General features: G+C 43.2%; 2 protein-coding genes and 3 long non-coding RNA genes across 16 annotated transcripts; 3 read left to right on the top strand and 2 right to left on the bottom strand.

Moving 5' to 3' along the window:
* Positions 1-49,449: 49,449 nt before the first annotated feature.
* Positions 49,450-122,665, bottom strand: ARFGAP3 (ARF GTPase activating protein 3). 5 transcript variants are annotated; one of them, XM_075003918.1, is made up of 17 exons: positions 122,477-122,665; positions 110,070-110,188; positions 105,884-105,956; positions 98,218-98,349; positions 96,228-96,311; positions 94,237-94,324; positions 89,038-89,097; positions 88,781-88,825; positions 86,071-86,117; positions 84,860-85,005; positions 74,056-74,181; positions 73,250-73,372; positions 66,906-67,043; positions 64,940-65,063; positions 63,487-63,577; positions 54,230-54,351; positions 49,450-53,243 (listed from the first exon to the last, which is right to left on the bottom strand). In XM_075003918.1, the coding sequence occupies exons 1-17, from the start codon at positions 122,543-122,545 to the stop codon at positions 53,226-53,228; spliced, it is 1,605 nt and encodes a 534-aa protein (XP_074860019.1). In that variant the 5' UTR covers positions 122,546-122,665; the 3' UTR covers positions 49,450-53,225. The 5 variants fall into 5 exon arrangements, with proteins under 5 accessions (XP_074860019.1, XP_074860040.1, XP_074860003.1 ...); XM_075003939.1 differs by lacking the exon at positions 88,781-88,825; XM_075003902.1 differs by lacking the exons at positions 49,450-53,243; positions 54,230-54,351 and adding an exon at positions 54,360-58,793.
* A 32-nt stretch (positions 122,666-122,697) lies between these two features.
* On the top strand, positions 122,698-134,733 carry LOC142018300 (uncharacterized). Of its 2 annotated transcripts, none has more exons than XR_012646781.1 (3): positions 122,698-123,291; positions 124,858-125,105; positions 132,607-134,733. It is a non-coding gene; the product is annotated as an uncharacterized LOC142018300 (long non-coding RNA). The 2 variants fall into 2 exon arrangements; XR_012646782.1 differs by having other exon boundaries at positions 122,705-123,291; positions 133,997-134,733.
* Positions 134,734-138,582: 3,849 nt separating this feature from the next.
* PACSIN2 (protein kinase C and casein kinase substrate in neurons 2) lies at positions 138,583-251,817 on the bottom strand. Of its 5 annotated transcripts, none has more exons than XM_075003951.1 (11): positions 251,717-251,817; positions 204,109-204,230; positions 175,066-175,222; positions 172,583-172,818; positions 171,213-171,368; positions 166,135-166,310; positions 158,797-158,917; positions 152,817-152,941; positions 151,921-152,037; positions 150,312-150,508; positions 138,584-141,326 (listed from the first exon to the last, which is right to left on the bottom strand). In XM_075003951.1, exons 2-11 carry the CDS (start codon positions 204,166-204,168, stop codon positions 141,214-141,216), a joined length of 1,458 nt encoding a protein of 485 aa, XP_074860052.1. In that variant the 5' UTR covers positions 204,169-204,230; positions 251,717-251,817; the 3' UTR covers positions 138,584-141,213. The 5 variants fall into 5 exon arrangements, with proteins under 5 accessions (XP_074860081.1, XP_074860052.1, XP_074860061.1 ...); XM_075003960.1 differs by lacking the exon at positions 251,717-251,817 and adding an exon at positions 233,076-233,167; XM_075003970.1 differs by lacking the exon at positions 251,717-251,817 and adding an exon at positions 233,098-233,163.
* Positions 150,098-188,239, top strand: LOC142018305 (uncharacterized). The gene is made up of 7 exons (XR_012646783.1): positions 150,098-150,129; positions 153,116-153,275; positions 171,545-171,636; positions 179,525-180,430; positions 184,902-185,096; positions 185,832-186,021; positions 188,020-188,239. It is a non-coding gene; the product is annotated as an uncharacterized LOC142018305 (long non-coding RNA).
* Positions 188,256-235,711, top strand: LOC142018309 (uncharacterized). 3 transcript variants are annotated; one of them, XR_012646789.1, is made up of 7 exons: positions 188,256-190,214; positions 190,535-190,678; positions 191,764-191,827; positions 216,687-216,769; positions 217,535-218,267; positions 220,135-220,258; positions 235,490-235,711. It is a non-coding gene; the product is annotated as an uncharacterized LOC142018309 (long non-coding RNA). The 3 variants fall into 3 exon arrangements; XR_012646790.1 differs by lacking the exon at positions 235,490-235,711 and adding an exon at positions 224,813-224,870; XR_012646786.1 differs by lacking the exon at positions 235,490-235,711 and having other exon boundaries at positions 220,135-220,408.
* Positions 251,818-267,119: the final 15,302 nt, after the last annotated feature.

The raw sequence follows: 267,119 nt of genomic DNA, 5'->3' as shown, positions 1-267,119 counted from the left end.
AGCCAGATCTTAGGGCCACACATGGTTCTGGCAGTGACTGAAAGGGCCCAGGGATCTGACAGATGCCACAGTTTCAGTAATGGCATCTGGGAGCCCCAGGCCCTTTTATATCAACAGGCCCTTAGTACTTGCCCCCTTTGCTCTCAGCGACTTCCTTTCCCCCTCCCACTATCAGTGAGCCTGGACTTATACAAAGTGGTTAAATGTTGTTGTGATAGGAAAGTGGGGTTTTCCTCCTGCTTTTCCTTAATTCAAAAATCCCTGGAGATATTTTACTGGAATTTTAAAAAGGCATGCACACAAAATCCTAGAGAACCACCTTATATTAACAGCCAAGAGTCTGTTTCGTTCTGTAACATAAAAGCGAATCTATAAGCAGAGGTGATCAAAAATGCGGAAGTCTGAGAACTGGTGAGCCCAGCTGCCATTTTCTTGATTTATGGCAGTATAATGCAAGACCAAATATGACCCTAAAACGTTTGATTGGTCTTTTGAAAAAGCAAAAGAATCCCTGTAAATTGATGAAATCTGGTGGAATGATCCTGATTGAAATGCCAATAGACATCAATGCAAGCTAGGAGATAAACAAGGGAAGACAAGATGCAAGACTAGAAATGCTGCTTATTTTACAGTGTCAGAGCACTGCATTAAGAGTTGTATTAACAAGAACAAACAGTAATAACAGCTATTTTTTTCACTAAACTGAAATGCAAGGAAGTCGCCCTTTTTACAGTCTTTTTTTTCTGGTGTCTCCGTTCTTGAACACCCAAAGTGCATATATTTAAGTTGATGAATGCACACTAAGCATATTAAGCTGCAACCACTATAAAGAATTTGGCCCTTTAGCAGTGTGCAAATTATCCCCCAACGCATGACCCAAAAAGGACGCAGAATTACTTTTGTGTTTAAAAATTCTGTGTGTGCCAGTTCCACATTCACAACCAATGCATGCAAGAGACCATTTGTAAACACTCGCAGCCCATTCTTTTCTCACTAATAGTTCCCTTCTCTGCTCCTTCCTGTCAGTTGGTATGGAAGTTTTGATTTATGGACAACTGTACTGGAAAAGGCCTAACAGAACTGTTTATGAACATTTTGCATGAGAAAATAAATGGTTAGGACTTCTGCAGCCAAGGATCTGACAATGGTGCAAACACGAAGGGAAGGAATAGTGGTGCCCCGACAAGGATCCTTGCACTGAATCCAAGAGCCTTCTTCATGCCTGGTGGCTGCTAGTGACACAGCCTGGTCTCGTCAGATGCAGATCTTTAGATTCAGTCACTTTGTATAGACTACTGCAGAGGATATGTGTCCTGTTCTCAGTACCCAGTGAAAATCCTTACAGACAGTGTAAAAAGCTGATTGTGAAGCTGCTAAGTGACACTCGCTGGAGAGCCTTATTGACAACCTAATGCCAGTGAGGAAGGAAGTGACTGAGGTTTATGAAGCCCTGGAGGAATTGACACAGTTAAGTAAAGCTGATGGAAGGGGGCAACCCCTGCTGTTGCTGTGCTCAGCCCTTGTAATCCACCAGTCCCTCCTGTCCATAGGATGGTTGGGGCATGGGCTCTGGGGCCCCCAAAAGCCCAGGAGCTGGGCAACCTCCCTGTTCCTCCTGTGGATCAGACAGTTCTGTACATGGGGAATGTTTGGATGTCAATAAACTTTTTATCGAACTGGACAACATCCATCATATCTGGCCACATGGCAAGCACTCTCCATTCCAACTTCTCCAAGTCATTCATGATGCAGAACCGAAGGGTGCTTTCCCAAACATGTGGAGAGCTTTGAGGATTCTGCCACAGCCACAGATGGGGAGAGCTGCTTTTTGAAGCTCAGGCTCATTAGAATATGTCTTCAGTTGGCAATGGCTGATGAGCGCCCAATATCACTTGCTACTGTATTGCTTAAAAATACTATTGACCAGTCTTCGGATGTCTCTGAAACTGTGTGCAAGGGAACTGTTGGCCCCTTACTAAAACTCAGTGGGGGGTTTTGTTTGGCTAGCTGCCAGTACTAAAAGGGGAAAGGTCCATGAGAAACCAGGGCCCTGAGACGGACAGTCCCCGGGGACAATGGAAAGAGGCCAACACTCCAGGTCAGCCAGATTGACAGCTTGGACAGGCCAATGAGGGAATCAGGAGGCCAGGTCCTGTTCTCCGTGCGAGCAAAAGTGGGGGAGAGGCTCTGGGCAGGGAAACACCACAGCTGGGAGGCCTTGGAGGCCAGACTTGGAGAGGAATTGTAACTCCAACTGGGAGAGGGGCCCTGTCACTTAGGCTATATCTGCCCCACCCCCACAGCCCAGCCAGGGCCTGGGAGAGAGTCCTGGGACTTGAGAGGAACAGACTGTGAACTGTGCTTACACTCAGCAGAGTGCTGGTTGTGATGTCCCCATGCCAAAGTTGTGTAAAAAGTTACAAGGCTTCTCCTGTGTTGAATGATCTCCTTCGTGGTCTAGTGAACCCGGAGTGGGGGGAACGAGCAAAAGCAATAAAAGTGACATTTTGAACTGAAAGACTGGAGTTAGCATTTTAAGGCTGCCACTTACTGTAATACCCTTTAATACTGCACCATCAAATGTTGGTGCACAGTTCAATTTCTTGGTAATAGTATGTTTCAGTTAGTCTGAACACGAAAAAGTTCCCATAAGCTTAGAGGAAATTAATTTTTATTTGCTTCTATGTGACCTGAAAAATACTGACTTACAGATCATAATGTGCAAATATATCTAAATCCTGTTTGCTCCTCCTGGCTGCACCAAGTGCCGGGGACCTGAGAAGGAGGTGGCAGACACCAACGCTCCCCAGGAGCCTCGGGAAGTGGCAGCTGCCAACCCTGCCCCAGAGACCCTGGGAAGCCACAGCTGCCAGCCTCCCTGGGAGCCCCTGGTGCTCCACAGGAGGCTGGGGAAGTGGCAGCCACTAGCAATCCCCAGGAGCCCTGGAGAAGAGGCAGCTGCTGGTGATCCCCAGGAGCCCCGGGGAAGCCACAGCCCTCAGTGCTCCTCGAGCCCTGGGGAAGTATTAGGGATGCAGCAGAGGCCCACGCTCCCTTTGCTTTGCCGAGGCTCAGGAAAGTGACTCCCGCCAGCAGCTGTACCTGCACAGCTGCTGGCAGAAAAGGTCAGCGGGGGGACAGCCCAAATAAGGAACTATTTGTCCCTTTTAAAAAATAAATAGGGATGCCTTTTCGGCATCCCAAATACGGGACTGTACCACCTAATACAGGATAGATGGTCATCCTATTTATATCACAGGCCACCAAACACCACCCCACTCTTTCCAGCCCAAGCTTAATCAACCAGAATGAGACCAAAGTACTACAGCCCTTCACAGATGAAACCGTGGTCTGCCACAAGCAGAGAGCAGGAGGTTCAAGATACACTAACGCTGCCACTTCCATGAACTCAGCGCTGCTTTTGTGTCTCAGCTGGTGGGAACAGGTAGCTCAGGGAGGCCTTTGGGACTGAGACGAACAGCATTTTCTTTTTTTTAAATCTTTCCATCTTAGGAACTGGGCATGAACTCTTTCCTGACCCACGTTCAGTATGAGCTGGAGGTAAGTGTGAAACAAGTACAAAATCTGAGTATTATGTTGCCAGGAAGATTGTATTCCCGTTCAAACACAATTTATTTGAAATTGTAGAGGATTCATGGCTCAACGTTTTCTTGATCTAATTGCTGTGGAGGGGAGAATTACCCATGCAGTGGTTTTGCTGGCAGCCAAAAATAAGGATAATCAGCCTCCATCCAGACAGGAGTTTTTGTTGTTGTTGGTTTTTTTTTTAATGAAGAGGTTGGCAGCCATGGATAAAACCTTTTAGAAACATTAACCTGACATTCTAGGCATTGATTAGTATTCAGGAAGTAGAGGAGTGCCGTCATAGATTGTGCTCATCAGTGGCAACAAGGACTAAAAGTAATTTGTTTACCAAGTGCAGCAAGGGTAGGGAACCTCTGGCCCACAGGCTGCACACAGTTTGTCAGGATTAGCCCCCCTGGCAGGATGCCAGATGCTTTGTTTACCTGAGTAAGCTGGGCCATCGCTTTCCACAACACCCATTGGCCAGGAATGGCGACCCATAACCACTGAGAGCTGCAGAGCTCCGTGCCTGCATACATGCAGACAAACCATCTAGCAGCCCCCCCAGCAGCTAACCCTGACAAACTGGATACAGCTGGTGCACCGGAGGTTCCACACCCTTGAAAGTGGCGTCTCTCTGATCAAAAGTGAAATGAAATAAAGGGGAAGATTGCACTAGGTGGACCATCTGGCTAGCTGCCCAGAATGCTACAAGATTATAAACCTCAACATGACAAATATTGGTGCACAGAAAATGTTTTCATGTGGTCATGTGATCAGATCAAAGGCTCCAGTTCTTCTTTTCAGTACAGAAAGATGATGGTGGGGGGGGGGCATCAAATGTGGCTTTATTCCAATATCTCCCATGTCATGAAGTTGGCAAAAGACAGGAGCAATCTCCCCTGAGTGAAATTAGAGCAGTCCCAAAGGCTACTTAAGTTTATATCCTGATTCAAAGTACATTGTGATGGACTGAAAGCTGCTATTTTGATATTAGGAAATCTCAAAGCATTCAATGTTCACTAGACCTCAACAGCAAATAGTCTGCCTGATGGATAAGAATTTTTAAGATTTCAGTATTTTGCCCCCATCCTGAAATGGGATGAAAAGTCACCATCTTGAAAACTTTTGTCACTTGGTAATCCAGAAAGAAAATCTGATTACATAATCACAATATTTCATTTTCATAATTTCTAAAATGTTTCCTTTTGACTTTGAATTTTTAAAACCTTTTATGGTATAAACTGAGTAAAAATTTCAGAACAAAGTCATTTGGAATAAAAAAATGTAACTTTTCATTTTGTAAGTGTCAAAATACAACAGTTCAACAATTCTGAAACTTTTTTATTTCCCAAAAAAGTCTTGAGTTGGGATATTCATCAAAATAGACCTTCCCATGACCAGTTTCAGTTTCAAATCAGTGGATTTTTCTGATGAAAAAAATCGTTCATCACAAAGTTCCTGCCAAGTTTTAACATTGGCCACAGCAAGCATTGTTTGGAAGGCCAAAGAGTCAGACCCCACAGCAGCAGTTGCTGACTAAAGTTTATAATGGGAATGGGAGTTATTAAAATAGTGCCACTTTTATTTAGATTCCTTAAATATGTTTTTTAGGAGATTACCTTAAGGCTCCCAGGTTGGAAAATTTTGGCTTCAGCATTTATCAACAGGTTACCACTCTCTGCTACGTTGCAGTGATTCTCTGCCTCTGACCTGGCAATCCAAAATGAAGACAGATGTGAGTAAAATTCATGTCTTTTACTCATGACACAATCCACTTATCTGGGGAACAAAAATCCCAAAGCAGGGTCTCAAACTCAATTTACCATAGAGCCAGTGCCAATCCTCAAATCCTCCTTGTGGGCCAGCTGGCACCCCACTCTGGCAGGGCTCTGGCTGCTGTGACCTTAATTTTTACACCTGAGAGACCACCCCAGGGTTACACTATGTATGTCATTAAATGCCACTATTGGAATAACGGAAAGGGGGAACTAGCTTTCAAGCACACACCCACACACACTCATACCTTCCTGCACTTACACAGATGAACTCCTGCAAGTGCAGAGTTGCACAGGAAAAGTGGAAGAAGCCATGGAATAGTGGGTCCAGTGTGTCTGGCTGCAGTCATGACTCCAGCGTGACAAGCTTATTGTATGTTCCTCTTGATAGCTTGTTCTTTGTGAGCTTGAGTTCTCAGGAGTAGTAAATGCCATCCATCCTGAGGGAGGGGAAGGGTCCCAGGGCCCTGGGCCTCCTCCTGCCTCCCTCCCTACCTCAAACCGAGACTCACTCCTGCAGAATGGTGATGGTAAGAAAAAAGCAGGAACAGGAGAGAGCTCCTACAGCTTTGCATCCATCTTTTATATATTTCAGGCCAGTAGCTTTTGTCCTGTCCCACTGCCCCAGGATTCTGTATGACCATGAGTCATCAGCTAACAGCAGATGGAACTTTGATCTTCTCTTGATGGGCTTCTCTCTCTTTCTTGGGTGGATTTCTTTTTTCAGGGCTCAGCTCCTATTATTCTCTGGCCATCCAGGTGCTGCTGGCAGCTGGTTGTGCAGACGGGCTGGCGTCAGGCACTGGTTATGTTGTGTGCACACCTACATTCATACTTTCCTCACCCACACAAAGGAAAGCTCACCCAGAAGGTAAGGAACAGGTAGGATTTCTTGCAAGACTTGTGGTATCCATAAGCCATTTCTTACTAACTTATAATAATATAGCCCTAGCAGCTACTACAGAACAAAGCTTAATGAAACAAGACAACCATATAGAACAAAGCTGCATGAACAAAAACAAAGCTAGGGTTACAAAGCTTACAGAAGGTTATAGGACTTAAAACCATCAATGACTGAAAGTTACAAAACTTACATCTGTATTGTGCTGGACCGAGTGGAGACTTTTTACAACAGCTGCTAGCTCTGTACCACTACAGGCACGTTCCTGTGGCCTGGGGGAGATGTGTGCAGAACCATCCTGTCCATAGGATGGTTCAGGACAACTGCCCAGGGCACCACACTTGGGGTGGGGGGAAGGAACACAACAGCTCCCCTAACCATCCAAGGGACAGGATGGCTCCCCACACTCTGGTTAGCCTTTGGGGTCCTAGGGCTTCTGGCAGGAGTTGCTCCCCTCCCCCAAACTCACCACAGCAGCAGGAGCCAGGGGCAAGTATAGCAGAGGCTGCTGCATCACTTCACTTCTACCTGGCACTCCATGGTGGAGCAGGGAATTGAAGTCAAGTTGCCTAAGGTCTTTGGCTCATGACTTAATCTAGCCGCATTCCCTGTCTCAGATTTGATCTCACACCAACAACTGGTTGTCCAACTCTCCTAGTCTCCACTTAAATGGGCCAAGGTTTTGAGACGTTTCCAGTGATAAAGTGACTTTCATTGTGTGGTGTCATTGCTACCATGGCTTTGTTTAGTCCTTTCTTCATAAAGAGTTGTTGAGTTAATAATATACTTGAACAGTGTGACCTGCCAGCTACTGGAGGAAAATTATCTGTCCCCACACAATCGTTGGAAAGCAAATATCATTAAACTGAAAAGAGATTCTGAGACTAGTGATAAACAAATGTAACTTACAGGGGGCTTTTTATGTCACATAGGCAAACACTCCTAACTGAATCAAGAAAATCCATTTTCAAAAACAGCCTGGATTGTTATTGATTTCTTGCCATCATTTCAAGGTGCGTTGCTAATGTACCTTCCCAAGAGCTTCCAAATGCTCTATTCTTGGCTCTAGAGTTTTCAGGCCCTCCGAGATTTTTCATTAAAATATTACTTGTTCATTTGAATTATGAACACACAGTAAAAATGAGTTGTGCCATTTTGAAAATATCTGCATAGTTGGATAAGCAATAAGATTTTACAAGATTAATTTGAGAAATAGAAGCATTCAGTCATGGAATAGATACAATACGGATATAACAATAGGTCAGATGGGTCACAAAGATCTTAAATTACACATCAAAAAATATTGCAGACCAGTATGTAGTCCAGAGAGCCTAACAGTTGTACAGGGTAACTATGGGCATAGAATTGTTTAATATGGCTTCACTTAGCACAAAGACACAGCTCCAGCATAGCACTTAATGTACTTAACTTTGAGTATGTGGTTAATTCAGTTGACTTATGTGGAACAATTCACATTCTTAAAATTAAACATGTGCTTACATGCTTTGCTGAGTAGATGCCAAAGTGTTTTATAAACTAAAAACACAAGAATCACCTTAGCTTGCATCCACCTCTGCTGAGGTGGGTCAGGCAGTGGACACAATAGCTCTTTAAAAATACACAGCAACGTTATACAAAGAAAGATGGTAAAGCAAAACATAGTACACTCATCCCTCACTATACGTGCACAATTGGTTCCCAACTTTCTGCTCGTAGGTGAAAACTCGTTAGAGGGACATAAAATTACCATTAAAATACATGTAAAAGTGTCTGATTGGTTCCTAATACTCCAAACTCAGTGAAGCACTGGCAGCAGGTGGCACTGCTTTGGAAGGTAAGTGAACCTTGGGTTGGAGCGGGGATTGGAGAGGGTTAAAGGGTGAGGGCAGTTTGGGTCCATGAGTGGGAGGGAGGGTTAGAACCTGCAGATGGCTCCAGTGGAGGAGGTGGTGGTGGCTTGTTCCTCTGATCTGCAGCAGAGGTATGAGGTGGGGGGGGCATGAAACAGGGAGGGAGGTTTGGAAGGGGACAGGGTGTGTGTTGGGAGTAGGCTGGGGGGATGCATGGGGGGCTGGGGGAATGTTGGGACCAGGCGGGACAGGGGGAGTGTTGGCATTGGGCTGAGCAGGACTGAGGATCTCAACATGCCCCACCCAGGGACCCCATGGCGGGCTGAGCTCCAGCCGCGAGGCAGGAGGTCAGCCCGCCCCCTGGCCAGGGACCCCACGGTCGGCTCAGCTCCAGCTGTGGAGCTGCGGGTCAGCCAATGCACCAGCCATGGACCCTGCAGCCAGCTTGTATGAGCAGGGAAGTTCACTCGGATAGTGAACAGTGGTAAGTATATGCATCCCTCGTTTTAGTGAGTACTCATAAGTAGAGTACTTGTTAAACAAGAGATGAGTGTATTGCATTGAAACGGCTGAGGAAATGTAATTTCAAAGGGAAAGGTGAGTTTAAGATATAAACAGGCACAGCAGCCTGCTGAGGATGAAATGTAGGGAGAGAACTGTTAGGCAGAAGAAAATCTTTTCTGATGGCCTTGAATCCTAAAGCTGGGTGGTAAGAAATTATAAGTCTTTTGAGACACTGATGCAAAGTGAAAGCATTTTGCCATCCCAAACCCACAGGAGTTTTCTGTGACTGCAAATTGAAAATAGCCTTAGAGCCCCATGACTAGGTCAGGCTTTCGTTTCACAGAATCACAGGGCTGGAAGGGACCTCAGGAGGTCATCTAGTCCAGCCTCTGCTTCAAGCAGGATCAACCCCCACTAAGTCATCCCAGTCAGGACCTTGTCCAGCTGGGACTTAAAAACCTCGAGGGATGGAGAATCCACCACCTCTCCAGGCAACGCATTCCAATGCTTCACCACCCTCCTGGTGAAGTAGTTTTTCCTAATATCTAACCTACACCTCTCCCTCTTCAACTTCAGACCATTACTTCTTGTTCTGCCATCTGACACCACTGAGAACAGTTTCTCACCCTTCTCTTTAGAGCTCCCCTTCAGGAAGCTGAAGGCTGCTATTAAATCACCCCTCAGTCTTCTCTTCTGTAAACTAAACAAGCCCAAATCCCTCAGCCTATCCTCATAGGTCTTGTGCTCCAGCCTCTTAATCATTGTTGTTGCCCTTCGCTGAACCTGCTCCAGTAAATCCACATCCTTTTTATACTGGGGGGACACAATATTCCAGATATGGCCTCACCGGTGCCGAATAGAGGGGAATAACTTCTTCTCTAGATCTGCTCGAAATGCTCCTCCTAATGCTCCCTAGTATGCTGTTAGCCTTCTTGGCTACAAGGGCACACTGTTTACTCATATCCAGCCTTTCATCCACCATAACCCTGAGGTCCCTTTCCATCGCACTGCTGCTGAGCCAGTCGGTCCCCAGCCTATAACAATGTTTGGGATTCTTCCGCCCCAGGTGCAGGACTCTACACTTCTCCTTGTTGAACCACATCAGATTTCTTTTGGCCCAGTCCTCCAATTTATCCAGGTCACTCTGGATTCTTTCTGTACCCTCCAGCGTATCTACCTCTCCCCCTAGTTTTGTGTCATCCGCAAACTTGCTGAGGGTGCAACCCAGTCCCTCATCCAGGTCATTAATAAAGATGTTGAATGACACTGGCCCCAGAACCAAGCCTTGCGGCACTCTGCTTGAAACAGACCGCCATCCAGATATTGAGCCACTGACCATTACCCATTGGGCCTGACAGTCAAGCCAGCTTTCTATCCGTTTTATAGTCCAAGGATCCAATCCATATTTCCTTAACTTATGGATAAGAATGTTGTGGGAGACCATATCAAAAGCTTTGCTGAAGTCAAGGTATATCCCATCCACTGACTTCCCCATATCCACAGAGCCTGTTACCTCATCACAGAAGCTAATCAGATTGGTCAGGCAGGACTTGCCCCTGGTGAATCCACGCTGGCTACTTTTGATCACTTTCCCCTCTTCCAAGTGCTCCAAAATGGATTCCTTGAGGATTCGCTCCATTATTTTCCCAGGGGTTGAGGTAAGGGTGCCCCGTCTATAGTTGCCTGGATTGTCCTTCTTTCCTTTTTTTAAAGATGGGCACTACATTTGCCTTTTTCCAGTCATCCGGAATCTCCCGTGATCTCCAAGAGTCTTCAAAGATAATGGCCAAAAGTTCAGCAATGACCTCTGCCAATTCCCTCAGTACCCTTGGGTGCATTAAATCCAGACCCATGGATTTGCATACATCTAGTTTTTCTAGACAGCTCAGAACTTGTTCCTTCCCCACAGATGGCTGCCCTCCACCTTCCCATACTGCATTGTCTAGGACCATCATGTGGAAGTTGACTTTGCCTGTGCAGACAGAGGCAAAAAAGCATTGAGTACTTCAGCTTTTCCTACATCATCTATCACTAGGTTACCTCCCTCATCCAGTAATGGCCTCACACCTTCTCTGATAACCTGTTTATTGTTCACATGCCTGTAGAAACCCTTCTCTTCACTCTTCACATCCCTTGCCACCCGCAGTTCCAATTGTGCTTTCGCTTTCCTGATTATTCCCTGGCATTCTCCAGCCGTATGTTTATACTCCTCCTTAGTCGTCTGTCCATGTTTCCATTTCTTGTATGCATCCTTTTTGAGTTTAAGCTGACTAACGATTTCCCTGTTAAGCCAAGCCGGTTGCCTACCATGTTTGCATTTCTTACTATGCAGCAGGATGGTTTGTTTCTGTGCCTTCTCTTGAACTCTTTTCCCCTTCATCTTCATTTCCCAGGGGATCCTGCTCATCCGTTCTCTCAGGGAGTCAAAGTCTGCTCTTCTGAAATCGAGGGTCTGTATGTTACTGCTCACCTTTCTTACTTTTGTCTAGGTCCTGAAATCTACGATCTCGTGGTTGCTGCAGCCCAGATTTCCACCCACTTCTATTTCTCCTACTGATTTTTCCCTGTCTGTAAGCAGCAGGTCAAGTTGCACACGACCCCTGGTCGGTTCCTTCAGCACTTGTACCAAGAAGTTATCCCCTACATTCTCCAGAAACTTCCTGGATTGTCTGTGTGCTGATGTATTTGTCTCCCAACAAATGTCTGGATGATTTAAGTATCCCATGAGAACCAAGGCCTGTGATTTGGAAGCTTCTCTTAGCTGCCTGAAGAAAGCCTCATCTATCTCCTCGCCCTGATCTGGCAGTCTATAGCAGACACCAACTACAATATCACCTCTGTTACTTCCACCTCTAAGTTTAACCCAAAGACACTCAACTTGATTCTCTCCCTCCCTACACTGGAGCTCTGAGCAACCATACTGCTCCCTGACATAGAGTGCAAGTCCTCCTCCTCTTCTCCCGTCTCTCCTTCCTAAACAGTTTATAACTTTCCATGACCGTGCTCCAGTTATGTGAATCATCCCACCACGTCTCCGTTATTCCAACCACCTCATACTTCTTTGACTGTGCCAGGGCCTCTAATTCTTCCTGTTTGTTCCCTAGGCTTCTGGCATTAGTGTACAAGCGTCTTATAGAAGGAGCCGATTGGCCCACTTTCTCCTCTTCACCCAGAAAACATGTTTGATTGTTCTCTCCTCCTTCCCCACTTACCTCAGGGCTTGTGTCACCTTCCCCTGATGAACCTAGTTTAAAGCCCTCCTGGCTAGGTTTGTAAGCCTGCCTGCAAAGATGCTCTTTCCTCTTTTTGTTTCCTTGTTTCATCTATTACTGTGAGAGCAAGTAATGAGCAGAAGATTTCCCTCCTCCAGGATAAGTTTTTGTATCACAAGAGACGGGGCATATGCATTCACCTCCCCTTAGAGATTCTCCAAGGAAACTGCTAGACATGGTTTGTCCTGCAAATCCATTCGTGTCTGGCACATTGATCACCTGTAGCCATTGGAAAGTTATAGCACTCTCCATGGATTGCAACCCTTCTCCCTCCTAGATTGCATACAATCCTGACCCATAATAATTCATAAATGTTGCATTTAATACAATAGACTCCAGAGACACTTAAATTTAATTCAATGTGATTTTTTCATGTTATTGCAGGAAATTGCCATATCAATAATGAATATCCCCTTAAAATTGACCATTTTCTCTGTCTGTGGTTCTAGCAGCCTCCGAGTTGATAAGAAACATATGGCTGGCACATGTATTCGCTGTGTATGGCTCACCTTATCACAATCCACCTATTCATTAGGATGAACATCTGGCCTGGATGCTTGGTACAACAAATGAGTGAGAATGTGTAAGCCCATCCTGAGCTCTAGCAACAGAGCCTTACTTCTCAGTGCTACTTTAATATTTATAATATGTCCATTTTGGTCTCACTACAGTTTGTAACAACACCCAGAATTAATCTCATTGCAGCCAGCTCACCTGACCTTTATTTCCATTTGAGTGAAAAAAAGTTCCCAGTGTTTAGGAAATAATTATCTGTGCCAGGAAGGGGAAGGTGGTGGTGTGAAGAATTATGGCCTACAGTCACTCCACATCACAGTGATTAGCATGGTGTAAAAACCTGGTAATTCAGTAAACATCGGTGTCATTATATGCTCCTGCACCACTGAAGGCCCAAAGAGGGGGAGAGCTGAAGAATTTGCTAACACCCTGGTACCTTCAGTACTTTCTTTTTTTCATCTCTTACATCTTTCGTTGGAGATGTCCCTGCTTGTATAGAGGGGGTTGGGGGTAAAAGTATGGTTGTGCACATGAGCTCTGAGGATATGGCCACACAGCAGTTATCTCAAGATGACAGCTGTTATTTCAAAATAACTGCGCAAGCATCATCACTACACACATGCTGTTTAGAAATAAATTCAAAATAGCAGGCACATTATTTTGAATTGTGTAAACGTCATTGCAGGAGCACTAACACCCATTTCAAAATAGCATCTCAAAATAGGTGCTGTTAAGACACAGAATAGCGCTATTTCGGAGTAAGCTATAATAGCGGCCAATGACACTATTTCAAAATAACATGAAGTCCTCTGGCTCTTTATAGACTAACAGATATTTTGGAGCATAAGCTTTCATGGGCAGACTGTATCTACACTTGAATTCCTCTTTCAAAAGAGGAATGCAAATGAGGAAAATAAAAAATGCAAATGGGCACTGATTTACATATCTCTTTTTTTTTGGAAGAGATTCTTTTGAAAGAAAAAAAAGCAGTGTAGATCAGGCTCTTTCAAAAATAAACCCCATCTTCAAAAGACACCTTCTTCCTGAAACAAAATAGGAAGAACAGTTCTTTCAAAGATGCGAAGATGGGGTTTATTTTTGAAAGAGCCCCATCTACACTGCTTTCTGTCTTTCTTTTGAAATAATCTCTTCCAAAAAAAGAGAGTATGCAAATGAAGCACAAGATATGTAAATCAGTGCCTCATTTGCATTTTTGATTTGCTGTAATTGCATTCCTCTTTCGAAAGAGGAATGCAAGTGTAGACACAGCCTATGTGTCTGGACGTGTTATTTCAACCTAGCTGGGTGCTATTTTTGAAATGCATTCTTGTGTAGCTGTGTTATTTGAAAATAAACTATTTTGGCATAGCTATGCCAAAATGGGTTATTTTGAATGATGCTGATGTGTAGGAGTAGCCTCAAAGTCCATACAGGGAAAGTATTTGAAAGAGAGCTCCTTAGATTTAAACAGCTCTAAACATAATTTCTCATTCAAGTGTGTTCTGTGTTTATGTTTAGAAGTTTTGAAGTAGCTGTGTGTAATGTCTGGTAAACAGGAGTTGTCAAAGCTTTGCTTTTCAAGAGTGTTCTGCTGAAGTCTGTCTGCAGTATCTCCGTGAGGAGTGAGAGAAGAAGGTGAGTGGCCACCCAAGAGTTCTAAGAAAGAAGCTTTATCATTAGATGTGGCAGAAGTAATTTTTAAAAATAATTTTGATGGATAATTTCAACATGTAATTCAATTTTTTTCAAAAGTGTGGGAGTGGATTAGGTGATTGTTTATGACAAGAGCTATTGAAATTCAAAACGTTACAGCTTTGTAACAATTAAAAGTACCGATTGTCAACATCACTTTCAAAATATAAACCATTAGTTTTCTTCAGTAGAACTCTCAAACAAGATTTTTTTTTAATTTGCTTTTTTAAAAACTCTGTCATCATTGATGGAAATAGTTCCTTTCGGACTGCATGTATACAATGGTAATAGCTAATCATTCCAAACCCAATTCATAATTAGTTCCTACTTGACGTTGGATACCACAACAGTAGTGGGTAACCTGCAGCCCATAAGGGTACTCTGCTGGCTGACAGTGGGACATATTGTTTACATTGGCAGTCCCCAGCTCTCAGTGATGGTGGTTCACCCAGAATAGCTTCCAATGGCTAATGGTTTGGTGTTTCAGGGCAATGGGAGCTGCAGGAAGCACCATGCGCTACAGGGACAGGATGGTTGCCACTTCCAGTAGCTCTCATGGTCCAGGAACAACAAAACATGGCTAGTGGGAGTGGCAAGAGGCATCTGCTGCAGACGGGCACCATTAACAAAAGGTCTTGCCCTCTGCCAGCACATTTCTCTGATGGGCTGTCTGAGGCACACAGGCCAGATTGCCCACCACTGTAGTATAGTCATGAGTGCAGCATAAGAGCCTTCACAGAAACAACACAAATAATTTTGTTTCAGTAGTAAGACATTTAATCAGCTGCAATTATAGATTTGAATGACTTTGATAAAATTCATTAATGATGATTTATAGCTAAATAGTCACCATTTTACAAGAGTAGATAAGGATTGTTTCTAGAATTAATGATTAAACAGTTTAATACTAATCCAAAACTGATGCTAACTTGATTTCATAGTTATATTTTTCTTAATTCAACCTAACTTTGGTTACCTGATTGCCAGTGGTTGGGCTAGATGACCTCTCCAGGTCCTTTCCAGGCCTCAGCTTCTATGACATGTTTTCTTGACTTTACTTGTTTAAATGTTTTAATAAAGCTTATAAAAGTTCATGTGGCATCATATATCTTTTAATAAGCAACATGAGTCCAGAATCTTTGCAGACCTCTGGGGACATCAGTCTGTCAGCCTAAAAGCCTGATTTTTCTCCCTAATCAGCCCATGGCTCTCACATCAGATGCTTCTTGTTAATCTGAAGAGGCTGCCAAGCCTGTGCTAACTCAATATTCATGTGCAAAGACACAGGAATTAAAAGAACAATCTCAATAATGGTTCCAAACATTTGCTTTTCCTGGCTTCATAGCCCAGGGTAGCCAGTGGAGTTAATTAAAACGAAATGCAGTTACAGCGACCCCGCCCTGTCAGCAACATGAGCTATCTGGGGACAGCCAACCTACAAAGAGGTGTTTATACATGTCAAACATTGACAGATGCAGTTTTAAAAAGGATATTATTTTCCAGTTGTCTTGTTGTATTGATGTTGAATGGGAGTAGAAACTGATTCTTTAACCCACTCAGTAGGAAGGCTGCATTTTGCTAACAGTCACAGGACACTTCTATTCATTGATGCAGACGTTAAGGGTGCAGAGATATCATATTTCGCTCCTAACGTGTTTAATATATCTAGCTTTGGGTTTATGAATCAATAATGTCAAACAATCCTTCTTAAGGCACTATATTATTTCTATGCTCCCCTGGGCAATTATGTTCTGTTTACCATCACGATTTTAAGGCAGATCCCCGTGTCTGGCCATGTGGACCCTTGTACACACTGGGAGATTCACTGAGTTTGATGGAGCAGCCTGTGGGCGCAGGGGTCCAATTGCTTGCAATAGTTTATATGCCTGGAGCCTCGCCCCTGCTTTAAAGAAGAACACTTGGAAAAAATATTAGCTAGGGCTAGTTGCATCCTCTCTGAGTGCACCCTTCAGATGTCATGCCTAGTGCCTTCACAGCTCCTGGGATATCTTACGGTTCTCAGACCACACCCTGGGCTATAGCGCCCCATGAATTGATCGTGCTCACTCTGTAGCTCTGACTGGGTTTTGTACCTAGTGTTATTTTCCCCTTAGGAGTCTGCGACCAGTGAATGGAATGACCAGACAGCCTTCTTTAATCAAAATAGCCTTTAATCTTAACAGTAGGAATAATGCATCCCGTAAGAGAAAGGAAGATTTTAAAAACATCAAGACAGTCTATCTTGCCTAGAAGCTTCTGATGAAAGTCAAAAAAAGCCAACTTCTTCAGACAGCAATGGCATCTGTGTGGGTCAGGTTGAATAGCTGATCAACAGCTGCCTGATCTTTGGACGCAACATCTTTCAAACTGTTTAGTGTCCTTTTGATAACCTGGACTCCAGCACAGGCCAAACAAGCCCTGTAACCTAGAGGCAGGATCTTCACAGTTAACCACATTGTCTCTTAATCACCATAAGCAGGTTACCAGGAGATAGCTTCCGGGCTTGTTTTTTCAACAGTCCCCTGTTAAACTAGACCTAGTTGTTTTGACAGTAAACATCCCCCTAAGCCTCCCACACACAGTACAGTAAGCCCCCAACTTACACGGGTTCGAGTTACACAGATCCGTAGCTAGAGGGACGCAGTAAGGTGGGCTCAGAGTACGCGACCCTGCTCTTACACGGCTGACCCCCCCCCAGCCCCTACACTAATCCCTTGCTTTACCCGGATTCACCTTGTGAGAAACTCGCATTAACATGAGTTTCGCACCATGTGAAGCTGCTGGGCACTCAGCCTGCCTAGCTTCCCACAGCAGCAGGCAGCCAGGCAGGCTAAGAGCCCTTTTGCCTGTCTTTGCAGAGCAATGCCAGGCAATGCCCTGGGACGGTGGGGTGAAGGCTTTTAGCCCCACTACCTGCCTGCCCCTTCAGGCAGCCAGGCGGGCTAACCCCTCCACTTTCCTTTGCTTCCCAGAGTGGCGCCGCTTGACAGCCGCACTGCTTCACCGCCATTAAACTCCCCGCCGGCTCAACCGCCCCCAGTTCTCCCACAGCCCCAGCTCACCTCCCCCAGTGGGGGGACTCCAGCCACACCCCTGGGGCTCCTCTCCAAAACCCTGTACCCCACTCCTCCATACACCCTGGCCCCACCCCTGCAGACCGAGCCCCAATCCCACATGGCTGGCTCAGTGTATGTAGGGCTCCAAACCCCCCGCACCCTGCCTCAAGCACCCTGCCTCCCGTACCCTTGCTCCACCCCCCCCGCTGCATGCCGGACTGTCAGCTGTTTCAGTCGCATGAGGCTCTCCCCTGCCCCAGCTAACCCCCTCCCCCACCCTGGTTCACTGTGTTCAATGTCCCCCAGCCACCCAGGGCCCCAGCTCACCCTCCACCAGCACACAGGGCTCCAGCTTCAACCTGCACCCCTAGGCTCCCAACCCCCAGTGCGTGCGTGCAGGACTCCAGTGCGAACCCCACATCCACCCCCCCCACCCCGTGGTCCCGGCTCCAACCCCCTAGCCAGGCTCAACCCCCGGCTGCCTGGGTCCAATCCCCTGCATGCCCCAGCTCAACTGCACCCTCCCACTGGCCCTGCTGCCATAACCCACCCCAGGCTTAACCCACTTCACCATCCCAGGGCCCCAGCCCATCCCCCCCATCTTCCCTGATTTACCCGGGTTTCAACTTACACGGCAACCTGCAGAGCAAATGAACAGTGAAAGCTGGGGCCTTACTGTATTCAAAAAAACCTTTACAGTCCAGTTTCACATCTGTCACAGTGTCACACCTCTGCTCTAGGCAATTACTCAGGGCACTGGCTCATAGATGATTGTCTAAACAGATGTAGTTTTGGATAGAAGGGAAGTAAAATTGGTGCAGTGCCTGTGGCATTACTTTAGGGTGACTGTTAAAGCTGGTCACCACTTTAGATTTCACTGTACATTTAAATATACAAAGGTGCTTGGAGGTGTCTGAGCAGCTGACCCGCTGGCTCAGCAGGAGAGTGAAATTTGGGCCGTGCAGGCTGGTTTCTGCATGGGACATCGGCAACACAGAGTCAGGGTACATTCTGGTGTTTTCTGTTTATTTACAACAAGACACACCAAGTGCTGTGTCCCTAAACATGGTAGAAACAAAAACCAACAAGGATGCATTTCCTTTCTCCACTAAAAAAAATGAGCTATTCCATCCAGCCCCAAAAGCATCATCTATCTGCCTTTGGTTCTGTGCAGAGTCAGGCGTCAACTGACTCTGCCCAATTACAAAGCATAGAAGCAACACCTAAGTATGGGAATCTTTGGGAATATTCCTTATAATCCTTAACTTGTACTGCCTGGCTGACTAGGTAAACCTGGACACTTGGCTCACAGTATCCCTTTAACGATTATGGGCGGTTACCTGAGGGTTTTCAGCCAAAATGTTTTGATTTTCAGGTGTTTTCACCAATTTTTTAAATTAAAAGTTGAAATTTTCCTCGGACGACTAGGAGAAAACATTTCCTAATAGCTGTGATTACTGTACATATATGATTTGGCTCATTTTCATATGAGGGATTACACACTTTACAAAGTACTTTGACAAACAATATGAAAAAAAAGAAAACAAGGAGTCCAGCAGCAGCTTAAAGACTAGGCATTTTATCATGGCATAAGTTTTTGTGAGTTGCAACTTGCAAAAACTTATGCCTTAAGAGAATGGCTAGTTTTTAAGGTGCTACCAGATCCCTTGTTGGTTTTACTGAAAAAGACTAACATGGCTACCTCTGAAACTCCATGAAAGAATGAGAAGGGATTATATTAGTGAGTGACTTCCCTGTGAGTAGTGCATTACCCAGAGTTTAGAGCAGGGGTCAGCAATCCTCAGCACGGCTGCCAAGAGTGGCACACAAGGCGGGAGCTCAGCCCTGCTCCTCCTTCCCCATGCAGCCGGGAGCTTGCTGAAAGCCATGCCGTACGCAGATTATCAAAAACCCAGCTAATGCTCCCAATCACGGTGTAAATGGCAAAGCTCTGCATCTTTATTTATTTATTAATGACTTTGAAAAGTGTTACAGACACTTGGCCCATACATAGAGGTCAAAAGGTCAAATTTCTGCCCTCCACCTCAGCAAGGTTGCTGACCCCTGGGCTAGAGGATTCTTGTCTGTAATAGCTCTTCAAAAAGGTCCACAAAAACATTGGGCAGTATATAGCTGATAAATAGTGACTGATCAGAATCAGGCAGATTTAAAAGAGCCCCTGTGACCCATAATAAACTTCAAACACAGTTTGCCTCAGTTGCCCAGAGACGCACTTACCTAATTTGTACTAGTCAGGCAAAATGACTCACCTACCATCTACGTAGCTAACACTACGTGTTTTAAGAGCCACTTGTACTTTCTCAAGGACTGGGATCATTTATTTCTTTGTTTATATTTTTGCGCCATGTGGGAAGCGCTAAGCAGCCTCACAATACATGCCTCTCAAGAGTTGTTTGATTTATGGCATCATGGTATTTCTGGAATGGTGACTAGCTGGCTAATTTTCAGCCCTCCCATCCATCTGTCCAGTTAATGAAGATCAATAGAGAACAACTTTTAAATAATTGGGTAAATTCACACGTGGGTTCACCAATTGCATTTGTTTTCCCTCTTCTAATATTTCAAAGTGAGCCTCTTTTCATTGGGCATTAAACCATCAGGAAAATGTGATCTGAAGAGTTATATACAATGCCAAGAATATAGGCATAACAAAAACTAATCATGGTGTCATGACTGAGATGAAAGGATAGGTCCCACAGGAACATGGAGGATTCTTTAACTATTTAGAGCGCTAGCTTTGAATAGAAGGGGCGCACAGTAGTAACATAGCACTGCTTACAATTAGGGATACAAAAGGATATGTGATGACTGGGGCTATGGCAGTCAGACCTACTGATTGGTGGAGTCAGAAGCAGAACCACGCCATAGCTGGAAGCCAAGCTGAGAGCCCAAACCAGAGCAGACACCAATGGCTGGGATGAGAAACAGGCCACAAACCCAAAACCAGACAGAAAGGCTGGAACCTATTAGGAAAGCAGGTCTCAAATGCAAAGTTAGGGTTCAATGGAGCAACCATCCAGGAATTCACCCACTTGCACTGGCAACTCTTTGTGCCTGCTTCAGGCTTAAATAGCACAGCTGAAGATGGGAACTCTGACAACTGAGGCTCTATGGGTGGTGCTAAGTGGAGTAAAGGTCCATTAGCCACTCTGCCCACCACTTAATAACAAGCTACTGAGACGTGAAGATTATATGGTGACTGACAGAACAAGGGTCAAGACCTATGGATCCTTACAGAAGAGAGTGGTAGAAGCCATTGTTCCAATCCTATTATATAAAGTGCACCAAATTGTCATGCTGTTTCTTCACACAATTCTCCCACAGAATTCTGAGCTCGCTGTGCCACACCTCTGTTAAGAAGGAAGATTTTTCCAGAGGAATTCAGCTGTAGGCCTGGCAAACCTGGCTCAGTTGCCGACTGAGCTTAGCACTACATCTAAATATGGCTACACTATTATTTGTTTCTTTGATTGCTGCACCTAGGGGCTCCATGCTCACCAGAGCAGGGTCTGCACAAACATAACAGAATGTCTGCCCCTACCCCAAAGAGGTCACAATCATACCCTATTAGGGATAGTGTGGGCAGAAGGTTGATAGAGCCCAGGCCACAGGAGACAAAGGGGCCTTAAATTTTCACAATTTTCTACAAAGTCATTTCCATTTATTATACACCTTGCAGTTAAACCAGAAACAACAAAAGAAGCTGTATATACACCTGCAAAAATATTTAAACCATTGTGGGACTTTGGGTCTTCACCATTTTTGGTAGTTTCTGTGATTAGTGATACTGCATTATGAAACACTGTTTAGAGTCTTTGCAAAACTTAGAGGTTTAGAAAGGCATAATTAATCCAGTTGCTGTAAAGTGATTTTGCTTGGTCTGAGGGTGAGTTTAGCCTTTTAATTAAATGTTTATCTTTGCATCAGAGATTTTCATATCCCTGTTTTTTCTTAGGTGTCTTAGTATACAATAATGATAATATCAGGCTCGTCTGTAAATTACCTCTTCATCCAGTTGCAGAGTCACCTTTACAGGCTTTTTTGTGATAATAAACTTTTAATTCTAGTTGTTTAATAAACTTTATATCTAATCTTACAATTGTTCCACGTTCATATTCATAATAATGCATCACTTTTTCAAGGAATTTAATAATGGGAACATGTTAGCAGATCAGATTTCAAGAATGGAAAGTAAAGCTATAAAAGACATACTAAATAACATTTCCAAAACCTTATTATATAATATTCATTGTGAAGTATGTACAATCAAAATTTTGTATAGCCAATAGCCTTTAGTGAATTAATTTATTGTGTGTTTCTGAGTTTTAAAAGAACCCCTTTATAAAAATGAAGTGAAGATTTGAAAGTGGTGCAAGAGATGGCAAAAGCAACAGAGTGAAGCTGCTTTTAAGAGTTTAAATCCAATACCATAATTTCTCATAGAAAAGACAATGCAGCCATTAGACGGTAAGCGTACTGACGACACTTTCAGTTCTGCTGATGACAACTTTGTACCCACAAATAACATTTCAAATGCCACTGCCTCAAAATGATTAATCAAGACAAAGAAATCCTAACAGATAGATGCAGAATCTACACTTGATTTAGAGAGTGTGCAGGCAGAAAATGAGGACCTCGGAGATGATGCACAGCAAGAGAACTGAGGGATTACTTGCAGGACACAGTGTAACAACAGTGGCATCAGAACCTGATAGTGGACTTCTTGATGAGAACAATGTTGCTCAAATGCAGTCATTTCTCAAAGTTAGTTGTTTTCAGATTCCAAGTAACATATCAAAAGATGCTGAAAATCGTGCTTTTCCCTCTTGTCTGCTGACAAAAACTCTTCCAAATGGAGCGGTGTACACAAGAGACTGGATCTGCTGCAGCATGGAGAAGCAGGCTCTGTACTGTGTACCCTGTTTTATTTTCTAACAGTAATATTTCAAATGCATTAATACTGTCTGATCCATCTGGTTGGAGCATCAGTAAAAGTTGGAGGAAGTTGAAAGACCATATATCTGCACATGAAATTTCAATGTCACTTAAAGATAACTATGTGACATGGAAATCGCTAGTAGAGCAGCACTAGCTGACAGCCCAACTGAAACTTAATCCTCAGCAAAATAAACGCAGAAACTATCTGGAGAAAAATCCTGAGCACTTACTGGATGCCATTCTTTTTCCTTCTGTATGGGGATTAGTTTTGTTTGGTTCCTGTCAATGTATCCATGACCCTACAAGTGGAAACTTTCTTGGTCTACTTGAGTTTCTTAGAAAGTATGACTCCCTTTTATTAGGCCACCTTAAGCATGTTTATGAATCACAAGAGAGCAGAAAACTCATGCAAGTCCATTATCTGTCTACCAGAATACAAAATGAGTTTATTGAGCTGTCTGGGACATTTGAACAAACAACATTCTTGAACAGATAGCTACAACATGCAAAGTACTTTTGAATTATTACTGATGCAACTCCAGACTGTTCTCATAAAGAACAGATGACCTTGGCTGTTTTGATATATTAAAATTGCAGGAAGGTCAAAGGTTTCAGCTGAATAAAGTAACTGTGCATGTTTATTAGTCGTATCCCAAAATGCATGTATTTGCTTTGAGAACCATAGAATTACAGAACTGGAAGGGCCCTTGAGAGGTCTTCTAATCCAGTCCCCTGCATTCAAGGCAAGACTATCCATTATCTAAATCTTCCGTTCAATGTCTAACATGCTCTTAAAAAATCTCCAATGATGGAGATTCCACAACCTCCTTAGACAATTATTCCAGTGTTTAACACCCCCCTGACAGGAAGTTTTATCCTAGTATTGAATTTAAGCCACCCTTGCAATTTAAGCCCATCACTTCTTGTGTTGTCCTCAAAGGTTAAGAAAAACATTTTTCCCTCCTTGTAACAACTTTTTACATACTTAAAAACTATTGTGTCCCCCCCTCAATCTTCTCTGCTCCAGACTAAACAAATCTATTTTTTTCAATTTTCTCTCACGAGACATTGTTCTTTAGATTTTCTCCAAATTGGCCACATCTTTCCTAAAATGTGGTGCCCAGAACTGGACAAAATAATCCCTCTGAGGCCTAATCAGTGGAGAGTAGAGTGGAAGAATCACTTCCTATGTCTTGCTTTCAACACTCCTGCTCATACGCCCCAGAACAATGTTTGCCCCTCCTTTTTTTTTTTTTTTTTTTTATTTTTTGAGAGAGCAACACTGCTACACTGTTAACTCATTTAGCTTATGATCCAATATGACTTCCAGATCCCTTTTTTCAGGACTCCTTCTTAGACGATGTGGTAAGGCTAGTCTCGTTCCTGGGCTCTGGGCCTCTGTTCAGTCCACTAGCCCCACAGCCAGGCCACCATTGCCCTTCTTGAGACAATGGGCCAAGGGGTGGGGATGATGGTCTGGGGGGAACCTGGGACTGACCCACTCTTTCTGGGTTCTGGCTCAGGGACCGTGTGGGCTGCTACTGGTGGGGAAGGGCTCCTCTCATCATGGATACAGCAGTTCTTCTCCCTGGGCCACTTCCCCTGATGACCCCCCCCCACACACACACCTCCTCCGGGTAGTGACAGTAGCAGCAGCAGCAGCAGCAGGGGCGGCACATTTCCCCTCCTGGATCAGCTCCCCCTGTGCGATCAGTCCATTCCGGCCTCACGCCCAGTCTCAGGGCTCCCTGGGCAGGGGTCTTAGCCCCTTACTGCTGAGTACGCCTCCCCTCTTCTGCTGCTTCTAGAAAACTCCCCTTGCTTCTCTCCTCTCCCTCCTATACTCTCCTCTATCACCTCCTTCTCCCACTGGGCAAAGGGGTTTTTACAGGCAGTCTGGCCCAGTTGACCCAGGGCAGCTTCCTCCCCAGCCGCTCCCACTCTGCTTATTTGCCAGCCCTGCTTTTCCCTCTTGTACTCACCTCCTGCTGGCCTTACCCTGTCACAACAGTCATTTCTCATGTTATGTATGTGCAACAGATTGTCCCTTCCTAAGTGTACTACACACTTCCTACTCTATCTGTCCTTATTTCATTTTATCTGCTTTACTTGAGACCATTTCTCCAGATTGTCCAGATCTCTGCTACCTTTTTTGAAGATGTTGAACAGAAACAGACCCAGAACTGATCCTTATGTGACCCCACTTGATTATGAACTACTGATGAATAATCTCTTGGCATGAATGGTTTTCCAACCAGATATGCACCCACCATATAGTAGCTCCATCTAGGTTTCATTTTCCTAGTTTATTTATCAAGATGGGCATTCAAGACAGTAAAGAAAGTCTTAGTAAAGTCAAAATATACCACATCTACCACTTCCCTCCATCCACAAGGCTTGTTATCACACAAAAGACAGTGACTAGATTGGTTTGAAATTATTTGTTTTTGACAAATCCATGCTGACAATTACTTTATCATCATTTAAATAGCTGCAAACTGACTGCTTAATTATCTTTCTGAGTACTGAAGGTAGGATGACTATAATATAATTCCCTGAATTGTACTTATTGCCCTATTTATTGATGAAAACTGTATTTGCCCTTTTTGAGTCCTCTGGAATCTTTCCTGTATTCCATGACTTTTCAACAATAATCACTAATGATTCAGACGTCTCCTTAGTCAGCTCTTTGAGTATTTTAGGATAAATTTCATCAGGCCCCAGTGACTTGGAGACATCTAGCTTGTCTAAGTAAATTTTAAATTTGTCCGTTCCCTATTTTAGCCTCTAATCCTACCTCACCTTCACTGGCATTCGTTAAGTAATATGTTTAATTGCTATAAAACACTTGGTAAAAACAAAAAAATTGTCATTTACTACTGCTGCCGCCATCTCCACATCTTCTGTTATAGCTTTCTCCCCTCCCCAGTTGAGTAGCTGACCTACCTTATCCTTTTTCTTTACTTTTGCATCTAATGGATTTGTACAATATTTTTGTTACTCATTGGCTGTGCCTACACTAGCTCCCTATTTTGAAGGGGTGTTCGACTTCAAAGTGCCGGTTCGCATGTAGCCGTGGCTCACCCACTGGTATTTTGAAGTGCCTGGGCAACTTTGAAGTCCCTTTACTCCTCAAAATTTGGAGTTTAACACTTCGAAGGAGCCGCGGGGGAGAATTAGCTTAACGAAGTGCTGCATTTGCAGCGCAGTGCTTCATTAATAATCTCCCGCCACCCTACTTACCATCCACCCTTCAAAGTAGGGAGCTTGTGTAGACAAATCCCTACAGCCCCAGCGTGCCTAATACCCACCATGGGATCAGGGATACAATCTATATGGCTAGTTCTTAATGTCATTAACTAGTAGCATTAGTTAAAAGGTATCCAGAGTCTATATCTCGTAGAAGGTATCAAGTAACTGTGGATTCAAGATTCTCATTTGAGGAAGAATCTGGCCAAAAATTTCAAAAACACCAAAGTGATATAGGGCACCTAAGTACCATTTGCCAAAGTGGTTCAGTCACCTCAGAGCCTTAGAGTAGGTCTGTCTACACACACCTCCAGATAAGGATAGATTCAGGCTATCAGGGCTCATGCTAACATTCTAAAAATAGCAATGTACAAGGCAATTTGAAGTTGCAGCTCAGGCTGCAAACCTGGCACTGAAGCCTACCCAGATCCTTAGTTTTCAAAGTCTGACCTGTAACTCCTAAGTGCTGTTTACACAGCTACCTTTAGAGCAAGAACATGAGCCTGACAAACCCACGTCTAGCCACCTAGTTTGGGACACACACTGCTGGAGCTATGTAAGCGTATCCTAAATCTGGCCAGCAGTATGTTGTGTCTTCTTTCACAATGTATCTTACAGAAGGACCCCATAGAATTTAATTGAAAGAAAACCTAGAGTGTTCTCTAGACAGATAGCTAACATTTTATAATAGGATTCTATTTAAGTCCTAAGTCCCTTGTCCTGTTTCTTGTATTTATGGTGTCAACTTTAAAAAACACTAAGCAGATAAGCTCAAAGAACGGGCGCATATTTTGTTAATCAAAACTGAGGTTTGACTGGAAAAGGAAAACTGGTGGGAAAGCCCAGCTGGTGCAAATTGGAGCTACTCCATTGACTTTGATAAGGCTCTGTCAATTTACCTCAGCAGAGAATGTGGCCTGCTCTTAGGTAGAAATATGCAAACTCATTTCTGAATACCGACTGTATAAGAACAAAAAAGCAGTCAAGTAGCACTTTAAAGACTAACAAAACAATTTATTAGGTGATGAGGTGTCGTGGGACAGGGCCACTTCCTCAGGTCATAGCCTCACCAGAACAGACTTCTTAGCAGGCAAGTAGCACTTTAAAGGCTAACAAAATAATTTATTAGGTGATGAGCTTTCGTGGGATAGACCCGCTTCTGGTGAGGCTACTTGCCTGCTTTTTGTTTTGATAGAATGCAGACTAACACAGCTATCTCTCTGGCGCTATTTGATTGTGGAAGCTCTTTGAGCCAGAGAAATAGTCTATTCTTTGCCATGTGTACATTGAAATACTATGTATTGGTAAAGGATCATTTGAAAAAAATCAACTGTGTTAAGGGGAAAAAAGGAGGGGGTCCAAATTCCTATTTGCAAACTATTGCAAATCGTAGCTTGCTAGGGGGTGCTCAAGAAGATTCATCACACACATCTGACTAGAAGGTTTCCCTGATAACCCTGACCCTCTTTTTACTCTGACATTGTTGCCAATGCTGCCTCCCATTTCTGACCCTTCACCCAGGTTTCCATGTTCTCCACTTACCTGTGGGCGTGGCTGCCCTACCCCCGTCAAACCTAGTTTAAAGCCCTCCTCACTAGGTTAGCCAGTCTGTGTCCAAATACGGTCTTTCCCCTCCTCAAAAGGTGAACACCATCCCTGCCCAGCAGTCCTTCCTGGAATAGCATCCCGTGGTCAAAGAAGCCAAAGCCTTCCTGGCGACACCATCTTAAAGCCAGGCGTTCACCTCTACGATGCACCTGTCTCTGCCTAGGCCCCTATCACTGACAGGCAGGATTGAGGAGAATACCACCTGTGCCCCAAACTCCTTCACCTGTGCCCCCAGAGCCCTGAAGTCACTCTTGACCTGCTCAGCATCATACCTCACAGTATCATTAGTGCCCACATGGATGAGAAGCATGGGATAGTAGTCAGAGGGCCGGATAATCCTCGCCAATGCCTCTGTAACGTCTCGGATACGGGCCCCAGGCAGGCAGCACACCTCCCGAGATGAAATATCAGGGTGACAGATGGGCGCCTCCGTCCCCCTCAGAAGAGAGTCCCCGACCACCACTACTCTACATTTCCTCCTTGCAGTGGTGGCAGCAGACTTCCCAGCCTTGGGGGTATGAGGCTTCTCCTCTGCTGTACAGGGCGATTCTTTGTCTCCTGTATCAAGTACAGCATAACGGTTTCCCAGTACTACGGTGGGAGGGTTCTGAGCAGGGGTGGAACACTGCCTGCTGCCAGAAGTAACAAGCTGCCAGTGTCCACCCTGATCAATCTATCTCCTCCTCCACCAGTGGTTTATCAGCCATCCTGTGTACCGGGACAGTTACCTCAGCTGTCTCCACATGAATACTGTCCAGGAACTGCTCATGGACTCGGAAACTCCTCAACCTGGCCACCTCCTCCTGTAGCTCCTCCACCTGTCGCCTGAGAGATTCCACCAGCAGGCACCTTTCACACTGGATGGTCTCCCCAGCCTGGATATCAGTGAGTGGGAATTGCAAGCTACAGTCCCTGCAAAGCCACACCAGGATCTAGATAGAGGCATCCATGGTCAGGCAGTCTGTAGGGCTACAGGCACAGGTGAAGGAGACAGCAGTAGTGCTGGCACAGGTGTTGCGGGTCTTCCTAACCATCGTAGGCCTCCCTGTGTCAAACTCCCTCTTAAACTGCCTTGTCTGCAGCTTCCTGTCCACTTCGCTCCCCTGGTCGCCCTTGCCTCTGGCTTTTAAAGCCTCCTGGCCTGGGTCAGATCCTCCCCCTGTGAGTCACACAGGGGAAGGCCAATCAGTGAAACAAAGGTCAGGCAGGCAGTCCCAGCTGCCACAGAAACTGAAACTGAAACTGACCCACCTGAAATCAAAAAGGCAGTTCAAATTCAAACAGATTCAAACAGTTAAGCACACTCACTCACCCCAAAAAGCCAGCGCTCTCACCTGGTAGCTTCTGCAGCGGCAGGATCACTTGCTCTCCCTCTTAAATTCCCCTGTCTGCAGCTCCCTGTCCGCTTCGCTCCGCGAAGTCATCCAATCTAAACCTTTGCGCTAATGATAGGACTAACCCATCTAGACCAGGTGTCTACACAGATGTCTAGGAATTTTTAAGAGCAGATTAGATAATGATGGATATCATCCAACTTCACTAGGCAATGTGTTCTAGTGCTTAAGCACCCTGACGGTTAGGAAGCTTTGTTCTAATGTTCCAACAAACCTCCCTTGCTGCAATTTAAGCCCATTGCTTCTTGTCCTATCCTCAGAGGTGAAGGAGAACAATTTTTCTCCCCCTCCTTATAACAACTTTTTACGTACTTGAAAACCTTTATGTCCCTTCTCAGTCGTCTCTTCCCCAGATTCAACAAACCTAATATTTTCAATCTTCCCTCCTAGGTCACATTTTCCAGACCTTTAATCATTTTTTCTGCTCTTTTCTGGACTTTTCCACTTCGTCGACATCAGTAACGGCACATGTTGTTACATTAGTGTTATTATTGGAACGGCTGGAACTTCTTAGCCAGACATTTGAGTAAAGTTCTGGCCCTCACTGAGATGACAAAATTCCCATTACTGCTCCAAGGCCAGATTTTATTCTGGAATTTTGCTCTGTTAAATTCTCTACAAAGTCTTATAAATGACTGGATATCATCCTAGCCATGAGTTCTGTTCTTACACACTTTCCAATTAATGTTTACCAAACATGTTGCCTGAGAACTCTTTTTAAACCTTTCCTTAGTATCAAAGATCCTCTCTGTATTCTTCCTTTGTAATCATTAACGAGCACAGTTTGCTCCATCAAGTGAAGAAAGGAATTTATTGGAGTGGATGGTACGGGAATCCTATTTTCTAAACTGCTTTCATAAAAGTGCCCCTATTAGAAGTCTAAATGCCAATGAGATCAGTCTAACACAGGAGATGTCACACCTCTCTGCTAGCTTCAGGGTATGTCTACACTTGTTTACTTTCCAGCTTGGGCACACATATCTGCACTTGTTCTGATTGAGCTAGCTCAAAATAACAGTGTAGCTCCAGCAGCTCGAGCAGCAAGAAGGGCTAGTCACTGCATCCATACCAATGATCTTGGCGGGCCCTGCCGACATTCACACTGCAGTGGCTACACATCTATAATTAGCTTGCCAGCTTGATCAGTTATCACAGTGGTTTAGTGCAGTTGTTCCCAAATTGGAGGTCTGCGAGGATATTGCAGGGGGGCGGTCTGTGAAAAAAATAAAAGAGAAATAAAAGTGATCATAGAAAACAGAACTGGCTTTGAGGAGATCGGTGAACAGTTGAGGGGGCGGCTGATTAGGAGTGAGCACTACAGAAAAGGTTGGCAACCACTGGTCTAGCAGAGTTAGAAATTATACCTTCCAGCTCCAGTGCGGATACACAGTCAGATCCTCTGCAACCTCAGGCAGGCATCATGGCATTCATTACACAGTTCACGGTTGGGAAGTCCCTGCAGCCACGGGAGACAGCAGTGCATTTATTTTGTCTTTCAGGCCATATAAGTACCTTATGGGTTTGGGTACAAGCCATAGGGCATGTTTGCACTCTTGCACTGTAACTTCTACTTTTTAATTTAACTGGGGTGAATTCCTCCAGTGTGAACTCTGTGACCTATATTATAGTACTTTCAAATTATGAACATCTCCTTTTACCTTATTCTACATTTGGGATCTTGAAATCTCCCTCTTATCACTTTGGAGTGACCCAGTCATGGAGCTGAACTTATATGCATTTAGAGATTAATTCACATTAACTTCATGCTTTGAATACACCAGCCACAGATTTAAAGCTGAGCACAATGTGGAAAAAATACCTGCACTCTAGCGACACTAACAGATAACTGACTTGTTCTGGAGTAATCACGTCATTTTAATTAACAACAAGATACTTTTTAGATTTACTCTACAAGTGGGTCTGTCCCACGAAAGCGCATCACCGAATAAATCATTTTGTAAATCTTTAAAGTGCTACACTTCTGCTGCTTTGTTTTGTTAGTGTCACCTACTGTTGTACCTAGTGTTAAACCTCAGTTTTTGCACACCTTTCAGCCTGTTAATGCTTAAATAACCAATACCCAGAATGTCAGCAGCTGGATATTGAGCTATGTCTCAGTAAATATAGTTGTTATTTTAGAAGCGCCATAGATTCATAATTCTCCATGTACATGAATGTGTGCACCCCTCCCTCCACACACACAGTGGACATAGTTTGTTCACACTTTATCACAAGGAAAATCATATCTTCATTATTAGCCTCTTTAGTAACTAAATTGCTGCCTCTTAGCATGTAAAGCGCTGCTCTAGCTTTTCCAGCACTTTGGAATGGCCCTCAAGAGCCATTGGCTCAGTTCCACTAGACAAAGCTCATCTTGGTCTCAACAGAGGTGTGTGTTCAGCATAAAATTCGAGAATCACATCATTCTGTTCTTTATTTTTGCCCTCCTTTTCCTGGGTTTGTGGCTTTGCTTCAAAAAAAAAGAAAAAAAAAAGAAAAAACCCTCTAATCAAATTACTAAACTATATGCAGGAACCAGATGGCTGAGTTGTTTGAATCACAGGAATTTGACTCCAACATAAATATAGGTTCTGGGCTCTGTACATTACTAATGCATTTAATCTCTATCTCCAGAGGGCTCGTTTAAACTCTTTTTCTAATTACATTAAGGATTTGTTTGATAAGTAGATGGGAATTTCTGTTTAGTCTGCAAGACAAATTTTGATCCAAGAAGATGGGAAGTGATTTTTGCAATCCAGGATGGGTTTTATAGACATACTTACTGTACTGATCTTCCATTAGAAGTTTCTTGGCACTGATTTTATTCAGTAGAGCACGGTTTCCCAAACTGAGGGGCGTGCCCCCCTGGGGGGGGGGCATGAAGAAATTCGTGAGGGGGGGCATGAGGCAACCCAGTCCCCCCACCTTCATTTTCTTACTCCAAGAAAGAGCCGGCATTTGCTTCCAGCTCTCAGACCCTGCTATTTCACGTGGATGTCCTGGCACAGCTGCTCTAAAAATCGGGCTGCCAGCAAAGACCCACATGGAGCTAGCTACTTCCTGCAAAGGACTGTGGGTTGTGGGGGGAGGAGGATGGCATTAGATGGGGGCTGGGGGAGCCTGACTCATAGGAGGGGAGGGAGGTGGGGTTAAAAGGTGGGGGACTGGTGGTCCCTGGCTGTGGGGGAGAGGAGGGGCTCAGACAGGTGGCTTCTGGGGCTCAGGCAGGCATGGGCAGCTGGCCCTGTCTTGGGCTGGTGGGCAGTTGCCTGGCCCCAGAAGCACAAGGCTCGGGCAGCTGACCTGCAGTTTGGGAGGGCAGCTTGGGCGGCAGGCGGCTGGCTCCAGTGGCTGGTGGGTGGGTGAGCAGCTCTGGCAGTGCAGGGCTCAGGCAGCTGATCAGCTGGGGCTGCACCAGGCATCCGCAAGGTGGGGGCTGTGCCATTAGCTTGGTCGGTCCATGGTCAGCCTCTGGGCTGGGATGTGCCCGGCACAGTATCCGGCACCCCAGCCAGCATTGCAGCTGGTTTCTGTGGGGCCAGGGCTGTGCCTGCAGCTCTGGGGCCATGCCAGAAGCCCATTTGGGGTGGAGCTGTTGCCCATGGGGCCTGGGCGATGTCCAGCATGGGGCTGGAACCAGCCTTCCCAGCCTGTGACTGGGCTGGTGTCAGCCCAGCAGGGATCAAGGTTCAGCAGGAGGTAAGGAGGCCCCGGGGCTGGGGGTGGGGGAAGGCACTAAGGCTCCAGCCATTGGCACGTGGCTCAGGGTGGGGGTGGCACAGCTCCATTGAGTCTGCTATCTGCTATTTTCTCGACAACTTCTCTGGCAACTCCATTCATAAATTACTACACAATCCATTCAAAGTTAATGTCGATACATTGCCAGAAGGATTGCAAGAACAAACACTTGAAATAAAACATGATTCAAGTACAAAAGAATTTTGAAAACTCAAAGTTGGAGTGATTTGGGATAAAATATTTCCCAGTGTACTTGGATGTTGGAGAGAAAGTGCTACATATTATTCTTCCAGTTTTGCCAATGTACTCCTGTGAAAAAAAAGCTTTTTAAGTTTAGTCCTGTTAAAAATGAAACAGAAATCGACTGGATGTCAAAAACAATTTGCGTTGTGCACTTTCATCGTTCAAACCTAGGATTTCCCAACTTGTGAAGAAAATGCAACATCATCCTTCACATTAAATTCATTTTGTTTCTGCTATTTCTGATGTTAAATTACATTGTTATTAAATTTATTGGGCCAAGAAAAACTATTCATGCTTATTTTTAATTTTAAATAACAATTTTATATCAAGTTTTTGTGTTTATTTTAAATTATTAATTGAAGTTTTGTTAAAAAGGAGTTGGATGATGGCAAAAGAGATGGGGGGCATGAAGGTCTCTCAAAAATCAAAAGCGGGGCATGATGCTGAAAAGTTTGGGAACCACTGCATTAGAGAAAGAGCTGCGCTTTTTGTTCATCTTTTCCAGGTTAGATTAATTTTTCCCTTCTGTTTCAGGAGGATTGTCATATGCCAGGACTAATTTTGCATAGGCACATCAGACTATTGGCTCTGCTACTGAGTTCTTTTTTGATGCTGGGCATGATGCAAAGCCCACTAAAGTTGAAGAGAAGCTTTCCATTGGCTTCAATGGGCTTCAGATCAAGCTGCTATTCTCAGTTCTCCAAACTGGGGGTAAGGGTCCTTTCTCCCACCATTTGTCCTGCCCAAGTAGATTGTAAGTAGTTTGGGGCAGGGACTGTGGATCATTTGTATATGTACTGAATAGCTCAAGGGGTCCCAATGTTGGTTGGGGGGCCGTATCAGTTAAGTGTATCAACATATACATTAGAATGTAACGTTAATATTATAAATAGTAACAGAGAGATAGCTGTGTTATCTCTATTATCTCTAATATCTTTGATATTCTAGCAAAACAAAAAAAGCAGTCCAGTAGCACTTTAAAGACTACAGCACCTAGAGGCTAACCTGGGCAGGGTTTTGTCAGGCTACATGCTGTACAACAGTGTTTCTTAAACTTTGAGACACCAAAGAATAATATTTTTATGCAGACCACCTATGAAGATTTTCTTCCAAAAATTTTGGTCAGAACAAGAACCAAACAAACAGCAACATTTACAGCAAAACCAGAATGAAGTAATTTAATCAGGTAACACAGCAATGAAGAAGTGACATTGTACCTGGTTTTAATAACAGAACATATATACCATCAGTGTGTTTTTCCAAATGCTCATGGCACGCCTGCAAGTTGTTCACGGAACACCAGCGTCCCACAGAACATAGTTTAAGAAACTCTACTGTACAAGCATTCAGTTCAGCTCTATGCTGCTCCTGTGCCCAGGCATATTTAGTGCTATTTGCTGCATTTAATAGTAAAAACAGGCATGCCAATTCACATACGTGTTCTGGAAAATTAGCCTCAAATCCGCAATCATATCCAGTGTGCCCCTGGCTCAAGTGGAAAAGCACCAGGGACCAATAGTAGTGTAGGTAGAAAAACTCAAAAAGCCACAAGCCATGGAAAATCTGGGTGGGGAAGATGAGGGGCTGTGTGCGATCCACACATGCCAACTACATATACGGCGGTGGCTGTCAAGGGATGCCATAATGAGGTATTTTGAGACATAGAGGAGAAAAAACATCACACTTCCCACTATGGGTCACAGCCCAGACTTCCGTGGAGAGGAATGAGAGCTGTGAGCACTCAGCATCTCACAGCGCTGAGCCTCATTTTTACATGGATGTTCTATGATTAGAAAACTATAAGTCACAGTGAGTCAGTCCTTTCTCTAGACAGCAAGCTACTGCCGGTAATTTACCATGCATTTGTCTGTAATAGCTCAGCAGAGGCATAGGAACTGTCTGTTCAATTACATTTTATCAGACCACAGTCCTATATTAATTTTCCAGAATAGCACACATTGTACTGTAGGGTTTGTTTGTTTTTTTCCATCCAACTAGGCCACTCCTGCCTGTTTCGAATTTGCAGTATTTACAAGCCATTTTAGAGCTTCATGTAGCACAGTCATTATAGTAAATAAGAACTCTTTCTTGGTTTTTCCAGACAGGGTTCACATTAGTTTCCAGGGCTTGTCTTCCCTTTCCACTGAGCATATGACCTTTAAAAATCTAGGGAAATGCACTTACTGCTTTTGTTTTCCCACCCACATAAGACCTGGTGGAAGTCACAACCTGAGTCTTCATTGCCACTCTGCTGGACATTGTGACTAAACAGATGCATATTTGCATTTTTCAGGGGACCCACAGAATATCCCATAGGTATCATTCTAGCCATGCAGTAGGCTAGTAATGGCATATTGGGATGCAGTATAAATAAAACACACACACACACAGGAAGATGCAACACCACTTAAAAGTGTTTCAGGCAGATAGAAGACTAATGACTGTGAACGTTTAGGCAAGAGAAAATGGATGAGGGCAAGGCGGGGGAAAGAACTAGAAAAAGGAAGATGAAGTTGAGATAAAGAAAAAGGACAGCAGGAATAGATAGAGTGAAAACACAGAAGAGAAGATTAAAAAAACCAAGGGGAAAGGATGGATGGAACTAAGGGAACAGAATATGTTTCAGACAGAAAACAGATAACACAGCCAACAGCAATTAGACAATGTGGCGGGAAATAAGGAGACAAGAGAATACGACGACAGACAACAAGGGAAAGGTACCTAGAGAAGAGATAAGTGAGAGAGACACATTAGCAAGAAAGGAAAAGGGGAGACATGTTATGTTCCATGGCTGTCACAGGTTTGGGTATGCCTGTCTTCCTGTAGAGGTGGGTCACCTACTCAAAGGCCAGCGAGTGGCACACAGCCTCACATAACTCACTATTTCGGGTCTTTGCCCTCTCATCCCAGCTCCACAGACAACCTGGCTGGACAGTCTTAGTCAATAGCAGAGCCTTGCTCCTCCAAGGCCATATGGTCTAATGGTTAGAGTCAATATTAATGCCCTCTTCTCACAGGGCAGTGAGGTCTAGCAACTGGAGTTTGTGACAATGCCTGCCCCCTGCAGGACAGTGTGGCATACCAGCCATGGTCAATAACAATGCCCCCCCACTTCCACAGGGCAGTGAGGCCTACCAGCCAGAGTCTGTAACTCAAAGTGCAGGCCGGTCATCTTGAGGGGAGGGGTAGTGTTGGGGTAGAGGGACCCAGCTTTGCCCTACCCACTATGGCCCTGCCATTGGCAGTGTTGCCTGCCACCAGCTTGGCATGGATCCCACTGAAATACGCTGGGCTCTTTTTGGTAGCGTTACAAATGCAGAGCTTTATCATTTAGGTGGTGGTTGGTAGCATTAGCTGGGCTTTTGTTAACCCACAGGCCACGTGGCTTTGAGCAAGCCTGCAGCTGCATGAGGAGGAGACATGGGGCTGAGTGTCTGCCTTGTGTGACACTCTTGGCACCTGTTCTGGGGGTTGCTGACCCCCTACTTAAACTCTGGGTAATACACTACTTGGAGGGAAGTTATTCACTAATATAATCCCTTCTCATTCTTCCATAGAGTTTCAGAGGTAGCCATGTTAGTCCCTTTCAGCAAAAACAACAAGGAATCTGGTGGCACCTTAAAGACTAGCCATTCTATTAGGGCAGAAGCTCTTGTGAGCAGCAACTCGCAAAAAATTAGGCCATGATAAAATGTCTTTAAGGTGCTGCCAGACTCCTTATTTTTTTTCATAGCGTTTTTCAGAGTATTTTGTAAAGCGCTGATGAAAATCTGCTTGTGCGCCACTCTTGGCACCCTTGCCAGGGGTTGCTGACCCCCTGCCCTAAACCTTCCTACCTTTGCAAACCTGACCTGGTTCAATGACAGCAGTTGGAGCTTTATAATATCAATGCATCTGAAAAGAGAATGCACATGTCACTTAGCTAAGTGGAAGTAGCTCAAATAACATCCTTAAAGGAACAAAATTTACATTGCATGTATGAAGCCGGCAATCTCTGATGATTGCAAAGAGGTATTGCGCCAAGCCAAAGAGATGAGCTGGGCAGATGGTTAAAACACTGACTTGTGAATAGGCTCCTGCCATCCAACAAGTGATTTAAACCATCTGCAGTCAGGGCTTTTTATTTTATTTTTTTGTGAGCACTGGCGAGCTGCCGTTCATGCAAATATACCTCCTTTGGAAGTGTTGGTCTGACTTCTCCTAGCTGTAGATGCGCATTGTGTGTGTAGGGGTGACCTGGTATTAGAAGACAGTGCACAAGTAGGAGAGTGACAAAGCCAATGATTTTGACAAAAACAAAACTAAGAGGACCTTGTATCTGTCGCTGTGCACACCTTGATATCACAAAATCACAGACTCTTGGGGCTGGAAGGGACTCAGGAGGTCATGGAGAATGCAGCAGTGCTTGAATGGAACCATCCGACACAGGACTTTGGAACTTCATTTTTTTTCTCCTCCGGGTATGGTACTGTTTATTTGAATATATGCAGATAATTTGCATACATAGCACCATAAATTAAACTTGCTGCCAAGACACCTTGCCCTGGCAGTGGTAGAGGAAGCTACCGCCACTGAAATAATACCTGAAGGTGTGTCTGGAGGTCTAAGTAGGAAGCTGTGGAGTGGCTTCTGGATTGCTGCTACTGATGAGCAGTAGCACAGAGCTCTGGAGTGAGGCTAGTTCATCTTTGGGCAGCAGTGGGATTAGAGATTAGCAGGTGTTCAGTCTTCTAAGAGAAGAAGGTGCTGCAGCTCCTGAGGGGCAGGAGATTCATGGGACTGGATATGTCCTGGGCAGCTGGGGGTTTTGTCTAGTGCACGGAGGGTTTGGCAAGGAGGGAGCCTTGGGCCAATCTCGTACTTGATTTTATACTCCTGCACCCCACACCTGCTCACAGTCCCTCCCCTCCCAGCTGCTTGCTTCTGGTTCTGACCCATACAGGGGAGAGGGAGGAGCAAGGGGAGGATTTGCCACTGTGGCCCCTGCTGGTAAAAAAAACACAACTGCAGACAAAGTCCACTGCCCTCCTGCAACTCCACTGAATGGGTGACATGCAAGAATGTGTAAGTACATGCCACTAGGCAGCCCTTTGGCAAGCATGGCGAACTGATGGAATTTAGGAGGCTAAATTGATGTCAGTAATTCCTGGCTGTCCAGTGAATGCAGAGGAGAGGAAGTCAAAGTGGAGTCATTTTTCTGGCTCTAAAACATAAAAAAGCCACACTGGGTCAGAGCAAAGGTCCATCTAGCCCAGTATCCCGTCTTCTGACGGCAGTCGATGTCAGCTGCCCCAGACGGAATGAACAGAACAGGTCATCATCAGTACTGGTCCTAGCTAATTGGTGGCCTTGGGTAAATGGGGCCCAGCAGGCAGGGTGGAGGCGCACCCACCAGGCTGCTGCACCCCTGGCCACCAGCAGCATTCCCCAGCCTCCAGCTGCAGAGCCCTGCCCTACCCCTGCCCCCGCACAGCAAGCAGCAGCTGGCTCTGGCCCCACACAGGCTGGTCTATTTCAGTGGCCTGTTGAAACAGGTGGCCCTGGGTGACCACCTGGCTCGTCCACCTCTAGGACCAGCTCTGGTCATCATCAAGAAGCCACCCATCTAAGGATACTTCAAAGCATGGCACTGCATCCCTGCTGATCCTCGGTAACAGGCATCGATGGACCTAACCTCCATGACTTTATCTAGTTATCTTCACAACATCTTCTGACAGTACCACAGAGTGACTGTGCATTGGGTGAAGAAAGTTTTAAATCTACCACCCATTTTCTAATCAAGTAAAAACTTACATGAATTCATGTACAAACATCCCTCATCAAGACGCTCAGCCCTGAAGACCAGGGGCCACATTTCAAAGATAGAGATTTTGTCTCCACTTACTTTCAGCCATCACCACTGAGACTGCCAACAAGTATGCAACCTACAGATAAAGGATTCAAGTACAAGGGGCATAGGTGTGGTATAAAAACCTAGGCTGATTGTTCAGTTACTTTCAGGTATGCTTTTGTGTAGCCCTCATGCAGTAAGAGCTCTCAGTCACCACCAACCCAGATTGTATTCAAGCCAGTGGAATGGACAAAAAAGTGTCCTTATTTCATTAATAGTCTCATAAGTTATCCAGCCGCTCGTTAGAAGCCTGATGGTATCTTTGCCTTTATATGCTTTCCAAAGAATTGTTGAGCTGTCATTTTGCATTGCAGGGTGCTATTTGCACATTTCATGTAATATGGAACTTTTCCATCATTAGAGGTTGAAACAGCCTAACCTGTCTCATTTAAAATAGATTTTCTGCCTCACGTTATCACATAAAGGCTTGATTGCAAAACACATTGTGTATGTTTCTCCTCTATTAATCAATATCTATCTTTCTTTCCAGATAACACCACTTCCTGTTTTCCTGAGCTGCTTTTTCTTTAACCAGAAGTTTCCCTTCCACCTAGGCTCCACTTGTCTGTTGGAGATCTGGTTTCCTAGTTACACCCTTCAGGGAAAATGTGGCCAAGGAATTTTACACCACCACTTTTTTCTTGGGAAGCACAAATGTTACACATCCATGGATATTACAAACACCTCTCAGTCTGAGCTTTTGAATATACACAACTCAAAAGACAATTTAGACACAATGCATTATGTGAGATGTTTACAGTTACAATTTGCTGAATGTATATATTATATTTCCGTGCTTGCATCATTCTTGTTATGTGAAATTAGAAATATTAAGTGGGAGTCTTTGTAACTCTAAATGTGCTAATAAGGGCCACTAGTGATACTTGGGGAACATAACAACTTGGTACTCAAACCAATACTCTCTGAATAGTTTTGTTTTTTCTGTAATCCTGGCTTATGGTTAGTCCTGCCAGAACCTGTGGCCAGGACACCTGATGCGAGAACCCATTTTGGATCTTGTAATTTTCCACTCAAGGTGAGAAGAGTTTGAACTGAACCCAAAGAATTCCCACCTTGGACACAGGGGATGTAAAGATGGGAAAACAAACAATGGCAGTGGTCAGACTCCAGGAGACCCCCACTTACCACCTAAGATGCCTAGTGGAAACATCTATGACTGAATAGGAAAGGATCAGTGTCAAGCTAGGAGCTGCCTAGCACTTATGAAAAAGATTAGAACAACTGTTAGTGTGAGAATTTGCATATAACAAACTTCTTAATGTATTAGGCTTAACTGGAGTGTTTTGTTTATTTTGGCTTAGTAATTCAATTTCATCTGTCTGTTCTCACTTGCAATCACAGAAATCCTACTTTTTACACTTAATGAAGACACTTTTATTATCAAGGCCAGTGCAAATAACTGTCACTGAGGTGTCTTGCATGTTGAATAGAAACAGAGAGGGAGCTGAGCTAGTCTATACACTATCAAAACAAAAAGCAGTCAAGTAGCACTTTAAAGACTAGCAAAATAATTTATTAGGTGAGCTTTTGTGGGACAGACCCACTTCTTCAGACAATAGCCAGACCAGAACAGACTCAATGTTTAAGGCACAGAGAACCAAAAACAGTAATCAAGGTTAGCAAATCAGAAAAAAAATGAAGGTGAGCAAATCAGAGAGTGGAGGGGTGGAGGAGGAAGGTGAAGAATTAGATTAAGCCAATTATGCAGACGAGCCCCTGTAGTGACTCCAAGTTCACATCCCAGTTCAAATCATGTGTTAATGTGCTTGTTTTGTCACTGAGGTGGGGGAAGGAGGGGAGAGAAGTGCCCCTGTGCGTATCTTTCTTTCATTGATAAAGGCAGGAAACATCTTATGTGCTTTCTCTGCGTAAAACTTTTATACATGGTAAGATGGATACATTTGGGGCTTTGATTCCTCCGAAAAAGGCTGAGAAGGGGAATTCTTCTTCCATTGGTGGAGCACATTAGTCTTAAGTCCTCTGGCCCTGATAGAGGAATCATCTGCATAACACCTCACTCAGCCTGTCTAAGATCAGAGATTCCGGTCTCAGTCTCATGGCTCCGATAGCTGGTGCCAAGAATTGTTTCAGTACCAAAGTGGCTTGCATGCACAGTAGTGAGAACATCAGTGGCATATGAGTCACTGGCATCGTGGTGGTTTAGTACTGACTACAACCTTTGATTTAGATGTTTTCATTTAGTATCTTACATATGAATAATATCACCAATAATCAAATTAAATTCTTGAGATCTGAGGCTCACAGTGGTCAATGATAAATTTAGAATAGGAGCAAAATGCAATTATATGACTCATCGTGACACTCAAAGACTTTATTTAAAATAAAATAGTTTTTAAAAAGGCATCATGGTATAAGCATTACCTGCATTTCACATCACTTTCCAAGATGAAATGGTACAGAGAGGCACAATCAGTCCCCGCAAGACAAGAATGAATATATAATCCTCTGTAATCCTGTTTCTGGTACCTTGAGGATGGATAAGCATGCTAATTTTAAAATTAGCTAATGCTAAAATTAGCATGCTACCTTTGTATAATAATTTAACACAACACCCTTAAGTAAGCAAGCCTGACTTTTACCAGATCTGTACTTCTGCTACCATAATTAAAAAACCTTCTAGTCTCTTACGGGCTATATTAAACATTGTCTTAATTAACAGTGTAAATGCCACTTCAGTAACTATCAATAGAGAAAGCATTCTTCCAAAACACAAGCGTTTCCTCTAGAGCTCCTGCTGAAACCAGATCGTCCTAACACATTTACAATGACTCTGGATTATAGCCTAATATATGTCTAACTAGCCTCTGAATGGTCTTACTTTATTTCACCCCCAGTTTAGCAGGTCTCATTAATGTCAAGACTAAATCAAGTCCAAAAACCTGTTCTCTATTTACAGTTAGTATCATAGAATCATAGAACAATAGAGCTGGAAGAGACCTAAAAAAGCCATCAAGTCCAGCCCCCTGCCCTACGCAGATCAAACCCATCAGATCAGCCCAGTCAGGGCTTTGTCAAGGCAAGACTTAAACACCTCCAGGGATGGAGACTCCACTACTTCCCTGGGTAGACCATTCCAATGCTTCACCACCCTCCTAGTGAAAAAGTTTTTTCTAATGTTAAACCTGGACATTCCCAACTGCAACTCGAGATCATTGTTCTGTGTTCTGCCATCCGTGACCACTGTGAACAGCTTCTCTCCAGCCTCTTTGCAGCCTCCCTTCAGTAAGTTGAAGGCTGTTATCAAGTCCCCCCTCAGTCTTTTCCTCTGCAGACTAAACAGTCCCAATTCCCTCAACCTTTCTTCATAGGTCATATGCTCCAGCCCCCTAATTATTTTGGTCGCCCTCCGCTGAACCCTCTCCAGTGTATCCACATCCTTCCTATAACTGGGGGCTCAGAACTGGACAAAGTACTCCAGATGCGGCCTCACCAAAGCTGAATAAAGAGGAATAATCACTTCTTTGGATCTACTGGCAACGCTCCTCTTGATGCAACCTAATATGCCATTAGCTTTCTTGGCTACAATGGCACACTGTTGACTCACGTCCAGCTTCTCATCCACTACAACTCCCGTCTTTATTTAACACGAAACCTATCACTTTTACAGGCTACCTGATGCTCATTTTCCCTATGCCAAGGGTAAGAAACCATCCAGTGCAATGGTAAAAAGCAGTCTGTCTCCTGAGCAGTATCAGGGCAGCATGCAGCTCACTGTGGGAAGTGGTCATCAGTGCCAATTTTGCTTTTGATCTATATGGAGCGTTGGAGGAGGACTTTGTCTCATGACTGAAAGAGAAGACGAAGTTACTCACCTTGTGCAATAACAATGGTTCTTCGAGATGTGTATCCCTGTGGGTGCTCAACACTGGGTGTCAGTGCGTCCTCAGGCCGGCGCTTAGAGATTCTTCAATAGCTGCGGTTTCCTGCACCGCACACGTGTAGTAATGCCCCCGTGCTAAGCGGTGCGCATGCAGTGCAAGCCCCTCCATTCCTTTTCCATCTCGTCAGTCCTTCTCCACCTCTAGCAAGTATCAGAGAGGTAGCCGTGTTAGTCTGTATCTGCAAGAACAACGAGAAGTCCTGTGGCACCTTATAGACTAACAGATATATTGGAACATAAGCTTTTGTGGGCAAAGACCTGCTTTGTCAGAGGCACATCTCTAGCAGGATGCTCCAAAGCAGGGAAAGGAGGGAGGGAAGTGGAGCACCCATGGGGAGGCACATCTCAAAGACCCATTATTACTGAACAATGTGAGTAACTTCCTCTTCTTCTCTGAGTAGTATCCCCATGGGAACACCACTCTAGGTGACTGCAAAGCAGTCACACTTCCCAGGTGGGTTTGGAGCACAGTAATGATCACAGTCGACAGAACTGCTTCACCCACTCCAGTGGAGGAAGCAATGGAAGGTGAAAGAGTGGAGTGATGTGCAAACTTTAGGGATAAACTTAGGAGGAGGGTGAAGAGTGACTCTATTCTTGGTAAACACCATATAAGAAGGTTCAGCCATGATTGCAGCAAGCTCCCCGATCCTCCTGGCCAACAAGATGGTGACTAAAGACAAGACCGTCATCAACAGACAGAGCCAGAAACACGTCACCAGGGTTCAAAGGGCAGCTTCATGAGGTAGCTGAGTATGTGGTTAAGGTCCCAGATAGGGACTGGAGGGCATACTGATGGAAAAGTGTTTTGCAGACCTGTCCGAAAACATTTGGTGATGGGATGGGTGAGGAAGTAGATCCCATCCTCCATTTGGTGGAGCACCACCAATGCAGCGGCATGCACCTGGAGAGTACTGAGGACTAGGCCTGACTCAAGCAGGTGCAGCAGGTAGTCTAGGAGGAAGGGAAGGGGCACAGTGTAAGGAGAGATAGGATGATTAGAGCCCAACCCTTGAGAGAACCGTGCCCACTTGTAGAGGTAGGACTTGCGGGTGGACTGCCGCCTGATGTTAAGGAGATCCCTTGTCACCCCCTCAGAGTATGCGATTTCGTTATTGTGGAACCATGAAGGAGTCATGTGTGGACGCACAGCCTGAATGGTTTGGGGTGAAGGGTGCAGCCGAAGTCTTGAGACAGAAGGTTGCAGCAAGGAAGAAAGGGATACGGAGTCACCACTGACAGCCGTTACAGGTACGGATACCATGTTTGTCTGAGTCATGCCAAGGCTATCAGGATGAGGTGAGCTTTATCCAGTATGATCTTGACCAGAAGCTTGTGAATCAAGAGAAGGCGAGGAAATGCGTAAAGAAAGGGTGTGTCCCATTTGATGGAGAAGGCATCCCCAAGGGAGCGTCTCCCCAGACCCACTCCGGAGCAATACTAATGGCACTTCCTGTTGACTCAGGTCACAAACAGGTCTATGTATGGCTGGCCCAAAGCTGGAACACATGGTTGAGGGCTACTGTGTCAATTTCCTACTCATGGTGATTGCTGAACAAGCAACTGAAGGCGTTTGCGGTCACATCCAGTACTTCAGAGAGATATGTGGCCACCAAAGTAATCTGGTGATGAAGGCATGAAATCCACAATTTTATGGCTTCTGCACACAGGGATGGACACCAAACCTCACCCTGATGGTTGTTATAATATGTGGAGGTGGTGGTGTTTGTGAGGATGTTAACTGTTCTGCATGTGAGGTGCCATCAGAAATGCTGGCAAGCATAGCAGACCGCTCTGAGTTCCAGGAGGTTCATGTGGAGTGCTTGTTTGGTGAAGGGCCATTTGCCCTGGAATGTAAGGCCCTACAGCTGCATACGTAGTAGGGGTAATAAATGGTGGGAGGTTGGTGGAATGGCACCCTGGTGAGAACATTGTCCAGACATATCCGCCACTAAAGGAAAGCAAGAACGCATGGCAGGACAGCCACTGATTTGGACAGAGGGTCCCTGGCTGGAGTATAGCATGTGGCCAGCCAGGACTGGAGGCATCACCTGTGTAGGCTGGCCAGCTTGACCACGTATGTGTTGGCAGCTGTGTTACTCAGCAGCTTGAGGCCCACACTCACTGCGACAATGGGAGACAGTCGCACCACCAGAATGAGATTGTGCAGGGCATGGAATATTTGAACCAGGAGAGTGGCCCTGGTAGTGGTAGTGTTTATGTGGGCCCTGATGAACTCGAGGGACTGTATGGTTTGAGTGTGGACTTCTCTTAGTTTATGTGGAAGCCAAGGCTGACCAGGAGGTCTGTGGTGACTATTACCATGCAAAGGGTCTCCGGAAACAAGGGCCCTTTTGTGAGGCAATTATACAGCTACAGGAAGACGATTACTCCATGACAACACAGGTGGGTAGCCACAACTGCCAGAGTTTTGGAGAACACCCTCGGTGCAGTGGAGAGTCCAAATGGAAGGACCCAGTATTGGTACTGGTGGAACCCCACCATAAAACGAACTAAGTGCCTGTGCACTGGGTAGATTGGGATGTGGAAATAAGCATCTTGTAGGTCAAGAGCTGAGAGCCAGTCATCTCTGTCCAGTGCTGGGATAATGGTCACAAAAATCACAATCTTGACTTGTTGACAGAAGATAATTTTTTTGAGCCTCTGGAGATCGAGGACGGGCCTCCACCTCACGTTCTTCTTCTGGGATAGGGAGTACGTGGAGTAGAAACCCCTCAGCTCTGAAACTCAGCTGAGACCAGCTTGACAGTGCCCAGATGGAGGAGATTCTGTACCTCTTGCTTGAGCAGATGCTCATGAGAAAGGTCCCTGAAGAGGGACAGAGTAGGGGTGGAGGAGAGTCAAACAGGATGGAATATTCCCAGGTCACTAGCTCCAGAAGCCACTTGTCCAAGGTAATGGTGGCCCAGCAGTGGAAAAAAGGATGGAGGCTATGGTGGAACGGATGGCGACCAGTCTGTGCAGTGGCTGGGGTAAGATCTCTCAGCCTCCTGACCAAACTCTCAAAACTGCTGCTTAGGCTGTTGAGGGTGGGATGCTGCAGACTGTTGAGGAAGTTTACACCTCTGGGATCCGTGTTTGTGGCAATGTTTGAAATGTTGTGAGTGTTGCTGGAATTGCTGCGGTGGTCTTTGGTAGGGAGAGTACCAACCCCACTTAAATGTGGGGGGCGTCTATCTCCAGCATGCGTAACATGGTATGAGAATCCTTCATTGAGTGTGGTACGAGAATACTTCATTGAGTGTAGGACTTCATCCATTTTCTCCACTAATAGGTGATGTTTGTCAAAGGGAAGGTCTCCCACCTTCTGCTGACGGTGTCAGAGATGCTGAATGCTGATGGCTCAGCACCAAGAGCACCCACTTGAGTGGTGCCCATGGATGCTACAGCAGCCTTTTCAACTGGTATGGCTCATGAGGATGGAGCCGGAGGCCAGGAACAAGCCATAGAATGACCCGCCTTTGTGGTTGGGGTGCTGACTGAGGTAGAGGGCTACAGAGAGTATGTTCATTTAATCCCCTGTGCTGGCTTCTCAATGGAGGGCTGCTCTGGGGCTTGTGGTTGGAAGCACTTCTTGTACAGATAAGTCTTGAGCCTATAGGATTGGTCCCTCCTGGCCCTCACTGTGAGGCTGGAACAATGGGTGCAGGACTGGATTTGGTGATTCTCATCCAAACACTTAATGCAGGATGCGTGGCTGTCAAAGGCCGGCATGGCTTCCCTGCATGTTGCAGACCGCTTGAAGGTGAGGTGATGATGCAGCAACTAATTCTAACACTAAGGTTAACTAAAACTTTTTTTTGGTGAACTTTAACAGGAAAGATAACTTCAATAAGGGAGAGCAAACGCTAACCAGCTAACTAACAAACTCCTCCTTTGCCTTTCACTGAGAGAGTGAAGCTCTGTCAGCATCCAAGGACGGTAGAGAAAGAACTGAGGGGCCTGTGCCACGCGCGCACATCCAAGCTCGAGGAGACCCTACTGTGCATGCACGGCACATGAAACCACACCTACAGAAGAATCTCTGAGCGCCAGTGCGAGGATGCACCGACATCCAGAGTGGAGCACCCACAGGGACACTACATGAAGAAGTGTGCGTTCCCTGGTCTCCAGTATAGTGCACCTTGTGGTCCACTTCCTAAGTTGATGCCAGGGCTTCAGAGGAAAGGGACTTCTGAACATCCACGGTTTGGAATGACATTAAAGACTGCTGGGGCACTAGATGAGTGAGAATGACTGGGTGGAGTAGGTCAGTCAAGTTACTTACTTATCTTACTTAACCTGAAGATACCCACACAGATGTCTCTAGGGCAGTTGTTCCCAAACTTTTCGCCCCCCCTTTTGATTTTTGAGAAACCCTCATGCCCCCAATCTCTTCTTTACCATCATCCAATCCCCCTTAACAAAAAATTAAATTTGTAATCTAAAATAAACACAAAAACTTGATATCAAAACTGTTATTTAAAATAAAATATAAGCACAAATAATTTTTCTTTGCCCCTTGTGGTTGCCTGGGGCAGCCCGAGCTGGCCAGCTGCCTCAGTCCCATGCCAGCCACCAGAGCTGCCCGTGCCAGCCACCCACCCGAAACCTGTGCTGCCAGAGCTGCCCGCCTGAGCCCAGCCACCTGCCTGCCCGCCAGCCACTGGGGCCAGCCATCCACTTGCTCACCAGCCACCCACCCCAGCTGCAGGCCAGCCACCCAAGCTGCCTGCCCAAGCCACATGCTGCCCGGGCCAGCTGCCCATCCACCATCCCAAGCTGCCTGAGCTCCGTGCTGACAGGGCCAGTGGCCCATCCACTTGCCTGAGCTGCCCACGCCCCATACTGCTGGGGCCAGCCTCTCACACCCTGCTCTGCCAGGGCCAGCCGCCTGAGCCCCACAAGCTGGCTGGCCGCCCGAGCCCCCAAGCCCTACAAGCTGCTCACCTGAGTCCCTCTCCTGACCTCCTACAAAGCCAGGTATCCCCAGCCTCCCGTCTAACCCCATCCTCTTCCTCCTCCCCTCCAACTCACACTCACTCTCATTTGCAGTTCCATGTGGGTCTTTGCCTGCTTTTTATAGTGGCTGCACCAGGTTGGTCACCCATGTAAAACGGCAGGGGCTGAGAACCAGAAGCAAAGGTCAGATCTTTCTTCAGATGGGGGGGAATGATGCAGGGGGCTGGGTTGCCTCATACCCCCCCGGAACTTCTTCATGCCCCCCCAGGGGGCACGCACCCGAGTTTGGGAAACCATGCTCTAGAGAATAAATCTGCTTTCTCCAGCTTTAAGGGCACACTTTCAGAAAGATTCGCACATTGAGCAATTATGAGGAATGTTGAAGGTCTGGTATTGATAATCATTTCAGTGTTGGAGGAAAAGCAAATCTTGAATCCCCTAGACATGACTTCGTTCATTTAGTCCTACGTGCAGAGGTATAGGGCAAGCAACCCTGAACCCAAGTAAAAGATATTTTGCTTTCAAAGGGTATTAAATAAACTTATCGAAATAACAACAGTTCTAAGTAACCTCTTTGAAGGCAAAGAGACATGGATATTGTGGAGTTCCATCGTGCACCCTTGGCAATAAGGATCGGAGAGCTAGTTGAGTCTCCCATGCCAATTCTTTCAGCTAAGGTACTCACGAGAGCTCCCAGAGCCTAGATGGGGCCCCACCAGCTCTTGCTATTCAAAAAGAATTAATTCTTGCATGTGTGGGGCACATATACACCAAGACTGGAATCTGTGTGGGCAAGCACTCAAAGAACCTCTGTTGTGGGTATCAGCTACATTTCTGTGCCTTTTTAAACTGTTAACAACAAAAACATCTTGTGTTTTTCACCAAGTATAAAACTCGTTTTTCAACTGCAACAAACAGCTACCTCAGGAGTTGCCAAATATAATTATACTAAAAAGAATATGACCTCTGGGTTCATTTTATCTTCACACAGTATAAAACTTACACTTCTCTCACTGAGAGTAAAAGCAGTTCTGCCACTGCCTAAGGCTCTAGTCCAACGCCCACCAAAGACAACAAAAGCTTTCAGTTTCAGTGGGAGTTGGATCAGGCCCTCAAATAGGAACGGTCCTGAGGTCTACGTGTGTCTTCCCTCTGACTTTCACATGACTAATGATGTCTGTATTCTTCCAGCATGATTTTAGAGTGAGGTATTGCACAATCCTTTTCGCATTCCAACGGAACTCCAGAATACCAGAAAATCCGACTTTCAAATGTATTTATAAAAATGGGACGGTGACTTGCAGATACTATCTACTGCACTGGGCAAATGGGTGTTATTGTTTAAGCATGAGATGTGCAATCAGCCCTATTGATACAAGTTCATAACCCCTATGGATGCCCTAGCTTAGAATTCCCCTGTGTCCCTGATTCTCGACAGAGTTCTCAAATTGTCCTCTAAAATCTCTGTTTCCTTTATTTCGTCTATACCTGTTATGGTTCTGACAAAAACCTTCAAAAACACAACCAGCAGAAAATCCAAAAATATCTCTGGGGTTTGAAATCTCTACTTTATTTTTAAGAGTTCTAACTCAGATGTCACTGGTGATACTGAAATGTTAACATTGATACCTACTTCTCTGCCCATCAAAGCATATACCACAAAGATCTAAAATATATGCCTTTAATGTAATCTGGAGAGGAATCCAGTCCCCGCTGAAATCAGAGTTTTGCAATTTATTTCAGTGGACTTTGGATTTCTCTCATCCAAAGTTGGGATTGTAGGAAGAATTGGTTTCATTTTCCTGATAAGTGACTCACTTTCCAAAAGTTTGGGAAGCTGTGAGACTATTTCCTATGTGAGCTGAAGTTGCATTTACACTATCTAAAAATTGATCAATGGGTTAGCACACTCTCTCTATACAAGGCAAATGTTTAATATATTGAGTTCTGCAGCCATTTACTGATACAAGATCAGATGTTGCAAATACTCCCTTTGCAACCCTGTAAGAGTTGCACCTGCTTACAAAATGGTCAGAATTTACCCTTTAATTATGTCTACAGCTGTTATGTATCAACAGGGTATCTTTGGTTTCATGAATTTCCTGATTTTTATTTTTTGCATAAAAGAATGGTCTGGTCCCATTAAACATTAGAAAAATATGATGTTGATAATAAAAAGTAGCATGTGCAGATTTCTATTTTTAAGGTAAATAAAAAAATTTGGATTTAGTCACTGTCGAACACAAAATGCATTCTATTCACTTCCATTCTATCAAACTTCTGACCTGTATATTAAAAAGACCACATATTTACCACGGGGTTTTCGGACCTTCATGCACCATTTGTATTTGTGTTTTTATTAATTTAAGGGTAATTACAACTTCAGGTAAATTTGACACAATTAGAAGGAAGAGACAAGCAAGGCAAACAGTAAAATTTATATATAGATTCTGTATTACTGGAACATGAAGCAGAAATAGATAATTACCAACAAAAATCGGTGAAGAGAAAAAAAACAATCCTTTTCAGCTGGCACCAAGTACACATAGCAAATCAAAATGATCAAAACAACTACAGCTTGAACCTCTCTAGTATGGAATCCCTGGGATCTGATCCGTAACTAATCATCAGAGGTCAATATTGTCAAGCATAACCTTTTCAATAGCACAGACCTCCAATCACCCTACAAACTCTGGACCCTCTGCAATATCCTCACAGACCGCCAGGGGTCTGTGGCCCCCAGGCTGGAAACCACTGGTCTAGCAGGATTACCAACATTTCCACGGTTTACAAGGCTCTTAAACATTTGGGGTAAATTACAGCTAAATAACAGCACAGAATACAGAGCTAGGACTGGTGGCTGGCAACAAAACTTTATGGGACCACAGGAAACTTGGCCACACCCATGATAAATGAAGAAGAGGCTAACTAAAATCTTGCTGGACCACTGATGTTGCCAATCCAGAGTGTAGGGGACTACAGAAGTTCAACCTGTACAACATGAGATTGTTGCACACAGTTAAAAATACTTACCACATATACATATTTTGCCTGACTGAAGGATGGCTTAATTTAGCAATCAATGAACAGCTAAAGGTTGGATTCTTGCGCTTATTCAGATTTATCAAATTTTTTGAGCGATCTCCGGTATTCTCCAACTCTTCCTGTCTCTTACCTTTAGTAACAGGCCCCAGATCTCTTCCCAAAACAGACCCCCTCCATGCCCCAGAGATGACATAATGCTTGAGCTTCCGGAAGACTGAGGGCTTTATCAGTGTGGAACTAACAAGTGCATTCTAGTGCAGCCCTGATAATTTAATACATTTAAATTAATTCAATTTAAAAATTGCTAGTTTCCAGACTGTTCTTAAAGACTTTCTTTCCTATTAGTCCTCAAATCACAGTACTATGTGCCTTCCGACTTCTGCACAGCACTACAGAATTCCATCACAACATATGGACTGCTTTTGGACTGCATAAACAGGTACCAGCATGCAAACTACAGCAAACTAATATCCACACAAACATGGGTAGGAGAACCCCAAAGAATCTTAGGTCAGCTGATTCCAAGAAGGATACTAAAGTATAGCTTGTCAAAATACTTTTGAAGAAACAAAACAAAAAACATTTAAAGAGACAAAAGCAACAAAGATTTTGCCTTGAAATTGTCAAAATGTTTAAAGATTTTGCCTTGAAAAATGTCTGTTTTCAAAAACAATATTTTCGGGGGAAAAAAAGCAATTCAGTTCCAAACTTTTGAAAAAATTTGCCTATCAGCATTTTGTTTTGAAAACAAAGTTTAACAAAACCCATTTTCAGTAAGAAAGCTGATAAATGACAACTTTAACAATATTTCAAAAACTAATGATAAAATTTTAATAAAATATCAGTAAAAATATGGAAAACATCACAAAGACAGAAAATCAATCTATTCTGAATCCAGTGAAATGGAAAAATTTTGTTGCAAAGAAGTTTTTGATCAGCTCTAATGCTACATTTAGATTCATATCTGAATCCAAGTATGCTCCGTGATGTGCTCCACCCCACCCTTCAACCACCACCATTCCACCCTTTCCCTAACAAGACCCCAGCTTTCCTAAGATCAGATATATTCGTGGGGAAACCAAATGGCCTGTTACCAAATAGCACCCTCCTCAATCCAGAATCTTTGGAAGATAGCAGCCCCCCCCCTTTTTTTTTGGATGTGTGTGTGGGGGAAGGGATTCATCACCCTACGTCTACATGGTGACATGTCTTCCTTCAGTCTTGTCTGCCTTCTGTTTCTCACTGAGTATCCCCATACTTCTTGCCTTATGACCACACTGTGCATTAATAAGAGGGGGTTACGGACTGTAGGCAAGAGAGATCATTCTTGTTGGCACCCACTGCGCTGAAAAGGGGAAAAATCACTCCACTTATTTGGGCACCTAACTTTTAACATTTTGACTGCCTCTTCAATTAGAGCAGTATTTTGAGGATTCAGATCCTCTTTAAATTTAACAAGAAAGAAAACAAAACCCACTCCAGGCCTATTTCCTTTTTAGCAGCATCAGGAAATGTTCTGCTAAAGAGTAAAGGGGAAACAACAACAACAACACCACTGTTTACTAAAGTAAAGCCACGGAATTAACCAGGACAACAGCCCAGCTGTGTACAGCTCTTACAAAAAAATGAAGGGTTTTTGGATTGTTAAATCAGAATGTATCAGAGCAGCACATAAAGATTAAACATTAAAAAGAACTTGAACCGTATTTGGTCAGCTAGAAAGGAACTGCTGAATCCTCTGGACATTACATGAAAATCCTATTACACAAAGTACTAGAACTGTAGGTCCCTTACCTCACTACTACCCCAAGTCAGCAAAGTTCTTAACAAACATAAGAAATCTCATGTGGACTGGCCACTTCACTGTACTTTAATTAAAGACTAATTTCAAACAGCAAGTGCAGCATCACCAGAGAGATTAAACATGAATGGTGGATTAAGAAACTGAAGACTGGCCTCCTGCATACATGTATGTAAGAAAAATACAATTGATTTTAATTGTTTTTATTAGGTATAAGAAATAAAACCGTAGAACAGAATCAGCAGGAAACTCATTTTGGGCTTTTTCTTTAGATTCACAAAATTTGTAATACACTTTGTCAACAGCAAATTCCAGGCTGTTTAAAACACAGCCCCATTATATTTACTTATTCATGTATTTTGTAACTTATCAAAAACTACAATTGTTCTAAAAATACTTAACACTAAATATTCAGTTAAGCTACTCTATTTGTCCTTATGATTATGTGTACAGAATTTTGTTCATTTTGTACACGATAGTGATTATTTAAAAGCACTTAAGGAGACTATATTGCATTTTTAATAATCCTCAAAGTTATGAATAAATAGATAAATCGCATAACAAAGTTAAGTTTATTACCTTATGTACTCTGAGTATTTATAGTTCTCATACCCACCCTAAACAAAATATTTTCTAGAGGAAATGATCTAAAGGCAATATTCCATTGTCATTTCAACACATACATTTCAAGAGCTTCTATTTCTCAATAAGCAAAGGTCTAAATCAAGTCCTATATTTTTCTATAATACAGTTAATACCATCTCAAGGTATGATTTTTTTAAATTAAAATTTAATTTCTACAGGACACAAAAGATGTCAGCAGCCAAACTGTGTATACATGTGGCACCTGAGGTTTATGACTACAGATGCAGAGATCCAGATCAGCGAGTCTCATCTTTTCATGTAAGAATTTATCCAGTCACCTTTTTCTTCCCTGCCTCACAGCCAATTTGGATCAGGGAAAAAAAGCGTGAGAGAGAGACAGATGTCCTATATGTAACACTAAGGACACTGAAGAAACAACACTATAAAGGAACAAAAGAATTAGTGATGTAACAACTTACAAGGTTTTTGCTACATAAAGTGACAGTCAAAAAATTCCAAGAACCAGAAAGTAACATCGTAAACAAAAGTGGCATAACAACTTATAAAATATTCTACAGCCTTAAGGCAGCCTTCATTTGAATCAGCAATCCGATCTTGGCATGTCTGGAGAGAAATTCTGCTTTAGTGTGCTAAATTACGTTGATAAGCATCTGGTTAAGAACTATATCGATCCTAGAAAAGAAGGAAAAACAAAATAGTCGTGAGAATGTCTTCCACCATAAGATAAATTAAACACAGTAACATTAATTACAAGTAAGTCAAGCTTACTTGTTAAAGCCATCACATTTAGAAAATTGGCCAAGGTTTTCCAAAATAAGAGCTTACTATTGGGCTCTTGAATTTCAAAAATGTCAAATATCCAAAGGCTCTCACTAGCTTACTCTGAGCCCAATGGGAATTGATGGGCTTTCTGTACTTTTGAAAATGAGGACTCTTACTTAGCTGCCTACTTATGGGATTTAAAGTTTGAGTCTCTATTTTTTAAAATATTGATATTTTGGTCCTCAGACTCTATGGTACACTTTTCAATCAGGACAGAGACAAAAAGCTTAACAGTTAAATTACTACTAGTTACTCTAAAAGTGGATATAAGCAACCACATTTGCTTGCTAGAATGCAAATTCAGTTACTACAAGAAAAGGAATATCTTAGTAATTTTTAAGAGTCTCAACTGTATGCATGGAAATTTTTAAGTGAATTATTAATTGGAAAGTCATAAAAAACCTTAATATTTTACCAGAGGTTACAAGACTTCTGATATTTCAGCTACATCACAGAAAAAGAATCAACATTCTTCCCCAAAGAAGTTAATTAAGGGTATGTCTATACTGCCCACAAACCGTGTAGTCATTCTTTATCAATGGGAAAGAGCTCTCCTAGTGATAAAAAAACCACACCCACTGTATGAGAGGTGGTAGCTTTAACACCAGGCGAGTGGCTTCCATTGATAAATTTCTGTCTATACAGATGCTTTCCAGTGTTAATATTTTTATCACTTTGGGCAAAGTTTCTTCACACCCATGAACAACTCAAGCTTTAACACTTACAGTGGCAATGTAGACACATCCCAACACAAGTCATGTGACTAAATCTTCATGACAAGATTTCAATATCTATCCTGTTATTTTTAGTATTTCTTGCTTTCCTAATTCACTAACCTGTATAGAAGTCATGACTCCATTAGCAAGAACAGAAAGTTTTCCAGCCACTGATTTCACCCCTTGTTTAAATTGAGCCATATCAGGAGCTGAAGGCAAGACATTTGCAATACTGTAACTTCCTAATTAGGGAACAAAAAACATTTAGTAATGATATGATATAAAAAAATAGCACATTTTCAGAGCTATCACCTACTACATTGAACACCAATTACATGAATGCCTGAATGTCCGTTCTACATAAAGTTCTAAAAATTAAAAATAAACTTTAGATCTAAATCAATGAATCACTCATCTCAATTTATATATTCATAGTTCCATTTGAGGATTTGTACATATTTTTACCAAACTTGCTATTTTCTAAAACGGTACACTCCATATTTCAAGTTCAGCTGGTATGTTCTACCAACAGGACAGACTGGTTTTCTGGCGAATGGGAGCTGTGAGGATTGTACTGGGGTGGGGACAGTGTGCAAAGTCCACCCCCGCAAAGGGATGTAAAACACAGAGAGGCACATGGCCCCAGCAGCTGTCTGTCTGAGCAGACTGGGGCTGTGGCAGGCAGGGAGCCTGCCTCAGGTTCCCGGCAAGCCAGATCTAAAAGTTTGGTGGATCGAATCTGGCCCACAAACCATTTTTGCTTGCCCCTGGTACCTAGACCATGAGTCCAGTCTTCTGTGGGATATGAGAGAAAACAAGAGTTCCAGCTCTGAGAACTCCAAAGACTACTTCAGCAATGGGGCAACTGTCACTACCACAGGGATGCAATATGAAAACTTCCTCTGGAAGAAGCAGCAGACATTTGTCTTACAGAATGGAAATTACATTAATGAGTGAAGGTCTGCAGAAAAGTGGAATCTCTGGATATGGAAGGTCAGTTCCTTCATCAGCAAGAAAGGTTCATGGCATCCACGAGTCCTGTGCACCACTGGAAATCTCCAAGGTTTGAGGTGTTATCTGTGAGGCCAGCCTGTCCAGGAGATGCACAGGCACTGGTGGAATAGGGGCACACACTGGTGAGTGTTCCAGATGCATGAATATCAGGGCAGTAGTTTGCATCATTGGATCTCTTTTGCACCTACCCATACTGTCCGCATGCAGAAGCTTGGCCATTTGTCCAGCTGGATTTGCACATGATATCTCACCTGACTTGGTGTGCTAGGAGCAATCTAAAATGGGGATCTGCTCTTATGATGATGATGACACTGTTTTTTTCCTTTTGTGTTGGTACTTGTCCTTTGTCCTCAGTACCAGTGATCAATCAGGTTCATATGAGTTGATGGACAGGGCACTCACTGCTAATGACTCCTGCTGTACCAGTGGTTCCACCAGCCTAGACCAGAATGCATTAATATCTAATGACTTTCTCCATTGAATACTTATGGAGGTGAAGCTCTTGAGCTTTCTAGGTTTGGGGAGTGAAAGGCTGGCAAATTGAGCAGCAAGCCAGGATGTGTGTCTTGAGGAGGCAGTAAAGGCATCTAGATGCAATAATGTATGTATCACTAAAACAACAACATAAATCTTCATTGAATGAGGAGTGGTCACTTTCTTAGTAAAACTAAGAGTGTGAGGGAACAGAGACTCTGACTCAGGCTGTGCAGTGGTAAGAGGGAACTGGGGATGTGTCAACCCACACTACCTATTTTAACTTTGTTTGGAAGCACAAGGGGATGTGCCACTCACGTATGGGTCAGCGGACACTGCTTCCAGAATCAGGTACATGGTGTGCAAGCATACCCACATGGTGACTATATACAGGTACTACCATTTGAAGAACTAAAATATTTGCATTTTAGCTGATAACTGAAGAGGGGAAGAACTAATGAGTAAGTGTCACCCCTGCCTTGCAACTTTGTGGACCTTACAGTGACTTGCTGTACCTCCCACTTGGGCTGTTCACAGCCTTCAATACCTGGAGTGTCTGCAGTGGGCTGTCATCAGCATTGGTTATACTGCAGGATGATCCCAATGCAACACCAGTCCCAGATCTTCCGTCAGCAATGTATGTATAGTATTGCCTAATACTCTCCCAGCTAGTAGAGTAAACTCTTTCATATCTGGCGTTCTATCACCTAGAACTCTCAGATAAATAGCATTTTAATAAGTAAATTTAGTTACGTTTTCCATAAGTACAGTATATTGAAAGTAAAAAACAAATAACTACAGAAAATACTGTATAAGTTTACAGTGTACAATACTAATGATGTTGGTAAATGGATACTCTGCATACATTTTTGCATCTTAATAGCTAATCTTGTTTTTCTTTAGTGTTATGCATTGCTAAGTATAGCTCTCTATTACCCAGAATATTTGAATACCTGGCAACCTCCCATCCCAGGCTGACAGATATGGAAGAGTTTACTGTAGAAATATATTAAATCCAGTATTCCTTTATGGGAATAATATGCCAGTTTATCGTCTCAAATAGCTATCCAGACACTTCAGTCTAAATACACTAGATTGGATATAACAGTAAAACATGCTTATTAACTACACAGAGAAAAAATTTAAGATAGGGTAAGTAAAGAAGTACAAAAATTATAAATGTTTACAAAAAAAATAAAGAGACAACTCAACAGTATCTATTTATGAAACTAGCTTAGTTGCAAAGCAAACTTTTTCACCAGAAGCTCCAGCAAATTACTGACAAAATTCGCATGTTAAGACCCCATGGTCCAGAGTCCAACAGCTATTTCCTTTTGTCTTCTCAGGTGCAGAAAATGAGGTGGGGGGGGCATCTCTTGGGGGTATTTAAACCTTTTTAAAATAATTTCAGTCCCCCACCCAGGAAGACTTGGGTATGTTTTTTTCACTTATTTGAACTTCACTGGTTTTCCCTTCCTGCTTCCCTCTGTTTATTGGTTAAAGGCAAATTAAGGCAAGTACACATTCCTTCTTCTGTTTAAGACAGACCTGATTTCTACCTGGAGAGGGCTGTAAATTTTGGAACATGTTAGTCACATCACAAGGGGACTCTTAACTTCACAAACAATGTTGCCACCCATATTTTACCAGGACAACGTGGACCAGCAAATTACAAGTTTTCAAATGATACATTACAAGGCATACTTTGTTCAAAGACTTTTACACTAGTAGGTAGTACATTTATACAAGTGTATTATGTCATACTACTTCCAGCTGGAAACAGACGTATCTGGAACTATCCTTCAGAAGACTCCATTTCAAAGATTCATTGGACTATAAAAGAGAGGGCCAAGAAAAGCTACATTATCTATCTTTCCCCTAAGACAGGGTGTGCAAGATATAGTCCAGGTGCTGCATCCAGCCCATGGACCACCTCAGGCACAGAGCAGCCAGCCACTGCTTTAAGCAGCTTCCTGCTCCACGTAGATCTCTGCTGCAGATGCCAAGAGGGAGAGGGAGGCTTTGTGCACGGCTCATGCCCCCTTGCAAAGTATCTCAGTTCCCACTGACTAATTTATGGTTTCCAGACAAGAGGAGCCAAGAGATTTTTTTGTTGGGGGGCACTGGCAGTGAGAGAAGCCTCCTCCTCCCACCTCCAGCATCCAGAGCAGAGAGCTACAGTAAACACGCAGCAGTTTTGAGTGGTCTAAGCCCTGGGTCACATCCCTCTCCTCCCTAGGTCGCAACCCAAACCCTTGCAATCCCTCCTGCACCCCAATCCCTTATCCATTTTGCACCCAACCTCCATCCCAGACCCCACACCTCTTCTGTTAATATGGAACTGTGCGGCCCTTTACCACTTGCCAAATTCTTGGAGTGGCTTCCCATCAAAAATTACTGCCTGCCCTTACCCTAATATAACAAAGATGACAGCCCTTTGACTTTGGGAGCTAGATCCTGACCCAGGATTTTGTTCAGACATCTTGATAGAAGCATGATGAAGATTTTACCTCGTACCTAATCTAACAATGTTTAGTTAGCAGAAATCATTTTATCCATTTTTCTTGTAACCATTTCTCAATTTAATTCTTACACCTGTACTCATTTAAGATCTCTCTCCACAATTAATCTTTTTATTTTTAATGTCAGCCAGTCCAGTGCTGTGTTTAAGCTGAACTATGTTAATGCCAGTTATAGTAAAAACCTGTTGAATACTGATTCTTTAAAGAAACAATGGACCTTTACATTCCTATTATTGTTCCAAAATCAGATCAGACATTTCATAAAACATAAGTTAGCAAAAAGCTAGAGCTGGGGAAAGTGTGGCATCTCCTTATCAGTTGTTAACCAAAACTGGAAAAGACCAGAGGACGTCTCTGGCATTGCAGTCAGGCTCCAGTATCCAAAGTGTTGAAACAGGATTGCTCAACACATAGTACATGCTTGCTATAGACTGTGAGGGCCAAGGCACAAAGCAAGACATTGTGAAGCACTTGGTGGTACAGGGTAAGATGTAACAATTCTTCACCACTGTGAGTGCATTTCAGAACGTGACATCCGTTGCAAGACTTTCCTAGATGTTGGCAGCTACACCTGGTACAAACAGCTGAGCTCTGCTCCTTTAGAAGGCATATTTTTTCCTGCAACTTCTCCTTCCAGAGGGAAGGAAGGTAAAAAGTTGTAGGGACGAGACAATCTGCAGTTCAAACAGAAATCAGTAGGTCAATGATGATAAAGACAACCTAAGGGTCTGACTTCTAGTGTTACAAAAATTCTCACTAAGAATCCCAATGACTAAATATAAATACTTCAGAAACATACTTCAGAAATATCCTACCATGGCTCAAAATACAAAATAAAAATTGATAGTTACTGAGGCATGTAACTAATAAGATAAATGCATGTCATATGGCACAATGCAATTCAAAATTTAATTATCTGTGGATCATGCCACATAATCACGCCTTAGCTTATTCCTACAGGCTCTTTGGTCAAATTAACATTTTGATATGGAGTCAAAGATTAACTTCTGCTCATGACTGCCATCTGAAACAACAGTAATAGAGACACAGCCAACCTCCTCAACTGTACTTTTTATTTATGAACTTCGTCACTTCAGATACCCTTTGGGTCATTTAATTTTTAAAACCAATTAATAAAAATGAAAATCCCAAAGAATGAATATAAATAATTCAGATATAATGTAAATTAATATTTTAAGCAACTTAACTTTTCCCAAGACTTTCTGAGAAACATCTTGTATTTCTGTCAGAAAAACCTGATCCTTTAGTGCCAATGACAATCAGTAACTTTGAAACAGTAATAGAGAGAAAGCTGTGTTATTCTGCGTACCAACAAAACAAAAAAGCAGTCAAGTATCACTTTAAAGACTAACAAAATAATTTATTAGGTGGTGAGCTTTTATAGGACAGACCCACTTCTTCAGATCATAGCCATACCAGAACAGACTCCATATTTAAGGCACAGAGAACCAAAAATAGTAATCAAGGTTGACAAATTAGAAAAGAAATTATCAAGGTGAGCAAATCAGAGAGTAGAGGCGCAGAAACAGGGGCGGGGGGAAGGAGGGTCAAGAATTAGATTAAGCCAAGTATGCAAAAGAGCCCCTATAATGACCCACAAAATTCACATCCCGGTTCAAACCACATGTTAATGTGTCGAATTTGAATATAAAAGAGAGTTCAGCAGCCTCTCTTTGCAGACTGTTGTGAAAATTCCTCTTCATTAAAACATAGACTTTTAAGTCATTAACAGAATGGCCCATTCCACTAAAATGCTGACTGACTGGTTTGTGAATCAGGAGTGTTCTTATGTCTGTTCTGTGTCCATTAATTCTTTGTCTGAGAGAGTTTGAATTCTGTCCAATATACAAAGCATCTGGGCATTGACGACACATGATGGCATATATGATGTTAGCTGAGGAACATAAGAACGTGCCTGTGATTCTGTGAATAACTTGGTTAGGTCCAGTGATGGTTATCTCCAGAATAGATATGTGGACAAAGCTGGCAATGGACTTTGCTGCAAGGAAAAGTTCCAGGACTGGTGCTCCTGCGGTACAGACTGTGGTTGTGGGTGAGAATCCTCATAAGGTTGGGAGGTTGTCTGTAGGAGAGAACAGGTCTGTCACCTAGGGCCTTCTGGAGTGTGGCATCCTGATTAAGGATAAGTTGTAGGTCTTCAATAATATGTTGCAGTGGTTTGAGTTGGGGGCTGTAGGTAATGACCAGTGGTGTTCTGTTCTTGGCTTTTTTGGGCCTATCTTGGAGTAGCTGATCTCTGAGTATTCGTCTGGCCCTGTCGATTTGCTTTATTATTTCTCTTGGTGGCTAATTCAGGTTTATGAATATTTGGTAGAGATCTTGTAGTTTTCGGTCTCTGTCAGTAGGATCAGAGAAAATGTGATTGTGCCTAAAGGCTTCACTGTAAACACTGGATCTAGTTGCGTGTGCAGGATGGAAACTAGAAGAGTGTAGGTAACTATAGTGATCAGTGGGCTTCTGGTAGAGCGTGGTACTGATCCGGCCATCCTTGATTAATGTAGAGGAATTTTCACAACAGTCTGTAAAGAGAGGCCCCTGAACTCTCTCTTATATTCAAATTCGGCACATTAACATGTGGTTTGAACCGAGATGTGAATTTTCTGGGTCATTACAGGGCCTCTTTTGCATATTTGGCTTAATCTAACTCTTGACTCCCGCCCCTCCGCCCCGCCCCCATTCTGCCCTTCTACTCTCTGATTTGCTCACCTTGATCATTTTTTTCTGATTTGTCAACCTTAATTACTTTTTTGGTTCTCTGTGCCTTAAATATTGAGTCTGTTCTGGTATGGCTATGGTCTGAAGAAGTGGGTCTGTCCCACAAAAGCTCACCACCTAATAAATTATTTTGTTAGTCTTTAAAGTGCTACTTGACTGATTTTTGTTTTGAAATTAATGCCTCTGACAAAGTGGGTCTTCAACCACAAAAGCTTATGCTCCGATAAATCCATTAGTTTATAAGGTGCCACAGGCCTTCTGGTTGTTTTTTAAATTAATTACACTAGGATGCTGTTCTTGTAGCCATTCTGAGCACCTCTTCTTTTTGTTTTGTTTTGTTAAAAAAAATCTCAGCTGTTTAACCTGAGACCATATTTACCTGACAGGGGAATGGGAACCTGAGAGGAACTGTTCTGAAAAGCCTGAATGGAGTTCTCAGGGAATAGGACACAGAAGCAGTAAAAATGAATAGCAAGACTACTAAAGTTCCGTGGGAGGGAACGTAGTGAAAACCTAAAAGGAAAAGGGGAAAATTCTCCAGGAACTGTAACCCTGGATGGGCAGAACTGGGTTTTTTTTTTTTTTGTTTTTGCTTTTTTTTGCTTAAGGTTGTACAATGAAGCAGACTCACAGACCGTAGGCATGGAAGGCCATAGTTTGTGGGCAGAGGCAAAACTACTGCCTCGTTACAGTATTTTCCTCTCCATTACTTTTAGCAATACCAGCCAAAAAAAGAGTCTATAAAAGTATCTCATCTCCGGCAATGTAATACTATCTTTAATTGATGCACATCATTGAGCTCAATAAGCCAGATGGATTTTTGAAGTGGTCACTAATGAATACACTCACAGCACATTCATGCTATGGAGTTGTAAAGAGAAAGAATACTTTGTACTCAACACTGGTACCAAACAAAACATTCTAAAAGAAGACAGTATATTTAAAGAGATGGCTTCAAACTGAATTCTACTGTATTTTGAAAATGTGAGCTAAAAGTAGTTTCAGAAAATACCCCTGCTTTAATCATTGTTTTACTATCATATTTCCCTTTTATTATAATACTCAGATATAAATTGTAACACTAACACTCTAGATTAAAAATTCAGAAAAAAATGTTTTTTGAGTAAGTGTCCCTTTAATTGTATTTATTACACCATGCTAAGGATATTAGAAAACTGCCAGAGTTTTAAGTTAGTCACTCTGGTTTTCTTCTTATCGAGGGTCTTCAAAGTTGCTTTAAATTAGACACTTTCGACTAAAATTCAGTTCTGGCAATTTGAGCTAAATGACACTGCTGCATTAACCAGTAAGTTAACAGTGTGTAACTTACTCAGCGAGTCCATTGCAATATCAAAGGTCTGTTCACTGAAGACAAAATGAAGACTATGATTTTTTTTTTTTTAATTTTCCACAATTAACTAAGATATTGAAACTGAATTGTGATGCTGTTTTTACAATTACCTCCCTTTCTCCACTGGCTACAGAATTGAAACCCAACTAATTAAAGCACTAAAATCCACTGATGTTTCACTGTTTTTCGCCATGCTAGCAAATGGTCAAACAAATAACTGAACCGGAATGACAACAGAATAAGGCAATGACTGTGTCCCAGTCTAAATTGATTAAATAAATAAATAAATAAACAAATAAATAAAAGATTTAAAAATGTTTATAGAACTGGAAGGGGCCTTGGGACATCATTGAATCCAGTCCCCTGCCCTCTTGGCAGGACCAAGCACCATCCCCCCCAACCCTTTTTTTTAATCTGTTTGCCCCAGATCCCTAAATGGTCCCCTCAAGGATTGAACTCAACCCTGGGTTTAACAGGCCAATGCTGAAAACAACAAGCTTATCCCTCCTCTCAGTCAATCTAATACATTCCCTTCTATTCTCTCTCCTTCTCCTCAAACCCTATCTATGACAAGCCCCAGCAAGGCAGGTCTCTGATAATTCAGTCTGAGCTATTGCATGGCTTTCTTCATAGAAACCCAGCTAGGCAAATAATATGAAAAGTTGTAAACATCTTATTGAAATGCACACGTGCAACATGGATGAAGAATTTCAAACCTGGTAACTACTGTATTTAAGCGTTCTAGTTCTTCCTGAGTCACTTATGATTGCTTTTGCCCCCTCAATAATCATTTTATGTTTATGACTTTTACCATATGTAAAGATCAAAATCTATTTAGTATGACTTATGTGCCATATAAACCTACTCAACATATCAGACATTATTGGAGCACTTGACTTCCTAATCATATTTTACAGAGATCATCATTTCCCATTAAGAGACTTAAGCTTTAGACATCACAGCCTATCATTTGCACAGAGACATGGCAAAAAGTAACCTGAAATATTAAGTTACTTGCCTTGAAGAAGGTTATGAAAATCTTAATTGCAAGTTTCCTTGTATTGTTATATTTAAACTTGCCCCACTAATTTTGAGGGTGAATTGTTGTAATAATAACTAAGCACACAAAACAGTTTATGTATCACATCTTGTGGGAAACTAGGAGAGCTAGCCTGCGGACACAGTGCAACTGGAAGATACTACTGTTAACTTGCTTATACAATGGAGCTTTAGTTTTTCTCATTGCCTTCCTTTGGTACCTGATGGTTGCTTCTTTTGATCTTCAAACAAATCTGCTGAACTTATGGAGGAACTTGCAGAAAGTCTCTCTAGACGAGCCCTAGCTTCATACTAGAAAAGAATTAAAATTAAAACATCATTAACAGTATATTTACAACTTGCTCATTGCTCAATTGCTTGGTAATGGACCACAGAGACTTTGACCTGCAGAGCACAGACAAAAATCCAGGCAAGACAGACACCAGTTGAAAGTCACTACCATCTGCCAGTTCTTTAATGCTCTACATAAAGTGAATTTGGGGTCTCTATTGTTAGCCCAGTTCCTTGTGGACAAAAATTTACAGAGCAAACCCTCTCTCACCCATTATCCATCCAGAACAGTTGTGAAATACATTGATTTGGTAGGGTGAGGAAACATACCCTATAAGTACTTTTACATTATCACTTCTGAGCATACAATGTTTTGTTTTAATGTTTCTTAGTTAACTGTCAGTGTGGATACAAATTCATACCCATGGGCACCAGGCTCACCAGCACATCCCTGGAAAGCTGATGCAGACAGCTTTGTGGAAGCGATGGATTGGGGAAAGGAGTGGTAAGCCACACTGGAAGAGCTGCCTGCATGAGGGTCTTGCTCCCGGGAGCAGTGGCCCCACATTCTGTTCTCTTCTTGATTGCAGTTTCTAGGAAAGCTGTGGTTCCATGGATATTGATCTATATCCGTGGATATTTGCATCCATGGGTATAAATCTATATTCACCTAGAGCTTTAATTGTCAGTCTTCTTGGACTGTAAGCTCCCTGGACCAGTACTGTTTTTTATATTCTGTTCAATACTAAAAGTGATTGATAAATAAATAAATAAATAAATAAATAAAATTGTTGGCAATACTTCCTTCCCAGAAAAATGCAAAGTAGCATTACAGTTTATCTCGGATGTTAGCCAGTAATAAGATGGATTCCCAAATTGCTTTAACAAAACAGAAATGACTGGATCAGTCTATGTGGTTAACCTGGTCATGTGGTTGCATTAATTTTATTTTGTTTACATAGTATAAGCATGGAAAAAAAAGAGACAACTGTTCACTTACTATTTTTTCTTAATCAGTGTGGCTGAGACCTTTGTTAGACCTAAGAAGAAAACACTTACCCACCCTCAGGCTGATCATCTTCACACAAACTCACTTTTGATTCCTACCTAGTACTTCCATCTTACCACAGTTGCTCGGAAGTGATCACTTATTTTCAGATATAGTTTTTTAAAGGGAAATACACCAGTTAGTGACATCAAAAACCTCAAAACTGAATATTCAAAGATATATGCCTCTGCAAATTCCCAAAAGGCAACCTACTCTCTGACCATTAGCTAATCATTTCCCATTATTAGTTAGTAACTAACAAAATTTTTACAAAATCATCACAGAATATTGGAGCATTCAAAATGTTTATTTTGCACAGAAACTTTTGTACTTACATCGGCGTAGTCTTGCTTTCCAAAATACATATCTGATGAAATAGCTCTGACATTTCCAAATTTCTTTTGTGCTTCATCTGTGCTTAGAGGTGGCTCGTATTCAGGTTTACGACGAGCTGTAGGCCTAAAGTTAAAAAAAACTGCATTGTTTCAAATTACATCAGAATACAAAATGGTTGAACTGAAAGTCATATCTCATTAACAAAAAGGCTCATCAACCCCTTCCTTCTGGTTAGGTGATGTGCAACAGACCCCACAATGACCTCACCATTGTTTTTTTTTTTTACCTCTCTGATTCTTGCCCAGAGATTTCAACAAATCTGTCTTATTTCCCTCTTAACCTCAGTCAAAAGTGTATTGATTTGTAATGTACAAAAGACACCCCCTCTCTTTTTTCTCTTCCCTGTCCTTCCTAAGCAAGCTGTACCCTTCTATATCAGTGTTCAGTCACGCATATTATCCCATCAAGTGCCTGGATGTCAATTATGCCATAGTTATGCTTATTTACTAGCATTTCAAGCTCTTTCTTCTTATTCCACCTTCTGCTTAGTCTCGCATTAGTATACAGACATCTAAGATAACAATTTGCTCTCCCTGCTCCTTGCATTTTGTCTTCTCTCTCCCTTATCCATGTTACAAAACATCATAAAGAACTTTAAAGAAACATAAAGAAGTTTCCTTTAAAAACTGATATAATGGCAGAACCATAATGTTTCAGTGACAATTAAATAGAGAGGTATACACTACTTGACTATAACTCAAAATCAATAAGATTTGTTGCTCTGAATTAGAACTACTAATTCAAGAGATTTACCCAAAGCAAGAAAAACTGATATCACAAAGGATTAGATTATTCTATAATAAAACTTGAGCAATACTCATGGCTATGTTAAGCTTTGCCCAAAATTAATATGTAAAATAATATTGTTCAGAATGAGAGACTGTTTACAGCTGACTTAGTCTAGGGCTACTACAGTAGGTCATAATCCTTTTTAACCATCATAACCCTCCACATCTCACTGGCAACTAAATATATTCTGAATTCTCTAGCGAATTAAACATTAAAAGAATGTCAAGGTTTCACAAACACACACACTAAAGCCAGGAAATGACAATGTTAAGATTGCGTTCTGACAGAAAATTGTGTAACTAAAGACTAAGAATGACTGTTAATTCAGAGTGCAGGTTAGAGGGTACTGACAAAAATTAATTTTGCACATCTTAATTTAAGTAAACTTAAAAGTAAAAGTGAAAAAACGAGTTCATTTACTAGAACTAAAAACATTTCCCCATGAAGAACAAATATTTTAAACCAAATTTTTAAAAATCAAATTTGTATTTGTAGATAGATTAAATACATTTTAGTTCCAATTGCACAAGTGCATCACCTATTTCATTCATTTAGTGTCCAACTTAAAGAACAAGGCAGATGTACAGAAGAAAAATGGGCAGGATCAGAGTAATTAAAATACTGAAAAAAGGTACGTGTACTTCCTCTTATATTGCATCTTCTCTTCTGTGAATATCTTTTGGTTTATAAACTCTTTTGGGCAGTGTTTTTAAAAAACAAAACAAACGAACTCAGTACTCAGGCATCTCCTTGCCCTTACCCCCACAGCCAATTTCATGGCTAGGGCTGCCGCCAGCAAGTACTAGCACAAAAAAAAAAAAAGCACTGCTTTTGGGAATGAATGACTGTCTCTCGTATAATGGCGAACACTTAATAGTCAACACAAAATAAGTAGCAATAGCAAAAATGTTACACAGGGAAACAGGAAAATAACCAAAACAAAAAACAAAAAAAAACTCATGCTACATATGTAAGGAATCCTCGTTACTAGTGATAAAAGTTTTGGCCAAATCCTGCTAGTCTTAGTGCCATAGGCTGGATCATTTTATTAATCACGACTACTCATAAATTTGATGAACAGGGCTAGCTGTTTATACTGAAGTTATTTCTGTATACCTGTCTGCATAGTCGGTAATTTTTGAAGTTAGAATTGTGTCAGTGTCTCTGTTACTACTCTCTTTCTTCCAAAAGGAATCTGAATTGTCATCCCACTTAGAATAAGTGCTGCTCCTCAACTCTGCAGAATCAAAGTACCTGGATGAACAAAGAAGAAAAGAATTGAATAAAATGTCCTATTTAATTTTTTTTAAACTCGAAGCACTCCAGCTATTCTGCAATTACTAATGTAGCAGTTCTCACACTGTGGGTCTGCATGACACCAAAGTGGGACACCACTCTCTATGAATGGGGTCACCAATGCTGGCTTAGACTTGCTGGGACCCAGGACTGAAGCCTGAGCCACCCTGCCCAGGGTTGAAGCCAAAGCCCAAGGGCTTCAGGCCTAGGCAATAGGGCTCAGGTTGCAAGTGAGCTTCAGCTCTGACCTCCCTGTCCAGAACAGCAAGTCTTGGGCTTTGACACCCCCGCCACCACCTGTCCACGCCATGAGCCTTTGGCAGGCTTAAGCTTCAGTTTCTCCTCCTAGAGTTGTGAAGTAATTTTATTGTCAGGAGTGGGGTGGCGGTACAACGAAGTTTAAAAATCCCATCCCTGTCACTCCCATTGGCTAGGAATCCCGTCAATGAGAGCAGCAGAGGGCACTGCCCACAAGTGCTGGATGGCGCAGAGCTACCTGTGACCCCCTGGGAGCTGCACCAGATAAGTACTCCAATCACTCTGCCCTCTATCACACCCTTGCTCTCTCCCCCAGACCCCACACCCTCACTCCTAGCCGACTCCTGAACTTTACCTCCTGCCCAGGTACAGTACACTACCCCCCTCACCCCTCCCAGCAACCAACCTCCCATCCAGACCCTGAGTCTCCACCCACAGCCCACTCCTGCACCCTAATTTCCACTCAGACCCTGAAGCACCATCCTGCTTCCCAGACCCCCCGCAACACACTGAACCTCTCATTTCTGGCCCAATCCAGAGCTCAAAAGGATCCCACAAAATCAGCCCAAGCCCCCCAAAAGAACTAATTTAGCCCTAGGGGGTAAGCCCTGAGCTTCAGCACCTCCATCTTGTGGGGCAGGAGCATGAGGAGAACCCTAGCACTCTGAGTTGAATGACTGAAGTGAGTGTCTTTTCCTTCTATTTCTCCCACTTCTGAATTTGTTTCCCAGTAGATCCCTCCCACCACCCTGCCAGCCGTTAAACCAAATGAATTTAGTCCTACTATTTCAGCAGCAGCAGGGCAGGGAGCCACAGAGAAGTCAGTGGTGGCAGCATCCAGAGCCACAAATGACTCCTTAAAGAGCCACACGTTGCTCTGGAGCCACAGGTTGCCAACCACTGTTATAGAGGATAGCAATCCTGGCTGAACAAGCAGCTGACAATACGTCAAGTAGCTTCCAGAATTTCTCAGATATGACTGACATCTGAATTTCAGCAATCCTCACAAAGAGCTCCTGAAATGCTTTAATGTCATCTGGTGATGGTACTCGTGCTAAAAATACTGCCTTGTCATGTGATGAAGACAAAGGATCCTTTGGCAGTGATACATAGTGCTGGTACTGCTCTGTCTTTCAATCTGGCTCTTCCTGGTATTCTGGCATAAGTAGCCTGTCCAGGCACATTGACAACTTCATCGCTCTCAGATTTGGTGGATATCAACTTTTGGATGCAGTATCCTCAAATAGGGCCTCAGTGGCATACAACAGGAACATGGCTGGCTAGCTTTCTGGGTACTGGAGAGTAATGCCATTCCTGCTGAACCCTATAAAGTAAATGATGGCAGCTGAACCCTATAAAGCAAGCTGAAACTACTTACTTTCAGGAGAAAGGGCTCTCCACAGGAACACAGAGTGAATGTATGTCTTGGAGATGATGGAAGTAGAGTAGAATTCCTCCATCAGTGGCATTAAAGTATACGGTGGTCACAGTATCAGTATCTTTACTAGTACCAGTATGAGCCTCTGCATCAAAAATGGTCTTGATTCTCCTCTAGGCGTAACCTCTCCTTCAAGCACTGATGTGTAGGGGTGTTTCATCAAAGTTGGAGGATTTTGCTGCACTATACACGGTTCCTGCTCCCCAACTACTTGCAATCATCTAGGACTTAGTGGATTTATTTTCAGATGCTTCATAGTGCCTGTTCTTGTGCATTCAGAGCAGGACCCCACAGTGCCAAGTCTTTACTCAGTGCTGTCTTCTGCATGGTAGTCTTCAGGGTCACTAGTCTGTTTGACAGGGCACTGGAAAAAGATGGCTTGATCTGCCAGCAGAACTCTGAAGCTTGTCTCCTCAGCGTCTGATAAGACCTGTATGGACTGTTCCTAATGAATTTTCCTCCACGTGATGGGTCAGGGCACTGCCTCTTGCCCCGTTCTTGCTTTTCAGCCAATGGCTCTGCTAGGGCTCTGGTGGGGAATGAAAGGGGAACAGAGAAGGGACCTTGGCCTACTCTCTACTCCAGGTCCCAGCTCAGGGGCCCTATGGACAGTGGCTAAGTACTTGGAGTGGTGAATCTTTCCCCTGGGCTAGCTTCTGCTCTGGCCTTGAAGCTTCTTGGGCTTCTCTGCCCATTTTGCATAGGATACTTCTTGGTCCTCTGTGCCTGGGGAGTCCATCTGGTGTACTTGAGCAGGTTTTCCCTCCTCCCGGTGCCCTGTTCCTCTAGTCAACAGTACTCCGCCCAAATACAGTAAGCTCTCCTTCCCCTGTCCCTCTGACTGACGTGGGGGGCAGGAGTGGGTGGGGAGTTTATTAGATTTCTGGCGAGGCCTTAATTGGCTCCAGGTGCTCTAATTAACTTGTAGTAACTTCTCTTTAGTCCACAGAGAATAAGGCTCTAATCTTCCTGGGGCTTATATATCTTTCTTCAATCTCTCCTGCTGCCTTCTGTATCACCATGTAGAGAACAAGTAAATCAAAATACAAGTTCTGTAGATGACACTCCCCCGAACCAAGAGAGATACCTGCTGTGTTAATTCACAGCAAGATCCACACTGACACTCAATTTGAAAAAACTTAAAACGCTGAGGGATGAAAACACCTTTTAGGTATTTTGGGAACTGTTAAAATCTAAACCAGTGAGCAGATTTCCTGCCAGTGTGAATTACTGCAGGTAAACCTGGATCAGAACTCTAGGCAGCTGACTCTTGCTGGTGGCCACTCTCACAAACCCATCTTTTTGCCCCTAACTTCCGTGGCCCTTCAGCAAGAGCTTGCTCTAGGGAAGCGGGGGATCAGGAATTCACCAGCTGGCTTGTGCAATCCCCAGTTCCCTTTGTCCCAGCCAGGTGGGAGCACAGATGCCCAATGGAGTAGCCACCTCTACTGATCAGAGTCACCTCTGGCACCACACATACTGGGCCCAGATGTCATCAGCAGCACTGCCCGGAACTCCCAAAGCATCTGCACGGTACAAGGCGCTGATCCTGCTGTTAGCATGAGCACAAACAGGCAAAGCAGCACATCTCAGTGTTCTTCGTAACACCTATTCTGAAACACTAGCTAGCAGTGCAGGGAGGGGCACTGCTTTGCCCTCTTCCCCCCATGTTTTGGAGGTGGCCATGGCTAAAAATAATCTGCTGGTGGCAGCATTTCAGAATCGCTAGACTAAAGGGTTTAAGGTTTACCATGTCATACCATACGTAAAGTAAATGGTGGGAAGGCAGCACAATAGCAGCCTGACTCCCACTTCTCCTAATCCATGTGACTTTTACAAAGCTCTAAGTTTTCTCCCACCACCAGTTTAGACTGAGAGCAGAGCTTCAAGCTCCAGTCTTAGTATCAGAGTATCTGGCTGCCCTTCCAGCTTACCATATCAGTTTTGCAGTTATACGCATCCTAATATTATCCTGTTCCCCCACAGAAGGTGAACGCATATACAGGCTGAACCTCTCTAGCCTGACAACATCCATGCTCTGCGGCTGGAGCACTCGGGATTAAAAAACAGCATAGCAAGATCACAGATGCTGTCTGACTGGAGTCCTGACGACAGGGTGCCTGAAGCCTGGCGTCTGAGAGCCCAGCAGTCGTCGTGGAGTGGAGCGTGGCTCGTGGCCCAGTGTGGAGTGGAGCATGGCTAGTGGCCCAGTGTGGAGCCTGACAGGTGGGGCTGGTGGCAGGGAATGTGGTTGGGAGTGGTGTCTGGAAACCAAGAGCAGAGCCTGGCAACAGAGAAGCTAGCATTGACTTCTCCTGGTCTGGGACCACTCAGGTCACGAGGATGCTGGATCATTTAGGTCCAACCTGTAATTGCAAAACCTTTAGTGGACCACAGTAGAGGACACAAAGTCAATCGTTATTCCTTTCCTACCTAAGCCATCAGCCAATTCTGTATCTTTTAAAGGTTTGGCAGGGATAGAGAGCAAGAAAAAATGTGAAGCAGCAAGGGGCAACAAATAACAAAGTTAGGGAGAACAGAACAACTACGTCAGAGGCTGGAGTGGGAGCAAGGAGCCCAGGATGATAGAGTCCCTAAGTCCTCTTGCACCCCATTCTTCCGCCCACGTTTTGCTCCTCAACATTCAGGCTGAGTCTACACTGAGCCGTAGTGCCAGCAGCTTGATGCAAATGAGAACTCTCAAAAATGAAATGGCTGCTTATTTGCATATTTGTGCAAGATCGTCCCGCCAACAGAGGCTGCTGCTGGCGGAAAACAAGCAGTGCAGACGTGGCTCTGCCAGCAAAAACACCCTTTGTCAGTAGCCCCTTATCCCTGATTTTTTCCAGGAATAACGGACAGCCGACAAAGTGGGTTTTTGCCGGCAGAACCATATCTACACTGTTTGTTTTCTGTTGGCAGCAGCCTCTGCCAGCAGGGTGTTATCATGTGAATATGCAAATTAACCACATACATATGCAAATAAACAGCCATTTGTATTTTTGAGAGCCCTTCTTTGCATCAAGCTGCTGGCACTACAGCTCAATGTAGAATCAGCCTCAATGAATTTTATTTTATTTGTTAAATATTTGGCAAAGAAATGTAATGCCTGTGTTGTTTGGCATTTAATCTTAATTTTTAGACTTTCAACTTTTTAAGACGTTTTTCTTTTTTGAAAGCACTATAATTTTTAAAGGATTTTACCCATGTATTAAGATCTGTACTGTCTCTAATCTCCAGCTAAATTATTTTGTCTTCTGATGTATATTAAGACAAATGTTAAAATAAATTTGCCTCTCTTTTGAAGGTATGGCTAAAATGAAGATTCACAGTTGTTGAAACCTCTCAGCCTAATGAGAGTGTTTGAGAGTGAGTTCGTACATGAATTTCAATTAAATTCTCCTAGTAGCACGACTAGTACAAAAACAGCTAGATCCTGATTATCTTCTAATGATTGAAGAAAAATAAAAAAAACCTCTTTCATAATTCATAATTTGACTGCTAGGGGACTAATGAGTAATTTGAGAGCAATAAGAGCTCTTTTCATGGGACAAACAGAAGCATTCAAATGGTTCATGTTTTATTTTACAGTATTGTTGCCAAATGCATTTGCTACCATGCCTGCGTTTCTGCAACCAGTGATTACGTTACAAAGTAGTGACGTTAAAGTCTTTGTGTTTTAATTTGACATTCTGCAGGTAACTAGGTACAATTTTTCAAAGCCTATTTTTTACTGTTTCTTTGGAAGCAACTCAATACTTAAGATTTATGAAAGTACCATCTGCTTCCATCTTCATCTATGAACAACTGTTCCATTGCAATTAATGCCTTTAGGAGTTACCCTTTTTTTTTTTTAAACTCCAGTGATAGTAATAGCTATCACACGTTACTAAATATATGCTTTGAATGAAAATTTAACCATAATTTACATATTTAACATTTTTTCCTCCTATTTGTTTTCATACTCCAGCATGAAGCCTATTGTTAGGTTTGAGAGTTATTTTACACACACTAAGAGGACTGATAAGTGAAGGAAAGGAATAAATTAACAAGATGCAGAACTCACTCGACACAAATAGTAACAAATCAGTTTCCCATCCCGCTCACTACAATAAACACACAAATTAAGAAGTAATGCAACATATAAAACAGGTCTATCAGCAGACTCCAAGTAAAAAAATGGAAAAAGTACTGCACAATCAGCAGAACGAATGCCAACATGTCTCACCTTCCTGCCACCGAAACACTTTACTTCTTAAAACAGAAAAAAGGTTTAAAAATAAAAGCAAATACTACTTATAAACTTTTGTCACTGAGATATTAAAATCAACTATTTTGCAAATTTTCCATTTAAACAAGTTTACTTTGAACCTGACCTGATGCAGAATCTGTATATAATGATAGCGTCTGTCTTGATTTTATATCAATATTTTTAACCTCATCAAAACAAAAATTTTAAACACATTACCTTGAACCAGGGGAAGAAAAATATGAATCATCATCATCATTGTACTTTTTTCTTGGCTTTGCAGTTATGGGTGTTTCTTGTTCTATTGTTTGCATGTCTGAGATCACTGAATGGGAAATGCCACTGTACCAATAAATAAAAATAAAGCATTAACTTGAAAAGAGACCATTAAGCACAATTCTGAACTGCAATCTTGATTTTCTGAAGATCTCAAGTAACATTCAAAAGTTAGGACTACTTAAGGTCTGGGTGCAATGACGGAGAATTTGAAGTGTTCACTGTATGTTTTCTAACACTGTTAAGCAAGACTGAAACATGCTGGACATTTCCTCTGATTTTAAAGTTTGCTAACCTGTTCTCTTTAATTAGTTGGAGCTCTAAAGCAGGAGTTTGTGTTCTAAGCTTACAAGACTTGGACATATCAGCTAGCTTACCGATAGTCTGCTAAATTGCAGAGAAATTTGGTGAAAAGGCACAATACTATAATCTTTGGGGACATAACAAAAATCAACCCTCAATTAACAGCTGACTTATCGTTAATGTGCCATGAACTGCACATAATATAGGATTTACCTTACTGGCAAGCCAATAGGCCAACAAGTCCAGTGAACTGCCTCCCAAAACAGCAAATACCAGATTCTTTGGCAATAGATTTAAAAATACCTTGTGGTCAGTTATGCATCTTTTATTTCCTTTCTGATACCTGTGATTAATTAGATGACCCTCACTAAAACATGCATAAATCAAGTGTATATTTATACGGCTACATGAAAGCACTCTAATTCAATTTAGAAAATTTCACACACCTTCTGTTGCTGCCAAATCCCATGCCAAGTCTTTCTACCTCAGCTTTCTTTTTGCCAGCTATATTTAACTTTTCTTCTTTCATTTGAATTTCAAGGTCCTTGTAGGCCAATCGTAAAGATGATACACTAAAACAAAAATACACGGACACTGTGTAACAAATGTAGGTTAATTCTTAATCCTCAGTTCCCAGTCTAGTAAGCTTAGCAGGAAAGCAACAGAAAAATCCATTTGACAATAAAAATAATATGGCCAAGTTACCATTGCTGTAGGAGCCTTATTTTAAAATGTTCAATATTAAGGAATTCATTTTTTACAATTAAACAATTTTTGAATAGATAAGGTGGCTAAAGAAGAAAGCCCAGGAACAGTAAGATCACCATTAACAGCTAGGGCCTCAAATCTGTGTTTAAACATATATGTACAGATCAAAAAGTATGCATTTGTGGTCTGTTTTGAACTGTAATCCTTTTGACCATTGCATAGTGATATGTAATATGTAATTTTCTTACGTTAAGTCAAGCCATATTTTCCCCACTTGCAAAATACCCTCTCATACTCTACTCCTCATTCAGGAGTGGTTTGCATATTAGGTTTCATTCATACAAATATACCAGTCTGAACACAGAATAAAGTATTCTTTAACCCACTGAAATAGAGACATGTGAATTTTTTTTTATTAACATAAAAAGGAAAAAAATGTTCTTCCCCATCATAGTGGGCGTGGAGGATGGGTGGCTCTGGTTGAAACTAGGAAGGGGAAAGCTCTGCTGCTTGTTATGCGTCAAACTGCAAGTGGGAGTGCACTTTGAGTAGAGACTTCTCTACCTCCCATTGGGCAGCTGGAAACAATTAGGGACTAACCAATTCTCATGACTGCCCTCTCCTGTTTAAAATCTTCCCAGGCAACCAAGAGCCATTTTGCTGTGATTGCTTTTCTACCCTTTCTCCCTCCAAGGCATATATCAAGTTGTGATTCTTGGATGCTGTGCGTCCAAAGGATCATGTTTTTTAGGATCCAGAAAAATAACTCCCCTGTCAGGGTAAATTGTCAGAGTCTGAAAGTTTAGGTTAAAAGGAGTAAGAATAGAAAAGTTAGTAATATTAGAAGATAACACAAGTGTTTAGTTCATCAAAACTTGCAGGCAGTCCCCAGTATGGCTTAGAGCTAAAAGGAAGGAAATGATAACTGAGAAATCTCTCATGGATCTTCTGCTGCAAGGAGATGGGGAGACATAACATTGTCACAAACAGAGGTCCCTTTTGGTACCCTCCACCCCCCATGGGAGGGTGAGAAGGGCAGTGGCAAGAGGAATCATAAATGAGCTGAATCCTAGGGGGTTAGACCAGGGCTATGCAGCTCTGGAGACACATGCAGCTCTTTAAGGACTTCTTCGTGGCTCTCGATACTATAACTAAAAAGTCAAAAAAATACTCTCCTGATTATTTTCAATAAATGATGAATGTCTAAAAGCTGAACAAAAAACAACTCATATCTAAATAGAAAATAGGTGATCTCGAAACACTGGATAACTCCCCCTTTAACATGTGCAATGCATTGTGGGATATGATACTGTATGTGTTTTGATCGTGTTGCGAATAAAGTCTTGATTTTGAAAAGGAAAGGAAGCTTGTGGCATTCCTGCTGTGAAGAGCAACATACACGTTAAGAAAGAAAAAGTAAACATGAAGTAAAATTGGCATAATTAAAGTGGGTTTGGGAGTGAAACTCAGGAAGACAGTAGTACAAACACAAACTTGTAAAGTGCGAGGAAACAGAATATGTAAAAAGTTTGTGAAGGTCCTGCAGCAAAACTGTATCGCATTACAAATCACCGTGTTTGTGCTGTTCTTAAAATAGGGGTAACTCTGAAACTCTGATGCGGGAAAGAGAGACCAGGAGACTATGGGCAGAGAGGAAACTGGCTTTAAGGATGGTGCCAGTCAGCTGACTTAGAGTGTAAGTCCCACAGGATCTCTGTAGAACAGAGAGGGCAGACTTAGAAGGTCACAAACTCCTCTCTCCAAGTCCTAAAATGGTCCTGAGTGACCTGGCAAAAGAAAGGACAGTTACTTACCTCCATAACTGGTGTTCTTCAAGATATGTTGTTCATGTCCATTCCAGTGTAGGTGTGCGCACACTCACGCCTAGTTGCTGGAAAATTTTTCTCTTAGCTGGTAGATGTCGGATCGGTGCTGCACTCTCAGGAGTGGTGTCAATCTAGCATCCAATATAGGCACCACCCGACCCACACCCTGCTCAGTTCCTTCTTGCTGGCTACTCCAACAGTGGGGAAAGGTGGGAGGGTTTTGGAATGGACATGAACAACATACATTGAAGAACACCAGTTACAAAGGTAAGTAACGGTCTGTTCTTTGAGTGATTGTTCATATGCATTCCAGTGGAGGTGAACGTAAGCTGATATCAGGAGGTTGGATTGGAGCCCTGGAACGAATGTAATACAGCCCTGCCCACTGCAGTGTCCTCCCTTGCGTGCTGTGCAGTAGCATAATGGGCTAAAAACGTGTGAATGGAAGACCAGGTGGCTGCCCTACAGACTTCCAGAATACGGATATGGCCTAAGTAGGCTGTGGAAGAGGCCTGTGCCCTTGTAGAGTGAGCCCTGAATGGAAGAGGAGTACCCTGCTAGCTTGCAGCTTTCCTTAATACAAGCTACTATCCAGATGGAAATTCTCTGGGATGAAACTGGAATGCCCTTTATCGTGTCTTTTACAGCTACAAAGAGCTGCCATAACTCGGTCCTCTGTATGTAAAATGCCAAGGCTCAGTGGACATCTAGGGTATGTAAGCTCTGCTCCCTCAGGGTAGTTTGAGGCTTAGGGTAAAAAAAACAGGTAATGAAATATCCTGATTGTCATGGAGAGAGGAGAACACCTTCAGCAGGAAAACTGGATGGGGTCTCAGTCCAACCTTGTACAAGTGGAATACTATATAGGGTGGGTCCACCATAAGGGAGGTGTATGCAGCTGTGCCATCAGAGGGACTGCTTTGGGGACATGCTTCTCCTCAGCAGCGAGAAAGGTGCCATGATTTGCAGGATGCTCTGCACTGCCTGGAACACCTCTGGCGTTGATGGTAGCTGTGGAGAGCAGTGACTGGGCCTCTGGACCAGCGTTGACACCCGACCCTCTGTAGTCTGCCCATGCCATGTTTCTCCTGCTGCCGCCTGGGAGTCCTCCCTGCACTTGGACACCGCAGAAGAATGGCCCCTGTAGCGCCTTTTCTTTATGTGAGGCACCGGGGATGGAGACTTACATCTCTGGGAAGGCTGAAGTGCCAGCCCGTCACCATGGCCCCTTCTCCTTCATCGATGCCATGGCTAAGTTCAGTGCCAGGGCACTTCACACCGAGGAAGACGTGCTCAGCTCAGCGGATGGGTAATTCTTGGTCCAGAGAGCTGCCTCCATCAAAAAGACTGATCCACCGAGCCTTGTCCTTCAAGGTCCTGGGTTTGAAAGTCTTACAGATTGGGCAGTAGTCCCACTGGTGACCCTTGCCCAGGTACGTCAAGCAGGCTGAATGCAAGTCACTCTTTGGCATACGCTACCCAAAGTCCATGCAGACTTTGAAGCCTGGCGACCTCAGCATGCCCTGGTGCTGAGGCTTCAAGGAGGGGGAGTGATTTCCCTACTCCGGCCCAGGAACTACTTTAACTAACAACAACAGAACTATTAACTCTTAACTATTTAAACTATTAACACTTAATTAGAACTATTTATAGATGAGATCTAAGCACTGCCAGCTAACTAGGAAGATTGCTCACGTGAGTGAAGTGCAGCTTCAGCAACTGACACTGAAGAAAGAACTGAGCAGGGGGTGAGATGGATGGTGCCTATATTGGGCATTTTATCAGTGCCACTCCAGAGGGTGCCATGCCAACCCAACGTCTATCAGCTCGGGTAAAAATTTTCCAGCAAGTGGGTAGGCGTGTGCGCACACACCTGCATTGGAATGTACATGAACAATAACTTGAAGTAGGGCTTGTAAAAACACCTCTTCCTTTCCAATTTGGCCAGGATGGGTGTGGAAGCTATTTCCCCCTCAGGAGAATGGGCCCCATCGGGGAGGACTTGGAAATGGGGGCTTCAGCAAGGCTAGCTGCAAAAGTACTGTTGTTAAGGCAGTACAACCATTCCCTTTGCAAAGAGAAGTTACTCACCTGTAGTAACGATGGTTCTTCGAGATGTCTCCCCGTGGGTGCTCCACAATAGGTGTCGGGCTCGCCTGGCACCGCAGATCGGAAATCTTCCAGCAGTTTCTCCTGGATCGCGCATGTGCCGGCACGTGCCGCCCCCCTGCGCGCCCCCGGCCGCGTGCACGATCCGGTCCCCGCCAGTTCCTTGACCAACCGCCTCGGATGCTCCTGAAAAACACTAGACAGAGATCCGAAGCGGGGAGGATGGGCGGGTGGTGGAGCACCCACGGGGACACATCTCGAAGAACCATCGTTACTACAGGTGAGTAACTTCTCTTTCTTCTTCGAGTGGTCCCCGTGGGTGCTCCACAATAGGTGGCTACCCAGCAGTAACCCAAGTAAGGAGGTGGGTAATTGGTTTATGTGCAGCTTGCCCCCGAGAGGACTGCTGTCGACAGACGGGTATCCTCTCAGAATACCCAAGGCAGGGCATAATGCTTGGAGAAGGTTTCACAGGATGACCAGGTCGCTGCTCTACAGATGTCTGTTAACGCAATGACCTTGAATAAGGCTGTTGACGCCGCCACTGCCCTGGTGGAGTGAGCCCTGGGCGGGGCCAGCAAAGGAGTCTTTCGAAGTTCGAAGCACATTGTTATACAGGGCACAATGTGCTTTGAGATTCTCCGGGAAGAGAGACCTTCTCCTTTTGACTCAGGAGCGAGAGAGACTAGAAGCCTGTCCGTTTTCCAGAAGGACTTAGTTCTGTCTGTGTAGAAGGCCAACACTCTCCTCACATTTAGGAGATGCAGGCGTGCCTCCTTGCCGGAGCTGTGAGGCTTCGGGTAAAATGAGGGTAAAACTATTGGCTCGTTAAGATTGGACTCCGGAGAGACTTTTTTTGGAACAAAGGCTGGGTGCAGCCTTAAGGTTACCGCCTCCTTTGAGAATAATGTGCAGTGCAGCGTTGCCATCACTGCCGCGAGCTCACTCACCCTGCTGGCTGGTATTCTCTTTGTCTTTGCTTTCTCTCTTCTTTTTTTTTTTTTTGTTTAATAACCGAAAAACAACAAATTACACGTGGAAAAAAACCACTAAGTAATCTGACTCTGGCCTTAGCCTGAGTGGATTCCATCTGCAGCCGATGGCGGTTGAGAAGGAACTGGCGGGGACCGGATCGTGCACATGGCCGGGAGCGCGCAGGGGGGCGGCGCACGCCGGCGCATGCGCGATCCAGGAGAAACTGCTGGAAGATTTCCGATCTGCGGCGCCGGGCGAGCCCGACACCTATTGTGGAACACCCACGGGGACCAGTCGAAGAAGAACACCCTTTTCTGCGGCCCAGCAGTTTCCACAATTATGGACATCTGAACTACTCTCTTCTCTCTGCTACTCACAGAAGCCAATCAGAGTTCAGAAGCCACACAGACTGGCCAGGCCCTCTAAGTTCTGGCTTACTGTATGTTTCTCGGTCACCATGTCAGTGCAGCATGTGTATGGCAGTTTTTGAGACTTTCCGAATCTGTCGGGGGGCGAGGATGACCATTTTTGTCAAAATTTGTGGTAGTGAAGAGCAATGACCCTCTCCTAGTTCTCTCCCCAACCCAAGGCCATTTTCTTTTTGCTGAGTGTTGGAACTTCCTGTTGTCTCAGGAGGCTGCCTGCCTAGTGGCTCCTTTTAACCTACTAACACACTAGTATGAGCCACATATCAAAGTGAGGGTTGTTGTGTTGTCTTAAAACTCCAAATAAAGTTCTAAATTCAAATCTCAGCAAATCAGGTAATCTTAATGTAACTTTTGCACTTCCTGTGAATGGGGAAGGTGTGTACATTTCTACTTAAGGATTCAGAGCGCAAATCAAGAAAGCACATTGAGTTTATATGCAAATACTAAGATACAAGATCACATTCATAATAAACTTGTTATAATAAACATGTAAGTCAAGTTGAACTTTAATTTAAAACTTGAAAAAATTTCCACTACAAAAATGGCATGTGAACCAGGGATAAAGTTTCAAAAATTTCTTCTCATATTTTTCTACCCACAAAATAGCTTCCAGGTGTCCATGAGAGTATGTGCCTCTCTATCTGATTTGCAACCACAAATCAATTACACTTATAAAACAGCACTATAAAATGCACCCACAAAAAAGAAAAATAGCCATCCTGTTGAAAGTCTAAGTCTTATGGGGTGAAAATATAATTTTTTTTATATTCAAAGTGGCTGATGAAATTTTAATTCAACTCAATTCACTTCAACACTCAAAATCAATATGTCCCCTCAGCTATCTAGTATCATTTTTGTGATTATGTATTCTGCTAGGACATCCTAACAGATGTGTTACTGGCAAATACAAAGAATTAAAAAAAAAAAATACTCTCTCCCCACTATATGCTTAAAAGCCATCTTCAAATCATTGAACTCTTTGCTGGCTCTGCTTCCAGCTCTGTCACTTCTACATATAATCATGTTGCTTCAATATTTTCAGATTGTATCAATAAAATAGCAGGACAGCAAACACTGTTATGCCATTAATATTTAAAATTATAATCTTCCTCTGTTATAAATCCCAATACTAAGAAGTTCATAATAAAAAACCAAACCCTCCACAGAAGATCTTAGAATGGAAATGAAATGCAAAGTCTAAAAGATATTTCAATATAAGATTTAGATATACATGCATATTATTTTCAATTTCAAAAGGATTTTAATATAAACGCACACTTGCCAGTCTGATACCAAATAATGCTAATAAGTCACTACACTATTGCATGTTAAGCATCCCATTTAACCTCTTACTTCTGATTTAAATAAGCTATAATGACTTAATTGGGACACTCCCTAAAGCAGTACAGTGCTGTTAAAGAATGCTAAAATGCAGATGCATGCAATATCTTGCCTCTGGTACAAAGGTAATATTTAAAATCTTGTAGCACCGGCGTACATAAAAATCAATGCCTATTCAAAAATCCTTATTAAATATATTAGTGGTCCCTTTAAATATTAACGTATATCAGGGAAAATATGTATTTCTGTGCCAATGTGGCTAGCTACAGTAATCATGTACTCCTTATGTACATTTTAAAGGCATAAATGTACATATGCCCAAATATGCAGTTATACTACATCACTCAAAAACATAAGGAGGTACAGATCTGGTCTTTATGTAATTTATAATATTACAGATGAAAAGATTTTTTCAAAAAGTACAGAGTGAAAATGTCAAACTACATGTAAAATGACTGACAAAATTAATTCTTAAGGCTATGAAGTATATTTTTCTCTCTGAATATATATATTTTCTACTAGTCCCAACAGTGAGATATTTACATGCATCTATCTGGGAGAAAGTAACATTTGATTACTGTCACATTCTCTCCATAAGCACATTCATTAAAACTAAACAGTTGGCCTTACCTTAAAAGTTTAGGTTAAATGTTGATATGGTAAATTTAACTCTTTTTAAAATTGTATACACACATACGTATCCAAGAAAAGTCAATGTGCACAAAAGTAAATCTGAAAAATAGGCCAAAGTCACTAAACTAAAAATGATCTGTAAAGAAAAGCAAGTTTCTTAAGCCAGCATGTACTCCTTTAAGTCTACAATTGACTGATTAAAAGTGTTCTACAATGGAAGACATGAAAAGTGTATATTAATAAGTGTCAATGGAAGTCAAAGCAGTTATGATACTTAGGGATATGGAGATTATATATATATGAGAGAAAGCAAGAGAGGGAGCAATAGAAATAAAAAAATCTGTATTAGAAGTAAATGCAACTGAAAGGAGCTTTTCCTTGGAACTATCTGTTCTGAAGCCGTGCATGTTTTTATATGCTGAGAAAACTTTCACTTCTAAAAACATGCATTTTTTGACTCTTACAATTAGAAATAAATTACACTTACTGTAACACCTCTGCGAAAGCATTAATAAAATCAAGAAAATAAGAAAAATACTGTCTTCAAACTATGGCATTTCTTTTTGGCAAAGACATTAAGTTCTTATTAATTCCTTCACTTACAGCAGTTTCTGGTATAGGGCAGCTGAACCTGGTCATGCCAAAGTTCAATTTGAAACTTCCACTGGACTTTAATATTTTAGCAACCAAACAACCAAGATTTTAAGGACTGATCTGAAGAGCACAGTTTATCAAGGATATTTTAGCAGCATCAAGCCGTCAGATCTGCTGCTGGCTAAAATAAATAGCATGTTGATGTTTCTAAGGAAGTTCACTGATCCACTCTCCTACAGATAACACATTACACTAACAGCAGAAAAAGAGAAAGAATTAAAACCCTAGATATTTTGTACACAAAAAGTTTGAAATTATGCTGTACATTAAGAAAATGATATGCATTCTTCCTCAAAACTTTTGCAAGCTGAAAGCAACATTTAATTTGAGCCACTTTATAAAGCCCAATTGAATTTTTCCAAAATTTTAAATTTAACCCAGCAGAGAGACTGTTTGGAGCCAAGTCTGAATTAAAATATATTCATGCTTCTCTCAATTGCGTGTGCACTGCCACCTAGAGGTTACAAATCAAAGAGCAAGCATTTGTAAGGCGAAAGAAAAACAGGAGAGTTGTCTATAACTAGAGTGAGCTAAAACTGCCTGTATAGAGTCATGCATTTGGGTCTTGTGTGTGCACCCACTTTTTTTGCTGGAAGTTTTTAGAGGGTTTTGGCCATGAGGGTCACACATATGCTTCCACGCTGTACCAAGCTCTTGGTCTAAAGCCTTAGCCCTGTACTTCAAACTCTCCCATTACCCGTACTCCACAGAAGTAGAAACAGAGCATGATTCCTACAGATCTGTGAAAGCCATCATCCAAAGCACCTCACTCACAGATGGATGGCCTGTTTTCCTTTTTCAAGGCTGTTTTCACAGAGCCACACTTCGAGATTGCCAAGCAGTGAAACTGTCCCCAAGGAGGAGAGAACTCAATAAAAACCTATAATGAATCTTCAAAATTTATCATCAAATCTAGAAGACATATATAAAGATTCAAAGAATGTCCCTAAACCCCTTGGGAATGAAGACCCAGTGCAGGATCACTAAGTTTGGAAACAAAGTGGCAACTCTGTTTTAGTGAGGAGACAGAGTCAGCTCAAATTATTACACTCAAGCTAACATAGCTCAAATAAGAGCTGCCACACTGTCGCATATTTGAGCTACACAGAGTGATTGGAGTAGCATCTAGTAAGTTGCGCGAAGTCAAGCTTCTAGCCTGTAGCTGCACCCCCAACTCACTATTAGCTCAAGCATCAGCAGTATATAAGCTTCACAGCCAATACCCTATGATGTTGTTTACACTGCAGCCAAGAGGAAGTCTCCCAAGCCAGGGTAGACCCGTGTTGGTGTTGTTTGAACTAGCACATTAAAAACAACATTATGGACATCACAGCTCCAGCAGCACTTGAGCTAGCCTCTCGAACTCAGACCAAGGTAATCAAAAGTAGACTTGAGAGCCCAATCCACCACACAAGCCACAACATTTACACCGATATCTTTTGTGTGCTAACACAAACTCCAGTAGGTCCAGTCTATGTGTCCACACTGGAGGCTTGTTTACAGAGGCAGTGTAAACATATCCATTTGGACCAGCAAGCACCATTTAATGTGTGCTAGAGTATGTCTACACAATGCAACTTTCAGCAACAAGACTGTGTTGACGCAGCCCAGTCACTAAAAATCAGCATGTGAGAAAGCTTTATGTCAGCACTGTTGTCAACAAAATACTTCCACCTCCCCAGCAATGAGGTTTCGCTTTGTCGGCAGGTGAGCATTTCTGACAAGAAAGCCTTATTCACACTTTTGCTGATCAAGTGCTGATGTAGACATAACCCTACAGATGTGTTTCTGGGAACTGGGTTAGGAATAACACTTGAGCTATATCTTGAACGACACTAAAACACAGATGAGCCCTGTGCAAGTGAGAATCTTTCACCTTGGATGTGTACAAACAACTAGGGAAGGTCTCAATGGCTTTTTAAAGGAGGATACCGTTTGTTCCCCAAAAATGTTTTAATTTTGAAAGAGTACAAATTTACACAAGTCAATTGTTAACTATATTAACTTTATTGAGAACTACCCTAATATTAGAAATAATAAAAAAAAAAAAAAAGAGAGAAATGTATAGGCATCTGGAATCTGCATGAAGAAAACAGAAAAGCTGCAAGTAGATGCTACAGTTACTGGAAAGACTCAAGGGACAAGATGGGTAAACAGCTGTTTATATAGTTCTGGGCCTGAATGACCATTACAAGAAAAAAACCTACAGATCAAAGCATTTGAGTAAGTTCTGATAAATATCTAGACTGCGCATGGCACACTCAGTAATGGATTCGTATAGGTATGAGCATTCAAACTATTCCTTACTTTTAACAGACAATGAAATAAAAAATGGTGTTTCCGTCTATTTCTTCACAATTACTGGAAAAGGGTATATCTTTACTAAGAATTTGTTGCTTTTTTGAGTATTATTTTTAAACATAGCTTTCAGTGAGTTACTTTTCAAACTATGTTATTGCAGTGATACACAAATGTCCATTGAAGGTTATTTGCATCAAATATACTTGCCGTTACTCAAAATGTTAGCAACCTAACAAATTATTGTGTTTTCTCTTTTACAAGTAATTCATACTTACAATGGTTCTTCCCTGTCAGTTCTCTGATTGACATGTAGGTCTTCCTGTTCCTTCATTTTATCTGCAGCTTGTGCTTGCTTTTCAATCTCATTAAAATTCCTGCTGCTCACTTTTTGGGCTCCCAAGCCACCTTTTTTGGCACCGAGCTTTATTTTAAAGAGAAAAGAAAATATGAAGACTTTACACCTGTAGGTAACTAGATTAACTGTGCTGTGGTTGAGTATATTTCTGAAAGAGGAATCATGTACTGTACCTGATTCTAGAGCACCTGGTTTCATTAATAAAATTCAGACTGGAGAAGACCATACAGCAATATGTTCCTAAAAGCCACTCTAATTAGAATGCCTTCAATTTTCAGTTACATATTTAGCCTTCCAAACTGCAAATTACTGACTAATGAATCTCCTGCTATTTGTCAGCCCTTGTTCCTAGTCCGATAAATTCTGTATTGAATATAAGAAAATATAAAGGAGCCTCATCTACTATTGGGATAGGAGCCTAATTGCAATTTACTGTGTCTCATATGCTTAACTTCTCAATCTTAACACTGTATTCATGTTAATTTTTGTATTTATCATATCCAATTTAAAAAACCCTCAAAGTATATCGGACAGAAGGTTTTTTTATTTGGGGAGTAGGGAATGGAGAAGGTAAATATATTTTTAACATAAAAAGACCGTTCTAATAAGTTTTAGGCTATGCTTCCCTAATTCCCCTAAAACACACACGCCAAAGCACAGCTCCGTCCACTTTAAAGGTAGTGTACATACTTGGCAGGATTGGTGGTAAATATGAAATGTAACTAAATCCACGAGCATGATAAAATACACACACACATAGTAAATTCTGCTCTTTGGTAGGTATACAAAATGTCTATTGAATTCAATGAATTGCATATACAGACACACACACACACACACATCCATATTCAGTAAGTGCTCAATATTATTGTATGAATTAAAAATGACTTATAGAGACAATACTAATAAACATTTAAACAAATGCATCTGAACAAGAATTTAGAGGAGAATCTTTTTAATAAATTTGGATATTTTATCATCATTCTGATTTTCTAATTTGTTTTAGCAATGCATACTGTTACTAATGCAAAACAGTTGTTCCACAACACACTTCGGTAAAAGTCTTGTGGTTTAAATATTTTTTAAGTTCCATAAAATATTAGCCAAAATATGCATTAATTACAAACTTACCCCCTTTTTAGCTTGATTTGGCTTCTTCTTTATAATGGAGGTGCCCTCTGCAAAAATTAACAACCATTACTTTGGCATATAACTTTACATTCATCCAATACTTGCAGATATGTATTTCCAAAATTTATATCCCATTTAAAGCTTGGAGTGTAAGTTTTGCAGTTCATTCTGCTGCTTTAGAATATTGTAGTTTCTACATGAAGAAATTTAGAAATTAGCTGCATTACTGCAGTTTAATGTTTGATGTACCTTATTGTCCTGTTTGTGTGTGGTTACAATTTATGGGTAAATTTAAAATCTCTGTGCCTAAATCAGATCAAAGAATTTGTCAGACTGGATCAAGACTTACAACTCATATAGCTGAGTATCTTGCTTCCAACAATGGATACACATACATAACGGCTGAGGACATTCCTGGGTTTTCTGGATGCTCAACTTTTCTGAAAAAATTAGGTGATCTACAAGCTATTCACACATTCTTTAAACTTACATAGAATTAATTTTAGGCTGAGTGCACAAATAACAATTTAAAAATCTAATTTAGGCACCTAGGTTTGAAAATTTTAACCACAGTGCATAACACTAATTTTTGAGGTGTGGAAATGAAGTTACTTTGCATAATGTTTATCAAAACCTATAAAATGTAAATATTTGTTAATAAGATCGTAATAAAACAGAGTGAAGAAAATCTTGTACTCTTTCATAGTGACTGACACATGCCAAATCACAAAACTTTAAACTTATTCTCACTGTCATAATCCATAACTTCCAATGAATGTGTGTGAATACAGTGAGAGCCTTTAAGTTCTAAATTATCTGAAAGCCATTTTACATGACAGAATTACAGGCAATAGGTGGTCTTGCAATGTTCAGTATAATTATAAAAGCATTCAGTTTAATTCTGTGGCACCTATTCCTTAAAATGCAAAACATGCATACTTAACTACCTTACCTTAAATTTAAGTGCTAACAAATAATTTGCAAGTATGAATTAAAACTTACATTTTGAGCAAAGATGTCAAATCTCAGTGTAATAATAGCACCTTCATAATAACTTGCATATACTGTAAAGACACTGGACCTAGAAATGTAATTTGTAGCTTGTGTAGATACCTGAAGATCTAGGTGTGTGCTGGGATCAGCTAGCCTGTCCTGCTGCTCATGCAGCCATGGCTGCACTGATATTTTTAGTGCACTACTTCAATCAGAAATATTGCAGGTATGTATAGCTGAGCTGGAAATTATATCTTCTATTATGTACCCAAAGAGAAGCTGTGCCACGCTTTATTTTATATAATTGCTGTTAACATGCTTTATTAGCTGCATACATCTCTCCTGCACCAAATAACGATGTGAAGATTTGTTTAATAAAGTTGTTTTTCTTTGTCGAAATTTGCACCTCATCAGTAAATGAGAGCACTCAGATATATTTGGATGGAAGGATGAATCTGTTTTTTCTATATTCTAGACTAATTTCCAAATAATAAACAAGCCCATCTTTGAAAATATTAACCTGGATCATCCTTTCTCGGGGGAAGAGAGTGGCAGGGACGTGGGGGAAGAAGAGAAAAATATTGTTTCTGCTGTGAGGGATAAGCCACAGGTACTGCTCCTGCAAATTTCGTAGACTCAATGATCTACAATCCACCCACATAAAACTAAATGCTTCTGAATTATCTCAGAAGGTTCCAGCATCCCCTTCTCTCTCCCTGGTAGCATGGTCTGTATTATCCTTTTTTTTTGCCAAGCTACATGGGGCTGGATAATGTGTATCTCTCTGCTTGGGACCCATTCTCCGCCAGCCATCTCAGCATACACTTCCTTCCTACATTCATCCTAGAAATGCATCAGACTTCAGTGGAAGTTGAAAGGGTGGGCGGATGAGCGAGAGTGACAGCTTGTGTGCAAACAGGGATGTGGGGAGGAGGGGAAGACTTGTATAGGGAGAGTCCTCTCTCTGGGTGAAGCTAGGAGGAATGATTTGGGCTACAATTTATTTAAGTCACTTTCTCTTGTTCGACAGATTTCCACTGCAATACAAATGTTCTGCAATCATGTACTGAATGCAATTTTGTATTTCACCATGATCCATTTCAAGTAGCAACTTTTCTGTTATTACTGATTTATTTAAGCTTTTAAAATTCTTGGGACAGGGCCTATGTCTTTATAATTGTGAAGGGCCATGTAAATCAAGTAATAACTATTTTAATATTATAATTGCTTTATGCTTGATCACAAAATGCCATTTTCACTCAGTATGAAGAGACAGACGTTTTTCCCCTATGTGAATACCATCTTTTTCATAAGATGCTAAAATTATCATTAAAACTGTAATATACTTCTGGAATACTCTGTTTCATTTCTGAAAACAGTTTCTCATGTTTAACTCAAATGGTTACCCTACAAATATCTACTTTAAGCCATAGGATACAGCTCTGCAATGTTGCTTAAATTATGAACTCGGCATCCTAAAAGGTATGTTATTTATTTTCTGCAATACATTAGAAACTGCCTTTAAATTAAAAATCATCGCTGGACAAAGAGCAAAATCATGTTTAAACACAGACAAGCAAGCCTATTAATGAAAGATGTATTTGCTTAACGAATATAGCAGGCCATGAATCATAGTACAATGTACTCTATTCCACCTGTGTGCTTAAGTGTGGAACCTGAAGCAGCCCAACAGGAGGTCTAAAACGTTAATGATCACCTTTGTTAGGTGCGATGCCTGCAGCATTTAAATTCAGCAAGTCAGCTAAAATGAGAAATAAAAACAAAGAGCACTGAGTAAAAAATCACTTTTTAAGTGTCATACATTGTTTAACAGAAATAACCGCATTAACAAGTTCTATTACAAGTTAATGTTTCAGTTAGTCCATATGTGTAAGTATTGCACATTTCTTCCCAACTCAACACTTTAGTTAGTTACACTGGAGTAAAATATATCTACCCATTTAGGGTCATTACCTAATGCAGCTTTTGGTGAGACACTAAGGCAATCCACACTTGGTCCATGGTCCGGTCCACCTAAAAATGTAAAAAATATTGAGAACAACGGAAGTATGTTTATTAGGATGTTCTGAACAGCTCATGTAGTCAAATAAAAAACATTAACGTAACTTCCGTGCCCACAATCTTAAACTTGGTACTCCCTTCATTCTCCTGAATTTTCTGTAATTTCAGAGTGGCATGATAGAGCTTGATGCACAGTTACAACTCCAGTTCTGCTGTAGTAACATTACAAGTGCTTCACAAAAAACAGGTAGAGTGAAAAATTCAGGGATATTCAGATAATTTCTATGTAATTATAAGTACTCATAAGTCCAGTCTCTCTCTTGGGCTACAAAACCTCACAACTAAAAACCTGAACTACGTTTGGAAGAGAGAGAAGTAAAAATCATCAAATTCTAAGGACCAGAGGGTGAAAATTTTGGCTTGTGTGTGTTATTTACAAGGAAGTAACCAAATATGGCAAAACCAGTCTGAAACAATTCAGAAAAATACATTTAAACAAAATTTTTCTTTAGCAGTACCTGTAGGGAAGCTGGCAAGGTGCCTTTTGGAGTGGCATGGCCCTCTCCAGCCTCAGGTCCTTCTTGACAGAAAACTCCAAGAGTAGGGGCCAAGGGTGGGATGTTGAATGGATAAGTGTAACAGATCTTGAAGAACACTAGTTATGGAAACAGGTACATGTATTTTCTTCATTGAATGATTGTTCATGTCCAGTTAATGTAACTGACTGCAAGCAGTATGTCCAGAAGTAGGAGGGAGTTCACTGACATATCAGCTATCAGCACAGAAAATGAGAGCCCTGGGGACATCCAGGGCATGAAGCCATCTCTCCTCAGCATTCACTAGAGGCTTTGGGGAGAAGACTGGGAAGAACATATCCCGTCCATGTGAAAGGCTGAAACCACCTTAGGTAGGAAGGAAGGGTAGGATCACAGCTGAACCTTGTCTTTAAAGAGCGCTGTGTACAGGGGCTCTGAAGTCAAGGCAGACAACATAGAAACCCTCTGAGCTGATGTAGTCACCACAAGGAAGGCCATCTTCCAGGAGAGTTGCAGAATGGAGCAAGTGGACATGGGCTCGAAAGGCAATCCAGTAACCCTGGAGAGGATCAAGTAAGGTCCCAATGAGGCCAGGGGGAGGGGAGGGATGCACACAGTGAAAGAGCTGGTCAAGACCCTTCTGGAATCTTACAGTCATGTTGTGTGAAAACACTAACTGGCCTCGAATCAGCAGGTGAAAAAGCAGAGCTTGCTGCTATGTGAACCTTGATGGATGCCAGTGCCAAGCCCTCCTTTTTCAAGTGGAGAAGGTAACCAAGGATGGTCTGGATAGGAGCTTCCACAGGGGGAGATACCTCTCTGGGCAGCCCACACCAAAACCAGAGTACATTTGGCTATTCATGCCTGACTTGTTGATGGGTTATAACTTCTCAACAGAACCTGCTGAACTGTTTCTGAACTGAAACGTTCCTCTGTATGCAACCATGGAGCAGCCACATGTTGTTTAGGACCGACGACAGTTTTGGATGGATAATATGACCATGGTCCTGAGAGAGCAAGTCCAGACAGAGTGGCAGAGCTTGTTGGGGGGTACACCCTGAGGCTCATTAAAGTGGCAAATCAATGCTGGCTGGGTCACATTGGCTTGACAAGAAAGATCTATGCCCCATCTTGCTTGATTTTTACTAGGACTTTAGCAATGAGGGTAATCAGAAGACATGCACAGAATAGGACACCCAATAACAAAATGACCACCTGGGGAGTACCCCACTCCCAGAAGAGCATGGTAATGACCTGCGGATGGAGAATCCATTTGTGAAAAAAGGAGAACTGGCTGCACAGCTGGTTGGCTAACACATTTCCCATTCCCAGGAGGTGGTGAGCCTCCAGGTAAATGCCTTGCTGGATGCAAAAATGCCAGAGATTGACGGCTTCATAACAGCATGTGAGAGCTTGAGTCCTCTCCATCCCCTCTTCCCCTGGCAGGGAACATTGTGTCCATATTGTCTGAAGATCTAAACCACTCTGACCTCCAGGTGAAGGAGGAAGACCTCACATGCCCTGTGAGCCATCTGTGGCTCCTTGACATTTATGTGGAGGGGCACCTCTAGGGATGTAAAATTCCATTTAATGAGTTAACCAGTTAAATGCTAGGTTTATTATTTCGGGGTTTCACCGGGCTGGCCATGCCTCTCATGGTGCTTGAACAACCTCCACCACATGGGAGTTCATAGATGGGTGAAATAAAGGTACTCCTGCCCCTTTTCCAGTAGAAAATATTTGTGCTTTGTCTGCTTAGAATAGGGGGAACTGAGGAGGGCATTTGCCACAGGGCTGTAGCAATTCTGACCACCTCGTCCCAGAGCGGTAAAGCCACTCTGGCTGAGGCTAACAGTACCCCAAAGTGTGTATCATCAGGGCCCGCAAATTCTTCCACCTGAAGGTTTACATTGGTGGCCACCATCTAGAGGAATTCCTATTGAGCCAGTGCATCATGCAGGGGGACCCCAGGAGGAGGTCTCAGGATGGCATCATATGGAGAGAAGGAAGAAGCCTGCACTGGGAGGATTTCCTCAGGACCAGGGGAGGCTGAAGGCTGTGAGCCTCTACCTTCTGCTCCACCTACAGGGTGGGAGCCCTTGAGGCTTCAGGTGCCAAAGGGATTTCAGTAGACGTAGCAGACGGTGCCATCGATGTACTAGTTACCGAGTGAGGTACCTGAGATGGTATGGAAACCACACTATAGGTTACAGGGGCACCATGTAAATAGACATGTCTGCAGCCACTGAGCAGTCTGAGAATCTGTCTTTGGTACTGGAGGCATTGGATGGGGTGCTTGAGCTGGAGGTACCAAGGCTTGGTCCAATGCCAGCTTGACGGCGTGCGTAGTGCTGCGGGGATGGAGGCATGGGGGTTGCTGGAAAAAGGGCTAATATCAGTATGGTACTGCACAGTAGTCACTGATGCTGAATCCCAGAACATGGAGGAATTTTGGGAATGGCCCTCTGGAGAAAGTTGACCACTGCGAGACCTGCAGTGTTGACATTGGTGACCAGCTAGTTTGTAGGAGGCTCAAGAGTAGCTGTGGGATTGGTGCTGAACATACCACAAAGCAGAGTGAGACTGTCAACTCCTGCACTTCTCACAGACTTGCTGTGGGAGGTCCTGAACCAAGAAACAGTACTAGTGTGGTGACTGGAGCTATGCCAGGGACCTATCCACTGAACAACGCTTAGATTGTGGAGAGCACCATTCCCAAGTATACCATCCAGAGTAGGAGGCATGTGCCTGAGGAGATCTGCACTGAATTCCCACAGAGCCAGTCTGCTTTAGGCCCCATTGTGGACTAGGTCTGGTTTCAGGCTCTTTGACTTTTTCTGAAATGAGGTGAGGCCTTAGACGTTCTTCCCACAACAGAACAATGCCTCTGTGGAGACCAGGTTGGTGCCATGGATGGCTCTCCTCTGTGGCAGTCCCATGACTACATGGCTGGGTGGCAACAGCATAGATGAGATGTTCTGGGCCAACTACAAGGCCTCTGACTCTGACGGCACCCAGAGCTATTAGATACTGCTCTGAGAGAAGGAGGTGGAGAGCCACGATCCAAAAGGACCCAAGGTGTCTGCTGTGCCCCAGCAGGAGACTCTATCAGTGTCAACATCCTGGACCGACACTTCTTAGATCCCAGAGATATGGCCTTGCCTTACCCAGAGCCAGGGAATGGTGCGGCACACTGATGTGCTGATGCTCAGTGCCAAGTCCAAGCGTTCATGCACTGGAGCTACAGCAGATTCCATTAGGAGAGCCTTGAGATGAATGTCCCTGTCCTTTTGGGTATGAGGCTTGAACGACTTGTAAATGCATCTCTTATAACTGATGTGTGCTAACTGATAACAGTAAACTAATTAACAATAGAAACTATTTACAGTGAAGTAAATAATCTGTATCCACAAAAACAATGAGAAGTCCTGTGGCACCTTATCAGAGCATAAGCTTTTCATGCATGACATGACATGTATCTGATGAAGTAGGCCATTTTTATTATTTTTAGCGGGAGATCCCAATCATGTCAGACTCTGGCTTTCACATTGCTACAGTGGGCACATTTTGGGGACTTATTCTCCTCACCCAGACAGTGTACACACAAAGAATTCTTGTCTGATATAGCCAGAGCTTCATGACAGGAGCCCCAGTGTTTGAAACCTTAGAAGCCAACTGTCTCCTGAGAGGAAGCAGCTAATGAAATATTTTTTCCAGTAAAACTAACACTAATGTTACATGTCTATCTAACAATCCAATTAAACTATTTTTTCTAATGGTTTTAGGGGAAAGTATTAACACTGCCCCAGAACTCCATCTTCAGCTGAAGACAGCTGAGAAGGAACTGGAGGCCTCAACCAGAGTGCTTACTATATGTGGCATCACAAGACACCTTTGTATTCAGTCAAGGATAGCCGAGAAGGAAATGGAGGGCTAATACCACGCACATGTTTCGTATACACCAAAGACACCGAGAGATACCTATACACAAGCACGAACCATGGGAACACTACTACTGTAAATCTCCATTCAACACCACTGTTACGCATTGACATCTGAAGTCAAGCACCTACAGGAACAGCACTTGACGAAGATGGTTTTGTTCTCAATATAAATAGGGCTTAAGTCTCTGGAAGAGTTACAGGTCATAGTCCTGGGAGAATTCTACAATTGTTGCATTTGGAGCCATAATAAAATTGTAGAATTCTCCAAGGACTGGTCACTGTCTGCATTCTTAAAACATACAATTCAGATTTGTTGCATTACAGAAAAGACACACACACACACACACACACTATTTACATAAGCAGAATATTTTTCATAAAGTCACACACAAAACTATCAGTGTTACTACTAATGTTCTTATCCATACATTTTACTTCACAAATGTGAAATAAAATAAAATCTTAGACAATTAGGGTGTTAATTGATTTATAAGAAAAAACCTTGAATACTAACACCACCAAATTTTAATCTACACAAAAGCTTTTTAAATTACTGCCAGCAGAACACAATTACATAGTGAGTAGCTGTTACTGCTGTTATAAATGGTATGAAAAACTAAAATTAATCCAGAGCTCAACTTAATTTATGGTTAAGGGAGGGTAAACCATACCTTCATTACATTCAGGAATGATTTCTGAAGATTCCTCCTTTTGAAAAACTGGCTCTGGCTGTGATGAGGCCCATTCTGTGTTACTTGCCTGCAATAGAAAAGGGATGTTAAATTAAAATGTACAGATAATGAAATGCACTAAGTAAAACACAGTTAGTAGCTGCAATAAGTAAGGCAGTGACTGATTGTAGTATTTTCAGTACCAAACATTTTGGAGTAACTGTTGGATCTGACTTCTCATATCAGAGCTACTGTTTTAGGTTTTTTAAAAATGTCCTCCATTAGCAATGACCTTCTCCCTTGTTAAACAAGTACAACCATAATATGTGATGGCCTACTCTGTCACAAGGTGTGAGCACCTGTAATCTCCCATTTACTTCAAAACTTTAGGAAGCGTCCTCAATACTTAAAGATTAGGGTATCATTGCTTTATTATATCGTGAAGTATTTCTGTAGTCATTACACAGTGTTTTTTCTGTAATGTATCATATTGGTCAAACTGGAATAATGAGAATTTATTTAGTGCTCTGCCCCCTTGCCCCGCCAAACTTTTCCTTCCTTTTTACACTTGGATCTCCAAATCTATTAGGCTATATCTACACTTGCATTCCTCTTTTGAAAGAGGAATGCAAACAAGGGAAATTGAAAATGCAAATGAGGTGCCGATTTGCCTATCCGACACCTCATTTGCATATCCTTATTTCAAAATAGATTCTTTCGAAAGAAGAAAACCAGTGTAGACACTGCTCTTTCAAAAGTAAACCCCATCTTCAAAAGAATTCTTTTTCCCATAAAAAAAGGGAAGAAGGATTCTTTTGAAGATGGGGTTTACTTTTGAAAGAGCAGTGTCTACACTGGTTTCTTCTTTTGAAAGAAGTTATTTTGAAATAATATGCAAATGAGGTGTCAGATCTGTACCTCATTTGCATTTTTGATTTCCCTCATCTGCATACCTCTTTCGAAAGAGGAATGCAAGTGTAGACACAGCCTTAATATTTCATTTTGGACACTGAGCTGCTGTCTCCTCTTTTATGCTTAGAAGTCTTCCGCTGTTTTTGCACTCCCGGGCAGTACCGTCTTATCACTAAGATACTGAATCAAAATTCAGGCTAGCTAGGCTCAATTCTTGATTTTACCACAGAATTTCTGACACAGGGAAAGCAACTTAAACTCAGTGTCCCCATTCTCCATCTGCAAAATGAGGATATACTTCCCTAGCACACAGATATATTAGGAGGATAAATTTATGAATGTTTATGAAACACCCTGATACTAATGGTGTCAGGGAAGCACAAAATCATGCAGCCACACAGATCTGAATCCTGTCTTAAAAATATTCATGTCACCAAAGCCTTGCAAATAATTGCAAATGAAAACTAAGAAAACATGTAAAAGAACTGCTTTCCATTCAAACTATTCCATGACCAGTACTACCCCACCACTTACTGCTAACATTGCCCTCTCAAACCACCTCTCAATTATATCCACTGCAGTCTTGTCATTTTCATTGTTTTAACTAACTTAGCTAACAAGCACCGAGAGTAGACTTTTTCTTTACATTATAATGCCTTTAATCCTTTTATAAATACTTTAAAACCTAAGTAAATGGATGAGGAATAGGCATTTTGCATATCAAGGTCAAGTATGTCAATACAAAAACATAAAGTAGGACTTGAATAGACATTGACAGGTCATCTAGTCCAGTCCCCTATACTAATCTTATACATACATGCCAGGAGCTACCAATACTTTGTTGGATTACAATAATTTTATGGCAAATTTATTTAATTATAATGTTTTGGTCTTGTCTGACAAATTTAGTGTGACTAAAAGCACAGAATCTAAGGCACAAAATAAATAGGGAAGTACCTTCACCCTAAACTGCTGTCAGACTTGCATCCCTCCTATCCAAAAGTGTACATTTTACGAGAATGGAACAACAAACACTTGTAAAAACTAACGTAAGAATCATGTACAGTATATTATTTTACCTTCAGAGAGGCATGTGATGCAAAAAAATCCTCCTCTTTGTGTTGTGGTGACATGGGTGGAATTCCACAGCCATCTATCCACAACTAGAACAAACATATTATAAGAGCTTCAGCACATACATATTTAAAATTTCTTCTTCAAATATATAGGATAAAAATGAAATTTTTTTAAAAATTGAGTCAAATTGACCTTAGTCATATTGACTATGGCAGATTCATGACATAGCCTTTTATCCTAAAAGCAACAAATTTCATTCTCCACATTGTCTGGTGTCCCACTCCAATAACTGTCCAAGGCTGGTTCCCTTTTCCCACTCACTACCTGAAGCAGTAATGTTCTGAGCCTTTTTATTAGAAAAAAGAATTGAAAAAAATAGCTCTAAGTGTTGATGTAGTGCTTTCAAAGCCTAAAGCGCTGACTATAACCTAATGAAAATGTAGAATTTGACTAAGTTCATCAAACACATTTTGACCTAAACAATAAAAATGGGTTCTAGAGTTTCAACAATTTGATACAATGTACCACTCCTTATATGCATCATACACTTCTGCATAACTATTCACGCAGTCTTAAATCTCAATTGTTCATAGGTTCAGAGAGACATTGTTTTCCTCAGAATTCCGAATGGTTAATCATGATGCAGGCATCTATACTATACACAATTTTTAAAAAGCCACTGAGTACCTTAAGTAGCAATGTAAAATGTTTACAGGAAAGCTTAAGTTAAGTTTTAATGTTTAAAAAACAACTTCCAGACTGAACACCTGCAGATTTTCCCTGACAAAAATGTTCGGTGCACAGAGGGGAGTTCTTGTTCTTTAAGGCTATTTGATTTTTGAATTAATCTGTCTTTTACCACTGTGAAAAGCAGTTTCCCTAAAGACTGTTAAACTCTCGCTCAGAAAAAAGCCGCAGCGTGACCTTTGTGGCCAACAGTTTAATCAACACTTAAGAGCCCTAGAGCTTAATGCGATAAGATAAACCATTTTTCAAATATCACACAACTATCTATGTTTTTCCCCCTTTAATATTCCCATTCTGCATGAGACTAAAAGAATTTAAAAACACAAGACTGTTGGACAACAATTACAAAAAGCCTTCCAAACCTTCTCAACACCACCACTTTGAAGGAATTCTCCCACTCCATGCCAAGAATAAAAGGGTGCCAAAATATCCATCGTATATAATGGCCTGATATTGCACAGTACTGATATTTAACTTTCCAATATTGCAAAAGAAGATTGAAGGCATTCAGCACATTGCAGGATTCTGCAAGTTAGGACTTTAACCCTTTGCCTGCACTCTAAGACAATTGATAAGCAAGTCATTTCTCATGACAGCTTTGTGGAGCAAAAAAACTAATAGCAGTCTATCCCACAAAGGAGACAGAATAAGAAGTTGATAGTAACTACTTCTATACTAGTCTGAGCAGGATTTGAACCAGTGACGCAGAGAAAGCAAGTCTGCATATTATTACCAAACCCAGAAGTATTTTTTTAAAGTAGGCATTTCATAACCCTTTCTGTACTACTACACCTGCTCTGTTAACTCAGAGGGGTTCAACTCCAGAAGAAGCACCAGGGATATTTTACAGTTTATAAGAAACAGACATTTGTCTATTAAAGTTACATAAGTCATAAATGTACTACTCCATACCCACAATAATTGTAATTTAAAAGACAATAAAATTACATCTTATGGATACAAGTTTTTTCTTAGCATTCATAACCATTATCACAGCACTAACTCATCTGATTAATATTAAACTGAGTAATATTAGCTCAAACTTGACTCTCTTAGAAATGACACCCACAACTAATGAGATTAGTTACTGCAAATTCATTGTAATATATATTTACTTAGCTACAAAAACAGACAAACACCACTCTTTACATTGCATTTTGACTACTATTTAGAAATCTAAAATCACTTTGGCACCAGGAAATCATTTATTTTATATTAAAATAAAAACTTTAATGCATTACTTACATCAGTACCATGCTTCCTTGTTGCTTGTGTTGCAAGATATTTAATCTTTTCCCTGTAAAGCTGTGCGCCACGACTGTTGTACTTGGCATTGGTGTCATTTGTTGTGCACCCATGTTGTTGGAAAAATGCAGACTATAAAAATAAACAAGAAAATATTTAATTCTGTCTCTCATAATACATATTTGTGGAAAACAATTTAGAACTATTTGTTGCCAATCAACTTTATTTCAAAACATTACTGGAAGTATTTACATATTTTATTGGAACAACTTCTGTTAGTGAGAGAGACAACAGAAGTCCAATAAAGGATATTACCTCACTCACTCTAGGTACATCTACACTAGGAACTAACTTCAAAGTTAAATTCAAAGGTAGGCACTACTTCAAAGTAGCCACCAGACAGTTTACACACATTTTAACACACACAAGTTAACTTCGATGTAGGGAGCCCAACTTTGAAGTCTTTATTCCATTCCCAGGAGTCGAGTAGTTAACTTTGAAGTAGGGTGCATGTAGTTGCTTACTTCGAAGTGAGCAACTTCAAAGTTATTTTTCTAGTGTAGACACAGCATCTGAGTCTCTAATATCTTGGAACCAATGGTCTCTATAAGCTGAGCAGTTGGGTGGACACGCTGGAGAGATTCAGTTGCTGCTCAGCTGATTAGCAGAGAACCCACAATTGCCCACACCAGCAGTATATGTTTCTGTTTGTGGTGCGCATCTCCACATACCTCAGTGCACATAAATATTTATTCTGCGCATGGATGAAAAAAAGTTAGAGGGAACATAGCCTGGGACTAACACAACTAAAGAACACCACATACAAAAATATTTAGTCCAAAGAAACAAAAAATTATACACGAACTGTTATGTGTGTCTTTTACAGACAGATCATGGAAAAAAAATCAAAACATGGAATTACTGATACACACTATTCATGAGACTCTCAGGGGATCTGACTCCCACTATTTTAGATATAAGATTTGTAAAGCTTCTAAGAGACACCATAATTACAAATAAAAAAATAATCTCAGTTAATAACCAGGGCTACTTTATTATCAAAGAAAAATATTCAAAACAAAACAATCCACACGGTCAGAGATTGTAACTGAAGTAACCATTTCCTCCATGCCTCTCTGTGGAGAGCTTTTAGCAGAGACTACATCTGTGACAATGCCATCTGTGGGGGCATTCTTCATTTAGTGAATTAAGACCAAGGTATATTGTTTCTCAAAATTATTGCAAATCTAATCTTAGAATCTTAGATATTTAAAAACTAGACAAAATTTACCTCTTTAAACAAATTATGCCCATATATAAATAGTTTTTATTAGTACCCAAGCTTATAGATGGGCAAAGCAAATCTCAGTTAAATCTTACAAAAGCCAACGAAATACTGAAATTACTTTAAACTTTTGTCTTCAGACAGACCAATTATGTACATTAAGAATCTCAAATCCAGTTAAATCCTACCATCTCTCTGTTTAGCAACTGAAGCTGGTCCTCCTCTCCAGAATACATGGTCTAAACATTACATGACTAACAAGTGGAAATGTTAGTGGCTTGTATTACACTAGCATTTCCATAGCCCAATAAGAGTTGCAAGAATTTCAAATCTAATTTTTTTTTGCAATCTTTTTCTCCCCAATCCATGTTGAAGTCTTTGGTAGATTTTCCTTGGGTATGGTTTGTTCTTGAGCCTCTTCTATTCTGAGCTGTCTGTAAAAACTTGCTTCTCAAGATGGACAGAATGAATTGTGGAATGTCTGCTGTTTAAGCAGGGTAGCAGTATGTGTGACATTAAGGAGGTGGTCACCTCACAGTTTTATACACTTTGCATATTCATACAATTATAGGAATACATTGCTTTCATGTATGTTTCAACTCAGAGTTGGCTGCTGTCACTCTTTCACTTGCTCTGTACTTTCCTGAGTTGTCCTTAGGAACTTCTTCATCTTACAAAGATGGAATCTGCTCATGATTTATCCATTGCAAGTGTAACTCTTGCTTGACAGTTCTCTCTCTTTTGGTTGGGGGAGGAGGGCAACGAGGGTCTCACAACATCTTAGATTTCCTTAGATATTTTCCTTTTCATTTAAATCCATTTTCTAGATCTATCCCTTCACTTTCATTTGTGTTCAACAGAATACAAAATGCTTTGATTCTTTATTATAATTTTTGGAGAGATGATTATCCTTGTCTTCCTGCGCTGCATGTGGGAGTTGCATGAGCACTACCAATAAATAGTTCATTCCCTATTAAAATGAAGATTCTCTTCTTAATTATTTCTTATATTAGTAATTAGAATCTAATAATTTTATTGAACTATGGTGACATATAAAGCATTTTATCATTTATAGCAACAATACTGGGAAACTACATTAGTTAAAATATTTTAAAATAAGCCACTGTCTAAACAAAACAATTTGCCTCTTTGATATTTAAAAAATAAGCGTAGGACTGTTCTGCCATTACACAGTTAGGTCAACAAAGACTGCCTTATGTCAACCTAAAAATGTTTGTGTCTACACTATTGGATCCTTTTTGCCAGATATATCGACTCAATTATTCTACCTCTGCAAGAGGCACAGTGCGTAATTCAACATGTCAATGTAGAGGTAGCAGGCACTGTGTTGTTTACATTGGCTTAAATGGCCTCCAGCAGGTAACCCACTATGTTTCATTGTGACTGTTCTCAACTCTGCTGCCCAACAGGAACTTATGAATTTCCACTTCCTGTTTGTCAGAGAACCCATCCGCCCAGGTGAACATGCCAGAGGAGGCAGGTGGTGTTCAATCTTCTGGGTCTGATACCACTGTAGAAATGCATACGTACATGAGCAGCTCACTTGGAAGATAATGAAGAAGGGCTACTCCAAGCACACACAGCAGTGCCATATGAAAATCACAGAACTGAAGCAGAAATACCAGAAGACAATGGAGGCCAACGGTCCCTCTGGTGGTGCAGCAGAGAGATATTATTTTTACGCAGCTTTGCCTGCTATTCACAGTGGCAACCCGAAGAGCAGCATGGTGACAAGTTTCAAAAGGTAGTCTGTTTCAGCAAAAATGAGGACTTCTGTAGCATCTTAAAGACTAACAAATTTATTTAAGCATAAGCTTTTATGGGCTGGAGCCCATTTCATAAGATGCATGAAGTGGAAACTTCAGTTTGGCAGGGATTTATACATATATACAAAAATGCGAGTACTAGGTTACTAAGCAGAGAAGCGGTACTAATGAAGCCAATTCAAACACGGTGGATGTGGTCCACTCCCAACAGTTGATAAAAAGGTGAGCATACCAAATGGGGAAAATTATTTTTTGTAGTGAGCTAGCCTTTCCCAGGCTCTTTAAGACACAGTCTGATAGTGTCAGGTGTGCATATGAATTCCAAATCTGCGTTTTCATGCTGCAGTCTGTTTTTGAAGGACCTCCCATGCATGGCACCTTTCAGATCTGTTACTGAATGACAGTAAGTGCTCCCTTACTGGTTTTTGAACGTTATCACTCTTGATGTCTGACTTGCGTTCATTTATTCTTTTGCACAGAGACAGTCTGAATGATGAACAAAAAATCAAGACCCTGGTATTTAGCACAATGGATGGTTTGAATAGGAGCGGCAGACCTCACAGAGAATGGGTAGATAAAAGCATAGATTGGTGCGGAGCTAGTCTACGAAACTAAGCCACTCCACACTGCACAGGGAGAGATGGAAAGACATAGTGAGACAGCCATTAGACACCAATGGGTGTTGAGCCCATGGTTGATGATGATGATGACAGAGACAGTCCAGTTTGGTCAACATACATAGCAGAAGAGCATTGCTGGTACATAGCACAATCCCCACAATAGATCCAAACTGATTTCCTACTGACTGGTAGCAGCCTGGCATTGCAAGCTTCCACAAAGCAATCACCACTGGCTTCTCCATTCTCACAGGTCGTCTCATTTTCTGGTCTCATTACTGTTGCACTGCAGGGTTGAAGAAAGCTCTGCACACAATTTCTGGAAAAGTGGCTTTGTGCTTATGAAAGTTCCATACTCACTGCTTTAATCTCATGCATGCACAACAATTCAATTTCATCAATCAGTTCTTGTTTCTTGGGACCAGAACCTGCATTCCAATGTGCTCAGCTGATGTATGACTGCCAATGGCAACCAGGAAGTGTTTCACTCCAATGGCTTCTAGCAAGAATATCTGAAGGACACTACCATGTTTCACACAGCAGTTTTTCTCTCAGCCTTGAAAACCACAGGATAAGGTGTGTGGTGTTTACAACCTGCACTACAATACAGTGCACAGCTGAGCAGCATCCATTCTTCTGCGAAGATGGTATACACATACATAGACCAGCCTTTTGAAGAAAGGCACAAAATACTATGAAAAACAGATAAAAATCAGTGTGAAAACTGCATTATAAGATTCTGAAGTTACATTTCCAGTCATCTCTGAATGCTTTGGTTCTGCAGAGGACTGTATGTACTTCCCCAAAACCCTCTGTGGCAAGCTGCACTGTGGGATAGTTACTTACTGTGCACTGCTCTCTCTGTTGATGCAAGTGCTGCTAGTGAGAACACGCTCCATTGAAAGTGTGGGGTGGATATGCACAACTAAGTTAATTACTGTGATGGCAGGATCTTAACTTAAATCTGTCATATAGATGTGCTCATAAGTTTAAAGCATTTTCAGCTACAAATGATTTTTCCTAGGCTTTTTTTCAGAATGAAGTTTTTAGACAAATTATAAAAAAATTTCCAGAAGAATATTTTAAAGAGTTTTATATACATTTACTTTTTGTTTTTTTGGTTGTTGCGGGGATGGGGGTATTGGCTGTTTTGGACAGGCAGAAAGGGGATTATTTTACACTTACATTCATTGCTCTGATAATACAACTCTACATTCCATTTCACGATTACGTATTTTCAAATACAGAAATCTTTTACATAGATGGTTTTCTTCAGATAAGGATTACATTTGTACTAAGCCAGGTATGTTACATTATGAGAGATTTCTTGGTCTAGATAAGACAGTCTTTCAGTTTGTCTGTCTCCAAGGTTACAAGCAGCAGAAACTTCCTCTGTTTCCTTTAAACATTCTGAACATTTTAGAATGCAGGTTGAACCGCTCTAGTCTGGCACTCCCTGGTTGGTAACATCCATCGTCCAGCATAATTTTAGTTATCCAGAAGTCCGCTTATTATGGGTGTTACCAAGCTTCCTGTGGTCTCGTAAATTTTGTTTATAGCATCAATCCTGGCTCTCTGTGTACTATGCTGTTATTTAGCCCTAATTTACCCCTCAGCGTTTTCTAAGAGCCCAGTAAGCAGTGGAAGTATTGGTACACAATATTGACCTCTCCCATGGTCTGGCAAATTCTCTGGTTCCACACTGATCAGACCCCGAGGTTGCTGTTTTAGAGAAGTTCAACCTGTATAACTAACTGAAACAAAAAGGTGGTTTTATATTTTTCAGCATTTTTGGCTATAACCTACTTACATCCATAGCTTTATATTAATTAAAAGTTTTTATAATACTTTAAGAATGAATCTCTCCAACACTGAAAAATTGTTTTTAACATTTAAGGTTCTGGATTGCAGCAAGAAGCTCAGAACCATTGTTTAAATCTGGTCTCTTGTTCCTGATCTTGCTCCCAAACAAAAACTAGCCCACTAAACTAGTTGTGCAACAGTACAAAACCCCGAAAGACCTACGACAACTGTAAACATGTTAACAGGAGATATTAATTTAAAGATATTTGGAAAACCCCTTCAGGCATGTTGCAAAAAAACCCTAGTCTTGCAAGTAATTATGGAAAAGAAGGAAATGAGGAAGCTGGGGAGCACAGTTTCTTATAGCCATGACTCTGAAAGTTCTTGGCTGCACAGGACACTCGTATTCCTACAGGAACTGTTATTTTTCCTCATGCTCTCCAGTCCAGTAGAACTTACCACCATCACAGGGAATATGCTAACGCCACTTCATCATGTTTATCTGTTTACAGAATATTTTATTAAAATTAAAGCTTAATTGAAAGAAAAGGTTTTGTCATTCAGACTTCATGAATTGTGACAGTGGAGCTCTTATAAAATGAAAGCTAATATAGCAACCTATGTAAATGACAGTGGTGCTTTCTAAAACTGCTTGACGCATCTAGGTCTGGTGAATCTGCAGCTTTGACACTTTCCTCACAGCACAGTTATGCCTGATAAATAATGCCATATTAATAACATGTAGAAATGTTATTTATAGCTGAAGGCTGGACACAGAGTGTAACAGTTTCTAGAAAGGCTCCAGCATCTGTGCCTCAGTCATAACTGGGATAGATTCTAAGCCCAAGATTTTCAAAACTGTTTGCCGAAATTTAAATATGGAATTTAGGATTCTAAATGTCCAAATAAATGTCCTGATTTTTGAAAGTGCTGGTTCATCACTTAACAGCTGCCAGTGACTTTAATGGAAACGTCTGGGTACTCAACACCTTGAAAAACCTGGCCATTTATTCAGGTCTCAAAATATACAGTTACGAGAGTAACTTTAAGCAAACAGTTTTGAAAATCTCAGCCTTAGTTCTAAGAGAAAACTACTCTTAAAAGAACTATTTGAGAAAACTGTTTTTGTTTTTGTTTTTTTTAACTACTTTAAATATTTCTAGGAAACTAATCAACATGGTAGCTGAGGTTAAAGTGCATCTACAGTGAAGAAATAGTAAAAATTACTAATGTTTCTAAACAGGAGTTAGTAAAAAACAAACTTCATATGAAATATATAACAATGCATTTACCAGAATCAGAGTGCAGATATTACAGAAACCAAATTATCTGAAATATTTTAATAAGGTCATTAGCTAGGGTATCACAATTTCAGACAATAGTCCTTATTTGAATATGAATATATATGAATTTTCAAGGGCCTGCTGGGTACCAATTGAATTGCATACAAGAACTCTTGGTATCATGTATTAGATGATAATACATACCTTCTGAAGCAATATATTTCTCCCCCTCCCCCATCTGCTCTTCATTTAACTGCAAAAACTGAGCTTTGGCCAACAAAATAAAGCACACAGAAGTAAAGTAAATACAAAAATAGTTCTTTTGGGTATTTTCCATTGCTTTAAAAAAAAGCCCGCATTTTTGTCTTTTGATTGTCTTAAAACGTTAGGATAGAAAATAAAAAACAGTTCATGCTATTACTTGTGTAATCACTGAGCAAGACTGAGTCTTCCTTTCACTAAGGCCAAAACACATGGCAAATTCAAAATAACTTACTGTATTGTGCTTGAATTCTCAGTGATACATATTTATTTATCTTATCCCTGTCCAGTGTGAAGTGGCTAAGTTTCCATAGACTAGCTCCACACCAATCTCCTTTAAAGCCTGTGCAAATATCTTGAAAGAGCACATATATCCTAAGGACCCCATTTCTATATAAGCTAGTTTTTTCCCAATAGGATGTATAAAGTTGTAGGAATGTAGCAGTTAGCTGATTATTTTAACTTGAAATACACAAAAATACACAAATATTGCAAGGGGGTGTGGAGTTCACTTTTTCATCCCTCAAGTCTTCCCTAACATATAAAATGAGCAATGAAGCTAAGTCTGAAGCTTTTAAAAATGAAAAGCAAATACTTGAAATAAGAGAAACATTTCTAAGGTATACTTACAGCATTCGCATTTCCTCCTACTTGCATACATCTCAACTGAAACCAAGACCAGCTGGAATCTAATTCTGTAGATCTAAGCAGAGGAAATATTTTAAGTATTATTTTCAGAAAGAATTTTAAACATCTTTTGAAGCTATTTTAAGAAAAGCTAATATTTTGTAATAAGTATTACAGTTCAAAACTTGTAGTCTGGGCACAAAACCCCTACACTAACAGCATGTCTACACTACAAACTTAAGCTGTATAACAACAACAAAATAAGCTACACCAAACTTGGGGAGAAGGGAATACCTCAGTGGTTAGAGCACTGGCCTTGTAAACCCAGGATTGAGAGTTCCATTCTTGGGAGGGGTCTCTCAAAAATATGGGCAGGTTAGATTAAAAAAATATATCTGTCAGAGATGGAGATAGGTTCTTCTGTGAGGGCAGGGCCTTTCAAGGCCCCTTTCAGTTCTATGATATGAAGTCAACTTCCATTAACATACAGCCATTGCAGTTTTTCATGTCTTCATTCTGTCGGTGATGTACGTCCTCACCAGGAAGCGTGTTTGGACCAGCTTGAGAGGAAGTGGAGTTGTGATACTGGTGTAGTATGACTAATGTACAAGCCCAGGGATCCTGCACTGCTTTATTGAGGACAAAACTCAAAGGGTCTATTCACAATAATCCAAAGAATCAAAAGTACCTTTTTGGTTGTTGATAAACTCATACATAGTCTTAGGGAAGGCAAGATTAAAAAAGAATTTCTCCCGGAACTCTAACTCTTTAATGACTATGGTCTGTCTATACTAGCAATATTTAATACAGTAAACCCTCAAAATATGCGCCTTCAGGTTGTGTGTAACTCATTTTAAAGTACGTTAAGCACAACTTGAAGCTGCTCTGCAGTTGTCAGCCTGCCTAGCTGTCCGTAGTGGTGGGCAGCTAGGCAGGCTAACAGCTCCTTCTCCCAGCCTTCTGCCAGCTGCACCGCTGTCAGGCCGACAGCTGTATGGCTGGGGGAAGGCAGGGAGAAACAGCCAGAAAACTGACTAGCCCTGGTGGGCTGTTCAGTTTCCCGGGTCCCAGAAGTGGCTGCCTGCGGGACCCAGGAAACTGACCCATTTAACTCGAGGGCTTAATGTAGTATAGTGACACCTGTCATCTTCTCTCATGTAAGATGCAACTTAGGTTGTGTCTACACGAGATAAATTTGAATTGAAACCAGTTGTCTCGCTATTAAAACGTCATTGCCTTCAGTGTAAATTCCATCAGCTGGATTTAGGGAGCACTAATATTAATATAATATCGGTATCATTATATAGGCAAAAGACCATCAGGTAGCATAGCTTATAACAGTTGCCTGAACAAAATAAATTATACCAGTAAAAACCTTTTTGCTCCTATAATTTCATCTACACAAAAGCTTTAACTGGTATAAAAATGGCGTTTAAATTTTTTTTGTAAAAAAGAATTACACTTCTAACCACTTCTGTGATATCAGCAAAATGTTTTAAGTGTAGTCATAGGCTACATTAATAGGGAAGGCTACATCAGGGTTTTGCGTGGTTTAAAATTTTCTAATTACAAACACCAATAAAGAAAATGAAAATTGCAGGTAAATATGCTGGAGGCCCTGACACAGTAAAAATCTCTTACCAAATGTTTACATTTGTGCCTATGTGGCTGTGTCTACACTAGCCCCAAACTTCGAAATGGCCACACAAATGGCCATTTCGAAGTTTACTAATGAAGCGCTGAAATGCATATTCAGCGCTTCATTAGCATGTGGGCAGCCGCGGCACTTCGAAATTGACGCGCCTTGGCACTGCGCGGCTCGTCCCGACGGGGCTCCTTTTCAAAAGGACCCCGCCTGCTCTGAAGTCCCCTTCTTCCAATCAGCTCATGGAAATAAGGGGACTTCGAAGTAGGTGGGGTCCGTTCAAAAAGGAGCCCCGTTGGGACGAGCCACGCGGCAGCAAGGCGCGTCAATTTCAAAGTGCCGTGGCTGCCTGCATTTGCGTGGCCATTTCGAAGTTTGGGGCTAGTGTAAACGTAGCCTATATAAGAAAACAACAGTATGACAATCTCATTCCTGCAAAGATAATCACCTCATTTTTATGAAGATTCCTTCAATAGTCTAAGTCAGGCAAAATAAAACTTGTTATCAATTTTCCAGATTTTAACATGGTACAGAAGTATCATCTCACTTGTTATCACATTTTCACTATCTTAAAGAACAGAGGCATACCCACCTTTTAAACATTTCTGATGCATACACCTATGACGGGATACTCGCTATCCTATGACACAAAGCTAAGATAGTAACAGAGAGATAGCCGTTTTAGTCTGTATTCTAATAAAACAAACCAGCAGTCACGGAGCACTTTAATGATTAACAAAATAATTTATTTGGTGATGAACTTGCGTGGGGCAGACCTACTTCATCAGATCTGGAGATATGACATTGCCAGTACAGAACTGATTGTTTTATAAAACAGCAATCCAAAAAATTAAAACAAAAACTGACAAATCAGCTACATAGAACTGAAGGGGACAGGCAAGGGATGCAGAATACCAAGCGTCCTGCCTGAGGTCATTACGAATATCCAAAGGTATATCAAGGATCAGAGAGGTAGCTGTGTTAGTCTGTAGCTTCAAGAACAACAAGAAGTCTTGTGGCACCCTATAGACTAACAGATATTTTGGAGCATAAGCTTTCGTAGGCAAAGACCCGCTTCATCAGATGCATAAGTGGGGGTGGTGGTTTCAGAGGGGTATTTAAAGAGTGGGGTCCCAGTAAGAGGAAGGGCCAGAGCTCTCAGCCCACTCTTTAAATACCCCTCTGAAACCACCCCCCGACTCATGCATCTGATGAAGCGGGTCTTTGCCCATGAAAACTTATGCTCCAAAATATCTGTTAGTCTATAAGGTGCCACAAGACTTCTCGTTGTTCTCAAAGGTATATCAGACAAACTGGACAAACACTTCGCCAAAGAATGAATGGGCACAGAGCAAACATTAGGAATCTGAATACACATAAACCTGCCAGGGAGCATTTCAATGGACTGGGACATTCTGTTAAAGACCTGAGAACGTGTGTCCTACAAGAGACTTTAGGAGCAGATTACAAAGGGAGATGTGTGAACTGGAGTTCATGTGCAAATTTGATACATTGACTCTTGGTCTTAACAGAGATAGCAATTACCTCATGCATTACACAGACAGTCCCCCTACCCTTTGCTATTCATAGGCTATGTCAACACTAGAAGTAGCTGTTGGCACAGCTGTGTCGACAGAAACTCTGTGGACAGAGTGCATCCAGACACAAAAGCAAATCAACAGAGCAATCCACTCTGTCTACAGAGAGCAACCAGAATGCCCCGCCCTCTGTTGGCAGAATGGCTGATGGGAAGCTCTGCAAACAGGGCTGCCTGGTGAACTGGAAGCCCGCTCTGTCAACAGAAGTGTTATTCCTCAAATTTTCAAGAGAACACTGTCGAGACAAATGGAGAGTTCTGTCGAGACTCTGTCAACAGAAAGCTTTGTGTGTGTAGACACTCTCTGAGATACGTCGAAAGAAGGCTCCATCTGTCAAAAAAACTCAATAGTGTAGACACAGCTGTAACGATCTCAGGCAGAACACTTATGCTGCACCTACACTTCCTCCCCCTTTCAGAAGGGACATGTAAATGCAGTGGATTGAAAATGCTAATAGTGCTGATATGAATAGTCAGTGCCTCATTTGCATAATGGCAGTGCAGCCTTAGTATTTTGCTGGTTTGTTTTATTAAAGCTAAAAATGGCAAACATTAATCTCTAAGCAATGCTATAGAATTCTGGCTCAAGTTTGATATAGCAAAGCCATAAAGATGAGAGAATTAAGTTCAGTTTCATGCCTGTTTAAAACATCATCTTTTGCAAGGAAATTGGACAAGCTGCCAACAAGTGACAATTATATTTGTACCACAGCTAGCGCAATGTGAACACACTTGCACAATAGGAAATCTCCTCACTTATTTATCTAGCTCCCAAACGCACAGCAGATAACTTTCAGCCAGAGTCATCCTAAGATGGACATGAACCCATAACAGAGTGAAAAGTTTCTCATTAAGAAGTAAGGAAAAACAACAAAAGCCTTTGAAGAGCTACACATTGTGACCGAAATCTCAACACTTATTTAGTACAGAATCATGTTACTACTTACCGAATGAAACTCAGGTGAACACCAAGTGAACGATGGGTCCCAGAGCAATCAATACAAAGAAAAACACCGTATGTTATGCTTGCCCAACTAGGGTTTTTCGCTCCACAGTCAAAACACACCTAGAAAAGATAAATCAGCAAATGAAACTGGACATAAATCAATTCCCACTAAGAGATATTTATTGACCAATTATTAGTACCTATGTAGTGCCTGGAATTTATAACTAATTAATCCCCAGATCACATCTTCACTATTCTTTTTGGCTGTGTCTACACTTGCATTCCTTTTTTTGAAAGAAGAATGCAAATGAAGGAAATTGAAAATGCAAACACAGCAATGATTTATGGATTGCAAGCTTCATTTGCACAAATCTTTTTTCAGAAGAGATTCTTTCAAAAGAAAGACAAAAAGACAGACAGAAAGCAAGCCAGCAAGCAATGTAGATAGGTCTCTTTCAAAAATAAACCCCATCTTCGAAAGATCCCTTCCTTTTTTGTTTCCTACTTGAAGCACGAGATATGTAAATCAGTGCCTCATTTGCATTTTTGACTTCCCTCATTTGTATTCCTCTTTTGAAAGAGGAATATAAGTGTAGACACAGCCTCTACGTTATCCCTAATTTAAAAGATGAGGAAATTATTCAATAGCACTCAGAATGAGAATTCTGAAATTCTTGGCTCCTAGTCTGCTCAATCCACTGTCTTCTGATCAAGCTTTTGGGAACACCTAAGATCAGCATATTTAATTAATCACTTCCATGCATACCAACAATGTCACTCCATATATTTAATATGTAAGCAGCTACCTAGAGTGTAAGATATTTGGGGATGAGAATCTGTCTTTCTGCATATCTGCAATGCATCTACCTAACTGCTAGCAAACATACAAAGGCATACATTATTACGGATGCCTATATCACAATGTTCGATTTGTCAAAAATACTTGTGAAAAGTGTAATGCATTTCCCTGATAATCAACTTATTCAGTCAGTCATTTAGTTTTTATATTCACAAGCTTTTGTGTTTAAGAGAGACAAGAGACACACGTTTAGAGAACCCATATCAAAACAACCTAATAGGTCGGTTGCAACTCTCTATCACTAAAAACAGCAAGTGCTTAAGGAACAGTATTTCAATGACATTCTCTCTCATCACGGTAACAAATGATCCAGAAAACACATGTCTAACAACAGCTGGGTCTATTCTTGTCTCAATTAGTTTATACAGCACCAATTAATATTGCTAGTTACTATGTCCCAAATGCTTTCCTTTTACCCCACGAACACAAAAGGAATTCTGACAGCAAAACCAGTAAGGTTCTGCTGAACATAGAAAACACCTTCCCCAGGTACTATATAAACCAGATTGCTGCAGTTCCTAATGTCTGTCTGGGAATGGAAGCAGAGGATCTGTTGTTACACTGATTCTCTTGTTCCCCCAAGTGCCACACAGCCACTCTCTCACCTGAAGGAAGGATTCCCTCCCTCTGTCTCTTCATGAAAATGCCTCGCACCGAGGTAAGTTATGCAGGATTGAAGCTTGTGCCTTTATTGTCAGGATTTACATGGAAAAGTGAGCTCAGTTTCTTATTTCAGATCTCCTGTGTTGTTTCAGTAATTCTGATTTTATTTTGGTAGCTGAGGGAAGGTGAGACTTTACATTCAACTTGATGGCATTTCTTTATCTGTAACATAAGTTTTGAATCTTAATACTAACATTATAGGGAACACTCCAGGTATCAGCGTGCAGAACTCTAAACAGTAGAACCCCAAGTTACACAGGGGTTGCATTCCTTGAAACCTCTGCATAACTCAAATTTCGTGTAAGTCGGGGGAGGGGAGTCTTTCCCCCCTGTCCCCGGAACTCATAGGAGCCTGGAGCCAGAGGCAGCAGTGCCTGGTCAGCTGCTTCTTGGTGTCAGGAAACTGACCAGGTGCTGCTGCGCCTGGCTCCCAGCGCTGAGGGAGCTGTGGGGCTTCCTTCGCTTCCCGCTTCCCTCCTCCAAGCCCCTAGGAGCAAGGCACAGCAGCGCCTGGCTCTCATCTCCCTGGGGGATTCAGTGAAGGAGGGAGGGGAGAGGAGGGAAACTGATGGCTCCCTGGGGCTTCCCCCACTCCCAGCAGCAGCATCCCCCTGGCTTCCCCCAGCTGCAGGAAGCCAGGAAGAAGCTGTGTGGCTACTCCCTTCAGTGTTCCACTGCCAGCTCCAGCTTCCCCCAGCCCTACAGCTTCCCCTTGCAGTGCCTTAGCGCTGGCTCCAAGCAGCTGGGGGAAGCTGCTGCTGGGAGTGGGGGAAGCCCCAGGGAGCCAGGAGCCGTCAGTTTCCCTCCTCTCCCCTCCCTCCTCCAATGAGCTGCCAGGGAGATGAGAGCCAGGCGCTGCTGTGCCTTGCTCCTGGAGGCTTGGAGGAGGGAAGTGGGAGGCGGGGGAAGCCCCACAGTTCCCTCAGAGCTGGGAGCCAGGCGCAGCAGCACCTGGTCAGTTTCCTGACTCCCGCAAGCAGCTGACCAGGCACTGCAGCCTCTGGCTCCAGGCTCCCATGAGTCGGCGGACGAGGGGAAAGACTCCCCTCCCCTGACTTACACGAAATTTGAGTTATGCAGAGGTTTCAAGGAACGCAACCCCCGTGTAACTTGGGGTTCTACTGTTTAGAGTTCTGCATACTGACACCTGGAGTATTCCCTATAATGTTAGTATTAAGATTCAAAAGTTATGTTACAGATAAGAAATGGGGGAAGCCAGGAAGAAGCCATGTCTCCCCAGGCTCCAACTGCCTGCTTCCCCATGGCTGGAGCCTGGGATTTCAACATTCATGTTAATACGATTATCCCACATGTCAAAATCATGTAAAGCGGGGAGTTTACTGTAGAGAAAAATAAGAGGATTATGGGGCAAAAACAGAGACCTTTGTATGCAGTTAGCAAAAGCATCTGCTCCTACCACCTCAGGAACATATAGTTAAAGAGCTGGCTAACAGCACCCACAAACACATTCAGCATAATACTGCACAACTCTTCGCCGTCCATCTTCTAATGGAGTTTACAATAATACCACCTTGAATGACTTGTCTCCAGGACAGAATTCTGCAAAAAATGGTGGCTGAGAAAGGGGGGATATGGGTGCGCAAAGAGCTCGTTGCAAGGAAAGAGTAATTGGACTTTTACAAGGGTGAAAAAGGGGTACGCAGAGCCTTGGGCATGGGCAGGAGAAGGAAATGGGTGGGAGCCCTCTGCTTAGTGAGGAGAATGGGGTGGAGAGAGGGGAAGCTGAGAAACACAGAGCTCCTGGTATGGTGGGGAAGGAGGGAAACGTGGAAGCACAGTGGGGGACCTTGGAGGCACAAAAAGCCTTAAGTATTAAAGGGGGGAAGGGATGGGAGACAATAGTAGGGTGAATGAGACAAGGAGAAAACAGACCCAGGCATGGTGAGGAAGGCAGTAATGAAGGGGCAGACACAGACCCTGGCATTTGGGGAGGAAGACTGAAGAGAGTCAGTTGCTGAAACCCAGGGGGATGGGAGGGTGATGCACAGAGAGCTTGTGGGACAAGTAAATGGAAAAATGAAAAAGGCACTGATGCATGCAATGCTCTTGGTCTATGGCAGAGACCAAGTGTGCAGCCCTCTAGTGTTATAGATTTTTTTCATTATAAAAAACATGTACTGTACATAGATTAAATCACAATTTACATTTCAATAAAATCAGTTCAATCTAGCTACATTGCTGCGGATTCAGAAAAATCTGGACCAAGCTCCAACATTTGGCCAACCTAAGCCCTGCTGTGAAAGCAACTAGATGGAGGAATTCTTCTGGCAACATAGTTGCTGCCCCTCAGAAAGGCAAATTAACTACATCAATATAAAAATCCATTCTGTTGATGTAGGAACTGACTACTCTACAGCACTAACCAGCACAAATGCCACATTATAGCTCGTCTGTGGCAGACATTCCCTTAATTATGTCACATTATAAAAAAATTGCTATCAACATGGACTCATTGGCTTTTTAAATAATTTATAATTATAATAAAAATTCAAATATTAGCCTGGTCTTCCTCTTAATTGGCTATTTCAACGCTTTTTCTTCCAAGAGCTTCTCTCTCACCACCATCAATTCCTTTTAACTGAAGGAACATAAAATGTTTATACTGTACTATTGGATTGAAACCAATAAAACCAACTTGCTCTTGTTTCTAAACATGAGACAGAAGAACAGACTTGCACTTTATACTGGGTCCTGGACTCTTAATTTACCCCAGTGAATACAGGGGAAAAATGTGAATGTCATTAAGTGATTATGTTTAAACAACTAATGCGGGGTCTACACTTGCCCCCAACTTCGAAGGGGGCATGATAATCAGGACAATAGGAGATTACTAATGAAGTGCTGCGTTGAATATGCAGCACTTCATTAGGCTGATTTTCCCCCGCGGAAATTCTGAAGCATCAAACTTCGAAGTGCCGGCATATGTGTAGCTCTTTACTCCTCAGCACTTCATTAGTAATCTCCTGTTGCCCTGATTAACACGCCCCTTCGAAGCTGGGGACAAGTGTAGACAAGCCCTAAGTGTTTTAAAAGTTGAACACAGTAAGCTATCCAAAATATGTATTTGTTCAGTTATAGCTTTCTTGAGTGCATCAACTCATAAATCTGACTACCACAGTTCAGTGAAGTTCAGGGTCTTCACTGAGGCACAGTCCAGCTCTGAATGGACTGGCTGTTTTACTGTGTCCTCTAAAAATTCACAGTTATTAAATCGTGCATAATAATTCAAAATTTATATATTACATATAATGTATAAATTGTTGGTTATATAGAAACATTGTGTACGACTTTATGAAATCTATGGTTTTGTAGACATTGCATGTTATGTCTTAGGCACTGGGCACACGAAGGCTGCAGAAGTGGAATCGTCCACCTCATTAAAACAAATATTCACATGTAATTTATCCTTCTGACCACAGCTTGCATGAACTGTGACAGGAAATTAAAATATATTTTAATTATAAGTAGCATTTCTGAATTGATTTATGAAATGAGTTCCTTCTAAAACCAGAGCAGAGGTATCCTCTATACTGTTTTAGGTGTACACAGTTTTCAACATCAGCATGGAAAGCAGAAGCCTGATTCCAAATTCTAGTAGGTTATTAAATGAGAATTTTTTTTATTTTATTTCAAGTCTTGTTTGTAATAATGCTTCTACTACATGGATTTTATATGTTAAAGGGTTTTTAAAAGGAAGCTTATCTGTACATCAGCTTAAAAGTCATTTCTGAAAAAAATGAAACGTTAGTTAATCTGTATGTTTGCATTAGAGAAGAGATAACTCAGATAAACTCATGTACTGCAATATGCATTTACTAAATCAGTACTTACATAGGATTATCTCTACACAGACAATATTATATATCACTACCTTGTATGGAAATACACTAAACTTAACCCTAAGACATTTTGGTGAGTGTTGCACTTAAGGAGTTGAGCCGATTAACAGAATTCAACACTCACCCCTCTGAGTAATATCTTTTCTGGATATATTAATTTTAAACCATTAAGATTTACCTATATGTTAACTACATATGGTGTTCGTAAGTCATCCTTTGAGGCTGTTACTTACAAAACTTTTGCCCTCTTCATACAGACAGTTAATTATTCTGATCTTTCAGTTTAGCATAGAGAATGGGTACAAAAATAAAGACAACCCATGCCCTGAAAACTTGGAATGCACAGAGATTAGTCATCTCCTATAATTTATAGCACTGAACAATGAAACAAAAGTTGACAATGCAAACACCAGCTGCTTTGATTTTTTCATCATTTCTGAAGGGTACGTCAATTGAGTTAAATACTTATCTAAAAGGCTTATTTAATTACACAAAAAAATTAAGTAAATGAGATTTAGGTCTACATAGGAGCCCTTACAGCAATGCAGCTGCACTGCTGTAAAATCTCTCATGTAGCCACTTAAACTGACAGGACAGTGCACTCCCACTGACAAAAGTAAACCCAAGGACTGGCAGTTAGCACTAAGCAAAACTTAGGTCACTTCAGGAAGTTTTTTCATGTCTCTGAATAACGTAAATTTTATGCTGATATAAGTGGTAGTGGAGACACAGACTAAGTAACTGAGGATAAAGGGTATTAGTGAAAAGTGCTAAGACTACAAAGAAACTTATCAAATATGAATAAGGCAGTTTCCTTCTTTTTGGTAAATGGGGAGAGGGAAAACTTTCAGTTCGCTGACCTCAGAATAGACCGTCATTAACAATTAGCAAGTCAGACCTATCCAGCAGACTACGGACAAGTATACACTACAAACTTTTGGCATCTTAGCTGTGTTGGTCAGGGAAATGATGAGATGTGACCAGTGACCCACATAATTGTCTCAGTAAAAGACCCCAGTGTATATGCAATTTTTCTGTACAGTTTGTTTTGCTGGGGTGGAGCAAGGGGAGGGGAGGGGGCAGGAAGGTAGGAGACTAATAAACTGTGCCACCGATACACAAGTTTTTCACAGTGGTTTTTTTTTTATTTTAACATTTACAGCAGCATTACGAAGGACATTAGTAAGAAACATGAGAATACACAATTTTTCCAAATCTTGTGCTTCCTCCACACGTCAGCAAAAGATGAACATGAAAGAAAGTATGGAAAGTGAGAGGGAGGAAGAGGGAGAATAAGGAAATGCCTAGAAAAAGAGAGGCTACAAGACAAGTTGTAACAACAACAAAAGAAAGAATAACCAAATAAAAATATATTACCTTGGAAGATAAAACATTATTCACTTCAACACACACACACACACAAAAAACTGTTTGGGATAATGACCTCTCATTCCTCTTCCCCCCCCTCCACTCTTCTCTCTGTGTTTGGAAGTGAATAAGATGCAATGTATGCCCTCCCTGCAAAGTTTACTCGAGTTGAGCACACTTAGGCTAATGGAAGAGGAGTATCTCAACTTGAATATCTGTGAACATACTGGGAAACAACATTTCAGCTGCTGCGCTCACTTCCAAGATATTTCTAAAAGTTCTCTGCACCAGAATATGGTGAGTTACTCTAGGGACTGGACACAAACTTGTTTATCCTTTCTGGATATGTGAAGGGAACTGAGGGTAGGCATTGGAAAATGAACTGCATTTGAGTGGAGCTAGTCTACATCCACACAACAAAACAATCACATTAGCAGCTAACAAACTGTGCTAATTCAAGCTTTAACATATGCCTGACTCACCACCTAACCTGAGTTAAAAGCACCACCGTATTACAGTTAAGCCAATAGAGCTGTGTCTACATAGGGGATTTCAGCAGACCCTAATGAGGCACTGCCATAAATATGCAGTGCCTTATTAGCATAATGGCAACCACGTGTGATTCAAAAGTGCGGCTTTCAAAATGCACATGGCCTGTATAGCTGTGGGCCTTTTGAAAGGAGTCTCCTGACTTTGAAAGCGACTTCTTCCTAAAACCGAATGGGAAGAAGGGACTCTTGAAATCAGGTGATCCCTTTGAAAGGTCCCCATCTACATGGGCGGCGTGCATTTTGAAAGCGGCACCTTTGAATCATGTGCAGCTGCCATTATGCTAATGAGGCATTGCATATTCATTGCAGTGCCTCATTAGTATGTGCCAAAATCCCTCATTAACATGACCCCTCTAAAAAGAGAGGGCTAGTATAGACACAGCCTATGTGTGGATGGGACCAGAGTTGCAGGCTAATGCAGTGAAGACAGGGTCTCAGTTCTCAGTGCATGCTGTTGGAAATGAGGCCAAAATTTTGCATCAGAGGTGCCTCAAGAAATTATCTTTTTCATATGGGATCAAAATGTTATAAGGCACTTTACGAACAGTAACAAGGCAGAATCCCTGCCTCACACAGTTTATCATCTAAATAGGCGTCATAGAAAGAATGTGCAATAAAATCAGTGACTGATGAAGTTCAGCATACATTTAATAAACTCCAGAATACACATATGTGCAGAGTGACTTAGACTGGAAGACTGGGCCACAAGAAATCTGATGAGGTTCAATAAGGACACGTGTAGAGTCCTGCACTTGGGCCGGAAGAATCCCAAGCATTGTTACAGGCTGGGGTCTGACTGGCTTAGTAGTAGTTCTGCAAAAAAGGACCTGGGAGTTGTAGTGGACACAAAGCTGGACATGAGTCAACAGTGTGTCGTTGTAGCCAAGAAGGCTAATGGCATATTAGGTTGCATCAAGAGGATTGTTGCCAGTAGATCCAGAGAAGTGATTACACTTCTTTATTCGGCTTTGGTGAGGTCATATCCGAAGTACTGTGGCCAGTTCTGAGCTCCCAGTTATAGGAAGGATGTGGATACACTGGAGAAGGTTCAGCAGAGGGCAACCAAAATAATTAGGGGGCTGGAGCATATGACCTATGAAGAAAGGTTGAGGGAATTGGGTCTGTTTAGTCTTCAGAAGAGAAGACTGAGGTGCGGGGGGACTTGATAATAGCCTTCAGCTTACTGAAGGGAGGTTGCAAAGAGGCTGGAGAGAGGCTGTTCACAGTGGACACAGATGGCAGAACACGGAAAATGGTCTCAAGCTGCGGTTGGGAAGGTCCAAGTTGAACGTTAGGAAAAACTTTTAGGAGGGTGCTCATGCATTGGAATGGTCTATGCAGGGAAGTAGTGAGTCTCCATCCCTGGAGATGTTTAAGTCTCAGCTCGACAAAGCCCTGGCTGGGCTGATCTGATGGGTTTGGTCCTACCTTGTGCAGGGGGCTGGACTTGATGGCTTTTTTAGGTCTCTTCCAGCTCTATTGTTCTATGATTCTATGCAATTTTTACTATCTATTTTATCAACATTTCTTTGATTGGGCCAAAGCACAGAAGAACACTTGTTTAAAAAACTGAAGAATATTCTGAGATTGTACCAGAAATCATGCATCTTTCAGATTTGAATTCTTCCTTGGCTTCTTCCTTTCATTTGGTTCGAAAATAGTTCTGAAGAGTTTCTTAGTGAATAGGACTTTTTCTTAGTTTATGAAAGCAATTCAACAACTTAAGAGCAAAGGTATCTACAAAATGAAATAGTGCATTACAATACAGAGAAAAAGTGTTGATTGGACAATGGTCCAAGTAATTTGCAATAAGACAACAGCACAATTTACAGAAGAATTTGCAAAAGAATGAAGACATTTTTATTAGTTTTAAGTAGTTTGACAAAAGAGTTAAATTCACTACTGTCCAACCATAGCTTCTATTTTGAAACTTTCTATGTTTCGATTCCTCAGCTGCAAAATAGTGATAATGCTATTTACACATCTCATACACTGATTGAGAGGGTTCATTTACTAGAGAGTCTGTTGTGAACATGGGAAGTTCTATCTATAATATCTGTCTGGAGACAGGCAATGATTGGTGTGCAAGAGGTGCTCTCTATAACTCATCTCTCCTAGGCTGGATGCTGGTTTTCCTCTCTAGGACAGGCACTACTCTGGGGTGTTAAACTGGGATGAAAATGCAACGATGGAGCCTTTAGCACCCACCCGGTCCCAGAAGAGTTGCGATGGAGAAGCAAGATCCCAAGTATCCTCACTCTGTAGAAAAGAGGGTCAGTGAAGCAAGGCAGGCTCTGATAAGAGCCCGGCTGGGTTGAGTATCTCAGGGGAGCTTATGTACTGGGCAGAAGAGGATATCACAGTCCAAGCAATAATAATAATTACACGGGGAATGGGATGCGTGGCTTTTGGACGTATGATGGGCTCAGCCACACTATCAAATCATAGTGTTAGGGCCAAAAGGGCCCACCGGATCATCTAGTTCAGTGGTCCCGATCTTTTGAGTAACATGGCACATTTCAACAAGACAAACAATTCCACTGCACACCTGCTTTTTTCAACTGAATTGATTGCTCATAAACATCACATTTACTTACAATTCTATGGTTACAGTCCTACTAGAGAGGTTTACAACACAGCAGTGCATACACAAGCTAGACAAGGATCAAATGCGTAAATGTTTCAAATCCACCACAGAAAACACTGTCTTAGACAGTGAGTACAGACACATTTTCAAAATCTGGTCAATGCCCTGCTAGGGATGTTGAGTAAATGAGTAACCACTGAAATTTCTAGTGGCTACTCGATTACTCACGGATGGGGGAGATGGCTCCAGAAAGCAGGCTCCCCTCCCCACCCACCTGTTAAAACCAGGATGAGACATTTAAACGACATCCCAGTTCCATGCCAGCTGCCTCCTGGTGTGAACAGGGTCCTGTAGGGTCAGCACTTCCCCTCATGGTGGCTCTGCAAAGTGGTACCACAGGTGTAAGGAGGAGAAACAAGAATTGACCGTCCCCATGACAACTATAGTGAAGGGAAATTGAGGAACTCCTTGCTAACTGTTGCAGAGTCATCAATTTCCCCCTCTCCCATGTGGCTCTGCAGAGTCTCAGTGAGGTGAAATTGACAAATTCCAGGATACAGCTGGACAATTCTCATGGCACACCATTTTGTCCCAGCACACTGGCTGAAAACCATGGATCTAGTCTGACCTCCTGTATATTGAAGGCCAAAAACAGCCCAGAAGCTAAACAATAACTGAAACCAAAATTAGACCAAAGTGTCACAATCCACTATAGACTATCATGTCCCACAGGCAGAGATTAGAAAGGACCAAGATGCATCAATGCTCAAGGCCCCTGCAATGACAAGGAAATGGCTGAGACATACCCCAGTCATCCTGGCCAGTGATCTGAATACTGTACTGCAGAGGAAGGTGGAAAAAAAAACCTCCACAGTTAATTGTCAAGCAAGACTGAGGAAAAATTATTTTCCCAACCCCACATACGAGTAAGAACCAGCCACCCAAGAACCCAAGAGAGAGAGAGACACATACAGAGAATGCTCCCTGTTACCTCAGAGTGCTGATTCTCTCAGCCTAATGTCCATGTGCAGCTGTGGCCACCCCGATCCTTCAGAGGAAGATGAGTAAAAATACATGCATAGTAAAACCTCTGAGTTATGAAAACCAGAGTTACAAACTGCCTGGCCAACTTCACATCTCATTTGGAACAGGAAATACACAATCAAGCAGCAAAGAGACAAACCAAACCAAACCAAAAGTAAACATCTCCCCATCAAATATCTCCTTCTCACACCACCACCCAAACACATACTGTTTTAAATGTAAACTACTAAAAAAAAAGGGGGGGAGGAGAGTTAAAAAGATTTCACAAAGTAAGGAATTTTTTGTATTTATTTCATTTAATTAAGACGGTTAAAAGCACTATTTTTCTTGTGCGTAATAAAGTTTCAGAGCTCTATTACATCAATATTCCATTGTAAGCTTCTGAAAGAACCACCATAACGTTTTGTTCAGTGTTACAAACTTCTCAGTGTTATGAACAACCCCCATCTCTGACATGTTCATAACTCTGAAGTTATAGCATACATGCACATCCATCAAATTTAGGGAGACTGGAGAGATTCCTTTTTGACAGCTGGCACAGACTGATTGAAGCCCTGAAGCATGAACTTCAGCAACATAACACATAAACCAGAAGTGAGCCCTGGCCCACCTATATCAGAACTAAGTCCAACTTATCATCCAGCTCCTCTTACAAGCAATTAAGTTGCTACCCCCAGGATCCCCCCCCCCGAAGGCTCTTATAGAACCTGATTTCTCCATTGGTCAGAAATAGGGGTGTTACATTTAGGGTGAGGCTTACCGTGTTAAAAGTTATAAGGCATACAAGTTATGGTTAACCGATGGCGTCTGGAGCAGCCTGCCTAGGAGGAACTCCAGAGCGGCTGGAACAGCCCTCGACCAAGGTGGTTTTCCAGACCACCCAGAGGAGCTCCCGCTGGCAGCGGGGGAGGGTGGGGCTTAATCTCCACCCCCTTAATCAGTTAACCGGTTATACTTAAACTTTAACCGGTTAGCTAATTAAGCACGGTTGTACATCCCTAGCTAGAACCCTTTAACGTCCAACGTGCCTGTGTTCATGGCAAGTTCACACCCATTCACTCCTGCACCAGCATCACCCTTTCGCTCACACAGCCCTTCCCTCCCGTGAGTTTTCCTGACATATGCACAGAGAGCAACCATCGGTCACACACCGCCTTCTGCCTTTGCCAGACTAACCAAGGCAAAAGCTACAGCCCGCTTGCGACAGACACGCCCCTTCTCCAGACCACCGTCGCTCTGGCCTCGCAAGGGCTTCCGGGGAAGAGCCCCCTGCGCCGGACCAGCTGCGGGGAGACACAGAGGGGTCAGGGCCCACCAGCGAGGGGAACCGCACGCTCCCATTGGCCAATCACGGAGGGAGAAGATACCCGCTGGCACCGCCCCGGCCCGCGCCTAAGAGTGCGACGTGTCACTAACAAAGTTCAGCTCCTCCCGCCCCTCCCAGCGCCAGCGCCAGCTCAGCAGCTGCCCCCTTACCTTGTTGGTGGGGACGGCGCGGAGCCGCTTGAAGATGGCGACGATGTCCTGCTTGCGGGGCTCGCACATGGCGACGCGGGGAGCCCCTCTGGCCAGCGGGCACCGACCGGGAGAGCAACAGAGCCGGCTGGCCGCGCACACGCAGCACGAAGGGACGTAGGGCGGGTGCAGAGCTGGTCCGCCCGCGAGGGGCGGGGCCTGTGCGAGCACGAAGGGCGGGGCTAGGCGCGAGCAGCTGCCGTGCACAGGCTGTGCGGTGGGGGACGGTGCTCGCGCGCTCAGTTCCTCGCGTTCCAAACCCCCAACCGTCGCTTCGGTCCGTTGCCTCCCAGGGAGCGGGCTTCAGGCCCCAGCAGAGACGGCGGGGCCGGGGGGAAAAAGAACCTCCCCCTAAGCCTGGGGAACTGCCCGGCAAGGGCGGAGGGAGAGAACAGCCTCGGGCGGAGTCCCAATAGCTGGGGGCGGAGGCCGCCGGAGCAACCGCGCCACGTCCTGACTGATGCCTGGTGCGGCGTGTTTGCCGACGCGGTACAGCCCTTCCTGCGCCGCGACCCCGCGCGCCTTCGCTTTGTGCTCGTAGAGCCCGGCCCGGCCCAGCTCAATCCAAACGTGACTAGAGCCCGGGAGTCAGGAGCCACCCCGCCCCCGCAAGCCGCTTCGTTTGGGGCTGCTCGGTTTCCCTAGCTCCAGGCTGTACCGCGCTCGTCGCCTCAGCCGGACGCGCCTACTGCAAGGAGAGCTTCGCGCTGCGGTGTAGCCAGACTGGCAGCCCTCCTGTCGGCGGGGGCTTGTCGCTAACTTGAGGGGCTTGGAAGGTAAGGGCTGCCAAGCCTCCACCGTGGCCTGGAATCGTCAGGTATTAGTCATGTGGTATGACTAAACCTGCAGGAATTCATCCCACGGCTGTTGTTTACCCTATGGGAAGAAAATAGATGTGTTAGTAAATAATACCCCTGTCCTCACATACACACATCAACAATAGGAAATATTTTCATCAACACTAATCAAAATTTACGGATAGACCAAAAATGCTGCTTGAGATTGTATTAGGCTGTGTTTTAAGGCTATTTATGTATTTCTCCCCCATGATTTAATCCTACTATGAAAATTCAAATTGATAATTATTTTAACGATTTAATTCTGCCAAAACTAAGCTCTCATGACTCACAAATAATGAGTCCAGTGGTACCTTGGAGATTAACACATTTACTAGAGCATACAGTGTTTTTCTGGGTAAAATCGACTTCCTCAGATGACTCAATTGAAAAGGTCTCAGCCAGCAAGTGGCAGTGTGGAAAAAATCTAATTCTGTTAAGAAAGGAGATAATACTAAGGTTGTGTGGGAGGCAGATGCAAGTGGGAATGAGTGGCTGGAGTTGTCTGGAAGGAATGAAGCAACCATGAGCTGTGAAGAGTGCTATTTTTGAGCTGCCCCCTAATGTAGCATTAGCAAGTGAAACATCTGTAAGGCTGGCCCAGGCATGATGGACAGGAAGGTACAGGACACAGGAGGAGGGATCTCAATAAAGGGGCTTCAGTAAGAAACAACTGAAATGGTTCTTGCATGCATTGAAACCCTAATGCAAGATTTCAAATTTTAGCTTCTACTGTAAGAAGCAAAAGCTACATTGCACCAGAAGAAATTTTAAATAAATCCCAAATGGAAGTCTCCTGCCTCAAATTAATGACTGGGTGGGTAATTGACATTTGAAGAAGTTTGCTCATCAGCCCAGCATTCGTTCACAGCATCAGTCTAGTACATGTGTTGCTCCTGTACCTGGTTTGCAACCCTGGGCCAGCAGTAACTGGAAAAGGAGTTAATATTTTAATTTTCACTCTGTTCTGTAATATTCTTGAACTTGTATCAGAATACATGCCTGTAAGGAAATGAATTCAAACAGAATGAAGGAAAGTAAAGAGGAATACGGAGTTAAATGGTGAGAGAACAGAGTACTCAGTGATATGCATGGTCTAAAAACCTTGCTGTTGAGAAAATCTGAATCAAAGAATAGAAATAATTATCAAGATTACTTTGGAGCCTGAACATTATTTTACTGGCATACAGGGTCCTTTCGTTAACAATATTCTGTTTGAGTTAGGGTTGCAAAAGTACTTCCAAATATTTATAAGCACCTGAAAATAGAAATTTGTAATGGACTTTTATTGTTCTTAACAAGGAACTCCCAGGACTGTTTTCTTTCCCTGCCCCTTTTCATTTAATTTTAGCAAAAAAGCTGGTTGGGAATTTTAAGCTGAACTTTTGTAATGGGATATTGTTTTTGCTTTAAAAAAAAAGTTACAGACCTGGCCTTACCAACTTCACAGCTGTGAAAAATGCATTACAGGCTGAATTTTTTTTTTTTTTTTTTTGTGTCTCCCAGGAATTGGGCAGCCAGCTGTGGGCTCCCTACCCACTGCAAGGATTCAACTGCTAGTCCTGGCCAGGGATGGGGAGGGATGATACTTCTTCCCTTGCAGGGGCTGCTCCCAGAACAGGTCAGACCTATCTCCAAGAAACCTCTGCCAGCTCCAGCCATTGCTTTCCCTTGCAATGAGGCTACTGGAAAAAACAGAAAAATGGTAACCTCCCACTCTCACTCCTGCACTGCTGCTGTCAGTGGCTTTAGAGGTGAGTGCCCAGCTAGCAGCTTTCCTGGCTGTCTGGTCAGCTATGAAGTAGCACTGCCAATTGCAGGACAAGTAAATTTGCACTCTCCTGACCCCTCTACACTACCCTTGCCACTCTTCTGCAAGTTGACTGCCTTTTGGTTCAGGACCGTCAGGGTTACAACAATGCAACATTTCAAAGTTAATTTCATGTTTTCAGACATTTACATTTGAAATCCACTGGTCATGAAATTTAACAAAATGGACTGTGAATTTGGCAGGGCCCTACGTATAAGGTGAGGCTTACAGTTACAGTTAACCAGGGCTGCTATGTGCAGGAACACTCCAGCTAAGGTGGAATAGTGCTGTCTGCAGTGACCTCAGGGTGTGGGGGGAGGCAGCTCCCTCCCATCCCCACCTCCCTTCCATCACGGATAGGGACTGTTGAGGATGGGCTGGAATGCACCTACCTGCATCATGCTGAGACCAGGGCTGCTTTGGCCTGGCTGGAGTGACCCCGCCTGGGGCTGCCAGCGACAGGGGCTGGTCTGGCTGGGCCAGAGTGTCCCTGCTCACTGTGTTCCTGTCCTGGGCTGCAGCAGACAGGGGCTGATCCAGCTTTGTTGAACTCCCCCCACCCCCAGCAGTGCTGGGGGCAGAGATGCTCCAGTGGGACCAGAGCAGCCCTGATCCCTGGCGAGTGGTGGGGGGCAGTTAACCGATTACAGGGGATTTTACATCACTAGATGAAGATGATAAACAGAGCAGGCTCAGGTGGAGCCTTCTATAACTCCAATGGAGACTCTGCAGAAGCAGTTTGCTTCTGCTTGATACCCACCTTCCAACCTTCATGAAAGCTATCCTACCATCTACTTGGGAATCTGGGAGAGAAGAAGGCATAAGGAAGATCTGATGATAGGAAGAAACTTACAGGTCCTAGACACCCACCTCTTTAAATTTCATAGTTGACATTGACAGTTGTTATTAAGGATGCCTAAGCTTTGTATGATTAAATTTAACATATAGGTAATTGTTACATGCATAAACATAGCACATTCTTTTCTAACTATAAAGTGCAATACTTCAGCTTGATGCATATACATGTCTTGATTTGTTAGAACAAAAGGAGTTTCCCTTTTGGAGCTATGTCTAAAGTTACTAAAAACTTCGAAATGGCCATGCTAATAGCCAAATCGAAGAATACTAATGAGGCACTAAAATGCATATTCGGCATCTCATTAGCATGCCACCAGCCACAGCACTTCAAAAGTGCCATAGTTCGCTCCCGTGCGGCTTGTCTACCCCAGGGTCCTTTTAGAAAGGACCCCACCAACATCAAAATCCCCTTATTCCTATGAGCTTATAGGAATTACCTAAATATGAACTATAGGAATAAGGGGATTTTGATGTTGGTGGGGTCCTTTCTAAAAGGAGCCTGGTGTTTGACAAGCTCCGCAGGAGCTAACCATGGCACTTTACTGCAGCCAGTGGCATGCTAATGAGGCACTGAATATTCATTTCAGCACCTCATTAATATTCTTCGACTTGGCCATTGGTGTGGCCATTTTGAAGTTTTTAGTAAGCGTGGACCTGTCCTTAAAGAGATGTAGCTTGGTGTTTCCATTATATGGGCTCTAGGCAGGTGTGAAGGAGATCATTTTAGTTACAGCTGGGAAGAGGTGGATCCACCTTGATGATCCCTTGTGCCGGAAATGAGAAAATGTGATTTGTGATAACTGCAAAATATGCATTATTCAGATGATTTTAGTACTGTTGTGGTAACACTATGAAAGACAAAGTTACTCACTTGTCGTAACGATGGTTCTTCGAGACGTGTCCCCATGGGTGCTCCACAGTAGGTGTCGGGCTTGCCCGGCGCCGCAGATTGGAATTCTTCTAGCAGTTTCCACTGGATTGCGCATGCGCCGATGCGCACCTCTCCCTTTTGTGCCCTCGGTCATGTGTGCGATCTGGTCCCCGCCAGTTACTTGACCAACCACCGTGGATGCTCCTGAAAAACACCGGACAGAGATCCGAAGCGGGGAGGATGGGTGGGTAGTGGAGCACCCACGGGGACACATCTTGAAGAACCATCATTACTACAAGTGAGTAACTTCTCTTTCTTCTTCGAGTGGTCCCCATGGGTGCTCCACAGTAGGTGACTACCCAGCAGTAACCCCAAGTAAGGAGGTGGGTACTCGATTCATGTGCAGCTTGCCCCCCCCAAGAGGACTGCTGTCGACAGACGGGTATCCTCATCGAACACCCGATGCAAGGCATAATGCTTGGTGAAGGTGTCGTAGGATGACCAAGTCGCCGCTCTACAAATGTCTTTCAATGCGATTCCCTTGAAGAAGGCCGTTGATGCTGCCACCACTCCGGTGGAGTGAGCCCTAGGCGGGGCTAGCAACAGGGTCTTTCGAAGCTCGTAGCACAGTTTTATACAGGACACAATGTGCTTTGAAATTCTCTGGGAAGAGTGGCCTTCCCCTTTCAACCTGGGAGCGAGACATACCAGAAGCCTGTCCGTTTTCTGGAAGGACTTAGTTCTGTCTATGTAAAAGGCCAAAGCCCTCCTCACATCTAGGAGATGCAGGCACGCCTCCTTGCTGGAGCTGTGAGGCTTCGGGTAAAACAAGGGTAATACTATTGGTTCGTTAATGTGGAACTCCGAGGAAGCTTTCGGAACGAAGGCTGCGTGTAACCGTAAGATCACCACCTGCTTTAAGAATACTGTGCAGGGCGGCGTTGCCATCACTGCTGTGAGCTCGCTCACCCTGTGGGCTGATGTAATCGCAAGAGGGAAGGTCATTTTCATGGTAAGTAGTCAGAGGGGTACCGTGGCTAATGGTTCGAAGGGTGGTCCCGAAAGTGTGTGGAGTACCAAGTCCAAAACTCCACGACGGTGGTAGCGGTTTTCAAGGAGGGTACAGGTTTACCAGCCCCTTCAAGAACCTTGTGATGATAGGATGGGCGAATACGGTGGGCCCTTCCTCTTTGTGCCAAAAAGCTGATATAGGTGCGAGGTGGACCTTTAGCGAGGATAGAGAGAGCCCATCTCGTTTGAGGTCCAGCAGGTAGTCTAGAATTACAGTTATAGGAACATCAAGAGGAGCTAACTGTTTGGCAGAGCACCAGGCGGCAAAGCATGTCCATTTTTGTTCGTAAGTCCTCCTCGTGGAGGTCCTTCGGCTACACTCTAAGACTTGTCTTACTCCCTCCGTACACGTGCTCTCTAAGGCGCTGAGCCATGGATTAACCATGCTTGTAGGCGTAGTCCCTGAGGGTGCGGGTGCACTATGGACCCCTGAGCCTGCGTGAGTAAGTCCGGCGCTACCGGTAGGGGGAGTGGTGGACGATCCAACATGCGCAGAAGCAAGGGAAACCACTGTTGTTGGTCCCAAGTTGGAACTATGAGTATCATGCGAGCTCTCTCCCTTCTAGCTTTCTGCAGAACCTTGTGGATAAGTGTTGTGAGGGGAAACGCGTAGAGTAGAGGGCCCTTCCATGAGATGAAGAAGGCATCCCCCAGGGACCCCCGCCCTATTCCTGCTCTGGAGCAGTACTGAGGGCACTTCTTGTTGCGCTGGGGGGCAAACAAATCGACCTGGGGAAACCCCCAGGTACGAAATATGTGTCGTAGCAGGTCGGAGTGGATCTGCCATTCGTGCATGAGTGCACAGCGCCTGCTCAGTTGATCTGCCTTCACGTGGGCGCCCAGCAAATACGAGGCTTTCAACATTGTTGTTGGCAATGCACCAATTCCACAATCGGACTGCTTCCGCGCATAGCGCACGGGACCGTGCCCCTCCTTGTCAATTGATGTAGAACATGGTGGAGGTATTGTCGGTATTGATCCCGACTACTTTGCCGTGCAGGTATTTCTGAAAATGTCTGCACGCATTGAAAACTGCTCTGAGCTCCAGTATATTTATGTGCAACGTCTGTTCCGCAGGGGACCATAGCCCTTGCGTCACCTTGCTGCCAATGTGCGCTCCCCATCCTATGTGGGAGGCGGCGGTTGTAAGAAAAATGGAAATTTGTGGTTGGTGGAAGGGCACTCCCACTAGCAGGTTCTTGGGATCTGTCCACCATGCTAGCGACTTCCGTACCTCCGTCGTGGGCGATACTACCCTGTGGATGGTATGGGATGCCGATTTGGAAACACTCGCCAGCCAATGCTGCAGGCTTTGCATGTGTAACTTGGCATTCTGTACCACAAACGTGGCGGCTGCCATGTGCCCCAACAGTTGCAGGCACATTAGGACCAGCACCGCGGGGCTGTACATCATGACTTGCACCAAGGATTTGATGGTGCGGAAGGGGGCGTTGGGCAGGTACGCTCTTGATGCGAGAGAGTTTACGCACGCTGCTATGAACTCTATCTTGCGTGGGTTCGGTTTTTGACTTTGCAAGGTTGATAACTAGGCCCAGCGAAGTAAACATGTTCACGGTGACGCGTATCATGCGTAGGACCTCTGCCTTTGAAGCCCCCTTCAGTAGGCAGTCGTCCAGATATGGAAAGATAAACATGCCCTGCCTGTGCAGGTAAGCTGATACCACTGCCAGGGTTTTGGTAAAGACTCTGGGTGCCGAGGATAGGCCGAACAGAAGAACCCTGTTTTGGAAATGTTCCTCGCCGACCGTGAAACGGAGGAAGCGTCTGTGTGTCGGGTGGATTGTTATATGAAAGTAAGTGTCTTGTAAGTCGAAGGCTGCAAACCAGTCTCCATCGTCCAGTGCCATAAGTATGGAGGCAACTGTAATCATCCGGAAGCGCTGCTTGCGCAGATATCGGTTGAGGCCCCGTAGGTCCAAAATCGGCCTCCAGCCTCCTGTTTTCTTCTCTGTTAGGAAGTAGCGTGAGTAAAAACCTTTCCCTTGGAATTGTTCTGGCACTCTTTCCACCACCCCTATGAACATGAGGTGATCTACCTCCTGCTTCAGCCTCGCCTCGTGAGAAGGGTCCCTGAGAGGAGGCCAGGTGGGAGGTTTCGTCGGTGGTAGTGACTGGAAGGGGATCGTGTAAACCCGTGGCTATAATTTCCAGCACCCATTTGTCTGTTGTAATCTTTTGCCATTGGGAATGGAATTGTCTGAGGTGATGATGGAACATGAGGTGAGAGTGGCATTGAGCGATGGTATTGATAGTGCAGTCCTCGACATACCCGTCAAACTTGCTGCCTCTGGGCTTGTCCCGAGGTTGTACGACTTTGTTGAGAACGTCGCCTAGGGGCCCTGTACTGCTGCTGCTGGTGTCCTTGGTCATAGCCTCGCTGATATTGTGTGCGCTGTGGTTGGTAAGCGTAGCGCCTTTGCTGAGGATAGAATTTCTTTTTCTTGTATGGAGGAGTGTAGATACCCAAGGTCTTAAGTGTGGCCCTCGAATCTTTGCTAGAGTGGAGGACCGAGTCGGTTGATTCCGCAAACAGCTTTTGCTTGTCAAAGGGAAGATCCACGATCTTCGCCTGTAGATCTCTGGGGATACCAGACGTCTGGAGCCAGGATTCCTTACGCATTACCACTGCTGCAGCTGTTGAGCGTGCCGCTGTGTCCGCCACGTCCAGGGCAATCTGAACTCCCGTTCGCGAGGCCACATAGCCCTCCTGGACGATTACCTTTAACACTGGCTTCTTGTCCTCCGGAAGGGAATCCATGAGAGAGGTGAGTCTAGAGTAATTGTCAAAGTTATGGTTTGATAAATGTGCCACGTAGTTTGCCATTCTCAATAATAGGGTAGAGGAGGAGTAGACCTTCCTGCCGAACAGCTCTAATTTCTTAGCATCTTTATCCGACTCCCCTGATTTGTACTGAGATGTCTTCGACCTCTGCTGGGACAATTCGACCACCAAAGAATTGGGTTGTGGGTGGCTAAACAGGAATTCCATGCCCTTGGCTGGGACGAAGTATTTCTTATCTGCCCTTTTGTTCGTAGGCGGAATAGAGGCTGGAGTCTGCCATATGTTAGTGGCTGACTCCATAATGGCTTCGTCCAGTGGGATAGCAATTTTAGATGAAGCTGGGGGTCTCAAATTTTTCAGGAGTTTGATGCTTCTCCTGTACCTCTGCTATTTGAATGTCCTGCATGTATGCTACTCTTTTGAACAGCTCTTGGAATTGTTTAAGGTCATCCGGAGGGGAGACATCCCTGGGGACAATTGCCTCATCTGGGGAGGATGAGGAGGAACCGCTGGGATAAACCTCCCCTAAGTCCTCTGGCTCCCCAGTTTGCTGGTATGCTTGCTCCCTCGTGGGCTGTAAAGTCTTGGAACTCTGGACCTAATTCCCCCTGGGACAGTGGGACAGCTGCATTCCTCTCCCGGAGTGGGAGGGGATCTGCCCCTGGATTTAGACCTCCGATGTCGGTGTTCAGTATGATGAGGACGGACATAACATGGACAAGGACCCGGTGATGGAGACCTGGACCACGATCGGAGAGTGTACCCATGATGTCTGGGAGAGCGGGATCTCCGTGACGACATTGATAATGGTGAAGCTGGTTTGTGATAGTACTCATAGGGATCCATGCCCAAAAAGGGTGAAGGTGGCCTGAGCCCTGGCGAAGGTGGTTGGACGAACGGAGAGGGAGGTCCGGAATAGGCCGGTGGAGTTGCGTCCCGGTGACGCAGTGTGTGTATTTCCGGGGGGGGGGGCTGCGGTGGCGGGCTGGGTGATAAGGGCATCGCAGCCCTGTCTGGAGATGGACTGAGGTGCTGGGTTTTGGCTCTAGCTTTCCCCCACCCCTGCAGGGTGGGCACCGCCCTCTCCTGTGCCGGGGATGTTTGCCCCGCTGTCGGCGCCGCGCTTCGCACCGTCATAAGCGGTGCCACGCAGGTAGCTTCCTCTGGCACCAATGGGCCCCCGTGCTGGGTGCCCCTGCGGCGCCCTCTGTGCTGACTGTTGCATAGTCGGAGGCCCGGCGCTGGCCACGTGCGCGACTGCGCTGATGCTTTCATCAGCCCGTGGCTGAGGCCTTTGCGTTCCGCTCGTCCTCCTCGCTGGAACCGCCGGCAAGGATTGAGCCGGGGAGAGTTTCTTCTTCTTTTGCACAGAGGGGGTCAAAGACGCTACCTTTCTTTTATGTGACCCAGAGGGCCCGTCTGTGTGAGGCTTCTCCGGCGGCTCAGACTGGAGGGCCTATCAAACAAGATCATTTTGAGCGTCATTTCTCTGTCCTTCCTGGCCCTGGCTGTAAGCTTAGCGCAGTGCAAACACTTCTGGGTAACATGGGACTCCCCCAGGCAACGAATGCACTTACTATGCCCATCAGAGGCCGGCATAGCCTTGTGGCATGACTCACACGTCTTAAACCCCAAGGAATCCATCGCGGTGAGTCTTTACTGTTAATCGGGTACTTAGCTGCTAATCAGTGCATTCTACAACCCAAAACAACATTCACGGCCTTCAAGGTAGCAGACGGCTTAAACAGCCTTCTTTGTCCACTCCTCTTCCCTCTGTTCCTCTTCTCTCTACTATTTTGTATGCTTTTTTTTTTTTTTTTTTTTTTACTTTTTTTCTTATAGGAAAAAAACAACGAGCTAACAAGGAAAACAACTATCTTATCTGTCTCAGGCTTTAGAGCCTAAGCGGATTCCGTCTGCAGCCATTGGCGGTTGAGAAGGAACTGGCGGGGACTGGATCGCGCACATGACTGAGGGCGCGCAAGGGAGCGGCATGCATCAGCGTATGCACGATCTGGTCGAAACTGCTAGAAGAATTCCGATCTGCGGCACCGGGCGAGCCTGACACCTACTGTGGACACCCACGGGGACCACTCGAAGAAGAATACATATTAACATACCTTAGCCAAGGGCATAGAGCAACCTTATGTTTGGTATCATGTAAAAATTAAAAAAAAAAAATCCATTTAACAAGGCAGCAGTATCTTTCTTGAAGCCTACACACCAGCTTTCACTGATCAAACCAGCTATAAAGATGTGTCCATGCCCACAACTTTGTTATTCCAGCCTTTCTGAACTTGTACAGACAGTATAGCTTGAACTCTTACCTCCTGAGGTTGTCACAGACATCTCTCACAGGACTATAGAAATTTTGCCTGAAGAAATTAATTAGGTCAATTTGATCTTGTTCCAGGTAGTATTAGCAGATTCAATATTGGACCATTTCTGAAAACTACTACACGTGTTGCATTATCCATTGAGTTAAGCAGTATTTAAGGCTACTGAATTTTAATACAATTCATTGAAAACAGGGGAGGGCTAAATTCTGTGCGGCAACTTAAGCCTCTGCATCTAAAAATTGTTCCACTCAAGCAGAAACCAATGCTACTCTGCATAGTCAAACCCAACAGCTCATAGGATCATGACCCAAATTAGATTAAACTTCTCAGGGAGAGGATTTGTGAAATTTTTAGTTTGTCAATGAAACATGCATTCTTGTGGTGCTTTATAATTATCAGTAACCTTGTGAAATTAAAGTATTCCAAATTTCCATTGTTCCAGCAACACACCAACATTTTTACTTTTGTTGACAATCCCAGCGAGCACGGCCAGGAACTGAGAGCTGTATCCCATGAGGTGCTAAACACTTGTAAGGTGGCTGAATTCCCCTTTCACCCCTACCAGCAACCTTTCCAGTTCAAGGTTGGAGGAGATTGGCAGTACAATGTACAGAAGCTTATTCTATCACCTGGGTCATAGCTGTTCTAAGAATAAAGAACACTTGACCCAGCAATGAATCCAAAGACTCACGCATAATAGCATAAGTGAAGAGTGATGGCATAGTCCAATAATTACTGTTTAGTATAAGTATTGTCTACTTTGCAAATTTTACATATGAAAATGTCACATTTAATGTAAAACCAAAATACACAGCAATTTGCACAGTGTGCTAATATACACCGGTCTTTGATTGTCAATAATGTAATTTCATGACTTATTTGATTAATTGCAGGTGAAAGATCCAACAGGTTAGTTTTCCCTACAGTGAATCCACAGCCTCACTGAGGATGGAGATTGTGTGATTTGCCAACGTATTATAACCTCACAAGTAAGAAAAGTTAAACAACAGTTTCTCTTTACATTTGAGATTACATAAAAATATACAAATGCTAGTGATTGTGATCAGTGGAGTAACTGGAGCACCCAATATGTCAGCAGCCCTGAAGCAGTCAAGGTCTAAGGTAGTAATTTTATCAGTAGTATTGTACAGAAAGTTTTTAATCTGTTAATGTTTTTGAATAAAAAAAGCAGAATTTCAACAGATTTCACTCCAAAAGTCATTGGTTAGTATAACCTTACAACACTATAGTACATAATGTAGAATTTCATCAAAAAATGATAATTTTCACAACATTTTATGGTAAAGGCTGTTTTGAGGGGCTTGTGTGGTAGAGACAGATTAAATATTTCCTTCTGAGTTTTGATTTGCAGTGCAGTATTGTACCTGAAAAGGATTAATGTAATTTCATAGTCCACAGTGAAATGCAAGAGGTATTGAGCCAACATAGTGAAAAGTGGATTTGTAAGAATTTTGTCGGTTGAACTAAAATGTTTCAAGTATGAACAAACTAATTTTTCAAGAAAATTAAATTAAGTTGGCAGTATTCATTCCAAATAGAAAACATTACTATCAGATTTTATATACAGCAATGTTTTAATTTACTGTGATCAGAGAATAAAAAATCCTGTTTAAGAACAGCACCAATCTTTGGGAACTCTTTGCTGCTTTTTTTTTTTTTTTTTTTTAAACTGACCTTACCTGTTGTGATGTTCTTGCACTTTTGTCATTAGCGGATGCTAAATAAGAAAAAAAAAAGTCTTCCTCAGCACACATTTAACCTCTTTCCTAATTTGAGTGAATTTAGTACTTTAGATGCTATTAAATTGTCTCTTTTAGAAAAGGAAATCCTCTTCACCCAAGAAGCATGCTACTGGAAACGTCTTATCTCCCAAACCCTTGGCATAAAAAGTTACTTCTTTGTTTCATGTTGGGATGCCTCTGTATCCATTCTATTTTTGGTCTCTGGCAAAGTTGTGGGCAGCTCAGCAATCAATATCTATTGCAGATCTCTCATCTAGGAGCTGTTCTCCAAGGGCAAAAAATACCCCATTGTGATAGTATGCAAGTCTGCACAAAATGGGAATATGTAAACCCACCCTGTACATTATGTGAAAGCACAGAGAAAGCAGTATATGCCACTTTTTGCTACCAGTGCATCTTTATTAAATACCTAGAAGGCTTCACTTGCTACAGTATTCTCTGTTGCCACTAATTAGGCTGTACTGAAACTGGAGATGGGGACCCCAAAGTGGGTCCTGACCCCATTTTCAGGTGGTTTCTAAGGCCAGTGTTAGACATGCTGAGGCCAGAGGCTGAAGCTGAAGCCCAGGGGCTTCAGTCCAGGGCAGCAGGACTGAGGAAGCTCTGCTTCCCTACCATGTCGTCTTTCAAATTGGTGAAATGAAGTTTGAGAACTGCTGCTTTAATTCATGGTGAGTAGCAGGCTCGACTTTCTACTGTCAATTAGTGCTTGTTGCTAGGCAACAGAGCACTTACATTTGTCTACTTGACGCTGAGAAAACAGAAGGCAGATTTAAATAACAGCAAAAACACATCAAGCAACACACCAGTGCCAAGTCACAGCCCCCCCGGGAAAGGGAGAACCAGCCTGTTTCCTCAGAATCCAAGGTATTTCTGAGTTCTGTGGATTTCACCAAGGACAAATCAAACCCTGAGGAATCTTGGCTCCTAGTAAAAGTAAGTATAATACTAGCAGGTGAACTGCCAGAGGTCAGTACAACGGACCTGATCTGAGTCATAAATGTGTATTTACATTCCAGAACCAGAATTTATTCTCTAGTCCTAAGATCTTGAATAATGTATGCTATTATGTTAACCCTACAGGTTGTACCTCCCTTAACTAGGACTCTCAGGTCTGGCAACTTCCCAAATCTCAGGCCACCACATGATTTTGTATTGCTTTCTAGAAGTTGAATATCCCAGTTCAGTGCCTACCTGAGAGCACACATTAGTGAGCTCATTGATCAACTATCCAAGGCCTGGTACTTTACCACCCTCATTTTAATTTATACACTATCCTCCTTTTTTGGACTCCATGGGGCCCCTGCAACAGTCTGATGCACAAATTACTACCACACCAACTATACCATCCCTTTTTTTAGACAAGGTAGCCATACATAGTCCTGAGTGGGAGACTCAAGAAAAACTAGAAGCAGTGTTAAAGTGCCTATAGGCCAGCCTTGCCACCAATCCTCCCAAATGCATGGTGAGGCTTGCTGTGGCCAAATACATCAGGTGTGTAGTGGGAAGGGGCTTAGTAAAACCCCATTGGAACACAGTTAAGGCAATACAGATTTGGCCCCAACCAGGGCACCATCATAGACTCATCCCTCACTTTGCTGTGAGGGTATGGCTGTTGATAAAAGTTCAGGACTCAGATATAGTTAAGTGGACCAATGCAGCAGAAGATGAATTTACAGATATCCCTTTGCAATCGTCCAATGCTCTCAGCCCCAAGCTTCAAGAAGGAATTCATTTTCTGGATGGATGCCTCAGATAAAAGACTAGTGACTCTCCTTTCACTGATGGTGTGGGAGGAGCAGCACCCAAGCCTGTACCTCAGACATTGTCAAAAAAGGACTTGCTGGCAATTAAAGGGGCCACGTTCTCCAGTACTACCTAGTGGTAGGGCAGTTCACCCTCCTAACAAATCAGGCTCCTCTCCAGTGGATGTGCAGAGACTAGAAGAATGTAAAAAAGGAACTAGATATCTTCTATCCATGCAGCTCTTCCTTTTGCAACAACACTGCTTCTTGTGCCAGCTAGCACAGCCCTGGGGAGTTGAGTGAAAAGGAACTGTGCTACAGCATGGCAGAAGGCATTAGAAGAGTGATCGATGGGCGGTATCCAAGTCCCAGGATGATCAGAACCTTATTCCATGTGGACTCAGAAGCCAGTATTATAGCACTTGGAGGAATTAAGACACTACCACAGACCTAACAAAAAAACCCTGCTTTGGTCAGTTGGGAAGGAGAGCTGACTGGTTTGCAGTACTTTTGTTAGCCAGAGGATCAGAGTGCCGGGGGAAGGAAACCCTGCTCAAATCGAGCAAAGAGGAGACTCAGACACACAGGACTAAGAGAAACCCTTCCAAATTGAGAAATATAGGACAGAAAGCCTGTGAAGCTGCAGGGGCTGAGAGCTGGAGTAGAGAAAGGTCTGAGTCCCTTCTGTACTTTCCCAGCAGGGCATTAGCATAGCACTCAATACCCAATAACATGGGCAAGAAGTGGTGTCCTGACGCACCACACAAATGGCAAGCATGGGACCTACCATAACAGCACCAGGAATTTGGTACATAATTGTAGTGTCCTGCTGCTAGAGCCTTTCCCTGCCCCTGGGAGACTGGCATGTAGGTAGTAGGCTCAACCTTTCCTACCCACAGCAGAAGGCTCATAGAGTGGAAAACTGGTGAAGCCTTTCACTACTGCCTCCCCTCTGCCAGAAGCTTTAATTGACATGTTGCTAACCACCACACTGGACACAGGATGCTTTTCACTGCATTGTGTAGCTGCATATACATTGTGTGTGGCCAGTGGTGGTGTGTACTGTAGCTATGGCCTTAGTTTAAGTTACAGAACTGGTTAGCTACACCTAAAGTAACTGAAGGCAACAAAGTAAGGTAGCAGGTACAAATTAGCTTACAGAGTCTCTTCTGAATCTCAGTGTGAAGTGAAGGAAAGTGGCTGAGGGCTTTTTTCCCACAAAAATCAGCTCACTGAATCATCACTGGGTTTCTCAGTCTCTTGCCAGCCAATTTTCAAATTTTCAACTACTTTGCCTCTTTCACCTATTCAGTATACAACTTCAAAAAGGTGCATGTGTATGCCATGCCAGGATGAGAGATCGGTGTGGTTATGACATGGCACTTTCCTGCAATGTCCTGGACAAAGCTTATTGAATTAAATTAATATTTTGAGGTTACTAAATACACAAATGTTGGTGCAGTGAGAGACTAAGTAAATTCTTTTAGAGAAGGGAGTATATACTAGTGTATTTCCTTTGGTTATCGATCTTTGGAAATTTCACCTGGGGATCCATTGTCTGGCTGGATTACCTATTCAGGGTGTCTTCAAAATCTTCAAAACTGGGTTTTCTAAAGACCAGCAGATAAAGACAGGACAGTTTGGATGAATAACCTGAGTTCAAATTGACTCATAGCAGGAGCTCCAGTTAAGAGAGGACTCGGGCCTAAGGCCCCGGGCCTAATGCCCCATAAGACTGGGTTTTCATCTGAACAAAGCATGCAATAAACTTGAAACCACAGGGAAACCCCGGGATGGCATTTTGAAGGACTGTTTCTGCTACAGTCCATGTCAAATAATCACTGTAACTTGTTAAAATTTCACAAATCCCCTAATGCAAAGAATCTCATCTAGTTTCAAATTTTAAATGTGATTTTAAACATAAAGAAACCCATATTTATTTAGTGTTCAGATTCACTTTATGTGAAAAACACTGAAGATACAGCGCAGAGCCTCAGGACAAAGTTTTCTGATACATTTCAATGTTTTGCAAGAAGCTGGCATGAAGAAAAATAATCTACAAAAGAATTGGGAATTCAGTTTCAAAAACTGCAATGAAAATAGTGGAATTTTGTGCTCTAGAAGTAAATCATGCTAAGTAAACCCTCCTGAAAAGTGTCATACCATGTCTCCCAATATTGCTCTACCAATACATCTTATTCTTAATATCTTGCTATGCTCTTAAACATTACAGTTTTTGTACCAGGTTAACAAAAGTCTACTAAAAGCAGTAATGAAAATTAATTCATTTCCATTTGAGTTAATCTAAGTCTGTATTTCCCACTCAGCAGCATAACAATGGAGAAGAGTCCAAAGTAACTGAAAATAGGACATGCTTATTACAAATACCAGTATAATTTTCTGACAAGTAGTTGTTGCCATGGATGGATTTTACACCAAGGAAGTCTGATCATTTTTCTTCTAGCAAATTTGTTTTTCTGACACTATCTTCAATCTGGTAGAATGAAAACTTCAAAGTGAGAGACAGAATGGTCTTGTGCAATGTACTGTCGGAAGCTTGAGGTGTTCAACTAACTTTATTTAACAAGCATACAGAGTGATGGAAAACAGCATTTGATATCACTTGTCCTGTAGATCACTGCAGTTACAATGAAGCAATAATTAACCCTCTCCCCTCTTTCTCCAACTGTTTCATGACAGGCTTTTGCCAAGTGCCATTTACATTTGGTGCTATGCTTTTTTATCAATGGACAGGGCTTCTGTTTATATCATGCATGAGTTCACAGATTTGGTAAACTGAAAACAATTTTGGTTATTCATCTCAATTTGCAGAGAAATGCACAGCATACTTGCTTCACAACTAAATTTTCATTTTCCACTAGTAAAAAGTTCATTGTGCATACTAAAGAGACTAACAGATTTATTTTTCTAAAATATTTTAGAATACAGAGACCAAGACTCTTGACAGTTTTCCTTAAGTCTTTATCTCGTGGATGAGCAGTTATGCTGGTAAATTCTTATGACATACACATACATAAATCCACTTCCTAAATCTATACATTTCAGTTCTTTGGAACTATTGACTAAATAGATTTCTATGGTCTCAAAAAGCAAACAGTATTATCTAAGGAACACCTACAGTGTTTTAATTACATGAAAATATATTTCTTAATTTGATTACAGTGTAGCTTTCTAACATAGCATTTTGACTCACCTGATAAGATTTAGATTTTTTTAAAGATAAAAATTTGCTATAACATGTATAACCCAGCCTTCCAATGTCACAAATGTATACTATTTGACACTATTACTTATGACTGAGTGGTAGCTGCAAACAAGATGTAGACGACTTTACAGTGTTCTGCTACAATAATCCACATAGGGACTACTAAAGCTAGTTTATATTTAGACCCACCATTTACCAACAAATACAGTTTGATATACTGTTGTCACTATATTTCTGAGACTCTGAATCACAGAATACTTGGCTCTATGATACTGCACTATAGGAAATACCAATGCAGATTTAAATATGCATATAATTTAAGTTTTCAAGCAGAATCTAAATCTAATCAACAGTCAGAAGGCTTGCAAAATTAACAGTAGACATGCTCTTTAAATTTTTGAATATCAAATATATATACATATACACAACATAAACACTTAATAAAATCACTTTAGTGTATTTTACAGTCTCCTTTGCTTGAAAAATAGTCTTCATACATGTTTAACCTTCTAAATCACTGATAAAAATCATTAATAATTTATAGAAGGGTAAATTTCTCCCCAATAGTATGACTGAAATAGTATTAAATATTCTATGTTGTTCTTGCTTTCAGAGTGCGATTTAAGGTCAATTTGAGAAACTCACATTTAAATGTCAAAATGCATAAATATCATTCTCAATAGAAATCCAACCATAATACATGCAGATATATCTGCTACAAAACAAAATCTTCCGTAACAGACATTATTAAATACAATACTTGTTTTACAACTTTAATCCATGATGGCAGCATGGAAAGATTTAATATTACAACATAGAAGGTTCTCATTCACTTGACTGGTGAATCATTCAGTCATAATTTAAGTATTAATTGATAACTCTAAGCATAAAAAAGGTGCTCACCTATACAGGTTTTAAATAAAAAAATACTGCATCTTTCAGACTCTGCTAACAAACAGAAAATCAACCATAGTCGTAAAAATCCAAGTTGAAAATTACTGAAGGTCACTTAAAATAACTGACAATGAAAATCAAGATGAGCCACATACCCAGAATGATAGGGCAGCAAAAGTGAAAATGCAAAAATCATGGTAATAGATTAGACAGGAAAGACACTAAGGAGCAATTTCTTTGTTTTACTATATTTTTCAATCTCATGTTTGTGTTTTCCATTGTATTCAAACTGCAATTTTGTTTTCAAATTGCCAGTTCTAGCTCTTGTCTTTAAACACATCATAAAGTCAATATCAATTCATTAATCCTTTGCATTAAGAAATATATACATTCTGTACATCATTCAGTTCCCCTTATTGTGAGTAATATGTTCTGTACTGGCTTATGAAGTTATATTATTTTCAGAATCACTTAATCCTTTGTCACTGGATTTCTTCTACGTAGTTTGCTGGGTATAAGCCAACTTGTCCATTGTCCAGGCGTCCTTTGCACCAACCTTGCTCATCTTCATCCCCTGTTTTAGTTAGTTCATCCCCTGCAAAATATATTTCACAACCAACACATAATACTTTGGCAATAATGGATAATGTAGTAAACTCTAGCCTTGACACCTACTCTTTTTCCGTAACCACCCCCACCTGTGCTTCCTAACTCTGCTCTTTACCATTTTGTTGATTTTAGCAAAAAATATCGCATTTTATAAACATTGACATATGATAGGTATCCCATAAGTACTTTAAGATACTTGGATAAGGATTTCATAGAAAAATTATAATGCTGACATTTGAAAAGACAGTAATACATTCCTTTACCAAAACGAAAATATAAGAATTACATACTTGCGTATTAACTCCTACATTTCTAGAGAGTGTGGGTGAACAAAGTTAATTTTGGGAAGCATAAGGACTTCTACCAACTCAAAAAATGACTTTTTACACTAATGAGATTTACAGCTACTTTATACATGTTTTCTTTCCCATACAAGAAAATATTCTAATGTAAGTGTACACATGTTCTTTCCTATATAAAGGAATGTAGCAAAACACTATATAGAAGGGGTTTAGCGAAATGTGCCAAGACACGTTCTCTCTTTAAAAGGTACTACTAGGTTACTATTATACCTACTGGATAAGTTGCCAAGAAAATAAACATCTTCTACCCTACATTAACTTTTTAAGTTCCGCTTTAAACATAATAGAAATTGGTATTTAATTTCTTGGGTTGTGGTCCCTCCCACCGTTGCAGTTGGAAGTTTATACATGGTTGTGACATCAAAAAGGCACATCAGAATTTGGTTTCAGAATGACTCTCAAGCCATAAATGAACACTTGATATTGTCTGTTGGGACCATCTAGTAAGTCAAAAGAAAAATAAGACTTGTTTCTTGTCAAAATACCCAGGTACCTCATCTTGTCAGCCCCCACCCCAATTTTTTGATCTACAGAGTCTACCAAGCAATGAAAAGGCTACTTCAATATGGCAATAATGACCATAAGAATTCCAGGAATCAGTTGCTAGATAAAATATTAATTTTCTAACCCTACTCAGTAGTCATTTTCCAGCTAGCTCTTGCCTGTATTTCTCTTACTATTGGGCAGTACTGGCTGTTGACACTAGTCTGTTAATATGGCCCGGACTATAACTTTTGAATTGTTATAAAACATTATCTTCTGCAGACAGGTTTCTTTTAATCCTACTAAACAGATTGCTCACCCAAGTTACTTAGCAGAATAAAAAGCGTAACCTGGCAATTACACATTCCAAGTAAAAATGAACCATACTTCATCTTGAACCATCTCAGTTTTGTCTGTCATGCTCTCCCACTCATCAACTGAAAAATGCTAATGTACTCCTGCTTAGTTTATATGATTACAAGGTACTTAGAAGAACATAAAAGCCAGTGTTCCAGGGGCAGCCAAACAGCGGCTCAGAAGCCATGGGTCTATTTTACCATTCAAGTATGGTTCACAATCTCCTTCCCAGCTCCCCATTTTCCAACTACTGGAGTGGGGGAGAGGATTGGAACTTGGGACCTCTGCCTTGCAGTGGGGTGGTATGGTAGGAGATTCTGTCCAGCTGGGAGGAAAGGCGTGGGGCATTAGCAGTAGTGGGGATGAATCTGAGCACTGGCTTGTGGCAGGTGTGCTCTGGCACTCAAATTTCTGAGGACTGCTGTATTTCGCTCTGATGGCTAAATTCAGTCACTCCACACTAGACATTTGTCTGGACTAAGAATTTTGAAAAAAATCCCCATCATGGGCTAACACTGGATTCTCCAGAACAAACCATAGAGTTCCACCACCTTTTTAATCATGTCCATTAACTCTGCCCTAAGCATGTCTAAGGAAAAAGATTGACAAGGCTGCCAAAGCACCTTCTATGCAGGACTCTCAATACTGCCAATACCTTCACATTACGTTGAGTTTAACCTAGGTCTGGTATATACTACAAAAGGTTGTCGGGGCAAAATTGTAGGATAGTTGTAATTGATAGTGGTAACTGATCAGATACTTAACACATCTTAAAAGTTCTGTTCACCACAACCCGCTTGTTCAGCATCAAGCTCTGGTCCATACTGGCTGCCAACAGCATTACACACTCATGTCAGTTAATCTGATAATTTACAACCATGAGAGGCATTATGTAGTGTGGACTAGGGCTAAGTGGTAATACAGGATTTTCTTTCTTCCTGCATCTATACACAAGACAAATCCCTACCTCTTGCGAAATGTTCAAGAACCAGGACCAAGGTAATTATCTCTGGAATGTCTCAAGCTATTGTTTCTGAAGTTAATTTCACATCTATTATCTTATAAAAAATGAAGCCCTTTAACAGTGCATATAACTGAGAAAGAGGAACCTTGATTTCTTTTCTTTCAGCTTCAAATCAAAAAGAATGCATTTTACACATACTGAGTGGTGGCCATCTCCCATACCCCAGTCTGTTCCTAGCAAAATCAAAAGATACACTTTACAATAGGATAAATGCTACTTAGCATACACAAGGAAATCCCATTTAAGAATACTTGTGTACATTTACTCAGACTGATCTTGAAGAAATTGATCCCTTGATGACACACTTAGGATATTAGCTATATTCAAGATAAGGAAGAGGCATATATTAGTTTGGCTCCTATATGTTTCAAAGCTGATCCTCAAGAAACTTCTGTTTCAAATGCTCAGTATATACAAAACTCTCATTCTAATACTGTTGCACAAAACCTATAAAAGTTCCTTATGATAGACACTCAATACCCAGGCCTGTAGCACAGGATTTGGAATTAATCTTCTGGTATGAAGAAGCCATTCCATTACATAAACCAGAGTCAGTTTAACCTTTTGTAGGCCCCCATGGGGACACTGGAGCACAGTGCGGCAAGGAGCAGCCCCCTTCTGCTCAGCTCAACACAAAGGCACTGTTCACAAACTGACAGCTGTGAAAGGTGCACTGGCTTGTATGGCCCTACACCACCCGTGCACACTTGCCCTTTGGGTGTGGGCCTGCACCATGCACTACACCACACATAGCCACACCCTAGATCTCCCCCACAGCCTCATCATCACAACTGAAGAGGACCCCTGCAGAGCCCCTGACTGTCCAGTGCCCCAATACACTCATCTCACCCTGCCTCTCCTCTTCCCTCAACTACACTCAAAGGCCTTGCTTCATGGAGACCAGATTGAGGCAGCAGTATCGCTGGATCTGATCCCAGGACAGGGATTACTCCAGCTCCTAGCAATCATGCCACCAGCCATGATGAAGGGAATGTGGAGCTTGACCAGGCTGGGTCCTTTCAGGGCCCACATGCCTGGAAAGACACAGCCAAACTTCCTGTGCTGCCCCCCTCCAACTGGCCAAGACTGGACTGGTCTTTGCACCAATCACATGCAGAGTGGCTTGACCCTGGTGAGGCTGGTGCAGCCTCACAGGAGGTGTATAGCACCTATTAAGTGTCAGATATATTACTCGATGTATTCCAAAGGGATTAGCACATCCCCATGTCAGCTGGGTAAGTAGGAGAAAAGCATAAATGCCACAATCCATTGCGGATTGATTACAATATTTGTCTCCTGTTGATTTTATGGAGAAATAAATAGGAGCTTAGTCTGTCTTGTTACTACTGTTCCCGTATCAGTACAGGATTTAAAGTAAACCAGAACATGACTCACTTTTTTGGTGGCCCTGGCTCATTTAAATATACTAAAATCTGAATACTGTGATTACAAAGAGCATTTTACCAAAGGTAAATGGAAAACGGAACACAATGAACCACTGTTTTGCCAAAGGTAAATTCTGCCAGACTATCTAAAAAAAAATCTTTGGAAAAAAAAAAATGTATCTGGTGTTTTTTTTAAACAAGGGAAATGCAAAAGATGTAATGTGGACTTCAGTAAAACATTTTATATGGAACATAGTAAATTATTACTTAAACTGGACAAGAATGGGATGAGTGCAAGGACTATAAAGTGGGTGAAACAAAGGCTAAAGGATGACAGTGGCTTGTGCTGAAAGATGAATTATCAGGCTGGTAATTATCAGTTCCTCCATGAGCATTCTTGGGAGTGTGAGTATTCCCCCTAAGGACATTGGCAAAAAAACTAGGAGTGTGCTTACAAAAATCCACTGATGACACAAATTTAAGAGGTATTATCAATGCAGATGTGTAAGGCCATGCACGTTAGGACTAGTAAGAATTCCTGCTGTAAGATGGGGGCTTTTTTGGAAATGCCAGAAGAGAAGACCTGGATGAATTAGATGATTGCAAGATGACTGAGCCACTAATCTCACATGTCTTTGAGTAAGGCAAATATGATCTTGGGGTATCTCCGGTAAGAAGTATTTCTAAAGAAGAAGGGAAAAATATTAATGCCATTGTACAAGGCACTAGTACAACCTCATCTGGTCACCCATCTTAAAGAAAGATGAATTCATATTGGAATAGATGCAGAGAAGGCTTACAAGGATGGATCACAGAAATGGAGAATTTGTTATGAGATGAGACTAAGAGGCTGTGTCTGCACTACAAAAGTAACTTCAAAGTTACTTATTTTGAAGTACATCTTCAAAGTAAGCAACTTCGAAGTAGAGCATCTACACGTGCCCTATGTCCAACTTCTAAGTAGGACACTGCTCCATTCCCGGAAATGGAGTAAGAACTTCGAAGTTGTGCTCCCTACTTAAGTTTGAAGTAAGGGAAAATGTATGTAGACCCTCTGCTGGCTACTTCAAATGTAGTGGCTAACTTCGAAGTAAACTATGAAGTTAGTTCCTAGTGTAGATGCACCAAAAGACTTACTTATCCTAGCAAAATAAAAACTGAAAAGGCATACAGCTGTTCTCTGTAAGTAAATCACAGAGATAAATGCCAGAAAGGGAGACTGACTATTTCAAGCAAAGGCAATGTAGTTGTGAGAACAAAAGGATGGAATAAGGTGTCCATGACTTGATTGATTGCAAATTAGAAGACAGTTTCTAACCATAGGAGGGGTGAGATTGTCCACACTACTCTGTTGGGAGGTGGTTCCACAAATAACCTAACTAGTTTTAAGATGGCGCTTGATATAGCGACAGAAGAGCTTAAGACACTAGAAACAGCAGAGATTGAAACAGATGGAGAGTGGAACTGAGAAAGAAGAGGAAGAATCCTTTGCACAAAAAGGTGTCAAAAATATTTAAGAACCGCCACACCAAAGGTTCATTTAGTCCAGCATCCTCCTTCCAACAGAGGCCAATGCCTGATGCCTGAGAGGGAGTGAACAGAACAGGTCATCACCAAAGCGATCCCTCTCCTTACATCCATTTCCAATTTCTGACAAACAGGCTAGGGACATCATTTCTATCTATCCTGGATAATACCTACTGATGGATCTAACTGCCATGAATTTATCTAGTTCTTTTTGAACTATGTTGGAGTCTTGGTCCTCCACTGGAAAGAAGTTCCACAGGCCCACTATGCACTGTGTGAAGAAGAAACTTCCTTTTGTTAGTTGTAAACCTGCTAGCCATTAATTTCATTTGGTGACCCCGTTTCTTTTGTTATGGGAACAAGTAGATGACAGGTGTGGGAAAAGTTATGATTTTATATACCTCTATCATATCCCCTTTCATCTTTTTTTTCCCCCTAAGATGAAAAGTCCCAGTCTTTTTAATCTTTCTTCATATGGCACCATTCTAAACTCCTAATCATTTTTGTTGCCCTTTTCCAGTGCCAATACATCTTTTTTGAGATGTGGGCATTCCAAGGCATCCTTCAGTCTGCATAGACTATGGATCACGCCCTTCGTAACTCCATTTAAGATCGTCATTTGCAGCGCTGACTGACTGTGACTGTGGAGGCCCACACGAGAGTGACAGTCCTTGCTACATATGTAGTGGGTGTCTGACAGGTCCTTGCTGTCCTTTCTACGGGCTTGCTTCTCCTCTGCCAGCTGTCTGATCTTCATCTCACCCTTCTGAAGGCCCTTGTGTAGTTCCTGCTTCCAGCTGCTGCGGTCGTCTGCCAGCTCTTCCCAACTATCTGGATCGATGTCTACCTCCTTGAGGTCCCTCTTACAGACGTCTTTGTAGCGCAGTTGGGGGCATCCGGGAGGTCTTTTGGCAGAGGCTAGCTCGCCGTACAGGATGTCTTTTGGTATCCTTCCATCATTCATCCTGTGGACGTGGCCAAGCCAGCGGAGCCACTGCTACCTGAGGAGGGTATGCATGGTTGGAATTCCAGCTTGCTCGAGGATGGCGTTGTTGGGCACACTGTCCTTCCATGATATCCCAAGAATGCGCCTGAGGCAGCGCAAGTGGAAGACATTCAGTCTCTTTTCCTGGTGGGCGTACAAGGTCCAAGATTCACTGCCGTAGAGAAGGGTGCTGAGGATTAAGGCTCTGAAGACTTGCATTTTGGTGTGAGTGTACAGCTTGTTGTTGTTCCACACTCTCTTGCTAAGTCTGAACAGAGTTGTGGCTGCTTTTCCAATCCTCCTGTTTAGCTCAGACTCCAGCAACAGGGTGTCGGTGATGGCGGACCCGAGGTAAGTAAACTTATGGACAACCTCTAGCGTGTAACTGTCAGTGCTGATTGATGGAGGTTCAGCAACGTCCTGACCAAGTACGTTTGTCTTCTCTAGGCTGATGGTAAGCCCAAAGTCCTTGCAGGCTTTGGAGAACTGATCCAGCAGTTTCTGAAGCTGGCCTTCTGCGTCACTACAGCAGCGTCATCTGCAAACAGCATGTCTCTAATGAGCACTTCCTGCACCTTAGACTTAGCCTTCAGCCTTGCAAGATTAAACGGTTTCCCATCAGATCTTGTGTGCAAAAAGATGCCCTCTGTTGCGGATCCAAAGGCATGCTTCAGGAAGAGTGCGAAGAAGATCCCAAACAATGTCAGAGCAAGGACACATCCTTGTTTGACGCCACTCCTGATGCTGAAGGCATCCAATGATGTGCCATTATATTGGATGGTTCCTCTCGTCTCTTCGTGGAAAGACTGGATCATCTTGAGTAGCCGTGGTGGACAGCCTATCTTGTGGAGCAATTTAAACAGTCCATCCCTACTGACAGAGTCGAAAGTCTTGGTCAGATCTGTATGATTCAAGATGTGGGCATACATGGATTTATATAGAGGCAATAACATTCTGTATCCCTTTCTAAATGATTACTAACATTGCTTGGTTTTTTTGTTGTTGCTTTTGTTTTTGACCGCTGCAGCACATTGAGTGGATGTTTTCAGAGAACTATCCACAATGACTCCAATATCCCTCTCGAGTGGTTACAGATAAATTATTCTACATCATTTGGTATGTAGAGTTGGGATTATTTTTTCCAATATGCATTATTTTACATTTATCAATATTAAAATTCATTTGCCATTTTGTTGCCCAATAATTTAGTTTTGTGAGGGGTTTATGAAGCTCTTCATAGTCTGCTTTATTCTTAACTATCTTGAGCAGTTTAGTATCATCAGCAAATTGTGCCACCTCACTGCTTACCCCTTTTTCCAGATCACTTATGAATAGGTTGAATACGATTGGTTCCAGTACAGATCCTTGGGAGACACCATTAGTTACTACTTTCCATTCTGAAAACTTCCCATTTATTCCTACCCTTTGTATCCTGTCTTTTTTTTTTTTAAACAGTTTTCAATCCATGAGAGGAGCCATGACTCTTATCCCATGACAACTTATTTTACTTAAGAGTTTTGGCGAGGGACCTTATCAAAGGCTTTCTGGAAATCTAAATACACTATATCCACTGGCTCCCCCTGGTCTACATACTTAGTGACCGTCCCAAAAGAACTCTAGTAGAGTAGTAAGGCATAATTCCCTTCACAGAAAATATGCTGACCTTTTGACCCAACAAATTATGTTCATCCACGTGTTGGACAATTTTGTTCTTTAGTATAGTTTCAATTAATTTTCCTGTTACTGATATTAGACTTACTGGTCTGTAATTGTCATGATCACCTCTACAGCTCTTTTTAAATATTGGCGTCACATTAGCTATCTTCCAGTCAATAGGTACAGAAGCTGATTTAAACAATAAATTACAAGCCGTAGTTAATAGTTCCACAATTTCACATTTGAGCTCTTTCAGAACAAGGTAAGAGATCTGTAGATCAATACACAAGACCAATAGTGCCAAGACTCTGCTACACGAATACTGAATCATTGATTTCAATAAGCTTACAGGAACACTGGAAGAGCAAATACGTTTTCCCTTAGTTGTTCCTCTCTCCATAAATTTAGGAATTATATTGATAAGCAGGAGAAGATTGAGAAAGAGAAGGAATAGCAACAAACAGTAGTAGGAGATCAGAGAGGAGAGCAGAGGACTAGATAGACAAATCACAAGGACTGAGATGAATTAGAGGGAGCTGAGAGATTGAATGTAAATCAGCTTTCTATTTTATTTAGGGTATGCCTGTAAATAAAATTGGATGCTTACAGTTTTGAGTGTTTCACTGCACCCATTCTACGGCTGCCTGGCCAGTACTCAGAGAATGTTAGTATTAAATAGATAAATATTCTAGTATGTAATATGTAACTTCCTTTGTTGCATATTTATGGAAGCTTGTATGTTCCATTATTCGTATAATGCTACAGTATCAGAGTTCTATGGATATGTATGAAAAATCTCTATGCATAGTAACTGTATCTAGCTAATGCCTCAATCCATTTTGCTGTGTTTTATTGCTTACGCTTTTTAGGAGTTACACCGTTTGGTGTTTCCTTCCCAGCAGCTAATACTCCCTGAAACTGCCGGGTATCGAGCCGCACTGTCAGCATTCACTGGATGAAGAGATGTTCATAGCCAGAAGGATGGATCATCTGCAGGCAAACCCTCTACTGTAATGTCCTGCTCCATTTAGAGTTGTTGGTTTTTTTTTTGTGGGGATGGGGAGGGTTGGGGGGGAATAAAAATCCAGGTTTCCACTGTACACCTTGAAGTGGTGAGAAAAATCATATTTTTTCAGGTACTTTCTCATGTTCCCTTTTTGACAAACAGTACAAGTGAAGGAAGTAAACTTACCAGCTTTAAAGCTGAGTTCATCATGCTCTTGGCCCTCATAGTCATACAGTGCTCGTACTCTGACTTCCATGGCAGGGGAGGCATCTTCATCAAATGGGTTAGTTTCTCCATTTGCATCAGTGGAAGAAAACGGATTGCTGGACTCTTCGTCAGACCACTCTGTAGGGTAGCTTTGGTTTTTCTCGGAGCTGCTAACACTAAAAGCAATTTAAATTTTTAGTTTGTTCTAAAACACTGAGATTGCATACACCAATACCATAATACCAGTCTCATCTAGCTAAGTATAAATGTTAGAGCCAATATTTCAAATTTTGATATTTCTATAGTACTGTTCAACATGTTTAGGTTGGTGACACCTTAAGTCAAACATTTTTGCCACTGCCTAACATTTACTATAAGAGTAAAAAAGTGTATTGATGGGTCTATCTTATTTGTAAGCTGAAAGATTGACAGAGAACACTTAGCCTTAGAAGTATGCACAGAGGTAGAGGGAAAGCAAGGTTTTCTTTGCTTTAGACGGTAGTACATTTTTTCAGTTGTTCACGAGCACGTGACTGCTTTTTGTGACCTCCCACAGGTCACAACACACCAATTGAGAAACACTGTTCTAAAGCAGTGGTTCTTAACCAGTGCATCATGACATACTGGTACGCAATGAGATGTGTCCAAGTGTATTGTGAAATTTCATCAGTTTCCCTTTGCTAAGACTCTGTGCAGAGCCACTGCAGGAAGAAATACTGACCCCGCAGGGCCCATCTGCACCAAGAGGGAGCTGAAATGCTGCTTCCTGGACTGAATGGGCTGGTGGGGAGCCCACCCCTCTCCCTGCTGTGGCAAGGTGGGAGGGAGGAAGGAAACGAGCTTGTTGGAGCTGGGATGCGGTTCAAATGCTAGGTCCTGGTTCCAACAGGCTGGCGGGCAAGGGATCCTGCTCTCTGGAGCTGCTCCCTCCATGAGTTATCAAGTAACTGCTGAAATATTCAGTGGTTACCGGATTACTCAACTACAGGATTGCAAACCTGTCCAGGAAGACAGTAACCATAGTACATATAAATAAATGTGACAGCTGAAAAAAATCGAGTGTGCCGTATTACTGAAAAGGTTAAGAACCACTGTTCTCGAGCAATACTTTTAGAACAAGTAGTTTGTAGTTGAAGAAAAGTCAACTGTTGAGAGTGTGCACGTGACATGCATACCATACACCAGGATTGCCACAATGAAACAGGAATTGAGAAAGTGTTAAGAGGAGAAAGATTTAAAAGTGGACTTGTCTGCTGAGCACACACAGAGCAGCAAAGTTCCAGCGTAGTTTCACAGCAGATTTTGAGAGTTCACATATTTTAGAACAGTTGAGAACAAAAAGCAACTAACAAGTTGTGCTACCACCAGCCAATAAGCTTCAGTACAGTTTAAAACCAGAAGAGATTAAGTCAACATATGCAATCTGTTAGAAAAAGAAAAGTTAGATTTACAATGCTGTATATATGGCCACTTATGACTGTCGTGCACTGTACAATATGGTGCCTTTGCAGAAACCCAAAATTGGAAGCCTTAGATAGAGAAAGACCAAGTGTGGAAAAAAACAAAAAAAAAAAAATCTTTCACCAACTTTTTGATTTTATTGTCTTCCTTTTCACTGACAGTACTCCCCGTATCGTCTTCATCTTCAAAGGGATTGTAACTTGATTGTAATGACTGCACTGTATTACTCGGGACACTAAGATTGCTATTTGGGAGAGAAAAAGGATTAAGGTGACCCTATCTGCTCATAGAGTCAAATGTATATGTAATTAGTGTCACACTAAGAATAAGCTGTTTGGCCTTTACCCTTCTGCAGTCAAGAACCACCAGTCAAGCACATTGCTTGGGTCCTTAGGAAAGTGCAGAGCATGCCAAATCACTACACATAAATACTGTACATTAAGCATGGAACTTTTTTTTAAGTTGTGAAGAATTTACAAAGGATAATCTCCAAGATTTATCAGAAAACTCGGTCAGTCCCTCAATTTAATTTACTAGTTCAGTAATGAGCTGTCAAACCAGACAACATATCTATTTAATGTAGTTGTTTCTGACTGACTGAACACATTTGTACTTAAATTCACACAAAGCCACCTAACAGAAAGTTCAATTTCTGAGGCAGTTTATTTTATTTCCCATTCCAAGGTATCTTGGATTATAATATGGGTAGAATAATATGATTAAAATAAAAGTATGCTGAATAACCCCAAAATAAGAAAAATGCTGAAGTATTCAATGAGTTTGCAGGCACATAAGCTTTTCAAAAACCTAAAATTTAAGGACTTCTCTGTTTGTTCCCTATCCATGGAAATACTGCAAAACAGTAAGTCATGTTCTGAAACAAAAGAACCATATTCCATTTACCTAGATGAGTAGTGAAATTTCTGATCCTATATCCACCATTTGTACTTTAAGATACCATTATTCCCCCCCCCCCTTTTTTTTTTTAAAAATCTTTTGTCTCTCATTGACATAAAGTTCTACCTGCTAGGTTTGTTTTGCTGTGAAGCCTGATCTCCCGTCTGATTAACACCAGTTAGAGTCACTCCATCTGAAGCCTTCTTCTTCTCTCTTCTACTGAGAGTACGGTTCAAATCTGCAGACCACTCCTGTAAAATGAATGCAAAAGCAACTGAGTTTATGCCAATTAGCAGCACCATATTTAAATGTTGTGGTTCAGTTCTGCTAAGGCAGCTGATCAGTTACAGATGCTAAAGAGAACAAAAGACTTGAAATATTTCAATTCATCTTTAGGTCTGCTCTTTTCTTTCTTTTGCCATCAGAGAGCTGTGCATCCCTGCTGGAGTCCTGAGGACACCCTATTTCTCTCAATCTCCTACACCAAGCCCATCATTATGAAAGCCATGCAGTGTTTAACAGCTTTAACCTGAGGCCATCACATAAACCAAGACCAGAAGTGGCTGGTGCAATGGATAATCACAGGTATACATAAGCAAGTTACAGTTTCTGTTCGCTAAGTTGTTTTTGGCATATTTTATTTAGCATAAAAAGTTGATTCTATTTCACTGTTAGGTTCAGGGGCTTTCCAGTTACCTAGCAGAAATCTCAAATACCTCACTTCCTATTCACGGTCACTGGGTAAAATAAGATTTTAAATATTTTTATCTGTCTTAATGTGATATTACAGCTGGAAACAAGGAGCCAACAAACTCTACCCAGAGGCCTAGTGGTTCAAAGACCAATAGAAAACTACTATTGTAAGAACGGCGTACTGGATCAGACCAAAGGTCAATCTAGCCTAGCATCCTGTCTTCTCACAGTAGCCAAATCCAGGTGTCTCAGGAGGGAACAAAACAAAAGAAATGATCCATTACTGGTCACCCATTCCTAGCTTCTAACTGAGGTTGGGGACGCTGTCCCTGCGCATTCTGAGCAGTTGCTACTCATGAACCTATCCTCCAGGAATTTACCTAGTTCTTTTTTGAACCTTGTTACAGTCTTGTGCATATATTCTGATTTTCGAATGCCATATATTTTTGAGATATTTAGCCAAAAGTTTTATAGAAGAGCTAATCTTTGTTTCTCTCCCCCTCCCCCACTTTCTCTGTTTCTAGTTCTAAGGAACAGTTCTGAAGCCCAATGGAAGCAAGAGGGAAGAGAATAGTGCCCCCCAGTGGAAATATTGTGGGGGTTTCCTCTTTTGAAAGAGGTATGCAAATAAGGTAATTATAATGCAAATGAGAACTTTGCATATTTGACACCTCATTTGCATATTGATTTCTAAAGAGCTTCTTTTGAAAGAAGAAAGCCAGTGTAGATGCTGCTCTTTCAAAAGTAAACCTATCTTCGAAAGAATCCTTCTTTCCTTTATTTAATGGGATGAAGGATTCTTTCAAAGACGGGGTTTACTTTCAAAAGAGCAGCATCTACACTGGCTTTCTTCTTTCAAAAGAAGCTCTTTAGAAATTAGAATATGCAAATGAGGTGTCAAATATGCAAATTTACGTCACATTTGCATTTTTATTTCCCTCATTTGCATACCTCTTTCAAAAGAGGAATGCAAGTGTAGCCGCACCCCTGGAGGGGTTGAGGACAGCAGGACACAGAGGGTGGAGCAAAAGCTATGGGATCCAGGATCAATACCTAGAGAGGCCTGAGCAGCAGTGGGGGGGCGGGACTCTGATCATGGCAGGGAGCAGAACCTAAGAGATACTGTTACATCCCTAGTTCAGGTATCTGGTTACATGACTAACCAATAAGCATCTGCTTATTGGTTAGTGATAAGTTACTTGCAGTCTCTCCCCCCCCCCCCCCCCCCCCCCCGCACCAAGTAAATAAGGAGCAGCTGGGTCAGCTTTTTATCCCTACTTGCACTAGGCTCAGACAGTTTTCTCCACTGGTACTCCGTATTTCAAAGGCCAAGTCAGCATGCACATTGGCTCAGCTTCTGTCCCCTCCTCTCCACTCAGTGGGTGGAGTGCGGGGGAGACAATCCAATCCCTATGATGGGGACAGAAGCTGAGCCAGCTTGTGTGTTGACTCAGTCCTATGTGCAGAGAAGCAGGCTGGGGGAGGAGGTAACTGAGAAACCAACAGAAATGTTGGCAGTCATTCAGTTACCAGATTACTCACTCAAACATCCCTAATCTGCAAGTGGGCCAGAGTGCAAGAAGCATGACCCAGAGGGGTTGGAATAGGCCAGGAAGCAGGAACGCGCCCCCCCCACCCCCACCCCCTTCTCCCTTGGACAAAGCCACCTCTCTAATCATCAGCACACACACACACCCCTCCACTTTTCCTATTCACAGGGAGCTGCTACTCCCCACTCGTCCAGTGAAGAGAGGGAAATGTACATGACTTATCAAAACACGGTAGCGCATCAGCAAAGACATAAAGGAAAACTTTTAACTTGATACACAAAATAAGGAGAGACGGCAGCAGAATACCATTTTGAATTCTCTCTCAAAGTGAGAGCACTACAAATCTCTTATGGTCAAGCTGTAGGATCTGCAAGGAAACAGCCATTGCTGAGTCCACTGCTTATTAAATAAATACAGCTATTCTGCACAAATAGCAGAAAGATTAATGCTTTGCTCTGGATAGTGACAAGAAAATTAAGAGTAAAGTGAACCACATGGGCAATATCAGAAGCAATAGGCTGGTTTATAGTTTTTATGCTAACTGAACCCTTACATTCTAGTTCCCTGCCTCTAAAAACGCCACAGTCACTCGTGTCGGCTTCATCCATCTCCCACTAGTGTAAAATTAAGGGAGAAAACACAAGAAAGACTCTACAGGTAGTACATAGAATGCTCATCTTCTCCTACAGCAGAGGCAGGCACTGAAAATGTAAATATCTTGCAAGATTCCATTTAAAGACAAGCAGCGGGTCAAGAATGACCTGTGGAGAAGTCAATGTGTTAAAGAAGTACACTATTTTAGAAATATGGGGATTTTGCATTTTAATTTAAGTACTGATGGTACAGGTCCCTAGTTTAATAAATATAACATATTGCCGCTAAAATTAATTATTTCATACCTTAAAAAAAATCAGTGAGTGAAATTTGATAACTGAAATCCATGATTTTAATGTGTTCAAATATCTAATGTCTTGATATTATGGAGCATTTAAAGGCATAGATGTAGGTAAACGAGCAGGCATGAGAATCAAGATATGAACTCAATTAAACACCTGCAAAGTCAATCCTGAATAATTCAGCATGCCAATTCAAAGCAGGAATTGAGTGACAACACTGCAGCATTACAAAGGACAAATGGACAGACTAGGGAAAATCTTGAAATTCCCAAGGCATCCTATGATTTCATCTATATCTCCCAAACCTTAGGATAAATAAGGTGAAAAGTCAAGTTGGGTTTGTTGTACAAAAGGAAAAATAATTCAAATAGGCATTAAAATGAAGTGAAGTTTTAAAAAATGAATGAAAAATGCTCAGCATTCTGGTGTCACAATTGATTTCTTATGCAATTAGTAGAGCAATTTATTAGCCTTAAAAAGCAGACTTCAATTTGTTTTCAACAGAGGACAAGTTCTTTAAACAGCTTTGTATAGCTAGAAATCAGAAGTTTAAACCACCATAACTTAACATTGTCTTAAGCATACTTAGTGTATTACATTTCTAAATATAGTTGACCATAAAAAAATCTTACTTACTTCATCCTTGCAGCATGTAAAGAAAAATATTCTATTAGAAAAATAATGTGCACAAATTTTGTACCTGTGCTTTATCTATTAAGGGACCTGGCCCAGCCCATACATAAAAACAAATATAATCAATGCCATTCAACACTTCACAGCAAGAAACACAACAGCATATTTTTATCTTTGCACTTTCCTACCCTTATTCCATTACTATCCTGATATCAGCATTCCATCCATGTGGGGGGAAAAAAAACAACCAAGATTTAAAAACCAATAAATAAATAAAATACATAAATAAATCACAACATATTAATGCTGCCAAAATGCATTTTCCCAGGCAGTAATCTCAGACATAGTGTCTCCAATATTCCCTTATTGAGGAAAATGACATTTTAATTCCATTGGTGCCCCCAGATTAGCTGAAACTACTTTTAAAACTCCTGCTCCTTATCCTTAAGCATACTTTTAGCATCCATTTTATTTGGGTATGGAAGGAGAATGATGGTAACTACAAAACATGTTTGTGGCCAACATCAAGTCCACATTCTTGCTTAGTGATAATTAAAACAAACAAGTTGTCAGTATATAAAACAATTAGAAAGATGGAGTAAATTATATAGAAACGTGTCTTCAGGAGTCCATTAATGACATCTTGTAGTAATTGCAGGTTATAGTGAAACTTACTACTTTCTGTAAAGGTGCTGGAAACAAGTAAAAATAATTCTTGCTTCTACATGGAGTTTTAAGAATTTCTTAATTTTTACATGGATTTCTAAAATACTAAATTATATATAAATCTTTAACAGTAGATTCAGAAGTGTTTAGTTACTAAGAACTTACGATCTTCTTACAATACAGCCCTTGTGTTCTACGCTTCATTTAGGCTAGATCTACACTATGAGAAATTCAAATTTATGAAATACTAATTTCATAAATACTTGGCTTTATAAATTCAAATTTGAGTATCCTCACCTCCCCACAAATTTGAGTTAGTGCTGCCACACTAAATTGCCAAAGATCAGCTGTTGCAGCAGTGCATTGTGGGAACCTCTCTCACAGTTCCCTCAGCCAGTAAGGGGAAAAAAATGCCCTGCAAGTGTTTGTGGTATGTGATGTCATTTTCCCACATGGCATTGCCCTCATTCCCCTCTCATGGAAAGCAAATGGCTATTTTTTTCAGAAGGAAAAGTAGGGAATCCCAGGCAAAAGAAAACCAAACAGTCTGGCTTCGGAAGGTGACTGAACCATGTAAACTGGTTACTCAGCTGCTTTCACCCCATAGAAAGAATACTGAGGTACAAGTTTTGCCTGATCAACCAACTAGTGCGCCAGGCAGGTGACTGTCATACTCACATGCCAGAAAAATACCGTGACCTGGGATTACCCAGGTGACTGTGCCATCTCAACTGGCCACCCAGCCAGATTACACCTTGTGATATCTGCCCTTTCTTCCCCCACCCCCCGACCCACATTATAAGAAGGGATATGGTTAAAGGGCCAGTTGACAGGGTCTCTTCAGGGCCTCTCTCTGACCAGGGAGCCAGCCCCGAATGCCAATGACTAGGGGACAACCCCTCGGTGCCAGATATCACAAACTGTAATCTGTTCCTGTTCAAGTAGTTCATAGGATGGACCCGAGCCACTACCTATCATCTTTGAAAAGTCTTCTCCCCGTTGACAGACAGACCCCAAAATCTTTGCTGTGGGGGGAGACTCCTCCCAACACACACATGCATGCGTGCGCAACAGCCAGCGCCCAAAATCTTTTCTGCCTCTGGAACCTTCACTGAACACAAGCCAGGACATGTATGGGACATTGTGGGATACATGTAGGACTCCTGGAGGGCAACAAAAATAGTTTAAACAGAAGCTGTTTCCATACTACCATTAATTCGAATGCTTACATTTGAACTTCCTGTTAATCCCACTCAGGTTGTCAGAGTAAGAATACCAGCTGTCACGTCCCTTAAATTCAAAATAACGGAATTTGATGTGTGAATAGCCACAATTTAAAATGCTTAGATTTGAATTTATGCTGTAGCGCAGACATAGCCTTAGATGCCTGTTGATACCAATGGGATCCAAGTTCAGGTCAAAGCCACAGCACAAACAGAATATGCAGAATGTTTTACCTGCAAGTGAGCAACAGTTGTGCTAGCTAACACACGGTTAACAATATGAACTCATGCAAAAAACATAGAAAAATGAAAATCAAGACAAAAATAGGGAGGCAATGAATAGTCAGCATTGTAAAACTAGACAAAAATTACTGTTTTATTAAAGGGAGAATGGAAAGAAAGTCAAGTATCAAAAAAACAGGTTTTTAAAAGTGTGAATTCTTACCTCAAATTGAGGCCAATTCATTGACATCCCAGGACCATGATTAGCTCTATACCACCTCAGATCTTCAGTAGTATCTGCTGTTTTGATATTCTGCTCCAATTCACGATAGATATTTTTGTAACTACAAGATAAATTTGTTTTCATATTTAATATGCATTTACCAGAAATATGGTAAACCATTAATAAGAATAGAAAATTGTATATTTTACCCTGATTTACATCAATCAAAACACCAACGCACATTCTATGTTATAGGATAAAATGTATCTATGAAATTTTTCCGCAAAACTTAGCAATAGCAATAGGCTATATATAGCTCAGCTATTGAGATTGTGATAAAATAATTTAACTCAAAATGTGGTTTCATTTATGTCCCATCCTCTGTGTAACTATTAACCTGTAACTATTAATTATAAAATGTTTTAATGATTTTTAAACAAACTCATTTATAATATTGCCTAAAAATCCACTTATGCACGTTTTCCTCAAGCTTGCCTAGACTAAAGACTGTCTTTTAGTTTCAGTGTAATGCTAATGAATTCTAATACAAATTATCTTCATAAACATATATACTAAGAAAATTAAGCTATGCCCAAAAAACTTGATATGACAAAAAAAATCAGAAGTATAGTCAATATGGGCATGGATTTTTAACACAAAGAATTAACCTAATAATTGGCCTAAATGTTTCCTTACGATACATATTTCCTGGCAACGTTGTCAGCAATTAAACAGTAATCTGTTCAGGATAAGATTAAAGGCATATAAAAATAGTGTTCAGAATAAAGATGTGGGCAAGATCCCAAGGGATGATGGACTAACAGGTCTTAAAATGCATTCCATTGGGTGTGTGCATGCGTGTGTGCATGGTATCTGGAAGATTTTTCTCATAACAGCACCCATAGGGTCAGCATGGTGCCCCATGGAGTCAGGCGTTCATGGCACCATATATAGAGCCTGGCCAACCCACCCCCTCCCTCAGTTCCCTCTTATTGCCAGTGACAGAAGACTGGAATGTCCCATCGCTCTTGCTTGTGCAAACACTACTTCTTAAAGCTCTCTAGTATATATAGTTAGTCTTCCTTATAGTTCCTGTTCATATTTGTAATCAATCATCATTTGTGGGAGGGGGTGCACCCGTTTATTCCTAGAAGCCCCAGAGACGTGGCATGCCAAGTTCTCCAGGGTTTAATAATTGTGAGGTCTGTGTGAAGCACATGCCAAAATGGCATGTTGGGTGACAGCCACCAGAGGGATCCCTGCTGCTTCTGCTGTGAATTTTATCAAGGGCAGAGGACAGCGGCTCAAGATGCTTTTAATGGAGGCACAGTTACACCCAGGACCAGGAGAATTGGCAGCAAGCACCCCCTCACTGGGGCATGGCACTCCGGCACTGTATTCCACCTTGGTGCTAAAAGAGGACTCCTGTCAACACCATCACAGGTCAGCAAGAGGAGCATCTGAAAGACACTGACTACAGTCACTGGTGCCACAGGAGTGCAAGAAGTCTCAAGAACAAAAAGTTCTTCAAAGTCCAGAGATGTGAGACACTGAGAAGGGCACAAGCATGCATCAACCCCTACCTGTGAAGTGAGGGGAAGTCCATAGGCAGAGCCCTGACAGCTCTGGAAGACCAAATCTTGCTGTTCCCTTCAATGCTGGACACATTTGGGGCAGCAAAGAGCTTGATACAAATCACATTGCCATTCTCCACCCCTAGAAGAGAGAAGTCCCTGGCACTTATGGCATCAGTGTGCCCAGAAGTGCAATATAGCAGGAAGCAAGTGATGATGTCCTGGTATTCCTGCTCACCAAGCCTGCTGGCACCATCACAAACTGATAGACAGCCCAACCACTCACCTAGCTCCCACTGACTAGTGCATAGAGGCTCAGCACACACTTGGCTTGCTATCAGATATCAGGATGAGCACTGGAATCATACTGATCCAAAAGGAGCTCAAGCAGCTGGTCTTCAGCCATGATCAGCCACAAGTGCCAGAGCCCAGGGTACATTCCAGGGATATTGGTTACACTGCCTTCTGTAGTGTCAGCTATATTTGCACCTCCTTCCACAATACCACCTTGAGCTATGATATATACACCAATACCATCTAGGATGGCACCATCTCCAGCACTGACCTCAATCTCTGTGGTGACACCAAATTGGATCCAGAATGGGCAGCTTACTTGGCACCATTAACACCACCTGGGCCCAAAGCCACAGAACTAGTGACAATGTCACCATCATCAGTAGTACCTCTACCTCTCTAGGAGCTGGCACAGGCACCAATAATATTCCAGGCACAAGGGCCGATGCCAACGTATACACCACTGGCATTGACAGCTTTCTCCTCAGCACTGGACCGCTCCCGAGACCAACCAGATGTAGAGGGCCCAGATGGAAGGGAACAGATCCAGGTCCTAGCACCCTCCTCATTATTCTCATCTCCTGACAATGCATTAGTGGACACTGCAGTGGCCCCAGTTCTTGAGGGCACAACGGTCCTTCCACAATTGCTCTGCAGGGTTTGATCAAGATCTATGTATCAGGGCGGAGAAAGTGACAGGAAAGTCAGATCCCACAGTGGGCATTTCATCCCCCTGTGGGCCCTCCCTGAATTGACCTACCACTTATTAAAACCACAGTAAAATTCCTTTAATCTGTCACATCCGGCACTGGAGAAGTGCTGGAATACCAAATTTTCCAGATTATTGGACATCACCATAACCCCCATCCCCTAGTTCAACCCTGCCCCCATCACGGCTCACCACCCCGGCAGGCTCTACAGTACCGCTTGCATGCCCAATGGTGGAGGAAAACAGGTGCATGCCACCACCACTGCCCAATGAGTGGGGCCCAGAGGCCTATGGAGCTCACCGTGCCGTGGGCCAGCACCATGGTGCTGGGAACAGCAGCTCTGCAGGCTGCTTCACTGCATGGCTAACAGATGCCTGAGCGCCAGGCCTTGCCCTGTGTGTGGGGGGCCGAGCTGGTAAGATGGGGCCAGGCTGTGCAGTCAGTGTTGGCCGAGCAGGGGCAGAAGGGGCCATTCTGCGGTGCTTTGACTGGGGCAAAGCCTGGGTAGGGCACGGATGTGGCAGGCTGGGTCCGGACGAGACTGCACTTGTAACTTGGCAACAGTTGTCAGCTCCCTCAGTTCCCACATGCCTGAGGCTATTCAGGTCTTTGCATCTCAATGCCTGTGCGCGGGGAGAGTGGGCAAAATGAGCAGCACCGTAGAGCCAGCTTCTTCACCACCACCCCCCACTGCTCCTCCAGCTTCTTCGCCCCTCCCACAACCCTCGTATATCTCAGGGGACTACAGATGCCAAACCATCGGATTTCCAGATCATCAGAGGCTGGATTAAAGGAATTTCACTGTATATGTGAAAATAGTAAGACCTGCTGGTAGATCCCAGCCTCAGTCATACACACTAAAGGCAATGAAAGTTACTATTTCAAGCCCTTCAAAACGATACAAACAGCTCTATACTAACCCTATTCCAGACTCCATGATCGACATGGCAAACCAGAGGGAAAGACACTCCCCCAAGAATAGGGAACCTCTTCAGGAGGAAGACATACTCAACAGGGTGTTTACAACTTCATATAGCTAATCAAAAGGCCTTGGTTAGTAGATAAGCCTACAAACATCTCTGACCAAATTCACAGAACTGCTCCCCTCTGCTCAGCCACAGGAGTAGCTACAGGGTAATGAGAAAAGCCTCCTAGCTTGAGGTTTCATAATGCCTGCCATATGAAGCGCAACAGACCACCCAGCCCTCCCCTTTGAGGGTACAACCCTTTTCTCCTGAGGAAACAGCCCTACCCTTAGGGCTGGTGGACTAGTTCCTCAGGAACACAGGGGCAGAGGGTTTTACTCTTGGTAATACAGAAGGCCAAGGTGGGGCTTGGAACCTGAGGGATCTCACATTTCTGAATAAACTCCAGTTTTGTATGGTATCCCTGGCCTCCATTATTCCCTCTTCAGAGCCAGCGGACTGGTATGCCACCCTCAACTTAAAGGATGTGTACTTCCACATATCAATTACCCACACCCACAGGATGTGATTTTGATTCATGGTAAACAGAGCACACTACCAATTTACAGTCCTCCCTTCTGGCCCATCATCTTCAGCACCACAAGTTTTTATCAAATGTATGGCAGTGGTCATGATGTTCCTGTATAGACACTGAGTACAGGTTTTTTCCTTACCTTGACAATTAGCTAAACAAAGGCTATTCCAGGGAGCAGGTGCAGATACTTTTCAGGTTTATCAAACAAATATTGGACAGCATAGGCCTCTGCATAAATGAGAAGTCCACTCTGTCCCTGGTTCAGGGGTTACAGTTCATAGGGACAGTTCTGGACTCAACTCAGGTCAGGGCATTCCTAAAGGAACCTCATTCAAGGCCTCTGATAGTTTCCTACCACTACAGCAAGAAACTGCCTCAAGCTTTTAAGTCACATGGTGGTGTGCACATACATAGTGTAGCATACCAGACTGAAGCTCTGGCCTCTCCTACCACGATTATCATCAGTGTATCAACCAGCCCAAGACAAATTTGACAGGACTGTGACCATACCATGTGTAATGTTGGACTTACTCGTGTGGTGGCTCAACCCCGAGATGTTTATGCAGGGGTCCTATTCACCAGCCCTCAACCATCCATATTATTAGTCATGGATGTTTTGGACCTTGAATGGTGTGCCCAATTTGTGGGTCTCAGCACCCAAGTTCTGTGGTCACAGGCATACCTAGCCCTTCACAGCCATGTTGGGGAGATGAGGGCAGTGCAGCTGGCATGAGATATTTCACACACACTTCACAGGACAACGTGTCTCCATCATGACGGGCATCAGTAATGTGCTGGAACAACAAGCTGGGAGATGCATGCTGCTCTCCCATCTTTGGAAGCCCTGAAACTCTGGGACTTCTGTGTAGAACATTCAATACACCTGCAGGCATCATAACTGCCTGGAGCGTACAATGATCTGGCAGATCATCTCAACAGCTCCCTCCAGGAACACAAATGGTTGCTCCGCCCAGATGTGGTAATGTCAATTTTCCAGAGGTGGGGCTTTCCTGTCATGATCCTGTTCACTACACAACAGGAAATGTCAGCAGTTCTGCTTGTTCCAGAACCACACCCAGGACTCAGAGCAGATACACTTCTTATCAAACAGTAGTCTCCTTCTATACATACTTCCACCCATCCCTCTTACTAAGGGTTCTTCTCAAGATCAGGAGGGTTTGGTCACCAGTCATAGCAATAACTCTGGCTTGACTGTGTCAGCTGTGGTACACAATGTTCCTGGACATGTCAGTGGAGACATCAGCTATCACTCTTCCAAATCTCTTGACCTCAAGACCATGGTCACCTTCAGCACCCAAACTACAAGTCCTTTCATCTCATGGCATGGAATCTCCATGGTTGAGCCCCAAAGAGCTTGCCTGTTTGGATCACATCAGACAGACTTTTTCTCAGTAGCAGAAAGCAATCTACCACATATTTAGCTAAATAGCGAAGGTTCTCAATTTTGGTGTTTCAGCATCAACTCCCCTCCTCTGCTAGCCTCAATACATCTTATTTTGGATTATCTCCTTCACCTAAAGCAAGATGGTCCTCTCATTCCCTCAGTAAGGATCAGATGGCTGTTCAGCGTTCACACATCCCCTGGTTACTTGTTACCTGAAAGGTGTGGACAGACTTTACCCACACATACGACTGTTTGTCCCAGCCTGGGACCTTAATCTGCTCATGGACCCACCCACAGCAAATTACTGTCTATTATAACCCTTCTGTAAGGTGGCTTTCTTGATGGCCATAAGGTCAGCAAGGAGAGCATCTGAACTGAGCACCCTGACATCAGTGCCACCCTACATCGTGTTCAGATAGGGCAAAGTACAATTCAGGCCTCACCCAGCTTTCGTTATGGAAATAGTGTCTTAGTTTCAGCTGAACCAGGACACTTTTCTGCCTGTGTTCTATCCCAAACTGCACTCCCTGGGAGCATAAACTGCATTCCCTTATACGGCTGTAGCCTTCTACATCAAGAGAAATAAACCATTCCATAAATCAGTCCAACTATTCATGGCAGTTGTAGACTGGATGAAGGATCAACCAGTCTCTGCCCAGTGCATCTCACCATGGATTATATCCTGTGTTTGATAATGCTATGGACTAGTAAGAATTCCTTCACCTTGAATCACTACACATTCCACAAGGGCACAGGCTTCTTCCTCTGCTTTCCTGGTCCAGGTTTCCAGTCACAAAATCCACAGAGCTGCTGTGGTCGTTGATTTATACCTTCACCATGCATTATGCGATCACTCAGCAGGCCAGGGATGATTCCTCATTTGGGCAAGCAGTGTTATAATCAGTGGCTGGCTCCAGTCCCATCTCCTAACCTTCTGCTTGTGAATCACCCAGTTGGAATACACATGAACCAACACTCGAAGAAAAGACAGTTACCTACCTTCTTGTAACTGTTGCTTCGAGATGTGTTGTTCATGTTTATTCCAATACCCACCCTTCTTCCCCTCTGAGTAGATGGCAAGAAAGAACTGGCGGGGGTGGGGGGAGGGGCAGAGACAGGTCATCTGCAGGGCTCTATAGCTGGAATCATGAAGACATGACACCACAGGGCACCCAGACTGACCTTCTGGGAACTGTGAGGGGAAATTCTTCCAGCTACCATGCACGTGCATGCATCTAACTAGAATAGACCTGAACTATACATCTTGAAGAATAGTTACAAGGAGATACATAAGTCTTTTATGTCACACTTTAATACAAGTGAAAAATTGTTTGCCTATCTCCAATACTGCTTCAGTCATGTCCCTTTAGTAACTATTCATGTCAGATATCTTTATGGAGTCACATCTGTGTACTGAGATAAATCAATTCTATCTTTCCTGTTAAGAACCATGTGTTATTTTATGCCACTAAATGCATATTAACTGCCTATTCTGCCATTCTGATATTCTCAACTCAAAATTAAATTCTAAAGAGGATTTGTTTAGTAATTGGCAAGTGTTCACTTCTGAAGATCTCAGGAGTGGAACACAAAGAAAAAACCCTCGGGTCACTAAATTTTAAAGAAAGCCACTGGACTAGCATCTTCTTCCCAATAGGTGATCTTGAACAAAACTAATAAGTTAAACAGAAATGGCTTACTACTTCATTTGTAGCATCTTGAGATTTAATGCCAAATAAAAGTAACTTAACTTACAAAGAATATAGTCAGACAGTCAACTCTACTGGATGCTCAATATTTAACAGCCACATTAAAGCAATTTTAGCATGAAACATTTTACATCTTTTAAATTTACCTTGCATCATTAGACAAGTCAAGGTGTTTCTGAACTTCCAGTAACACTTCCCGGAAGAAACGCAGGCGCTTTTCCTCAAACTGTTGACACTGTTCAAATACCTGCTCCATATTTTCCATATACTGAGGTGTAACATGATCCAGGTCTTTCAGTGATTTTTCATACTTTTCTTTTGTCTGAAAAAAATGCAATGTAAGTTTTTCTTGCTGTACTTATTGGCTTATTCCAAGAGGTTCACAGAATGGTAAACTGGTCAATAAAGTAACAGTCAATATTAAGACTATAACAGGAACTTTTATACTTTTATACCTACTTCCAAGGGAGCATGGTAAGTAAGGTATCTGGAGACTATTAATGAAGTGCTGTGCTGCAGATGCAGCACTTCATTAAGCTAATTCTCCCCTGCATCAACTTTGCAGTGTTAAACTTCAAAGTGCCGGCTCGCGTGTAGACGCAGCTAGCCCACCAGTATTTCAAAGTCGCTGGGCAACTTTAAAGTCCCTTTACTCCTCAAAATTTTGAAAGTCAGGAAAAGGGGGTAAACAGTGTAAACAAAATTTTGAGGAGTAAAGGAATTTGAAGTTGCCCAGGCATTTCGACATACTGGCGGGTTAACCGCAGCTACACACAAGCTGACACTTTGAAGTTTAACACTTCGAAGTTGCCATGGGGGAGAATTAGCTTAATAAAGTGCTGCATATGCACGGCAGCACTTCAATAATAATCTCCTGGCACCCTACTTACCAGGGTCCCTTCAAAGTAGGGAGCTAGTGTGTAGACACACCCTTAGTAAAGTTCATTTTTTCTAGTTTATATGTTATGCAACAGCTCAGTCTGCCATAAGAGGGAGCTTTTTTCATATTGAATGTAGTGAAATCTTTTAAAGATGTTAAAAGCAATGGAGCTGGACAATACCAATCACCTAGGTCCTAGGATTATCTAGGTTCTGTTTTCTCTTATTCTGTCTTATTGATCCCTTTCCTAACTCTTTAACATTGTTAGTTTTTGACTGCCACTGCACCAAGTAGATGTTTGCAGACAATCACAATGAGCAAGATCTCTATTATGAGTGATACCATCTAATTTAATTTCAATCATTCAGTATGTATTGCTAGGAGTATGGTTTTTCTTAAGGTGCATCACTTAGGATTTATGGAAACTGAATTTTACCTGCTACTTTGTTGCTTTGTTACTCAGTGTTGTGAGATCTCTTTGTAACTATTGCAGTCTGGTTTGGACTTGACTATCTTAAGTAACTTTGTATCATTTGGAAATGTCCCTTCACTATTCACCCCCCTTTTCCAGATCATTTAAGTTTAGGGTTCTACCAATTTCACAGACCATAATATCAGCCCTCCCTCATAAAAAAATCTTATCTCCCTTCTACTGGTGCTTGCATCTCCTAGCTGCTAGTGTGACAGTTCTGGGGAGGGAGAGGAATTCTCCTTCCCCTGCCCAGCCACTCTTGCTGGGGAGATAAGACCCACTTCCTCCAAGAATTCCAATAGATAACAGGCACTATTTCCCTTTACAAAAGCCATGGTAACCATCTCACAACAAAACATATTAATCTATGTATCTGATAATTCTATTATTTAATATAGTTTTAATCTACCTAATACTGAAATTAGGCTTACTGGCCTGATGCCAGGTTTGCCTCTGGAACCATTTTTAAAAATTAGTGTCATACTAGCTGTCAGTCATGTGATACAGAGTCTGATTTAAGTGATAGATTACATACCATAGGTAGTAGTTCTGCAATTTCATATTTGAGTTCCTTCAAAACCCCTGGATGAATTACCATCTGGAGACTTACTACTGTTTTGTTTGATTTATCAATTTGTTACAAAACCTCCCATACTGTCACCTCAATCTGGGCAAGTGTAAAAGGGTTCCAGGGTCCCCAAGCTCTGCACCCCATCCACAGACAGGAGTGACAGCAGTTTATTAGCCAACAGGGCACAATGTTGTACAAAGGAGTCAGTAGAGCAGGCAGAGACAGTCAGTCCAATCCATGTTGGGGAGAGGCGGCCCCGAGGGGCCCTGGAGCCAGGGCCTTGCCCCCTCCTTTGTGTGTCTCTCCCAGCCCAGAACAACTGCTTTCCAACTCCCAGTTCAAATTCAAAACCTGCAAGCTCCGCCTCCCCCTTTGTCTGCAGTACAGAGGTGTCACCTTGTCACCCTCAGCAGGAGCCCCACATTCTCTGTGAGCACACATATACATCCCCCACTACATCACAGCAAGTTCCTCAAATTTGTTCTCTAAAGACTAGCTCAAGTATGGAAATTTCCTTCACATCCTTTGCAATAAAGACAAATGAAGAATTTATTCAGCTTCCATTCAATGGTATCATCTTCCTTGAGAGATCTTTTAGCAAATTAATTACCCAGCGGTCCCAATGATTGTTAAGCAGGCTTCTTGCTTCTCAAGTATTTAGTTTTTTGCTGCTAATTTTTGAGTCTTTTGCTAGTTGCTCTTCAAATTCTTTTTTCAACTACAGTAAACCCTCGAGATCGTATCTTGGGTTAACATGACTACTGCCCTGACAGGAGTGGAAAACTGCTCCTGTCGGGGTGGCAGCCTGATCACGCCTGTCAGGGGCAGCAGCCTGACCCTTGCCATCCCTGACAGGAGTGGATTCCTGACCCTATGAGGGGCAGCAGCCATTCCTATTGGGGCAGCAGCCACGAGACAGGCTGCTGTCACTGAAAGACAGCTGGAGAACCGGCGCCAAAAGCAGCTGTCTATGCACTGGGGAGCCCAGCGCGCAGACAGAGGCTTGCAGCACAGTCCCGAAAAACCATGCCACAAACTTCTGTCTGAGCTGGAGGGCACACAGCTGCTTGTGGTGCAGTTTCTCAGAAACTGCAGCTGCAAGTAGCTGTGTGACCCACAGCTAGGAGAAGCCAGGGGCCACATGGCTGCCCCTTCCCCACTTCCCCCAGGCCTCTCACTTTACATGAAATTCGATTTGTGCAGAGGTTGCCCAAGATGCATCCTCCACATAAATCAAGGGATTACTGTACTTTGTAATTTTACGCTCAACTCACCAGATTTTATGTTCCTTTCTCTTTTCCTTGGTAGGATTTAACTTCTAGTTTTGTAAGGATGCCTTTTTGCCTCTTACCACTTTTTACTTTGTCATTTAGCCATGGTAGCATTTTTTGGTTGTCAGACTACGTTTTTTAACTCTTGCAATTGTTCCTTTAATTTCCATTTATTAGTGTACTCATTTTTGCATAATTCCTCTTCCTAAAGTTAAATGTCACTGCCCTGGGTTTCTCTGGTATCCTCTCTTCCTCAAGGATGTTTAAATGGAATCATATTATAGTCGCTATTAACAAGTGGTTCAGCTATATATACTCCTCTCTGAGAAGATCGTGTGCTCCACTTAGGATTAAAGACTCTTTCCCCTCTTGGGGGTTCCAGGACCAGCTGCTTCAAGAAGCAATCATTTATGGTGTCTATAAATTTTACCTGCATCCTATCCTGAGGGGACATGGACCCAGTCAACGTAGGGACAGTTGAAATCCCCCATTTACTACTGAGTTTCTACTTTTATAACCCTTCTAATCTCCCTGAGGATTTCATCATCATCTTGATCAGGTGGTCAGTAATAAATGTCTCCTGCCATATGCTTCATATTCAAGCATGGAATTTCTGTCCAAGATTCTATGGTACAGTTTGATTAATTTAAGATTTTTACTATATTGGACTCTATGCTTTCTTTCATATGTCATGCCCTACACCCACTAGCATGACCTGTTCTGTCATTCTTATGTGTTTTGTATCCATGTATTACTGTGTCCCAATGATTACTAGCATTTCATCAAGGTTCTGTTATGCCTACTATCTCAATTCAAGTTCATCCATATTAGTATTTAAATGTCCAGCATGTGTATACAAGCACTTATGAAATTTGCCACTTTTTAGCTGTCCCCCATTATGTTATGTGACTGAACAGGACTCGTTCTGCATCTGACTTTTTCTTTTCAATACCTACCTGTACATCATCATCAACTTCCAGTCTCTTCTCTTTAGGAGGATTTACAGAATCCCCACTAATAGACCCTCCCTTAAAGGATGTCTAACCAAAGCAGACAGTATGCATCAGGAATGGGCCCTGCATAAAGTCCCTCTAATCATAAAAGAAGTGTGATTACCAAAAGTTACATTTAAAAGTTATATGAAACTGACATGGTCCAGCCAAATCACATCACATAAAACATGTCCTTTAAATTTCACCAATGGCCTATGCTCCAAGATGTAGAAGTGAAAGAGGCTTACTACTACTTTGACTTACAGAAAACAGTAATGCACATAGATCTGAACATTATTTGTCCTGTCAATTCAATGGGAACAGTAGGACACATTAAAGGTAAGGCTCTGAATAGACACAGAAGCATCACTGATATGGTAAGTGTTCTACTAAGCCATTAGAAGAGTGTAATGCCAAGGGTTAAGGAAAGGAAGGGCTCCTCCTTCCCCTTCTCACACAGCAGAAAATGGCATCGAGTATGGAGAATCACTCAAAAGGAGAAGAAACAGAGGATTTGAGGTGGTAGAGGATGCCCAAATGGGAAGTTAGTAGTGAAATTTCACAAATACATTAATTCTTTTTAAAAATAGTGTCAGTTTGACTCAATTGCTTTTAATGCACTATTTAACCATCCAAATATATCAGACAAGACCATCTGCATGTTGCAGGTAAGCTGCTTTACTCTCAGCTCCCTCTCCCACAACCCAAAAGGATAATTCAGTCCCTACCTGACTTCTAGAACTCCCTTTTGCTCCCAACACTTAAACCAACAGTACCATGTAAGACATACATTACTGTTTTTGTTACAAAAGTACCACTGATGCATGCTGTGGAGAGAGGGTAGTACGTGTTCCTAACACTGGCTTTGGCACAAGGACCACAATTTAAAATATGCTATTCTCCACGTAATGAGTTTGTCATTCCAACATAGCAAACTGCAGTACAAGCAAGTGCAATGTATGTATTCCACACGCAGATCTGCAGAGTCGCATGCATAGAATGTTAAATATTTAGAGTATGCTAAAGTGGAGAGTTTACCTTTAGCACATCTTGTTTGCTTTTTTCCACCTTGTCCTGCAACTTCTTAAGTTGTTCTGGATTCAGAGCTGGATCTGCTTTGCTGTTCATTTCTCGGGATATAGCGAGTTTCTCCTCTTTGCATGCTGCATGGTATGCTTTTTTAGCAGCTTCCACCTACAAATGAAGTTTTGAACCTGTCTGTCTGGTACAATTTACAAATAATCAGCAGCAGCTATGCAGGAGTAACTTTGTTGTAATGAAGAAACTAGCATTTTTTGCTGGTGACTGGAGAGGCAGGGAGAACCTTAAATTCAGACACATTTATTACATTCAGGCCTATGCCCTTTCAGTTCCTACTTGCTGGCAGCGCCCAACAGAAGCAAGAGGATCGCTCATGGAATCAACATGAGAAACACCTCTCTAAGGACAACAGTTAAGAAAGGTAGGTAACTTTTTTCTTCTTTGAATGCTTGCTCATGTTCATTCCATTCTAGGTGGCTCACAAGTAATATCCCTGGAGGCGGGTTCAGAGTTCACAGTCACACAGCTTGCAACACTTAACTAATGAACTACTGCAAGTAAATTAAGAGACTGAGGCTTGAAGGCAGGGGGAAGAGAATCACTAACCCTTGCTCGGCAAGGGAAAAAGGCACTCCAAACAACCACCACAGGTAATAAGAAGGAACTGAGAGGGCATAGCACTAGTGATGCTTAATATAATACATGAGCACAGCATGCAAGTGGCACCATAGCTGACCCTATGGATACCATTAAAACAAAAATCTGATAACCACACACATGGGTGCATGCACACCTTGAATGGAATTGACATGAGCAAGCACTTAAAAAAAGAATTTAATCTTAAAGTACATCAAAGATTTGATATTCTCCTTCCACACAAAGTAAGTTATGGTCAATCAATTTAGCTTAATAAACTTACTGAGAAAAGAAAAATTCAGTATGCCTCACAGAAAAGCCCAAATGAAATATTTTGCTTATGTCTTTGTCTCCCATGAGGCCCTTCCTATACTGTCCTTTAAATAACAGATAATATTAAAATCAATCTCGCTGAGGATGTTTTTCCTTGAGCTCCTTTTTCTTGAAACTTGTGCCTCAACTAAGTCACAAAGTCTGCACCTGTAAAAAAGATGCTGCTCGAAGGACAGAAAAATGTTCTCCATCTTTTCCAGAACTTTGCTCAGACTACTGAGGTTGGAGACAGGGCACTTGCTTCCAAGGAAATATCAAGAGAATATTTTGTTCTTCAGAAAAGGATCTAAAGCAGATACCTGAATGAGAAAGGATCCTGAAGATTGGGCTTTCCCCATTTTAGTTATTTCTATGAGGACTGCATACATTAATACACAATATGCAACCTACTAATGTACCTCTTTTAGCTTTTTTGCCCATGGTTTCTGTGCCTTCCTATATCCATCTTCTGCTTCTTTCGTTTCCTTAAATCCTCCCATCATTTGCTTATGAAAGGCTTCCTTCTGCCAGTTCTTGATCTTTTCAAAGTCATCATTCATCAGTGCATTTCTTATGTCTAGATGTAATTCACTCACTCTTTCCGCTTCTGACATAACTGCATGCCAGGCCTTTTCTACTGTTCCATACTGGGGACCTAAACACAATAGGACACATTGCCAATAAATCATAACACACAGGACTTTCATCCCTAAAAAGCCATCTGAAACTGTTTGTTGCTATTGAGTTCTTAAATTGTATTTAGTTGTACATAACTCTACCTTTGTATCTTACATCTTAAATCCAAGATTAATGTATTTTCATACCTTTTATTAAAAAGTACGTAATTGCAGATTAAGTCCAGAAAGAATAATTTTGATCATTTAGTTTAACCTTCTGCTTAACACAAGTTACAAAAATTAAATAATAAATTCTGACATCAAACCCAATGCTGAAGTTGAATCTTGGTATATTTTTTGAGGAAGGCATTAAGTTTGACACTTAAGATTTAAAATGACCAACAATCTACCAAATCTTTTGGTAAATTATTCCATTGGTTAATTACCTGCACTAACAAATTACACCTTGTCTTCAGTTTCAAGATTCAGATTCCAGCTACTGGAAGTTATGATGTCTTTGATTAGTACAAAGTCCTCTATCAGATATTCTCTTTCCAGTTAGGTCCTTATATACTACTGTCAGTTTTCCTCTTAGGGCCTGTTTATATGTAACAGGAGAGTGACACCTCAGAGCTCAAACTCCTAGGAATTTAGCATATTAATTTAATTAATTTAGCATATTGAGTAGGGATGCGCTACGTTGACAGCTTGCTGCTCTCCTGTTGACCCAAGTACTCTATGGGCTTGTGAAAGATTCTCCTGTCAACATCCCACTATGGGGATGCTGCAGAAATTCCACTTAAGATTTGCTGACACCAATTACACTATTCATGTACTTGGAGTTGCATATCTTAAGTCAACTTTTTCCTCTAAGTGTAGGCCTGCCTTTACTTATCTTTTCAATAAACTAAATAGATTGAATTCCTTCAGTCTCACCATACAGTGTGGTTTTTGGCCGTCCATGATTCTTTAACCCTCGTCAATTTTTCAAAATTTTGTGGATCTATAAAACACCAGAAGAAATCAATACTCTACTAGTGGCTTCATTAATGCCACATTCAGAGGTAAAAACTTCCCTACTTCTGTTCATACACTCAAAAACAATATTTACTCTTTTGGCCTCCCACCGGGCACTCATATTAATTTGGTAATCCACCATGATGCCCAAAATGTTCTGTAATTATGTACTAAAGTCAAAGCATCCTTCCTTGAAATTGATTCATAGTCTCTTCTTTGCTGATACTCCACCACAACTGCCATTAACTTCTTAATGTTTAAGTGTAGTTTCCTACCATTAATTATCTGAAGTATCAATAGTTAAATTCTCCTGTACTACATCTATAAGAACCTGCAAGCAAACAAGGGAATATCTACTTATTTTGACATGAAACAAGCAAGTCACTGGTGCAAAAGTGGAGGCCTTAGTTTAGTTTTGCATTTTGAAAGCAGCACTTTTGATGCAGTGAGTGGCCATTATTATGCAAATGAGGGGCTGAATATTCATAGCAGTGCCTCATTAGCATTTTTGATCTACTGCATTTACATACCCCTTCCAAAAGGTAGGGGTAGCACAGACACAGCCATAAGTCTGAGATTAAGTTTCCACCCCCACATTCTATTTTGGTGTTAAAAACAGTGGGAATAAAAAGCCTTTCCCTGTGTGAGGTACACAAATCGGGTCCATTGCCACCAATTTGAGTAGACTGTTTATCTCCTGGATTGACAACCATTTGAGAGAAGGGAGTTCCTAAAAGGGATGGGAGGCAAGGAGAGGAAGTATAGAGAGTAAAGGGATGGTATTACCAGATCTGATGATATCTAAGGCCCATTTATTGGCTGTGATTGTCAATCATTGCAGGTAGAATGGAATTAGATGGTCTGAAAATAAGTGGGTATGTGTTAAAAATGCTTGAATGGGAGGGGCTTCAAATCTGCTCACTAGTCGTTGGTGATTGTCAAGTTGTTCTACCACGTTTTTTCCTGTGCTTTCCATATGTGTGAGATTTGAGGGTGGCAGTTGGGACGTGACAGCAGAAGGGAACTGCTGGCTCCAGGTTGCACATTCAATACTTTTAACCCCAGCAAGTCACGAGACAGACACCAGGTGGGGCAACGCAGACAGTCACTGTTACAAAAAAATTCCCAGTGAAGATGCAGGGACGCACCAACACATGGAATAGAGCACCCACGGAGACATCTCTCAGGAAAATAGCCCTTCTGAAACTATTTTCTTCATTTAAAAAAATTAAATCTTTCACAGTTTTACCTCATGCCATTTTGGTTACCTTTTTCCACAAGTTGTTTCCATCTTTTTGCCCATTCGGTAAGCTGTTGAGCATAGGCCTTCTCTATTCTAGCACGTTCGTGAATACAGTTCATGAGATCATTGCAAAGTCTGTGACCATCATCAATTCGCTTTACTGTACGCTTATAATTTCCAACCTAGAAATATAAAAAAAATTTAGGGATGGCTACTTCAAAGCTATGGGCCACCAACAAGACAAATCTCCAGACTATCAGCAATACAACAGTGTGAAAAACAGAAGCCAGATTAGTAAAACTAGTAATAGAGTCCAGTTTTTAGTATAATTTAACAGAAATGGCTATATTAAAATATACACTTAATTTAAAGTTAAGTATGAAAGCTGAAAATGAGATTTCAAATGCCATGCAGTTTATGGAACTATGTCGCAAGGCATCTTCAATAACGTCAAAGATCACACTGCATGCTCTTCTGCTAAAAATAGTGTGGCTGGATTGGAAAGTTATACGAAGCAAAGATAAAAACAAAACCACCAATACACATTAAGCCAGCACTTTTTAACTAGTAGCCAGGGCTCTATTACAATTAAAACACTATTGTAATGTTATTGTGGCTCCAGTTCAAGGTAGTCAATTTTTTCTCAAGAATATTTCTCAAGCAACTGGTGTTTGCATACACAAGTGATATAGTTTTTGCCTCAGTTACATACTTTAACCTCAATGCAGAAACATAAGATTTTACTTCAGCATCTTCCACAAGGAGTTAGTTCTCTAATCTGGTTTTCAATGTGTTAAAACAAATTGCACCTTTCTGTATTACAGAAACTATAGATAAGGAGGAATGAATAAGGAGCACTGTGAAATTTACATTGAGTATGACAGTGAAAAGAAAAGTTGAGGGTAGAGGAGTACATTAAGGACAGTAACACAAAAGCTAAAATCACTTCAAGTCTGGCAGAGACTCAGGATACATCTACACTAGGAAATTAGGTCAAATCTGCTAAGGTCAATTTTCTAGCATCTAATTTTCTGAAGTTGAGGATGCATGTCCACACTGGCACACAAAGTTGATGATGTGCATCCCCGTTAGGATAGGCAACTTCCACTTTGTCAGCAATGGACTGTGGGTACCTATCCTTGCATACCTCAAGGGATTACAGTATAAGAGTATTTCTGACTTATGACCAAATTGAGTTATGACCAGATGCTCAGAACACAACCCGTTTGTAAGTCGGGAACTATCTGTATTTGGAATACATGCCCGTATCTACTGAAGAAGAAATCTGGGAGCTAATAAGCTTTTTAGGTGGGAGCCACTTTTGTTGCTGCAGTTCCTAATGGAAGTGGCCAGGTATGCCAGGATAGGACAGCCCCGACCATGAAGAGGTCAGCGGGCCAGGCAGCAGGACCCCATAGCTGCAGCAGGGCTGGAAGCGGGACCCCACGTGCAGGCCTGGCAGCAACTCAGGCAGTGAGTTTGGAATTAAAATGGTTAAATGAATAACCATTTTAACATCCCTAAAACAGAACTTCATCCAGCTGGGTCACTGACCATTCATTAGTTTCATAGGGATTGTCTATATACTAACAGTTTGTTTGTTGCTAAGCTAGTCTGTGACTACCTTGCCATGGAGCAACAGTCAGGTGTATCCTGCTGACATACAGTAACAATTTCTTAACACAATCTGACCTACTTCAGTTTCAAAGGGGACTAGATCAAAGCACAAACAAATTGTTAATGCGCATAAGCAGGGTCCACAAGATAGCTGGTCTGTGGAATGCTAGCATGGGGGGTAGTTCAGGACTAGATGCTCCCTGCACTGTGGAGGAAAGGGTGGGAGAGGTTTCAAGGGCTACCCTTGTCCCCAGCAAAGTCTCTCAGGTCCCATTGGCTCATGACAATCCTCTTCTTCACCCAAACTCCTTCTCAGACCCCCCCCCAATTCTTTCCTGCACCCCAATCCGCTACCTAACTCCCTTCTGCACCCAACCTCTGCCCCAACCCCACACTCCCTCCATAGAAAAGTGTGGCCACTTAGCAAAATCTCAGCATGCCCCCCTCCCCCATCAAATATTACTGCCCACCCTGGAGGTAGATTCATATCCTGCTTGCTGTGAAATAAATATTCTCATAGATATGAGCTAATTCTAGGTTCTTAAAAGACATCCCTGTACCAAAGAGAGTCATCTTATTATATGTGCTAGCAGTCTCAGAAAGGCAGAGACTTGAAATTCTTTCAGAGTATCTAATATAATACAGGAACAGACAAATTACAGAACAAAGTTAGGTGGATATCTGGCTTTTGTACTCTTTCTTCTGGGAATGTGCCACTTGCTGGCCAGAAATATTTAAATTTCTCACCAGCAATTAGAAAAGACAGTTACCTATTTCCGTAACTCGTGTTCTTCAACATGCATTGCTCGTGTCTATTCCAATTCAGATGTGTGCACATGCACATGCTCAGTTGCCACAAGTCTTTTTCCCCTAGCCAGTAGCCACTGGGTCGGTGCAGCGCCCCCTGGAGTAGCGCTGTTATGGTCGCCCATATATACACCACCCAACACTCTCCCCACTCAGTTCCTCCTTACTGGCTACTCCGACAGCAGGGAAGGCAGGTGGGTTTGGAATGGGTAAGAGCAACACATCTTGGAGAACACCAGTTACAGAAATAGACAACTGTCTTTTCTACTTTGAGTGATTGCCCATGTGCATTCCAATACAGGTGAATACAACCTGACTTTAGAAATAGGGTTGGAGCCCCAGAATGACTGCAAACAGCCCTGCCTACTGCTGCATCCTCCCTAGCATGCTACATAATCGCATAATGAGCCACAAATGTGTATGGAGGACCAGGTGGCTAACCTCCAAATCCCCTGAATCAGGACATTGGCCAGGAATGCTGCTGAGGAAGCCTGTGCCCTTGTAGAATGAGCCCTAAATTGGAGGAGGGAAACCCTTGCTAGCTTGTAGCATTCCCTGATACACTCCACTATCCGGGGGAGATCCTTTGGGAGGAAACCAGATGGCCCTTCTGCCACTGCCACTGTCCTTGTGTAACATCATATACATTAGGTCCACAGTCAGGGCTCTCAGTTTGGAAACCTTTCCAGCCAATGTAATGGCCACCAGAAAGGCTGTTTTGTAAGTTTAAAAAACAGCAGGGAGCAGGAAGCGAGGGATTCAAAGGGATCCCCAAAAGTTTAAAAAGCACAAGCTTAAGGTCCCATGAGGGCAAGGGTCCCGCACTTGTGACTTAACCCTCTCCAGGCCTTTAAGAAACCTTTTCACCACTGGGCCAGAGAACACTGATGAAAAACCTGGGCCAGGTTGAAAAGTGGAAATGGCCACCAAGTGCACCTTAATGAAGGAAAGGGCCAGCCCTTCCTAACATAGGTGCCACAAGTAATCTAAAATGACCGGGATTGAGGCCTGGAGTGGAGGTAAACTTCTCTGTGCCATCCAAACTGAAAACCTTATCGACTTCTTTAGATATGTGGTCCTAGTGGAGGGTTTTCTGCTGTTCAGGAGCATGTCCCTGACTGGCTATGAGCATGAAAGTTCCATGGCACTCAGCCATGAAGCTTCTATGCTGTGAGTTGAAGCAACAAAAGGTTGGGGTGCTATAACCGCGCCCCTTCCTGCATCAAGAGGTCCAGGTGTAAAAGGTAGCGTTATTGGTTCGCTCACTAACAGGTCTAATAGGACCGAGTAACAGTGCTGCCTGGCCCACACTGGAACCGCCAGGATTCACCAAGGCCTGATCTGACTGAAATTTGAGCAGGACCTTGTGGATGAGAGGAACCTGAGGGTATGCATGCAGAAGTGGGCCTGCCCATGAGATGCTGAATGCATCCACTCAAGATCCCAGGCTCTGGTTCCAGTAGGAGCAAAACATCTGGCATTTCACATTGAGGTACGTGGAAAACAGGTCCACCTAGGGATAGCTCCAAACTTGGAAAATTGACTGCCACACATCCAGGTGAATGGACTACTCATGGTTCATGAAGGCCCTGGTGAGGTGGTTTGCTATGGTATTGTGAACCCCTGATAGGTAGTGAGCTTGCAGGACAATTTGGTGTTGAATGCAAAACTTCCAAAGCCTGAGGGCCTCATGACATAGGGGAGAGGAGCATGCAACTCCCTGTCTGGTGACATAATACACTGCCGTTGTGTTGTCTATGCTCACCAACACGCAATAATCTGCCACACAATGTCAAAACACCTTGCATACCAACCTGATAGCCCTGAGCTCCCTCACACTGATGTGGAGGTGGAGATCTGATATGACCCAAAGAAGCCTGAGTCCAGCACGCTCCCAGATGCATCCCCCAGCCTAGGTCTGATGCACTGGTTACCAGAGACAGGGAAGGCTGGGGAGATTTGAAAGGAACCCCTGCACACACTGAGCGTCCAACCACCAATGCAGAGTCCACAGAACCTGCTGCAGTAGAGATACTAATGTATATATTGTCTCTCACAAGGTGATACACTACAGGCAGCCACAACTGGAGAGGACACAGATGAAGGCTGGCATGCTGTACCATGAATGTGCTTACCGCCATGTGTCCGAGGAGTTTCATACAGCACCTGGCCATCAAAGTGAGGAATCACAACAGGTCGTTTAAGATGCTGGCCATAGCCTCAAACCTGCCCTCTGACAGGGAGGCTGTGGTGCGCACCAAGTCCAAAAGAGCCCCCATGAACTCTTTCTTTTGCGTGGGAACCAGATTCAATTTTGTCTCATTTACCAACAACATGAGACTGTCAAACATCTGTTGGATAAACCTCAGATGTTGCTGGACCCGGGTCTGTGACTTCCCTTTGATCAGCTAGTTGTCCAAGTATGGAAATAACTGGACCCCATGCCCGCAAAGACAGACTGCCACGACTGCCATGCACTTGGTGAAGACTCTCAGAACCATCAAAAGGCCAAATGGGAAGACTGTGATCTGATAATTCCCCGCTCCCCCCATTCACCACCTCAGAAACCTCCTGTAAGGAACGCAGATCGCAATGTGAAAATATGCACCCTGCAAGTTAAGAGCAGCGAACCAATCCCCTTGATCCAGCAACAGAATTATGAGCCCCAAGGAGACCATGCAAAATCTGATCTTTTTTACATCCTTCTCCAGGCCTCGCAGGTCCTTGATGGGTCTTAGACCCCCTACCCCGGAGCCATGAGAGAGGGCAACCAGCCTTCCCAACTCAGGCTAATAACTATGTACACAAGAAAGTGATAACACACTAACTACCTAACTAATAACTATGACAAAACCTATAACTATCTACAGATAAGGGCTTCCAACAAGAAAGCTTGCTCCCACGAGCACGGGAAGTTCCGACAACCGTCACTGAAGTGAGAAGGAACTGAGCGGGGAGAGGGTCAGGTAGTGTATATACCAGTGACCAAAACGGTGCCACTCCAGGGGGTGCTGCGCCTACCCGATGACTACTGGCTCGGGGGAAAAAAACTGCCAGAAACCGGGCATGCATGTGAGTGCATACCTACATTAGAATGCATATGAGCAATCATCGAACCACCACCAAACAAAACCTAGAAAAGGCAGGGGAGGACAATGACAGTACTATCAGTTTGGTCTGGGTAAACTGATTTCAGTAAATGTTCAGCGAGATAATCAAAGAAACGTAGAGCTTGAAGCAACCTTAAGGAGAACGAGTCCATCTCCTCATGCTCAGGCAGGGCTACGGTTCTCTTATGAAATCCTTTATGACAAACAAAGCTCAGTTAGGCTACAGATACACTACGGAGTTATTTTGGAATGAGATATTTTGTAATAGCTGTTTTGAAATAACAGCTACACACAAAATGTATTTCAAAATAGCATTTCCAGACACACTGCTATTTTGAAATAGTGCCATTGGATGACATTGTGGCTTATTTCAAAATTGTGCTATTCCGTGTCTTAACAGTAACTATTTCAAAATAGGCATTATTCCTCCTGCAATGAGGTTTACCAATTTTGAAATAAAGCACCTGCTATTTTGAATTTATTTCAAAATAACACATGAATAGTGTAGATACTCGAAGTTTTTTCAAAATAACAGCTGTTATTTTGAAATAACTCTATACTGTGGACATGGCCTTAGAGAACACACTAATTTTTAAAATTAATTTGATAAAAAAACTAATTACCTATTGTGCTATTAATTTCCTCAAAAACAAACACATGTTCTTCATCTTAATTAGTTGTAGGCAGTCTGTGCCAACTGCAGGAATCCTAGCTGATAAAGTTTTCTACATTTTTGTACCTCTCTGCCAGAATTGCCAGGATATGATCTTTATTTTTGCTTGATATGAGATACAGTTCTTTTGCCTAAAACTGGCAGTCTTTCCACAGATCATAAAAACAAATCCAGAGATGCTTTTGCACATTATTTATAGGAAGATTAGTAACTTGCAGACAAAAAAGTAAAAATCTAGTTTCTTTTGTCTGTGGTCATCATTTAGTGCAACTTCTCACACGCTTTTGAAATACAGAGGATGCTAGATAATCAAATTTGCCAGTTACTGGAGCAGGGCCACTGGCCTAAGTCCAATGATCCTGCTACTGCCAGCCAGGCAGCTGGCCCCCAGCTCTGTGGCTGCTGCCGGTGACGGGGCAGCCAGCCTCCAACCTTGCTAGCGCCAGCCAGGCAGCTGGCTCCCAACTCTGCAGCCGCTGCTGGCGATTGGGCAGCCAGCCCCATGGTTGCTGGCCCCAGCCCTGGCCAGGCAGCCAGCCCTCCCGTAACCCATCCCTCCCCCAACCCAAAGCCCTGTGGCCACTGGCTCTGCTCTGCCAACACTGGCTGGGCAGCCACCAGCAGAGCAGATTCTGGTTAATAGCTTGTGCTAGTTATCTGAATTCCAGATAGTGTAGATTTTAGTGGAAAACTATGTCAGAGGTTCTCTTAAAAACATGCAAGTGCTAAGAAACAGATGTCCATTATATCAGAAGAGCCATCAACAACAGTGGAACTACATCCCTCGAATAGCAAAACGTTTTATTTCCCCGAGAAATAGTCTTACATAAAATGTACTGAATTCTGAAAAGTGCTGCTTCCATTTTTGACAGCCACCAAATGTCAGTCTTTAAGAAAGAAGTTACTCACCTGTGTAGTAACGATGGTTCTTCGACATGTGTCCCCCGTGGGTGCTCCACAGTAGGTGTTGGGCTCGTCTGGCGCTGCAGATCGGAAATTTTTTTAGCAGTCTCCATCAGGTCGCGCATGCGCCGATGCGCAGCGGTCCTTCCCACGCCTTCGGTCACATGCGCGATCCGGTCCCTGACAGTTTCTTGACCAACCGCTCTGGATGCTTCTGAAAAACGCGAAAACAGAGCTCCGAAGCAGGGAGGAACGGGTGGGTAGTGGAGTACCCACAGGGACACATCTCGAAGAACCATCGTTACCACTCAGGTGAGTAACTTCTCTTTCTTCTTCGAGTGGTCCCCATGGGAGCTCCACAGTAGGTAACTACCCAGCAGTGACCCCAATTAAGGAGGTGGGTGTCCACTTATGTGCAGCTTGCCCTTGATAGGACTGCTGTTGATAGGCATGTATCCTCAAACACCCGGTGCATGGCATAATGCTTGGCAAAGGTGTCGTAAGATGACCAAGTTGCTGCTCTGCAGATGTCTTTTAATGCGATGCCTTTGAAGGCCGTCGACGCTGCCATCACTCTGGTGAAGTGAGCCCTGGGCAGAACTAGCAGAGGGGTCTTGCTCAGCTCATAACACAGTCTTATGCAGGATACGATGTGATTTGAAATTCTTTGCGAGGATAGGCCTTCCCCTTTTGACCTGGGTGCGAGAGACACCAGGAGTCTGTCTGTTTTCCGGAAGGGCTTAGTTCTGTCTATGTAAAAGGCCAACGCCCTCCTTACGTCTAGCAGGTGCAGCCGCGCCTCTTTGCTAGAGTTGCGAGGCTTAGGATAAAATGAGGGTAATACTATTGGTTCATTAATGTGGAACTCTGAGGAAACCTTTGGAAGGAAGGCCAGGTACAATCATAAGATCACCGCTTCTTTTGAGAATACTGTGCAGGGGGGGCGTTGCCATTATTGCTGTGAGTTTGCTCACCCTGCGGGCTGACGTAATCGCGAGGAGGAAGGTTGTTTTCAGGGTAAGTAGCCGGAGGGGTACCGTGGCCAATGGTTCAAAGGGTGGTCCCGACAGCGTGTGGAGGACCAAGTCCAAACTCCATGATGGCGATAGCGGTTTCTGAGGGGGGGGTACAGGTTTACCGGCCCGTTTAGGAACCGTGTGACCATAGGATGGGCGAATATGGTTGGCCCTTCCTCTTTATGTTGAAAACGCTGATATAGCTGCAAGATGGACCTTTAATGAGGATAGGGAGAGTCCATCTTGTTTTAGCTCCAGCAGGTATTCTAGAATTGCAGTTATAGGGACGCCCTGAGGAGCCAACTGCTTGGAAGAGCACCAGGAGATGAATCGTTTCCACTTCTGCACATAAGTCCTTCTGGTGGAAGTCCTTCGACTGGACTCCAAGACATGTTTCACTCCCTCCGAACATGTGCTCTCTAAGGCGCTGAGCTATGGATTAGCCACGCCTGTAAGCGGAGTCTTTGAGGGTGTGGGTGCGCTATGGACCCCTGAGCCTGCATGAGAAGGTCCGGCACTACCAGTAGGGGGAGTGGTGGGCGGCATGACATGCGCAGAAGCAGACGAAACCATTGCTGTCAGTCCCAAGTTGGGACTATCAGTATTATGCGTGCTCTCCCTCTTTTGGCTTTCTCTAGAACCTTGTGAATGAGTGTCGGGGGAGGGAAAGCATAGAGTAGAGGGCCCTTCCATGGCACTGTGAAGACATCCCCCAAGGATCCCTGTCCTATGCCCGCTCTGGAGCAGTACTGAGGGCACTGCTTCTTGTTGTAAGTGGCAAACAGATCGATTTGGGGAACCCCCATTTGTGAAAAACTTGTCGGAGCAGATCGGCGCGGATCTGCCACTTGTGCATGAGTGCAAAGCGCCTGCTTAGCTGGTCCGCCTTCACGTTATGGACACCGGGTAGATATGAGGCTGTCAGCGTTATATGGTTGACAATGCACCAGTTCCACAACCGGACTGCCTCTGTGCATAGCGCATGGGATCTGGCCCCTCCTTGCCGATTGATATAAAACATGGTGGAGGTGTTGTCGGTATTTATCCTGACTACTTTGCTGTGCAGGTATTTCCGAAAACATCTGCACGCATTGAACACTGCTCTGAGTTCTAGTATGTTTATGTGCAATGTCTTTTCCGCGGGGGACCATAGCCCCTGAGTTACTTTTTTACCAATGTGCACTCCCCATCCTATGTGGAATGCGTCTGTCAGAAAAATCGCGATTTGTGGTTGGTGGAAGGGCACCCCTACTAGTAAGTTCTTGGGATCTGCCCACCATGCCAGTGACCTGCGCACCTCTGCTGTGGGCGATACTGTCCTGTGGATGGTATGGGCTACTGGTTTGTAAGTGCTCGCCAGCCAATGCTGCAGGCCCCGCATATGCAGCCTGGCATTCTGTACCACGAACGTGGTGGTCGCCATGTGCCCCAACAGTTGTAGGCATGTTAGGATTGGCACTGTGGGGCTGTATGTCATCACTTATACCAGGGATTTGATGGTGCGGAAACGGGCCTCGGGCAGGTATACTCTTGATGTGGTAGAGTCTATGCGTGCCCCTATGAACTCTATATTCTGTGTAGGCTCGGTCTTTGATTTCGAGAGGTTGATAACTAGGCCCAACGAGGCGAATGTGTTTGTAGTGACATGTTTCATGCGTAGGACCTCTGTCTTTGAGGCCCCTTTCAGTAGGCAGTCATCCAGGTATGGAAAAATGAACACACCCTCTCTGTGTAGGTAAGCTGATACTACCGCCAGTGTTTTGGTGAACACTCTGGGCACTGAAGAGAGACCGAACGGAAGAACTCTGGATTGGAGTGCTCCCTGCCCACTGTGAAGCGGAGGAAATGTCTGTGTGCCGGGTGAATAGTTACATGAAAATACGCATCCTGCAAGTCAAGGGCTGCAAACCAGTCTCCATCGTCCAACGCCGTAAGTATGGAGGCAACTGTAATCATTCTGAAACGCTGTTTGCGCAGATGCCGGTTGAGGGCCCGTGGGTCCAGGACTGGCCTCCAGCCTCCTGTCTTCTTCTCTGTTAGGAAGTACCGTGAGTAGAACCCTTTCCCTTGGAATTGTTCTGGAATTCTCTCCACCGCCCTTATGAACATGAGATGGTCTACCTCCTGTTTTAGACTTGTCTCGTGGGAGGGGTCCTTGAAGAAGGGCTGGGTGGGCGGTTTTGGTGGAGGTAGTGATTGGAAGGGGATCATGTATCCCGTGGCTATAATTTCCAGTACCCATTTGTCTGTGTTGATGTTTTGCCATTGAGAGTAGAATGGTTTGAGTCGATGATAGAACATGTGCTGGGATTGGCATTGAGGGATGGTCTTGATATTGCAGTCCTCGACATACCCGTCAAACTTGCTGTCTCAGGGCTTGCCCCGACGGTGCGCGACCCTGCTGGGGGCGTCGTCTGGGGACCCTATACTGTTGCTGCTGGTGGTGGCACCCTTGGTCATAGCTCCGTTGGTATTGTGTACATTGAGGTTGATAAGCATAGCACCTTTGCTGGGGGCAAAACTTCTTCCTCCTGTACGGAGGGGTATATATGCCCGGTGTCCTAAGTGTGGTTCTCGAGTCCCTGCTGGAGTGTAGGACCGAGTCAGCTGAATCTGCGAATAACTTCTGTTTATCAAATGGAAGGTGTATGATTTTTGTTTGTAGATCTCTGGGCATGCCGGACGTCTGGAGCCATGATTCCCTACGCATTACCACTACTGTAGCTGTGGAGCATGCTGCCATGTCTGCCACATCCAGGGAAATCTGAACTCCTGTTCATGAGGCCGCGTCGCCCTCTTGGACGATCACTTTTAGCACCGGTTTCTTATCCTCTGGAAGGAAATCCATGAGGGAAGTAAGTCTGGAGTAATTGTCAAAGTTGTGGTTTGACAGGTGTGCTGCATAGTTTGCCCTTCTGAGTCGTAAGGTAGAGAAGGAATAGACCTTCCTACCAAACGTGTCTAATTTCCTTGCGTCTTTTTCTGACCCTCCTGATTTATATTGGGGTGTCTTGGATCTCTGCTGTGATGATTCGACTACCAGGGAATTTGGTTGGGGGTGGCTAAACAGGAATTCCATACCTTGGCTGGAACAAAATATTTCTTCTCCACACTCTTATTTGTGGGAGGGGTGGAGGCTGGAGTCTGCCATATGTTGGTGGCTGATTCCATAATGGCTTCATCTAGTGGGATAGCAATCTTAGATGAAGCCGGGGGTCTTAAATTTTTCAGGAGTTTATGATGTTTCTCCTGCACCTCTGCTATGTGAATGTCCTGTGTTTGTGCTGCTCTCTTGAATAGTTGGAATTGCCTAAGGTCGTCCGGGGGGGAAATATCCCCGGGGACAATTCCCTCATCTGGGAAGGATGAAGAGGCGCCGCTGTGATATACCTCCTCTAATTCCTCCGATTCCTGGATCTGTTCATATGCTTGCCCTTTTGAGGATTCAGAGGGGCGGTCCAGGGCCTGTGGACCAACGTCCACCTGGGAAGGCTGTGTTCTTGTCACGGAGTCAGACTGCGTGAAGGGGTGTTGGCAAGGTGTGGGTGGGGATCTACCCCTGGATCTGGACCCCCTGTGCCGGTGTTCAGTATGGTAGGGACGGCCATAACAGCAGGGGCAAGGGCCCGGTGATAGGGATCTGGACCATGATCGGAAAACATACGCATGGGGTCTAGACGAGCGTGACCTCCGTGATGACGCTGACGGTGGCGGAGATGCTCTGTGATAGTATTCATAGGAGTCCCTACTGGAGATTGGTGAAGGTTGTCTGAGCCAGGGCGATGGTGGTTGAAGGAATGGGGATGGAGGTCTGAAGCAGGCCATTGGAGTTGCTGCCCGATGTATTTCGGGGCGGGGGGTGGGGGGGGGAGCTAGGTGATAACAGCAACGCGGTGACCTCTGGGGATGGGCTGCGGTGCCAGGTTTTGGCCTTTACTTTTCCCTGTCCCTGCGAAGCAGATGCTGCCCCCTCCTGTGCCAGGGACCTCGGTGCTGTTGTGGGTGCCGCGCTCAGTGCACCTGTGCACGACGCCACGCGGGTAGCTTCCTCCAGCACCGTTGGGTCCCGTGCCGGGTACCCCTGCTCCAGTGCCGTCAGTGCCGCAGGGCTCGGTGCTGTGGTCGGTGCCACTGATTCCGGCGCCTGCGGCGCCCCCGGTGCCAACCACTTAATGGTCAGAGGCCCCGGCGACGCTGTGTGCGCTACAGTCATCCTGCTTTGATCAGCCCGCGGGTCAGAGCCCTGTGCTCCACTCGTCCTGCTCGCAGGTATTACTGGCAAGGATCGAGCTGGAGAAAGCTTCCTTTTCTTTTGTACAGAGGAGGTTAGGGAAGTCGCCTTCCTCTTGTGCGACCCTGAGGGCCCCTCTTTATGGGGCTTCTCCAATGGTCCAGGTTGGAGGGCCTTATCAAATAAAATCATTTTCAGCTTCATTTCCCTGTCCTTTCTGGCTCTGGCTGTGAGCTTGGAGCAGCGAGGGCACTTTTGTGGAACGTGGGTCTCCCTGAGGCAACGAGTGCACTCACTATGCCCATCTGAGGCAGGCATGGCCTCGCGGCATGACGCACATTTCTTAAACCCCAACAAGGACACCTCGGCCCAGGCGTTTAAGCCTTTGAATGTTAATAGGGCACTTAACAGCTAATCAGTCCTGGAAAAAAGATAACGTTCACAGTTTTTAGGATAGCAGACCGCTTAAGGCGGCCGCCTCCATTCTTCTCTCTCTCCTTTTTTTTTTTTTTTTTTTTTTTAAAACTACATCTACATTTAACGGAACAACTTTAACAATGCTAACTAAAACTATCAACTACTAACTATTAACAAAATTAAAACACAGTTTTATCTTTCGCAGGTGTTGGAGCCAAAGCAGAATCTGTCTGCAGCCGCTGGTGGTTGAGAAGGAACTGGCAGGGACTGGATCGTACATGTGACCGAAGGCGCGCGAAGGACCAGCGCGCATCGGCACATGGGCAAGCCGACGGAGACTGCTAAAAAAATTTCCGATCTGCGGCACCAGGCAAGCCCGACACCTATTGTGGAGCACCCACGGGGACCACTCGAAGAAGTGCTGTTTTAAGATCTGGCAGATCCAATTAGAGTAGTCAGGTTGGACTGATTTCAACTGTTATTTAAATAACTGGTCTTATGAGTACAATATTTAGTAAATTATTTCACTTTTAAAATTGTGTAATTAAGTAAAATGTGTCTTCCCCTCACTCTTAGACATTTCCGAAACAGAATCTTCAATCTCCATACAGCTTTATGAAATTACGCAGGACAGGAAAAGCAAACCATAGCTAAATTTACACTACAGTGATGTGTCAATAAAAGTTACTGTCGGAAGAGATCGTCCAGCAAAACTTCTGTCGAAAGATCATGTCCACGCACAAAAGTGGATCAAAAGAGCAATCCACTCTGCTGACAGACTGCCCTGCTGCTCTCATGCCAGAATGGACAACTGGAAGCTGAGCAAACAGGGCTACCCGGTGAACCAGAAGCCCTATCTGCCGACAGAATGCCCTGCAAAGCATCTACATTGCTTTTATGTCAACAGAAACTATCAGAAAAGGCATCACTCGTCATCTCGGAGAGGCAGAAAGCTGTCAAGGGAAGTGCAGAGTTTTGTTGACAAAACATATTTTGTGCATAGATGTTCCATGAGTTTTGTCAACAAAACAAAAAAAACTCTAGTGTAGAACTAGCCCATATGTATAGATTTACCAAGACTGAAAACTCAGTTTTAACAGCAAAGTCAGATCTGTGCAGCTCACAACAGAAGGAAATTTTTTATGATAGGGCAAAACCAGATTTCCCTAATCTCCTGCACATTCAGGGTCTCAGCTTTTCATAGCAATGTTTCCCTTTTGCTGAAAAATAGTCAGGTGTTTTCTTAGTGTTCTTTGTTTACTTGCAACACATACATTAGTACAGTTTCCATAAACAGCAGTAGGAACAAACCACACAAAGATCTGGGATTCCTGCTAAAGAGGCTGAGACCACTGCTTTGTCTCAAGCAGGCTCAGTTTTGAATTGCTGCTTCTCTCCAAAAATCCAACAGTCAGATACGGACTATAATACTTCCTTTCAGGGAGCAAACAAGCTCACATGTTCTGACTAAACACGCAACTTTGTTCCAGCGAGCCTCAACACCAGAAACCCAGGAAATTCCATTAGCTCTACACTCTCCTTCTGGACAACGTGCTCTTTAATGCTGCCAGCATCAGCCTTCTTTATTTGCAGCTGTTCTGCCCTAAGGGAGTCTCAGCTACTCCTATTATTGGACACAAAAGAGACTGCTTTACCTTAATTTTGCCAGTCATCACCTTTGCAGCCATGACTTCCAGGAACATCATAACAGTAGCAAAATATTGCAGGAGTAAACATTTCAGAGCCAGAAAAATTGATATGTACACATGAAATCTTCAAGTATACAAAGGCAATAAATACTACATGAACAACTACCTGCCAAAGACAGCATCATAAGAGTCTAAGATTTATTAGGCCAGTCAGAATATTAGTCTGAGGTTATGAACACCATTTAATCAGTTAAAAGATAAAATTACAAAATGTAATGCAAATAGTACATCCCCACCTCTCACACACAACCAGTGAACCTACGCATATTCATTAAAGACACCTAAGCACCCCAGAGGCCTTTAGAATCAGCTACCTCAATCTTTCCTCAATGCCTGTGCAAGGAAAACATATGCTTTGTAGCATGCACTGAAGATAAATACATCCTGCTGTTTTGGGTAGAATGTTGATAAATTTATCGGCTGATTGAGGTGAAAGGAGGTGGCTACTTCTGGTATGAAGGCTGGGTGTAGTTGCATTATGACTTTATCTTTAGTGAACATAGCATACGGAGTTTCAGCTACGAGTGCTCCAATTTCACGGACTTTTCTGGCCTAAGTTATAGCTACTAGGAATGCAACCTTTATAGACTTATGACAGTAAGCAAGCAACGAAGAGCTTGAAGGATGCACGGATGAGGGTTATGAGGACTTGGTTCAGATCCCATGTTGGGATAGGCTGCCTGATCAGAAGGTCTGCATTCTGAATACCCTTTACAAACCATCTGGTGAGTGGGTGTGAAAAAGGAGCAGATATCAACATGTACACAAAATTTGGTTAGAGCTGTCAGATGGACCTTTAAAGGGGACAGCACTAAGCTTTACTGTTGCCTTTGGAACTAAGACACCAACCACAGAGTTCAATGAGGGAGTCCAGGATGAGTGGCACAGGTGCCTAATTCAAGTTGTTTATGCAGACACCAGACAGAAAATCTATTCCACTGCAAAAAGTTAGTATGTCATGTTGGGGGTTGTCTGCTGTTTAACAGAATGTGTTTTGCTCTTATTGAACAGCCTACCTCCTCATGTTGGTGCCACAGAGGAGCCTTGCTTTGAGGTGAAACTTCTGTGGATGTGGCTGGCTTGTTCAGCTGTTGTTCTATGACAGAAGGTCCAGATGTTGTGAGACGTTGCAGAGGGCATACTGCAAAGAAAGAGGTAAAGGAACCACCCACATCTGCCTGAGCTACGTCGAGATGATCAGACTCTGTGCATATTGTCTGTATTTTCCTTCTTCCTGCTCTTTATTTTGTTTGAATTGGTTGAGTGCTCCACAGAAACAAAGGGGGAGAGGGGGAAGAAATAACTCTTCACTGCAGAGGGAGTAAATGGGAGATCCTGAGGGGAATGGGGGAAGGGTTGAAATCTAGGCACTGGTTAAACACTATTTAGGAGAATTTCAACAGCTAAACTAACTAGAAACTTAGCTTTTGTCTGTTGGAGACGCAAGAAGTGCATGATTGTGCAGCTCCATCCACAGCCGAGGACAGCAGAGAAGGGACTGAGAAGGGTTGAGCCCCACACGCAATACATTAGGACATGAACACCATGAAATACTTACGGCACATGTGCAGCCCAACTGACCAGGCCTGGAAAAAATCTATGACCTACAGCGCTAGGTCAACCCAACACCTACAGTAGAGCACTCACAGGGATGCCACTTAAACACCAAAGTTTGGAACCAACTAATCACCCATACCCCTTCTTTTAGAAGCACAAGTATGCAATCAGGCAGCAACAGGAAGAGAGAAAAAAAAGCAAAAAGTAGTCCACTGTTTACTACTAAATTACTAAAAAAGCTTTTGCCTTTGTCATGGGGGTGGGGGAAACTGAGCACCAGTTAACCACAAAAGCTTTGTTGCTCAATTGCCAGTGCAGACAAAGCCCTAGTTTTAAAATCACCACCACAGGAAGGACCATAAACTCTCTAAAGACAAGAGTAAAAGTATAATTAGGCAGGCCTATAAAGAATGATGAACTAAAGACACAAAAATAGAGTCCTCAGCAGTGGACCCACTTCTTTGTCCACAAAAGCTTATGCTCCAAAATATCTGTTAGTCTATAAGATGCCACAGGACTTTTGTTTTTGAAGATACAAACTAACTTGGCTATCCCTTTGCTACTAATTACCATAAGGGAATTTCCCATTTTCCAGGACATTCAGGTGCCTTCCTACACCTTTCAAAGAGATTAACACATTGATGTTAATACATTTACAGTTCTTAAAATACTATTTTCTTTAGATATCTGAAGCACTAGCTACGGTGAAAGACAGGAACTGTGTTTTCACGACTGACATCTAACAAGGTAAGTCCACACATAATGACCTCTAATTCTTTACAGGTTTGTACTTCAAAGTTCTAGCCTATGTAAGAGGGAATGGCCGTAATTTATACACTTTTCTAACATTAGTAACAGAGAGAAAGCCATGCTAGTCCATATACTATCAAAACAAAAAAGCAGTCCAGTTGCACTTTAAAGACTAACAATATAATTTATTAGGTGATGAGCTTTCATGGGACAGACCCACTTCTTCAGATCAGAGCCATACATGTCTCTAAAAGCTGACTCTCTCATTTATCCTGCAAGCTGCTTAACCTTTTTCTGGCCACCTGTCACACTGTGTATAACAATGGCATCCAAAAGAAATTTAACAGTCGCCACAATCCCCTCCCACATCGACCAGCCAGGCACGCCACCTGAGCTAGGCACCCCTACCCTGCAGCCCCCCAGCCAGACACCCTACCCCACCCCTTGCAAACTGCCAGTGGCTCACAGCAGCCGTACCACGCAAGCTGCCCAGCCCTGAGCTGTGCCACGCAAGCCACCCAGAGTCGTGCCGCTCCAAGCCATGCCACGCCAAACCCAGCCACACCACACAAGCTGTCCCATGGCCCCAAGTGAGCCACAGGAGGAGCTGCCTCCACTGCCACGGTTGTCCCACCAACGAGCTGCTTCATACCACACTGCGCTGTCCAGTTCACCACATGATGGATGGACAGCGTATTGTACACCATGGGTGTATAAGGTTCATTGCAATTATATAAGAACAGTAAGAACAATGGTGTACATGGTCGTATTCTAGCTAAATAATACCACAGGCAAAGATGTTCTTTGCCTGAGGTGCCATCTGATCTAGAGCCAACCCTGCAGGTAAATGAAGCCTTGGGTGTATCTACAATAGCCTTACAGGTATATTTCCATACTTTCTGTGATTAGCCAACTATCTTTGGAATTAAGAAACCAACTACAGATTGAATCTCTCTAATCTGGCACCCTCAGCACCTGACCTGTGCTGGGTAAGAGAATTTTCTGGACTGCAGTAGGTCAATACTGTCTAGCAGCATTACCAGCACTTCCACTTCTTATTGGGTTCTTAGAAGACATGTTATAAAGTACAGCACAGAACACAGAGCCAGGACTGGTGGCTGTAAACAGACTTTACGGCATCGCAGCAAACTTGGCCATACCTATTATAAGTGGTCATCTGGCTAACTAAAATCATGCCAGATTATGGCTTTTGCAGGACAAGAGAGTTCCCCAGGTTAGAGAAGTTCAACCTGTACACATTGTTTTATATTAAGAACTAAATACTGACTACAGAATCTGATCAAGTGTAGTTTGAATGGCAGTTTGTTTTGTTAAAGAAGCTAAGTCTTCTAAAATATACCTCTTTTCAATTTCAGTAAATGTAAAGCTTCTCTGAAATAATGTGAACAATCTTTAAATGAGCATTAATAAATCCTCTGTTCACTTTTTAAAGATTATGCATTCATAATCAAAATAAACCCTTTTCAAATGAATTTTGCATTGTTTGGCATTTAAGACAAACAGAAAAACATGCAGTGCTTTTTTATGTAGTACGAATGCCTAAACCAGCAGGTCTCAACCCTTGCCCACTTGCAGCTCAATGAAAATAGAGCTGCCACCCATGTGATATTCTCCAGGCCAACATGGTAGCATATATGTATTATATGGATGTGGTGGACACTTCAGAGAGCTGCATGTACAGCCCACAATGGTAAACAGATTGAGAATCACTGGTGTAAACACATGTAAACAAACAAACATGGTACAAAGATGCTCATTTATTTATTTTTGCTGAGTGTTAATCTCTCATAGACTATGATGACCACCTATTTTTTAATATTTAATTTAAAAATGAATGGCATGGTAGGGATTATTTGGAATATTAAGTTGTATAGAATGTGGATTTTTGCTGCTGAACAAGTAGTTAACAGATTAATGAGCCTTTCTCCATTTCTCACTTACCGTAATTATAAACCTCTTAATTATTGCATCTGGAGTTCATTCTTAATATGAACTACCCACCCACAAGTTATTTATTCACTACAGAGTATAAAACATGAAAGTGGACTCAAAATCCTTCGGTAAATCCAAATTGTTTCTATTAGGATTCATCCTGTTGACACTTTTGAGGCTCTGTTATTCACGTCAGTGGGATTAATTATATGCTAAAGGTTAAGACTGTTTAGTGCTCTAGTGGATTACAGCTAGAATGTCTAACACGTTGCACGACTGAGGCTATGTCTACACTAGGGAAAGAGTCGATTTCAGATAAGCAATTCTAGCTATGACAACCTTTAAAGACAGCAAATCCAAAGCACTTCTGATCAGGAATTTAAAAAAATGCTTAATCTGAGCATTTGATACTGGGTCTAGCTCCCAAGAGGAAGTCCTTATGATTTGACATGTGTAGCACTTTAAGACATCTTTCATCTGGATGAGAGGAAAATCCTCTCTAGTGAGCTGGAAATAGTTATAGTCTGGCTTCAGAGTCTGACGCATCAGGACAATTTGAAGACTTTAGTGCAACAACTCTTAAATTCCTCTGCCCTTGCATTAACTGACTCCATCCCCACAGATCTGACCCTTGAAGATGCTGTTTGTAGAATATGATTTTAAAGCTAACATCATTGAACACATCTAAAAAGGAGTTAAAGTAACTTAAATTTCTTAGAGGTACTCTTGTGTCATGACCCCTCCTTTGTAGGGTCGGCTCAAGGCAAGAGGACTGCAATATGACAGTACTTGTAAACCATTTAAATGGGGGGTATAGTGCCCAGAGCAGGGAGTTGGGATGTTTGAAGATGTGGAGGAGTGCAGGGAAAGGGGCAGGGGTATGTGTAGTGTGCAAAGGGAAGCTTTGGTTTGCCTAGCTCTACCTCTTGTGCTGTCTAAACAATGCATGTAGCAGTGGGGGCACTTTGGAAAAGGACTTGTGTTAATGTCATATGGTTTCCAAATACTTTTAACTATAATCCAAATGTGTCTGTGGGAATACACTGTGGGAAAGCACATAAGCTACTGAAATGGCTTGAGAAGTTCAGAATGGGTTTCAGGGTACAGGGAAGCTGGGATTTTGCAGTCTTCATACCAAGGATAGTGCCAGATAGTGATTCTCACCCAGCCCTCGGTGGCCAGCCATGAAGCTGCTGACGTGCTCAAACTGTCTCCTCCTAGCCCCTGCAAAACAGATGAGAAACTGGCTGTGTTCCCAGCCCAGCTTCCTATGCCTGGAAAAAGGCTCACCTACCAACAGTCAGAGCCAGGCAGGTAACTGCAGTCATTGCACACTATGAAACACCTGAATTCCAGCCAAACAGATGATTAGGGGTTCACACCAAAGAGCTGATTGGCTAGGTGGGGACAGTTGATTGTCTGCAGCACCTGGAAACTGATAACAAACCTGCCCATGCTGTAGCTGATTGGCTGCCAACTGCTGATCTTCCCTTGGGTGGTGAACGTGCTGGCTCCTCTCTTTCTGGAGCTGTGCACTAGGGTGCACGGCCCTAATTTCACCTCTGCATCTAAATACATTGCTTTACTTGATGCTTATGTATGTAATTCAATTTTTTTGGTGGGTTGGGGGGACCTGGATGCAGAATTTTGTCCTGGGGGCAAATACTACCTGAGTGGGGTAGCTGTCACCTAAATTGGACACAAGAACCAGGACCTTCAACAGCATGGGGCCACTCAGGTCGCTTTGGTGTGTGCACAGCTGTGAATGCTTCCATCCCAGAGAACACTGCTGGCAGTAAAAGATTGACACACATTTTTGGCCACAGAAGAATGTTGCTACAATCATGCCATCTGGTATAAGACTGGAGTTTCTTTCCTTGGCTATGGATACAAATAGATCCATTGACAGGAGGGACAGTGAAGGCCAAACTCTCTATTTGAGAGAGGTGGTATAGTCTTCCCCGGATTTATCATTTACTTTCTTAAATAGTTGTTACAATGTTTATTCTCACTTTATGTGTAATGCTTAAGAAAACAGAAGATTCTTCCTTTTTTGGCCATGAACAGAGAAGAGTTTGAGGATCTGGTAGCCACTTCCTCACTGCTAAAAAAACCACTGCTGAAGTGCTGGAAGACCACACCAGCACATCTTTGCTAATCAGGACTAGAACTATTGAATGGTTCTAATCCTTTGCCTACTGACAGTGTTACTGGGAGGTCTATTCTTTCATTCTTCTAGAATGATACTGTTTCCTGAAAGAGGTTTCCTGCTTCTGAAGCTGACTTAGATTTACTGCACCAACCCTCTGATTTCAATATATTGTGGTCTTTTGCATACCCAGGGGGACAAAGAATGGGGACAAGGGATTCTGTGGGCTCACAGAAATTAGAGACTCCTAGAGAAGAATCATGAAGTCACAGACTTTCAGCATGTTGGTAGAGACATCTTCATTCTCAATTAGAACATCAAAGGCTTGATGAATGCAACTGAAGTCTTGACAGCACATTAAGTTATGGCCACCAACTTCGGAATCCTCTCCAATGAGGTTAATCTTCACAGAAGTTTTGTTTATCTATGAAATAATATCAACAACATGGTGCTAGATGTCTCTCATTGATAGTGACAAATTTGTTTTGTTCCAGGACTAAATCAGGGTTCCATGATGGCTGTTTTGTGGGCTTTTCCAAGAGCATGCCAATCAACAAATGTTATATATGTATATGAACTCTTTTCTGCCCAAGGACAACGATGTTAATGTTCTGAAATGCTGGTGAAGTCTCATGAAGGCTGATGGGTGTAATAGCCACCTTTTATTCAAATTAAATATAAGAAGCAGTTAAGTTCTTTTTGGGTTAAAACAGCTGAAACAATAGCAGCAAACATCCAAGACAGTATACATGTAAGACTGGCGGGAGCTGAATTATGTGGCTCCAGGGTTCTGAACTGGAATGAACTCAGAGGGCTTGGCATTATTTTGGTGGAAGGGAAAAGGTGTGCTACCACAGCCAGAAACACTGCAGAAGCAGGATAAACAGAAGAAACCCAAGGACACCCAGGTAATTACTTGCAGAATGATGCTAACAAACAGCTAAATGAGACCTTTTCAGGTAAACTGATGACTGGAAAGAGGCTGGCATACTGTGCAAGGAAAATTGTGTCCTGTGCAATTGCTATTGTGTTCAGGACAACAAGACTATGTACATTCTTGGTAAATGTATGAAACTGCATCACAGAAAATACCTATCAATTTCTCTTGCATGACCCAAATACTGATTAACCAGTGCAGTCAAAAGCAGTAACACTAGCTACCTCTTTGGAAGATACCCTTAAAGAAGCAATTACGCCAAAAAATAAAACAGTATACCAATAATAGCTGCTGTATTTAAGGCTGAGATCTTATATAATAATTCATAGACAGGTGTTCTTTGGTTCAACTAATATAAGGAAAAAAATCTATGAGAAATTGCAGCTCCAGTGTAACTTAGGGTCTCTACCCCCAAACATGATGTCCGCAAGCATCTACTAAAAATTTTCATTGAATGCTCTTGTCTTTGGCATGCTTGGCATGGAGAAGAGAATGGGTACAGCTCTAAGGCATTGTCTACATTGCTGAGTTTAAGGCACCGTGGCAGCACTTAAACATGGCAGTGTGGTCATGGCACCAGCCCTGGGGGAGAGCTCTTAGTGCTGTAGGTAAATCATCCCCATGAGGGCAGTAGCAAACAGCATGAGGAACCTGGCGCTACACAGTGCTGTTACTTGCTGCACGTGGGGGATGGTGGGGGGAGAAAATGGGGGTTGGGGTTCACATCCCTGAGCAAGAAAGTTCGAGTGCAGTAAAGTGGAAGCCTAGACAAGCACTAGGCCTATTTTCCCTCCAAGGAGGGTGGTTACACGAGACTGAAGCAAAGGATATACTGCACATTTAAGTCAGCTGGAGGAAGAAGGGGACAGTAACGTTACTGAAAGTTGCATTTAATCCAAAAACATAGGCCAGGGTGGCTTTCTGGGCCTAAGATTAATTCTTCAGATATAATATTGAATAACATTTCAAAATTTCCTGCCACTTGCCCCCAATTACAGGAAACACCTCACAGTGTCAACCTGTAATTATGCTTGCTTGAGACACAAAGAGTGTTTTCCTGCAGTGTCTCCCGAGTCTTTCATGCCAATTGGGGTATTTAACCAGCTACTCAGATAGTCCTCCAGGACTGCTAAACAGGATAAAACAAGTTGCAAGATGCAGAGTAAGATCAGTATTTCTTTTTGAGCTACAAGATCCTTAAATCCAAAATGGTTACCTCTCATACTGTTGTTCTTTGAGATGTGCTGCTCAGGTGCATTCTAATAGGGGCGTGCCCATGCACACTCATTAGCAAGCTTTTACCCTACCCCATTGGGTTCACTGTGGGGCCCCCTGCAATGGCACCTCTAAAGCCGTGCATATAAGACACGGCCAAACCTTTCCTTCCCTTTCCCCACCTCCCCAACCCTCTCAGTTCCTTCTTGCTGGAACAATCTGATAGAGGGGAGGTGGGTTGGATTTGGAATTGACATGAAGCAACACATCTTGAACAGTTATGAGATGTGGGTAATAGGGTTGGGGGTTTTTCTGAGTGATTCTAATTCTAATAGGTGACTTCACCAACAGCTTCCTTGGAGGAAGGGTCAGAGTTCATCCTGTGGCCAAATGAAGGACAGCCCTGCCAAAAGCTGTACCATTCCTTTCTTGTAACATGACAGCATAATGGGAAGTGAAATTATGATGCTGCCTTACGTATTTGCAGATGACACTAAGCCAGGGGGAGAGGAAGATACGCTGGAGGGTAGGGATAGGGTCCAGAGTGACTTCGACAAATTGAAAGACTGGGCTGCAAGAAATCTGATGAGGTTCAATAAGGACAAGTGCAGAGTCCTGCACTTGGGCCGGAAGAATCCCAAGCATTGTTACAGGCTGGGGTCTGACTGGCTTCGTAGTAGTTCTGCAGAAAAGGACCTGGGAGTTGTAGTGGACGAGAAGCTGGACTTAGTCAACAGTGTGCCGTTGTAGCCAAGAAGGCTAATGGCATATTAGGTTGCATCAAGAGAAGCGTTGCCAGTAGATCCAGAGAAGTGATTATTCCTCTTTATTCAGCTTTGGTGAGGCTGCATCTGGAGTACTGTGTCCAGTTCTGGGCCCCCAATTATAGGAAGGATGTGGATACACTGGAGGGGGTCCAGCAGAGGGTGACCAAAAAAATTAGGGGGCTGGAGCTTATGACCTATGAAGAAAGGTTGAGGGAACTGGGACTGTTTAGTCTGCAGAAGAGAAGACTGAGGGGGGAACTTGATAACAGCCTTCAACTTACTGAAGGAAGGTTGCAAAGAGTCTGGAGAGAGGCTGTTCACAGTGGACACGGATGGCAGAACACGGAACAATGGTCTCAAGTTGCAGTTGGAAGGTCCAGGTTGAACATTAGGAAAAATTTTTCACTAGGAGGGTGGTAAAAGCATTGGAATGGTCTACCCAGGGAAGTAGTGGAGTCTCCATCCCTGGAGGTATTTATGTCTTGCCTCGACAAAGCTCTGGCAGGGCTGATCTGATGGGTTTAGTCCTGCCTTGTGCAGGGGGCTGGACTTGATGGCTTTTTTAGGTCTCTTCCAGCTCTATTGTTCTATGATTCTATGACCTCCTGTATGCAGAAGAAGCCTGTGTTCTCATAGCATGCCATCAGCAGCAGGGGTGGAACATCTGCCAGGTCATAGCATGTCCTTATGCAGGTCGTGATTCGACAGGAGATATCTTCCAGAACAGGTATGATAGGAGGACAACTGGCCATTGATGGGCAGTGGGCCCATGAGGTTGTACAGCATCAAGTCATGAGATTACACCCACATATCAGGCACTCTGCCTCATCCCTGTCCAAGCGTGGGACTGCCTCATGGGTTATGAGATCCCTTGAGGCTTCACATGTGTCAGGTGTCGATGGGAGGTCAGTATATTTTACCAATTGCTCTTGAGGTGGCGAGACCAGCATGACCAGGTAGGTTCAATAGCAGAGCAGGAGCCTATGGCACCAGGGCTGCAATGCAGCCTGTGGGTGTTCCAATGTCAGGCACACCCGTTTGAGTCTTTGTACAATGCTTTGGGAGGCAGTCACTCTCCCTCTGACTTCTGCCTGTGCAGCACCAGAGACTGGGATTGGGGACCGGTGTCTGTGGGTGGTGTTTCTTTGGTGCCAAGGTGCCCAGTACTGAAAAAAAAAAAGCACTATGAACCATCGGTGCTGAAGCCAAGAAAAGGGTTTGTATGGCCTTTTGGGAGTATAAATCAGAACAGATTTAAATTAAGGTGGATTCTCTTCCACTTCCTCCCATGTTTCCTTTTTCAGGGACTTACTGAATATACCATGAACCTGCATAATACTTTTGAGAATAGTTTCAAGTTACTCTTCCACAAAAAACAGACTGAGGTTCCTCCTCTGTGGATTGTAGTCAAGTCTGAAAAAAGAAAATGTTGCCCTTACTCTCAGCAAGACAAATATGAAGAGCCATTTTCACTTCCTGTGGCCTTTCTTGTCCCTTTTAGACTCTGCCCTCCCCCTGACCCTCCCAATTTTTTAAATGATAGTGAAATAGAAAAGGAAGTCCCTAAACCTTTCTTCTTCTTGTACTGATAAAACAGAACCTTAGTAATTTCCCCTGGGGAGCAGTGACTCCTATGATTAGAATCTATAAGGTCGTTCTCTGATGCCCTTAACCTTTCCTCTTCCAGTTTCTGAAATTTACGGGGAGAAAATTAGAGAAATCAGCTTTTCATGGTTTAGACACTGACTGTATACTGACCATACAGAGTTCCCCCTTATCTGTAGGGCAGAGGGAGATAACCTAATGGTCTAAAATTGGATCTAAAGGGAGAACCAAACTTATCCATGTGCTATAGATGATCCCTAAGGACTTCTTAAACATTATATATGGCTTAAGGTCTTGCTTCAGGCACAGGCAGGGGAACCCTTTACATGGAGCAGCCATGGTGTCTCATGCTATCATAAGCAAACAAGACAGAGTTCAACAAGAGTGGAGTGACATCTTTTTAAATGGGGCAGGCAAACTAGAAATAAGGGGCAGACCAGAAAGATCCTTATCACCTACTTGTTCGTATTCATCAGGACTGGGGTTGGCTGCATGGCGGAGAGTTGGGAAAAAGGCAGGATACCGTCCACTCACAGCATGAGTTGTATCAGAGAGGTAGCTGTGTTAGTCTGTATCTTCAAGAAGTCGTCCTGTGGCACCTTATAAGCTAACAGATATTTTGGAGGATAAGCTTTCGTGGGCAAAGACCCCCCACTCGTGCATCTGACAAAGCCGGTCTTTGCCCACAAAGGCTTATGCTCCAAAATACCTGTTAGTTTATAAGGTGCCACAGGACTTCTTGTTGTTCTCTTCAGCATGAGTTGTGTTCAGTTAGCTCAGCAGGTGTGGCACGGTTGACCCAAGGCAAGCAGTTAGACAAGGTACTTTGTACCCCTTTCTACGAGCCTCCCTATGCCTCCTGTTGTCTGAGAGATCTACCCAGACATTTATTCTGAAAGTTGTTTAAGATAGCGACCTAAGCATCAGAAGTCTGTTTCCAGAAGACCTGCTGGAGAGGCCCTAAGGTTGAATAATAGACCAGTAATGCTTAGATCCAGTAAGCTGAATTGCAAGGGGGTCGGGGGGGGAAGACCCCTTTTTGATTGTTTTATTTTCATATTACTCTGAGCAGGTCTAGTAAAGCTTTCCTACGCTTGCTGGAAGCAGTTCATGCTGTCTGCCGAGCTCTTCAGAGCAGTGGCAAGTCCCCAACCTGCTTTGATTGACTAGATTGGTTTCTGCCTTAAAGGAACCGAAATAAAAGTATGATCCATTGTACGGAAGCTGCAAACTTTCATTGCAAAGCAGATATTCCATGAGAAGAAAATATTGGAATAGAACTTCCTAAAATAATCAGAAAGCCAATTCAAGATTTTCTGCTGTGATACCCGGAGTGTCTGCTAGAGTGAATGGGTGATTTCAACCACAGACGTCTTCCATGAAACTATACAGCAGCTGAAGTGTCAGTTGTCTAACAGAAATTTCAGCTGGTCAAACTTAGCATTCCCTTCATATCTTTTCTGAAATTAATGAGAAGCCAGAAACAAGATCCAATATCTTTCTTGTACAGTAATTCTTCAATATATGTGAGCATTGCGTTCCCACACACTCTCACATAACTCAAATTTCGCATAAGTCGGGGGCATCTTTTTCCCCCAGTGGAACACACGTTCTACAGCACAGAAGCAGCAGGAGCACCTAGAGCTCCTTTTGGAAAGTAAGTCCCTGGGGTTGGCAGCGGGAGTTGGGGAGGATTATGCCTGGCAGTGGATTGGGGCCATGGGAGGGGAGCAGGGGAGTTAAGCCTGGGGTGGGTGAGGGCTGTAGGGGATGGAGTTGAGCCAGGGCCATGAGGGTGGGTGCACTGAACTGGAGTGGGGGAGTTGAGCTACAGACACATGTCAAGGTGGTGAGCCAGAGCCGTGCTCAGGTGGTTTGAACTGGGGTTGAGACAGAGCTGTGTGCGGAGGGAGTGTTGAGCTGGAGCGGCGCTTAGGTGATGAGCCAGCCGGGGGATGGGGGAGGTTTGAGCCAGAGCCACGAGTGTGGGTGGTGAGCTGGCAGGGGTCTGAACAGGGGCTGGGATTTGAGCTGGAACCACATGCAGGCAGTGAGCTGGTAGGGGATTTGAACCAGGGCCAAGAGGGGTTGAGCCAGAGCTGTGGGCAGGCAGTGAGCTGGCGAGGGGTTTGAACCAGGGCTTGGGGGTTGAGGGGTTTGAGCCAGGCTGTGGGGGGGGTTGAACCAGTGCTGGGGGAGCGTTGAGCCAGAGCCACACGTGAGGTGTGGTGAGCCAGAGCTGGGTTCGGGGTAGGCAGGTGGGAGGGTGAGCCAGAGCTGGGTTCGGGGTGGGCAGGTGAGCCAGAGCCATGTGAGGGTGCTGAGCAGGGTTGGTATGGGGGTTGAACTGGGACTGTGTGGGGCTAGGAGTGTTGAGCTAGAGATGGGGGCTGGAGAGGAACAGGACAATAGGATTTTGAGTTGCACCTAACTTGCGTTAACACGAGTTAAGTGCAACTCAAAAAATCACACATTTCGAGGGTTTACTGTATATAGGCTTGGAAGGATTAGATTTTTATCAATAGAAGTGCTAGTAAGCATCACTGTGCTCCCACAAACTGAGGAAAAAAAATATACTCACCAAAAATAGCAATTTATAGACAAAGAAAAATGCTGAGAACCCTGTTAAGAATGTAAGTTAAGGATATTTACTTTGTATATTTTAACATGTCATGTTACTAATTTGTGTTTTGAACAATGATAAAGAATTACATTTTTAATCTTAATGTCTACTGTCTCTATTATCTGATGGAGCTCACCCCCTGCAACGGTGAACGTTTAAATAGGTCAAAGTGGGGGGAAATGCTTAAGTTCTATAATTCAGTGCACTAGTGAAAATTTAAATAAAAACAGTGAGTGCAAAAATAAACATTGATATCATCCATTAAGATTGTAAAAGCCAAAAATGTCAAATTTTGCCAACCCTACTTCTAAACCAAGTATCTAGGTTATCGCAGCAGCTGCCTGATGGAAGACCTGATCCCACCAGGTCACCAATGCATCTGACAGTGCAAGATCCCAGCTGTTACAGAAATATTTGAATGTCTTCCCTCACCCATGTGTCTCCATTTTGCCATAGAGCAGATCCATGTGTACTAGTCACAAAATAAGTACCTGCACCTAGAACACTGATCTTATTTTCATATTATTCCAAAAATTTTATTCGAACATATTGTTTTACTCTTACTTTGAAATTTTTATAATTTTAACATTTCTATTTTATGAAGATCAATATTATTCAGTCAATTTTTATACAATCAATTATTTTCACTGGCTAAACATCTTACAAGTTAAGCATACTCCTCAGCTTTTGTCAGTCTCTAGCTACAGAAGGAAATACTTTACACCAACATCCCAAAAGGGTAGAAAGATTATAAAAATGTAAACTGAATTCCATATCCTACTAAAATGGATGATGTTTGATCTGTGTTAGTTGTATTTTCAGTTTATAAAAGCTTAAATTGACAGAACTGGGCCAAAATTAAAGGTCACCACAATCCTCAAGGCTATTTCTGATTTTCAAAATAACCACACATTTCATTTGGACTGTTACAGTCTTCAGTTATCTGTAACTGTGCACAGAAATCACAATAATCTGTAGAAATGAGAATTAGAAGAGAACATGGTATCTTATAATAAAGTGTTCAGATACCTCCCAGAAGCTATCACTAGAAACCTCTACTCCAACAGAATCATCATATGATCCAGACATGTCTATGTTTTGAGAGCTTGCAAGATTTCAGTGTTCTGTTATCAGTACCAGATCTTCAAAATCTGTAGAGAGAAAAAAGAAAACATTAGTGAACATAAAACTTATCCATTATTTGCTATGCCTTTGAGTATCCATTTCGTCAATCATTTTTAGTCTAAAAGTTAAACTTTGTAGGAAAATTTTCAATACATTGCCACACGAATATAAGTTTAATTACTATTTTATTTAGGAAACCAAATGAAACAAACAAACATATTTGCAAAAGTAGATATAAAACTCAGAAGTTCCTATTCTCTAGGCACTTCAAGAAGGCCCAATATCTCAGTTTTAGTTGGTTCAATAGTTGTTCAAAAACCTTTAGCTTCCTGTGTGTAAGAGAGTTATATTTTATTAAAGTACACAAAATTACTGTTTTCCAGCCACCAAAAGAAAGACGTAAAATGTATACATTCAACTGCACCCATACATTAGATAGCGCCTACAAGACATACAGGAAGACAGCCTCTGCTGCAAACAGCTCACAATCTAAACATCAGCAATGTAAGAATGGGATATAAAATACAATCTGGCAAACATATGCACACTTCCTAGGGATGCCTCTAGGCCAAAATTACTATGCACCATGTCAAAAGGTACTCCTGAGGGAGAAAACTGTTAATCTACTACCAGTTTAAGCTCTCAACACTGTTGCCCTGTGACAAGTTTTATTGTATTACAGAGTGCTCCTTGGCCATTTAGCTCAACACAAAATTTTACAAAACTCTGATCACTAAATCTAAAAACAGGTAAGCCATATCGGTTTCATGACTTTGCTGATCCTTCACACTCCAGATAAAAGCTGAAGGGAGAGGAATGCATGATATATGTTCCCTGGGCATGGGATGTGTTTTGTTTGTAAAGTTCTATACAAGGACTTTGGAGGATACCAGACAACTGAATGTAATAATACTGTTTCTTTATAAAACATTTAGTCACTAGCCATTACAAATTGCCTGGGACAAAAACCATAATGTAATTGTAGCATGATCAACTACGGCTTCTGTAACTAGAAATGCCACACTTTGAACTTCAAGTTTTCTTCCACATTTACCTGAAAAAGGTGGTGGCCATACAGTGCCCAGAAAAAGTTAAAAGTGGGGATATTCATAAAGATGCAGATAATCCCAAGCAAAATCAAAAATGTATATGAAATAGTTCAACAGTCTCACAGAACAAAATCTAACCTGCTGGTGTCTATGGCTACGTCTACACGTGAAGCCTACATCGAAATAGCTCATTTCGATGTAGCGACATCGAAATAGTCTATTTCGATGAATAACGTCTACACGTCCTCCAGGGCCGGCAACGTCGATGTTCAACTTCGACGTTGCGCAGCCCAACATCGAAATAGGCGCAGCGAGGGAACGTCTACACGCCAAAGTAGCAGACATCGAAATAGGGATGACAGGCACAGCTGCAGACAGGGTCACAGGGCGGACTAGCACTTCCGGGGCAACAGCTAGCCGCTCCCTTAAAGGGCCCCTCCCAGACACACTCAGCCTGCACAGCACGCCGTCTGAGGAGCCATAGGCACACAGACCCTGGGCGACGCAGTCATGGACCCCCAGCAGTAGCAGCAGCAGCCGCAGCCAGAGGTCCACCCAGCCCTCCCGGCAGGAGCAGGGCTTGCCCTGCTCCATGCCATGCGGGAGGCAGCTGAGCACCTCCTTGCTACCCCAGAGGAGCTGCTGCCCCCAGGGCAGCAGGGCTCAACCCCCAACCCTGCAGCACCCCGGCGGCTGTGGAGCTACCCCACCAGCACCGACTGGTGGGAGCGGCTGGTGCTTGGGGAGTGGGACGACGACCGCTGGCTCAGGAACTTCAGGATGAGCCAGCAGACATTTATGGAGCTGTGCCAGTGGCTCACCCCCGCACTCAGGCACCAGGACACCGCCATGCGGCGTGCCCTCACAGTGGAGAAACGGGTCAGCATAGATGTCTGGAAGCTGGCCACTCCCGACAGCTACTGATCCGTGGGGCAGCAGTTTGGTGTCGGCAAGGCCACCGTCGGGGCTGTCCTCATGGAGGTAAGAGAACCCACGGGGGGAGGGCAGGGCAGGGCAGGGGGCCCGGGCAGAGGAGGGGAGGGGGGCCCGGGCACAGGAGGGCAGGGCCACGCACACCCTGCTCACCCCTCATTGGTGCTGTCCCATGTGCTTTCTCTGCAGGTTGTGCGTGCCATCAACGCCATGCTCCTGCACAGGCTCGTGAGGCTGGGGGACCCAGATGCCACCATCGCGGCCTTTGCCACCCTGGGCTTCCCCAACTGCTTCGGGGCTCTGGATGGGACTCACATCCCCATCCGCGCCCCGCATCACAGTGGAGGACGATACCTGAATCGCAAGGGCTACCATTCTGTCGTCCTCCAGGCCTTGGTGGACAGCCGGGGACATTTCCAGGACACTTATGTGGGCTGGCCTGGCAGCACCCACGACGCCCGGGTTTTCCGGAACTCGGGCCAGTGCCGCCGGCTGGAGGCGGGGACCTACATCCCCCAGCGGGAGATCCCTGTGGAGGACACCACCATGCCCTTCTGCGTCATCGCAGATGCGGCATACCCCCTCCGGCCGTGGCTCATGCACCCGTACACGGGCCATCTCTCCGCTAGCCAGGAGCGCTTCAACGAGCGCCTGAACCACGCGCGCCAGGTGGTGGAACGCTCATTTGGCCGCCTGAAGGGACGCTGGAGATGTCTCCTGACCCGCCTGGATGCGGGCCCCACCAACATCCCCCTGATTGTGGGTGCCTGCTGCGCCCTGCACAATTTGGTGGAGAGCAAGGGGGAGACCTTTTTCCAGGGCTGGGCTGTGGAGGCCGGCAGGGCTGACGTCCAGCCACCTGCTGCCCCCAGTCGGCAGGTGGACCCCGAAGGGACCCGGGTCCGGGAGGCCCTGCGGGCCCACTTCGATGATGAGGCCGCGGGGTGAACTCTGCCCAGGCCCCCCACTGCCCGCTCCTTCCTCCACCACACTCCTGCCCCAATGCCCACACCATGGAGCACCCAACCGCACCGCCCCTCCCACTTTTCCTGGACAAATGACAGCACACACTTGTGGCTGAACTTAAACTTCTTTTTCTTTGAGAACTTTTTTTTTTTAAACTGTAAATATATAAAACAAGAACAAACTATATACAACATGTGGAAACAAAGTAATATGTACAAATAAAACAATCGTAACAAACAAGTGTCCTCATTAATAAAAAGAAAACCAGGGAGGATAAAGGGGAGAACTATTTACATGGGGGGGACGGGGCAAACGGGGGGCACAAACTAATAAGTTGAAACTATATACAAGGGGGGGGCCACGTCCCGGGCCCCTCGCCCCTACAGTCCGGCACCGGGCGTGGGCAGCCGGGAGCCCCGCCGCGGCCGCAGCCCTGTCCGGGGCTGGCTGGGGGCGGGCCGGACCAGAAGATATGCCCAGCGAGTCTCAGCCGGCTCCAAGGGTCCCTCGGCGCTCCAGCCTTCGGCGGTGGGTGGCGGGGCGACGGTGGCCGGGACGGCGACGGGCGGAGCAGCTGGTGGTGCGGCTGGTGGAGCAGGCACGGTGGGCGCTGCGGCGGCCGGCGCGGCATGGGGGGCCAGGTAGTCCACCAGGCGGTTGAAAGTCTCCATGTAGGCCCCCCATGCCTCTTGGCGCCAGGCCAGCGCCCGCTCCTGCAGCTGCAGGTGCTGCTCCGCGACCTCCAGCTGCCGTCGGTGGATGGCCAGCAGCTGGGGGTCTGTCGCCGTCGGCTGTTGGGGGCGCGGGGTCCGCCGTCTAGCCCACCGTGGGGCCGGTCGGTCCTCAGCCGAGGGGCTGGCCTGGAGCGATGGTCCCAGAGCGCTCTCTGGGACCACTGATGCCTCGCCAGCGCTCTCTTCCGGTCCTTCTGATGGTGCAGGTGCGGGACACAGGAGAGGAGGGGGGGAAAGAAGAATGGAGACAGGCGTTAGTGTGGGCCCCCAGCCGTGGCCTTTGTCCCCCCAGCCCTGTGCTGCAGGTTCCCCATCCCCGTCCCCGGGAGATGCTGCTGTGATGGATGGGGTTCAGGGGTCCCCCTGCCCTGCACCCCATCCCCTGGTGGGAGCGACTCTCACTTCACCCCGCAGGGTCTGACAGCAGGAGAGGTTTCTTAGGCCACAGATGCCCAGTTTCTCCCAGGAGTGACAGCACCAGCTGTCGGAAGAGACAGTCCTTCCAACCCGTCGTGGGGAGAAGACCCCAAGGGGGGCCCCTCTGGGATGCAGCTTTCCCTCTCCTCAGGCTGGCTGCCTTCCAGCTCTCCCTTCCCCTAGCCTCTACCTGTGGCCCCCGCCCTCCCCCCCCCCCCCAATTCCAAGGCAGCTCGGCTCCTCCCTCCTCTTTGTTCAGGGCAGAGGTGTCACCTGCCAGCTGTAGCCCCAGGATCATCCTTTGCCCCTGGGAGCTATTCAGCTCTTGTTGCTCATATGTAGCCTGAGTCTCCCTTTTGCACTCCCCCCACTCCATCACATGCTGCTGCTGCTGCTGCGGGGTGTCCCACCCCCTCCTCCCGGGGGCCCCTCAAGGTTCCGCTCCCCCCTGCCCCGGGGATGGGGCATGGCACTGTCATGCGGGGTTGTGGGGGGCAGGGGCTGATGCACTGCTGTGAGGGCCATGGCCCTGCTGTCCTTGGGGCCATGGCCATGTGAGGGGCCCTGGACACATATCTATTACCCCCCGCCCCTCAAGCCCAGGGGTGTACACCAGAGCGGGGTACATACCTGTCGGTCCACTCCCACGGTCTGGAGATCCCCGGGGGGCGGAGGCCCGGCTGCTGCTCCGGGATGGCAGGAGGAGGATCTGCAGCCCGGATTCTGCAGAGGAGGAGCCCCCCTCCTCCTCCTCCTCCTGCCGCGATGTCCCGGGGGTGGGCTCTGGGGGGGCACCCCCGGGGTGCGGGGCTTACCTCCGGGGCAGACTCCGGCTGCAGGGCCTGCTGGGGCTCGTCGGCCAAGGTATCAAGGGTGGCCGGAGGGGAGGAGATGTGCCGGGGGCCCAGGATGTCCCTGAGCTCCCTGTAAAAGGGGCAAGTGACGGGGGCGGCCCCAGATCGGCTGGCCACATCCCGGGCCCGGGAGTAACCCTGCCGCAGCTCCTTCACCTTACTCCTGACGTGATCAGGAGTGCGGGCAGGGTGACCCCGGGCAGCCAGGCCGTCGGCCAGCCGAGCGAACGCATCCGTGTTCCGCCTCTTGCTCCCCATTACCTGGAGCAGCACCTCCTCGCTCCAGAGCCCCAGCAGGTCCCGCAGCTTGGCCTCCGTCCAGGAGGGGCCCCGCTGCCGCTTGCCAGCCTGGCTGCCCGCCTGGCTGGGCTGGCTGCCCTGGCTCCCCTTGGGGGGGTCCCCTGGGGGCGCTGGGCGGGGGCTGCCGGGCAGCCATCGCAGCTGGGGTGGCTGGTTTGGATGGCTGAGGGACGTGCAGGCTGGCCGCGTGTCTGGGCTGCCGCCTGCACGTTCCCTCAGCTTCCTGCACAGGAGGGGGGGTGGGGGAGGGGACCTTTAAGGGGCCGCTCCATGCGGCCACCATTGAGCTGAGGGGCTGGAGAGAGCGTCTCTCAACCCCTCAGCTGATGGCCGCCACGGAGGACCCAGCAATTTCGACGTTGCAGGACGCGCAACGACTACACGGTCCCTACTTTGACGTTCAATGTCGAAGTAGGGCGCTATTCCTATCCCCTCATGGGGTTAGCGACTTTGACGTCTCGCCGCCTCATGTCCAAGTTAACTTCGAAATAGCACCCGACGCGTGTAGCCGTTGACGGGCGCTATTTCGAAGTTAGTGCCGCTACTTCGAAGTAGCGTGCACGTGTAGACACGGCTTATAGGTACCAAAAACATGGACAGCTTTTCTTCACTTAATTATCTTAAAAGAGAGACTAAATGAAAATGAATGCCCTCAGACCTGTAATGACTGCGTGTTTGATTTAAGCATGCCACATATTCCCCAATTTAAATATCCAACAGTACAGGCCTCTTTACACACAATTTTATGATAAAATATGTAAAAGATACATGCCTAAAATGGACCTTCAACCTCTTCTTACATTACATATTTTATCTGTTATTTTTAGAAAGGCTTACGATAAAGTAGTAGTTATACATGATGAACAGAAGCAATCCTTTCTTCCTCCATGTAGCCTTCACAAACTCAATTAATCACACATCTTTTTATCTAGTTGGAGTCTAACTATAATACCATACTTCTATATGCTGGAGTTTAAGAAAGGATTACTTAATATTTACAAACTAAAACATAACTAGTTAAATGATGACAGAGGGAATGGGGCATGTGGACCAGGGCTGCAGGTGCAGGGTGGTGCACAGGGCTGGGCCCTTCAGGATGCAGATGCAGGGTGACAGAGCTGCTGGGAACACAGGACTGGGCCCTTAAGGCCAAAGGTGCATATGCTGCCATCTGCCCTCCTCTCCTCTGGAAAAAGGGACTGACCTCTCTGCCCCCACCTCCCCCAGGGACAGAGACTGAGCCCCTTTGCTCCCCTCAGGCCTTCCATCTGCCCTACCTCCCCCCATGACAGGGACTGTGCTCCTCTGCCCACTTTGCCATTTGTCTGGGGCAGGGATTTTTCAGTCCATCTGCCCCCACCCCTACCCACTGTCTGGGATGCGGTGGGGTCCGAACACTTTTGCTTTCCATTTCTGCCCTGTCTTGCCACCCTGTCAATTGCTGCCACCATTCTTCAGGCAGGCAGTTAATTCCAGCCAGCTGTTTGGTGGCCTACTTTCCAAGGCCTACCCAGTTCCTCCCCTAAGCTTGCTTGTCCCTTCGCCGTACATGCCAGGGCTTGCCATCCTGCCACCAGGCAAAGCTAAGACTCAGACTATACCTAGGAGGTCAAAAGGTATCATATGGAAGACAAAGAAAAAACGTTTCAAGTTCTGCATCATCTTTACAGTACTGCAGTTCCAATAAAGTTGTGTTATAGATTGATTAATTCATGCGATAAATATAGAAAAAAGAAATCAGTGTCACTAAAATATAGGTCATATTAGTAGCTTTACTAATCTGTAAAACATCAAGCACAAATATTTAACTACAATTCCTTAAAAAAAGATAGCAATTAGATGGAATCATTCTGCCAGTACAATGGGTGAACAACAGTGCTTTCACGTAAAAGTCCACTTATTTTCTGAAAGTGTTCGCTTACCAGCAAGCTGAAAATACCCATTTACAATTCAACATTCTCTTTAAGTTCCATCATTGATGTTGCAATGCAACTATTAAACATACTGCACCCCAAATATATATGTCATCATTCACATGAAATTGTTTCCTGGGGATGGTCGCAATGTAGAATTCACCTTTAAAGATTTTTGTAATTCTAATCTTCATCTCCCTTCTGGCATATTAAGACTATCACTCTTCCTGTCCTTTCTTCAGTGAATTGGGAAAAGAACTGTTTATCTTCCTCTTTATAATGTACTTCACCTACGTTAAGGACTTTTACCAGGTACTTTTTCAATCTTTTCTCAAAACTAAATGTGTTCCCTTTCAACGAAAACCTTCCTCCATGTCAGGTTTTCCAAGCATCCTGTCATTTTGCAGCTCTCCTCTGGATTCTCACCAGTTTAGCTACATCTCTCTCGATACGTGTCAGCCAGTATTGGACACTACTCCAACTGAGAACTCACAAATGCTGACAAGAATAGGACAATTACATTCCTTGTGTTACATCATAGTTCTGTAATACAGCCCACAATGACAGTACCTCCTGTGCATTGAAGTGTTAGTTCCAATTCAATTTGTGATCTACAACAAACCTCAGATCTTCTTCTACAGTACCACCACCTAATCAATTATTCTTCATTTTGCATTTGTACATTTGATTTTTGTAGTGCACAAATGTGATACTTTGAATGTTTCCTGGTTGATTACGGACCAACTCTACAATTTGTGAGTGTCCTTTGGACTTCTAAACTAGGCTTGGCAACTGCATCCCGGCTTGTTGGCATTTTAAAACTTTATTCCATTTCATTATCTAAGTTATTAACCTATTTAGTGTTTTTAATATAGAGCCTCACCTGGAGAGTTAGTTTGCTGTGAATTTGAGGAAACCAAAAGACGTCAAACAGAATTATTTTACTAACCACTAACGTTACATTTGAAAAAAGGTACTGTAGTAATGGAATAGTGTTACTTCACCTTCAGTTTAAAAAAATTCAGAGTATGTTACTTCACAAACCTAAATTGATTAACTAGCTGGAAAACTGAAAGATCGAGGCTGCAATGAAACAATATTTTCTGAACAGGTAAAGAGAATAGGTGTTTTGGGTTTTTTTGTTTGTGTTTTTTTTTTTTTAATAAAACTGCATAAAAACAGTAAACTCTGCCTTTTTTCCACAAAAGCATGAAAATAACCCTGATTCAGGAAATTCTGATTAATTGTAATGCTTTTTCATACCAGATACAATGCTATAAGTATGAACAAGCATATTAAGGGAAATATTGTGAAGTCATGGCAACAGCTAGCACAGAAACGCTGGTGTATAGCACTCTTTAAAAATAAACCAAATACTGACATACCAACATTAAGCTACAATGAGTCATACTGTCCTCTTGAAATACGTTTATTAGAACAGTCAGTCCTTTACACACACTTGTCTTTAGGGTTTGGTTCTCTCCCCCTACCCGCCCAACCACCCATCATCCAGGAATTGGAAGTTTGCACAACAGAAATCTGAACTTTGTCTTTTATATTTTTAGTTTATAATCCACAAATGGAGAGAAATGTGAATACTTTATGCCTAATTTTTATTCTGTTAATCCAGACTATCAAAATGGAAGAGACTGAGTATCTATGGATATCATCAACTTTTCATCAACTATGTCTGAAGGAAGAGTCCAAGAGATTGCTCAGCAAAAAAAATATTTTTCAATGTTAAAAATCCAAGTATGCAACTCATGGAAAGGTGCTAGCCCCAGAATCCTTTTCTAGCACATCTGTTAGGTGCATCTCTGGCTACTAGCAGGAATGAAAATTCTCCAATCCTCCTAGTTACTATGGAACTAGCAACATTTGTTGCAGATATTCTCTCTGACTAAGACTCGCATCTAATGGAAACTCTATTTCATCATGCAAAATCTTTATGACTACAAAAAGCAGCAAAACATTACCATTCACTCCTTTCTGTTGCTTGATCCTACATAAAGCCCAGCCTTTTCTTATCTTCACATTCAGCATCCACTACCTACCTGGTGGTTGTCTTTAAATCAGTCTTCATGGTTTGTGCCTTCATAAGTTTCTTTGGTATCCTATCATCTGTCATTTACAGTGACTACAACACAGCAGTTCTCAGTTGCTGCCAATCCCATACCCTAATTTCTGATTTTTAGTCTTAAAAATCATTCAACTTTACACTGGCTGTCTTTCAAAACATGCAAAAGTGCAAAGCTTTCCTCCACTGCTTCCAGCCTTTTGGCATCTTTCATTTACTGCAGCTGCTTCCTGACCACAGAGTAAGACTTAAGTTATAATGGTTTGATAAATTTTCACTTTGATTAAAAAAAAAAATACATTGTACCAACCAATGATTGTGTCAAGTTCTGAATAGCTCTCATAGCTAAGGTACATCTCCTTTTAACCTAATGCTTCATGGAACCATCAGCACTGACGAAACTTCCTAGGTACAAATGAGGTTCTACTTGTTCTACTATGAATTGTCCCTTTCCCAAGAGGTAACCACTTTGTCACCTTGCCATTTACTTTAAATACAATTTGACTACACCAATTTTCCAAGGTAGTAAAGAGTATCATTAACTCAAGCGTCTGTCAGTTGTACTATGTCCTTTGCATAAGCAAAGATTAACTCTAGAACATATATCAGGCCCTACAATTTATCAATTATTCTTAATGTCCAGTTTAAAAACATGATGAAAAGTGACAGTGACTCTACACCCCTTTGTCTTATAAAGAATTTTGACTTAAATGTGTTAATTTTCCATCAGTTCTTACGGCAGTAACGGGAAATAGGAAAATTTTATTTTGACTTACTGAAGACTTCTTCTGAATTACAATCCTCTAATTCACAGATGCATTAATTAATGCACTCTCAGCCTGCATTTAGCTACACAAACAGAATCAGACCACTCACTGTTAGAGAAAACATTGCCACTGACCAAAAAAAAAGCCCACCAGCTGACACAAGTTCCCAAGGATAATGTCCTTGCAGACTGGAACTTAATAAGCTTGTATGCAATATACTGCATATGAAATATGGGAGACACTTATTGTTAACACCAATATTACAATACTGCAAGGAATCTGATCATATGAGACCATGTAGGATATCTACAAAAATGGTATTTGCAAAATATGACAATAGTGAGTATCACCTTTGCATCAAGTTAGATATATAAGGTATATCTGTTTCTAATTTTGCGCTGTGTTACTAGGTGACACTCCCAGCTAAAATGGCATCAGCACTAAGTCAGCTTCATGGCCCATCACGGGACATCAGCTGTACAATGAACTCACTGAAACTATGGATACACCTTGAGCCAGCAAAGCATGTGGTATGCTTATGGACAGAAGACCAAGGTTTTTCCCTGCCCAACTTACTGTGAAGCTTCTGCTTGGGATACAGGAACCACAAGCACATGGCAAAAGGAATATAAACAGCAGCTACATCATCTCCATTGTCTTCATTTGACTTAACTCTGGAGTAACTTTCCTACAAACAAAGCTCTGAACGAACGAATGAATGACCCACCAAGACTGTTTACGTGTTTCAGAGGGACTTTCAGGCCAACAAACTTACCAGTACTCCTAAGAACCTGATGTATGGACTCTGAAGTCTTTGCATTTATGTGACTGGATTTACCACTTAACAACTGTTATTTTTGTTTATAATAGGCTTTTGGTTTTAGACATTGAAGGATTGGCTGGCTGTGTGGTATTCTGGGCAAGATCAAACCAAATACTGGTCTGGCAATATGGCTGGCCCTGGGGGGTCAGAAAAACATTTTGTATAGTGAGCAGAGGTTTAAAACAACTGAGCCTAGGTACTGACTGAGAACCAAAGAACTGTAATACAGTGGGGTGTGTGGCGGAAGAGTTCCCTGATAATGTGGTGACCAAAAGCAAAGTCTGACTGGTTTGGGGAGTTTAGTTTAACTCAAGACGTGAGCGTATCTGCTCTCCTTTTTGCAGCCTACTCTGATCTAAGCATTTATAATAATGGCTATTCTAGGCACCTGGGGTCACACTACATATAACTATGAACTCATATGAAGGAACCACAGAGAACGTCTCATCTTATTACCTAAAGAAAGACAGCAGAAAAGTAAGGAAGGTTAGCTCTATGGCTGCTGGCAGGCCACAGGGGGCAACACACTTTTACCAAAGGCAGAATCTGCTGATGCCTGAATGCTCAACTTGTAAGATTTTAGGTACATTTGAGTAGATGACCAGGCAGCAGCTCACCAAATTACATCCTATGGTGTATAAGAGGCAGCCATTCTCAGGAAGTGGGGTTTGAGGCTGATTTCTAGAGGAAGACTGTGGATATGTATTCACTGCAAGTAAAGATGTGACAGCAGCAAGGATAGGTATTCTTTGCTTAGCCTTAATCTCATTTATACAACTAACTATAGCAGCACAGACATGCTATGGTCTTAGAGAGAGGTGACCTCTTCCTGCCTGAAAGAAGGCACCCCCGAGCTTACACTTGAAAGTTTTTAGCAACAGTGCTGGGGGAAGCATGCATGCACAGAATGCATCTCGTGTGTCTGCAAGCTGTTATCCACTCTGCGCCATCAGCCATCCCTCAGTTGCCTCTCCACCCCGGACAGATATTGATCCGAAGCAGAGGGGAGGAGGGAGGGTCCTGGAGCACACACTGGAACACCCATCTCAAAGAACCTCAGTTACTGCACAGGTGAGCAACCCTCTCCTTCGAGGAGTGTCACCGTGGGCACTCCACTTAAGGTGAACTTGGAGCAATAATGTTTTGCTGGAGGCAGGGCTTTGGTGTTATATTGTCTGTAACACTCAGAATACATTGGCCAAACCTACTAGCGTGCATTCCATATTAGTCTATAAACGTACCGCTTGCTAAATGTATGGACACATGTCCAGGTACCTTTCCTACAAACAAAGCTCTGAACCAATGACTGAATGACCCACCAAGACTTCATGTGTTCAGAGGGACTTTCAGGCTTTAAAAAAAACAAAAACAAAAACAAAAAAAAAAACACTTACCAATACTGCTAAGAACCTGATGTATGGATTCCTTAGTGTCCTGCTGGAGGACATATGCAAAGTGCATGATGATGCTTGTGCTCTTGTGAAGTGCATGTGAACAATGCTTGGGGTTGGCAGTTTATTCAGTTCATTGCAAAGTTTTATGCAAGGAGAGCCATTTGGATGACCTCTGTTTGAACACCAGTTGTCCTTTTGATTTCACTGTAGTAAAAAGAGTCGTGATGATTGTCTGAAAGCCTTTGTCCTTTTCAGGTAGAAAGTGAGAGCTCTGTGGCCATCAAGAGTAAGCAGCCCCATTTGTTTGGAGACTGAGTGTGATTTAGGGTAGAATACAGGTAAGTATCTGTTGCTTGAGGTGGAAAGAGATTACCTTTGGTAAGAATTTGGGATGTGGCCTGAGGATTTCCTTGTCCTTTGGGAAAATCACAAATGGCAGGTCATCTGACTGGCATAATAGCTGTGAGGTAGGACACCTTCATGAAGAGGTGTAATAAGGAGCATGTAGCCAGTGGTTTGAATGGTTTTCTTGTGAGTGTATACAGTACCATATTTAAGGTGACACATTGGCATGGGTTGCTGTATAGGTGGATGAGTATTATTTAGAAGATAATTGGAGATGCACGTCTCCTAGAACTGGAAGGGACCTCAGGAGGTCATCTGATCCAGTGCCCTGCCCTCTTAGCTGGACCAAGCACCATCCCTGACATCTATTTGCCCCAATCCCGAAATGGCTTCCCCAAGAATTGGGCTCACAACCCTGGGTTTAGCAAGCCAATACTCAAACCACTGAGCTATCCCTCCCCCTAGCCTGCTAATACATTTTTCCATAATAGGGTGAGCAAACACTGAATGCCCCTCTATTACATCATGCTTACCCAAAGTTGCCACTAAGTGTAGCCTCATGGAAGTACTCACAAGGCCATGATATTTAAGGTGCACAGTGTAAATCAAGTAGTACCGGTAACTGTCCCAAGTGTAGAAATGGTGCATAAATCATGCACTATGTCTGGAATCTATGGCATTTTTGGTAATGTCTTTCTGCCTGACTTGCATCTATTAATAAAGATTGATTTAACTTCTTTTGAATGTTGTTGTTCCAGAGTTGTCAATCCTGAAGGATCCATGCTTGGAGGTGCAGGAGTTCCATGTGCGGGTGACACATTGCACCTCTGTCCTGAGTCAACATGTGAGGAGGCTGTGGGAGATGTAGGGATGGAACTAGCGACATGGGTACCAGGCCTATCTGGGCTATGCAGGAGATATCAGGATGACTCTAAGCTTTGTCCTGTCTTAATTTGTATACCATCCTCAGAATGATGAGAATTGGCAAAAAGGCAAACAGCAGTAGCGTGTCCCACATGATTGCAAGCACATCCCCCAAAGAGTTCTTGCCCAGGCATGCTCAAGAGCTGTGCCTGGGACATTTTGCGTTGCTCTCTGATCTCCTGGAAAAGGACCTGTGGGCTTCTAAATTCAAAAGTTTGAGGACTGAACTGGAAGATACAGAACAGCAGAAGTCTACCCTAGCACTTCCACACAGTAGACTAAAATGCTTGACCTTGAAAAACAAGACCAAATTGTGTCTGAAGTTTGGAATTCTTTACTGGAAGCCTATAGTAACATGAAGGGATATGCATTTTGGTATGCTGTCCATCTTTGGATCTACTTACCTGTCAAGCAACTGTTTTCAAATATGGATTTCATAAAAGGCAAACTGAGAAACCAACTGAAAGTCTACAGTCCTGCTTGAAAATGCAAAGGACAGCCTACTTTCCAAATATCGAACGGTTCCAAAGAAATTATGTAGAAGATATCACACTAAAATATTGATTGGTAAGCTGAAATCTGTATACTTAGGATGCTGAAAATAATTAAAATGTCCCATTTCACTGATATGAACTTATTAGTAGCATGAATTTTTGAAAATACTGATAAGCTGATAACTTTTTATGAGCATATTTAAGAGGCTAAAAATAATTACATGTCCTGTTTCATGGATATGAATTCACAGTAACAGTGGATTTGTTTGGCAATACATAATTGTTGTCTCTATATGCTTATTATATTTGACAGGTGGAAGCAGATGACATCTAGCATCCTCCAGCTGGGGGCAGGGCGGTGAGAGAGGGTTCAGGAGTGAAAGTCAGGAAGACAGTAGTACATACACACACAAAGTGTGAGGAAATAGAATATATAAAAAGTTTATGAATGTTTTGAAATAAATATGCATTACAAATCATTGTGTGCACACTGTTCTTAGAACAGGGGTTACAAAAAAGTATGGTTTGAAGGTATTTGTTAAGGACCGTCTCATTTCACATGCATTGCAGCTCTTGACATATTGATTTTGTAACCAAATTTGAAAAAATAGCTCATCTTGAGATTTCGGTTGCAGACCCCTTGGATAGAGTGTCTGTGGGGTTTATAAACGGTATTTAGCCATGCCTGGAGGATTCTCATATGGAGCCTGATGTAAAGCACCATGAAAGTGGGGGCTGCCATATGGCCTAGGAGTCACAGGCACTGTTTTGCTGGGACCTGAATGCTCTGTTGGACAATATTTACAAATGTGAAGTAATGTTCTGATGCCTCTCTCCTGGAAGCATTGGTCTGGCATGGATGGTATCCAGGTGTGACTCTATAAAGTCTAGTTTTTGGACAGGGATAACATGGGACCTGGAATCGTAGGGATTTCAGAGCGTGTAATGTGTCCCCAACTCTGTGCTTCGCCTCCTGGGCTGAGGATGCTACTATCAGGCAATTGTTGAGGTAGAGAAAGATTTTTGTCTCTTTTGTGCATGTGGACAGCTCCTACCACAAAAAAATTTTTGTTCAGACCATTGGGGCCATGGTGAGACCGAATGGTTGGACTCTGTATTGAAAGTCAAATGTTTGATCCTGAATAGGAGGAATCTCTTGTGTGCCAGATGTATTGAGACATGAAAGTAGGCATCCTGTAGATCGAGAGAGAACACCCAATCACCTTTGCTTATTAAAGGGTTTATTTTGGCCAGTGTGACCATCTCAAAGTGTTCATGGTACACATATTCATAGATCTAATATGGATCTCTATCTTCCACTTTTTTTCTGAATAAGTATCCTGAATAGGACCCTTTTTCACTGTGATATACTGATACTCTTCTATTGCACCTAGATGGAGCAGGTGGTGAACTGCTTTGTCAAACAGGCTCTCATGTAAAGGATCCCTGAAGAAAGATGGGGAAGGTGCTTGGTTGGGAGAGTAGAGAGCAAAGAGGCGGAAATAATCGGAGGACTCTCTAATATCCATTTGTCTGGTGTGACTGTCTGCCATGTTGGGTACTATGTGAAGAAGTGATGGTTGAAACACTGGAACACAGGGGGAGTGGGGAGAGATATCAAACCCTCGACTAAGGTTTCAAAAGGATTGCCTGGATGTTGAAGGCTGCAATGAAGAGGCTATATCTTGGGAATGGTGTCTCCTTGGATGCCTTTATCTCCTTCATTGGTCATAGGGCCTTTGAGCCTGGGGATAAGGAGAGGATCTACATTTTTAGTTGTAAAACTTGTTTTGTCTCTTCTTAGGAATGTGTATATCGCAACCCGATGTTTTTAAAGTGGAATGAGTCTTTTAGGGTGTGGAGCAAAGTTTCTTTAGATTCTGCAAAAAGCTTTTTACCCTCAATTGGTAAGTCCTCAACCCTGTTCTGCATCTCTTTAGGGAACCCTGAGAGATGTAGCCAGATGTCCACCACATTATGAGCGCCATGGCAAGAGAACTGGCAACGGTGTCTGCAGAGTCCAGTGAGGCTTGGAAGGCTTTACAAGCGATGAGCGAACGCTTAGTGAGTGTAACTTTGAATTGCTCCCTTGCATCCCCTCACGCAACTTCTCAATAAAGGATGTTAAATATGTATTTGGGAAGGAGAACGGAATAGTTCACAATTCTGAAGTGTACAGGCAGAAGAGTATGCCCTTCTCCCAAATAAATTCAATCTCTTTCATTCTTTGTTGTAGGGGGTGGACTTGAATTGGGTCTGTTTGCCCCTGTGATGTACTTTGTCTGCAATGAATGAGGGGTGTGGGGTGGGTAAACAAAAATTCCAAACCTTTTGACGGGATATAATGCCTTTTGTACCCTCATTTTGATGTAAGGGGTATAGGGGTAGGTGTCTCCTCTATTACCTATATAACTTACCAATAAGGTTAGCTTGTTGGCTGGTGAGGCCTGGAGGATGTTGGTGAGCTTATGCTGGGGCTCTGGCAGCTCAGTCAATATTTCTAGCAAGTCTGCCACCCTTTTGAAAAGATCCTGGAAGGATCTGAAATTGTCAGCCACAGTGCTGTGTTTGTTGCAGAAGTTGTTTGGGTGAGGAGTTTCTGGGTGTTGGGGGCATGGGTTCCAGCTCTTCCTGCTTGTAAGGTGAGAAGCATGGCTTCGATATGGTAGGCGTGGAGGCAAAGGTAGGTACCAACCTGCTAGGAGTGGCAAGACTACGGAAGAGTGGCATTCCTGATACCAAGGTGGGAGCCAGGGGTGTGTGGGTTGTTAGCGGTGGCAGTGCTGCAAACACCAGTACCAGGGTGTGTACCGCAGACTGCAGGGACAGTGCCAATGGGGCTTGCACAGTGGATGTTGTTGGTACAGAAGTGCTTGTGGGCAGCACTGGTACCATGTGTAGTGCTGCCTTTGGTACTAATGATTGGATGCATTTCTTCGGACGTGTACCCGCAGCAGGGAGAGGCTCCCCAGTTTCCTTCCCTTCTTGGGACATCGGTGCCTTTGATGCTACCAGTGCCTCATGGTCTGAAGCTTGGGTTTAGGTGACTGCTTGGGTCTTGGACATCCCTTGCTCTCATGCAGCTGTTTTGAGGACATCTCTACTGGGGCAGCCCTGGTCTCCAAGTCTGAGGCCAGTCTCAACGATTTCTCCATAAGAAGGAGCTAAAGCTATAAATCTCTCACATTAGGCGATCTGGCAGAGTGGTTTTTTTAAAACAATGTGAGCACTTCTGGGGAATGTACGCCTCTCGCAAATAGAGTACAATGAGTGTGTCCATCTGACACTGGAATTTATGGCCTGCAGGATATGCATTTTTTAAATCCTGGTAGGCCTGGCATCCTTGTCTCCTGGATTTTTTGTATTGTAGAAAAGTAGTTTTGTTTAAAAAAAGTGCAACAAGGAGTACTGAAAAAATGGCCAGGTGCCCACAGGCACCCGAAGAACTTAGACTTTTTTTTTTTTTTTTAAATAGAAAGATAAAGGTGCTATAAAATAGGGATGAAAAAACAGGGGCTAATACTAAGTTTACTAAACTAGCTATGGTTGGAGGAAACTAGAGAGCTCCTGGAGTTTCAACCTCAACCACGGCGGTAGAGAAGGAACTGAGGGATAGTTAAGGGCACGTGGCAGGTAATGGCTCCTGAAACCTTCTCCAGGACCAGTGTTCTGGCTACTCTGCATCTGTGTTTGCTGCTCCTAGTTCAAGACAGAGACTCCATGAAGATCCTTGCCCCAGCTATCTCTACTGAGATACAAAAGGTTCCTGATCATAGAATATGCAGACACCTGACACATTGGGGCAGGGCAGCGGGGGGAAGAGAATGCAGGATCACATACTCTGTGGCTCCATCACACAGTGCAGCCAGATGAGCTTCTTCGGTGAAGAGCAGCTGAGCTGGGGAACTATGCTGGACAGCGGCAAGTTCTCAGCAAAAATCCATCCAAAGCTGACTAAGTTACATGCCTTGGAGTGGGAAGGAATTTGCAGTTAGCAGAGGCTTGTTATGCCTTAGTAGCTAAATTATCAGAAGATGTGTGTGTGGTAGGCATGAGCCAGCCCAGGACCTTCGCCTAGCATTGTAGGGCCTCTGTGGAAAAAGGAGTCTGAATTAATGCAGGGAGACCACCCCTTCTGTGCTCTCAATGCTTTTTGGTGGTACCATGAAGGAGGTGGTAACATTACTGGAATTCAGAGAGATGAGCGAAGGGAGGGGGGACAGAACTGAGCAGGAAGATAGACAAGCCCTCTGTGTTCTACATTTGCCCCCAACTTCGAAGGGGGCATATTAAATCAAGGGTGATAGGAGATTACCAATGAAGTGCTGTGGTAAATATGCAGCACTTCCCTTAGGCTAATTCTATCCTGCGGCAACTTTGAAGTGCTGGCATGAGTGTAGCCACGAGCACTGTGAAGTGCCCAGGCTACTTCGAAGCACCTTTACTCCTCAAAATTTTGTGAAGTAAAGGCACTTTCAAGTAACGCGAGCATTTCGAAGTGCTCTCCACTATACGCATGGCAACACTTCGAAATTTGACACTTCAAAGTTGTCATGGGGGAGAATTAGCCAATGAAGTGCTGCATATTCACCAAAGCACTTCATTAGTAATCTCTTATCACCCTAATTAACATGGCCCCTTTGACATTGGGGGCAAGTGTAAACAAGCCCAGAGATATGTAAATATTAGGGGACTTAAGGAGCATATGGGGTGGACAGGGCAAGAAAGATCTAACCTCACTTTAGCACATTTTGTTTCTAAACCTCAGAACAGAACCATGATTCCAAGTCTCAACATCCCTTTGGTGTCTAGAAAAACAGCTATGAAACCCCTGGCAAACTGAATAGTAACAGAGAGAAAGCCTTGATAGTCTATAGACTATCAAAACAAAAAAGCAGTCCAGTTGCACTTTAAAGACTAATAATATAATATAATTTATTAGATGAACTTTCATGGGACAGACCCACTTCTTCCCCCTTACTGCTAGCCCACAAAGGATAAACAGCCTGCTACTGTTATCAGTTACTCCTGTAGTTGAAGTAAAAGAGTTCCACAGAGTAAATCTAAATGGTCCAGTGCTGCACATGAGTCACGTGGGGGTTAACATGATGGAAATGAGATCTTCAGAGCTTTTTTTTTTTTTTAAATTTACAGCCAAAAGAACTATATTACATGAACATTAAGACTGAAAAAAAATCAAGCACTCAAAAGTGAAATTGTGCCAGAATGAAGGCTTCCTGTGCAAAAAAAAAAAAAAAAATTCAGCACTCTTGTGCTTATGCAATAAGATACTTTAATTATATGATCAATACCGTTTTCTCCCCTACACTTTGTGTCCTGGATGCACAATGCTCACGAAATTAACTGGGCTGCACACTGAACGAAGCTGTTGTCTGTAGGAGCCTGGCCTCCTTTAGTGAAGAAGTTGGAATGTGTATACTGAATGGAGCAGAGGATTGCAGGAAGAAAAATAATTGTCTTCTGATTTAAGCACTTGAATGATACCCGAAGAACTGAATCCTGCCACGTAAATTCCAGCATTACATAGGAACTACTTATGCCAAAATTGTCATAGATGGCCATTAACGGTTGCTTATTTTGTAAGTGCCCAACTTCAGACACATGGATCAGTTTTGCAAGTGCTTAATTGCTTCTGCAACAGCAAGTGAAGTCAATGAGAATGATACACAGTGTATAAAGTGGTATAAAACTGCTAAGTACTGGGGAGTAAGCTCCAGACCATTTTAAATTTTGTCAGATGTCTGCCAGGTTATACCTCACTCCAAATCTTCTCACTACAGACCAGGACACTCACTTACATCAAATGGGAGAGGTATACAAAAAAAAAAAAAAAAAAAAAAAAAAAAAAAAAATCAAGGGTAGATTATGGCAAGGGCCTTAGCAATTTCATGACCATGAAAAACGTTGCATGGGCCATGGAGTTAGCCCTTCTCTGTGAAATCTGATCCTATCCTTGCTGGAAGAAATGCCCCAGACAGGGAGCTCCTAGCACAGGGTGGCCAACCCGTGGCTCTCAAGATGAGGCAGGATCCACAAGGCCAGACTGCTTACTGCCTCTCTGTGCACGTGTCCCAGTGCCTGGAGAGATAAATGTGTGGTGGCAGTGGCATCCAGTGAGCCCCAGGCATTGAGTTGGGAGGCAAAGGGAGTGCCGTGCCTGGGGAGGGCATTAAGGCACGTATTATATATTTATTTTTATCTACATAGGGAAAAATAAATACATAATAGATAGCTCGTTGCACTCTATACACAGCTATTTTGGCTCTTAGTCTAAATAGTTGGCCAGTCCTATCCTATCGCCTTCCCCTATACCAAGAAGCCCCAGTGCTGGACAGGCGCCCAGGAGGTTCCTGCAGCTTGACAGATGTGTGGAGATCAAGCCAGGCTCCCTCTGGCTGAGGGAGATTAACTATAAGTCCTTGACGTGCTGGGGAAGACAGGGCTTGTCCTTCTGGTTGGGGGTGAGAGGAGTATCAGACCCACCTCCCAGATACCTTTTGGGTTGTGGCGTCCCATCCCCACCTTACAATACCATGAAATTTCAATGTGAACATCTGAAAACTTGAAACTGATCAGTGTGGACCTTGGATTTTCTAGGATCCTACCTTTGGACTTTCTGCAGTAACTGAACCAGTTCAGTACCCTACTGCCCTACAGTGAGAAAAAGTACTCCCTTTTATAATGAATTTCTTTTCTCTTGCATCCCCAACCTCCTTTTCCTCTTCTTTTTCTATACATCTCTTATCGTTCCTCTGCACTTCCTTTAATAAATTAATTTCCACTCAGGAGCTTCATCACCAACCCCTCCCTATTCATCCACAAATATACCCAGAAGAAGTAGCTGAAACAAACCTGACTCATCACTGGTGAAAACAGGTATACATGGAAGTATTTTAACTGTACTAAACTTTGACTATATTCTCTATTTCTACAACACAATAAATCCCATGAAGACATAAGCTTCAGTAATTTATTTTCCAGCAGATATCAATTTTGTTTATAAACAACAAGAAGTCCTGTGGCACCTTACAGAATAACAGATATTTTGGAGCATAAGATTTCGTGGGCAAAGACCTGCTTTGTCAGTTGCATCTGATGAAGCAGGTCTTTGCCCACGAAAGCTTGTGCTCCAACATATCTGTTAGTCTATAAGGTGCCACGGGACTTCTTGTTGTTTTTGAAGATACAGACTAACTCAGCTACCTCTCTAAAATTTGTTTATATTTTAGATAAATTATAAACAAGACATCCATTGTATATTAAATTCAAAAGCGATATCTACATAGTTCTCTGAGCAGTTCAAGTTCTTTATAGCAAACACAGAAAGGTTTATAGCACTGTAGAAGAAACAATTGAGCTCAATTTTCTCACTTTGTAGTGCAAGAGATATTTCTGGCACATGAAAAGAAAAAAAAAACTCAGACCTGCATATTTATGTACAGTCACAATGCTGCTTGATACAACATCTGAGCTTGATGCAATCTTTTACTTATATTAGGAGATAAAACAATGAAAAATTAATTTCCAGAACTGACTGATGGCAACTCCCTTTACATAACAAATGAATGCAGTGCTGTCTGTAAAGTTCCAGCTCATCAGCTGAACTACAACTGTGTTTAGATTGCTAGTCCAAGGGTTCTCAGGACAACTCTTGCTGGTGACCACTCACTTTTTTCTAAAACACTTTACAGTAAACCCCTGCTTTACGTGATTTCGTAACAAATGTCAAAATCCTGGGCTCCAGCCACCCGCTTCCCCCAGCTGGAGGCAATGTCGGCCTCAGACAGGCATGCTCAATCTATATGCTGTTTAGGAGAGTCCCATGTGCCTCACAAGTGCCCACATTGCTCTAAACTTACAGGGAGAGCTAGAGGAGACTGGGGGGGCACTGCTTGCTCCGGGCTTTCCCCAGCTGGGGGAAGCAACGCAGCTTCCCCTTTCAGCACTGTGCTACCAGCTCCAAATGCTGGAGTGGGCAGTGGAGAACTGAAAGGAGAAGTCCCATGGTTTCCCCCTGGGTGCCATGCCTAGCTCCCTGCTCCCTGGGTTGAGGGGCTTTCCCCACCCCAACTCACCTCCCTTTGCTCTCCTTCCTCCTCCTCCCTCTCCAAGCCCCCAGGGAGCTGGGGAGCCAGGCATAGTAGCATCTAGTCAGTTTCCCAGCTCCTGCAAGCAGAGGGGAGCTGGGAAACTGACCAGGAGCCACTGCACCTGGTTTCTGGCTCCCCACATCTGAACAGGAGCCTGGAAAGTGACCAGGCTCTGCTGTGCCTGGCTCCAGGCTCCCAGAGGCTCAAAGGAGGAAGGAGGTGTCGTCCTCCCCCAGCTTACGCAGGGGTTGCACAGAATGCAACCCCTGTGTAAGTCAGGGTTTTACTGAACCAGTTTAAAGACAAAAACAGAAAGCTATGCACATGTACATACCCAATAATTTATTTACTTCTAGCTAGTAAGTCAGTTGTGAAAAGTGATATTAACCAATGCACAAGTATAACTTTTCACAGCCGACTTACTCACCCACAGCAACAATGGGACCAAATTAAGCCCAGATTGTGGGTAGGGGGAGTGAGGGAGGCAAGGGGCAACAGAGATGGAGGGGTGACTGAAGGAGGCAGCTGGGAGCCAGAGCCTGAAGCAAGGATGTTAATGGTTAACCAGTAAGCCTCACCCTAAACTGATGAGGGCTGGAGTAGCCTCTGACTTGACACAGACAGAAGGGTGCTCCAGCCTGGACAAAGCAGCCCATCTCTTGGGCAGGCCCAGCCCAGGAACACTGAGGTCAAGGCCGGGTGAGCCTGCAGCTCCTGGCTACAGCTGGGGCAGTGCACTCCAGTCCCTGGCTGTGGCAGGCTGGAGCAGCTCCCTCTCTCTCACCAGTCTCCACCCCATTTAATCAATTAACCATTTACATTTAGAGTTTAACTGTTAACTAATTAAATGGGATTTTAAATCCCTACTCTGCAGTCCAGGGTTGGGGCCTGGTGATGGAGCCCAAAGCTGTGTGGCCAAAGTCGAGGGCCTGCCACTGGGCATCCAGAGCCTAGGACTAAAGTCCAGGGATGAAGCCCAAAGCTTGAACCATACTGCCCTGAAGAACTCATGAGCTGCCTGCTCCTCCAGTATTGTGCCCTATGTGTCTCTTGAGGTGGGGAAAGGATACCCAACTCCTCCTGATGGCTCAAGCAATGGCGGGTGGGGTGGGGGTGTGCCAGGGAGATAGGCACATGTAAGAATGGTGGGGACAGGGCTGTGCTCTTTTCCCTTCTCCCCATTAGAGTTCAGAAAGCTATGGCAGCCCTGGTAGCCACAGTGGCTGCATCTGAGCAGCACTGTGATAGTGTGCTTTTCAGGTAAATAAGGTATTTGGAATTAATTAATACTGCCCTTCCACCATTCCTATCAACCAGTGTTTCTGAATAAAGTCCATGTATCAGCACCAGCTCCTGAGATCTCCTTAACACAATTTTGAGAAAGCAGCAGACCCCGTTATCAAAAAAGACTGTGTAAAGCAGCATTTTCTCAATCTCTACAGAAAACAAGCATAATCCGAGTCTTCCTATGAAGAGCCAATAGGTAAACATTTGGAACTAAAATTACATTAAAAAGTCGAGGGCTGAATTCCTTTTACTGTATTACAAAATTCTGTATTTGTTAGTTTGAAAAGCAGATGCATTAAATCCCTGGAGTATGTTTGTTATGTGGAAATCCAGCATTGCAGCCTGCTTCCCTGACTAATAACACTTCTTGTTAAATCAGCAGTTCTTAATGAAAGCATTACTGAGATGCCGTCAAGAATTCCACCGCAGACCAATCTATGATGCAAAGTCACTTCACGTTCAATAGTGAGTCAAAATTATGCAACAACTCAAACAAGAAATGTTCTCATTTATGGGCATAAAATGATACTAAAAGATGGTCTGCAAAACTCCAAATCTAAATATTATTTTTTTAATTCTATTTATCTTAATACACACACTGGGGGAGAGAACTCTTCCCTCTTTGATTTCTCTATCAAATAACTTCTTGATATACAAATTTATTTTTAGTAAGCATGACTCCTGGTGGAGTGTCTCACCCCTAGAGTTCACTTACTGGCCAGGCTTCTTTGAATACTGAATGTTGATGTTAACATACAATGTAATGCAGTGGCTAAGGAAAAAGGCAGATAAAACACAAGTAAAAACACATTTAGTTGCAGGAAAACGTATGCACCAAACGAGCACTCCCATTTTATTCAATTAGCACAGTGAAGTAAGATTCCTAAGAAGCTGTTTAAAAACAATTTGCTATTGATGACCCATGTATTTTTTCACATTTCAAACAATTTCCAGCATACCTCAACTTAATATAGACCATTTCATGGTTACCCTGATTTAAGGTAGTCAGACTTATTAATTATGCCATTACAAAAGCAACTTTTCCCAAGTCTTTGTTTCAAAAGTATTCTGAAGTCATTTTATGTTTTTGAAGTCTATCAAAGGTACAGAAACTGTGCTATAGTCTGTTTGTTACTTGGCAAACAGGAAGAGCTTAGCAAACGCCAACTCCAGTACAGTAATGTGATGCAGCAGCCTCTAGAAGCGCTCCAAAGCCAGAAATGTTAACAAAAGGCAGTGCTACCTAGAGGTCTGTTACCTCAGGTTTCTTGTTCAGCATGAACACAGACAAATCTACATCCTATATAAGCTATAACCATTTCCTTCTAGTTGTGAAAACAAAAAAGCAGTAAAGTAGCACTCTATAGACTAACAAAATAATTTATTAGGTGAGCTTTTGTGGGACAGACCCACTTCTTCAGACCATAGCCATACCAGAACAGACCCCTCTCCTCACCCCTCTACTCTCTGATTTGATCACCTTGATAATTTTTTTTTATTTGTCAACCTTGATTACTATTTTTGGTTCTCTGTGCCTTAAATATTGACTCTGTTCTGCTAGGGCTATGGTCTGAAGAAGTGGGTCTGTCCCACAAAAGCTCACTTAAGTTATTGTTAGTCTTTAAAGTGCTACTTTACTGCTTTTTTGTTTTGATAGTATGTAGACTTGCACGGCTCTCTCTCTGTTACTATTCAACATGCAAGGCACTACTTCTAGTTGTGGTTTCTAGAAAAAAAGCTTAATATTTTAGAACAAAAGGGTAGAAAAATGTAAGGAGTTATAAAATGGAGAGTAAAAGTTGAAGTCTCCTAAGCTGCTATCACAGCAGAATGAACATACACCAGAACGTAAGGTCCAAGAGAAACACTGGGTATGTATCTAATTGGTTAGTAGAATTTGAACTAGCAGGTACTGATTTTGTTAACCTAGGTCTTGAGTGTCTATACTCATTTGTAACTTCAGGTTAGGAATTGCTGAACTTGAGGTCCCAACTTGGGTCTCCAACATGTACACTGAATTATGTGGGACAGAATCCAATCACCAATATCCCAGATTTCCCAAAGCCCTCCCACAAGTGGCCACTCTAGCCCTTTATTTGTACAGGTTGAACCTCTAATCCAGAACTCTCTCACCCCACATCATCCATAATACAGCATTATTTGTTAGTTGGATGACCACGGATCATGGATGTGGTCAAGTTTCCCATGGTCCCAGAAAGTTTGTTTACAATCACCAATCCTGGTTCTCAGTGTTCTGTGCTGTTATTTAGCTGTAATCTACCCCTAAATGTATTCTAAGAGCACAGAAAGCAGTGAAAATGTTGATAACACTGCTAGATGATATTGACCTCCTGTAGTTCAGCAAATTCTCTCATCCAGCACCAGTCAGGTCCCAAGGGTGCCAGATTAGAGATGGTCAACCTGTAGTAGAGTTTGTGAAAACTTGTCTACCAAACTTGACCATCCAGAGGACAAAGCCAGCCTCTCCATTTGTGGGATACTTTTGCAGAATTTCCACAGCACAAAGTCCAGGGCGGCTGCATATATATTGCAAATCAATATTTCTTGAACCCTGGCTCGGGCTTCAGTCCGCTTCAGACTGTCCACCCCTGTCGGATTCTTGGGATCTAGGTTCCAACCTCTGAGATTGCATGTGGATGAAAGCAGGGTTAGGCTTGAGCCAGAGTTTGACTCCTGGCTCCAGAGCTGAAACTGTAGAGTAGACTTACCTCGCTGCCACAACCAGGCTAGCCTATGCTTCCCAACTCCACACATCTTCAGATACAGAGCTTATGAAAAGACACCTTCTAGAGCCAAAGTAGTAAGAGTAGCTATCATGTGGTAGGTTCAATACCAGTTATAGATAACTACATTGCTTTTGAATTAAGACCTACATTCATTATGGACCATAGAATATGTAAAGGGGTACTGACCCTCCAGGCAAATGGAACAGGAGTAACAGGATGAAGTTGTAAGGAATTAGGAGATGAGTCCTTCCACCCTGACTGCGACTCTCTTCTGCTGCTGCTACAATAGGAGCCAGGAAAACAGACAGCCAATTCATTGGATTAAATCCCAAATACTGGTTGTTGTTTTTTTTAATTTAAATTATGAAAATAAGACTTAAGACTCTCTGTAATGTACTTTTTAATATTCAAAATGACCAGTTTTATTTAAAAACACTAATATTGCAGCTAGCACAAACAAGTTACAAAGAAAAGTAAATATTTCACTTGTTTGAGTGAAATGGAAAAAAGGAAACAGAGCCAACTAATTTGAAATTATAGTCATTTCCCTATTTCAATAATCTGAAACACGGAAATAGTTTTAGTCTTTTTTGTTGCTCAATTTGTCTGCTTTTAAGAGATTTAGGAATATTTCAGTTTATTTTGTATCGCAATTGTGTAAAAGCAGTAAATTTTAAATGGACAAAATTCTGCTAAGTAATAATGATTAGAGCTGATGAGTTCCTCCCATACTCTCACCACCCCCAAAAACCTGATCATTTACCTGATCATTCATTCTACTTTATATTAAATGTACAGAATAGTTGCTTTTTCTATACTGGTAATCAAACGGAAGTGTGGGATGTGTTCATATAGTAGCCAAATAATTAAGCATTCCTATGAACACACATGCCCAAATGCAAGAATAATTAGAACTGAAAGACAGGACTCCTGTCTGTTTAGCTAACATGCCACATGCTTTCATTCGAGCAATGCCCCTCTGACATCTGCAATTTGCTATGAAATTAGGAGTGTATCCCCAGACAAGGATTAACATACATGTTACACCACTGAAAAAACTATACAGAACATTCTGCTATTGTAGCTCTCTCTCTCTCTCTCTCTCTCTCAGCTGATCTGCATACAATTTTTAATACTTTTAATAAAATATTCTGAAGGTCTTTAAGTTTGGGGCCAGAGCTGCTTTTTTTACTTTAGAAACTAACAAGTATAGCCCAATTGTCGTTCCTTTTTTTTGCTGAAGGGCTACCGACAAGTCTCAAGAATAAGAGTTTCAACATTTTAACCAAAGAAGCAGAAGTGTTGAATCTTTAGCAGAGCCTTCTTTTACTTAAACTGCTAGTCACTGCAGATCAATACTTGTTTTAAGTAAGTTCAATCTGATGGGGAAAAAGAAACCACTTCCCTTTTCATTTACCCAGCTGTATTCTCTTGGATCTTGGGATATCATCCATTTCATTGCTTCTCCTGTCAGAGTGTTCCAAGCTAAACTACGTTTGTTTCTAACATAAAGCAGAACTCTTGCACTAAAACCTTTCAGGCCACATTTATGCGAAAAATAAATAAATAAATAGGCTTCTCCTCTAGTTCTCCCCCAACCCCTTGCTTCCCATATGCAGGTTACCTCTGAAAAAGCATTTAATGGACAGTAACTCTTTCAAACAACTTGATATTGAAAGAAATTAAATCAATTTGGTGTCTCAAATACTAACAAACTTCTCATAGGGCACACAAAAACTATACTTGAAAAAATTTTGCTAAGTATAAATAAGATACACTAACTTAAATGTATTAAAGAAGTATAAAAACCTGGAAGAGTATCATTGTATAATCTTTGTCGCACATCACCTGTTAAAGTAAAGCATGACATTGAGAAAAAGCTGAACTGTTGATTTCACTGGGGTGACTATAAAAATAGTAAGCTACATAGATTCCACATATCAAACACATTCTCAAGGCAAAAATCTTAAGTCTGTACTTACACATTTATGCTGGGTATGCATTAAAGCTGTTTGCGTAGTGCTTTACCCCTTATCTTGCCATGCAAGAAACTCAGAGCTGCAAATAATATTATGACTTGCTAATGTTAACTGCAAGCATGAAAAAGATAAGGCTGTTTGCCCTTTGAAGGGTGGGTTTTTAAAATGGGGGGGGAGTGGGAATAAGTAATAAAAATGTCAGAAAAAGTAGTATTATTATGTGTATTCCTTATCAAAAAAGATATGAAGCAGCGTTTGCAGAAATCTTGCCGAAGCACTTGTCTCCTTCCCTAACAGTAAGAAGAATGACATGAATACTCCAAGACTGTACATTATGTAGGGAACTGGAAAATCATAACAAATGTATTGCCCCAGACATGATGCGCTCTTTGAATATATGCTGTCAAGTAAGGTGCTCATACGTACAGATAGGTACTCCTATTTTGCAATACATGTTCTGTTAAAAGTACTTAAAATATAAAACAATGATAACCAAAAGCATATATCCATAATTTTCACAAGTAATATAATTACTATACTGATAAACTGCAATAATGTTTCCATAGATTTTAGCATATGCCTTCTTTTAATAATGTAGGGTGTCAGTATTTGCTTCAGGCAGCTAACTTAATATCCATTCATTTCAGCCAAAATACCAAAATAGTTTCAAGCTATTTGTATTAAACAGCTCGTAGACTTTGAAAAAAATTAAAGCTGTTGAACAGTTCATTAAATATGCAGTTTGCGTTACGTGTACCTTAATAAAACGTTCACCTCACATTTTATTTTGCGATGCCAAGTTCAGATGCATAACTTCACAGATCAGCTTCAGTACCTGTCTTTTCCCTACACAGCTCTGGATGACCTCCAGTTCCACAAGCAGAAGCAGAATTCTCTCAGAACACATTTCATCATTTCCTGTTGGCTGCTGAAATCCTTGTAGCTCAAACGAAGGTCATTCCTTCACACTGCAGTACTCACACAGATCTCAGGCTTTTTTCACTACCATTCCCGGTATCTATGTTCTGCAGTAACATCTCAGACTGTGTTCTCCCCCAGCGTAACTAAAGATACTTTTAAGTGAAGAGTCAAAGGAAAATGTTTAAATTTAACTGTACCAGTGAACCTGTAACTGTTGTGGTACCAATTTTCCAAATACACATGCACAGCCCTAGTTAAGAATTAGCAATGACAGTTGCATTACTGCCTTTCAGAAAGAGCTTGGGGAGTTATAAGCACTAATAAAATACTGACAAAGAACAGAAAGCCAAACCTGTAAGACAAAGCTAACCAACTTACCAAAAAACACTAAAAACTGTTTCACTTTCAAGTCCTACTAGAGCTTTGGTTTTTTAACATATAGTAATCATTCAGAGAATAGATTTTTCACTTAAATTGATTTTATTCCAGAAACCATCCCTAGGAGAGATTTCTTTCCTGCCACTATTAGTGAGGACAGATGGGCATAACACACTACCTACAGCAGAAGGGTCTGCTTGAAATAGCCTAAAGAAATCTAAAGAAAGCAAAGTAAGACATGAACCCAACCAAATATCTGCCAGTATCTGCATGCACACAAGCACTGGGGGCAGAAGCAGCTCCATCTTCATTTATAAGAGGCAGCTTGGAAGTGGAAAGTATGGACAAGATTGAGGAGCTCACAGAATTAGTGGCACACGTTGATTTATGGCCAGTACTCTTCCACACACGTTGTTAGTCTTTAGTTCTTTTGATACATGAACCCACCTTTACTATTACCTTTTCCCCCTCTAAATCTCATGACCTAAACAGATGAAGGGAAAGACCATCAAGCAAGTTGGGAAAAGAAAAAAATCTGGTCCTCCAGTTTGCTCTGTCTCTGGGAGGAAGTACAAAGAAAAAAGGCAAACACAGATCTTCCTATGTAGTGTCTCATTGGATTTCCCTCCCCCCATGACTGTTAGGACACAGAATAAAGGCTCTGTCCTTTTCTAAGCCCCACGCTACACTAAAAATGGCATCCAATATGGTTCTAATCACAAAACCTCCTGCTACAATCGGCACAGCTTATAAACAGGCAAAATAGTTTGGTCATACGGGTTTTCTGAATGAAATAAGCCATACAGCAAAAGCATTTTTTTGCCGGCATAACTGCCTTCACAGTAGGAATTTTAGTAATATTGAAATGACACTGACAGTCACGTTCTGAACCAGCATTTTCACACTGGGAAAAGATTTAAGTGTAGACTGACCTAAAAACATCTGAACAGGTGTTGAGATGGAGCCCATGAAAAGAAATTACAGCTGTCATTCAAAGATGCTTACTTTTCTGGGAGACAAAGTCTAAGAATCAAAGATGATAACTGCACAAGTATATAATATATAGATAAGCCTCAAGGTACATTCTTTTCAGACACCATGTCCCAGCTCCCAAAAGACATTAAAGAGCTGTCAAATAGGGATGTTAAAATGGCTAATTGCTTCGACAATAGCACTTAACCATTTGGCTGCCTGACTTCTCCATGGCCAGGACTGCTCCTGCCTAGTGCCACCAGAGTTAATGACTATTTATCTTAACATTATTTAGCTCCTTTATGCAACTGGAAAGTATTCATTTCCAAGCCCAATGGTTTAAAGAGATTAGCCTTAAAACAATCAGTTCTACTTCTATCCAGCAGCACTTTTTTGGCACTGGCACAGAACTTGCTGACTCAGATCTCAAGGAATTTAGTTTTCAGTCCCATACATATGTAAAGACATGTCTGGCCTTCGCAATTCTTGTTTTATTTGACAAAGTAGTAATCCACTCCTTTTAAAGAGGCCAACAATGGAGTTATGCAAACTGGTTCCAAATCAAGATTTTGAATGTTGTAGCAGGTACTGTAACATTACAACAGAAAATTCAAATACTTCAGTATTTAAAATAATTTAAGCCATAATTTTCATAAACAATTTTTTCTTTTATGTTTCTTTTTCCTTTTTTTTTTTTTTTTTTTTTTAAAACCACCACATTTAAGCTAAGTACCCTAAATTGTCTTTAGACATTTATCTTTTCAATCTTATTAACTGTAAATACAGACAGAGCTTGAAAAGAGACTGTTGGGTTCTGAAACCCTGGTTTAAGTTGGAATAGCTTTAGAATTCACATATGGTTCAGATAGATCTCCTGATTCACTTTTAATTCTACCCCAGCAGTCCTCAAAACCATGGCTGGGGACTCCTGGCTGAAGTCAAAATGCAAGGGCCTCAGCATCAGACGGCAGGGCTCTGGCTCCATCCATGCCCCCAGCTCAGGTAATGTAGTAATTTTTGTTGTCACGGGGGTAGGGGTCACAATGCAAAGAAGTGAGAGAACCAAGTGCTCTAGCCAATTTCACTTTCAGATTCTCATGTACATCACCATACTACTGCCAGATAAAGTTGACAGCATTGTATAGGAACATTGAAGGATATGTGCATTTACAGGGAATTATAAGCATTTACATTTTAGGTTGATTTAAAATGAATATTTTATTGACATTTTTAAATTCTCATTTTAGGTGTTTTAAATAAAAAAATCACTGCACGCTAAATTGTAGGTCTAACCTACCTGAAAATACCCTTTTTAAATACTACTTTCATTAACAATTTCAAAATCTTACAAACAGTTTAACTAGACAAATTGAAAATGTATTAGGCTTAGAATAAATGCAGTAAACTAAAATCTTCAAAGTGTACAAGGAAACATCAGCTCAAGATTACGCAAATAAGAGGGCAGCAGTTGCTCTTGCACTCTAAAGGATTCTAAAATATTTAAATTAGCAATTCAGATTCAAGTGGATCTTCTTCCTTACATCACTACAACAGATGTTTTTTCCTTCATAGTTCTAAACAAGCAACTACTTAGAAAGAGAAGCCCTAATTCAAGAATGTAAATTATTTACAAAAGTTTAACTCTGAAAATGATTATCAGGGAACTCATCCCAAATAGTCTTCTTAAAAAAAGTGTAATTATTTCCACTCTGTTTTCAAACAAGGGTTTATTAAAATAAAAATATTTTAGTCACTTCTAACCTATGGTCAAATTCAAACTCACGATAATTAGCTCACGAAGTCCTGCTGTTGAACTACAAGTTCAACCTCAGAAATCTGGGACTCTGGTCTGGTAATATCCATGACCCAGCAGGAGAGCTCCAGTGGCTGGGGACAGGCACCAATTGTGAGTCCTGTGGCTGAAAGCTCAGCTGGAGCCCTTCAAGTGCAATGGCCAGAGCTGGTCTAGCAGCTGGGAATCCAGAACCTGGAGAGTTAATAGCTGAGGCTAGTAGCCAGGAATGGGTGACATATTGGAGAGAAGCCCTGGAGATAGCAAGGGAGCAAAGACCTTCCCAGTCTGGCAAAATCCCTGGTTTAGGTCCATTCAGGTCCAGAGGATGCCAGACCGGGAGGTGCAACTTGTAGTCATTTGCTATGACAATTTAAAAAATATATATATAATTTCATGTAATTATGAAAAAACCCTAGCCTTGTTTTTACCAGTTCCACATTAGGATGTCTTTTACAGGTCAAGAATTCTCTACAGATAACTCAAGAAGCTAAAAATCTAAATTTTAATTCTTTTGCAGAGATGAGTATATTAAATGAGGGAATTTTACAAGAAGCTAAAGATTTCACTCCTTTCTTCCCTGTAGAAATGCTTGCTAGTTTTTTACAACATAGCAATTGGTACATTGAAGCTGTAATTGTCCTTGTACTTGACATAAAAAATTTACGGTGCCTATATTTCCTGAACTTCCACATATTAGACTGGCCCTTCTCCCACTTAGAGTGAACAGTTGTATTAGCGTTATCAAACTTTCTGACTAGTCTCTGTTGAAACTGATAACAGGAGACACTGGGTAAGTCAAAGTCAAAGCTGGATTTTGTATGATACAAAATATTAATTAAAAAAATCTTTGAAGTTTTGACTTAAAGAATTTAAAAATAGAGGAACTTTGATTGAATATTACTAGTGGCTACTGCCTGCAGTTGGTGCATGGTTAATCATGGTTACATTTAATTTCTGAAAACTAAAAAATCCTTAAAGAATGGAAGACACTCACTGAGAAATTCTCTATGGACTCGGCCCCTTTAGCATACATCTGCCCTTTTATGTTTAAAATAGAGTCAAAATGAAAATTTCAAGTACCTAAAAGAGGGTTACAAGGAGGAGGGAGAAAATTTGTTCTCCTTGGCCTCTGAAACCAGGACAAGAAGAAATGGGAAGTTAAACACTGGAATAGGGTGATTGTAAAATCTCTATCACTAGAGATATTTAAGAGCAGGTTAGACAGACATCTGTCGTGGATGGTTTACATGGTGCTTGGTCCTGCCGCGAGGGCAGGGGACTGGACTCAGTGACCTCTCGAGGTCCCTTCCAGCTCTAGTGTTCTGTGATTCTATGAAAATGGCTGCCCTGATTAACAACATTTAAAACTCTGTAGCGTACAGGTTGAACCTCTCCTGTACGTCCCTCTTTTGAGTAGCAACATCCATAACCCAGCATGATGTGGGTTAACTGGAGAACCACTTATCCTAGATCCATCCAAGTGTTCTATGGTCCCATAAGTTTGTTTAGGGCCACCAGTCCTGGCTCTCAGTGTTCTGTGCTGTTATTTAGCTGTAATTTACCTCTAAATGTCTTCTAAAAGCCCAGTAAGCACTGGAAGTGTTGGTAATGCTGCTAGACAATACTGACCTCCCATGGTTCAGCAAATTCTCTCATTCGACACTGGTCAAGTCACGAGGGTGCCAAACTAGAGAGGTTCAACCTGTAATATGACGGGTGTGCTCACTAAAGGCTGCGGGTTAAATTGCTACTACTATGACATCAACAAAGAACTGCCTTTAGTTTTTGGAGGGTTTGATCAGCAACTTTTAAGCTTCTCAGCAATTGGGGGATACAGAGGGAAAAAAAATGAGGTTGGTTAATACAGCAACAGCCACGCCTGCCTGGAGCCAAATTCTTCTCCAACAGCCTTTGAATCAGATGTATGCATTTGAATTAAAAGAAAACTATTTGTTCTTACCAACGCTTCCACCATACCGCAAATATGAACTTGCAAAAAGTCATATGGAAAACGGAAAGATGTACTTAAGTACATCCACTGTTTTGGGCATATGCCTGTAAAAAGCCTTCAACTTCCAATCCTAACTAACTAAACAGTTAAATCTCAAAACTAAATTCCTTCTTTAAAATCTCCTTAATATAACCACAGATATCCCACAGTTGTAATGTGCTGTACTTAATATGAATTGTTACAATCACTACAGTCACCCACGCTTAGAGGAAAAAATTAGCCTTAATTTGAGAAGAAATCATATGTTCATTGAGAATAAATCATATCTACTGTTTGAGAATTCACTTTATTTTGCCAGAGGCTGCTCGTTCTTTATTGAGTTGCTGACTCTAGTCGAACTGCAACAAGCTGTTCACTATTAACATCAATCATTTACGTTCAGATGCAATTGGCAACCTAAAGTGACAGTTAGCTTTTACCTTCACTTCAAAGTGTACTAAGTGAACCATGGGGGAAAAGTGAAGGTTGGAATAATTTCTGCACCTTCCAGAATAAAGTCATTTTAGAATGAAAGATAAATGAAATCTCAAAAGGCAATTCAAACCCAACTTTTCTAAAGCTAATCAACAAAACCAGACCTACAAGTTGCTTTCTCCAGCCTCTAACACAGTCAAGAGGAAAAAAAAATTCTGTAGAACCACAGATTTATATTATGCAGTTGGTCCAATATTATAATAGGAACGGTCACACAACCTTAACAGGTAATGCTAGCAGCCCCTCCTTCAACTATTCAGGCTTCTTCCCTACATTTGCAGATGTTCGTTAAATTTGAGTTTACATATACATTTAGCTATACTATAAACGATGTCCAGATGATGAAGCATTCAACAAGCCTTCATACAAAAATCATGAAAAATATAAAAAGATTTCTAAGGCCAAAGCAGATGAGAATTTAAAGCTGCAATTTTTTTTTTTGGCAGGACAAATGCAACTGAGTGTCATCAAGAATAATGTTTCTATTTGTCCAACTCAGGAGCCTTTGGGGAAAAAAATCATATTAAAAAAAGCATACTGAAAACTGTTAAGCAAGCTCATAAAATACGCAGCTAATGATGAACAATTTGGTGACTCTATGGTTTTAGTCTTCGCCCACTGCTTCACCAAGCAAATTATGTGGCTGTTGCAGCAGCAACTCATGCAGCAACAGGTGCTTCCGAGGAGGAAGCGGGATGAGGAAGACGACTTTTGCTGTTTCTGGATTCAGGAACACAGTAAGGACTGATAGAAAAGTATAGTTCTGCAGACCTGGGATGACCAGCAGAGGCAAGAAAATTGTTTTGGAAATATATGCTGAACTAATGCTGGAATTACGACAGCTTAGCAAAAGGCAAGTGTGGCATAACCACAGAGAAGCTGGTTCCAACTATAATCAGGAACTTTATCAGTCCATTAGCCAACCCAGTCATCATGGGGAGACTGGCAACAAGGGCCACTGTCAAGCAAGTGTGATGCCATGGATAAGGTAACATTGCTTTGGGTTACAAAAGTTTGGTAACGCTCAGGAGACTAAATGGCTTTGAATGCATAGAATTCCCAAACTCTTCTGAGGCAACTGAAGTGACCCATGAGCCTACTATTTGCCACCACCACCTTTGTCTCATGGCTCAGAATCCACAAACAAAATGGGAGTATTTCTTCACAGTGCTTCATGGGCTTGTCAGCCACCACTGCAGGCTTATAAGCAAAACATTGGGCAGTAGGGATGTTAACGTTTAACTGGTTAAACTGTAAACCTCACCCTCAATGGATGAGGCTTACCAACTGTGGTTAACCAGTGGGGGCTGGAGCATCCATCCACTACTGGCAGAGAGTTGTTCCACCCCACATGCCCTGAACAGCCCTTGCCTGAAGTGAGCCCATCCTGAGAAAACTGCAGGCAGGCTGTTCCAGCCCAGCCAGAGCAGCCCCTGTCCATGGCAGATGAACAGCTCCATCGCAGCAGGGCTCGAGCAGCTTTCCTGGCTGCCTCTCCCCCATTTCATCAATTATCCAGTTTAAAAGTGAAATTTACCCTGTTAACTAAACAGGATTTTACATCCCTACTGGGCAGTCTGAAATGGCCCACAATGCTAGGATTTTTCAGAACTCAGCTCTGTTTATATTAGTGGAGAAAGGACTTTTGCCCACATGAACACTCCTCTGCTATCCCGGGATATCTGGGTTTACGCTCTGCTTCCCTAGTTAATAAAGCCATTCATGGGCCCCCTGATTAAATAGAACAAACTGCAAAGCTACCGCCTCAGTAGATGCAAAAATGACAATAGAGGGTCTTCCATTTGACTGTTTGAAAGGGAGACAGCACTTGCTGTGGAATAGGTTGGAAGCAGCACAAAACTCCCCCGAAGACAACTGCAGACTCTTATTATTCACAGTATTCAAGAGAGTTAAGGAAAAAGGTCATGGGCAGGAGGCTAACATGAAGAGATCTGTTCACATGTTTAGTAGTAGTAGTAGTAGTAGTAGTAGGCGGCATCATTCAGTCTGCCTAGACTATGGATCGCGCCCTTTATAGTTTCAATTCATTTACAGCGTCTACTGTGACTATGAAGACCCACACAAGAGTGACAGTCCTTGCTGCATCTCTTGCAGATGTGGTGGGTGTCTGGCAAGTCCTTAGTGTGCTTTCTGTGCACTCGCTTCTCCTCTGCTAGCTGTCTGATCCTCATCTCGCCCTTCTGAAGGTCCTTGTGTAACCCCTGCCTCCATCTGCTGCGGTCGTCTGCTAGTTCTTCCCAGCTGTCCAGCTTGATGTCTACCTCTCTGAGGTCTCTCTTGCAGACATCTTTGTAGCACAACTGGGGGCGTCCGGGAGGTCTTTTGCCAGAGGCTAGCTCACCATACAGGATGTCTTTTGGAATCCTTCCATCATTCATCCTGTGGACGTGGCCAAGCCAGCGGAGCTGATGCTGCCTGAGGAGGGTGTGCATGGTTGTGATTCCAGCTTGCTCAAGGACGGCGGTGTTGGTCACTCTGTCCTTCCATGATATTCCAAGGGTGCGCCTGAGGTAGCTCAAGTGGAAGACATTCAGCCTCTTTTCCTGGCGGGCATACAGGGTCCAAGACTCGCTGCCATAAAGGAGGGTGCTGAGGATGCAGGCGCTGTAGACTTGCATTTTGGTGTGAGTGTACAGCTTGTTGTTATTCCACACTCTCTTGCTGAGTCTGGACAGAGTTGTGGCCGCTTTTCCAATCCTCCTATTTAGTTCAGTGTCCAACGACAGGGTGTCAGTGATGGTGGACCCGAGGTAAACGAACTCGTGGACGACCTCTAACGTATAGCTGTCAATGCTGATTGATGGGGATTCAGCAACATCCTGACCGAGTACGTTTGTCTTCTTTAGGCTGATGGTAAGCCCAAAGTCCTTGCATGCTTTGGAGAACTGATCCAGCAGTTTTTGAAGCTGGTCTTCTGTGTGAGACACTACAGCAACATCATCTGCAAACAGCATGTCTCTGATGAGGACTTCCCGCACCTTAGACTTAGCTTTCAGCCTTGCAAGATTAAACAGTTTCCCATCAGATTTTGTGTGCAGCAAGATGCCCTCTGCTGAAGATCCAAAGGCATGCTTCAGGAGGAGTGCGAAGAAGATCCCGAACAATGTCGGAGCAAGCACGCATCCTTGTTTGACGCAGCTCCTGATTCTGAAAGCATCCGATAATGCACCATCATATTGGATGGTTCCTCTCATGTCTTCGTGGAACGACTGGATCATCTTGAGTAAGTTCACATGTTTATGTGGCAGCCAGCCTGGTGTCCAATATGAAATACAAACAGCCAGCCCCATATTCTCATGGAAGCCTATTGTTCTTAATTTTAGTCTCACGCCTGATACTGTGCAATTGTACATCCAGCTGTTTAACCCATGATGGGGTGGTAGAGTTTCCTTTTTAGTTCAGTGTTGAGAAACAGTGAGCTACAATAGGTATGAAGCACAAAGCAAATGAACCTTGCCCTGGATATACAAAAACCATCTTCCAGGAACAAACTCAGAATGGTTTTCTTTTCGTGTCTAGTAATATATCTGGAGTACAGTACTTTATATTGAATATTTATACAGACCACCAGACAAAAAGTTGACTTCTGTGAGTTTTCAAAATTAATTTCCAAAACTCATATCTAAGACTTGAAGAAAGTTACAATTCCCTTACACTTTCTACTTTTAGAGATGTCAATTTTTAACCCTATTTGTAGAGAAAATTATCTGCAGCCTTCCATCATAATATGTTAACAGCAAGTCTCATGTACTGTATAGATAATCACAGACCTAGTTAAAATTGGTGGCTGTGCATATCAGCCATCTTTCAGGCAAAGCAGAAGCAGCAATTAAGCTCTTTTACACAGCTACAGCTGGTCAGAGAAGCCACCATCCAAAGCAATGGGCCAAATGGCAAGGCCTGATCAGAAGCTAAGTCACGTGAGCCAAGACATTTCCCCAATTGCAAATAGAGGGCAGAAGGGACTGTTTGGCAAGCAGTGTGAATGTGAGAGAAGCAAACCTCCAAGGAAGCAAGCTGAAAGTGAGAAGCAGTTGTAAACATGGCCCTGAAAGGGACGGGAGAGACAGTAGCAACAAACTCACTGGAGAGGCTAGTTTGGAAATTGTGAGCAAGAGAACTACCTGTTTGTTTCTACCGTGTGAAGAGCAAGGATTTGTTTCCATTGTGCAATTCTGTTTGCTTACAAACAAAATACATCCAACTCATCAATTTGTCCTCCTAATGGAAACTGCCTGGCAAAGCGGAGAACATTAGCTGTTTGGGCACAGAAGTCTTCAGCTGTGGTCATTTCCATCTCTCACACCACAGTAAGTTAAAGTTCCTTTGAAGAGCAGCTAACTGCTTGAATTGTTTCCTTTTGTCAATATACCTGTGTTCAAATGCCACAAACCTCATGATGTTCTCAAAACAAAGTATTTTCTTAATACACAAGGATTAAGCAGACAGTCTCAGGTACAGTAAATTGGATCTATCCTCAACCCCTACAACTAAAACAAATGGTTTATATTACTGTGGAACAAGAGTGGCATCTTAGCATGGAAGGAGGTAAGTGCCTTGAAAGAACTCCACCTACTAAAACAAAAAAGCAGTCCAGTAGCACTTTAAAGACTAACAAAATTTATTAGGTGATGAGCTTTCATGGGATAGACCCACTTCTTCAGATCATAGCCTCACCAAAACAGACTCAATATACAAAGCACAGAGGTCCAAAAATTGTTATCAAGGTTGGCAAATCAGAAAAATTGTTATCAAGAAGTGGGTCTGTCCCACAAAAGCCGAGCGCCTAATAAATTATTTTGTTAGTTTTTAAAGTGCTGCATGACTGTTTTTTTGTTTTGGTAGAATACAGACTAACAGCTATCTCTCAGTCACTATCCACCTAGTGAAGTTCAAGCTTGAGATGACCCCACCATCAATTTGGTACAGCTGCCATTTCAAGGTTAAATGTAATTTTCTAGGGTTTAAATTAGAATTAGTGCAAACACAAATAAAAACAAAACCTTTGAAGGTTTTGTTTAGGACAACTTGAGTACTCTTTCTAGTGGGTAAGTCTTTGAAGACAATACAAAGATGATTCCAAGACTAAACAATGTGACAGTTACGTAGTTTACTTTCTGTATTCATTTTAAAACAACATTCACACGGGTTCATAAAAACAGGCAAAGGTGCCTTAACCAATCTATACCTATTTGATGGATTTCTTACATTGTCTGACAAGAACATAGTGATACTGTTTTCAGCAGTGACCTAGATATTTGTCAGGTTGCCAAGAAGTCTCCCATCAGGAGAGAGACAACTGAAGGCATAATACAGGCATCTCTTTGGGTTTCATCAAATTGTTTTGTCTTATGGCTCCTTTCATCACAAACTGACATCTGTACCCCACACTTCCCCTGTAGAATCAGTTTGCCATGGAAAGTGTGCTCTCCCTTTATGTTAGTTATAAACTCACTGCTTAAAACAGCAAAAAAAATGTGGCTGTATGTGTTCCTGAGTTAAGATACTAACCACACAAACCAACACAAAAAATCACATACTTTGCTATGTGCCAAATAACTAAATATGACACGAAAGGCATTCTGAACAGTTACAAATTTTCACATTGCAAAAGTCATACTGAATTGACTTTATTCTGCTATGGCCTTCCAGAAATCAGTATGCTGTGACATCATTTACCGATTAATGTAATTGTTCTTTTGAGAACTTAAATACATATCTCCATTGGCACAGCAGTTGGATAATAATGCAGAATGCTGCTACTCACATTTATTCAACGGATAAGTATAATATGTCTACCAATTCTGAAATTAGAATACAAAATTTTTTCCAAGTATATGTACAGTGATGATTGTCAGAAGATTTAAAACATTTATTTTCACAGAGAAACTTATAATATTACTGATTACTTATGAACCTTTTACATACACTGGTGGAATCTGTTTTTCCTCTTCTCTGCATCTGTACCAATAACTCATAAGGAGTGCTGACAAGAGAAATTAGTTTCACACAGGCCAGGTACATGTAAATAGGATTGGAACTGTACTTTGATGTGCTCTTTCCATCCCACTCACCTTCCATTCCTGAAGCAGTGAATAACGAAATTAATTTATCATACATTGTTTCCCCAGAACTACTGGGCAAAGAGATGCTTTTAACTGCCATCAGTAATCTATAAACAGCAGAAACGAATGACCATCTTGCATTAAGCTCAAAGCAAACACTCTTTAAGATATAAATATTTTGAAAGTGTTGGAAATTTATACCATGATCACAAATGTGATATCTGACTCAGGACAATTTTTAAAGCATTTACCTGATTTAAACTGTTGACTCTCATTCCATCACAGTGCCTTAGAGGTATTTTATATTTTTGCCTCAGATCTAGCTCAACTATCTACTGTTGAATATTTATGCACACCTATTTTTATACCTGTTTATCAATTAGGGTTGGGTGCCTTCTCAAATATTGACACAACTCTCCACTCAATATCATATTGTGGCCACGTGCAACAGGTGGCAACCTCTCACACAGACCTACTTGCTCAAATTATTGTGTACATACCAAGGGAGTGCCTGCATTTGCTCCATCCACACGGCACAGCACCCTGCAGCTCCAGCATATGCGCAGGGCCCCACCCCCCCACCCCCGCCCCCACCCCACACAAGGTCCCCAAAAGATCCAGCCTTGGCATTGGGCTCCAGCTCCTCCTGCAGCAGGTGAATAGCAGGTATTTTGGGTCGGGGGGGGTCTCAGTAAACCCTTCGATTGAGCGGACACCCAGGTTTACAGACACCTCTCCCCAGTTAGTCCATTAAATTGAAGGTTTACTATAGATCCTAAACTAACAGTTTTTCACTGAAGATCCGCAATAGCTTGTCTGCCTTCTCAAGTTGAACAATCATCAAAACAATTTTCTCAATCTTGAGGAGCTAAGCATACAGACAATATACACTTTTCAGCCTAATATTAAAATGAAAGTTCCACCCAAGCAGACTCGGTGTTAAGCTGTATCTCAGTACACAAATAAGTATTGATATTTCCTGCTGTATTTCTCGTCATGTGCCCAAAAGAAATTTCCTCATGATTTCAAGTTTAACCCCAAACTTATATTTTGACTAAAAAAAAAAACTAGCATTAAACAAAACCTAACAAATAACTGGTACCTGTGAAACCTCTTTGGTTAAGTACAGCTTGTTAGCACATTAATTTCTACATAAGAAGAAAAATTTGCTTATTTCTGTCACTACATCTATAAATCACAGGAGCACCTTTCAAATTTGATAGGCCAACGTTTCCTTTTGCCAACACACTTGGGAATTTTATGCAGCCAGATGAACAACCCTCGAAAAGCTGACCAAGTCCTGGAAACTGTAACCTATTGCAGATTTGAAACTGCACTAATACCGGACATGTTAGTATGATCTGTATATCCAACGAGAGAGTGGAAGACATTTAAAAATTACACTATATGACAGATCTCTTGAGAAGATAAATAGTTATTGAATAGCACCACTTATTTCATTCAAACTCAAAGGGCATTCTGAGCATTAAACCATTAAAATGTTTTTTAGTTTTAACAAATCCTGCACTTAAAGTTAGGAACTGAGAAAGTTATTACACAAAAGGGTCATCTAAAATAGCTGGCCAGAGCCCGAAGTCTACAAAAAAGTTCTAGCACTCCAACAACAGAAAACTACTCTAAATGCCCCACTCCAGAAGGCCCGAGGTGACAGGCCTGTTCTCTCCTATAGACAGCCTCCTAATCTGATAAGGATTCGCCCTAGCAACTACAGGCTATACCACAATACTACTAATTCTGGAATTTTTCCTTCCAACAAGCCCTGTTGCCAACTTTGCCCACGTCTATTCTGGAGATACCATCACTGGACCTAACCACATTAATTACAGAATCACTTGCACATTCGTCCGTTCCTCAACTAACATAATATACGCCATCATGTGCCAACAATGCCCACATGCTTTGTATATAGGGGAGACTGCAAATGCTCTTCGCCAAAGAATGAATGGATATATAGCAGACATCAAAAATCTCCAAACACACAAACCTGTTCACCAGCACTTTAATGGAGCGGACCATTCTGTTAAAAACCTGAGCGTTTGTGTTGTGCAGAAAATAGACTTTAACAACCATCTACAGAGAGAATGTTCAGAACTAACATTCATATTCAAATTCAACACATTAACATGTGGTTTGACCAGGGACAGCAATTACCTAACCCATTATAAGGACTGTTTTACATACCCTCCTCTCTTGCTTTTCTATCTGATTTGCCAACAATGATAATTTTTCCCGATTTGTCAACCTTGATAACAATTTTTGCACCTTTGTGCTTTGTATATTGAGTCTGTTCTGGTAAGTCTGTAGATCTGAAGAAGTGGGTCTGTCCCACGAAAGCTCACCACCTAAATAAATTTTATTAGTCTTTAGTGTTACATGACTGCTTTTTTTTTTTTAAAAGACAGAATACAGACTAACAAAGCTATCTCTCTGTTACAACTCAAGAGCTGTTTTACTTTGCCTCTCTTGAGCATAGGATGATTCATGGTTGCCAGAGGGGCCATGCTGCTCTGTTACCCCTTCTCAATAGCCAACACAGAGACATGGCACAAACTGCTAGTGATCCTAATTGCCATTTTCAACAGCCCAGAACAGAGGATAAGAACACAAGAAACTTAAGGACTACACTCATCCCACGTTAAATGATTACTTCACTTACAAGTACTCGCTTCAATGAGGGACACATTTACTTACCTGAGTTCACTCTACCAGTGAATATTCCGCCCCCCATACGAGAATAATCCCCTCCCCTGGCTCCAACCTGCCCATATCTGACACCCCCCACCAGCCCCGCAGCTCCTACCCATGGTAGCCTGACCCCGCACCTCCCCCAGCCCCGAGGCAGCCTGACCACCTCCCCAGCTGCCAGCCCTGCAGACCAGCCCCACAGCAGCCTGACCCCTGTGCTGGCCCCACAGCCCCAAACTGCAGCAGCCTTAACCCCCTTGCCACTGCCTGACCACCACCCCCAACCACATACCCTACCTTCAGCAGCCTGAACCCCCCACCCACCCACAGACCCAACCAGCCACCAGGTTTTAACCCTCCCTCCCACTCATGGCCCTAAACTGCCTCCAAGCTTTAACCTTTTCCAACCCCCAAACCCAAGGTTCACTTACCTTCCAAAAGTAGCGCCACCGGCTGCCACTCCTTCACCAAGCTCTAGGAACCAGAGACTTTAACGTGTATTTCAATGAGAATTTAGTGTCCCTCTTATGAGGGGAACCAATTGTGCTCATAGAACCAATTGTGCTCATAGTGCGAGGGATGAGTGTATTTTCCAAATGACCCTCCTGAGACGAGTCAGTCAATATCTGGAACTACTTTTTTCCAGAGATAAGCCCTGTAACTGACAAGCTAAAAAAAAAAAAATTTTTTTTTAAATTAACACACTTATGGACAACTAAAATAAATTGTTGAACTACTGGCCACATTTCTTAAAAAGAACTTCTATGTTAAGAAAAGACAGCATGATGTCAACGTCTAGAATTATCTATTGGAGCATAAGCTTTCGTGGGCAAAGACCCGCTTCATCAGATCTGACAAAATTGGTCTTTGCCCATGAAAGCTTATGCTCCAAAATGTCTATAAGGTGCCACAGGGCTTCTTGTTGTTCTCAAAGATACAGACTAACACAGCTACCTCTCCGATAGAATTATCTATGTTTTCATTCTGTGGACCATTCTAATTATGCCTCTCTTTCTCAGGGACTGCCTACCTCCTCAAAATATTTCTACAAAAATAAATTAGGGGTCCACAGACCCAAGCCTGAGAAATACAGGCATAAAGAAAAAAACAGTTGGAAAAATATTTAATTGAGACATTCTTCTAAAAACATTATTTACAGACATTCACAGACCAAATATTTTGCAAGGAAGACCACTGCATAAGCTCCTATGATGTATGACATAGCATACAGTGAAAGTCATAATATAAGATGTGTTCACAGAATGGAAGTAAAAATAAAAAAATAAAATGGAGAATGCTGGAGAGTACTACTGCAACACACTTGGACAGCTCATGAATTTTTGCAGGCCTTCCCAGATACCCAAACACATATGACTATATAAAAAGCTTTACATTAGCTATATCAAAATGCATGTCATCACTTACTTAACGTCACCCACACAGTTTTGATAGTGTATAGACTAGCACGGCTTCCTCTCTGTTACTAGTTAAAACAATCATATTTGTTAATTCAGCATGTGCTATGACTGATATAGATCCCAAAGCTACATGTATTTTTGTGGGAGGGAGCCTCAAGTGGAGAAAAATGTGTGACCAAAACCTTGCTTCAAGGCAGGTCTGAAGTATCGTCAACCATTAATTGGCTGTTTCACCACAAACCATATGCGTGGTATGTTCTGCTGCTTGACCTGTGGTATGTAGCTGCATTCCTCCAGTAATCTTCACTTTTAAGAATGTGTTCTGACACACACTCTTGCTTAAGTCAGTTTAGCCATAACTAGAAGAACATACAATAAATGTATTCTCTTCTGAGACAAAAATATAAGTCTGGTAGCAATTCCAGACTTTAATATGAGGCAACATGTATTGTATAATTTCAGTTAAAGTCAGAAATCAAACTAAGCCTTATTTATTTCACCACAAAAATTGTAAACAAGGGGTTTTACAGAGGTATCTTAATTATTACACTGGCTGAATAAAGAGACCAACTGAAAAGCTAAGTCATCACAGTATTTACTCCCATCTTCACCAACATCTTAATATATCCAAAACATCAGTACATCTGTTAAACCTTTTCTGACCTATCAGCCTTGTATTTTAGTTTGCATAACCTTGCACAGGAACTGGCTGAACCCTGAATTAAGTTAAAACGAACACAAAGGAAAGTTTCCAACAGAGAACAACAGAAAGCAGCATTGTTAGTTACCTTTTGACTAGTCTGTGGATAGGAGCACATTGGGAACATTTAACTCAGCACAGTGATTTTACAAAGCCAAGGGGAAAATGACTTATACAATTTCTTGGATTTATAGGCAAAAGGAATTTATTTCCTGGATTTAAAACACTTTAATTGGTCTATGATTTTAATCAGAAGCATGGGTCACTAAGTCAGTTGATAATGAAGTGGATTTAGCCATGAAGGCTTATGCCCTAAATAAGTTCATTAGTCTCTAAGATGCTACAGGACTCCTCATGGTTTCTACACATAGTAAACCCCCCCAAGATACATGCAACTCTTGGGTTAACGTGATTGCCTTGCTGACAGGAGTGGAGAAACCACTCCTGTCAATAAGGGTAGCGACTGGGCTGCCATCCCGGACAGGAGACATTTCCCTGCTTCTGTCAGTGGCAGAAGCAGTTCCTGGCAGTGGCGAAAGACAAGAGTCAGACTTTCAGCTGTCACCATGACACGAATGGGGAAACTGATGAGTTTCCTGGCTCTGCAAGTGGAGGGGAGCTGGGGACCAGGCAGCATCCTGGCTCCCCTTTGCTTGCAGGGCCAAGAAACTGACCAAAGCTGGTGCCCTCATCATTTTCCTGGCTCCCCCATGAGTTGCACGGGAAATGTGACTTACACAGGGGTTGTGAGAACACAGTCCCTGCATAAGTCAGGGGTCTACAGATCAACACAGCTACTCTGCTAGGAAGGTTGAGCATTTTACCCTGTGTAAATGAGTACTTGGAAACAGCCATGTTTCTGGTCTCCTTTGCTCTTAAAGGGAGAACAGAAAGAAGCATGTATAGACAGAACATACCAAGTTCTGAATCATCTTCATTAGAGTTAAACAAGCTGATTGGGAGAGACAGATACACTAGTATCTAAAGTGTTTGTCTGGATGTTAGTGGGCTCAACCCACATAAAAAGACTCTTGCAGCTCACTTCCAATAAAGTAAAAGGATGTTTCACTGTGTAGGATTAAGTGACCTGATTCTTCCTGGCAAAAAGTTACACAGAGGTAGGGGGTGATGAGACAAATCAGCACCACCTACTTGTGTCATTACCCATAGGCAGAAGTATTTGTGGGGTAGGCATGTAGTGCAGGGATCACTGGCACATACTCCATTAACTTTTAGCACGTGGGGAGTAAAAGAAACCTCACTGTCGTTTAAAGGCTGTGCTTCAACAACCACTAATGGGTTACCGCATTTCAACAAGCAGGTTTCAGCTCTCTGGTACAGAATAAGAACCTTTTCAGAATCAGCCGCCCTCCAGTCCTGCCGGCTCCAAACTTCCCCAAGAAAGGCTTCCCCCGCTTGCCCAGCTCAGCCACCCCAGACTGGGGACCCGGAAGAGGAGTAACCCCAGTGCTGAACAGAAACAAGCCGGGGGCAGGGGGGGCGCAAAGGCGCAGGAAGAGGGGGCAGCAATCAACATCCTCGGGCCTTCTCCGCCCCCCACTTCCTGCCCTTGTTCCCCTGCCCCCGCCGCACTCCCAGCGCCCGAGCCCTCGAGCACCTCCCCCACCACTCAACATTCCCCGCCGCGGCCGAAGGGGGGACGCCTCTGGCTGGGGGCTCCCTCGCATGGCGCAGCCTTTGGCTCCTAGAGACTCCAAGGCACACAAAGGGCCAGCGACCCGGCTGCACCCCGGGCGCCCCACGCCAGCCCAGGCCACGGGCGGGAGGCAGCACCGCGAAGCCCGGCCGGACAGCGCCTGCAACCCCCGCGGAAGCGGTGAGCGGCCCGACCGGCCCCGCCCCTTCAGGACGACCCAGCCGGGGGAGGGGGCGGCGAGCCCGCGTCCCAGCCTCCCGCCCGGCGGCGCCTCCCTCACCTTCGGCTGCTCCCAGTCTCCGCTGAGGCCGTGTCTGGGTCCCGGCGGGAAGGTCCTTACTCCGCTCGGCACCAACCGAACCAACTGCCACCCACCCCGCCTGCGCCAGCCCGCAGCCGCGAGCCTCCATTGGCTGCCTGCAGAGAAGCCTTCTGATTGGATAACGTGAGCCCGCCTCCGAGGAGCGCAGAAGAGAGTGCCATTGGTTCATTTCATCGTCAATCAAAATCGCTTCCTCTGTACGGTACGGAGAGGTGAGGCGGCCAGGGGGCAAAGGTAGACGGTGCCGCCAGCTGAGGAGAGGCGGCGGGTGGTGAACGGTCTAGAGCACGAACGCGCAGGTTCTCAGCCGCCTTCTCCCCCTTCGGAAAGGTTGTCTTGGGGTGAGCCGCATTACACAGTGGGCGATGTCAGTGCGTGGTCCCGCTTTGCTACTAAAACCTCTGCAGCAGCGTTCAGTTAATGCTCGTGTTATTTCTTCTCTCCCTTCTGCCGGGGGGCAACGTGCCACTCGCAGCACTAAAACTCGTTGCAGGAGACGCTGAGCAACCCTAAAGCTTTACCTACCCCAGGTATGCAGCCAGCTCTCTAATGTTAATAGATGGTCTCACGGATGTGTATCTCTAGAGGTCATTAAGTCCAGGCTGCTGCTCTTTTGGCAGGACCAAGCACCATTCCCCTCCCCTTAAATCTGTTTTGCCCCAGACCCCTAAATCTGATATTTCACAGTGTTTTGATTGCAGAGATTCTGGCCCAAAAAGGAGTTGTGGGGCAATCATAAGGTTATTGTGATGGTGGAGGGGTTGCATTACTGCTATCCTTCTGTATTGCAGTATCTGCTGGCTGAGAAGCCAGCTCTGAAAGCAGAGTAGTCACTGGCAGCAATGCAGAAGTAAGGATGGTATGGTATTGCCATCCTGATTTCTGTGCTGGCCCCCCAGATCTGAAAACAGCAAAGAAGAAAGACTGGCAATACTGCAAGTCTCCTCTAAAATAATCTTGAGGTCCCCTGCCACTACTTTTTGGGTCAGGACCCTTAATTCAAGAAATGCTGGTCTTCCACATAAAATCTGTATAGGATATGGTAAAAGCACACACATGACCAGATTTCATGGTCCATGATGCATTTTTCATTACTGTGAATTTGCTAAGGCCCTATCCTTAATGCACAAAGAAACAAAATTAATGGGACTTAGTATTACTGTCAGTTAACTACATGTGTGATTGAGGATGTCCTTGAACAAGTCACCTTTAAAATAATGTTTTTGGTTATCCCTCTGTCACTAAGAGGGCACTGTACTTGAATAGTATTTATTATTGGTGAAACTCTTCTTCGATTGTTTTTATCCTTGCTAGCTTATTTATTTTAAAAATCAGAAAAGCATTTCATCTTCAGTCCAGCTCAAAGGCTACAGAAGCAGTTCTCAGAGTTCATTGCACCATGATCCACCTCTGACAACAAAAATTACTACATAACCCCAGGAACGAGAACTGAAGACCACATCCACCAGAACCCTGCCTCCCAAGACCCACCATCCTGGGTGGTGGTCCAAAACTGAAACCCAAGAGGTTCTGCCCGAGGTGGAAGATATGAACTAAGCCCTGGGCTGTGAGACTTAAGCTCAGACTTGGTAGGACCCAGGGTCACCTCCAGCCTTGGTGACCCCATTAAAATTGGATTGTGACCCCCCTTTAGGGTCCCAACACACAATTTGAAACCCCCTGGGCTACAGTAATCACAATATCTTAATTTCCTCCTTCCAGACTACATTTCCTTTTATCTTGCATTGGAAATCCCATGTTTTTAACTTATCTTTGTTCAAGTTTTAAAATTCTCCTCCCACCTGCTGCTCTTACTGCCAGCCTGCCTACAATGTTTTCACACTGCAGTTTGGTGGGGAGGTAATAGGAATACAAGATCAGCTCTTGTGACACGACTCTAAAGTTTCTTCTTCTATTATGGTCAATTTTTGTCACAAAAGTATTACAGTCTTTTTCCAATACATGTGCATAACACATTAACCTAAATTAGAGTTACATATGTTCACTGGAGATAAAATTAACCCTAGTGCAGTGACCCAGACTCGGCAACTTTTAAGCAATGCTTCAGTGAGAAGCATGTTTTGAAGCCTATGCACTAGAATGAATTTTACCCTTAGAAGATATATCCCCAAAAATGTGATTCAGATTCATTGTAGTCATAGGACTTTATATCTAATATTGAAATAAGAAAAGGTCAATGCTTCCTCGTTTAAAGAGAAATTGATTATTGAAACTTGCCTGGTTATATTCCTTTTCCCATCTTGTTTTAGTTCTCTGTGACAACTTTTCCACTGCAGTATGAAGTGAGGCTTTGAATCAATTAACTTCCTAATCAATTACAAACTGTTTTACATGATCATAAATCCCATTATATTTGCTGTGAATCATATTTTCATATTACCTAAATATGATCTGAATTAAAACTCACCTTTGCTAGGTCCTCAGAATTATTTAAGCACCTAACTCCCATTCATTTCAATGCCCAGTTAGGTGTCTAAGTACCTTTCTTAGGATCTGGGCCTTACATTTTCCTCATCCGCAACCTCCCTTTGGCACTAATTTATTTCTTTATCTGGACTGCATCATCCAAAAATGGTCAAACTTGCTAGAAGATTTACAAAACAGAACAAACCAGAAACTAACTGTAGTTCACTGATCCACTCTTGAAGTCCATACTCAGGCACACTGAAATCAGGGGGTGTTTCATGGAGTAAGAACTATGGATTTGTTGGCAAAATAATGGCAATAATTGATTCCTCTACAACGTGATTCTCCACTGCCTTACACCTTCTTGGTCATGTTCACCTGTTCAAAATGAGCAGCAAGTGTATGTAAAACACTCACTTGTGTAAGTCAGGGGATCACTCTAATTTTACACCAATGTTTTAATATGGTGAATAACTACACAAGGTTTGAGGCAAAAAAATATCAGAGCTGACTTTTTAGCGGAAGAAGACAATGCCTTATCATCTAAAGATCTATCAGTGTGTGTGTGGACTCGTACATGCCTCACTTCTCCCTACCTGTTTTTATGTTGATGGATACACTAAATTAGCCCTTCTACATCTTGGTGCAAAAGCAATATGCCAGTCCCACTTCTGCAAACCTGGCCTCTGTGTAGGGAACTCATTTTGCTTAAATGGTGCATAGAGCCCAACACTGGATGAAAATGCAAATCATATAATACATTGCTAAGCTTGTGATGTCCTGAAAATGCTATAAAAGGATCAACAAGGATCTCTGGCTGAAGTGTACATAAATGGAAGAATGAACAGCAGTGAATATTTCTAAACAATAGTTTTATACTAAAATCTGATGAAGATTTTTAACACTGCAGATTATGGCTGGTGTGAGATTACATTGTCAAATCATATTGCACTTTGTCCAACATTTCACCTCATTTTCCTGTATTTATAATAAGTGCTACAAAGTTATAATAATTAAATTATGTAAAACAAGAGAAAATACCATTTGCAAGGAAACCAGAGATCAAAAATTAAGAATTTGCATAACTCATCTTAATTTAATATTTCAGTGGTTGCCTTAGTGCACCATATTAAAGGTTCAAGATGAACAAATTAATTTGGAAATAAGCTTTCGTAGGCTAGAGCCCATTTTGTTAGCTGCATGAACAGGGTTCCAGCCCACAAAAGCTTATGCCCACATTAATTTGTTCATCTTTAGGTGCCACAGGACTTGTCATTGTGTTTGCTGAAACAGACTAACCCAGCTGCCTCTCTGAAACATATTAAGGATTACTATTTATACTTTACTTGTGGCTAACACCCTCTTCTGGGCATAGGATGCCTCCCACTCTTTCTTAAAGTGTACAGGACTGACTGTAAAGTGACAGGAAGTCTCTCAGAGAGCTAAGGAGGCAATAATGTAATATAATTTTAATTAAACTTTCCCTATTTTGGGGGGGGATGGTGAGAGGTGATTTGGAAGCAATTAAAATATAATATTGTTAAAATCATACAGGCCATGTCTACCCTTAGGAAAAACTTCGAAATGGCAATGCTAATGGCCAAATCAAAGAATACTAATGAGGCACCGAAATAGATATTCAGCACCTCATTAGCATGCTGGCAGCCACAGCACTTCAAAAGTGCCGCGGTTCGCTCCCATGTGGCTCGTCTACACCGGGGTCCTTTTCGAAAGGACCCCACCAACATCGAAATCCCCTCATAGGAATATTTCAGTGCCTCATTAATATTCTTTGATTTGGCCATTAACGTGGTCATTTCAAAGTTTTTCCTAAGTGTAGACGTAGCCTCAGTGTATGTATGTGATCAGTTACATTGACTTTCACGAGTTATGATTTACATCTGAGAGGAAAATTAAGTTTTCAATATATTTGTGTCCTCTTGAATGCACACATGCACTGATCCTACAAGCAACTATGAACATGCTTTACTTGACTTCAGTAGGACCAGTAACAATACAAAGTTAAGCATGTGATCACGAATTTGAAGAATGAGCAGCATACACATTATACTCTCATAATCTCTAACCAAATGCTCAAGCAATGCACAAGCATTTTTCTCATTCACGAACAGCATATTTTAGATTAAGAATCTGTTTATGTATATCTGGGCTTAGATGAGCTCTCCTTTTACTGTGAATGAAGTGAGATTTGCACATATTTCTGTATCTACTGTCAGATTAAGACCATCCTACCGGACTCTTCTGGCATGATGAGATAAACTAAAAAGTTCAGCCACTATAAAGCCATTACAGATTTACTGAGAGATGCTGAAGCATCCCTTAGTAATTTAAATAATTTTGACTGGAACACTTTTTAAAAAAAAATCTAACATTTTTACATTAGATTATTTTCTGCTGTGTTTTAAGTACAAGAAACTAATGACCAAAATAATATTAATTCATGTGCAAATTAGGGGATCTTTATTATCCAAGCCTTTTTGAGCAGAGTTAGTGTATTCTAATTGTTCTAAGTTTGGCGTGGAAAAGGTTATTTAATTTTGTTTTATTTTTAAAATAGGAAAGCCAAATGCCGATAACTCACATAGGCCTCTTGGTGGACAAGTAAGATTTTGGTTTTGGTATGAGTAACAGAACAGAAAGCTGTCACAAAATATCTTATTTCCTCTCAGCTCTTTGTAAATAGTGGACAGTTTCTCCCTCCCCCCTCAATTAGCAATACTCTCTTCTTTTAAATATACATTTATATCCTTTGATACCTCCCATACTTCAATATGCTCTATTATGTACTGATGTACTCTGTATAGAAATTCTACTTACAGTCCTTCAGTTGTTGCATGTTCTAAAGCTATGTTTATTTTATTAACATCATTTCAATTAATTTATCATATTCTCTTCAGAATGTTTATGTTCCAGTAAGAGTCAGTCATAACCACAAAACAGATACCCGTAAATTTTTTTAAAATGTTAGCATTTCAAACCATTACCATTTTCTTTAGGGTCAATATAGTTGCCTTAGGCTGTGTCTAGATTACAGGGTTTTGTCAACAAAATAGCAATGGCATGGACGGCATCCTCACAGAAGGACAAATGAACCCCAGGTCCCGGGGTGGGAGCGGGGCACTTCCCAGCACCTGCCATGGCTGGAAGTGGGCTAGCTACAAGGGCAGCGGCCTGACCCCAGACAAACGGAGGAGTGCGGCACCTGGCACACAAGTATGGCCTGCAGCTATGAGGCAGCACCTACTCCCATGGGCAGTGCCATGAGCTTCAGGTGCGGGGGGAAAGGGTGGGCAAGGCTGCTCCTGGCTCACCCGCCCCTCATGCGGGTACCCTTTTGTGGATGGACACCCCGCTTGACTGCTAGCCTGTTGCCAGGGGTAGGGGGAAGTGCAGTAGTCAGCGCAGTCCTGGAGGTACCGCAGAGCTCCCATGCTGGCAGGACCTGCTGTGCAAGCCATACATGGCCTCACTCCTGGGGCATCCCTGTCTCTTGGCCTAGGGCATGGTGTTTGCTGCTCGTGGTGGGTGGCACAGCTGCATAGGGACTGCATTGTAGGAATGACTCTCTGTCTCTCCTCATCTTCTCTACAGCTGGACCAACGCTGTCCGAGGGCTGGGTCAGCCCCACCTCCCTGGCAGGGCAAGCACACAGACAGAGGGGCTCATGGTGGGTGGATGAAGAGTACCAATGGGACCACAAAGCTCCCCTGTTGGCCATTCAGGGCACAATGGAGCACTGGCTCAGGGCTAACATGGAGTGGCAGTTGTGGGCCTGAGACCAACTCACATCCTGCTTTGACATCGTCACTGGCATCTGGCAGGATATGATGCCCCAGCACGGCCACCCCCACCAGCCCTCCAGCACAGCATCCTGGATGGCTGCCTGATTTCCTAGGCAATGGCCATGGACCCTCACCCATGTCCCTCCATGTCACAGGGGGTCTCCCACCCCCTCCATGTTCTGAGGCTCCCCACCCCCCCCCATCTGAAGCACCCCACTGTAAATAGTTATGGGTACATGTCACTTTTCTGTAAATAGTTTTAAATGGCACTGTATTTGTTTTGCACAAGTTTTGTTTTGTTTTTTTGGTTTTTTTTTAAGTAAAGCCCACTTATTTGTTCACCACACCTGCATCCCTCATTATTCTGCAGGGGTTGGGGAGGGGTCATGGTGGCGAAGGGGTAGGGCTGTGGGCCCAAGGCCCCTGCTGGGGGTGTGCTGGGGAGGATTACTGGGGTCCATGGGAGAAGCTGTCCCCTTGGGGCCTCCTGGATCCACAACACATCCTGATGGGCCTGGTAAAGGGCAGCTGTGCCTGTCTACTCATAGGCACGCCCCTCATGGCCAGTGGCCAACCCCACCCCAGGAGGAAGGCGTCCCCCTTTCCCTCCACAAGGTTATGCAGGGCACAACAAGCCGCCACAACTTGGTGAACAGTGTGCTCCCCCATATCCAGGTGACTGAGCAGGTACCTCAGCTGGGCCTTGAGGTGGCCAAAGGCGCACACAGCCTGCATCCTGGCACGGTTCAGGGAGGTGTTGAACAGTTCCTGGCTGGGGCCCAGATGGCTAGTATAGGGCTTCATCAGACATGGCATGAGGGAATGGGCTGCATCCTCCATGCTGCAGAGTGGCATCTGCATTTCCCAAAGTGCCAGTTCACAATGGAGGGGGGTGTATGTACCAACCTCCAGCACAGGCTGGAGCTGCAGACCACACGGGTGTCATTTGCCCAACCTGCTGACCTGACGTAAATGTCCATAGTGGTCAACCAGGGCCTGCAGCACCATGGAGAAGTAGCCCTTGTGGTTGATGTACTTGGCTGCACTGTGCTCTGGGGCATGGATCAGGATGGAGGGGGGGTGCCATCGATGGCCCTGATGCAGTTTGGGAACCCCAGGGTTGCGAATCCAGCCATGACTTTGTCAAGTCTCCGAGATAAATGACCCTTTGCAGCAGAATCATGTTGAGGGCCATCACAACATGCAGAGAGGCAACCAAACACATATTAGGGACTGAAGGAGGGAGTCTTCCCAGCCCCCCCCAAGCTGTGTGGGAGCCTGCTGTGTGAGGGTGGGATGGCACAGTTCCCTGGGGACAGGGCTTCCCCACAAATCCCCCGACCACGCTTCCCAGGGGTCTTCCTTTTGTGGGACACCCCCACCCACCCATGCAGGGGCAGCACCCCAAGAGTATATTACCTCCATGAGGAGGGCCCTAACAGTGGAGTTCCTTATGCTGAACTGGTTGCTCACTGAACAGTAGCTGTTGGAGGTGGCAAGTTTTCAGAGGGTGACTGTAATCCACTTCTCCATGGGGATAGCAGGCCACATCTGGGTGTCCTATCTCCAGAGGGCTGGAGTGAGCCACGCACAGAGCTCCAGGAAGGTGTCCTTCCACAATCAAAAGTTCTGGAGCCACTGCTGGTTGTCTCACTGCTCCATGACCAGCTGGTCCCACCAGTCCAAACTGGTGCGGTGCCTCCAGAGCTGCCTGTGCACTGAGGGGCAGTGCGGGCCAACTGCAGGTGTGAGCGTACTGCAGCCAGGGTGCCATCGGTGAAGGTGGTCTCGGGCTTGCCTTCTGTGAGGAACAGGATGATGGCTGTCAGAAAGTTCAGCAGCTGCTGCACTATCTTGGTATGGGGACACCTCAAGCCCAGGGGCAGCACTGGCAGCATAGCTCCCAGGGACCAGCTATGTTACCCACCAAGACATGAAGCCCTGCACTAGCTGTGCTGTGCCTGGAGGTAGGCACACCCGCACCAACGGCAGGAAATGGGTGTTGTGGTGGAGGGCCCCTTTAAGTGCACATCTCGATGGGGCTCCTGGAAGGAACTGGTAACCTGCGACCCTGTCTGATGGGGTTCCATGTGGCCATTTTGCCAGTAAAGTGGACAGGCAGTCTGGCTGCTCTGTCGACAGAGCGATTGCTCTTTCGATCCGCCCTGTAGTCTGGATACAATTTGTCAGTTTTGTCACAAGATACCTTCCAACAAAAGCTTCTGCTGACAAATCCGAGCAATCTAGACATAGCCTCAGAGTTCATATATGCCCACACAATTAATTCTGTATTTGGGGAGAAAAATTCGTTCAGTCCCACTAGACTCAATTAATCTGAACATATAATCAACTTATTTGGAAGCAGCTGTATGTTTATCTTTCCCTGGCTGGAACATTTTATTTTTAATCCTAAATTGGTTTCCACATGTGAAATATTTTGGAGCAGTCATTATATATTGTGCCTGCTTTTCTAGGGCTAATTTGCTGTTATGGTACTAGATGGAGATTTATAAATTAATTTTATATTGATAGCAAATACTAAATCAGAATAACCTATGGAACTGGTAAATCTTGTGTAAGTTATAATGTTTTGTACATTACAGCAGCACTATCAGCCTTTCCAGACTACGTACCCCTTTCAGGAGTCTGATTTATCTTGTAAGCTTCATCTTACTTAAAAACTACTTTCTTACAAAATCGGATGTAAGATGCAATAATATAATATCACACTATTACAGAAAAATTGCTTAACTTTCTTATTTTACTATACAATTATCAAATAAATAAATTGGAATATAACTATTGTACTGACATATCAGTGCACAGTACATAGAGAAGTATAAACATATAATTATATGAAAATTTAGTTTGCACTGACTTCACTGGGGTGTTTTATATAGCCTGTTCTGAACCTAGCAAATATGTAAATGAGCGATATACCCCTGAGAAGTCCTCTGCACATACCCTGGTTGAGAACCACTGGATTACACCATCATAATAATTGAGAAACTCTCAGCTCCAGGTCTATCTAAAAATGTAATTTGCTGGATTTTCTCTGAGTTTACTGAAACTTTTGTTTTCATTGTAATTTAATGCACAGAGAAATACACACCAGAAATGCTTAGAGTATTACATGGGCATCATTTTACAGTTAGAAATCAAGATGAATAATCTTTCAAGTAAATTCCTCGATTTATTTGATCAATTAATACCTTGAGCTCCTAGTGGAGCATAGGGCCTCCACAGTCATTCTCCACCTCTTGCAGTCCTTGGCAATAATCTTGATTTTATCCAACATTAAGACAGCTGCTTTTACTTCATCTAGGATGCTTTGTCACCATGTTTTTTGGGAGTCCTCCTTTTCCCCTCTCCCTTTGGATTCCATTCTAATGCTTCTCTCATGATACATTCTTCACAGTCCTTATGCAGGATGTGGCCTGCCCACTGCATTTTCTCTTCTTGATCTGGACCTCCAATGGCTTCTGGTTTGTTTTGGTCCACAAGGTTTTGTTTGGCATTCTATTGTACCACTTTAGCTGGAGAATGCGTCTAAGGCATTTATTGACAAACGTCTGAATTTTCTTAGTGTTGCTCTAGACAATGCACCAGGTCTCTGAGCCATACAGCAGCACTGATTTCATATTGGAAGCGAAAATACGTAGTTTGGTTCTTGTTGAAATGGCTCTTGTACAACAGACTGGTCATAGTATGGTAAAGGCTTTTTGCACCTCTCATATTCTCACAGTGATGTCGTCTTCAGTGCCCCCATTCTGTCTGATAACACTCCCCAAGTATACAAACTGGTCAACTTCTTGCAGAGCTTTTCCTTCGTTTGTAATTTCACTTTCCTGTCTGTTGTTAATACACATCAGCTTGGTTTTCTCTTGACTGATCTTCAGGCCCACTTGCTCAGCTGTTTCCTGTAGGGCATCCATTTTCTTTTCCATATGCTCTAGTTTGTCTGCAAGCAGGACTAAGTCATCTGCAAACTCTAGACCTTCAAGTTTCCTGGTTTGGGTCCATTGGAGTCCGCTCCCTGAGTCAGCATATGCTGTTTCTGTGACTCAGATGAGGACAATCAGGAAGAGTAATGGAGAAAAAAAGGCAGCCTTAGTGTACACTTGTCTTTTGACCACCTTTATGGTGCCTGATGGGATTGATTCCTTAACGTGGTTGGGGGCTTGAGTGTCACAGTGACCCTCAGAGTTATGCCAGCAGGAGCCTAGTTCTCCTGATAGGACCACCCAAGCCAGGCAGGTCAACAGACAAGACAAAAACTATTTCCCTGGTCCTCCAAGATGGGGGTTGGGCAATGGGCTAACAACTCATCCCTGTAAAACAAACAAAAAAAAAAGAACAAGAAAAAGCATGTTACAGAAACCTCTACATCATTCAAAATCAAAATCACCTTAGTCCAGAGACGACCAAAGGCTCCCCAGTAGAGACTTATGATGTACAACAGTCAAACCTGAAAGGATGCTGTTGTTCCGATGCCCTTTAGTCGACCCCTGACACCCCTTGAGAGCAAGTTGCTTTCACAAAAGAAATGCATGATGATTGGCACGTGGAATGTAAGAATGCTGAGAGAACAAGGGAGATGTTCACAAGCAGCAAAAGAAATGCAAGCGTACAAACTCTCCTTCCTGGGTATTGGTGAGACCAGAGGGAACACCTTTCGGGAGGCCAGGCTGAAGTCAGGAGAGGCTTTATTATATTCAGGAAAAGAGCAGGAAGATGACATCCATGAAGCAGGGGTAGCTCTTCTGTTGTCCAAAGAAGCTGCCAGAAGTCTGATAGAGTGGAAGCGACTATCAGAGCATCTGATCAGAGCCAGATTTAAAGTCCGATTCCGGAAGGTCACCATTATAACGTGCTATGTCCCAACTAACATAGCCAAAGGAGAAAGAAAAGACAGTTACCTGTTCTGCAACTGGTGTTCTTCAAGATGCACTGCTCATGTCCATTCCAATTTGGGTGTGCGCTGGGCACATGCCCAGTTGCCATAAGCTTTTTGCCCTAGCTGGTAGCCCTAGGATCAGTGCGGCGGCCCCTGGAGTGGCACCCATATGGCCACCCATATATGCACTGCCCAACCTGTCCCCCGCTCAGTTCCCTCTTGCCAGCTACACCGACAGAAGGGAAGGTGGGAGGGTTTTGGATTGACATGAGCAACACATCTCGAAGAACAGTAGTTACAGAACAGGTAACTCTTTTCTTCTTCAAGTAATCACTCATTTGCATTCCAGTTTGGGTGAATGCAAGCCAATATCTAGAAGGCAGGGTCAGAGCCCCGAAAGGAGTGCAGGACAGCCCTGCCCACCATGGTGTCTTCCCATGCGTGCTGCGTAACTGCGTAATGCACTGCGAACGTGTGAATGGAGGACCAAGGAGCCGCCCTGCAGATGTCCTGGATAGGGACCTTGGCTAAGAATGCCGCAGAGGACACCTGTGCCCTAGTGGAGTGAGCCCTGATCGGGGGAGGGGGAACCCCCACCAGCTTGTAACACTCTCTGATACAGGCCACTATCCCCGAGGAGATCCGCTGACAGGAAACTGGGTGCCCCTTCATCCTGTCTGCCACTGCAACGAACAGCTGCTGCGACTTCCGGAAGGGTTTGGTCCTGTCCACATAGAAGGCAAGTGCCCTCCGGACATCCAAAGTGTGTAAGCTCTGCTCCCGAGGGGAGACACGGGGCTTTGGGTAAAACACCGGTAAGGTGATGTCTTGGTTAATGTGGAAAGGGGAGACCACCTTAGGCAGAAGTGCCAGGTGGGGTCTCAGCCTGACCTTATCTTTGTGGAACACTGCATAAAGTGGGTCCACCATCAGGGCCCTGAGCTCTGATACCCTTCTGGCTGAGGTAATGGCCAAGAGGAAGGCCACCTTGTAGCTAAGGAACAACATAGAACAGGAGGTGAGAGGTTCAAATGGGGGAGCCATAAGCTTAGACAAAACCAAATTAAGGTCCCATGTTGGCAGGGGGGCCCAAACCTGTGGTTTGACTCTTTCCATTCCCTTCATGAACCTTTTCACCACCGGGTCTGAGAAGACCAATGACCTTCCGGCCCCTGGGTGAAACACCGAAATGGCTGCCAAGTGCACTTTCAGGGAGGATAGTGACAGCACTGTCTGGCTTAGGGCCAGCAAGTAGTCTAGGATACAAGGTATTGGGGCCTCTCCCGGGGACAACCCCTTTTGAGTGGCCCATATGGTAAACCTTTTCCATTTGGCTACATATGCTACCCTCGTAGAGGGTTTCCTGCTGTTCAACAATACTTCCCTGACAGGTTCAGAGCAGTCCAGCTCGACTGGTCTCAGCCATGGAGTCTCCATGCTGTGAGATGCAGTGCCTGGAGATTGGGGTGCCAAAGTCTCCCCTCCTTCTCTGTCAGCAGGTTTGCTCACAGCAGAAGCACCTCATGGGCGCGAGTGGACATCTCCAAGAGGGTCGAGTACCAGTGTTATCAAGCCCAGGCTGGGACCACCAGGATAACTGATGCTCGGTCTGACCAAATTTTCCAAGAGTGTTCGGTGGATGAGCGGTATCAGTGGGAAGGCGTACAGCAATGGACCCGACCAACGAATGCTGAAGGCATCTGCCCAAGAGCCCAGACTTTGGTTCTGGTAAGAGCAGACCGTCCTGCGCTTCGCGTTGAGATGAGTGGCAAAGAGGTCTCCCTGGCGACGTCCCCACCTCTGGAAAACTGAATTCAGTACTTCAGTGTGTAATGACCACTCGTGGTCCATGAAGGATCTGCTGAGGCAGTCCGCTAGGGAGCTGTGAGCCCCAGGCAGGTAGAACGCCCTCAGGAGAATCTGGTGCTGGATGCAGAAGTCCCAGAGCGCGAGGGCCTCGAGACACAGGGGTGACGAGCGCACACCCCCTTGTTTGTTTATACAGTACATTGCCACAGTGTTGTCTGTGCTGACTGCAACACACTACCCCTTCAGTTCGCTCTGAAACACTTCATACGCCAGCCAAACCACTCTGAGCTCCCACACATTTATGTGGAGCTGAGCGTCAGTCTTGCTCCACAGAGCTTGAGTCTGTCGGTCCCCCAAGCATGCTCCCCAGCCCAGGTCCGAGGCGGCTGTGACCAGGGAGAGGGAGGGTTGAGGGGGATTGAAGGGCACTCCCATGCAGACCAACCCAGCTTCTAGCCGCCAGTGTAATGTCGTTAACACTCTTGGATGGACTGTAACTAACGTGTTATGTTGTCCCTGACAGGTCTGTATACTGAGGCGAGCCACAGCTGGAAGGGGCGCATTGGTAACCTGGCATGCAAGACTACAAATGCGCATGCCACCGTGTGTCCCAAAAGTCTGAGGCATCCCTTGGCCATTATGGTTGGGAACCTGATCAGTCCTTGGATGCAAGATGCCATGGCTTGGACCCTGCTCTTCGGCAGAAAGGCCCTGGCTTGCTCTGCATCTAGTCAGGCGCCCACAAACTCCATGACCTGAGCTGGGGCTCACACAGACTTTGCCTCATTCACTAGGATGCCTAATGTATCAAACGTTTCTCGTATCAGCTGTAGATGTCTTGTCACCTGTCTCTGTGACTGACCCCTGATCAGCCAGTCGTCTAGGTAGGGGAACAGGTGCACTCCCTGCCTGCGTAAGAAGGCTGCCACTACTGATATATATTTGGTAAAGACTCTCAGGGCTGAGGAGAGGCCGAACAGAAGGACTGCGAACTGGTAATCGTCCTTCCCTAGCACAAACTGGAGGAACTCCTGTGAGGTGGATAAATTGCTATATGGAAATACGCATCTTGTAAGTTGAGAGCGGCAAACCAGTCCCCTCGTTCCAGCATTGGGATAATTATGCTGAGGGATCTCATACAAAACTATCTTTTTCACAAATTTGTTCAGGTTTCGCAGGTCCAAGATTGGCCATAGCCCCCTTTCACTTTTGGGATTAGGAAATAACGGGAATAAAATACCTGCCCCTGGAATTCCTGGGGAACATCTTCTATAGCCCCCTTTTGTAGGAGGGCCCCTACCTCCTGCCTGAGAACCACCTCGTGAAAGGGGTCCCTGAACCAGGACAGGGGTGGGAAGGGGATTGGAAGAAAATTGGATGGCATATCCCTTTTCTACTGTGCGGAGGACTCACTAGTCTGACATTATGCTGCACTATGCATGGTAGAATGGGGATAGACAGGATTGCAATAAATACTGAGGTGGAACTGTGGGGGTGGCCGGTGTGTCACTCCTGACAGCCCCATGAAAACTGGTGTTTAGACCCCCATGGGGGTTTCCGGTGGCTCTGGTCCTGTCTCTGGCAACCCTGACGTCTCCTATTATGGCGGCCCCTTCTCCTGTTCCCATCCCATTGTTGTTGTGGCAACTGTCTGAACTGGGGCCTTGGGGTAAAATGTCTTCTCTGGGTTGCCGGTGTATATAGACCCAGTGAGTGTAGGGTGGTCCGTGAGTCCTTCATACTGTGACACCTCGTCAGTTTTTTCTGAAAATAGGGAGGGGCCCTCAAAAGGGAGGTCCTGAATGGACTGCTGCACCTCCTGTGAGAGTCCCGAGACCTGAAGCCCTGCCCCGCTTCTCGTGGCTATAACCGAGGCCATGACCCTGGTAGCCGCATCGGCTGTATCTAGGGCAGCCTGTAGTGCTGCTCTGGATATGAGTATCTGCTCCTCCACCAGGGCCCTAAATTCTGACATGGTGTCTGGCAGGAGCAGCTCAGCAAAATGGTCCATGGAGTTGGCCGTATTGTACACATACCTGCTAACCATGGCTTGCTGGTTAGCAAATCTCAGCTGGAGGCCACCTGTAGAATAAACTTTCCTACCGTACAGATCTAATATTTTGGCCTCTTTGTTTTTAGGGGAGGGCCCCTGGGCCCCCTGCCTCTCCCTATTGTCCACAGCATCCATGACAAGGGAGTCAGGGTGAGGATGGGTGAAAAGATGTTCACTTCCCTGGGCTGGGACAAAGTACTGGCGCTCATTTTTCCTAGCCGTGGGCAAGGAGGAGGCTGGGGTTTGCCACCCTGTATTCGCTGTGTTGGCAATTGTCTTTATAATGGGCAGTGCCACCTTGGACGGTCCAGACGTTGAGAGGATATTTGTAACAGGGTTTATTTCATCCCTGACCTCTTCCGCCTGCATCCC

The sequence above is a fragment of the Carettochelys insculpta genome, chromosome 1 (genome assembly GCF_033958435.1).
Source record: "Carettochelys insculpta isolate YL-2023 chromosome 1, ASM3395843v1, whole genome shotgun sequence".
NCBI classification, from domain to species: Eukaryota; Metazoa; Chordata; order Testudines; family Carettochelyidae; genus Carettochelys; species Carettochelys insculpta.
Note: the sequence above shows the minus strand (reverse complement) of the source record. Positions and strands in the feature narration are given on the sequence as shown.

What these genes read in the sequence shown, in the direction of transcription:
- ARFGAP3 (XM_075003902.1), bottom strand. Translation starts at nt 122,545, where the DNA reads ATGTGCGAGCCCCGCAAGCAGGACATCGTCGCCATCTTCAAGCGGCTC. An exon ending in CATTCCTGAATGTAATGAAG is followed by an intron (nt 89,098 to 94,236) that starts GTATGGTTTACC and finishes TTACATTTTTAG; the next exon opens with GTGGACCGGACCATGGACCA. An exon ending in GAAAGCAAGACTACGCCGAT is followed by an intron (nt 63,578 to 64,939) that starts GTAAGTACAAAA and finishes ATTCTTTTCTAG; the next exon opens with TATGAAGCTAGGGCTCGTCT.
- PACSIN2 (XM_075003951.1), bottom strand. Translation starts at nt 204,168, where the DNA reads ATGTCTGGATCATATGATGATTCTGTTGGAGTAGAGGTTTCTAGTGAT. An exon ending in GAAACAACTTGTGGAAAAAG is followed by an intron (nt 172,819 to 175,065) that starts GTAACCAAAATG and finishes TATTGTGTTTAG; the next exon opens with GTCCCCAGTATGGAACAGTA. An exon ending in GGGCAAAAAAGCTAAAAGAG is followed by an intron (nt 171,369 to 172,582) that starts GTACATTAGTAG and finishes CTTCATTTGTAG; the next exon opens with GTGGAAGCTGCTAAAAAAGC.